We start from the raw sequence: 267,921 nt of genomic DNA on the forward strand, positions 1-267,921 counted from the left end.
TCATTGAAATGTTTGTACTACACTTCAAGATGATTTAAGATGACACGCCATAAACTTAAATAATGCTCCGAGTTTATCATTTCTTAATAATTTCAAAGTATTAAAGCTCCTGCTAAACTACTCTGTAGCATAACCAATTACCAGTTTCTTAAAGTACTAGAAACTCACACATTAAGTTCATGTAAGTGCTTTTTATCTCAAGGAAACCAGTATAATTTTGTTATTAAAATTAATCTTTGGGCAAATCTTTCAGCTCAACGGCTAAAAATAAAATTTGATTAAATGTTTCTCTGTATTTAGTTCTTTCACATATGCTCTCTTGCCTCTTTGATTTAAATACAGGGATCTACTTTCCCAGTAGAAGTTCTGCAGTTGAAACTTGAGCCAAAATAATTACCTAAATGTCTTCCAAAGGCATTTATAAATATATCTGGTTTATCTTAGTAGGTTTATCTTAGTTTGAAAGAAGAAGAAAAGTGAAAGCAGCAATGAAACTGCAAATTATAGAATGCTTGGCTGCAAGTAAGCTTCTGGATCAAATTTTCCTCTGAATTCAGATTCACAAAGGAATTTACGCTTCCATGGTATTACTAACAAAGTTTGGCCTTGCAGAGGACTCCACTGCTCCTTAGAGTTAGCGCTGTATATGACGTGAGTAGTCTGACTGTTGGTGTTTCTTGGATAATGTACATACTTTTTATCTATTTCAGAGCTTGAAAAACAGCAGGACTCTTAATTACTAGGTTCAATAAGCTTAGCAAGCTCAATAAGCACATAGTTTCGGTCTTTAGAGGTTATGTTATAAAGACTCAAAACCCAGTGAGGTGATCTGATAATATGGACTTTTATAATAGAACTTCCCCATGTAGAATTCCTTCAAAACTTCACTTTTTAAAATTAAAAGTGGCTAGGCTGACATGTCTAATAAAAACTATTGCCCAGAGGACTTTTATTTCACCCTTCCCTATCTGCTGCTATAGGGCTGGTATTTTTTCAGTTTTGTGAGTGAAATTTCTATTTTTATTCTTCATGAAGGCATCATTAGCAGCAATGGATTGCTAGCATTCAAAATATCCATCCAGCTCTTTACACGTCTAAATTTCTACATTTATACATTTATCTATATAACACACGCATATAAAGGGTATCCCACAGGAAAGCGCCATGAAGACAAAGGTGTAAAAATAAAACAGGTTAAGGGAGATTTTCATGATCTGATTGTGGTGTTTAATGAAGGCTGAAGTACAAAATGTATCTGGCTAGTTACAAGCTCAGGTTTGAAAGACAATCATATGCAGAAGAAGGAAATAGGAAACAATATGGTTACACTTGATATGAATAAGTGATGGGTGGACCTGATGACCTCAGAGCATTTTTTATGAATAAAGCTTCTGCAAAATCTAAAGCAAATAAATGTGAGTATGCTGCAGCCCAGCTATGCACTGCAATGTACACCTGAAACTTTGATAGCCATTTCAGTAACACTTATCCCCATGGAGCGAGAGCAGGGTATGAGGCATCCATATCCTGATGGTTTTAATTCAGTATGGTGATAGTATATTCAATAGTGTATGTACTATTGCCACAATGTGTAAGGGAAAGAAAGGGAATGGAAAGGAAAAGGGGAAAAACACTTATAGGATTATAGTAGGGGAATTCTGTCACTGTGTTGGCTTATCATCTCTAAGCAAAGGGATGTTACTACCTGACGAGAAGGAAGCAAGTAATAAACTAGTAAACAGAGGAGTGCTAATCTAACTGAAAAAGAAAGAAACAAATGGTTCAATTCACCGATTTATAACTGCACATAAAAGGCACTTTTTTCTCTATTGTTCTTCAGACCTCTGACCAGCTTCAGATGACAGTTGTGGAAAACCCTGCAACAACATATGCTGTCTCTACCAAATCAGTCTTTATATTGTCAGGAGGAAAAGGCTAATGTTTGCTTTCGTCATAATGGTCATTGGTTCCTTCTGCCAATTTAACTATTTTAGAGATAAAGATAACCAGGAATGTAATAACATATTTAAAATGATTAGTCTGGGATAAAGAAACTTACCCTCTGTTACAGAGGTTTTGTGCTGCACTCTTCTGTGGATACCATATCCTGCAGTTAGATTGACATTCCCTTTGTTAATAGTTTCTTTTCAGAAGTGGTTGTGGAGATTTCAACATATGTAAAACACTTAATGCAAGTTTTTGGTTACACTCCAAGTGTGCTCTCCAGGGAAGTGATTTTGTGTGCCAGCACACATTGATTTTATCTGTTCATATTCTGGACATCTGGCATTAAACCTGTGCTTTTTACATTTTATACTGCAGATTGTCAGGGTGATTCTAGCCTTCCAAAATTGATTTTACACTCTGATAAATGTGGTATCCTGTCTAGAGCTTCAGTGACAGACTTGTGATAAATGACAGAACTCAGCTGAGTGGAGAGAAAAGACTGGAAGGTATTCAGTAGTTTCTCACAGTTGTTAATCATGATCCCAAACTGGAGAACAATTAACTCAGTGATTCCTAGGCTTACATCAAGACAAAAGCACAACGTTGGAACACACTGCATGAAAAATCAATCCAGCTTCATAAGTCTCAATGAAATACACAGTGTACTAAGTGTGAAGAAACACACATCCATTTCTAAAAAGGCCTAAACACTGAGTTTAGCATTCTTAGAAAGAAAAGGAAGGTTATGTCCTGTTTTTGTTTTTGTTTTTGTTTTTGTTTCAGGTATTTTGTGCAAGTCAATGTAATTAATGGCAATTTTCCTATGAAAAGTTCAGGAAAAAAACACCATTCTCAACAAAAAGTGTGTATAAAGAGCTTGAAATGTAAGTATCTTTTATTATTCTTTTATTGAGAAGGGTATAGTGAATCATTCAGAGATGTGACAGCCTGTACATGAAACCAAAGCCTTGCTTTCTGTCACATATAGGAGTAATTGTGGGCATTTATGTAATGATTTGGAGGGTTAAACAACCACAGAGGACACGTGGCTTTTCACAAAGACTTCCTTTCCCTCATCATCCTACCCCTCAGTGTATATACATCCCTACACATATAGCTTGTCTAAACTTCTGTGGAGGCTACGTTGCTCCTTTCCTTGCTGCCTCAGCCAGTATCAGGGAGAAGGACAACATTCAATAATTCTATAATACAAGTACTTCTGTAATACAAGTAATACTGTAGCAATCCTGATGAAGTGGGCTCTCAAACTGCCCCTGTGGTCCCTCTTTTCTGGTTAATGTAAAATGTGAAAGCATCCTTAGGAGCACAATTACTGAAGGGCTATGGGGAAGGGGAAGGGTACGACTAAGAACAGGAGGGAAACACCTGAACTGCAATTGGAATTCAAAAAGAAGGCACTCAGATTACAAACAAACATTGTTTTGTCATCTACAGCTCGTACCATAGATGTGTTCATGCAGCTCAACCAAATGTAAGGTTTGTTGCACAACTAGTGATGTCAGTATTCTCTTAATCTATAATTAACTCCAAGACACAAAGAAAAAGTCAGCATTTATTTGTAAAATGCTGTTCAATAATAGGCTTTTCACTTAGTGCTATTATTGAACATCATTGACTTTCCCACCCTGGTTATCTGTGGGTGAATGTTTCCTTGTATTTTCAGTTGGAAAACACAGAACTACAGCTGTAGGCAGTCTCCACTGTTTCTTGCGTTCCCAGATGTGTCACGTTCAAACTGTACTTCCTTATCTAAAAACATCTTTCCTGGCACTGAAGCACCTCAGCACTAAGAAACATTGCTTTCTGATAGAGTGCAGTGCTCCCTGTGTAAAGGAGCCAAACCGAACCCAACATTTTAAGAAGACTCTGATCTGTTTTCTCACGACACTTTCGTCCTTTCTGACCTCACCAGGCTAAAATCTCTTTAATAAACTGTTCAGAAAGAAGCAGCAAAAAAAAAAAAAAAAAAGAAGAAAAAGAAGAAAAAAAAAAGCAAAAAAAAAAGCTACTGCCACACTGAGACAAGTCCCAATCACATCCCTGTCTTTTTCTTCCTGGCTAATGGCAGAGCCTGCTCTCTGTCAAGACCTCATGGTTTCTGCTGCGGGGAGCTTAGTAATTTTCCCCCCTGTGCAGTAATGCCGTTAAATCTATACAGAATATTTTCACCCTAGCCACAGCTCCTGCTCTGTGCATGATGCCCTTCTAGCCCTTTTTCTTTTTTTGCAAAGACTGCTCCACCTCCTTTGACACAGCTCCATGCTGTTCTCACAGGCCCTGTCACTGTCCCCAGAGGGCAGAGCTCAGCACTGTCCTCTGCTCCCTGTGAGGAGCTGCAGCCACCATCAGGCCTGCCCTCAGCCTGCTCTCCTCCAATCTGAACAAACTGGGGGCCCTCAGCCACTGCCTCATTTTCTCCCTACAATAGCATCTCTGTTGTTCATCCCACGTTTAAGAAAACCCAAATTCTGCCAGTGACATCAGCCTCAGTGCCACATTTGCATCAACTAGTTTCCTTTCAGTGAATATTATTCACTGCTACTGAAAGGACAGAGAAAACATTGCTGTGCCCTTGATCCTTTAACCGATTTTCCCAGGGTGCCAAATTCACTCTTGCTTGCCTTTCCCTTTGCTACTTCATCGCTGTCAACATGAAAAACCAGTACTGGGTAATGATTGGAGGATGATACAAACCTAATGGATTTTCTAGTAATGATTCTTCCTTGGGCCCCAGGGAGACAGCAGACTTCCCTATAGGTCACATGTGATTGACATTATCAGGCTCTGTTCCTCTCAGAAGGGAGCCACAGATGACAACAGCACTTCCTTTTTTGTGTGACAGAAGTGGTCATGAAATGTGATCAGGTTGACTAGTCCTAGGTGAGCCCTCCAGCCTGCATGGACCTTCATCCACACCTCTTTTTGCCTGTCCATGAGGTTCCAAAATCTTGTATCTTCTGTATAATGGTATTAGGGAAGGTGAGGTAGTCAGAGAAGGGAATTGCGTGTCACCCCAGGCAGAAACCTGCTTCCATTCTCTTATATTTCTTAAGTCCTCTCTTTCTACCTGGTGGCTCCTTGTATAGTGGCTGAGTGACACATATGCTCAGGATGACTGAGCACAATACCACTAGTTGATCTCCTTTGCCAAATCCCTTGTGCTCCTCAGCTTGCCCACGTGCTCCCAGTGTACTTTCCCTATGCTGAGCAACTCTGCCTGGGTGTACCTCTCAGAGATTTCTGAGGGTGAAAAGGCCATGGGGGGCACAGAGGATGTGGCTTTTTGTTAGTGGATTCCATGAGTGGAGCTTCTTGTGAGAGTGTAACGGCCACCACTGGCAATGGCAGTGACAGCACCCTTCCTGTGTGCCTTCCTGCCAACTGCTGCATCCTGTAGGCTGTCCACCCAGCCTGCAGCACTCCCTGGGGTGTTGTGTGTCTGTGCAGGAAATGACCATCCTTTCTCCTAGCCCTGCCCATGCCTCCTCAGCCCCTCTCTTTGCTGGCTCCCTTGGGGTATCCCAAGCTCAGGAAATCACTGTGTGTAGGTTAGCTCAGGGGAAGGCCCAGATAAAAAAAAACATTTGACCAAATGACTCTAATAGAAATTTTGCTGTGAAAATAGCTTATGAATTATGACACGAGGGACAGTGAAGCCCTGTGTGAAGACTAAGAAGGTGCTACATATTAACGCCTAGTTTAATGCTGGTAAAGTTAGTAAATCTAGATGCATAACTAGCAGGCAGTCAGTGCTCTGCACTGCATATGGTAATCCTACATAAAATATGAAGAATTAATATCTCACTAAACAGCCATTTGTATACCATACAGTCTTTCACGTAACCTAAGCATCAAACATGAGAAATATGGAAGCACTCCATATGTCAGAGGTAATGAAAGTACTGCTTAGAAGTGAACTGATTGTTTTCAGTAGCTTGTAAAGCATTCTTTTGATACACCAATGTAGAAGGGCAAGCAGTAATGCTACTTTTGTCAGTAGAGCATATTAACAAAAGGAAGCATCAGAAGTGTTTGAAAAAGAATGTCAGGCACTCCAGGACATTGTTGTGTTCATTCTCAAGAAGAATAGCTTCTCCCTGTGGTATGTTCTTAAAACAGAGTCTGGTAAGGCTGATCTGGGCTCCATGTAACCAAGGCTGTGATTACCAGCAGCAAGAGCTGACTTCTGATTTCAGGACATTGCCTTGGGCGATTGCCTAGCGATGCTCTGATGTTTGAAGGCCTGTTTTTCCTCACTTGCAAAGATGAATCAAATGGCTAGTATTATCTTTGTTAGAGGAAGAAAAGGTAACTCCAACAGGGTAAATAATTAGAATAACAGAAATAACTCCTAACCTGTGAAGAAAATGTTTTATTTTGCATTCCAGAGGAGCAACAAAGTCCAGCTGTTTTCTCATCTTCTGGTAATCTTTACTCCCTATTTAGGATTTCTATCAGAATGACTGAATTGAGACTTGTAAACAGAAAAGGTAGTATCGATGCAACTGGATGCAACTTACTAGTTCCAAAGTAGATCATACTTTAAGAAAGAAGTGTTTGTTTTTATTGCCTGAAGAGAACATTTATAATTCAAAGGCATAGTACCACAACTTTCTAATCATTTCCCTCTCCAAAAGAACAAACTCCTGTGAAAAATAACAAAAAGCAGCATTCTTTTGGCTGCTGTGCAATTTGGGTTAACTCTATCACCAAATGAAGTGGTGCAAAAAGATTTATTAGCAATTAAAATCTGAGATGGAAATTGCTTAGAGCAGTGGGAAGAGATTTGCTGCTTTTTGAGCATTAAGTCTCATTTAGATAGTGTAGTGGAAATGCTAAGTCATGGCTTGAATCAGTGACTGAGCACCTGGTGGAAAGGCTGGGCCAACTCAGGGGAACTCAGGTGCATGCAGTGCAAAGCAATGCAATCCCAGGCCTCGTTTAAGTGTTGGCAGTGAAGGTAAGGGCATCTTGCTGGAGGTCCCTGTGTACTTGGGGCCTTCTGAAGGTAAGCAGCTTCTTTCCTTTATTTTTTTGCTTATGGCTATTGCATTTGATCAGGTCCTTACTTGCTACAGCCTAAGACTTTGCTACTCTGCTGTGCTTTCCATCATGTTATGAAGTCCTTTTATTGTCTGGGTACTTTTGTGCTCAGCAGCTATGCCTGTTCTGAAGCATAGTGTGGCTTTGTGAGTGGAAGAGGACCTCACCAAAGGATATGTGAGGTGCTGAGTTTCTGGTTCTTGTAGAGGATTTTCTCCATTGACATTTGAGCTTTCTTAGCATGCACGAGCAAATGGAGCAGGTGAAGGTAGTCAGAGACTGTCTGACTATCTAAGGTGATATTCCAAAACACTTTAGCACTTTGAATGTTGTGCTTTGTGTTGAGAGACAAGACAGATGCCTTACAGTTTTCAAAGGGTGCAGGACCTTTTGAGTGTCCACAGCTTTTGAAGTACTTTAGAAAATAAGTCACAGAATCACAAAATATCTGGAGTTGAAAGTGGTAACTTATGCAGTTGGTGATTGCCCAGCTCTCTGATTTGTCAAGATTTCTCTGTCAGGCCTTTCTGCCCTCAAGGGGGCCAACAGCTTCTCCTAAATTGGTATCATCTTTAATCTTACTTAGTATGCATTTATGTCCTGCATCCAAATCATTTATAAAATGTTGGAGAGATCTGGCCCCAAAATGAAGCACCAGGTGTCCCCACTGGTGACTGGCCACCAGCTAGATGTAATTCCATTTACAATAAATATGTTACTGTACTGCATGATGCCACTTTATTTCCCTCAATTTTGTTTTTTTTTGTTTTTTTTTCTGAACTGTAGAAGTCTCTCCACTGTTTGCTCAACTTTCTTGTTTTAACAGTGAACAGGTGCTTACAATTAGTCTTAAAGTAGACATTTCGAGATGATGCTTTAGTTAAATAGTTTTGTTTTCTTGGATCTGGCTTGTTTCATGTGGGGCACTGTTTACTGCTTTATTCATACATTTCTCAGAGGTTTGAACTAAAATAGCTGAAGAAATTTAGTCAGACTGCAAGAAAGAATCAAGGTGCAATGAAACCCTTCAGGATTAAATCATGCACAGTCTGAACTGTGCATTCATGTGGACATGACTTGAAGTTGTTTAGTGTTTTTTGGGTGGAAAATTTCCACTGAGCTTATTGAGCTTTGGATCAAGTCTTTAACAGTTTTTAAGGCTTGAAAAATAAGGGTTTGTTAAAGGTTACAAACACAGCAGACCAAGTGGCCAACAGGCAAATCTTCCAGAGTTTGTTCTCATAGCCAGAAGTAGTAGTAGTAGGCTTTCTAAATATGTTTTCTTTGGCAGTTGGTACACAAAAACCTTGTTTTAGTGAATGCTTTTTTGCGTGCTTTATGGCACATAGGCAACCCTGAGAAGCCTGTGTAATTCACAGCTTGTTTATAGAAGTCTTTGTTTGTGTAACTGATCCTAATTTTTTACCTCTGGTTAGCTCACCATTTAAAATGAAGCCTTTAAAGATGTGGTAGATACTCTAGTAATAATAATCATCAAGTGTATAATCATCAGTCCTGCCTCAAACACTTACTTTCTAAGCTTTCAATAAGAGAACTATGCAATGCTTACTTTGAGACCTACAAGGAATGCAGCATATGTAAATCTGAGTGTTCATGACTTCAAACAACTGGCTAGATGGAAAGTGCCTAGGAAAGTGTAATGGTGATTGTTAACTTCTGTTTATTTTGACAAAGTGAGCTAAAAATCTCTTCCATGAAAGACTCTGGAGTGCACTAAAAGTATGTGGAAGTTTCTAAGGCTCAGGGTCACTTATTTGAAAGGAAAGTCTATGTTTAGCAGTGCAAAAAGTAAGCACACATTTGATCAGGCTTAATGTAGCAAACTGATAGCATTTTTTTCTAGAGGCAAAAGGGCTTCAGTGTTTAAGATCACAAAGATCAACGTGTGAATTTCTTTATCCTCTAAATTCTGTTTAAAAAGCTTCTAATCCTGAAAGAAGCTTTAAATGTTGCTATGACTCTCTCTGTCCTCAGAAAAGAGGTGGGTAAGGAACCCCTGCTCATATGTTAGTGGTTTATATAGTAGGAATGGCCATGCAGGACTTCAGAGGAAGCTGCCCTTTGTCATGTGGTGATTTTGCTCATAGTAAGGAGTTAGCTGAGGTGAGCCTGTAGTGGATGGAGACACACACAGAGCAGGATAATGGACAGGAACAGGATGATCAGAAGCAGCATTAGCAAGCTGTAGTGCTTGTCCTATAGCTACAGCAGTATCCTGTTTGGAGTTTTATCATTTATAACCTTTTCATGTTTCAACACGGCAAAGTAACGCCTACAGTATAAGCTTAAGGATATTTCCTGTATCATGAGGTTTAACAGACACATCAGCTGCTAGCCTGAGAATGCATTTAACTTGGGACACAGTTACAGTAACTAGCTGTACCGGGGCTGCTCCAAAAGTAATGCCTCCTGTTTTGATCACATCAGCTCATGACATCGGAGGAGGAATGGTAGTGCTATTGTAGTAGAGGTTAAACCTTCCCACTAGCATCCTACTACATGATGTTGACGTGATAGAGGGCAGCAGAGACAAAATGGCAGACAAAATGGCATCTAACATGGAAGGGTGTAGGAAGTGAAATGTGTGGAACTGAATTCAACCATGAGGAAACAATTGCAGCCATTTGTTCTGGAGTTCTTAGAATTGCTCAACAATCCTTGGATTTCTAGAATACAGAGAAACCCCACAGCAGTGAGGTAAACAGCCATAAGAAACCAAGAGTTAGTATCATGCTGCCATGGCACATTACTTAGGTGGGGAGCACTGTTATCCTAAAGTTCTACCAGCACTCAGTCCATACACAGTGCAAAAAGTTGTATTAGAACTTGTGAATAGACTCAGCTAACTATCTTTTAACTTCAGCAATTTTTATCAGGTAATTCAGCTCAAAATTGGTGAAGATTGAGGACATTCTTCTTTGCCCTTAATTAGCAGTAGATCAGTTTGCTTGTGAAGCTCCTTAAGAGATCTGCTGCTTAGTTTATTTTAATGCAGAGTGGAATCAAATATATTTTTTGTTTGTTTACCTCAGAAATTAATCTAAAAATTGTACTGCATAGACAACTCAGTTGCCACTCAATTCAGGCTGGGTAACGTCAGATTCATCAGCAACTCCTTAGAAATATTTCTCAAGCTTCAAGCATCATTATGAGAGAGAAATAAACTGACTCAAGTTACAATGAGAAATTCCATATCAGATGCTGAGAAACTAACTCCATGGTTCTGAGCAGGAGAAACCTACAGTAAGTGGGGCATCTGCTGGTGAGACTGCAGTGAACTAATCTACCGTGTAACAGTCTGCTCCAAAACCTAATCCAATATAGGCCATTCTGTGCTCAGTTTGTCTGCCAAATAAGCAAGAACCAAGCCCGGCTGCTGGGCTCTTGTGCGCAAATCATGCATTTTCTCCTTGCGTAAATCCTTATTTCTCTGTCGCTCCTTTAGAGATGTCTGATGTGAGAGATGGAGAGGTCAGCTCGGCCTCACTGAATGTCAACTTGCTGATAATGAGGCTCTGGAAAGGAGACAGAAGGTCTGAATAAACAGGGGTGTTTTGTACCTAGGCATAAGATAAACTCTCTGCTGATTATGAAGACTTGTTATGGAATTTGCTTGCTTTCTAGCCAATGGATTGTTAGTGGAAATGTACTGAATGCGTAAGTTAGAATATAAAAGGTCTTGCTTAGAAGAATAAGCGGAGATACTCTTCATTATCATCACAGCAATAAAGACACCTTCCTGGCATGAGAACCTTGTGTCCTGTTGTTAACTTGTAACAGTAGTCTTGTGAATGTAGTTAAAAAAGGAAAAGGAAATAAACCAATGAAACTATTCAGAAGATGTGATGCAAGTCTCAAAGCATTTCCAGCCTCCCCCCAGCCATGCTTTCATTACAGGTTCTCTGTCTGTTAGATTACACAGCTTTCTTCCTTGTACTTTGATACTTTGGTCTGCTGCATAAGTGTGAAAATGAGTATTGTGCACCAGGAAACAGCAATAATCTAGAGAGATAAAATTCAGTGCAACAAAACATAGACAGCATGATTCAGCGTTAAAGCCACAAAATATTTAGTCTTGCTTTTTCTTTTCAGTAGGATTTAAATCAGCCTTTTATCTTTTTTTTTTTATCCATTTAACCTTGAAATTATGCTGCTCGGTACTACTGAGCCATCCTGAAGTTTTATTGCCTCCAGCAATGATAAACTTTCTCAACAGAGCCTATAAAATGTGAGGTCAATAGCTCCATTTCCATTGCCTTAAAAAATGAATCTTTTCTGTGATCAAATTATAATTCTGCTATGTATTTCACATTTGTGTAAGCTTATTAAAAAGAATAGAAGGAAAGCAAGTTTGTTTTCTGTCTCTGGAGTCCAACAGTGGCCTATGTTTATCCTCTTGCTTTCTACCTAGATGCTCCAAATTTCTCAGTTTTGCATTTCCAGTAGTTGGCAGACTCATTAGGTTTCATTTATTTGTTTATTTTTGTGTTGCATCACTGGCAGACAGGCAATATACTGTAGAAGTTATTGTTATTCGGCGCATTCCTGAGTCTGATAGGCAAAGCTACACTGTCCTTTGCTGGAAGAAGTAAGCTGTATAGCAGTGCCTTTGTCAGTGATAAGAAATCTGCTTTTTCGGCATAGCAGTACTGCATCTTTATGATGGCTACGGAACTCCTGGTGTGATAGTTTGGCACAAGTGTTATTTCTCTTTACCCAGAATATGTAAGTCAGAAGTGCAAAGTTGCATTGAATGTCTCTAGTGTTTTTCCACAATTTTTTTTTTCCCCCTTAAAATGGCAATTTAAAATAAAATCTTAGGTAAATATTATATTTTTTCTTTATGTGAAGAAGGTGAGGCTTTACAAAGTTCATTCATTAAAATTATCTAGCGCAGTTAAATAGCTGTAGGCACTAAATAAAACAGGAAGAACAAGGAGTATAAGGGAAGGGGGCCGTGGAAGATATTATTGTCTCCTTTATGTCTTAAAGATTAAGGGAAGTTGGAGAAACAATTAATTTTGTGCTTCCCCAACCCATTAACATTCTTGTATTCCCTTCTTTTTTTCCACATTTGTTGGTTGGTCATGGGATGGATTATTCCACTGAGGTATTTCAGGAGCTTTCAATAGAAGAAAGAGGCACATCCAGAAGAAATTGGTAAAAATATACTCGAGAAGTTCTATGATTGTAATCATACTGGCACCACAAAACAATCCAAGCTGACCACCTACATCAGCTGTGAAAGAAGGAGATAAACATATGTCATCCAAAGCGTTTGGTTTAGTCTAGGAGGCAAACAAAACCTTGCCACAATTCAAGTGCTTAACAAATTCAAAATACATAATCCATCACCTTATGAAAACAGAATTACTGTTCTTAAGAATGTTTATGGAAAAAAAGACAAATGTGTTTCTTAATTCTAAACAAAGCACATACAAAAACATTTTACTGTGGAATGTGTACTTAAAATATTTCCTATTTGGAAATACGGCTTTCTTAGCCATTCACTTGCTTTTCTTCCCCATGTGTTTCCTCTCCCCTCCAAATCCCAGAAACTTTCTACTCTTGCAGTTAGTTCAGCATGCTGTGTAGACAAAAACTACTGCAAGATTTAATTATTTTTTTCAACTGTTTTCCCTGCTATAGGCCATTAATGGTATGGCAGGAGGCCTATCAACAAGAAACAAAAAGCAAACATGATTATTACCATTATAGTGTAAAAAACTTTGTTTTTTTGTTTATACAACTGGATAGTCTAGGACTTGGGACAGGAGAGAATAAAAAACAGATGTTTTAAACTTTTTTTAATTCATCACCAATAAATGTTAAAAGTTCCCTTACCAAGTAACTCAGATATGGTCAAGGCCTTCTGCTGCTGAGTTATTCTGTAGCTCAGATCATCATACTTAATGTCAATAATCACAAGGTTCTGCCTAATGACAAATATATGCAGTATTACTTGGAGTTGTTTCCATGCTTACCCACATCCATTAGTATGGACTGTTTTCATGCAGAGTGTTGGTGTCTTTTAAAGGACAATCAGATGGGAATTAAAAAAAAAAAAAAAAAAAAAGTTTAAAAAAAGAAAAACAACCACTACAAAACAGAAAATAGTTATAGAAATAGCAATAGTTGTAAGAGGAGGTTATTGGAGGAAGTGATCTTCAGGCTACATTCTAAGAGTAACTCAGCCTAAACTAAACCTACACTATGAGATAAACTCCTATTTCTTAAAGGCTGCAGAGATAAGCTTGAGTGGAAGTTTTAATCATTTTAAGCCACAGTAGACAGTACTTGGAAATGTGATTTCCTGCTGTTGTTTATATGCAAATGCCTATAACATCCTGGTAATTTCAGTGAAGGTATTTGTGCAAAAAATCTCTTGCCCTGTACTCAGATGCATAGTTCTATCCTCTGCCAATGGCCTCTCATTCTTGCTGCCAAAGTGGAAAAGTGAGTAAATCTTTGTTGGAGCAGGGCATATGGAATGATTCAGTATGAATGAAGAGCTCATCTTTATAATACTGTGACTACAGATTCAGTGTAACTGCTAAATAGAAGGTAAACATAACATTAATGGAAGAAAAAAAACAGACACAAAAACCAGTTGCACATGTTGTCATGACATTAAAGATCAAATGTAATGAATATTATTCAAAAGTGTGAACAGTTACAGATGTGGAGGTTGAAAATGATGATGAACTTATTCATTTGGTGTTCACTGAAAACACAATATTGGTTATATGAAATCACTTCCATCCAATTAGTTGATAATTCTAAAAATAAGGTAATGTTAGGTAATAAAAATAATCTTTCTTTTCCCCACAGCTTTCACTTGTAAGTCCTCCTATAATTGTCATTGAGTTACTAGTGGTACTGTAAAATAAGGTAGTAAGCAATAAACTTTTCCCTTCTTCTGTTTTTGGAAATTAATCAGTTTCTATGTTTTATAGCTCCCAATATGTGCTCTTTAATAGTTGAGCCGAATTCCTATTGGTTAAGGCTTGGTAACAGAAGAATGTTCTGTATTTTCTCTTACCTAATTAAATGATTGTGGGGCTGTACATGATGTTTACAGGCAATAATATAATCAAGAAAGATAAAATGTTCTCAAAGGATTATCATCTTTTATGTATCATAATAGGTGCAATTTTCATAACCTCCATATAGGTTTTGTCCAAGTATAAATGTATGAAAGCATCTGCAGACTGCTGGCTCCAAGAGTGACAAAACTGAAGTCATGGAAGCATTGAAATATTCATAAATATTTCATTAGCCAGATTTTTAGCTGTTGTATGTATCTTGAATCTTTGGATATTATGAGTTTGTGTAACATTGGTATTAATACTTGTATTGGTGACATGTCTTTGTGAAGTAATTCAGTTTATAAAACAATACTAAATGTTCTTTGACAACTGGATTGTGTCTTTCTAGCAAAAAAACCAAACCAAAACAAACAAACAAAAGAAAAACAACACCAAAAAAGAACAACAATGAAACAACATAGAAATCCTTCTATGCTCGCTTTTCCAAGGAAAATCAGTATAGTCCTTCATTGTATCATAATAGTAAGGCACACATGCCTTGTTTAATCATAACTATACATGATATTTCTTCTATGAATTAAAATGTATTCAGATTATGCTAGCTCAGCACTACTACTGAGCAACACAGCTACATGCGTAATGTAAGATTTAGCATAATTTCATGGATAAAATTTGTGGTCAGTACCATAGAGACTTATTTTCACACTAGATCTCTTCTTTGGGTACAGTATCAGGGCTTGTTTTTTTTTACCTCTATGTAGAATTTTCATTTACATGGGTAGAATCACACTGCTTTTCTACTTCAAGAGAATATGGATGACCTGCTGGAGAGGAGCTCTGCAGGGAGGGACCTGGGTGTCCTGGTGGACAGCAGGTCGACCATGAGCCAGCAGTGTGCCCTCATGGCCAAAAAGGCCAATGGCATTCTGGGGTGCATTAAAAAGAGTGTGTCCAGCAGGTTGAGGGAGGTGATCCTCCCCCTCTACTCTGCCCTGCTAAGGCCTCATCTGGAATACTGTGTCCAGTTTTGGGCTCCCCAGTACAAAAAAGACAGGGATCTCTTGGAAAGAGTCCAGCGGAGGGCCACAAAGATGGTGAAGGGCCCGGGGCATCTCCTATGTGAAGAAAGGCTAAGTGAACTGGGTCTGTTTAGCCTTAAGAAGATTGAGAGGTGACCTGATCCAGGTCTATAAATATCTGAGGTGTAGGGGACAAAGTGGAGAGGCCAGCCTCTTTTCAGCAGTGTGTGGAGACAGGACAAGGGGAAATGGCCAGAAACTGGAGCATAGGAAGTTCCACATGAATGTGCGCAAGAACTTCTTTATGGTTAGGGTGACAGCACTGGAACAGGCTCTCCAGGTGTGTTGTGGAGTCTCCTTCTCTGGAGATATTCAAGACCTGACTGGATGTATACCTGTGCTACCTGGTGTAGGGAACCTGCTTTGGTGTAGGGAACCTTTTTCATAACTCTAAACTTTCTTTATTCTTAATGATGAAAAGATATATAAAATGAAAATTTTTTAGTAGGTTATTGGAAAAAGCAACAGAAAACATTACTGTTTAAACTGGGGTATCTTGTTTATGGGTCCACAAGTGTTAGTTGCATCTACATGTTCATACTTATCTAAAAATATATAAATTCTTAAGTAATTTATTAAGCAAAACAGGTTATCTCACAATATTTTTAGTAACACTTAAGAGTGTATTTTTAAAAGGTCACAACACATTGCGCACTCTGTTTGCACACTAATAAGTAATTGATCATTTCTTCATTAGGTAAGCCATTAAAGATGATTACCTGATGTACTCTGGACTCTTCTTTAGCTTTGCGGAAATATATTTAATGGCATTTTCTCCTCCAAAACTTGAATAGCTGACAGTGGTAGGGTAATGTGTTTCTTCACATGGGGCAGGGCAAGTGGAGTTGTGGGTTCCTACTGTACATAATCCTTTTACCTCTATATCATCTGAAAATTCAGGAGAAATATGCTTCACATTTCTAAAAGAGCATTCAGCATTAAGACTTCTCTAACCTTACAAAATGACTTTTAACTGATGTATTAATATATGGTATATATAATATTGTATATATATTGTATATAATATATATTTAAATAAGGACTTGTGTTATTGATGTGCTTATTACTTCTTGTCTACGAAACAGCTGGAGAACAGAAGTCTGTCCATGTATATGCACTTGATACAGTCCTGGATCTTGATATTTGCCTAGCTTCTATTGGCTACTGGACAAATGCTGGTGTTAATTTTTCTGTCAGCTGACATCCTTCTATTCAAATACTAAATGGAAGTCACAGAATTCTGTAGGTGTGGCCGCTCATGATGCTGAGGAACCATTCCTCTAACGAGGCTCTAATGGAAAAAGTCATTATCAGAATCTGAAGAAGCTGGAGGCAATCAGGATGGGGATAGGGAGAAAGATAGGGCTTTCCTCTGCCTCTGGACTTGTTTTTGCTTACTGGAAGGAAGGCCTAGGTATGATAGGGGTTGATTTGATGCATTCTTTCCCCCAGAATAATTAGTTAGTTTATATGTTTTCTTAGTTATCAGCTTCTTTGAGGGGGTCACATCACATAGCTGCATCCAAAACAGAAGATTTCTAAAATTTATGAGCAGTTACTAATCAGATTCTCTGGAAAATACCATTAATGATAGTCTGTTGTAATGATTAACAAATTCCATATCTGCTGTGTGCAGCTCATCTGCTCATGGGAACAAGCTACATGAGAACATTAATTTTATTTACAAAAAGATAGGATCTTAAGATCCAGGGATTTTCAGTTAGAGTTGTTTTATCAGTAATCAAACTTCTGACTGCATCTGATCTCTCTTTTCAGAATATTAAATGAACCAGGACGTATTCCATTTTTGTATTATTTTCAATAATTTTGGGTATTTTCTGTTATTTGGGATTTGCTTACAAAATAGTAATATGAAATTGTTACTTACGGATTGCAGGATAAACACAATTGTAAAACTTCATTAAATCACATTCCATTCCATTTCCTTGAAAAGAAACATCATTCTTTTAGGAACTTAATTGAACAACCTAGCCCTTAGCTCTATTTACACTAGACTGAAAAAGTAATATCATCAAAGCCTATGTGCTCCTTCATACTTTCATTATATGTCTGAGATAACAATTCACTCCAGTACAGTGCAGGTACTAAACCAAAGGAAGTGCATAGTGATAGAGAACACAAGACTGGGCCGGAATGCTCCCTGGTGGAATGAACATCACTGTTGTGTTCCAGCCAAGATTGATTTCAAGGTTGTATCTCGGATCTTGGTTTTTGTGTTGGCTAGCTAAGGCATGGAATTTCTGATTGTAGTGATAGAATTAAAAAAACAAAGGGGGTGGATGGAATATACAGCTACATCCTCAATGCTTCAGACTTCATGGGAGATTAGTCAGGTAATTTTTGTCACCGCCCTGAGGCAGTTTTTTCTTTCAAGATTTTCTTTTATTTTTTTTTTCTAATGATGGCTAATGATTAGATGTTAAGTCCACAGTAGACCAAATATTTTGCTTGTAATCTCAGTATTAAAAAAAAAAAAAAAAGACAAGTAACTTAAATAATCCCAGCTATAGTTATCCTGCAAAGATCACCTCTGCCATTCAGTAGTGAGATGTCTCCTAGCGAGGTAATCTTTATATATTTATGTATGTATATAAATATTATGATAGTCACAAGAAATACCTGGAAGAATAAAAGGCAAACAGCCACACCAATCCTGTATATACCAGGCCTTGCACTCCTGCAAACAGCCATTAGTACTGTAAGTATCCTGGTACTGAAGTTTGATATCAGGCTTGCACTCTCCCCATGGATATTCTTGAATGATTGACTGTAGAATTTTGATAACAGAAAATAAACATTTTTCCCTTTTAATATAGATACAGTTTTTTCATATTTGAAAGTGTTAAATGCAGCATTTTTGAAATGTACAGCAATAACATTGCAATTTAATTAGAGGCGATTATAGTTTATGCTTTTGGAATTTTAAAGTCATCTCCACTCTCACACAGCAAAAACAGGATCTGTTCAGACAACCCAGGGCAGTTCTCAAGTTGCACCAGGAGAGCATATCAGGATTCTAATAAATTGTTAGTATTAATGGAATGTGCTGATGGACAGCTACTGTAGTATTTGCATCAGCAAGACTGCAGGATGCTAACCTGAGTAAAAACAGATTAAGCAGATCATTGATATCACCAAAAAAGTATTTTTTTCTTAATGACTGGAGAAAACTTTCTTCTTAAAGCTAACTGTGGCATGATACATTTTTTAACCTCAAAAGTATTTAATTAATTATTTTGTCTCAGAAGAGAATTAGTGACAGTGAACACTGATAAGACCACTCGGTGGTCAAGGAGCTTACCTTCAGTTGCTGAATTGCGACCTGCGCATGCATGCCGACTGGTGTTAATAAACCTAAGCCATCAAAGCGTGGAATCTCTTTGGGTGAATGGATAACAAAAGTGATACCAGCATCAGTAAAACCAAGGGCAGGATCATCGGTGAATTGCTCCTGATGCAAAAAAAGAATTATTTAAAACAGTTTTGTTTTGTTTATATTCTGAAATTTTAGCTATGTTTACATAGTGCTATGTTTTTTTGGTCTTATTTCTCTAGTTTTCTTCTAGCAATTTGCAGAATAATTTGGAAACAAACTGACTGTAATTTCCTTTGCTGATTACCATGGTGGGTTTTTTTCTTGTTACTCTAAATTTCTATTTTTTTTCTTCCTTCTATTCCATGTTCAAAAGCAAGAAGGCAAAGATGAACCTCCATTCATAACTGAGATTCATTCCTTTTACTTGCAACTACCCCACATATCAGCAAGCTTTCTACTGTTCTCTTGATCCTGTCACTCCTCTCCCTTAAAATTTCCAGAGAGCACAAGTGAATGTTTAATTCTTATATAACTGTAGGTTTTAGTTTTCTTTCTTCATCGCACAAGGTGATATTCCCTGAGTTTTGTGTGTTTTTTGTTTTTTTTCTGCTCAATTACAATACTAATGAGGCCAGAGTGCAAAGACCAGACCCTCAAGTGCTTGTATAAAGTTAAATTACTTCTGTTGTTTCTCAGCTGTAGGTATATTGTATACATACATGCTTGCTCGTAGCTTTCAAAACCATTTAGCTGGTACAGAGTTAACAGTCATTCTGAATTTTTAACCCCATTTTGGATCTTTAAAATACACTTTCACTCAGGAACAGTCTTGGAAAAGGATTTTATGCAAGAAATCTGAATGTCTGATTAAGACAAAACCATCTATTTATCTGTGAGTTTTTATATGTTATAATCATTAGTATAGTTGTACCTGTTGGACATCAAAAAGTAAATGTAAGCCTCTTCCAGACAAGCTCACACTTCTTGCTGGAAGGTCATTGTAATTAAAAGTAAAGCAGTTTCCATATTCAGTGAAAACGTGTTCAAAATCCTTCAAAAGAAAAAAATAAAAAATAAGGAAGAATAAAATGAGGGGGAAAAAAAGAACTTGCATTAGTGAATCAGAATGGGCTAGTTGATTGGGTTTTATCTTGTTGTTGCTGATTTTTCCCAAAAGGCATTGCTGAATTTTACAATTAGGGAGATGGAAATACTCAAAAATACCCTTTCTATAAGAGATGACCTATAGAAATGGAAAGGGTAAAGTCACATAATTTACTAATGCCTGTGAGCTAGTCAGAATCATTTAATGAGGTTGTTGGTTTTCTATACATATAATATGCTGTTGAAATGATAAATAAAAAAAACCAAAACAAACAAACAAAAAAAAAACCAACTTGTTTAGTTTTTCCAGTGGTTGTTTAGTACAGATTGTTTCAAATGTATGCATGATATCGCATATGAGGGGTACAGGATTTGCTTTTTCCCCAAGCCACTTCATCATTGAACTGAAAGCTCTTGATAATATGACTGCATTTCATAGCTTTAATTTTAGCTATTACATACTTGAGTCTTTTGAGTCAAGAGAACTCACCAGTGACTGAATTTTTATTTATTTATTTATTTTAATCTGAAGACTAGATTAATCTGAAAGATTGTAGGACTGACTTTTCTGTTCACATTACATGGAAAATGGGAATTACTTTTTGGAAGAATTGACATAAGTAGGAGGATTGCATTCTTTTGTTACCTTCCAAAATTCCCGAGGATATGCTATATTAATTTAAAATTCTTTTGGGCTCTGCTTGTAGTTACCCTGGCTGTCTGTGTTCTTGATTTAAAGAAGAAAACTAATTACATCAGTTGAATGCATTTGCAAAACTACGTCATACAAAGAAACTCCAATCAAACTGATGTCATAGGCTTTTTATGAGGAAGATGGATGGGCAGAGCTTGAAGGCATGACATTTTTCGAAGGTCACTATCTAAGTAGAAGTGGGACTAGGCAGGGAGTAATTCAGACTGAAATTCCATGCTACAGCTCAGGGAGTCCAGTAGGCTGCCCTGCATTCAGCAGGAGAATGAGGATCCTCCTAGGATGATCTACAGCTTGATTTATTTTTTCTTCTTTCCATTGAATGGCTGTAAAGGAAAGCATAGGAGTACCTGGCAAATACAGATATCTGAAGTCAATATATCCCCTTTCTCTCCACTCCTCTGTTTCAGTAGAGGCAAGAATATTTACCTCTGGGTGACATGTCTTTCCAAAAAATTCACATTCCAGCAGTGTGCTGCCATTCAGATAAAATCCGTTTTCCCTTGTAAACTCTTTAATGCTGAAGTTTTGGTTTCCAAGAAGGAAGCCATTTAGCTCTTGGAAATATTTGTCTTCCTTAGCAAATTTTTGGACAATTCCAGACACAATGTTCCAAAGGAAAAAAATGATTTGAAGGTTACTCACTGCATGAACTTGAAACCTGTCAATGGGAAGGAGAAAGAATTACTTGGAGTTCTGCAGAACTATTGGAACAATTTCAGTGCTCTTTTTGCCAATTGTATGACGTGGTTTGTTGCTTGTTCTCAAACTATACTTCATTCCTGTCCACCACACTTGCACTTTGATCTCTAGGACATGGATAAACAGTGTAGTCTTAATTTCTAGGAAACAACTTTTTCAAACAAGAGAACAGGAAGGGGACCTCTACCCAGGACTATTATAAAAACACTTCTGTTGTGTGGGGCTACCAAAAAAACAAGTAAACAAAACAGATTGGCCATCTACATAATCCAGCTGCCAGAACTACAGTGCTGATTAAAAGCTGGATGGTTGTATTTACATGAGGAAAAGTACCTGGGAGGACCAACTCCTTTCTAAAAAAGAGCTGTGTTCCTTCATTCATAAAATTGATTTCTAAGTGCATCACATGTACCTGTGTTACTATGGCACTAAGTCTACCTTCTTGTGAGCTCTGTCATTGGTGCTACAGTAGCAGGAACCAAAGGTAATCCTTTCTGTTAGAATCCTTCTGAACAAATCTCAAAAATTATGAGATGTTGGATGTGCTAAAAAGACAAAGGAAGATTTGTGCCTCTTTGTTCTGCCAGGAAAGAAAACAGTTACTGAAAACAAGAATGAAGAATAAACACAACAGGAAGAGCAGATGGATGTGGCAGCAAATTGTCACTTAGGCAGACAACTGGTAGCCAATTGTGTTCTTGCTATTTGCTACCACTATGGTTAGAAAAAATGAGAGATTTTAGTACTGCACGGTCAGCTCAAGGGACTTCTATTTGCAGTGTATATTCTACAGTATAACCCAGAAGGACTTTATGTAGGGCAGTGTGGCCTTTATGAAATGAACTGTGGAGCCCACCTGCTTTATATTAGCCAGATAAAGATGTGTCTTCTCAAGAGCAAGCAATAAGCATAACTTTTACCTGTTCAGGCTGCAAAAAGTCACGGCAGGGAATTTGACATTTTCCACATGTTGAACTACCACAGTAGTGGTGGTTGGCCAGGTGAAGTAGTAGTTAAAGCGACTGCAGATTTGCCAAATGACGATGCCAAGACAGCTTGTGACTACTAGCAGCCACAGCACTCTGCGTGTCCTGCTCTGTGTCTGAACAATGTGATGCACTCCATGGAATGATGTGGATGAGGCAAACTCCTGACGATACTTCCTTCTGTCTTCCAAGCATGGCAGAAGTTTCTTTGTTAAGTACAGTTGTATCTGTTCCAATTTTCCTGAGTGTTGACCAAATAAAAACATATATATATATATATATATATATATTTCAGATTAGCACTTTAAAAAAATTAGTACTTTAATGTCTCTTAGGAAGGGGAGGATGCTGGAAAAGCATCTAGAAGGAACCATAAACACTTTGATTAGTGCAATTCCATCTAAGGGTAGAGTTCAGAAGATGTGTGCAAGATTAGCTGAGTTCTATAATCTCTGCCTGAGAACAGACTATACTGTGCAATATTTTATGCCACGTGATAGTTAAGCATATCAATATAAATGAGTAGTTCCCTTTCCATGGAAAAGATTGGATTTCTGACATAGCACAGGATGCTATAAAAAGCTAAGCATCTGATTATTACAGTAGATCCTATTAAAGCCTTGGTCCTTCCCTCTTTCTCTGAAAGATAAAAAGGGAATTACACATTTTTCAGACTTTCACCCTTAAATTACTGGAAGTTTCTATGTAGAACTTAGAGGGTTACAGATTCAAAAGGAAATCTACTCCCCTATCTTCAGGTTTGTATTGGTAAATTTAAGAGTGTGGCACATTTTCTTTCATGAATCATGAACTTTATTAAACTGATTTACTAGATGTTGTAACAGTTGGGAAGAGGAACAAAAGGACATGTGAGAGTTATCTGCCAAAGCTGTCTTGAGCGCATCAACTCTCTAGGATGTTGCTTTGGCCTGTGGGCAGACTGTGCTAATTAAATCCCAGTTGGTTCTGGATTTCAAAATATTTCTGAAAGGAAACAGCTTTTTATGGTTTTTTAATAATTCATATAAGAATTTTAATTCATACTCAGACTCCTATGATTGCTTCTGCTGGAAAACTGCTCAAAAGTTTCTCTACTAGCTCTAGTGACTATTGGATCCTTTTGCAGGGCTGTTTAGTCATGGGTACTCTTGTATTTCACATTGTAACAAAGGAGGAATGATTAGAAACTGTTTTCTCTGCAGACCTTAATACTGACCCAAGTACAGGTAGAACAAATTTAATTTTCTCTTATTGCAAGATATAGATGTTAGGCACTGTTTTCAGGATCTGAAGACACTGTATTTTTTTTCCCTTTAAGAATTTGTCTTTGGTCTCAGTTTGGTCTCTTAAAAAGAGCAGTGACCTAAGTATATTAAAAATGATTGTACAATGTCATTAAATGATGATGATGCTAGACAGACGATAAGACCTTGGGCAAAGGTTAGGTCTTAGCTCTCTCAAGAACTTATTGTTTGATATTGAATATCTTTTGGTAATGATACAAAGCACTTTTAAGGTTGACTCTGTGATTAAAAAAAATAATAATAATTAAGTGGATTTTAAAAAAATACTAATAGAAAATCCAAAGGTTAAAGGATGGATAAGCAAGGAGGTAAGTAAATCAGAAGGATCCAAGTAAAGGAGTAAACAACATGTTTCAGTGTAGGCAAACATGGAACCTGCATGTAATAAGTAAGGCAGACAGACCTACATTCAGAATAAGTTGCAGATAGTTTGCCTCAGGAAATGCTGATTGCTGAAGAAGCTGCGAGAACCATAATGGTTAGTCAGAGAAACCTGGTTTCTCAGTCCAGTGCTTTTAAAGAAGAAATGAGTTGTCTACATATGTAACCAGGGATACCTGGCCAGGGACATACTGTTTTGAGTTGGTGTAAAAACTTCAGAAATTCACATTGAACATAGTGTTAATACTGTAAGCTGAATTTAATTAAGATTTTTTTTTAACCTTGGTAAGTTGACAATTCATCACAATCCATAATTACTTGAATAGGGAACTGGAAGGTAGTAGTAATAGGTTCTTCTGATCTATTGAAGGTGGGAAGATGTAAAAGGACCCAGTGAAAAGAATGGGAAGTGAAACACTTTCAAAGAAAAAATAAAGTACAGCATCTTGAAAAAGCAGTTCATCTTCATCTAATGCTGTTGTTATCTGGAAGGAGTTATTTCAAGGTGGCTACATGTGGCTTTTGTGCAAAGGTTACTCAGTCTGGATAGTTTCAGCGTTTTCTTTTATCCTTAACCTAAAAATCATTAAATTATTACATCATTCAGAAAAGTCATCGCCTATTTAAAGCTCTGTTACTTTTATTCTACATGCATACAGGACCAATAGTTAGAGAATATTCCTCATGTCCTAAGTGAAACTCTTTCTTTCTGCAAGCTTTGTTTCATCTCACCCTTCTTTATATCTTGAAGCTGTAACCTTATCCAAAATAGAAGTTATATACAAGAGAAGAGAGACAATGTTTCTTGTTTTGTTTATCAATCCTGACAAAAATACCCAAAAGTAACTAAACATTTTGGTGAGGTGCTGTAATATGTCTCATTACTTACCTTTAGCATCCAATTGGGTGAATCTCCCCAGCTGGTCCATGAGGCTGTGCTTTTTTTCAGTAAGGTGGGAAAGGATACTGTAAGCTGCCTTATCACTATAATCATTGCTAGCTAATGGCTTTTATAGAAAACTAAATGGGAGGTGATACCTGATGACACAATGCTGGGCAATTTACCTGCCAGGGTTGCTATGTTTTTCCTTTAGATAAAATGGTCTGCAAAGTAAAAGAGAAGATTAGTTTTGAGAAAATTATTTTTATGGCAGGATCAGATGCTCAAGTACCTATTAAACCTATAGCAGTAGAAGTGCAGGCTTCTGTCTTCTTGCATCACCTTGTAAGTTAATTTTTCATAATTTGTTTTTCTTTTAGAAAGTAGTCTTTGGAAAAACTTTGCTGTTCCAAGCTGAATATGTTTCTTTAATTAGGTAAGGAACCCTTTCCCTGGAGGGCAGTGAATGTCTTCCACTGGGTTCCTACCAGCAGCAGGATGTAACTCATCCTTACTTTGAATAGCTGTCCTTATAACCAGGTCCAGATTTCATGTTCTTGTGGGCTTCAGCAAGAAACAGGCTGCGGTTCTTGAGAGCTAACCCTGAGGGTGAGGAAGAAGATGCATGCAGTTGGTCATTCCACTAACTCCTTATCCAAAAGAACAGAAACCACTTTTAGGGTGAATGAATGGTATGATCTTGTTTGAAAACAATTTCTATTAAGCAACAGGGCATCTAATGAAAGCTAGTGGAAAAGAAGGGAAAGCTCAAACATGAGATGTGCTTTGTGAGTCTTTTAGGAAGATTTAAAAAACTGTCACATTCTCTTTCTCATTTGTAGGGGTTGAAGATCTTGGGGTTATTTTTTCCTCTTGTAAAGGTCCAATTCAGTGCCTGCAGCATGCTTAGGTTCCTAAGCGTGTTAACTTGGCTCCTCAGTGCCTCACTGGCATTCAGAGTTTGCTGGCTGTTTTCTGTGTGTCGCTTAAGTGGTGAGCTGCAAGTCAGATCATTGAGCTCCATTTAGTCATTCCAGTATGAAAAGCATATTTCTGTACTCAGCTTCTTGGAAAGATGTCCTCTTCTTTTTGTTACTTTTGCCTCATGGATGAGGCTTTCTACCACAGCAAGCTTTGAGCAGTACTTGCATTCACTCAGGCAGTAAAGTACTGAACAGTAAACTGTTTTTCAACATCTATATGTAACTCAGCTGTACCTAATGCACTGCTGAGCAGTTATTTGCTGATCTGCTGATTCCTATCAACACAAAGTACTCTAATTCACTGTACTCAGGCAACATGCTTACGTCACTTAAAACTTGCTTGAGTCCTTAAACCAAAATCATAGTGGTTTGTTAATAATGTTATGAGCATAGGGTTAAAGAAGTCCAAACTACAAGGTGGTCTGGACACAGCAAATATTGATTCATCTACTTTCTTGAAAAGTGAGTATCTTACTTGCTTACATAAACACTGTGTGTTTATGTAATACATTAGATGAATATGGCATATATTCTCTGTTTTCCAAAAAAAAAAAAAAAAAATCAGTTTCAAATTTTCTTTCTGTTAAGATTGCTTTATGTTACCTCTTAAGCAATTGCTAGGGAGTGAAAACCACTCATCTTGTATTTGTTCATTGTTCCCACATGGCTTACAGTTTTCAGACCATAAATTGGTCATAGAGAGCTTATTTTTTCCATTCACTCCTTGTCATACGTGTCTAGTTATCTAAAGTCTTTAATTCTTAATGCAGTAAAGGTTAGGAAAACCAGCTGGTGGTGTTGATTGTATTCATGCATATTGTAATTTTTTTCTCTGATGTGTTTTGAAGTCAGTCCTCAGTGCTTTTGAATTCTTTTCTTGTACTGCCAACTTTAAAAAGATGCTGCAACCAATATGATGACGTAGTTGTTTGCTGAAACAAGGAGATGAGATGTTCACATAAGTTATATTTCTATAGCCGACTTGCAACAGAATGTGTTGTAAGAAAACTTATGGGCTGATGAAGGAAAATGCATACCTATATACATACACAGTAATACACATATTTAGCTTTCATTGGACTTTTATCCATAAAATGACCAAATATTTCCTACTGCCATCTGTTTTGTTGTATGAAACTCTTGTATACGTTAATGTTGCTTAAAATGTGCTTTCTTTCTTCTTTTTAATAGAAGCTGCTCAACTATTTACCAATATAGATGGCTGCAAAAACTCATACTGAATCCATGCATAAAATAGCAGTAAAAACGAAACACAGAGAAGAAAAAAGTGACCACCATATGGACTTTTATGATGTGTTGTCACTGCTGCTTTATGGCAAATGCTGGGATACCAGCTAAATGGTAACTAACTGTAAATTCAGGCATCTGTCTTGCTCCTTCTTTCAAAGTAGGTGTGCCAGTGGATTCAGTAATGAGGGGCTAGGCTCCAAAAAAAGGAGCTCAAAGAGAATTCAAGGATTTCTTGGGCATGTCTCCTTCCACTGATGCAGAATCAGCTATGTCTGAAGAAATATTATGTTCTCATCAGTATTTTCTAACGTTCTGCAGGCAGTAGAAATATCTCTGCTTATTTACCTGTTTTTATATTTTTCTTGCCTTGCAGTTATTTAAACCTTTTCCTGACTCTCTGAACATAGAAAACTGATTATTAGTCTTCACTTTGTAGGAAAAGTATTTATCACTTCTCCTCGCGGTCTTCTCTTGGGCTGTACAAGTCAAGCAAAGTTTATTCCCTTTTTCTTAATGGGCCATATCTTCTATGTCAAATGTTTTGGTTTTTATTTGCCATTTTCTTCTGAGCTTTTTCCAAGTCTTTACGACCAGAGCAAATGGTTTCAAGCTACAGCAGGGGAGATTCAAGCTGGACATTAGGAAGTATTACTTCTCAGAAAGGGTGGTCAGGCACTGAAATGAACTGCCTAGGGATGTGGTGGAGTCACTGGGTGTTCAAGGAAAGACTGGATGTTGTGTTGAGGGACATGGTTTAGTGGGAGCTATTGGTAATAGGTGAACGGTTGGACTGGATGATCTTTTAGGTCTTTTCCAACCTTGGTGATTCTATGATTCTATGATTTATCTGTCTTGAAGAGTGGTGTCAGGGACATAGTGCCTCAGACATCTCAGACATCCTTTCTGATGCTAGATGGAAAGGAAGATTCACATGCCACATGGAAAGCTGCTATGTGAAGTTTCCAATATGAATTTCACTTTCCACGGTTTTGCTTTTTGTTGTTTAATGTGTTATTTTTGAGTAAGTGAAACATCCAGCTCATGCTAAGATAAAAAAGAATAAAAAAATCTGGTTTGGTTATCATTACTGAAGTTCAAAGTTCCTCTTTGCTTCACTGAAACTGCACATTATTTCTGCACATTAAGATCATTTTGAATTCTGCCAGCATGCTATTATACCTTCTAGGTACTTCTCATTTGTCAGTGTACAGCTTATTCCATCATCCAGGCCATTAATTATAATACTGAATAGCATCAGATTAGCAAATTACTATTGGAGTTTGTCCTTTGCTCTTGCTAGGCAGCTCTGCTGCAAACAGCAGCATAGGCTGAGGCATGTGGAAGCATGGCAACAGCTTCAGATTCTGACTTCACTGCACCTGACTAGTAGCCAAGTTTCATCTGTTAGGAGGGAAAAGTAACAACTTCCCTGTACTGGAGGATAGAACCTTGCAGTGTGTAGCTGTGAGGTGTTAAAAGAGGATAAATTTGTCTAGAGGAAGCTCCGTGGTAACCAATGTGTTCTTACACATATATATGACATGTTTTTCGTAAGTGTATAGTTTAGGTTAATACTGACATTTTTTAGGGTTGAAAGGATGAAGATTTGGAAGTAACAGTGTGAGAACACCTTCTCCATAATTTGGAAATAACGACTGGTCAGAATGTGAGGAAAACAAATCATTCCTCTGGAACAATTTAAAGAACAGACACTTGAGGCAACATCTGAGTGCAATTTGCAGACAACACTCAATAGAAAAATCATCATAATGAGTGCTGAATATAAAGAAAATCCAGGTGTAGGAAGAACTAGTGGTAATCTGAGCAGAGTCTGCTTTTGATCATAGTTTGGGGCAGGAGTGTTGATGTCAAGGCTTCTGAATGTGAGAGGGTCAGAAGCTATGTGATGTGGAAGAAATCCTGTTGCATTCTGCAGAGCCAAACCTGATAGACAACAGGGGACTGGGGAGTTGTGCTGGGATGCATGAGATGTAATTGGGAGTTAAAAGTATGTTGAGAAGTGACAACGTGGTTCTCTATGTTTAAGAAGTAGAACAAATATGATTAAAAAATAAATAAATCTTTGTGGCACTATCTCTGTTTTGTTTGTAGTTTGCAAGACCTTGAACTCTGTTCCTCCCCCAGATACAAATGCCTGATTGGATTATTAATATTGCATCAACTTCAGGCTAGTTTGTTTAAGCCTTAAGCCACTAAATTTTCTTTTTTCTTGATGCACACTGTTAATTTAAAATGTTTTTTGTACATCAATGCCAGTTTTGGAAATGGCTAAATACTTATTTGAGAGGAGGATGCTTCTTGGTGCTATATCAATTATCTTGTCTTAACCTTCCCTTTTTCTGCCTTTACTCAAGTCTCTGTTGTAATGTTTTTAATTGTTATTTTGACCGGGGAAGTTTTTTTTTCAGCGCTTATATGTAGCATCCAGCACACTAAAGTTCTTTCTGGCTTAGTCTACTAGGTGCTTCAGCTGTGCAATGGGCATTGAGAAGAAAATCAAACAGGGATATACAAAAGCAGTGTTTTGAAATGAGCTTATGTTAAATAGATAACATGAACTGTCAGATGCAGTTCAGCTAGTGTAACTACCAACTTATTTATAAAGCAACAGCAAAACAATAAAAGAACTCCACACTTAGTAAAGCCTTTTTAGAAGCCATCCCAGTTCCATACACTAAATAATGGGTAGGTATGAAGTTAAATTGGAGTTAAAACTCTTAGAACTCCTTCCAGTGAACAGGATAACAGTGTTCCAGGAAAAAAAAAAAAAAAAGAAATTCAGTTGTACCTTCTCAGCCAAAACCTAGCACTAGTTGTCATACTGCTTGCTTCTGCATTTTACTATTATATTAATTAGTTTGTTGTCTGAGAGATCAATTCTTTCATCAGTGGAACTAGCGAAGTGTACATCTGTATATTGGTAAGATGTTTTACCTTTTAAATGCTCAGTTTCTAAAAAGGCACAACTTAATTTGAGCAATTGCAGGAAAGACAGACTGTGAATGGGAGCTCCTTGCAAGCTCATAAGCCATGGTCTGGTACCAAATGGTATTTAGAAGTACTCAGTTACTTGGCAGGAAGTTTGAAATTTGCTCAGGGAGTTGCTCTTTCACACTGCGTGCACTTCACTTATGGAATTCATTGCAGCAGGCTGTGGATTCACAGCGTAAGGGCTATTATATGCAAGGACACGAGTATCACAGGAAGTTCTACGCTATCAGTATTGGAAAATTAGATGAGGGAACTATCTCACTGTAAACTTACTTTTTTGTTGTTTGTTTGCTTGAGTGTTCTAATAGGCTCCTCCCAAGACACATCCTGCTTTCTAGTAGAAACTTTTAAGCTTACTCAACCTACTACAGATACTATTACGTAGATAAAAATGATTTGTGCTGAATAACTCCCGGTTTGGGTTTCTGGAATAAGTGTTGGGAAGTTTCAAACATCACTTGTTTGTATCGAGAAGGTATCCAAGCTTATTATCCAACTTATTCAAGATAATGAATTTCAGAAATACAAATTAATCTGGTGTTTTTGTAATCAGAATGAGAGTTTGAGCAAAAGAATGTTTAACACTGCCCAAACTATTTGTGTGTGCTTTTTTTTTTTCCCATAAGCAATTTTGTGTTGGGTATCTTTAGATTTGTTTTAGGCAAACAAGTCACTTCTAAATACAGATACTCTTGTTGGATTTATGACATTATACAGTCATTCTCACTTCTCTCTCCTCATCAGTTTACATCAGAACAAGTGGATTCTTTTCTACATCTGTATCTATAAAATACAGGACACTTCTGGCTTACACCAAACCTCCCACTGGCCTAGCTAGAGGGAGGCTCCTTTTTTTTGCTCTTAGAATTCACTTATTTCAGTTTAATTAAGTTCAGTTTGCCTCTCCTCTGCAACTCCATTGCAGCTGTGATGAACAAAGCTGATCCACATCCACAGCTGGGGAAGGTAAAAAGAGGAGGGATGAAGGTGGATTAAGAAAGAGGTTTAACAGTTGTCGTGCTTGGTCATGAAGATCGTGACAGTTTAAAGGCCACAAAGTGCAGTTCCTGGAATATGTACCTTTTTTTTTTTTTTTTTTTTTTTTTCCTACTGAGTTTAACTGTTTGTCTTGTATTCAGCCCAATCACAAAACAAAACTTTCTCTGCACTGAAGGCTAGAGTCCTTTGATGCATTTCAGAATGAACAGAAGTCTTTGTCTGATTTTCATGCTGTAAAAATAAATAAGCAAGGAAACAGAGAAAGAAAAAGAGAAAATTTCAAGGGCATGCACACATGGTTGGCTTTCATAGCCTTGCTCAGTCGTCCACAGCATGAACAGCAAGCTCTGTGTAATTACATCTGCTTCTACCTAGTTCTGCATGTTCAGCATGAGAAAGGGTAATTATGGTGCATTTCAGGAAGAAGGTAATACCATTTAGTTAAAATCAAGGTTACATTTTGCTTTCAGATATAGATGGAGGAGCTTTTTCATCAAGATTCCTTTATGACTGATAATATTACTATAAAGAGATGGCAAAGGAACAGTAAAATCTCATTGGGGAAAGGTGACTAGAATCACTGAAGGAAAGATTAGATCCCAGATTTGAGCAGCATGGCAGAAGCATAAATAAGCATTTATTTCTCCATCATTTATAGAAGTATCTACAGCTAAGACAGACATGGAGGCTCTGAGTCTAGCAAGACCTTACGGCTCTTTTAATCTGTGCTGTTGTCCATATTGCCAACAGACAATTTCATAATCAGGTTGTACAAGTTAGCTTTTCTTTTATTTGCTCTATTTATCAGTACCAAGTTCATTTTGTACTTGTGATCGCTTACTGAAATCACATTCAGGTAGCCAGTGAGGTGAATGAATGATGGAATCAATCAGTTTTGAGGTCTGTAAGCAGAGATTTTGAACACGTTGGAATTATTGTAATTAACTTCCTAACCTCTTGTAATTTGGCTGATTTATTTCGTTGACTGCAGCTTGTTTGTTGCTGAATCAAAATGGAAATTTCTGTAACTCTTGATTCAGACAGTACCCTCAGCTAGATTTTGGGAGTTTAGTAACCTTGAATCAATCAAGAGTAGTATTACTTCCCAAAGTGGCACTTAATGTTTTGGTAAGCACAGAGCTTAAAAGGGCTCTTAGACTTCAAAGTCTTTCCCCTCTAGGGCAGACAGTATAACAGTTGCAAGTCAGAGAACATTTATCTGAAAATTTATTATTCTTTTGGCCCCACAAAAGATGCTAAACTGCACAAGGAAACACATTAGCTTCTCTGATGCGGTTAAGAGTTCAATGTTTTTCAGCCATTCTTGTTCCTTTACTGTATTCACACTCCTCTGTGACATTAAGAAAGGTAACAGGAGGTTTAATTTCACAGTAGAGGTTCAGGATGTCTGTTTTAACTAAATGCATGTGGAAATGACAAACAAAGCCTTCATTGCCTGTGCTTTTGAGATCTGTGTTTGGGGCAGGTTATTGTCACAGGGTGATGAATGTCTTGGGTTGGAAGAGAATCACAGATTCTCTGGGTCACAGAGTCCAACTTCTGCCTCCATGCAAGGCCCAAAATTCAAAACCTATGTCTGAGTGTTGTCCAAATGCTTCTTGAACTCTCCAGCAGCTTAGGGCCATGCCCATCACCCTCTGGTACAGATCCTTTCCTTAACCACCAGTAGCCCCTCCCCTGACACAGCTACATGCCATGCCCTTGGGCCCTATTGCTGTTACAGAGATCAGATCTCAGCACTGTTCTCTGCACCCTCTGAGGAGCTGCAGCTGCCATGATGCCTCCCTTCAGCTATTCTGCTCTAGGCAGAACAAACTGAGGGGCTGCAGCAGCTCCTCATGTTCTTTGTCCTCCAGGCCCTTCCCCATATCCATAGCCCTCCTTTGGATGCTCTCTAATAGCTTTACGTCACTCTAACATTGTGGTGCTCAAATCTGCACACAGTGCTTGAGATGAGGCTGCACCAGGATGGAGCAGAGTGGGACAATTGCTTCATAATAGAGCAGTTTCAGTAGAAGCAGCATGTTTTTCGAATGCTAGATTTCTGATATATATACTAGTGCACAGTCTTCACCTTGAATTCTACTTGCTAGCATCCAGAGCAGATGCATAGAAGTGAGTGATGAGAATTATTTTGCTCCATCAGCTTTTATATCATGATGAAAGAACACCTTTACCTTACTTATGAGTTGCCTGAGTGGAGTCCTACCTGTGGCTCAGCTACATGAGAACTCAGTTTTAAGCTAATATTTGTATAGCATGATATACAGCATCTGACTTAGCAGGGTATGTATCCAACATTTCATGTATTATTTTTTTGTTGTTGTTGTTGTCATCCATCTACTCTTAAATGACTGGAACAGTTGAATCCAGCACAAACATACCACTGCATGATGCATGACAGTAAATGGCCTGGGGTCACAGGGGCCCTGTAACTTTGTTTACAGTAAAAGTGACCTTTAACTTCTTTCAGAACAGGCTGGCAGGCACGAAAGAAGCGCACACTAGTAACACATTACTTCATGGTCTGGTAGGCTGATGATAAGGCAGAATTGATTAACATTTGTCAACAAATGAGAGTGAAACTTTTGCAGGAGGAAATAAAATTTAAAAAATTGTAATGAATTAAACCTCCAGAATAATAACATACATATAATTTTCTTTCATGTTTTACTTAATCTGTGTGCCCACTTTGAAAGTACATGCATTGCTTGTAAGCTTTTACAAACAGTTCAGTTTTCCTTGCAAATATCAGTTTTCTTTCTTTATCTTCCACTCCCTTTCCTTTTTCATATGTTTCACTTTTTAAAAGTTCAGAGTATACTGATGCTTTGCTATGAGCGGTTGCAGGTTAAAAACCTACCTAACCAATTTCTGAATTAAATATTGTCTTGATTCACATTCAGACTTCTCATTGACTTATTCCTTACACCAGCCTGGGTCCCCATTAGGGAAAGCCATACAGCAAAGTGCACAAAAATTGTGACGTATGGGAAAAGGCAAGTATCCCAGCCACTCTCTTTTTGCTGCTTGAAACAAAACATAAGAGAGATAAAACCACATGAACTTAATGACCTTTGTGCCATGACAGTTTCTGTAATTATTGAGTAGCAGGGATGGGCCAAGAGCTAAGAGGATTTGGGGGGTTGGTCTACACAGGGAGATAAGGTTACATATAAGGCAGCTGTAGCAGATTTGGGTTAACTAACAGAGTTGTTGGGTTTTTTTTTCCCCAGAGCACAGCTAAGTGAGTTTGGACCCTGGAACCATGAGTGGGTGCCCCTTTGTGGGGAACAAATACCTGTGAGTTCCTCTTCTCTTTATTTTGTTTTAAAAGATATAAATCTAATGTAAATTCTGAAGAGGAATTAATGATTATCTGTAAATAGAAAGGGATTATCTGTTAATGAAAAGGGATAGTATGAAGACCCTTCAGGAAAGGGCTATATGATGAGCTAGATTTAATGCTATTAGCTATTACTACTGTGACAAGGTGTGTCAGATGCACTTTCTTTCTCATAAGATTGCTTTAGTGGTTCATTTTTTCATTGCTTGAGTTTTAGGTGTATCTGTTAATAAAATGACATATATAGTGATAGTTCTTGAATTAAATAATTTATATATTTTCTTACTTTTCTTCTCAGATATAAATTTAGCAAGCTATCTTTGAAGGATGAAAAAGATGACAAATCACAAGAGGGAATAAATAAAGCCAGCAAAGGTGGGCTTATCTATGGAGATTACCTGCAAGTAAGTGTGATGAGTTGAATTTTACTGTCCTGGATGTTCAGAAGACTTGAGCCAGTACACAAGACTGGCACTTCTTCCATTCGTGCACCGGCAGTAGTTAGTTGTGCTGGCAAACCTAAACTGTGAAGTGATGCAGCACAATGTTTTATTTGATCTGATAGTTTTCAGTTAGCAATTTTTCTGCAAATTAGAAGGCTGAGTGCAACTTCCCCAAATTATTGCATGAAACTCTGGAATTTGGCTGGAAAAATACACTGCAGTAACGTGGGGTGTGAAAGGAAAACAAACAAACAAGAAAAAAAGCCAAAAGACAACAAGAAGTAATCAAGAAATAAGTAAAAATGTCAGAGGTAATAAGATAATTTAGGCACTTCCTTTTATTTCGTGACACGAGAACTGAAGTGAGTGGAATTACTTTGCACTTGTGAACAAGAGATTAATTTGTTGACATATAATAAGGAATCTTGCAAAGATTTCTTTTAAAGCAGCTGTGAGATAATGAATTTGGCTCCATCAAAATTACAAATGGCAGAACTGAAATAACTCGTTCAGCCTCAAATTAGAGCTCTTGCATAGTTATGTATTACATGGTTACACAGAATTTTTATATCGGAACTCTCTTGCACTGAATATATCAGTACTGATATAGGATCTGGAGAATAGGCTGCATATATTGTTTTCTCCTTTTTTATGTATGTACTTTAAAATCTTAAAGTGATTTTCCTAACTTTTCTACTTGATGTACCTGAACGTTCATTTTAGGCAAGAGTTTTTAGGTTTTTTTCTAGTTAGAAAGAAACTCTTCTTTTTAACTGCTCATACTACCTGGAATATATATATATACAGATCTATATTCATTAAATATAAACTCTACACAATAGGAACACCAAGTCTAATAGCAGAATTGAGAACTTTACAGATAATCTTTTATTATTCTCATTTTTAAGTTGAACAAAATACTGAATGCCCAAGAGCTACAGAGTGAAAAGAAAGGAAACAAAATCCATGATGAGCATCTTTTTATTGTGACACATCAAGGTAAGTAGGTGAGAGGACTGGAGCAATGGTTGTTTGGCATTCTTGCTGTGGGTATTTATATGTATTTAACATTGACAAGTGCTACATCTGATTTGTTTTCACTTTAGACCCGGTCACTACCAGTACTCTGTCTTTTTATGTGTGTTTATGTTTGTATATATCCCTGAATTTTTTTTTTTTTTTTTTTTTGAGGCTGTAATGGACTCTGTGCTTATGAATTCATAACTATAACATTCAGATATAGAAAATCAAGAGTTTAGCAACTTTCTTTCTAGAGAAATTAAGGTGGAGAAATTATTCCTGGCTTGAGTAATAGGGTAATAAGAAGTTTATTGCAGGCAAGCTTTATGTATTTTGTTTTGTGCCTTCTCGGAAACTTCAATCCTCTTTAACCATTGAGAGGCATTAGAAGCCAGCACAATGGTTAGATATTCCCTAACAGCTCATACCCATGTGGTTCGCAGGCACTGATTGGATGACACTTTCCTTTTGTTGGTAGGAAACCTGTAGATGTCATTAAAGATGTAACTAGCTCTGGGTTATAATGGAATGCCGTAGTCCTTTTGCGGAAGTGTTGGGCCTGAATTTTTCTCTTTTCCCTTTTATAATCTATGTTCTGTGCATATAATATCTGATGTGGAAAATATGTTCTATGAAGTTCGGTTTATGTTATTGATACTAGTTTATTTCTAAGTTATTTCTAACAACGTCATTATTGTTTTAGCTTATGAACTTTGGTTTAAGCAGATTCTGTGGGAGTTGGATTCTGTTCGGGTTATCTTTCAGAACGGACATGTAAGTCCACTTTCTCTTGCCTCCCAACCTGATGTATATCCTCATGATGTGCACAGAGATAGATATCAGGAGGAAAAAGGATTCTGCCTATTGCATAGATGCCTCTCCAAGACCAGTTTCACTGGCCAAAATACTCTCATACTTTCCTACTAGTACTGGAAAATTGGAGAAGATATTTTGTGTATATTTTACCGCAGAGAAGTCATGCTCAGAGGCAGAACTGAAAATGGGCTAACAGGTATATTTACACTGACGTGTCAGTGTCTGCCCTTGTTCAAATTTTTGAACTCTACATACAATTCCTTTCATCTAATATCTACTACACGAAAGCAAAACTATTTGCAGTAGCTGTGTATTGTGAAATCCAACAGAAGAGCAATAACCAAAATCATAATGTACAATTGCATGAGAATTTTGTAAAATGACAAATATAACAGAAGCATTTTAAACATCTCTAAACATTTATCCAACACTAAACACACTTCATAACTATTGATAACAAGTCTGACCTAATCAAACTTGATTTCAGAAAGGATGAGTCATTTTTTCATATAATGATCAATGAAAATGTTCTTTGTTGTCCTCTGCAGTCATAATAATGTTGGCTTTCTTAAAATGGTATCGAAATTTATTTGACTGTAATCAGTTCTTAATAGAATAATTTCTCTTTATTTATTTTTATGATAAATGAAAGCTATCTTACAATCAGAATTTGAAATGTCAGTGTTAAAGTTAAAAGCAAAGCAAGATGATTAAGAAAATAGTTTTCATAATTCATTTTTTATACTTTGATATTTTCTTGTTGTTTGCCCTGGTCTGTGAGATGCACTTACTGGGACTGAGTGAATAGGAATCAGAGACAGAAAAATGGATTTAAATAATTGAATATTATACTTTCAGTTAAAATCAGAGCTCTATTCAATATGAGATTGTTCCCCTGTTAGGGATTTCATGTGAAAAATGACATGAGAACTATCATGTTGCACAACAGTGAAAAGACCTGAAATAAATAGACAATGTAAAGAGAACATAATTTTCTGTTTGATCATTGTATTTATTTCTTATTAAGGTAAGAGATGAAAGGAACATGCTGAAGGTTATTACTCGAATTAACAGAATTTCAATGATTCTGAAATTACTTGTGGAACAGTTCTCAGTTTTGGAAACCATGACTGCATTGGACTTCTTTGATTTCAGGTAAATACTTGCTATCCCTCCACAGTAATGCATGGGGTAGTAATTCTCATCCTTTGAGCTGGTTGTGAATTTAAGCAAGGGCTTGCACGTACCCTGCTAGTTTGTAGTACCTGATTTGCTCAACGGTATGAGAACATAAGATCATAGAATACTTTGTGTTGAAAGGGACCGTTAAGATCACCTAGTTCCAGCCCCCCTGCTATAGGCAGGGACACCTTCCACTGGATCAGGTTGCTCGCAGCCTCATCCAACACAGCCTTGAATGCTTCCAGGGAAAGGGCATCCACAAGCTCTCTGGGCAACCTGTTCCAGTGCCTCACCACCTTCACAGCAAAGAATTTCTTCAGAATATCTAGCCTAAATCTGCCCTCTTCCAATTTAAAGTCATTTCCCCTTGTACTATTTTTATACTATCTTGGGACAGTGTTTCCTAGCTTCCCAGTGTTGCATCAAGTGGCTGAAGTAACATTGCTTTCTTCTTATTTCTCCCCAAAATCTTTTGCTCTCCTATAGCTGCCCAAAATATTGCTGGGTCAACTTGTTTGTAGCTCATCTGCCTTCTGCATGGACTGCCTTTGGGATCAGTTGGTTTTCCTCAGTTCTTACTTAGCATTTCCTACATCTTATCTCACCACAACCAGCTCCTTCCCCTACCATTTGTGACAGCTTCATATGCAATTCCTATTCCTATTCTGTTTGTGTCCCTGACCTTGCCGACCGGTTGCGCTTAATGCTTTCCAGAATCCTTCCATCTTCTGCATTGTTTTAGTACCATGTTTCCTAAGAGAAAAGTACAACTTGGCTTCCACTGGAGGTTTGGAACATCTGTGTCTTCAACAGCAGGAGAAATACATGAGCTAATAATCTTCTGAGGAATCATTGCTTCTGCTTTTCAACAAAAAAGTGTGAAGAGTGTGTTACAATTACCTACCAATGTGAAATTTCAGATCAATTTTATTAATTGGTTAATATAATGTTTTTGCACAATTCAGCCCGGAAAGAATCCCATTAATGAATCCTCCAGAATAATGTTCTGAAAAAAAAATTAGTAGGTTTTACTTCATATATACTAATTGGTATGTATGTATAACAAGCCAATTTAAAAGGTATTTATTGGCACTTTAGTGATATTGAAATTTTTCTGATGTGCATTTGGGGTAAAGCTAATTCTGGTGTCTGGAAAAAAAATGATATTCGCTAATTTTTCTTTTGGGAAATGCATGCACAGAGCTGTCATTTGAAAACACAGTATAAACGTGTGTGTGCGTGTGTGTGTATATATATATATATATAATGTCTGTGCATGCACAGATATATCTACCGCCCCACCCCCCCCCAATTGCAAGAGTACCAAAAATGGTCAATTATCTATTTGATATTCTTCAAATATGAGACATGTAGTTATTTCTTCAGCTGAGAAGCAGAGAACTCCATCATGATAAAATAATATCCTGTATTTTTGTATGTTTTTCTCTTCTATTCCCAAAGAGACTACTTAAGCCCAGCCTCAGGTTTCCAGAGCCTGCAATTTCGTTTGCTAGAAAACAAGATCGGTGTTCCCCAAAGCCTGAGGGTCCCCTATAACAGAAGGCATTATCGTGATAACTTCAAGGGAGAGGATTATGAACTCCTGCTGAAATCGGAGCAAGAACCAACGCTTCTGCAACTTGTGGAGGTAATAGCATTTGTCTGAGATCTGGCTTAAATGTTTTACCCTTTCCCTTGAGAATGTCCTTCGCTGTTATCAGTGATAATCTTTTCTCCTTCAGAGAAGCAAGAATGCTGACAGGTTTCCAGTGAACCACATTTTGAATTCTTAGCAAAATTAGTATGAAAGAGTTGGCCATTATGAAACCAACTGTTTTTTTTTTTCTTTTTCCCCAGCTGTTACTCTTGCCTAAAAAAATGTAACTGTTAAACTAGTAAATTACATTGCAGAAATACGACTTGTCTAAGAATATTAATGTATTGGGCCATTTGCATTGTTTTTCATAACTGCAAAATTTTATAGATGAAAAAGTTTAGAATATTCCAATGTTAGTGAGTAATTTTAGGCTGAAAAAAACAACCACAGAAAACAAAAAATGCCAACCTAAAATGAAAATGAGAAAAGATTAACAAGTGTTTCTTTCTCATTTGCCTTGATTTAATGTCCTTGTCTAAAAACTATGCATCGGTCAAACGTGGCAGTTTCTTTAACTCCCTTGTCCTTTTCAAATGCAAACTTAACTTTTAAAGAACAATGCAAAATAAACCTCAGTAAACACATCCATGTCTGTAACAAAACTATTCTCTATGCTTTCATTCAATGACACCTGCTATAGAATGCATAAGAAATCTCTGTAACTTTCCCTCTTTTCCTGATCTTTGGATAAGAAGGAGCTAAATAATATTATCTTTAAAAGGAGTTTGACCATGCAGAGAGACATTTTGTCTTTTTTCTCCTTATTTCAATACTGTGGTTAAAAGGAAATCAAAGAGGCTGCTGATTGCTACGTGCATTTTGATCTTATATTATCACATATTCTGATGGAAACCAATGTCAGATGGTGTGATCAGTATTCATACCGACCAGATAAAAACTCACTACCAACAAATGGTTCTACAGAGATTTATCTTAGTTTATCCTGTCTATGTGGAATAAGATTGTTTCATCTGTCTACAAGGGAATAAATTTTAACAAGAGAACATTTGTCCTCTAACTGATAATTTAACTTGTAAACTATGGGTGTGTTTGCATGAAACTATTATACAGGTACAAATCTTCCATGTGGACATCTTTAAGCCAGTAATTCACACCTATGTGGGTATTAAACCAGAACTATAGCAGTATAATTTATGTTGCTATAAATTATAATTCGAGAGTATTGCGTTTTCATTATGAATTGTTGAACACATTGTTATTGTTAAAGGCATGGCTGGAAAGAACTCCAGGCCTTGAGGCAGAAGGATTTGATTTCTGGGGCCAATTTGAAGTGAATATTTTAAAAGGACTAGAAGAGGAATTTGCCATACTACAGGTATGTTCTATATGCAGCAACAGTTGGAAATCACGTTCTTTTAATTGGCATTTTGGCCCACTCCTGGTTATTCACTTCGTTTAATCCTTGTCAGCCAGTGTTTGCAAGGAGCATAAAAATTACAAACATTACTAGGAAATCTCATTAAGTCTATAATTGGACACCTAGGAATACCTTAAGCATGTTCTATGTGGATTATTTTGATCACAAAAGAGAAGGGAAAGTATAACAGGAAGAAAATCAATTTTACTGAAAATATGGGTGCTTTCATCTGAAGTTCAGAGTTAAAACTCCACAAAATTCAGGCCTATTAATAGAGTGCCATTATATACTGACCGTAACTAGTATATGGTGCTTAGCTGTTGTGTGATCATTTGAATTACACTGGCAAAGAAGCAAGAAAAAAAAATCTCCAAGTGCTGTAAAGCTTGTAGGTATAAGTACATTTTTAATGGAAGAAACACTATAACATAAGAATACATAAAGTCCCTGAGAATATGCTTACAACTTTCTGATTTCTCCAGCTTTTCTATTTAAGTTTTCTAACTCATAGCTGCGCAGTGTCCTCTTTTTTTGCCCTCAAAACAAAGACATAAAATAAGTAGACTTCAAATTAAGATTAGCTGTTCTGAGGCCTCTAGGACTAAAGAAAAGTGATGTTAGTTTGTTTGACCATTTACTCATCTGAATCGTGTTGTATTTAATTGCACAGTTTCTGGTATATATATGTTTTTTAAAGAACAGTGACTTGCCTACCTTGTTTGAAAATACAGTTCTTACACTTGAAGTGTAAACTTACAGAGTGTTCAGATGAAAATGGAGGTTAAATCATGGGCTATTCAGAAGCCTACTTTTTCCCTCCTTATTTCTAAAAAAAATAAAATCTTCTTTTTGATTTAAATATCAAAGGCCAAACCAGAATCAGAAGAAAAAGAGGACTTGTTATCTGAATTCCAAAAGCAGAAAGATATATTACTTTCATTATTTGATGAAAAACGACATGAACACCTGCTTAGTAAAGGTACAGTATATTAGTATGCACATTTGTGATTATTCTGTATTTATCATATCTAAAAATTCAAAATAGCTTTATGTTTTCAGGATAATCAGCAACAAACTGAAGATATTTGTATTTTTCAGGAGAAAGAAGACTGTCTTATAAAGCACTGAAGGGAGCTCTAATGATCTATTTCTACAGGTAATCTTATAAGATGTATCAAGCTATTTTCAGTGCTTACTGTCAGCTGGAAAGGGGAAAACAAACTGTTCTATGAAGTGTCCTAGAAAGTTTTAAAGTACTTTCCAACAAAGAGGGGCAAAAGACAGATTAAAACTTACACGGTCTAAGTGCTTGTTAGAATATCTACTGGTGTTTCAAAACCATTTTGGGGGAAAAAAAAAACACACAGTGAGTGTCGTTTGTTGCTGAAGTGACAGTTTAATATGTAGCTCATCATGAGACATCTTACTGTACTCTCTTTCATTTTCCAAGAGAGGAGCCCCGTTTTCAGGTTCCCTTTCAGCTTCTTACCTCTCTTATGGATATTGACGTACTCATGACAAAATGGAGATGTAAGTTCTACTCTTTTATGGAGATACTCTTTTAGATGCAAGTAAACTGCTTTACTTCACACTCTGAGACTTATATCTAGAGTTTTAACATTGAGCTTCTGAGCTTGTCCTTTAAAAATAACATTTACTTTTTTTCTACTTTGGCCAAGAGGAAAAATGAACGGCTTCCTGTGATCAGTAAATACATAGATGAAGCTATCACTTACAGGATGTGCTTTAAGCTAGCTAAAAAAATTTTATTTAAGGGATAGCAAAATATTTTCTCAAACCCTCATCATGATGACTGTTCAAATGGAAATATTCCTTCTGCTCTTTCCCTGTTTAGATAACCATACACTGATGTGTTAATTCTGTATTAACATTCATTTTATGTTAACTGACTTAATTATGCCACTCAGCTCCTACATTGCTGAAGACCTAGTAGCTCATCTCTCTATGATCTTTAATAATGCAGCGTTCACCTTGATGTGACCCTTTGTTTATATTTTAACACTCACTATGTGCCTTACCCTTTGTATGTATTGTTTAGATAACCATGTCTGCATGGTGCATAGAATGATTGGCAGTAAGGCTGGCACAGGAGGTTCATCAGGCTACCAGTACTTGCGCTCAACGGTGAGGTAAGAATAATGCATTTCTTCCTTTTACCTACCTTGATACTGTTCATAGATGCTGTACTGCTGGCAGATAGATTTCGGACAGCTCACTAGAAGTTAGAGAGCTGTCATTCCTCTTTTGGGACTATATTGAGAATTTCCTCACCCTGCCAGTTGTATGTTTACTTATCAGGCTGACACATGTGATTTCTAAGCCTTTTGTGGCAAAGGGCTTTGATCACTCATGCAAAATGCACTTACAGTTCTCGGTCAAGGGATCTAGGCATTACTGTAATAGGAAATAATATCAAGGCTGCACTGCTTATCTTGTGTGCTTTCCAGCCCAAATTAATACACGATGCAGGATGAAAGTTAGTCCCATCTGCTGTGTAACAAATGAGTTTCTTGCTGCAAACACTAACTATATAATCTAAGACACATAAACTTGGTAAATACCCCCTGGATGCGCATGAAAAATCAGAAACATTTCTTTCTATTGGATGAAGCAGAGAAGGAATTTAAAACAGAGGAACTGTCTTTTTCTTAGTGGATGGTCTTGAATTGAGCACAGAACTCCCTGAATGGTCAGAGCTTTACACAAAATTTTGAGGATTTCAGCAGAAAGATGCAGCAGTATTTCCTTTCCTGCCTGCTGTGCCATAGAAACAGTTGGACTGAACTTAAACTCTGCAATACTACAGAGAATAATGGTCAGTGCAGAAACATTATTAAATGTATGAGGGTATGATTCCTGAGGATTTCAAAGTTGTAGCTCTTCCTTTAGCACAGATGGCAACATTAATTATTCCAATTGTCTTTTCCAGTGACAGGTACAAGGTGTTCGTGGATTTGTTCAACCTTTCAACATTTCTAGTGCCAAGACACTGGATACCAAAGATGAATCCAACTATTCATAAATTCCTTTATACAGCAGAATACTGTGACAGCTCCTATTTTAGCAGTGATGACTCTGACTGAAGTATCATTCTAGACTGGTTGCTGCAAAGAACTTCAGAACTTTCACCCTGAGTGGTACTATTCCTGACCTATAGCAACTGTCCTCATCAGCATGGGTGTGTAAATATTTATTTATGTATGACAGAACTAGGTAAATATTCCACTTCACTTATAGGAGAAATTTAATTGTTTATAAAAAAAGTAATCTTGCATTGATTCATGCTCTATTAAAGAAAAAAAAAATCTGATTCAAATTAATAGTTAGCTAATCTTGAGTGTTTGTTTCTGAAAATCTATACTTAGAGACAGGGAAAAACTATACGGATTATTATCATCATGTCTTATATGTACATATATTTCTATTTGTCAGTTTATGTAATTACCTGATGTTAATTATTGAGTTGAAGATGTAAATTCTCATCAGCAGTACAGTTCCAAAAGGAATTTCAGTTTAAGATCTTCAAAGGCTGGATTTTGAACAAATATTGGATCCCGAATCTGTGGAAACCCAAGTCTCTGGAATTTTCTTACACAAGAATATAAAGGCCTGTATTAGAAATACTTACTGTTAGGAATAGCAGAGATGAATGCCTACTTCACACTTCAAATAAAGCAGCATTCTAGTTCTTCTTTCGTTGTCTTCTAAAGCAAGCGTAACATTCACACAACAATGTGACAGCTGTTTAAAATGTTTTTTAATCAAGATATCATTGAAACAAGGATAAAATTGTTACATCATAAAAGTGAGGTGACTTTGATCACCAAGTAGATAAGGCTGTATCATCTTCTCATTAGATGGACTGTTGCTAAATGCTTCTCTAGAAAATACATTTGCTGCAGGCTTCAATTTTTGGTGAGTTGTTCTGTATCTGTGTACTCCAATTAATCTTGGTTGTATCACTTCAGAAGCATAGCTGGAACTTCAATGTTTGATACTTCTATAAAAACACATTACTTCTATGCCAATTTAGAAGTTTAGCTGTTCTTATCCCATCAGGGAAGTGTGCTATCTGTTGTCTGTAATCTGCTAAGGGTATGGCTGTACTACACAAAATGTTTCCCTTTTATTATTCTCAAGTTTGAGCCTGTTAGAGAGAGGAATAGCACCTAACATTTAGCACCTAAGTCTTTTTTCCCCCCACTTAAAATACTGACTCTTAAAAACAGAAGGCCTAAGGTGACAGTACAAGAGAGAGTGATGAACATTCATGGCATCTGTTGTAAAAACATTACACTGATCATTAGGAGGGTACAGCATGTACCAAAAATATAGAACTGCTTCAATACTTTTCATAATACTCCTCAATAAAGGACACTGATAAAGCATTCCAGGTGACAGAGTCTGAGCATCTTAGAAATGCGTGTTTAGTTGTCCATTCTAGTTACATTTGCCTCCAGCTGTAGTTATACAGATCAGCAAAGCTGGAACCACCTTATTACTCTCAGCAAGTCTCTCCTACAAGGTCAACTGAGTTTAATACTTTTGTAGGGAAGCCTACTCTACTTGGAATATGCAAATAGCTTACAACTATCTACTACCAGACTTTTTCTATGACAGATAATTTCTTAATTTGTTTCACAGCTGTTCCATTGTTAGCTGTGAAGCAGAGAAGAGAGGAGGTGTGGGGAATCGACAGCTAGTAAGGCACAGAATGGTTCTGTTGCAAACATTTCTGTCCTGGCAGGGCAGAGGATGATAAACTACTAGAACTGTCTTGGTTCATCTAAGTACAGTTTTCTTCTTGCTTTCCTACCCATTTAACAAATTAATTCAGAAGACTATTATATTTGAGGCCCTTTTCAAAATACACCTTCCAACTTGGAAGAGCTCTGAAGTTCTATCTACTCAAGAAAGGAAAAAGAGTGGAATAGAAGGACTACAGCATTACAGAGACCCTGCTCAGGAAATTGCTTTGTGGCTATTTCACTCCTTTGTTCATCTAGTTTTAGAGAAAGGAAAAAAAAAAAAAAAAAGTAGAATTTCACAAAAACGTGGAAGACAAAAACATGTCTCAACCAGAGATACTAGAAAAGCCAAAGCAGGTAGCAAAACAGAACTTTTTTCTCTTAGCACCCTTCTCTCCTAATAAAAAGCAGCCATTGTGCTCCTGATGCTTAAATCATTTTAATTATACTCCATCACACCACTGATTATTGGGTTCACATTCCTTATTTGCTATCACTTCTTTTCTCGAGAAAATTTTTAATGGGATGTACTTTTTAGTATTCAGTACCTAAATTCTACATAGCAGTTTCAATCTATCTCCACAACTTCCTTCTGCAGGCTTTGTGGTTGATTCAAAGTCATCTTATTCCATGGGGGATTTGATACATAACACAAAAACATATAATATACATAAAAACATATCTAAAAATTCCAGCCAACCACTTCCTGTACTGCTTAAAAAGCAGGAATTCTTCATATAGTTTGTCCTTATTTTAGGAAATGCTGCATCTTCACATATAACGTATGCCAAATGATAATCCTGGTCTTCAGCCAAAATCAAACAAATACTGATGAAACTGTATCTGCTATACCTATAGATTAAACAAACAAAGAAACTGTAATGAATACTAGAAACAGAGACTTGCCACCAAATTAGTTACCAGAACTCATATTCATATTACATCCTCTCTCTTCCTTATACTAAGTATTGGCATAGGGTGGCAGCAGGGAAAAAAAAACACACAAAACCCACCAAAATAAACAGCTACAATTCTTATTTCCTCACTGCCTGACATTATTTATAGTTTAAATCTATTCTTCTTCTTCCTCTGTTTTCACATTCAAAACTCAAGATTTTTCTTTGAGGATTAGGCACAGAATCCTTGGATGGGACATTTACCTGTCTTACCTCTAGATTCAGAAACTTGGCAGAAAGTGAGTATTTAAAAATATAAAAGCCACTTAAACTAGCCTAGGCTGATGATACACAACAACTGCACACTTGACAACACCATTACCTCTCCATGGTAAGGTACTGTCATACATAAATTATTATGGCTTATGTACCTTAACATTTGAATGATGTTTTTCAGTCATTCAACAACATGGCTAGGTTGAACCACCACCACTGTTTTTCTATCTGAACTCACCTAACCTCATTCAAAACATAGCAATGATTTGTATTTCCTCTGCAAGGATCACTGTATCACTTTACTTATGTGGAGCAACACATGGCCTTTATCACTTGCATTATTTCTCAGACTTACCACAGACATTGCTGCCTATCTTAACACGAGCATAGCCATCTATTCCCCATGTACGGCCCCAAGAGTTTTGTACAATCCAGTAAGGAATGGTACCTGGAAAATACATTTTCATAGGGTAAAGACAAATGATAATTAGGAAATATAAAAATGCTAACATTCTATACACTTAATTAGCATTTTAATATCTCACAGGATGCTGACTGGGTGCCATTATACAGAGAAGCCTCCTGTTGTTCACAGCAAGGACTAATACTTCAGCAAAAAACAGACTGGATATACCCTGTGTTAGGGTAAAGATATAGATACCTGTGTTCTTGTCTTTACAGGGACATGAAGTCCCACTAAACCAAAGGAACATAGAAAAGAAGAATTTCCTGGGATCAGACTGCAATTCCAGAACTGAGCTGACACCAAGTCAAGCAGTTCTCAAATTATGGATTTTAATATCCTGACTTACAGGAGACAAGCTGCAAGTACAAGGAAACAAAAGAACTTAGAAGTTCAGTTGATGGAAACATACCTGTTCTGTCAAAACCAGTGATAAGTACAGCATGGTTTGCTTTTCCACTGGAGCAGTGATACTGTATGATCCCACCAAGATAATCCTGCCAGCTAACTGCATCTACTGTTACTGCCAAAGGACCCCAGTCAACAAGTACTCTCATCATTTCCTCTTCCTGACCACTGTGAAAGAAGTGAGTGATAACACAGAGCTTAAAGTTAGTGTAGAAAAGCAATTTGAGATGAGATAATCTACTTAAGTAAGATTTAATAATCAAATAATGAATGGACTATGGAATAGGCGCCAGTCCAAAGATTAAAAAGTCTAGGTCAAGTGAGCAGTACTAAGCACCATCTACCTCTTATGCCCCACTCCTCTCAATTAGAAAACAACTACATATTATTATTACCCTTTAGTTTTTCAAACATTCAGGTGAAATTATCCACATAACCTTTGGCTTACTCTTACTCCAGTAAGTGAACACTTTAGTGAAAGTACAGCAATAATCAACAGCAGTTACCTGAAGTCATATGCAGCAAATCCTCTTATTGAAACTCCAAAATCCGAGTGAGCAAAATAATGGCACAGTCCTGTCTGAGCTTTAAAAGTGTACTCTGAATCTCTCACAAGTTTGACTTTTGTCTGCAAAGAGATAAATAAATGAGAATGCAATGTGTTTGACTCAGTCCAGTGACCCCTGCATACATGGTCTCTTCTACAGGGGCACTGTGTGGCTATTGCTTCAGTTGATTTCAATGGAAATACTGCACCAGTCACAGAATATTATTCTCATCCCTTGTGGGTGAATTTAATGCACTCATAAGCAACATATATAGACTATAAAATTAAAATCAAGTTTCAGTTCTGCTTGAAATAATACTTAATTCTAGGCTAATAAACAACCATATACACACAAGCAAAAATCAGATGGTCTGTAAAGCAAACATTCCTTTTTCCCCATCACTTCTTCCCCTGTAAAAACAAAACAAACACACACACACAAAAAAAACCCCAAAACAATGCTAAAGAAGGGCTCAAGATTTATACAATGTTTCATACCTGATTCAGCCAACTCAAAGCAGTTACTGTGGAACCACCGCTGCAGCCATAATTACTGTATGAACAATCGATAACCTGCTGTACGCTGAGTTCTTCCAGATTATTTCCTTTAATTGCATAGGCAGACTCTATTCCACCCACAACACTGAAAGCCCAGCAGCCTCCACACTGGAAGAAAGAGAAGATAAACAGGAGAAAAAAAAAAGTCAACCTTGCTTTTGTAACACAATATGGAAAAAGGTAAGTATAAAGAGTTTTCCAATGCTCTTCATTTACTATCTCATTTTTTATCTTCGTTTTTATGACATTACAAATACGGAATTGTTTTTTTTATCCCCGCTGTGCTACTCTGTGAAAACTAAAAATGAATTAGAGACGACTTACTTTAATGATTCCTTCCTGACTCATTTTTACTAACATTAAGACAGCCCTTTGAAATAGGTCTAAGGGACACTTTTTAGTGCTAGGTATGTTATTTTCTTAATTATAGACCGAGACTTGGGAAGAAATTACTTTTTAACCACATTATTAAGTTCTGTAAAAGGATGCACTTAAGGAAGTAGCCTGTGGTTTTCTGTGGTCTGAAGAATTTTATAGAAGTATATTAGATTACACCACAAGCAGCATAACCAAAACTAAATGTGAGAAAACAAAACTCCTAGCTGATATCACAGTTTGTTTTCTCAGCTTTTTCAGTTGTGGTGATTTATACAGAGAGCACAGAGCTTATTCCTAGGCAGAGGTTACATTACACAAAGGAAAAATATTGGGAGTTTAAAAGCTGAGTGCTGCTTACCCTGTTCAGCGTACTAGATGGGTATAGCCAATCTGGGATGTAACCAGTTGGGTTCTATTTATGTGCCATACAAGCACCTCCAGAGAAGAGGAGTTTAGTGGTAAAGGTCTGGATTCTACACAATTCATAACTGCACAATTAGCAACTTTTACCTTTTATGCTTTATACCTAAGCCCACTCTTTGTAAAAGGCTGTGTTACTTAGCATATGTCAATGCTCCAAGTCTTGAGGAAATGCTGATCCTTCCCTGTCCTTCATCGTGCCCTACAATGTACTTCCTGGAACTGTCTCTAACCAGTGCTTGAGAATCAGCAAAAGGAAATCATCGCCACTTACTGTCTGCTGATTTCTCACTTCTGCAATGACTTTCTTGTCCCTCCAGTCAAACTTCTTTGGCAAAGGTTTTTCCTTTCCCTTTGGCACTTTTATGTATCTGGGGAGTTTGTGAGGTATGCTTCTTAAGTAAATAGCTAAACACAGAATACAGACTTTTATACATCTGCTTAAAGAAATGACAAAAACAAACGAACAACACAAACCCAACCTGTTTTACTAGAAGCCATAATGGTAACTTTGATCCGTGGTCACAACCACGGAATGGCACAGCATTCTCAAATCCATAAAGTAATCATTATAGTCCAGAACTAATTTAAATATTCTTACAGTTTAGAAAGAACAGAAATATTCAACGTGGGAAACATGAGGACTATTTTGTACCTTTGAACTCTTCTGGGAACAGGTGAGAAAACTGATTTTTTCCATAGAAAGCAGTTCCATTATCGTTTGATGGTGAATTCAGTAAACTAATTCTTTTAGCACTTTCCTGAATAGAAACAAAAGTATTGCGGCTGTCATTGTTAGTGACAAAACTGTAAGAGCAGAAGGTTACCAACAGCAAATATGACCTCAGAATCAGAGAGCCATTAAAGTTAGAAAAGACTTTTAAGATCACCTAGTCTGCCTAGGTAAGCCCACCTAGTCTGTCAGTACCACATCCACACCATTCTTCAACACCTCCAAGGATGCTCCAGCTCCCTTGGCAGCCTGTGCCCATCCACCCTGAATGTCCCTCCTGGCACAATTTATGGCCATAACCCCTTGCTAACTTGCTCAGCTCAGATTCCACTCAGATTCACCCTGGGCTCTTATCAAGCCAGTCTGAAAGCGATTAGACTAATTTTAGCTCCAGAAACACTTATGAAGTGCACAGATAGTATAAAATCAATATAAGACCAAACAAAATAAATTGACAAGTGGAGTCAAAGTCATCTGATGCCCTTGTCGGGCAGCACAACATGGAAACGCACGAAAACATTTCATCCTTAGATAAGATTTAACTTTGCCTTGTTTCATGCTGCAGAACTAACATAACTATCTGCCGCAGGACGGCACGCAGCACGAGCACCCAAGGAGGACCCGGCCGCAGCTGTGATGCTGCTCCCTGGCGTCGGGAGCGGGGAAGGGAGGAACCCGCAGACACAGCGGCTCGGATGACGAGCAGGGCAGCAGAGCAGCGGTGACCTACCCGCAGCGCCGCCGCTTCTTCCTCCCCTCCTCCTCCTCCATCCCACGGAGGACTCCCCGCAGTACCCGGGGGCACCGGGAACGCGGCCTTGGCCGCTCTCAGCAGACAGCACGCCAGCCCCAGCGCTAGTACCCCCATCACCGCGGGTTAACTCGGCCGCGCCTCGTTCCCTGCCGGCTTCCTGCCCGCTCCGCCTCCGGCTGCCGAGTCATAGCGGGTGGGGTCTCGAGAGACACCCCCACTCCGGCACGGCTCGTAGCCGGCTCCTTGCAGGGAGAGGCGGGGACGGGCTTTTCGTTTCCAAGGCTGCGTGCAAGCCGGGGGGCACGGCTACTGGGCGCTGCAGCTGCTGGCTGCGAGGCAGGAAAGGGCGAGAGGTGATGGCTGTCCCTGAGGGCTGGACTTGTTGCAGAGTTTTAGGAGAGAGAGCGTAGCTATTTCTTTGAGTAGCAGAAACGCATTTTGTAGCTCTTAGCATGTGAAGGCTCAGTGAGGAGCAAGCGAAAATGTGGCTGCGTGTGCGTGCTCGAGACGGCCGGTCGCTTCCTTGGGGCGGTTCGCGTTGGTGGTCCGGAGTCAACTCGGTTTCTGCAGCGTTTCCTCACTCAAGTGTGAGTGAGCGGGTTCTGTCGTGTTTATTTCCTAGTTCTGAGGCAACGAGGTGCCCCGCTCCTGCTTCGGGTAACCGAGTTTGCTCTCTTCTGGGAAATGGCTTTAAAACGAACACAAACAAGAACTATCTTATTTTATACTGGTAACTCATGTTGGAGGAGGTCCTAAGTGGCTCGATCAGTGCTTGCCCGCTGTATCCCCCGGTGTGACTTTACTACTTGTCAGCAGTGGGAAACTCTATTTTCTGGGGTGAGATTACGTTATCGGCATTATTATCTGTCAGAGGAAGTGAAAAACAACAACAAAACCCACAGTACTTCATGATAAACCAACAGCTCCTTCCAGTCTACCTTGCTGGTAAAGGAACTGATAGCTGTAGTGGCATCAATAACTTTGAAACACATGGGGGCAGCAGAGGACTTTTGGAGAGGCAATACCAAACCATGCGGTTGCTTAAAAAAAACCCAACACAACAAAAAGAAACAGTCCCTCCTATTTGGGAAGAAGGTATCCAAAACAGGTTCACATTTATACATAGATTTATAGCATATCAACAGGCAGGCAGTCCCTATTTTGAATTACTCCTCTGTAAACCTGCTCCAGCTTCATAAAGATAAAAGCAGAGGTCACCCCAGGCAGGTAATTTAAGTGCTTTTTTCCCCTTTTTTCTTTTTGGACTTTGCAGGATAAATAAATACTTCCAGAAAGCCTATTGAATATTCTATTGGTAGAGGCTTAATTTTTAATAGCATTTTATGTAATTACTGTTCTTGCTGTTTGCTAGAAGTATTTAATAAGCCCCATGAGTGCTAAAAGAAGCAGCAATAATGTATATGATTTGGAGCCCCTATATTCATTCAAAAACACTTGCTTTGAATGGAGGTATTCCAGTATTAACAGAACCTGGTTCTCTATAAGTGCAAAACTCCCACTTTTAAACTGATCTATAACTTACACCGGTATAATTACTGGAAGGATTTTCATAGTATGACAGTCAGAAAGCTTACTGACACTTATTAGACTACCTTTATTTTTCTCTCCCCTCACAGAGAAGAAATAATCTAAGTCCAACAGCAGGTGGAGCTGAGCACCTTGTCTTGAGAAAGCTTGCAGAGAAATATGACTTCAGAAGATGCGTAAGGCATTCTATTCATTTAAACACTTGCAGCGGTGTTGCTCTCTAAATACAGTTGCAATGGCAACAATTATTATATTTAATTAAACAAATGAAAATTACAGTTTTGGGGTGAAATCTGGTCCTGTTTAAGGCAGTGTGAGAGTGAATTAGCAGTATTGCTGGTATTCTGAAGCCCTCTTTTATCAGCCTTGAGTTAGACTTCCTAAATACATCAGCATCTTTGTCTAGTGAGAGGACAGGAGGACTTGCCAAATCCAAGGAGAAGGAGAAAGAGGTACAACCTAGAAATCTTAACATAGATTTTTTACTCATTACATTGGATTATTTCTTATTCAGTTGTAAAAACTGAATTTGCTACTTAAAGAAGTACAGTGGGAATGTGCCACATAAGGAGGACTTAGGAGTTGTTATGCTGGTGAAAAATGTGGAGCCAAAGGACAAAATGGTTTAGGCTTCGGATAGCTTTCATTCCACTGAAATTTATGTAATCATCCTACGAATCGGAATTAGGGTTAGGGTTATTGTACACAGGAAAAAAAAGTTCCTCAAGCATTTATTGTATTGGGATAATCTAAAGCGTAATGACGGCTTACTTTACACTTTCTCTGTTAGCAGAATTTAATGCTTGTTCAAAAAAGATACTTCCCAGTGTCGAAGGTTTGATGTTTGCCTTGTTTTGGTCCATAAGGATATGGCACTTCTGCTGTGATTTGCCCAGCAAGTAGAAACATTATAGATTATCTTATAAGGTAGTTATGATTAATTTAGCATTTGATGTTATATACATTATAGGTTCTCATGTGTAGCTGACCAGAGAGAACTAGATAATCTCTTGAAAATCCTGATTGTGGCAAGTGTTACCCTCTGAAGAGGAAAACTTTCATGTAGCTCAGCTTTTCCTTGGGACATGAAGAATTTATTAAATGCGATGCCCTTCTTCCTAGTAGGCAGGGCAGTCGTTGAAAAGGTCATCTTTTAAAACAGATTGAAGTACATTCTGCATTACAAAAAGCATTTGACATTTCATTTTTTCTCTATTTTTTCACGCGTAGCCATGCACATAGTACCTGTGGTTCATTTGCTGCCATAACTCAGTAATCAGAGTATGAGATCACAACTTACTAGAATCTGAAGGAAAGTAGTTTCTGCTTGATTTTAGATTACATGTTAAATCCTTTTTATCTGTGTTTAAGTTTCAGATAAAATAAAGTATGTAACTGTAATTTTTTAAACATCTTTTAATAAATACCTTGAGGTAATTCTTAAAGGAACAGGTAGTCTGAAAAAATAAATATGTGTGCACAGGATTTTCAAGTTAGAACTTACGTGAGTGCTAAGTTGTAGCTTCCTATGCTTTCAGTGGTTTAGCCTTATCAAAATGCTTGTTACCAATGTGTTGCTCAGCTTATGTTCTGCTGGTGAAATGTGTTGGTTGGTTTTTTTGGTGGTTGTTGTTGGGGCACATAGGCATATTTATGAACAGGTGTTAATGAGTCAGTATATTTTGCAATTGGTATATTCTCTGAGCTGTCTGGTGGAGAATTCTGCAAGTTGTTTACAACTCTGGAGCAGAAGCTGCTCTTTAATGGCAGGTTAGTAGGTAGAGAAGAGATACATAACCTGTCTTTCCATTTAATTTGAACAGAGCTTCTCCTTGAAGTGGCTGAAGAAGTTGTATAGCCTTGCTACCAGGTTGAATTTTGATTACCAGAGGACATTATTAAGAAGAGTATGTTATGCTGGAGTCTGCAACTCAAGTGCCTTAGCTGTAAGCAATGGACTCCTTCCCATGCTGTAGGTGGAATACAAAGCAGCATACTTATCAATAAAGCCAAGTGTATGGGTGCATGTTTCCCTAAGAATGCACTGTCTATCTTGTAGCTATGGAGTGAGATTGTCCCCTCAAATGCATTAAAAATCCTTTCTTTATGGAGCCAAATGCATAGAGAAGAGAGAGTTTTTTGTCTGCCAAGCCAAAATAATAGCTACTACGGTGAGTCTCTGCTACATCCTCCAGCAGCCTGGGGTGACTGCACTCTTGGCAGCCTCCTGTGTCCATACTGAGTGGCTGAGACAGCCTTCCTGTGCTTAAGAGATAGCAGATAATGCTGGCAAAAATGGAGACCTTCCTTGTTTCATTGTGATGTTGAGACAAATGGTCCTTTTTCTAAATGTTGATCTTTTTTAGGACCATGAAGTTGAGATTAAGGCTTAATGACATCCTGCTTGAAAATCAAGTATGTAGTGTGCTACGATGTCCTTGCTATTTAAAACAGCATCCCCTCAGTCTGTAGTCTTGTTCACTTATTTTTATTATCACCTGGGAAAGGGATGGTATTTTTTTCAACCTTTGATGCAAATAAAATTATGAAGACAAAAAGACCAGCAAAATATGGTTGCTGAAAATTCCCAAATAGGTTTTTCTGAAGTGTGAATATAGTACCTAGTTAGAATAGAACTACTCCAACATGAAAGCTTGGTAAGTGATGAGCTTCAGACCCCTCTGGCTTGTCTGGTTAGCTTTCCTTAAATTCATTAAAAAACTCACTAGTGGATTTTAGTCCCTGAACACTTTGTTCTTCTTAATCTTGTAGTTCCTGAATTACAACCTTTGGGGAACAGAAAGAGAAGCTAACCAGATGACAAAAATCTAAAAATATTTCCCTTACTTTCTACATGAAGTATCCTTATAAATGTATTTGGTTCACTGAAACATTAAACTCCAGGTTTTTGATGTTGTTTCCAGTAACTGCATGGAAAGAATACAGAGTGGTTTTAATGCAAGCTTAGCACTTGAATTCTGATTATTCACTAGGTAAGATACAAATTTTGACTTGGCAACTTAGTTGTCCATTCAATTTGATTCTTGTAATCATAGAAGGATGAAAATGTAGGAACAGCAGTTATATCACTAATAAATAAATTTGTGTAACAATTCTGCAATGAATGGCTTTCATTCAAACATAACATGTTATCATGGAAAAATTGCATGTGTTATTTTCCAGTACTTTCTCTTCAATTACTTCTTCTACTGTACCATGTAAGCACTGCACTTTAAAGGGCGGTTCAGATGGGTAGCTGTGGAGATAATATACAGGAAAGGTTATAATGTTCTTGTGCTATTACATATTAGCTTTCCTAAAATCAGTATATAACTGGAGAGCTAAAGTAGGCAGGATGCTCATGTGTTATATGTAAATACCTTTTCACATTTGACTCAGTGTTTATGTTCCAAATCGAACACATCATCAGGAGTAAGTAAATGATGGAAACACCTATTTTCTGAGGGATTTTGTTATAGTCCAGCTGTTTAAGCAAGGCGGATAATCAAGTTGTTAACTCTTCCTGGCTGATGTGACTTATACCTTGATTATAGGAGTTCTACAGTAAAGAATAAATAATGATTGCACAAAAAAATCAGCAGGTGTGAAGTGCTGTTTCAATTACTTTAAAGTTCACTACCTCTGTGAAGGAAATATTTATTTTTTCAGAAATGTTTCTGTTTTAAAAGCCTTGCTTGGTAAACCAAGAAAAAAGCCAGCAAAGCCAAATCAAACTCTCCAGTTTTTTGTTTCTGTGATCAACAAGTGAGCTTTGGTGAGGTTTCTAATATTGTATGAAGCTTAATATATCTGAATTTATAAAATTGCCTTGTTTCTTCATATCCTAGGTCTGTGTTGTGCCTATTTTCCAGGAGAAAATATGATGTTCAGAGCAGCAAGTCAGAGAAGAATTCACCTTTTTCAAAGATTCCCCTTTAAGAAGTGGGACTAGGTCTGAAAGAGCCTGCTGTACCTATAATCATGTGCAGACTAAGAACTGACAGAAGTTGCTGTATCCCGTTGCATTTCTTCTTATGAGTAAGTATGTTAAGATTTCTCTTAACTGTAGCTTCTTACCATGCCATGATCAAAGCACTATGGATTGTGACTTCTTTCTGCTGCCTTTTGCCATGGAGTTCTGTGTGGGTTAGGGCTCAGAAGGCTCTCCTGTTTTAACAGCCTGGAGTGCCATGTCTCAGATGATGCCCTGGCTTATTTACCTGCTGTAGAGAGCCTGCTTTGCAGGGAGGCTGAACTCGGTGATCTCTGGAGGTCCCTTCTGCCCCTATGATTCTGTGATTCTATTCCTTGTTTCCCTTCTTTTCTCTCATTTCTTGTTCTGCTGTTATACTAATAAAGCTGTCTACAGGTTTTCTAAGTCTATACCTCACTCCGTAAGGACTACTGGCTGAGCCAAGCTGGAAGTACTGCAGTGTCTGCAGAAATAAATGTTCTGCATTATCTTTTCAGTGCCGCAGTTCTCAAAATGGATTCTTTTTATTAAATCAACACCTGTAAATGACTGCCTTAAATGCTACTGTAATTTAATTAAATTTTATTGCCTATTGGAAGTAGAAATACATACTGATATAGATAAGCAGGTTAATAGAAGGTGAAAGTGGCAAGAAAGCCATACTGATTATTAGTATTTAACTTCCTTGATGTCTGATTATCTGTAAGAACACTCTAGATAAAGCAGATAGTGAAACTGACAACTGGCTTTGTGATGTATAAACTGGACGCAGCATATTCATTTGTGAAAATACATGAGTATTATTGAATTTTCTCCTGGAATACTGTTGTCTTATATACTTAAGTAAAATGGGAATTTGATTAAGTGACATTTTTCCTTTTCAGATGCATTATTGGAAAAGGAATTAAGAGGAGGGAGTCAGCACCATGTGGCTGTTCCGCTGTCTTTGAATGGTTGATGTGTTCTATAGATTATTCTGGTAAATGTCTTGAAATCATTCTACAAAGTCTTCATAGAAGCTCTGTTCTCGTCACAAAGTTGTATTTGAACACTACAGATTGGTTTCAAGAAAACTGAAACATCTCAGTAAAATCTCCTTGGGACATGTGAGAGGTTTGTCATATGTCCTACCACAGCAGTAGTGTTTCACTCTCATTGTTTGTATCAACACATAGAGGATGTCAAGAGGTGTGGAGAATTAGGCATTCGGTTTGGGTACCAGACTTGTCTGATTGTTGTACTCCTGTCTAGTTATTCTATCTAGCTAGTATATCAGGACATTATGATATTAAACTCTGCGGTTTCTATTTCACAAAATTTCCAGTACAATTTATATCACTGCAAAGTGAACGGAACAAATTTGGTGTCTGCTTGTAGCCAAGTGCTTCTTCCAACTCTTTCCCCTTCACAGAGTAACCTGATTTGACTTGGTGATCAGAAGCCTATTAGCATTAAGGAACATGGTAATTTTGAGCCAAAGGAGGAGTGAGAAATATCACTTTCTGCACTTATGTCAAAAGGCAGAAATAATGAGAAAGGGAAGTAAATGATAGAATGTGAAAAATAAAAAAACCCAACAAAATAGATGAGACGCACATAAACTCAACAAGTGCTACTTAATTTATATCCTGGCTGTGAGGTGACAGTACCAAGTCTGTACCAACCAGGTTGCTGTAATCATACAATATTTGAGAGTTGGTCTGTAGCAATCTTCCCACATATGCCTAGTGGCAAAATTCAGGATTTATGAGACGGTATGCATTTACCTAGCCTTCTATCATGACAGTCTTGTCTGTGGTTGAAAATCTTAGTACTTCTCAGCCTGATTGAAAGGTTCCATTGGCCTTATCTGTTTCCATTTTTGTGACAATAGAGCAATAAACAACGTTCTTGTTTTGCCATGAAGATGAGCAGTAAGGCTCCCACGAGCCTGCTCTTCTCCAAACTAAGCAATCCCAGTTCCCTCAGCCGCTCCTCATAAGATCTGTGCTCCGAACCCCTCACCAGCTTTTTTGCCCTTCTCTGAACATGCTCTAGGGCCTCAACGTCTTTCTTGTGGGAGTACTTCAAGGTGTAGCCTCCTCAGTGCTGAGTACTGAGGGTTGATTGTCTCCCTAATCCTGCTCGCTGTACTGTATCTGATACGAGCCAGGATGGTGTTGGGCTTCTTGGTCACCTGGTCACACTGTTGGCTCATATTCAGCTTTAAATTGCAGCTTGGCAATCTTGAATCTAATTTTGTAATTTTTAGTGTACTTACAGTTCTTTGCTGAAGATCTTCATAAATATAACTTCTCAAATTATGAATGTGACTTCATTTTTTTTATTCTAAATTGGATTTTCTGTGCCCTTTAAACTGCTATGAATATATTACACAAAACGGAATAAAATGTCAAAATCTGTCATTTTTATTCAAAATCCTATAAAGTAAAAAGAACTAAATGGAATGTAATTGAGAAAACAGTTGAGTTTGAGCATGGTCATGTATGATGCGTTCCTTCTTGCTAACAGCTCAGAACTCATGCAGTTGCTTGCTAGCTCACTCCAAAATGAGATGGGGGAGAGAATAAGAAAGCTGAAAACTCATAGATCAAGATCTTCATCTTTTAAACGAATTTAATAAATTAAGTAAAGTCATGTGTGCAAGCAGAGCAAAATAAAGGAATTTATTCACTATTTGCCACTGCAACAAAGATGTTTAGCCTCTTCCTGAAAAGAAGGATTTCGGCATGTCTAATGGTTACTTAAAAGATGAAAACAATAAATATTCCTGCTTCTTCTCATGATCTTGTGTAGCTGAGCATGATGCCATTTGGTATGGAATATCCTGAGTTGGTTTCTGGCACACCTTCAGCTTACTCTCTGAGGGAGGCAGAGAAGAGAAAAAGATGAGCAGTATGCTTTGCATGTACAGCAAGTGCTCAGCAATGACCCAAACACTAGCGTGTTATCTGCGCTGTTTTAATCACAATTTCAAAATGCGGTGCTCTATAGGCAACTATGAAGGAAATTAACTCCATCCCAGCTTGAAGCAGTGAACCAGTGAAGATAAGTATTCATTCATAATATTGGTTTGCTTGTTCTGTGCAATAGTCACTAGTAAACAAAGTTTCAGGAGTGCTAGGTTATGGATATGACGTGCACTTCAAACTTTGCCTTCTTGCTAAAAATGCTTTAGGAGGAGGAAAATATACAAACAAGTATCCAATTATTTAAAAAATACAAAGTTGATGAATTGCCTTAAACTTGATGGATATGATACTACAAAGGAACTTGTGTTTTCAACCTTGCTCTTGTTTACTCCTTTAATGTCAATGATTATTAGTTATTGGTGTTGAATTAGCATTCTTTCTAAACAGGTATTTCACATTGAGCCATCCTTTGGTTACTTCTATTTGTGAGTCTGTGTAATATTATGTAGCTTTTTACAGAATTTCCCAAAACAACAGATGCTGAGCATTAAAAAGAAGTTGGAGGTTATATGTTTTTTTTAATTAACAAGTATTTTCCTAAAAATATCCTCCTGAAGTGTTACTGCTAAAACCAAAGGAGGATGGTGGAAAAAAATAATGGATTAAATGTTGCACTTCTGTACATTGAATATCTCTCATGTGAATATATGCTTAATGGTAGAATTTTTGCTTGGTTTGGAAGAGCAGGAAATATTAGGAATATATATAGAATATAGGAAGAATATATATATAGGATTCTTAGGCATCTTTAAAATGTCACAAAGTATTATGGGCTTTGGAGTCAGTAAGGAACGGGGTTTAAGTACCAACTATGGGCATGACTGAGTATTTTATAATCCACGTACCTTGTTGAGTCCCTTAATATACTGATTTGAAGGGGCAGATAATTTGTAGTCATTCAATTAATGGAATGAAACTGAACTTTTAGGTTGCTATTACCGTTAATATTATTTCAATCACTTCATTCTCTTGTAATCTCTTGCAAATCTCTTTCGTTGTGCAGTCTCTTTTATTTTTGTTGTGCGACATTTGAGAGTGAGATGCATTAGTGCATACCAGCAGTATTTTTTTTGTTTTGTTTTGAAATTTCTAAATGGTGAGACTAAAAATGCCTTGCTTTCCACAGTTACTTATTTTTTTCATCTTGTTGTTCAGTGGTGCATAGCCACCTCAGTCTTAGGAGTGATTTCTTTCTGTGGGTGTTGTCAGCTATAAAATTCAGTGCTGACCTATCTGCAGAGTTCTGCCTGAAAACAATTAAATGCCAGAACTGTGTTTGTTCAAGGAACTTGACCTCTCACAAGCCTGACCTTTGATTGACTTCCCAGCCTGCTTTGCACTTGATGGAAACTTCTGTGATGGAACATTATTAAGAATGCAATTTCCTTTCCCACTGAAATATTAGCTACATTGGCAAGAGCCCTCTTAAAAAGCTTATTCATATATGCAAAAAACAAACAAACAAAATAAAAAAACAAACACAATCAAAAAAGACCCAAAATGAACCCAACAAAACAGTCTGCTCAAGAAGAAATACTGATACTTATTCATTCAGTACTCTGCAGTGATAAAATCGAAAGACCTCTGCATGAGGTGAATCTGCTGGCGTATCTCCTATGACTAGTGAGGCTTTTAAAAGAAACTTTTAAAGTCATTCCAGAGTGTTGACATTTACCTCTATTACCTCTCAATTTGATCACATCCACCTGCTTTAAATAGAACAGAAGATCAATGATTTTTTTGCATTTTCAACTTTTCTGCCCAGCATTTTAGTACCTGTATTAATAGTGCACTGTAAAAATTGCTTTGATATGCAAGCTGTTTTCATAATCCTTTATACTGCAAAACAAACTGCTATTGATTTTTAACTGAAACTACTGCACAACTGTTTTATTCCTTGAAGTGTAGTCAGCAACATCGTATTACACTGTAACATAAGATTGTTATTCATGTAAAAATATTAAGGTACGTGGTTTTTATACAGTGTATTATTCAACTTTCCATTAGATGGAGTAATAAAGTAGTATAAGGCAGGTTTTCAAAGTCATGGTATTTTCTTTCATCAGAATAGGTGTTTGTTTTAAATAAGCCTTTCATGATGTAGTTAAAGCACTGTTCTAAAAATTCTGCGTTTGATTTATTTTCCATTGTCTACATTTGATCTAGGAGAGAGACTGATGGAAAAAGTTGATAAAGCTTCTGATAAAAAGAATGTGCCATTCTAATGCTTCAGACCAAAGGAGGAGAAAGAACAGAAATTTGCTGGAAAGAGAAAAGAACTGATTGGCAGAAAGCTGTATATATAGTGGTGCATTGTAAGTCAACACCCTTCAGATGTTGACAGTCCCTCTTCTGTCCTTAATGTACAGAGGGACCAACTGGTAGTAACTGCTGATAATTTGTTTATAGTTATAGGTTGATCTCTTTCTTTCTTGCATATCCCTGCTATTTATTGTCTCTGTTTTAAGTTACATTGATAGCTCTGATAATGACGTGTTTCTGTGAGAGTGCTGGTTCAGCAGGTGTACAGAGCAGAGTCATGTTTTGTTTTGCTCACAACTAATGAGATTTGAAAGGCTGTGAAAATGTGGTTCCAAGTCAAATGATCAATAAATATTTGCTTACCTAATTAATCCTTCTTTTTTAAGATCAGCCTGTTTTGTCATAAAGGCAATACTTAAAAAAATGATGGTAATGTTTACTCAAACAACTTTCCAAGTTACCAAGCTGTAATGTGATATTGAGCACAGCCAGTGGATTTTCACCTGTGCTTTTACTGTAGGAAGTGGTGGTTGTTGACTCCTCCAGAAGGCTGGGAGACCAGCCACCATCTCCGGGGAAGCCCAGCGTCCTTGCCCAGAACTCCATGCTGGGCAGAGGCAAGAGACCGTTAACCAGCTCTTTATGCTATTACTGTTGACCTCTACCTGGAATGTTTGCTCTCTAATGAGAAACCCCTCACATAAATGCAATCTCTGAGTTTGTTTCACAGCAAAGATGGCAGTAAATTCTATTGATAAGGCACATTATTTGGGTTCCAGAGACCTAGGTTGTATCTAACCTCACGTCTTAAGCCAGCTAAATTTGCCTTTGTTGGCTCAGAATTTCATCGAATGCAACACTAAGTCTGATTTATGTTTTGAAAATGTTTGATTTTGTTATTTCTGTTCTGAAACGCTTCAGCTAAATGAGGGGTGTTGAGTGGGGAGTGGGGGGTGGGGTGAGCAAAAAACATAATAATAGATAAAAATTAAGAAATCTACAACCAATATTTTAAAATTACAGGGAAAAACTGTTCTAAAAATATGAAGATGTATTTCTTTTATACGAGCTATTTTTCTATGGTCACTTCCATGCACAACTGGGAATTATTTCTGCCTGCAGCTGTTTTGTAATATAGAATATTACATGGTTGTTTTTTTTTTCCTGGAACTTCATACTTTTCTGTAAAATAGTTATGAGCAATATTTTTATACATCCCCACATAAGCTTGATATGGTTATGAGGCGCTGTGGATTTCTTGTAAGATTTGCCTTTAGCAAAAATGATAGTTGTACCTCAGATTACAGGCAAGAAAGCAAAATTGACAGCAGTGGTGGAAGCTTTTAAAAGATTTTCTAATCTGTAAATGTGTCTGGAGGACAAGAGGGTGTGTAATAAAAGTCACAAAAAATGAAAAGCAGATACTGGAAGGAATACTGGGGGACTTGTTTAAAGGGGATGTGGCTTGGCTTGGAGGAAGAAATGGTGTCACTGTTATGGGAATACTTTGTAAATAGAGAATGAAAAGAAATACGGAGTATTTGTCCTACGGAGTAGGACAAGAAGACGTTAAGAGTACTTAAGGGTACTTAAGGCATAGTTTTCAGACTGGGGATAGCATTGGGCAGGAGGAGGTGGGACAGTCCAGAATAATGGCTAATGAAGGGATTGGTGGCGGGACTGAAAACTGCCCAGCTGGGGAAATGATGTTCTTATCATTTAAGAGATGTTTCTATTCCAAACTGGAGGAACAGATGGCAACAGCTGCCTTCCTGAACATACAGGTATAGCAGCAAGGAAAATCCTACAAATTGCCTGTGAAGTATATATAAATTTGAATTGTGCTGGAAAGGGATAGTCTCCCTAAGGACCGTTTCTTGGAAAACAGGGTTAAAAAGAAAGAAGGTATAACCTCTGTTGCTCTTTCATGCCTCGTTAAATTGTTTCTAGTGTATGCATAGCTTTTCTTACAATCAATATTCTAGCATAGGAGTGGTTCATTAAGATGCTGGACAATGCCTTCCACAGATGAATGTTATCTTACTGATTATTATTATTCTGAAATCATCCACAGTGCCTGATTTCCTTCAACATAATTGACAATGGGGATGATTGCAGGATATATTTGCATTTGTAACAGTCCTTTGTTGACAGATCAAGCACTGCATCTTTTTGCTTATTCTGAAATTTAGGTGGGTTTAATGTATTTCTTAAATGCTGTGGCTGTATCTATGGCACAGGGGTTTTTATCCTTGGATTGCTATTTTCTCTCTTCTAATGACTAAGAGACATGTACATCAGTAGTCCATAAAGCATCATTCCTTATAAGGAACCTTGTAGGGAACCATTCCTTATAAGGAACCTATATTCCTATAAGAAACTATGCTCTGTGTATGGAAAGCACAAAGTTCCTCAGTAGTTGTACAGTGAGATCTGCCATTACTCTTTTAATCCATAAATTTAGACTTGCTGTATTGTATCCACTGATGCAAACTGTAAATGAGATATCTAATATGAAGCCTGCACAGAACAAAGTTTGGTCTGCCATTTGCTGCTACAAACAAGCATGCTAAGAAGCCAGCAGGCTATAGGTTACTGCCTTTTTCCAGTTCAGTGGCCATTCTTTTCCAGTATATAATCATTCTTGTGCAAGATGCCAGTCATCTCAAATGAGGTGTGATGCAGTCATACATCTGCATGTCAATTGAGAATGCATATTACTAATATACCAGTGGTTATATCAAACTGAGAACAAGGTCTGGACTGAAGCAGGAACTGATGGAACCAGCTTAGTATTGGGATTTGTTCTTATAACTTAAGAAACATAATGATTACTTAATAACAAAGTTTGAAAGAGGGAACAGGTAATATGGAAAAGTTCTGTGATTGTGCTGAGTATTAAAAGTGTGAAACAACCTGCAAACTTTTCTTACTCCATCTGGCCCGTAGCTTCTATTCACTACTTATTGTTGTGATAATTTTCACCTACAAGTGGGAAGAGATGAAATGTACTGTAAAACAATTACAAAAGCTCCTGTTGAGTTTGTATTTTAAATGCCGATCACTCAAGCAGGTGGCAAGCTTAGCTTAGCTTAACTGAAGCTAAATTGAATGCTTGTGTGATACCTAAATACTTTGATGCTAGGAAGTCAGATTTTGAAATCATAATGTTGTTTTCCAAAGGGACTGATGAAGGAAATCTTAGGTAATCTCTCCTCATTTTAACAATAATTAGCATTTCTAGTGCTCAATTTTTAAATCTCTCTCAGTATTTAGGTATCAATCACTGCATAGAAAGTAAAATGAAATGCACCATTAAGAAATTATCAGGTAAAAGTGCTAAAAGAAAAATGTTTATTTGTGAGGGTTAGAAACGTATTTTGTGCTTATTTTTGCTTTACTGGCTTCCCCGTTGTATACTGTGGCCACGCACAAAGCATCACACCAGGCTTTGAGCTGTAATTTGTTGTGAGCATTTATCTAAATCCTTCATACTGTGGCAAATTTAAAGACAATTTTTTTTTGCATTCCAGTATTCATATTTTCTGGAGTTACTTGATTTGCCCTTGTATTATTTTCTCTGATGGAAATGAATTCTGCTTTATCATCTGGTAAAATATAGTAAGTAAAAAGTGATTGTTAAATGTCTCTCAGAGAAAACTGGCATTGGTTTTTCAACCTGCTCTATCCAGTCTGTGATGTATGGTAGTAAAAGTTGGTATCTGCTCTAGATGAATGTTGCATGTTATAAATGTCATGTCATAGGCTGCATGGGATGAAAGTAACAAGTTTTTTACACTAAATATAATAATATACAGATATTTACTAATTATATATATATTTATACCAACCAGAACAATCCTGTAACACAATAGCACAGTTCAGTTCTATTTAGAGAGGATAACCACAGCAGTGTTGTTAACTTAAGAAAAAAATATAGGCTGAATCAAATAGGGAGGAATTGTTCCCTTCTGTTCATGTTACAACATGTACAGTTGGGTTGCTCATGCACAGATCTGCTTGTTTCCATGGTTTCAGATTTACAAGGTGTAGTGGAAATGCTAAGTGATGGCCTGAAGCAGTGATTGAGCACCTGGTGGAAAGGCAGGGCCAAACCAGGGGAGCTCAGGTGCAAACAGTGCACCTTGGTGACTGGAAGGGGTGAGGCTAGGATCCACCACTTTCCAGACCTGATGTAAGGAATGGCAGTGGAGGAGAGGGTATCTTGCTGGAGATCCCTATGTACCTGAGGCCTTCCAAAGGGTAAGCAGCTTTTTCTCCTTTATTTCTGTGTTCATAGTTGTTGCATGTGAGTAAATCCTTACTGCAGCCTAGGACTTTGCTACTCTGTTGTCATTGCTCCATTGCATTACATAAGGACTCAAGAGCATTGATGATCTCTTATGTTATGTTTGGACAGGGCACCTTTCAGTGTATATATTATATTTCTCTGTTGACCTTACGTCAACAGTATGTGACTCTGGTGATGTTTTGTGTAAGCCAAAACAGGTTTATGGAACTGCTGTAGAAGTTAGCAGAGAAGTTTCTGTTTCTTCTTTGCCTGCTGCAAAGAAAAGCCTGTTTGACTTCTGAAATAAATGAAAAGAACATTCAAAAAACATCTATGTTCTCCTTCTGGTCACTTCCATATTTTTAATAAATATGGTAATGCAACTTAAACATGTTGAATTATGTTACTTTTAATTGAATGGCTGCAGTTAAATTCAGATATTATTTTAAGGGTGAAAATCAAAGGTGGAACAGCATTTTCTCATTTTTAATAGTCAAGAGTCATGCAGCAGTTGAATTCCACGTTTACTAAGAGCAGTTTCACATGAGCTTATTTGTTTTATGAGCATAAGGGTTTGATTTCTCAGTCAGTCCCTTGAGAGATTAGACTTGGCCACAACAGTAGCCTCAGAGTGTTTCACTGATCCCCTTGCATCTGGTCAGTATTAATGTGGATTGAAATAAAGACTTGTTTACACTGTATGTGTACATTTGTATCTTGCCTTACAAATGAAAGTGAAGGCTAGAGCAGCTTTAGCTACCTTCAGATTTCTAGAGCGCATGCTGACCTAATGTCTCTCCATAAGGTGTTTAACTCCTTCATGTTTTTCACCCTGAAAGAAAAACCTAGTGGAGATATGTGCACCTCTATCAGGTGCAAAGATCATACAAAATGGTGATGCAAGACTTATTAGAAGCCTGTAGAAGACTTGTAAACCCATCCTTTGTAATTTAGAATGCTGTTGTGTGTACTGTAACTCCTCTGACAAATGTGTTACTCTTTGCAGCACACATGCTTGGATATGTTATGTTCCCTTTTCACATTGCCTCCCTCTCCAGTGAGCTCCTAGGAGCGCTTTTGTGCACTCAGCAATACTCTATGAATCCCCACTGCTTTAGTTCCACTTATGAAGGCATGACAAGTGTGATGTTGTGTGCCTGTGTCTATAGTCCTTTATATTGTAGAGTGCTGTAAATAGAATGATTGACTGATTATTGGTACTGTGTGGGTAGAGAATTAAGAATTGTTTGGGAAAGGTTCAGTTGTATGAGAAGCACAGTATCCTGTTTGTGATCCCAAGTTCAGTGAGGTGCTCAGTGTAATATTTTTTGTCTGAAGATCTTGAAGCTCCATGCGTTGAATGTGTTTAATATATTACATATGTATACTCTAATCACTTTCAATGAGCTTTTTAGCATATACTTAAAGTAAATGTCTGAATATATCACTGAATTGAGTACTGCATACATAATGTTTCCAATGATCATTAATGACTATATAAAAAACCAGTGTGTTTTCCTAACTCTGAGACAATAAGGGTAACTATTTCATAATTGTGCTTAAGCATTACTAGGCTTTATCAGATGTATTTTTGATATTTGTTTTGTGACTATTCACTTCACCTTAACGAAGTCCCATTTGTACTTGAAAGGATGGAAAGTAATGCTATTTATTTGTTGTGAGTGAACTAGGAATTTTATTATTATCCAGAATATAAGGGAGGAGAAATTATTGCGTGTGTAGCCCCTGCCCTCTGCCTCCTACTACTTTGTTGCAATGTTGAGCAGTTGTTTTCTGTAGACAGAAAAACAAAGGATTGATATTTAAAAAGCCACATTCCTCTAAAGTGTTCCAGAGTTCATATTCACACTTGTTGCTATAATTACAGATTAAAGGCAAGTTGAACCTCCCCTCTCGCAGATTTCTAACATTCTTCCTAATAATACTTGTAATTTTGAATGGGAGTGGGTCTGCTGATTTTTATACCTAAGGGAATGATTTAAGAAGGTGGTGAATGGTAACAAGCTGATAGCTCTACCAGATGTAAAGTAAGAACATATGTATCTACTTCCTGTAACAAGAGCCTTTATTAAAGCAAAATGCTGTAGTGTTAACACCATGAGCAATGTGCTCTGATATGCTGTTAACTATTAAAATACAGTGCATCTGCCAAGTAGCCCCTGATTTCATGTAGTGACAAAGGGTAGCTTTATTTTTATCTGCTGCTTCTGAAAGCAACACAAAATGAAGGTAAATCATTTAAAACTCTTAAAGACAAGAATTAGTGATAATTCTTTGTGTTCTGGTGAGGGAATTCAGTAATTTCAGACTCATTCTAATCAATTACGAATCCTTTTATTGAAATGCTTTCAGAAGTCGCCTTTTTATTCTTAAACTTCCTTCGTTATGATATAAAATTGGTTACTTTGAATACTAATGTTTAGGTCATGAAGTGCTTATTACTTTAACTTGCAATATCATCCTATCATCGTCCCATTCCCTCTTTTAAGATGAGTGCTGTCTGGTTTCAAAACCTTTTAATTGCTGAGTGATGTCAAATTTAAATAAGCTCTTTATTTGTTTATTTATTTTCCCCCGGAATTATTTTTACTATAAGATTCTTTTGTATGTTACAATTCAGTAGGAGAAACAATGTCAATGAATGGTTTCTATATATATATATATCTTACAAACAATAGGAATCTTTCTTATGGTGAATCTGTACCAACCATAATACTTGGTTTTATCATAATTTTTTTATTATTATTATTTCTATTTTTCAAATTATTAGGTGTATTATGCTGTGGTATCTTATAAACGTTTTGTCCTAATTGATTTTTAAGTGTATTTTCTTTGTTTTGGTAAATATCTTTTGACTGTCAAAGAGATGTTGGCAAACTTTATGTATTACTCCATAACTCCACTGAGACCGACTTAAGAATTCATCCTTTTCAATTTGCTTCACTTAAGTAAGTTTACTTCAGTGAGTTGTTGAGGTCACAGTTGCTTTTCTTCCGTATCTTTTGTCCAGATTAGAGGTTGCATGTGGACTATAGGGAAAATTCCATGTGATTGTCTGATAAATTAATTTGATTTTTGGACATTAAAATGCTACTTATTATTCTTCAGTACCTAATTGGACAGTGTAAGAGCTTTAAAATATAAATAATCTCCTTTAGTAAGATGAGAAGAAAATTCAGGTATGTAGTGTGATCTGTGTAAAAAAAAAAAAAAAATGTATGCAGTGAAAGGAAGTCACAGTGACATTGTGGTTAAACATGATCTAGTGAAAAGTAGTAGAAGTCTCTTCCCTGAGTGTGAGCTGTGGAAGCATTTAAAGTATCTTTGAGCTTTTTTCTGAAGGATATGTTATTCATTCTGGGGGTGTTTCTGTAATTAGACTGTAGATTTTTGCCTTGACAATGGCAGCTATTTTGGAGAATGCAGGGTTTATTGGGTAAGTTGTCTTACTCTTTCTTTTGTGTTTTCTGTTTTGTAATTTTTATGTTTGAGGGGAATACTCCATCACAAAACTAGTGAATTTATGGGAGAGTGAGAATGAGAAGGCAAAACTTTATAGGCTCTGTAGGTCACTAGTGCTATTTTGATAGTAATAAAATGGCAAAGTAAAACAGTTGATACAGAATCATACTGGCGGCATTGACAGTTGCAGTACTTATCTATGAGAGTTCTGTGAGATGTTTCCCTTTTTTCTGTTATTGGGTATACTAGGTTGAATTGCTTTTTCAGAGAAAAGAAAATGCATCTGATTGTCAGACAACTTGGATTTATGGGCTTTTCCTAAGGAAGACTCTTGCACACACCCTGCTTTCCCTTCTTAGGTATGGCAACCTTTGAGCTCCCACATCAGCCATTTTTTCAAGTAAAGCCACAACATGAGACTTTTCAGTGCCGTCACTGCTGCCCTTGATAGATTTTATTTAGGGCAGTGATGTAATTAATCTCTCAAAGAGAGACTTCTCAGCTAGTCAATCTCAGCTTATATTACTACAAGAAGCTACTTCTACCCAGAAACAGGGTTTTGTATTTGTCTTTGTGGAGCTCGATGGGATTATAGGTAGCTTGTTCTCACAGCCTGCCTTGTTTGCTCTAGATTGCAGCTCTGCCCTCCTGCATATCAGCTGGGGGTGTCCCCTCAATTTGTTGCAATCTGAAAATTCAATGAGTGAACGTTCTGCTATACCAAGAAAGATATTAAGACACATCAGGTCCCAAAGGAGAGCACAGTGGGAGGCAACAGTGAGGGCTTTGCTGAATTCATGACATCCACTGCTATCCCCTCATCTCCAAATCCAGCCATGTTATGAGAAAAGGCATGCAGGTTGTTTAGGACTGATTTGTCCTTGATAAATTCACACTGACTGTTCCCATTTACCAACCTTGTCACGTACTAAGCAAAATGAAGGTTGAATACTCAAATGCATGAAATTGACAGTTTTGTAAAGACATTTTACTAAGGAGTAATTTCAGAGGAACTGTGGTGTACATAAGAAACACAAATGAGAGAGTTTTGAAAGTCTAGAGGGTACTGTTGACCTTGTACTTTTTTCTTTAGATTCATAGTTTCTTCATGTCTTTGTATTTAATTTCTGTTCCTGGTGTGAGGTCTCGGGCACAAGGGAAAACAGGAGAATTTGCTGTAGATGTATTCACTTCAGAATGTGAATACTGATTTTTGTAGTAAAATATAAATTTTCTGTCAGTCTTGTCATTCCTTTTAAAAAGTGAAAACTGCCTTTGTTATGAAATGTCTCTGAGCCACAAAGGATCTTTTACTTGGCGCTGCAGTAAAATTAATGGATGTTTCAGGAGAGTTGTGTTCATGCAGCTGATAAGTCTAAGAAAGTGAAACTTTCTTGCTGTTAAGCAAGAAGCAGTTGCCTGTAAAACCAGCAATTCTTTTAAATCTCTGACTTCTTTCATTTACTTTCTTAGGCTGCATTTAAATAGATAACTTGCTTACAAACATCATAAAAACATACAACCTGATTTTATGCACAACATCCCTTTCCACCTCCCTTTTGGCAGCATTGTGATGGGAAGAGCTGGAGCCTCATTTTACAGTATGGTGTAACTGAAATTGAGGTTGAAATATAGATGATTAACCACACGTTAGCAGAAGGGATTGTTTGTAAAGGAAATTATGTGCTAATAATTCAATTGGAAAAAATAATTGCACTCCAGTGGATTATTGCATGTTAATTATCCAGAGGTTGTTCCGCTTACTAGGATTATGTTAGTGCTTCATGTGGCCTGCATATATGCACTCCCTAGAGCAAGCACTGCAAGAACTGTATGATTATTTTTTAGAAGCCTATGTATAATTCTGACTAACTTTCAATGAAGTTTTATTGGAAGGAATGTTAGAATTCTTAGTAGCATGTCTGCATTTTCCTACGTTTAATGTCACATTTCTTCTTATTTTTTTTAGTTTCATGACATCACCCAGTGAGACATGATTAGGCCCAAGCTCCAAAGGAATGACATGTTTTCTTTTCTGGTTAAAATGTTTAAGCCTAATGTTTCAATTGGGATGGAAAAGAGAAAGTTAAATACAGGTGTACTTTAAAGCCTGGCTGTCAGAGATGTATGGCACATAAGCATATCTAATATTTTTTTAATATGTCTGAGGAAAGGATTAATTAAACTGTATTTTAAAACCATTTTGGCAGTGGATTCTTTTTGATATGAGCAACAGTGAGTTGGTAAGGGAATGGCCTGTTGGAAATGTTGGAAACAGTCTCTTACAGGCATATAGAGAGGAGTGATTAGGAACAAGTTTGAATTAGGCATTCAACAAAGAATGAATTAAGTATTCCATAAAGGATAAATTAAGCTTGATAATATCTGAGCAATGGTATGGCATGGGAGTTTTAAAAAATAATAGAGCCATTGTGGCCAGTAAAGAATTTCTACACATAGGTGTCTTTTCTTTGAGTCTTTATTTGTCAGTCTAGGTCTTGAACTTTAAAGGCGCTGATCTACTGACTGGGAGGATTATTCCTTAGAATGTATTTTCACAGCTGTAATTGTACCTTCCTTTTATCTGAAAAATGACCCAGAAAGAGTACTGCTATTTGACTGTGTTTTACTTTCTTCAAATTTGTGCCGCAATGTTTTTAGTTTTATTTTAGCATGCTGTTTCTTACTTGCTTGTGACCCACTTTCCAGGCTATAAACACATTTTAACAAAAGGAGAAAATGGTCTTATCAGCCAGCTGTTATCAAAAGATTCCGGGAATGTAAAATTTCCTACATATCTGTGAATTGTATTAGGGAATGAAGATTGTCTGTAGCAGGACTCTGTATTCAGGACCGCTGTATGCAAACACACATGCTGACGTTTTTGTTATGAAGGAAGAAATCATAACCTCTTAAAAGCAAATAATAATAAATAGTTCTTAAGTGACGTTACCACTGATAGTTCTTTATGCCTTATTCCTCTTACTGGTACTTTCTTTTCTTAAGGCACTAGTTGTCTTAGGGTGACTCCTGTCTAGGAAAATAGGAAGAAAACTGAAAAGTGAGCAAGGCTATTATTTGGTTTGGCTTTACTCATCTGCAAGAGAAATGCAGGAAGGTTGCCTGTTACCTGACCAATCAAACATTGAATTTATATAAGGTTTTTTTTTGTTGGTGGTGTAGCTGAATGGTGGAAACATATGCAGACTTGAGCTACAGAGAACCACTGCTTCTTTAATGTGCCAATAACTTTCCCTCACTATTAGAGCATATTGGAAAGATGTTTCAAAATGTATAAAGCTGGCAAGCTTCAGGAGGAAATCATAGGCATAGAGATAAATGTAAGAAGACTTGCTGTCTTTGCAAAAAGAATGGATGAGTCAGTCAACCTACAAATAGGTTATTATGAAATATGTGAGACATGCTGCTCACTTACATATCTTATGTTGAAGCAATTTAATCAAGATGTCATTTAAGATGTCATATGTCCTAAATCCAAGTTGGTTGTGTGAAATTACAGCTCGTAGCATATATATATTTGCTAAAATACAGAATTAAACTTCTTTGAATAAAATTTTAACCCAGAAGCACTGACAGACTGCTGAAATGAAAGCAAACATCACAATAATTAAATCATTACTTTGATTAGGAAGAAATTACAGCTAGGTCAAGGAGAAGGTTCGTTTGTTTGTTTTATTTTCTTCTCTGAAGAAGAAAACTGAAACCATGCAAAGTAGACCCTGAAATTCATTTTCAGATCACGATAGATCACAATATAAACGAGATTATTTTCTTGAAGATTATTTGTTTTGATTTTTTAGTAGTACTGCTTGACACCGAACCTTGACAGCTGTCATTAACGCTGAACTGTTGTAGGTATCTTTCCTGGCCTGCTAAAAGACATTTCAATGAAAATACAGCAGCCTTCTGCCAGATAAAGATAGCATTTTCTCTTGATAGGAAATGTTTAAAGAGCTGGTAAATGTTTAAACTAAGTTTAAGCATGGTATTTATTGTTATGTTTGTCTGATTTACTGAGAATCTATAGACTGGTCAATGGACAAGCAATTTCTCATGTCTTTTGCATGGCTCCTGAATCTGTCCTTGCAGAATGCTTCATTAAGATTTAACCTGAGAGCTTGTATTTTCAGTTTAAGACAGTAGAAGAGAACTAATGCTCTTGTCTGATAACCATATGCTTCAGGAACTCTTGTTTTAAACTTCCAGGTTCTAGGTCTACTTATTTACACATACTTAAGTATGACATAAGTGAAGGAATTTTGGCTTAATGTGTATGTTCTTTGCCTGTTTTTCATTTATGTTAATAATTTTCTTGGCTTGTAAAAACTTGCATGAGGATTTTAAGCTGTTTAGTATGCTGAATGCATGCTAGAAAACTGAATCATGTAAAACAGTGTCTTTATGAAGGTCGGGTAATGGAAAATTTAGGAGATGACATTAAGATTTGGACAGCTGAGAAATTAATTTTTTTATTAAGAATGTAAATGAATTACTGGTGACTACTGAGAATTGAAGTAGTCAGTTAATGATAGAGCATTAAAAAATTTTGGCTTAATCCTTAGTGATGCATGTTGTCAACTTAGATTTCATGTTTTGTGTGTGTGTGATTTGTTTTTTTTTTTGTTTTTTTTTGTTTTTTTTTTAATAAAGGATGCGGATGTTTAGATAATAGTATTCCAGAATATGAGTACATAGGAATAATTAAATAAAACAGTTAATACTGAGATGATTTAGAAATTAGAAGTTTAGCAAGGGTTAAAAAAAACACAACATAGCCAACCATATACTGAGCTGCATCCAAAGCAATGTGGTCAGCAGGTGGAGAGAAATCATACAGCTACTCTCTATTGTATGCTGGTGAGACCTCACCTGGAGTACTGTGTCCAGATGGGAAGTCCTCAGGACAAGAGAGACATGGACCTGTTGGAGCTAATCCAGAGGGAGGCCATAGAAATGATCCAGGGAATGGAACAACCTTCCCACTGAGAACAGGCTGGGAGAGTGGACACTGTTCAGCCTGAGGAAGAGAAGGCGCTGGGGAGACTTGAGAGTGGCTGTTCAGTATCTAGAGGGGAAGGGGACAGACTCTTTAGCTGGGTCTGTGACAGGAGAAGGGGAAAGGGTTTAAACTAAAAGAGGAGAGCTTTAGATAGAATATAGAGAGAGTGTTTTGCAGTAGAGGTGGTGAGGCACAGGAATTGGTTGCCCAGAAAAATGATGGATGTCCAGTACCTTTAGACACTCAAAGTCAGCCTGGCTGGGACTCTGAGCAACCTGATTTAGCTGTTCATTACCAGGAATTTGGACCAGATGACCATTAAGGGTTCCTTCCAATTCAAACAATTCTTTGATTATATACAATATCAGTTGTATGTGATGTTCTTACTTTTATCTTTCTTACTGTCTTGAGTAGTAAAATACACACAGAGGGAGAGAGGATAACTAGCCAGGAGACAGCAATTATAAGTTGATATAGCTGAACATAACTTATGAAGAGAATAGAAATTAGATCACAGAAATATATACCGCATTATTATTCTGTGCTACTAGAATTGACATTTCCTTAAGCACAAATTTTTTGGTTTTTTAATTTTTTAATTTTTTTATTTTTTTATTTTTTGTTTATAATTAACAAAAAATCTATCAGAAAAATAGAAAATGTGAACTTCCTACACTTTTTGACATGTTGACAACCCTGATGCTAAGGGAAACGGAAGTTTTGAGCTTCATTGGTCTGCAATGATCTGTCAGAATTAAATTTATGTTGATTATAAATCTAGTTATGATTTTTTTGAAACCTTATTACTTGTAAAAGATACAAGAATGAACAAGTAGGGAGCAGATCTTGCCCTCTGTACAGTGCCAGCTGGTGCGGCACTGCTTTCCCAAACTTATTCTCTTTGCTTCAGTCTTGATGGTAATGTATTATAATATTCTAATAATGTTTGACCTGATCTGAGTTTTCCCATTCTCCATAAGTTATTCCTGATATACAGAGATGTAAAGGAGTGGAAAATAGAACTCTAAGTTTCTTAAAAGAGAATTAAGATTTGGGTGTTTTATTGAAAAAATAAAACAATAATTTAAAAAATGACAGCTAGCTCAGGGTTCAAGCTTTTATTTTTAATTCCTTCTGATCTTATATATATATATAAATATTATATATATATATATTTTTTTAAGCAAGAACTGAACTGAGGCTTCAGCTATGGGATGTGATACCTGACTATAATTACTATCTGGTATTGTAGTGCTTAATTTGACTTTAGATAAAGTTTTCTAGACTTGGAAACTCTTTAATTTTCACATTAATAATGTTGCATAGCATATCACTTTTTTTTTTTTTTTTTTTAAAAACTGATCGTGAACTTCCAAAGAGGCAGTTAAAAGGATAGTTTTATTCTTAGTAGAAGAAACAGGCTTGTTACACCATGATGATTCATGCACTGTTTTCTGCAACTATTTAGTCCTCTTGTAAGCAGTGTATATTGCAACTGACTGCTGGTAGCTGGTCAGGGAATACCCAATCTTTTTGCTTAGGAAATTGTATTTATTGTTTGTTTTCTACTTTATGTGACCTGCATTTAGGTTAATGACTTCTGAATATGAAACTCTATCAATTACATGCAATTTGGTTTATATTCCGCTGTCAGTTTCACCAGAGACTTTCCAGGGCTTTTCAGTTTCTCCATTCGCTTAATGATCTACCTCAAACATATAACGTATACTTTGTAATACATTCTAGTTCTTCAAACGTTCTCATTATTAGACTGAGACATTCAATAAAAGCAATAAATTTTAGCTTAGGGTAGCTTTAGCCTCTCCACAAAGACAAAAAAGCTGTCTTCAAAGTGTACCTCTAGGGATCTGCCTTGCCGAGAATTAATTTATTTTTTCAAGCAACTTGATTCCTTTTCACTGAGGCTGAAAAAAAGTCAATTTCTATGATACGTTACCTCTTCAAAGTCATGACCAACCATGCTGATTCATGACAAGATTTCCATACCTTCAAAAGTTCAATTAGCTCAATCTGAAATAAAATTCCTGAAGGTGTTGTCGTCCTTTTGAGGTAATATGAATGTCAGAAAAAATGTTCTAGCTGAAAAAAAATATAATCCAATTATAGTTAATTACTTAGACTACAGATGGATTCTACCTATGAAACTTAAATAGAGCCATATTGTTGAAAATATTGCAAATAAACTTTTTAAACATGAGCGTTTTTTTCAAGAAGAATTGATTATAATAAAAATAGGCCTGCAGGGCTGTAACATGGAATACTTCTGAGTCATTTGTAAAACTTTTTCTGCTTTGTTTAAAATTACGTGCAATAGATTCCTTTGCTTTCTCTTTGTGGCTTTTTTTTCTGTTGGTGATGTTCTATCTTCTTAAGTTTTGCTGAATTCTGATCAGAACATTACATGGAATTACAGTGACAGAAATAAAAGTTTTCAATTTTGTAAAAGTTTAGTGCTTATAAGTTTTAGTGTCCAGTGCAGAATGTGTAGGCCTTGCTGAGCTTTTTGCTTTTGTATGTCATGTGTACAGCTCTTGCTCTGTGCTTTATGCAAGCTTCACTTCCAGTTAGCTTCCTAATGTAAAAAGGCAAATTTACCTTTGCTTCCAAAGGATAGCTATAATTTATGAACTAGATGGAGCTGGCATATTCTCCTTAGCTGGGTAACTGCAGAAAGAGTAGACTGTATAACATTTCATTTTAAGAAAGCGTAGAAAAGAGACAAGAAGTTCAAGAAAAGCACTGTAAACTAAATTGCTTTTGAGAATATCTTTTTTTCCTGAGAGCAGCTTTAATGCTTTTGTGTTGTGAAAACTACAGAGAAAATAATGTATTTTTGCTTCTGCCATGAGGGAATAGTTTTGGATTCTAGTGTGAGAGATGTGGAGCTGAAATGCATGCAGCAAAGAGGAATCATTTAGGAAGGATGCTTCTTTTTCCTGCTTTAAAGCAATTAAAGCAGTGGACTGGGTTCAACATTCTGATGAGCTAAATCTTCTCAATGAGCCAAAATGGAGACCATGAGGACTGTCCTTTTTTGTTCTGTGCAGTGAAATTGTTGGTGACATTATAAACTAATACTGAAAGTTGTGAGAACTGGCAGGCATCATCTTAGCACTGTTATCTGTTTTGAAACATTATTCTCAAAATGGCAGATTTTAATATCATTCACCATCATTCTTTCTACTCCTAGTTTACATTTGATGTTTACATAAGATGTAGAGCTGTGATGATGACAGAATCAGGCATAATGCCTCAAGCATTGTTCTGAGGAATGATGGGGGGATTTCATGAGGACAATTCCATTTTAGTTTTCGGTGTTAAAAGAATAATTGTGCTGCTGCTGTCTTCATTTAAAACATCAGGTGACTCTTTCAACACAATTTTTATCAAAATCTGACCAAATTACATCATTATTCTCTGTAGGGGACCCACATTTTCCCGAGTCTTACTTTTACTGTTAACATACTTTAAATAGCTTTTTTTTATTATCCTTTATCACTTTTTGACAATATCACTTTTGCCAGATCTGTGTTTCCCTTATGTATTAGCTTTGAAATTTCTGTAATATTTCTTTTAATATTTATTTGGTGGTTGCTTGTTTATTTGTTTGTTTGAAATGCTGAAACATTATCTTAAAAAAAAAAAATCAACTATAGTATTTCGTTGTTTTGTTTTCTCACTGAAAACATTTTTTTTTCTTACTTGATTAAGAATCACAGCAGGCCAGTGAACAGTCAGCATAAATCAGAACTTCTGGCAAAGTTCTCTTGTGTCCTAGAACTGCAGTGAACATTGGTGCAGGTAAAATCATTCTTGCTTAATCTACAATGAGCGTTACAGTGACAATTCAGCTGGCAGAGCTTTTGTTAGGAATCTGAAAATTGCTTTTGATCCCATGAATATAATGTGATGTAGGAACTGGCTTTCTGAGTATTTATCTTTTGTAATTATCAGAAATACTAAAATAAGATCAGGACTGTGGGAGCTCAAATTGACTGCTTTATTATTCACCAAAACCTAAACCTGCGAGATACTGTAATTGAGTATTGCAGAGTTGATTGCAGTCGGAATTGTGACTTCAGGTGTTGCATAAGGGAAGAAATAGATGAACACTTGAGGATAAAAGGTACTAATCTTTGAATAATCTCAGTAAAAGTGAAGTAATTAGCTTAAATTCTTCCTAAAGGAATGTTTTCTGGGTTCCTAAAAACTGTCAGAGTTGCAGTAAGCCCTCAGTTTTTGATAGTAGGTACCTATTCATAATCTTGCTTGTAGTTTAGAAGTGTGCTTTTCTTCCTCTTAGACATGTTATATTTGAGCTGTGAAGTTGGAATGGCCTATGTAGACAGCAGTGAAATAAGAGGGTGCTGTCAAACTGGTTTGCTTAAGTTTCTAATTCATGTGCTTTTCCAGAGACAGCTAGTTATTGTTATTAATTTTAATTAGGAAAGAGCTTTTTTCTTTTTTTTTTTTTCTTGTTGATGATGTTGAAGCAGTGCTACAACCAAGTCCGGACTACTTTCTTGATAGGCCAGTGCCATATAAGGACTATATAAAAAGCTGTCAAAGAAAGGACAGATATTTGACTTCCTTTTTACTAGAGATAACAAGTAACAAATGTAGTTTATCTGAAGCTTATAAAGCACGTGGGTAGTTTAAAAGACTGGATGTTGAAGAGGAAAATAGTACAGCCTGAATTTGGTTTACTGTGTAATAAGCAGCGGTGTTTTACACAGTGAAAATTATGTTCTGAAGCATTTGTCTGGAGCTATTTAGATGCAAGTTTAAAAGACTTAAAGTTATAGGATGCAGAAATAAGATATATGCCACAGCAGAGACTGGTGATAGATTTCAGGATGTCCATACTTTGAAGGGTTGATCAGTTTTTTAAATGGGTAGCAAAAACAAGATGATAAAGTTTGCCAGTTGATGAAAACTTATAGGTGCTATGTGTGTTGTTCTTTGCTAAAATTATTTCATAACTTCCTGAAATAATTCAGGGCTGTGTAATCCTTTTGGCAACACTGTTCCGTTCTTGCTTTGTGCTGTGCTAACAAAAGACTTCATTTTTCCCTTTCAAATGCTGCTGAAGGTTCCATGTAGTATTAATCACGTTCTATTGCCTTCAACCTGCATTTTGGTTAGGTTCACATCTTATTGTTAACTTTTTAATTCTGTAGTGTTACATTTCATTGTGTTTAACTCTGTCAATATCACTAGCTAATTTAAAGCAGAAGCAGTGGCCCTTAGGCTGAGTTTCCAGTTGTTTCATGAGTTATTTGAAGCTGAGATGCATCAGAGTGGCTTCATTTGTCAGCTATTGTCTTTCTTTAATGAAGTTAAAACTGAGTTCTGTGGTATCATTTTTATATAATGACTTCAGATTTGATTTTGAGTCCTCTGGCACCAGTGATTGTGCGTAACAGTGTTTCTAATAATACTGCAAACAATGGAAGTGTGGCTTAGTAATGTATCAGACTGGAGTATGGGCTGTATTTTCTTCACTGCTGTTGTTCAGTTTTTCTCCCCACCGAAGGGAGCTGTAGCAGGTTGCTTAAAGAACAAGTTGTTTATATGAAATGCTCTATGGAAACCAGTCAGACCAGTGATCTCAATTTTGTGTGGAAATAAGCTGTTCTCTTTTAATTTGAAATTATTGAAGATCAAAAATGTGAAAATGTTGACTCATCTCCCTAATTTTTAATGGTTTTTGAAGATGATCTTCTTAGTCTGAATTTGTCTCTGTGCTAGGAGTATGCTTATGGAGTTAAGATGCTTGTGCAAATTAGTAAATGTTGATGATGGGTGATTCTGAATAAAAGCATTCCTTTGAACTGTAAAATGTTCATAGCAAATACTCCATTCATATGGGTGAAAGAGTTGAGGTAGGTTAGAGGGAGCTCTTTTGTTTTACTTTGTTGTTGTTTCCCTAGAAGAGTCTAAATTGATTCAGGCTATGATTTTCATTGACTATAGGAAAACATTGGGATGAAATAACTTTGAACAGTACCAATGTAACCTGTGAAAGAATAGTTCCACAGCCACAGCTACTGATAAGCTTTCATGTGCAAACTGTATCTTCAAACCTTAAACAGAAAAGGCATTCCATGCCACTTCCATCTGAAAACACCTCACTTGTCTCTGTTGACAGCATTGACAAGTTCCAGGTACAATAGCTATTTTCTGCGCTATTAACAACTGGCAGATCAGTGGCATTCAGTGAAAGAATGATTTTGTATCCTGTATCATAATTCTTGAGGTACCACATCCTCATTCTCAACTTCTTAATTTTCAGACTCCATAAAAAGTATTTTGTTCTCCTTTGGGAAAAGTAATTTATTGCTAAATGTTTTTTAAAACTCCTTAAAATCTCATGAGCTCTAACCCAGAAGTGGTATTTGTATGATGTGGTCAGGAAGGGATGCCATAATTGGTATCCTGTAGTACATTGCATACAATTATGTATAAAGTGTAAAATATGCAATAACCATCTATTAATAAAATATGGATTGTATTCTATGAGTCCTCAGAGAAATCTAGTTTAATAATTGTGTAAATTGAATGAGAGGCATCATGTAGCTATACTTGGGGGAAAATAAAAGCTTAGATAATTTGAGCTAACTGTTGATGGAATGATGTTTAAAAGCATAATTTTGGGGCATGTTAGTAGTGATTTTAAGATATCTCTGTAAATAGTTTAAACAAAAACAAACACAACATGTGATATTGGTAAGCCAAGGTATTTGAGCTCAGACTGTCTTTTTCTCATTTTTAAGACACAAGTACATCAAATCATTCCTGTATTTCATGTGAATGTGCTGAGTTCTGTCAGAAATGGTGCCAGCTGAGAAAGCTGAACCATTTATCTAAGTGCCTCTAAGTCTCTGATGAGAGTATTATTAAACTGTCTCTGGACATGCGTTATACAAAAGAGCTAGAACATGTGATGCGCTGTGAAAACTTGTGTGATCTGATTTCTCTAATTGGGCTGTGAGTACAGAAAGGAGCAGTGGGTGGGAGAGCTAAGAGCTGTCTGAGGCTCCCTGTACACACACTGGAGTACGTCAGGGAAGGGCTGGCTGCAGGAAGGGCACAGGGTGCTTAGTCCTTAGTTTGCAGCTTGGAAAAAGCAACAGGGGTCCCTGTGGCTAAAGGGCTGGTCAAAGAAGTGACTCTCTTCTGCTTATGTCCATGTAATGCCAAGAGCTTACTCAGGCCATGGGAAAGGCACATGCCCTGAAGACCGATTTCTATGGATTATTTTTGGTAGGTAATATGTAGCTTGTTGAATACTAAGGAAACAAAATCCTTTCGAGTCTTATATTGTGTATACAGATGTGACTCCAAAAGTAATATCTCCTTTTTTTTTTTTTTTTCTTCCCCCGTTTCTTCTTTCCTCCCATGGAAAATAAAAATACAACAGGTGCAAAAAGCACAGTAACACCATTTGATAAAGCAAAGTTTCAGTTACAAAACACTATTTTGTAGTACAGCCACTACCATTAGCTAGGCTTTTTTGCCAGAGCCTGCATGCTATGCTCACAATGTTCTGCATGGCTGTCTTGATTGTGGTTAGTCTTTCATACTGCTGAAATGCATCACCCACTCTGTCACTGTGCTCACATCTGCTGTTTGATCTCTGTCAGTGTTTAGTAAGCATCGATCAGTGTTAGTGGGTGCGATATTTTCCACATGGAGGAATTCAGTGATGCATGATTGCTTCATCTGCACTTCACGTCAGGTGTCGTTTTGTCAGACTGCCCCTCTGCTGTCATTTGTCACACAGCAACAACATGTGAAGGAATATTGGTTGGAAGGTTCAGCCTCTACTGCTGTACCACCAACAGCTGTCTCTGATGTTGTGGTCTGACAGAATGAAATAGGAGGCATTACTTAGGTGTAGTCCTCATATTACCAAAAATGGAGTATGTACCTAGGTGTCATTTGATTTATTATCATGAAAATGCAGTGGTATCATATCATATTCATTTGGAAATCAGGATAGCTTCATTAGCAAGTCTGCAGTGATATTCTTAATGACATTGCCAATGAAAATGTGAAACTCATTTGGCCTCAGCAACCCAGTCTGGAGACCATGAAGATTTTCTTTTCTTCTTTTTTTGTATTAGAAGTAACACTGTAATATCAGATACAGCAGTTGCCAAGGTAACTGTTCTTTTTTTAGTTTAATAGCAGCAGGTGAATGGTTGCCTGGATATCCACAGTAATTTGCAGGGGCTCTACTAATTTAGTATAGATGTACGTGTTTCTCTTTAGAATAGTTGCTCTCTTACCAAGCCTTTAGCCAAAGTTCATAAAATACATGATAATCAATAACATTGTTCAACTCTATTAAGTAATATTTTTCCTGCAATGCTAATATTAGTACTAATTTTAGAAACTCAGGATATTTGAGGAAGGTTGTACCATATGCTTTTTTTTCAGATAATCATGTATTTTCTTATTTTATTTTTTTTTTTAAGCTTGATTTCCTGATTCAAGACTACTTAAAACCTTGACTAACAAACTTTGTATTTAAATCTGGAGTTAATGAAGAAAAAAAATGCAAGCAGAATTTTTATTTCAATTATATCATCCTATAGGAAAGATTGGCAAGGTGTCTGAAAATAGCTGATCTTCCATTCTAATTTTACTGCAGCATTCTCATGGATATAATAGGAAATATGTCTAACAAAAAGTTGTTCACATCTTTCAGCATCTCAGGAAGGCTCTCAGGATATGCTGTAGGATAATTATTTGTTTGATTGATTATATAATATAATTATATTTTATATAATTATATAATATATAATTTATATTAATTATATAATATAAAACCAATTTTCTGGTTAAGCTGCTATTTGAATGCTCTCAATACAATGAAATATTTCCATTCAGAAGTTCCACCCTGTTCTGTATTCTACTTATTTATGCTGCCATCCCTTTTCACATTTCATACAAAATATTTATAGTTTAGGAAGTACGTGATGAGAACTTGAACAAGCTTAGTGAAATAAAATTGAAATCAGTCAGCAATTACAGGTCCTGGACCTTAGAGTCCGGGAAACAGCTTTGAAAGGACTAATTATTGCATTTGGAATAACCACTTAATTTGACCTTCATCCTACTTCATACTAGTTGTATGATTCAACTTCTATCTCTTAATCAATAAGAAATTAATATCAGTTCATTTAAAAACTGAATATCAATAAAACTCTGTATACCATTAAAGAAAATTTGTTGTATGCATTGCTCATGTTATTCATAAGTGTTGCTCTTTAAGGAAACTAGATATTAGTTAAGTTTTCACATTGAACAGCAAGAAAAGTCAGAAAAATAGAAGTATTCATCTGCTTATGTGAAGAGGGAGCTTCACTGTGTTCTGTGCCATGGAGACCAATTAGAGAAAATCTGGTTAACCATCATGGTTAGGGCTAGGTCCTTTACCACTAGGAATCATTCTTGCCTTCCAGATTTCATGTAATTTAATGTGCACGATGGCAATTATTTGGCAAAATAAAAGAATTTATATTTTGTGACAAAGCTGCCTGATGTTAAAAAGATGATGAATCCCCAGGAAAAAAATGTCAATAAAATTAGAGCTTCATATGAGATACTTATAATATACATTGATTTATTATTTCTGTGTATTTGTCCCACTATTCAAGAAAAGTTTTAATCACGTAGCAATCTATGTGATGATTATCTTGGCTCTCATAATACATGTGGAAATGATGCACAGACTGTAATTGTGAAGCATGACATTTTGCAGAGTTCTTCAGTAAAGAGAAGAATCTCAGTGTGTTTGTGTAGTATCTTAACCAAGCAGATCTCCGTTATGTCTGCAGTATTGCTCTGATGTTCCATTTCCATTACAAAAATGGAATGTAGCTAACTTTCTGTTTTTATTATTATTGATTATTATTATTATTATTATTATTATTATTATTTTATTTAATTCAGAGTCACTGTAACCTAAGAGGGTTTCATTGCTGTTTGGATGATCATCTTTCTGGAGCACTGCTGAACTGAACAAATGCTAGGAGGTTGTCACTTCTAAGTGTGTTAATAGATGTAGAAATGTTTCAGTGCTACTGCTTCTGTACATGCATTTTCTTTAATCAGGTGATACAGTAACAATTTAGTGGCTACATTGCTTACCAAGGTAAATTATGTACTTTTTACTTTTTTCGCACTTAAGGATATCTATTTGTGGGAGAAGAAATGTTTAGACTCAAACAGCCACGGAGTGGAAATATTGGTTGGTAGGAGAGATGAAGCATGTAACAGAAGTGCGTTCTTTGGCAGTAAGTGTTAAGTTGCAAAAGATTTTAATGTGTTTCGGCTAACTGTCTCATTTAAATGATGAAGTTAATTGAGCCTCATGAGAATTAGAGCTCCTGAAACGTTTCTAGAAATAAGTGGTGATGAGCGTAATTGTTTGCCAGGCAATGGGAACAGCACTGTGGCGACAGAAAGAATGTTATTGAATTAAATCTGATTTACTACACTCTATCAAAGAGGACGGGATTTATCAGTGTAATTGTTTCTCATTTTTTGATAAGGAGAGAGGGTGGCAGTGGAGGAAGAGATTTTAAGGCTATTCCCTCTTCTTACAAATAAACTAGTGATGTGCCATTTTAGAAAAGCAAACTAAAGTTAATCGGAGGGAAAAAGAATTAACCCTACCTTGACTTTTTATAGCATTTGCCCTTTCACTTAATTGTTGGATGTGTTCAGATGTCATCCAGTGTACTGTAAGGGTTCATCTCCAGCTTTCAGTAACTATTCTCAAGTTTTGTATAGTGTGGCTAAACGCAGTCCAGGCATTTATGAGAGCAGATGGGGTTTTTAACCAGCTGTGCCACTGTGATGTAAAAGGTAACATAGAAGAGCACCTCATCAGCTGAGAGGGATGTGAGGAGAAGCAGTCTAAATGAGCCAGCAGAAACATGTTGCACTGTCAAACTTATGAGGCTGTTCAGCTGTATAGAGTTAGAATTGTTTCACTTATTTGAATAAACAGTAAAAGAGATCTTAAAATTCAATCAGCATCTGTAATTGGAAATGCAAGTTTTTGTACTGCATTTTTACATCATGTTAACATGATAATAAAATTAGAAGTAAAGTAATTTGGAACACAAAGTTAATAAGTTTACCCTACAACTTCTGTGAAGAGTCACAGTTTGGACTATCAATGATTAAGAGATATGAAATGCATTTAGTATACAAATTGTTATTAAAAATTAATGAACAATCTTGAAATGTCTATAACTCCTGTTTATCCAGTTTGAAAGCTGGATTCATATTCCTATTATCTTGGGACTAGTCAATTGGGTTTTAAATGAAGTCTCTCATTAGCTACAAAGGTTATTAAATACAAATAAGTTATAAAATGCTTCAGTTAATCTACAGTACTTGAAATTTATAGACCTAGAGAACTATCAATGATCGTAGGGTCATGACAAGATTACACAGGAGAATAACGACTGCGTCAAAGACTTAACACAAGGATTGTTGTGGGTTTTTTGTTTGTCTGTTTTGTTGTTGTTGTTGTATTTTGTTTTTGTTTGTTTTTCCCATGAATCGTACAATGGCTTGGATTGGAAGAGACCTCAAGAGTCATCAGGTTCCAGCCCTTCTGTTGCAGGCAAGGTTCCAAACGCTAGATAGAGTACTAGGTAAGGTCAGGTTTATCTTAATGACAGAATTTGAGACTACTTAAATAATATACAGAGTTGAAGCCTCTTTTCATCTCTTTTCTTATCTGCAAACTCACTTTACTGCGTGCTTACAAAGTTGTAAGGCTATTTTTTATTTTTCTGGAACAGTAAACTCCACTCTTTATTCAAGTTACCTACTGATGTGCTATCTTTGCTTTATAGCTATTAACTTCACTAATGATCCTTATCATTTTTTTGTCATCAGTTTTTTTTTACATGTACAGCTCATTCTGCTGTCCTACTTCAAATACAGTTTCCGTTTATTGGTACTTTTCATAAAATCATAGAATGGCCTGAAGAATGAGCAATTTGATAATGAGTACTGAAAATTTCAAAATAACTTGTTTAAAGAATTTCAGTGCTGCTTGGTGAGGAAATTACTTATGATGCTTTTCTGTGTATTTAAATTTATCTCAAGGTATATTATTCAAGTGAAAAAATGGATACTTAATCATCTTTTTTTTACTGCACATTTAGGAGTAATAAGATTGTTAATAGTCAGAAATTTTCTTCTGTGCACTAATGAAAGAGAAACCTGAATACTTCCCATTCACAAAGGGATACTTCTGTTAGGCTGTGTCGTGTTCTGAGTTGTATTATCCTTGGAAGCTCTTCTTTAAACTTTGTGTTTGACATGAATTCAGTTTTGGGATTGAAATTGTCCAAAAAACATGCAGACATGTATACATGTGGGCTTCTTTTATGCTAAGAAAATAAGAAGGCAGGGACATTCAGAAGGTGTCAAATTATTTTGTGGTACCATGTGACCGATGTCGTATTTGAGCTTTACTGCGCCTTGCAGTGACATCCACTCGGTTCTGCCTCAAGGTGGAGCTCTTACATTTTCAGTGGCGATGAATACATGAAAGCAATCTCATCTCCTCCCCGCTCAAATGCTCGTATATATATATATATATACTTTTTATTTGAAGAGGCGTATGGGTTATGTTGATAGAGAGAAATAGCAAACAGTCTTCCTCCCCCTCTTTTCAAGATGAAAAGTTCAGCAAAAGCTGAAGTCAGCGATGTGTCATGTGGGTGGATGGGACTGAGATGCTGACTGATTTTTATTCAGTCTAACGTTACTTTTCATAGTCTGCAGAAGACACATACTTTCCATTTACAGTAGGCATCCTGAAGAATTATAACAGTCTGTATAATAGCTGTCCAAAGCATTTTCTCATAAGCAGCTTTTGGTGTTTGTTTTTTTTGTTTGTTTGTTGTTTTTTTGTGTTTTTTTTCCCCTTAGTAATTGGTAATGTTTTCCCAGAAGGTTTTATTTTGTGTGTGTGTGCATGTGTATGTATTGTGTTCTAATTAGGACTATATGAGACAGTTATGGCAGGCTGTCAAATCAATGGGATACTGGATATATTTTAATCTCTGCACTACAGTGTAACCTTTTAAGGACTCCATTCTTTCAATCTGGTAAATAAGTGCTGAATGTTTTATACTTAATAAGCCTTTGAGTAATGCATTCCACATGACTTTATTACTCGAATGAGACCTTATCACTAAATACACAACAGTGACATTAGGTCATTTCAGCATGAAGAAATGCATGCAACTCATAAATGAATGGTTTATTGTGAGGTTCATTTAAACTAAAATACTCTAAAGTAAACACCCATGGCAGTTCTAAGAAAAATGAGTACCTACAGGTACTCACTTACTCTAATTGTCACCTTTCAGTCTGAATACTCTGAACATCAATCGTATCTGAATTTGTAAAATCTTGTTTTTCTTCTATGATTTACAGCCTTTTTTCTGGTCATTTTGAAACATGTAATAGTTAACTTTTAAAAGCTTTTTGCTGTAGACTGAGAGATGAGATACCTGGCTACATCTCTTCTAAAATGCATAACAAATTACCTGCTTTTAGTTCATTCTGGATAGATAAATTGCCCGCTTATCTCAGTTTTGACTAAGGATGACATCTAACAGAAGTGAGGTGCAATTAAGTTGCACCTTAAACAGCATGTAAGTTCTGAGTTGGGAGCAAGACCTAGGTGATTGTCTGATAGGCTGGGACCAGGTGATTGGTGCCCTGTATGCCATGGGAAGGTTCCACATTTTCAGAGCAGTATTTTAGGCAGAGCAGGGTAGCATTTGCTTTGGCAAGGCATTCATTCACCTAAAAGTGCAGCTTATAACTGCTAGCAGTATTTGTGAAATTGGGTCAAATTAACATTGGCTGGCACAAAGATAAAAGAGAAACACTCTTGAATGGTGAAACATTTCAGCATACTAAAACAATGTTTTGGTCAGTTGGGGCTGGAGCAAGGAGGATGAACTTAGGGGTCACATACAAAGCTAAAGGCAAATTTCCTTTTGAAGTGTAGGTCTTTGGTTTTAATGCTCAATGGATGCTTGTCTCCAAGTTTTTTCTTTGTGTGTGTTGTCATTTAGGGCTTTGGTATAGAATATGCTTCCATTATATGTACTGATACATAATTTGCTATCAGAGTACGTGGGTTAGAACCATTATTGATAATGAGTCAGTGATGTAAATGATACTACAATTTAACTCTATGACTAGTTCTTATTAGAAATTACTGGAATAAAAGTATTTCCATCTGGATGAAATCCTTTGCATGTTACTAAGCTAATGTTCTGTAGTACTTTTTGTAGAGATTCTGAAGGATTCTAAAAGCCATTTTTGGAGAAAAATCTTACTCTGGTCACAAGACTTTTTCTTTCCTTCCCGGATTACTCCTGGGCTGCCTAGGCACTATCAAACATTCAAAATTCTTTGCTGATTTAGAAGATTTTATCCTTAGAATGAGAAGAAGCACTGGAAGTTCTGTAAGCTGTGGTTCTGAATGTCATCTGAAAACATGCCTTAAAAACTAATGATCTCTAACATCTGCTTTCATGGCACTTAGTGGAAATAATCTGATTGCATGGTAAAGTTTTATAGGTTTGTCTATAAAGAAGAAATAAATATAAATGAAGAAAATCTAAGTCATTCAGTACAAAGCTGGTTTACATTTGTTATTATGCCTTTGAACTAAAATTCATCCATTTGTGTCCATCTTCTTGATTGGGGTGGTGATTTTCACAGTCCTACGTGATTGCCTAATAAAAATGTGAAATGATGTACCAAAATTTGCATCCATGCCTGAAGTTGGAACTGAAAGAGATGGAAATTGTAATAGTTTTGGCTATTTACTCATTTTTATGCAACTAGCTTTCCAACTAATTTGTGTGGAACTGTTTAGGAAGCCTGTGTCAACCATTTGTCTTTGTTTTATAGGTAGGCTTCTAACTTTCAAGGTTCTAAGAAGTAGAATATTGACAAAATAAGCACTATATTCCTGCCCATCTTTCTTCTTGGTTTGTGCTGTAGAACTGTACTTCCTGTCTTCCTGCTCAGATTTTTATAAGTATTGCAGATGCATTGAAAAATCCACCTGCTAGTCTAAGTACACACTGTTGCTTCCCTACACTTGTTCTAGCTGGCAGCTTTAGCTCAGCTCAGATTGGAGTGACCAGTGTTGTCAGAGATGGCTTTTGTTCTGCTTTTAGCAAAAGCAATCAGAGAAGCATAGCAGAAGGAAGATGAACTGAATACACTTTAACAAACTAATAAGGGTGAGTTCATGAATCCAGCCAGATTTGAATATCCAAAAAGCATGCTAAGATTCACACATTTTTGAGAAGGGCTTGTTGTACTGCACAGTCTTTGTGCCAGAGCTATGTAGGTGGATAACCCATCTTCACAAAGATATTTCTCCCCTCCTGTTAGGTGAAGATATGTTGTTAGGAAAGAATCCCTGAAATTCCTGAGCTGTAGACGTGTGTATTTTTCTCCCCTTACTGATATTTTATAAGTACAGACAAAGTAATGAGTAGAATATTCAAAACAGGCCCCTATTTTTATTAATTCTTGTGACAGATTTTAGCTTATTAAAGCATTACACTTTTCCACTTCTGTTATCATGGCAAACAAACAACAACAACAATAAAAATTTAGTCTAAAGAAATCACAAAGAATAATTTAACTATGTTAAGAGGCTGACTTGATCGGGGAGTTCTGTGCACCTGTGAAAAGAAGTCCTATGCAGAATAATATTCTCTGAACTGATTTTCTGGAATAAACATTTTGTTCTATTGGTTTGAAGGAAGGCAGGAAGGAAAATCTGAAAGAGAAAAAGAAAAAAAGCAAAAATTTTGTGAAATTAATTCTTCAGTAAAAGCATTTTAAAACATGTATTTGTCTGTTATACACATCATGGGTTTGGAAAAATAAATAAATAAAAATAATAGTAATTCTGGAAAAAAACTAATGAAACTCATCAGGTAATGTTTTTTGTCAGTCAGGTTCTACTCATCATAACTTCACACTATTTAAAAGTTCTGGAAACCTTTCCTGTATGACCAAGATAACATTTATTAAGCACAGAGTTACAAAGCTTTGTTCATACTCCTTTGCTGTGCCCATCACTGAAGTATTTGTTTGTCTGATGTGTTCCTATGGGAACCATGCGGTTTTAATTACATGCTATGGCATGGGATTATCTTTTGCTTGGCAAGATTGCATACTGTCATTCCATCCATTCAACAACAACAAAAAAGTGTTTTTCAGTTGGCACAAAATTAAAGGTTGTCATGGGATTAGCTAAGGGTGATGCTTCTCCTGTTAAGAGTGGTATGTGGGGGCCTTTTGTTTATTCTTTGCAGTTTGATGCTGTTGTTTCTGTTGTTGTTGGTTTATTTTTTGAGTATTTCTGTTCAAAACTGTTTTGCTGTTTTAGGCTGATGCAGTGGACAGAGGCGTAATTACAGCCTCTGCAGATATGAGCAAGAATGGAATTAGGTCTACTCTCTGTAGAGAAACAGAGGTCATATGAAGCAGAGTATCGAGGGATTTAAAGGAGATGTGGCAGTACATATTTTTTTTTTTTGGACTTTTTGGACTTTTCTTAGAACTTCATTTATTGCAGTATACTTTTAGGTTGTAGAAATAATACTGCATGAATCTTATGCAGCAGCACAGTATTTAAAGAAACAGGGCCTGCTGTCACCCTGTTTTTCTAGGCAACGTATTTCCCTCTATGTAAGGAGGACTCTGCTAAGGGTAAAACACTGAATATATTCCATAAATTTCTATAAGCCCTAAAATGAATCAATTGTTTGTTTGTTTGTTTTTTCTCTTGCTTGAAAGCCTTTATGAGATTTCAGCACAGACATCTTTATTGTAAGAGATAGGAAGTTATGTTTACTTCATCAAGTTTAACTCCTCTAATTAAGAAAGTTATAATCCACTTTGGTTTAACTTGTGTTGCAAAATTGCTATAGTGTTTCTGCTAAAGCAAGCATACTTTTTTTCCTCATTTAAAATAGTCTGAAAAGTCTGTATTTTCTTGCATGGTATTTGCAAAAGAATGAAACTATTATTTTTTTTTGTGTTTCTTACTGGATCTAGTTACAGAGCATCATGGATAATGACAGTAAGTGACTTGTATCTGTGTATGGTAGCTTTTCAGAATCAAAATATTTCCACTTAGACTTGTTATGAATATTCAAAATAATTATGTGGAATAGAGGAACTTTTGCACTCTCAGTCATTGTTGATTTCTTATCAGTAATGATCTGTGCTTATCAGAGATGAAAACTAGGTATGAATAAATTCTTACCCTTGTTAGTACTGAGCAGGAGCTGACGATGAGTGGTGGTTTGGGTATAAATTCTTCTGAGATACTTCTGATCTTTCCAATGGTTTCTGATTCAAATTTGAATTCAGTTACTTCTAAAGAAAAATTATGTAAGCATTTACTGATTTCACATCTGCAAGGAATTTCTAGCTAGAAACACAACAGTCACATATGTCGGTCCATACATACATATCATATGTATGCATGTATTATACGTATGTCATATTACATCTGTAATACAGTTTTGTCTTGTCTGCCTGCCTTAGTATTGTGTTCCATTTTCCATCTATGAAAAGGATAAAATGATAACCATTGAATATGCTTGCATTAAGTTACGCACTAATTTGCCTTACAAAGTACAAGGTAGTTGATGTGACTTTTAACGGAGGAGTATTCTAAGAAATGTTTTTGCTGATGAAGCAAGAACTAACGTCATAAAATTATCGGTATATAGACATGATCACCTACAGTCAGTTTCTAAGACTTCTAAATATAATACAAGCAATTCTTGCAATAGCATGGATAAATATTTTAGCAGTTTTCCTGGAAAATACTGTTCTTGTAAACATAAGATTTATTTGCAAAGCTGTCCTGTGCATAAATTCAGCATCCAAGACTTTACAACTCATGTAAAAATAAACTACTAATTAATATTTAATACTACTAGTTTATTTGTTCCAGACTGAGTGTCCAGTCTGCCACAGGTTTTGGTTTTATATTCTTCTCTTGAGTAGCTTAAATCAACTGCTGTCATTTAGGCTCTACAGAATCTTCATCTGCCACCTCTTAACTTCAATAGGATTGTTTTCTGGTTTGCTTGTTTTTCTGAATACATATGGAAAAGACTTTTGGAAGTTATTAAATGTGTTCTAGGTGTAGCATATAATTAGCCTTTCATAGTACTCAAATACTTCTTGCTTTATTTGCTGTGCTTAAAAATTAGTTTTTGTTGCCAAGATTTTAGAGATGTTTAAGGAAACTTAAAGAGATCATCTTTGTAAGTTTATTTGCCCATGCAAAAAAGGTTCAGGCGTAGGTAGTATTTTATCAGTATCTAGACTAAATAGATAAATAAAATGAAGTCTTATTAAATACTCTAAAACAGGAACATCAAGGTTTAAGAGAGGTGTAAGGAAGAAATACAATTTCATACATTTACCTCATCAGTTTAAGAAAGAAATTCTTCTTATTAGTGATGGACACACCCAGCTTTTCTAAGAAGAAGTGAACTAAATTGGTTGAGAACTTTCCCTTAATATTAGCAGTCTGTGACCTGCATGTAATTACAAGGCCAACATACTAAGCAGTCGTTCAGTTTCAAAATCCAACTTTCAGTTGCTGACGCTTATAAAGCTGATTCCCACAGTCATCTTTTGTTTGAGGTGAAGTTGCTTGCCTCTCTGTCTCTGAATCTTAGCAGTAGTTCCTGGAGGCGTTTTGCTGACACAAGTGCATGTCACATTTGCATCCATCTTCTACATAAGGGATAATGTAATCATGCATCCTTTTCTCTGCTCCTCTGCAAATCCTGATGCTTTCCATGAAGGTTTGAGGAAACGTGGCACATCCCGTGTTTTTCCCCATCTGAGAATTGGGAAACCAAGGATGTCCTGCAGCAGACAACTTGTTTGACATCAAGGCATAACTTTTTATGGAGAAGGTGGGTGTTTCTGGGGAGCGCACACTCATTTTATAGCAATAGCCATGGACGGGGGGGGACTAAAATCTTCCCCAAAGCAGTGAGCTACAAAATGAAATTCTCTCAAATGTTAAATATTAAAATGCCCCCCCAAAAGATGCTTTCAAAACATCATCTACTGTGAAGTACATGATAAACCAGCTATGTAGGAGACCTAGAATTTTATATCTTCACCTACTCTGCCAAAGGGCAAGCAGTATCACTTGTTTGGGATACGGTGCTGCACTGGTGATCTTATCTGGAATTGTTTCCTTAATTAGTTTGTGTTGCTGGACATCATAATTTAAACTGCTTAAGATCCTCCTCCAACCGAACTTAACAGAAGTTATTTAAAAGACCTGATAGCTTGCTTATGAATATTTTCAAATAGATGACTAATGACTAATTCTTATTACATGGTGTAGTTAGCATGAAGAGAGTTATGTTTTTAAATCTTAAGAATCACTGACTGTTTTGAAGAGCAACAAACGTACAGTAAATAAAATTCCTATTTTTTATCTTTTTCTCTACGTATTATTTTTAAGAAATGCAACTTGGTTACTTGGGGAATGAAAAGGCTTCAATCTGAACTAATCTGCTTGACAGTTAGTGAAAACCTGCCTTCTAACCATCACAATTCCTCACCTCCCTCATGTGTTTCATTATAGTTAGTTCAGAGGCACAAAAAGAGTAAATCTACATGATAGGTTTTCTGTATGGTTTTCAGTTATTTGTAAAGAGCTTTGAAAATCTTGCATGAAAACGCTTATCAAAAGACTGATTCTGTATTCTGTGCTTTGTAAAATACAACTTTTTAGGCAGTCATATTTGTACAACACATTAATGCGTCCCACATTAATGCGGAACTTCTCTTTGATCCCTTCTTAACTAGAAAGACCGAGTCCTGTGGTTTCTGTTAATGTTTTGCAGATTAATTCTGTTTTCATCACTCTATAATTCTACTTATTTCTATTTTATATTTTTAGTTACTATGCATCACAAAAACAAGCCTGGGAACATGGAACTTTCACTGTGTTCACCTCTCTCTCTTGAAACCAAGGAATGGTGTGAGCTCCCCTGTATCAGCCCTCCTGATCCCTTGAGTTGCACACTTCTGAGTGCCTGACAGACCAGTTTCAACTGGAGGAAGTATCCCATGCTCTCATAGCTGAGTTATTCTTTAGAGTTGAGGGAAAAGTTGGTTTATGGCTGTGTGCTGAAGAAGCTATATGTTGCAGTCTAAAACCTGTACTTTGGGTACCGGGTTATTAGGACATGGTTACAACTTTTTTTTTTTCTTTTTTTTTTTCATATGTTGTGACCTAAACATTATATGCCAGGTAAGCTCAGAAAATGCCTAATAAATCAGGCATTCCAGGAGATGTACGTAAGAAAAGGATTGCTGAGTTTCTGAATACTGAATGGTTTGGGGGAGATAAGCAGCTGCCAGAGCTATCAAACAAGTCTTTTACCTGGTATTGATACAAGGGCAGATTTTTAAAGGAGTAGCAAAAGACTTCAGAAAGCTGAGATGTGAGATCCTGAGTGTTTACATGTGCACATAAGGCAAAGAAATTCTAGAGCATTTCACTGCTTTTTTTGGAATTACGACTGCCCAGCTACTTAGTTATGACTGCAATATTTCATATATGTGCATAGGAATAATATAAGTAAAACCAAACTGAGAGTTTAGCCCATAAAATTTCATCTGGGCACTGATCACTTTTCCCCACAGTGCAGTTAAGTAAACCAGTTCCCTGCTACCACCCATCCATAAACATTATGTTGCTTCTATCACTTTGCTGGCTGCAGATGCTGTTGTATTTCCTAGGTGTGATCCAGGCAGCGATGTTCAGACAGCTACTGGCTTGGCTTGGACACGGCTGTGGCTGATCTGCCACAGCTTCTGGGCAGCACAGGAATCCAGCCTGCACTTTGTTACCTATTGCTGGCAAGTGCAGTGAGTTTGTGAAGAAATTACTGAACTTCACAAAAGGGCCATGAAAAGCTGAGTTCCCTTTGTTGCTGCCTGTGCTGTAGGAAATAAGCCTGGGGGGTTAATACTGGTAGTTTGGGAGCAATCTTGATGAGCTTACTGAGTTTCTCAGGCTGAGGAAACTGGAACCAATTTGTTCTTCGCTACCAGTTTAGTCATATCAGTTTGTTTTTGCAATACCTAACTGATAATATGTCAGAGTTCTGCATAGTAACCTGCTTTCTCTGCTTTGATTTATGTTTTTGTGGAGCCTCTCATATTTGCAGTTTTCTTGATTTGGCTTGTCAGGCGTGCTCAAGAAGATTTCCAACATTTCCTAACATTAGATGGGCATGTGTTCATTTTTTATTCCTAGCTCTGTTTGCATTGCATCGCATGTTTTTTTGGGGGTTTTTTTTGTGTGTTTTTTTTTTTTTTCTCAAGACTACAACCAGTGTCTTAACTTTCCATTAATGCATTGATCTAAACATTGGAAGATATCTTTTTCTAAGTCACTAGCTATCAATGTCATGTTAATTCTTTCTATCTTTGAAGCCATGAAATATGTTGATGATTGAATGTAGAAACTTTAAAATGCATTTTAAGCTGCATGATAAAGGAACACTTACTGCTTCGGTGCAACTTGTCTGCTTGGTGAGGACTTGTTCATGAGGGTTCTTGTCACTCATTGTGGAAATGGAATTTCTATTTTTAGGGGTTTGTTTTTGTTTTTACACCTGGTACTTCTGACTCATGTCTTGTGTACTTGGCAGAGCTGAGCCTGGCAGCATTGCTTGCATTCTCAGAAATAAATATTCAACTTTTTTTTCAGTTTTCCCCTCCTGTAGTGTATGTGAAACATTGAATATGCTCTAGCTGTACCATTTGATTAAATAGCTGTGGATAAGAGACTTAATGCAAATATCCCTTGGTGCTAGAGGTAGGTACTGAAAAGACTTCTTACCCCCTGGGCACACAGCCACTTGAGCTGGTAGATAGGGATGGGAAACAGATTAGGCCCTGTGTAATCCACAGTGAGATGGTTTTGGACCTGCTTCCAAAGCTAGACACTCATAGGTCCATGGGGCCAGATGGATTGCACCCTAGAGTGCTGAGGGAGTTGGTGGATGTGGTTGCCACTCTCCATCATACTTCAGCAGTCCTGGCTAACCAGAAATGCGCTGGTGGACTGGAGACTGGCAAATGTGATGCCCATCTTCAAAAAGGGCCAGAAAGATGATCCTGGTAGCTACAGACCTATCAGTCTCACCTCAGTGCTGGGGAAGGTTATGGAACAGATAATCTCAGAGCCATTGTGGGCCAATTAAAGGCCAACCAGGTGATCAGGCCCAATCAGCACAGGTTTATGAATGGTAGATCCTGTCTGACAATGCTGATTTTGTTCTATGACTAAGTAATTTCTATGACTGTTAGTATGACTAATAAAACAGTAATTCTTGTTCAATTTCCTGAAAGTTTGTGATAACTGATCCTGACTGGACGGATGGATCAGAGCATCTGATGTACCTCTGCTTAAGGATTTCATGTGGAATTTTTTCTTCACATTTCTTTTTTGTTAGCTCTAGCTGAGGGAATAAAACCTATCAATCCTCAGCATATTTCCTATTTTGGATTCCACTGTCAGGCTCTTAGACTTTCACAGCCCTTATAGGAACCTCTTGGAACAATGCAATATTCCAAATGCCAGCAGACAATACCAAATCTTAACATTCAGATCTTTAGTTGCCTATCCTGTCTGACCACCTAGAGTTACCGCATCTGGTTCTGGAGCCCCCAACACAAGGACATCAAGCAGGTCCAGAAGAGGACCACAGAGATAATCAGAGGGCTGGAGCACCTCCCTTATGAGACAGGCTGAGAGAACTGGGGCTCTTTAGCCTGGAGAAGAGAAAGGTGCCAGGGGGATCTTATAGTGTAGAGGCCTTTTGGTACCTGAAGGGGGCCTACAGGAAAGCTGTGGAGGGGGGTTGGAACTATGTGATCTTAAAGGTCCCTTCCAACCCAGGGACCTCTTCTTACTGAAATCTGGAAAAGATGTTTCAGTGTACAGGTTACTGTGGACTGGTGTTTTAGTGCTACAGCTTACACTGGCCTCAGACAAAAAAAATTCGGGAAGTTAAAGGAATACTCCTATTTTCATGATAAGAATTACTACACTACAGAGTCTCTACTGAGTGAATTCAACGTATTGGCCAACTTATTACTTCTGTCTTACCGCTCACATACTCAGTGTGTGCAATTAAATTTGGCATGAAATAAGTTATTATCCTTATGCTCTAGATATCTTAAAAAGTGCAAGTAAACATTTAACAACAAAATCCCAGTCTTAATGAACTGCATGATCTTTGATACTGAAAAGTCCATTAGCATTTATTTTGTAATTGCACATCTCCATGTCATCTTAATTAGCTGCTGTAGAGTAAACAAAGGTGATGACAGAGCCTTTATTTAAGAAATAGGCGCTATAGGAAAAGATATCAAAAAGGCAATCACATGCTCACATATTCAAACTGTGACCTTGGAATTCCACTACAGCTGCAGATAATTATTTTTGGTTCAGCTTATTTGTTTCTCAGCATGATTGGTTGAAAATAGCTCACTACCACCTCCTTCCGATTTGTTATAATTTAGTTCTGTAATTACAGCATGCTGCTCCAGCAAGTAGTAATCTCAAGAGAAATAATCATCATATTATGTCTGTGTTGTGCTAAAGTACTCAGATGTGCTGTACTTTTAGTTATCACTAACTTTTTGTTTGTTCACATAATAAATACTGTGGGATGGTCATGTTGCCTGTAAACAAAAGGTTCTATAGAGAGTTTAGTTAAGTGAGTGTGGATTCAGTTTTCTCATAATTTGCACATACATAACTGAAAGACTTTTTTTTTTTTTTTTGCACCAAGTATGAAAATATGATGACAATCTAGCTCAGAGTAGGTAGCAGTAAAGAGAAATCTATTATCTCAAGACAAAATTTATTGCTTGTTTTTCTTTCATTGTCCCTAAAGCGATAATTTTATTAACAAGAACTTGTTAATTAAAGTTAATGTTATTAAGAATAAATAAGATAGCATAAAAGATGAAACATGTTAAGTTTCATGTTAATATTATGGTTAATGCTAAATATTACCTTACTAATGTTAATTATTATGTTAGCTAACTAGTTCATCTAATGTGAAAATCCTATTGCTCATGTAGAATAGGGCTTCACAGGATAAAATATGAGAACATTACATCAGCCAGGTTACATCATATATTCCATATTCTGTTCTTTTATGCATGCCAAAGTATCGGTCATACAGAGATAGAAGACTGCAAGAGAACACATATAAAACAAAGGACAAACCTGAAAAGGAAAAGATGGAAACATCAGCCTTTTCATCTAACTCCACTTTGAAATATGTTAGGATTATCCTATTGTTATTGTTAAGGTCAAGTGCTTTAGGTTATAAATGTCAAGCAATTTGCATAGTAATCATCAATAGCTTTATTATTCTACAAAGAAATTTCTAGGTGATTCATTTTCAATAATGTTAAGTTTAGGACACTAATAGAAGCAAGGGAGATATTAATGGGTGAGGATTATATCAATCACATTTTTTGCTTTAAAAAAAATTAACCTGGCAGATTACCATTTCTTTCTTACAAGAGACCACCACTCCTACATACTCGTTCTCTAACCAGAACTCCAGAATTACTGCTTACTGGAGAATTTTGTATTTCATCTTCATTCAACAATGAATACCTTGCTATTTTGGTCCTCCTTTGCCTTCCCCTTCCAAAACCTAGGCCAAAGAAGGAGTAGAAAATTCCTGGAATTTATTCTTAACTTTGTCAAAATGAAACAACACATTTTGGATGCAGTGGAACTAGTATTTATCCTTAGCAATTGAAAAAATGTTCACTTTTTGCTATATCCCTTCTCTCTGCAGGAGTAAAATAAAGTCCAAGGAGATAGTCTTGATTTCCATTGCAACTGTTTCCCGTGTTAGAATGCCTATGTATGATTTAAACATTTGTAAACATTTGTAACTGTACACATTTTAAGATTGATCCTCACTTACTAAAAACAGCATTTAAACTTACTACTACTGATGAAAAACTGATTGAATATTGCACGTATTATAAAGAGTTTAGAAAAAAGCAATGTAGAACAACCTGTAGAAAATAACTTGGAATATGGTCAGGATTCTGATGTACAAGAAAAAAGCAACCATACAAATTAGAATAATGACCTAAATATATATTTAAGTAATGTGACATGGGAATTCAATTAGAAGAAAATGTTCTTATAGACAGGCTTACTGTTAACACTTACAAGTTTAGTAATATAGCAAAATAAACTCTTTGCTATAATTCAAACTAGTTTAAACTACTGAAAACTATAAAGATTATCTTCAGGAATGACACTGAAGAGAAATTTTAGCATTCCTTTAAAAAGGCAAAAAATATGGAAACTGCCCTGCTAGTAGAGAGCAAGAAAATAATATGCTAGATGTTCTTTGATGTCCCCAACTAAATGCTACTCTGAACTACATTGCTATGTTAATAGAGTTCACATTTGAAAACCGCAGCAATAACAATGATTAAAATTTAGCACTGAGCATGCTTTTCATCCAGTAAGAATGTCTGAGCAGCATGATCCAAAATACAGGAACATACACACAAATGATGTGAACTAACTTCATGCTGCACAGCACTTTGATAACAAATATAGAGATAACATGCATTTCTATCATTCTCCTGATCCAACACAAACATCACACACTGTTTTGCATGGCATCTAGCTACAACAAAGGCATATTGACAAGCAAAAAACAATTTTATCACTCAGTGCATGCATCCATGCTTTTAAGTCTTGCAAAATCTAATCTTTTAATAACGGATTAAATGTTGCTTTCATATATCTAATGATACCTTATCTAGAACCTGGCGTGAATGCCAACTTGTTTTGTAGTACATGCATGCTGTATTTTCCTGATACCATGAGACAGTCAAAACAATCTTTTCATCTTGAGTAAAAATGATACGTCTGGCTTTCTTATTCAAGAAAGAACAAGTTTGGTTTTTTTTGCAAGTAATAGTAAATTAGGCTTACAGAGTAGCCAGTTTAATTCCTTTCACATTTCTTTTTCACTAAGAAGAGTGTATTGATTTACAGCATTCAGCAGGACAGTGATCAATAACTTGAATATACACACTCTCAAGTCTCTAGTTGACATAATAAACTGAGTAAGTCACTGAAAAAAAACATTCTGTCAGTAGTTTCATAGGAGTGCTGCTCAAAAAATTTCCTCTGATTTCTACAGATAAACGTAATTAACTATTTTGAAGTCTATGAAAAAAAGTACAATCGTGGTTTTAAAAAGTATCACAGTGTGCTGATATGAGTTTGAAGCAAAATACGTACAATAAATACAACCCTACATACACACACACACAAAAAAAACAACAACAAAAACCCAGCTTGGCGTAATGCTTCCTTACAAACTGGGAAGTCAGCTCACATTAACTGAAAGATTCACATACTTTTTCTGTGAACTTTGGCCAAGCCACTTTATGGTTTCACATCAAAAAACATTCAGATTCAGTGGGTCTTGCATGGTTTCAGTGTGAAACTGGGTGAAACCAGTATTTTGCTTGGAGTTCTTGTACCAAACACAATCAAAGCAAAAGATAAAATTAGACAAGTAAATTAAAGCTGGAAAATGTATAAAACTACCAAGTTGTGCGCACTATGAATGACATACTAGCAAATGTCAGGACCAAATGTTAAGTCAGGGTTTACACAAGCTTGCTACTGACTAGTTCTCTTTCCCTTGGTTACCAATCACAAGCACTTTTCTGTATATCAAATTTTGCAGCCTTCTTAGAGAATATTCCCACGACACTTTGCCTATAAGCACTTGGGTCCATTGATGTCTGTTGACAGGAACATTTAGAAAATCATATTCTTATCTGCTTACCTGTCAAAACAAAAAGCTAAAGCAAAAAAAGAATGCAGTGAGCAGAAAAAAAATAAGCACGTGGTTCGCTAACCACCTCTGCAATTTGGGAGGATATACTCTGGAAGTTTTGCAGGAAGAAAGGCAGGCATTTCTGCATGGACACTGTTACCAGTTTGCTAAGAAGTGAATGCTCTGAAAACCAAAACTAACTTCTAAACTCTGTAGACTTTGAGATATTCTGACTAGCACACATTACAGGAAGATTTGTTCATTAGATAAATGTTTACAGTAACAAAATCACAGGAAAACTGAAGTGTGTAAGATCTACAGGAATTAATTCCAGCATGACAAATTCTAAATTACTGAAGCAAAGAAAAACTTATAATGTCTCAAATTCTAGAAAGGAATGCATATTAAAACAGGAAAAAATTGTGCACCACCTTCCTGCTCAGAAATCCTAGTAAAATACTAATGCTATACAGTTCCTTATTCTAGCTTGTTCTGCCTTGAAATCTCATGGTAGTTTTATGAAGTAGGTATGCAGAATTAAAGACACCAAGGATTTTTAGTATTCTAATTTAGATCAAGGATGTTCTGCAATTCTACAGATCTATTTATACTTGTAACTGTACCCAACAGATCTAGATACTTGGATTTGTATCTAGTACATATATATAAAGATAAACCTGTGCCTATGTTCTGTAAGTTACTGGTATTATTAGCTCACTCAAATATTTTAAGCCTCAGTAACTAATGCACTTGAGTGAACTCATCCCAAGTAAGCTCGCACCATCTGAGGACACTGCAGTTCTGGATTTTTGAAGAAAAAGGGCACATTTATTCCAGTGTTCCACTTTCATGTTTGACTAAACCTAAATTTTAAAGAAAAGAAAACTAAAACAATAAAAATATTTGTACAGATTTCAGATGATCAGCCTTGTCTTTAAATTATTGGTTGTTTTTGTGAGTTCTTGTCACCAAAGCTATTAAGTAACAAGAGAATGAGCTGGAGTATTTGAAGTTGTGTTAACCGGTATTATCCAGTTCAGTAATTTCTAGAGTCAGCAAAAGCCTCTCTTTTTTGTGTTTTTGTTTTGTGGTTTTTTGTTTGTTCCTTTGTTTTTAATTATTATTTTGCTTTCTGTTCTCCTCAGCAGCTGCATTCCTGCAGTCTGCAGCTCTGTACATCAAAGATTGTCATAGGTTTAGGCACAGGTATCTGGACTTGCATAGCAGTGTAATGAAGTCAGATTACCCCAGACTTGTAATATGCAGGCAGGGCTCTGACTATCTGCCAGTTCCATTTTCTCTCTGCCAGTTTCATTTTCTCTCTGCAGAGCTGATCTGTGTCAGCCCCAGCACTGACAACAAGAAAATTCAGATCATTCAACCCCAGAAAATAGAAGTCCTTACTCTGGTGTAAGTGGATCAGTATTAGCAGAGTCCTATAAAGCCTGGGAAATCTGCTTTGTCTCCACCATAGTGTAAATTATTCATTTTGACAACAACTGATTTATAATTGTTTTACAAATCTCTTCTAACACTTGATCTTCAAACTCTACAGATAAGGCATATCCTATTGTAGATACAGTGAAATGTATTCATGTGCTCTCTAACATGACAAAAATAGCGCAGCTAATTCTGTAAAGTCTATCTGTCTTACTATTTCTACAGTGTTAAAGGGTAATTCACTGCATTTTTCTTTCTTCAGGAGGAATTTACATAACTCATGACACTAATTCAGTGTACTACAAAAATATGAGGTCAGCTGACTGTCTATGCATACACAGATAAAGTAGAATGGGTCGAAATATGATTTTGGCTCATGCCTCTGCACTGGTTTATAGAAACATTTTTTCTAGATGTGAAAATGGTATGGATGTAAAATATAGTATCATATTTATACTGTGTGACACACATAGTTAAAGCTGGGTGAAAGACAGTGCATAGAAAGTTACAAAGTCTATGGGTTGTGCATTAAGTTTGTTGCATGCTTTCCTTCAAGTGACTGTTTTAAATCATGTTACCCTTAATTTCATGTGCTCATGGCTTTTAGATTGTTTCTTCACAATCTTTTTCTACTTCAACAGAGTTCTATTGTCAAAGGTAAGGTTTGTTCATAAGTGTTAACACAAATTTTCATATACTAATTAATGATTGTGCTCTCTTGTTTTAAAGTCCTGAATTTTCACTTAACTTGTGAAGATTTGAAGCAACTTACCCAGAAATGTTTCCACTCAAAAGCTGGAATTGTATGCACCAGAAAGAAATAAGAGAGTCTGTAAAATATATATGTATACATTTAAATAATCAAATTCAGACTAAAGAGACTTAAACTCCAGCAGATTAAGTTTGAATCTGTAGTTAGGAAGGCAAAGAAGAGTTTGAGGAGCAATGAGATATCAGGATCAAAACTGGCTTTAAATACTTCTTCAAACATTTCAGAAAGGAAGAGCCTGCCTACAATATCAATTGCTATTCATGATATAAAGATAGAACTGTGTAGACAGTACTTTGGGATCTGACATCAAGGAGGTGCACAGTGAAGGTGTCTTTGGTATATATCATGGGAAAAGTGAGGCTCCTAAGAAGAATGAAACATCCTGAAATTGCAGATTCTAAATATAAGGAAAATCAAACAAGCAGGGAAAGTCAAATAGTAACTGTATGCACACACAAATTACTAGTCTTTTCCACATCTTATGTAATATTGCAGAAATTTTTAATGCATTGTTCTTTGGGTTCCAGCCTCAATATTTTTCCAAAGGTCACATGAAAAATATTTTGGTACTTAATTTTTATTTTAAAAACTTTCTCCACTTTCAGTAACACTCTGCTTAAGCTATATTGCCATCCCCCAGTTAAATCAATTCCAATTTTCTACCATGACCCCTCAGTACATCACGAGGACTTATGGGAGGTGAGGCAGAAACACCTCTGCAAGAAACAATGCACACTTCAACAAAAATGCTGCAGTCACCTGCCATCAAAACAAATAAGCTCTGAGAAAACAAATACAATAAATTAAAAAGAAGCAAAGTAAAGACAAAACAAAACAAAATTTCAGTCAATTCTACTTTTTCTGCACAAAGATTACTCTGGTATAGTTTATAAAGCTGTGGTAGAAGGCCTGTCTTCCATAAATCAGGCTTTCATGTTGGTTTGTTTGTTTGCTTGCTTTTTATCCTAAAAATGAAAAAAAAAAAAAAAAAGAAGAATCGATATTTTTTCTTACTATTTTTTTTCCCTTTAGATGGAGATCAAACTTGCTTTTTCCTAGAGTATCTAAATTTTCTAATTATTCAATGATTTATACTTCTAAGTATATAAAGGTAAATGTTTTTGTTTATATTGTTACTGACCTACAATATTTTTAATGGGATATTTGTCACTTAATGGATAACAAAGTTGTACATACATACACTTGAAAGTCAGTATGTACCTCAGTAATGAGAAAGGAGTTTTCAAATTATGAAATATCTATGTAATACAAATACAATTATAATTTGCATATTTTTCAAATCAGCTTTGTCTCAATGGTATGCTTGAAGCCAAATTTAACTAACATACTATTTTGCACATGTACTGCTAATTTAAAATGCTGCCATCAGTGACAGTTGCTTTGCAAACAAGTGGTAGTCCATGAAGAGCAGAAAAATACACTCCCTAATTTATTGTCCTCTGCTTCACTGAAAGTCTGTAAGATAAATTTGATTTTCCAATTACCTTCGGGGAAAGCAGTGACATTTTCTGTTATCCTTTAAGCACTTAGAGCAGATGAAGAACAAAGAAGTCAATAAGCAGTAGTAGCTATGCCATTCAATATGTAATTACCAGTGCAGTATTTGGAATTATAATGCTACTCCATTTTCTAAATTTTCCATCTAATGGCAGATTTTAAGGACTTTTAAATTTTAAGTGGCTATCAAGTGGTGGCCGTTAAGAAGAAAGATGATCACTTCCTGAAATTAAACCACTTTTTCCCCATATTTCCATAAATTAAAAGGAAGAACTAGCTACACCAGACATGGAGAAGGCTAACGTTATCAAGTTCCTTGCCTCAGTCTACACTGGCAGTAAGATTTCTCACACCTCTCATATCCCTGATTCTCTAGGCAGAAGTCGGGATAGCAAAATTCCCTCCACTGTTAGAACATAGTAAGTTCAAGACTACCTCATGAGGCTAAATGTGAAGAAATCTATTGGGCTGGACGTCATGCACTCCAGGGCCCAGAAGGAAATGAGTGATATGGTTGCTAGACCACGCATCATATCTGAAGAGTCATGGACATCATATGAAGTCCCCAGTGACTGGAGGAAGGAAAACATCACTCCAAATTTTAAGAAAGGGAAAAAGGAAGAGTTGGGAAAATACAGGTTGATGAGCCTCACCTCTGTGCCTGGGAAGTTTGTGGAGCAGGTCCTCCAGGAAATTATGTTAAGGGATATGCAAGACAAGGAGGTGATTCAAGATGGCCAGTACAGCTTCACCAAGGGAAGATCCTGCCCAACCAGTCCAGTGGCCTTCTGTGATTGGGCAAAAGCATCTAGGTCAAGATCTGAAGGGACTATGAAATTACTTTTCCAATGATGAGTGAAAACACAGTCAGACACATGCAGAAAGTAAGACCCTCACAGCCTGCAGCACTGTACACAACACCAAAACATTAATATGAAAAGGAAATGGCACCAGTGAAATGTATGGTGATGATAAATAGGACTCATCAGAAGTGTGACTGAACCCAATTTAATTTGAATTATATTCATTAGAAGATGTATTTATATCATTTGTACTTTTAGTATTTTTTCCATTCTTACTTTGTAATGATTATATGATGACCTCTGGTTGGATGCCTAACAAAGTGAATTATATAGCTGGCAAAGGCAGCTGTCTGATTTCATCTCTGTGAAGCACATATTAGAACACAATGGAGGAGATTCATTTAGTTCAAGTAATCTGTATGCAGTGCACATCAGCAGCAAGATCATAGTGCCACAGCCAGTTTCTTGGCTAAGGATTATCAGACTGTATATCCTGTATCAGGAAACATACTGAGCAAGTCGTTGTGCTGATTAAAGAAATACGCCATCAGACTGGCAATTCTTGTTTCCAGATATTGACTTTTCCTCCCTCCTTAAGAGTCAGTCTTAAAGATGTATGTAGCAGCTACTTGATCTGTCAGAGCTGGTTTGCATCTTGGAATGCCTAAATTACCTGAGAATAAGAAGAGTGCCATTACTTAACAACTACACTTTAGAGCATTTAGCAGCATGACATTGAAGATAAACCAGTTGATAACCTACTTGCAGAAGAAATATGAGAGAACACAAAGAACAGTGTTCCACAAATGAATCCTTTGTATCCACACATTTTAGCTGATACTCCTGCAGCTTTGATTTGAATTATCTGTTAAAAAATTAGGAGGACTGTGTGATCTTGCTGTCTGTGCAGAAGGCAATGATTGAACTAAAAGGATTTTCCTTTATTGTATTCAATTAATGGCCTGACATCTACAGGCTACTACAAATGTGGCATTCACAAGTACACTGGATGTCTTCTCGAGTTTGAAAGAAGTCTGAGTTCAAACAGAGGTCCTGGGCTGAATCAATTCACATTTCCTTGTAGTCACTAGAAATACGTATTTGTGTATCTACGAGTAAGTAGATTTTTCTGAAAATGCAGAGGAGACACCTAAATAACCTTGGCTATTGCAAAGATAAAGCATTGTTGTGTACAACTCTCTTATCCTCATTTCTCAAGAATCTAATGCCCATATAGAAAAATAGCTACTTTTTGTAAGACAACAACAAAAAAGTTTTCTGTTCCTATGCATGTGTAGAACTCAGATATAAGAAATACTGTCTGACTGACTCTGAGAACTGACACTCTGAAAATGGGATTAGGGGATTGAAAAGCATGAGTCTTTTCATCTTTGTAACCGTGAGAAATATTGTTAGTAGTCACTTCAGATATGACAGAGTGAATGTTTTAACTGCTCCATGTTGGATTACACAAATAAAATTTGGCTCTGTGCTTTTAATTGACATTCTGTTCTCGCTGCTGCTGTTACTGGAGAAAGTTGTACTATAGGCATTGTTTCCAAAAGCTAGATAAACATATTTGCACTCTATGTTTTAAACTGTTATTATCAGGGCATTCTGCCACACCAACCCTGACAGTCCATTACCACATTGGTTCTTTTTACTCTGTTTTTTGTCCAGAGAACATCAGGAAGCAGGGAGGTGGTAGAGTACATACATTTTTCTTCATATACAATTACATTTCTATCTGCATGATCAAAAATGTAACCACATAGCACAAGTTGCAGCATTGCTTAAAGGACTTTATTATTAATAATAATTATAAACAGTAGTAACAGCAACATCAGCATAGAGATAGAAAATAACAGAAGAGATGTGCAAGCTATGTTTAAATATTGAAAATTATATGAATAACTGATAAGCAGAAATGAGTTGGAGAAGATATTAAGAGATTATATACATTACCTTGTTAAAAAAACAAAAAACAAAAACAAAACAACAACAACAAAAAACCACAAAAACACAGCCACAAATATTTCATTTAACATATTTGTTCTGGTGGTTTGGCTTTGTTTTTGTTTAACCATGATGCTTTTTCTAAAGATTTTTCTGTGATTTTATATCATCCCCAACTCATTCATAGAATCATAGAATTGCTCAGGTTGGAAAAGACCTTCAAAATCATTCACATTCTTTCTTAACATAGAGGGCTACACCACTGCCTTTCCTGCCTTGCCCATCTCTTTTGAAAAGTCAGTAGCCATCCATCACAGCACTCCAGCTGTGTGAGTCATTCCACCATGTTTCCATGATGGTGACTACATCATAGCTTTCTGACCACACAATGGCCTCCAGCTCCTTCTGTTTGTTACCCATGCTGCATGCATTAATGTAAAAGCACCTGAGCTGGGCCACCTTTTGAGTGGGAGCAGCCCTAATGCCCTCTTGACCATACACAGGTGTTTCTGTATCCATCAACCTCACACCAACCCTTGTGTTCTTCCTACAAAAAGGTGAGTTGTCCTCCTCCTTTACCAAGGCACAAGACTGGGATCTTACTAGCTGTACGGGAAACTGTTGATCACAGCCTGAACCTCTGATTAACCATCCTGTGCAAATGACGGGTCAGCTGTGGGAGCACAGGTGAAGGTAATTCAGCTGTGCTCCCAGAAGGGGTGGAGCTTGGCTCCATCTTTCCTAGATCTCATTTAAGGGCTGACCACCACTAAGGCAGGGTCTTTTTCTGGAGATTGCTCCTGTGTGGAGTTTTGCAGTGAGCCTTGGCATCAGTGAGCATCTATCCTTACTGTGAGCCTCAACATTGGTGAGTATTTGTTATCTTCTTTTCTGCATAATCTCTGGTTATTTGTTAATATTACAATTGTACAATTACAACTGCTTACTAGCACATGCCCCGACCCATAAGCACTGACTGGGTACCTTCAGGCTCTATTCTAGTGGCCCCTGTTACACCCCCACCTTGCTTCATACTTAGTTTGAAGCTCTATTAATGATCTTTCCAGTTTCCATAAGACCTATTTCCACTGATGGGATGAGCTACTCCTTTTGGTTGCCAACAGGTGTGGCCTCATGTAAATAGAGCAGAGGTCACAAAACCCAAACCACTGCCAGGCATACCAGGCTTGGAGCCAAGTATTAATCTGTTGGCCCATTGTGTTTTGTTCCTCATCATTCCCTGTAACTGGAGGGATAGAGGAGAACGCAACCTGTGTTCCTGAACCCTGGAGCTGTTGCTCTCAAGTCTTTTTTCTTAGTTCTTTGGGAAGTTCTTCCTGTATCATCACTGCTTACCTGAAACAATAGGGGATAGCAATCTGAGGGCTGAACTAGGGTGGGATGTGTCTTCTTTATGTCTTTAACCTGGGTTCCTAGGAGACAACATACCTTCTGTCCCTACAGAGCATTGTATCTGTTCTGCAGGGGCAGCTGGGGAGGCAGGGAAGTCTCTGAACAGGCATGTCTTGCGTCACTGACATTTGCCACTGCCACGTGCCCCCCAGTTCTTGACTGCTCTTGCTATGGGGAGGAGAGGACAGGGGGCTCACTGCATCAGAAACACTGTCTTGCCAGTTCCCCTCTATTACCTGTTTGCAAGGTAGCAGGGGGTGACATTCTCCATGTGGAGCCTCAGCTGGCTGCCTAGATCTCAGGGCCAATAGGGACTAGCACCACCAATCAGTCTCCCTCTCACATTCTTTTATGCTCCTCAGCCTTTCCACCTCTTCCTTCAGGTCAGCCATGAGGCTAAGTAAGTCATTTATGACAAATGTCCTATGAGCAGCAATAAAGTGTTGTCTGTAACTGCACGTGTAATTGATGTAGTTGAAAAAAAGGAATCTCTTTTAATTGTTCATTTAGCAGGTAGCTCAAATGACAAATTAGAAACAAGCTTCTGCTCATTAATACAGATAAGACTTCTGAACTTTTATCAGAATCCTCTTACATGTGATGTTGATGTAGCAGTTGTTTCTGAAACATTACTAATTCAGCGATGTGCAAAGAAGAGAGATATGACAACTCTTTTCATAACAGCTGTCAAATAGTGACATTGAAACATTTAAAAGCTTGAGTTTTTGTTGGAGAATCTGGGAAGGACTGGGAAAAAGAGATTGATTTATTTTTTTTTTTAGCAAACTTTCAACTTTCTGAGGGCTAATCATGTTAAAAGAACTAAGGGGGAAAGAAATTTTATTAGATGCGATAGAAATTTGCTAGCATGTATATTTATAATTCTCCTTTTTTTCTTTAAGTTTTTTTCTCTTGTTTTTGTTTTGGTCATCATGCGGAAAATGTTTACCTTAGACATGAGCACTCTTATGACATAATCATTATAGAATGGACCAAAATGCAAAGAAAGCCTTAGGGACTGGCTTGTTTTCAAAAATTATGAAGAATTTCCTGGGAGTTTTGTTAGATTCTTCCAGTAGAAATGCTATGATGTATTCAACTTGAATGTTTCAAGTTACATGTAATGAAATTTATTGCTGCAGATTGCATTGGGGAAATCTAAGATGTAAGCGAGCTGGAGACTGAACAGAATCCTATTTGAATCTGTATTTCTACAGAGTTTTTTGTTCACATATGCTATGTGCTGACAGATTAAATCTTTACATTTTCTTCATACTGATATTATCTGTATGTATCTTTGTATTTGTACATACAAAGACTGCAGTAAAATACAAATTAGAGTATTGTTGCCCTGAGGACAAGACCTAGTACTGACAGCAAGAAGAGGTGAAGAGGAAGGAGATGGATACAAAATGCAGATCTGAGAGCTGATCTATGCTCGCTGATTTTCTGTTAAGGGTGAGGTACTCAATGGCTGTACTACTAGGGAAGGCAGTACTACTGTGACACATCTAGAACTTGAACACCCAGATTTAGGTGCTTATGAGTTGCTGGGTGCATGATGCTTTGGGATTAATATAGCAGCCCTATAGAGAAGGATTTGGAGGGTTCTGGTGGACAAGAAGCTGAATATGAGCCAGTAGTAGGCACTTGCAGCCCAGAAGGCTGACAGTATTGTGGGCAGCATCAAAAGAGTGCTGGCCATAGGGGAGAAGGGAGGTAATTGTCTCCCTCTACCCTGTCCTTGCAAAGTCCCATCTGGAGTACTCTGTCCAGGCCTTGGGCTTCCTATACAGGGAAGATGTGAAGCTGCTGGAGCATGTTCAGAGGAGAGCCACAAAAATAATCAGAGGACTGGAGCACCTCTCAATGAACTGGGCTTATTCAGTCTGGAAATGAGAAGACTCCAAAGAAACATCACTGGAGACTTTAAGTACTTAAAGGGAGCTTATAGAAAGGATAGCAAAACAACTTTTTATATAGTCTGATAGTGAAAGGGCCAGAGAGAATGGTTTGAATCTAAAAGAAGGGAGATTTAGATTAGATTCTAGGATGGTAGTTTTTGTTCAGGGTGGTGAGGCCCTGGCACAGGCTTCCCAAAGAAGGGGTGCATACCCCATCTCTAGAGGGGCTCAAGGCCAGATTGAATGGGGCCCTGGGGCAGTCTGGTTGAATGGGCTCCCTGGGGGGAGGACAGTGAGTGCACCCTCAGTAATTTGCAGATTGCATCAGGTTGGGAGGAACTGTTGAATGGCCTGAGGGTAAGAAGGCGCTACAGAGGAATCTGGACAGGCTGGATAGCTGGGCTGGGCTGATCCCAACAGGATGAAGTTCAACAGGATCCAGTGCTGGGTCCTGCACTTTAGCTGCAACAACCCCAGGCAATGCCACAGGCTTAGAGCAGAGTGGATGGAAGACTGTGTAGAAGAAATGGTCCTGGGGTCATTGGTCAATGCTTGGCTGAATGTCACCAAGCAGTGTTCAAGCAACCAAGAAGGCCAGTGCCAGAAGCAGCGTATGTAAGTACAGTGAGGGGTCGGTGGTGCATTTCAGCAGTGCGTAGTGACAATGGGTTACCTCCACTGGTGCAGATTTTTATGTGCATAGGATCCAGTCTCTTGTTTATTGCTGAGAAAATGCATAGCTGATGTTGGTGACTGTGTTAAAAAGTAATGATTTTTAGCTGAGTCTTTGTTCTGTCAAGTGTTGTTCTTGTGCTCTTTGTATCTGTTGCTGTTTCCATGGAAATAAATGGGAGGTATTACTTCTGAAGCAACCTACGCATTTTTATATATGTTTTTACCTAAAACTATGAAGGTTTGATTTTACTATACTGTTGTTAAGCTAAACATCATTCCTGCTGCAGTTCAAAGCAGGTATTACTGATATGGGATAAAAATTAAACATTGCTAAAAATGAAGTTCAGCAAATTGTGTTTTTGATAGTAAGTTCAATTTTTTCTTCTCTCACCTCATATATCTAATTATGGAGACAGAGAATTAAGTACACTTTTTGTGTACATACTTGTCAGTGTCCCTTTAAGTTGTGAGGATGTGCAGAGTAGTTAGGAATGCGAGATACTGTAGGGTACCAAACGTGTGATGTGATGTTGCTAAGCAACATTCTCTTTGTTTTAAACAAACTGCACAGAGCTGGCAGCAGCTGTTAGAGATCTTGGTTTCTGACAGCAACACAGACCTCAAAAGGACCTAGAGCAGAGAACCTCCAAAATGAGCTGTAATATAAAAAAGTCTCATATCTGTTAGAATTTTCTAGCAAGATATTCTTGTAACAACTACTTCATTTCTTTAATTGAACTTCAAAAATATCTTTAGATATCCTTATTTCAATTTCATTTTTCACAAGAGTGCCTTATGTACTTCTCAGTGGTAGCAACTCTCTTTGAGTATATTGGAATAGCATTGTATGTCTGCAGTCAGGGCAAGAGAAATGTTACCTTTAGGGTATTTGTGTTCATGCTTGTGTTTGCAGATTTTCTTTTTTTTTCATTGTGTATATTCTTACATCTCCGAAAGAGAAGCAAGCTCCTGTTTGACAGTGTTACAGTCCATAAAAAAGGTGTAGGTGTAGCGCACTAACCTGTCAAAAGGGCAAAGCTTTCAGACAAGAACCAGTCCCCAAAGCTTCAAAAGGAAGCCCTGATCTCTACTGAAATAACCCAAGACCTGTCAAAATTTTTCACATTAGAGGGAGATAAGTAAGTCTGTAAACAGTCTAGTAGTCTGGAAATACATCTGGAATGTGAAATATTCAGAGTTCCTCCATACCAGTTGTTTTCCCATCTCCTGAGTGTTGAAAGCAAACCAGCATACATCCAGCAGCCAGGCAGTGCTGAGCTGCTGCTAATATTCATGTCTCTCACTGCAGCAGTATTTCAGATGCAGCAACGTATTAGCATGTCTGCTTAGCTATTGCATTATTCAAACCCTACTAAAACACAAGTGAGATCAGCAGCTCGGTGCCTGGTGATGTTCTCCTAGTTCCCATGTGAATGTTCTGATGATTGCATCACTGGCAGGTGCCTTGCTGTATCTCATGTCATTGTTCTATCTATACCCATGAATAAAAGGCAGACCTCTCTGTCTAGCTAGTTATAGCTGTCACTGGAAACTTCTCAGCTCTTGAGTCACTCTCCCTGGTGAAAGGAATGTTTAAGGACACAGCATAGATGATTTTCTTCTTACAGCTTGCCCAATAAATGACCAGACAACAAAGTTGAGGTTTGTTTGTACTAGATGTTAGTATTTTTTTTGTACTAGACACACAGATCTACTTTCTCATATCCTTTTCTATCTCCTTGTTTAGTTTCTTCTTGTAGGGTTTTATCTTTCTCTAGATACATTTGGTCAAACTTGATCCTTGTGTGTTGGAAAGGTTTAGAATATGAAAATGGTCATACGGGTTCAGAGCAGGGATCTGTGTAACATGATATCCTGACCTAAAAGGGGCATGTACCAGTGCCTGAAGAGGAGTAAAAAATCAAAATAAACCAGAATGAGACTTTCTCAAGGAATTCTTCTGCTCTCTGAATAGACCTTGGTTCACAGCATTTCCTGAGCTTGATCTATGTATTTGTGTGTTTAGCATTGATATGGTTCTCTCACTAGTGATTTTTAATATTTTTCCTTGCATTTTCTCCTTCTAAACTGCAAAACTTTCTGCATCCGTAATGTCTTCTGACTGGGAGTTGCACAGTTCAGCATAGGACTGACTGTACACATCATTTGGTGTGTTTTGGTCCCGTGTTTCTCAGTTGATCATTTTCTTTAAATGTGTAGACAGAGACTGTGAACAGTCTAGTCAGCTTTGTACCATCCCCATGCTGTGTATGATTTTGTAGGTTTTAAGCTTTTTGTCATCAAGTTGAACAGTTTTATGCTACCCACTTCTTCTTATGAAAAGTATTACTTACCTTTGCTTGACTTTTTGCAGTTCTTCTAGATTCTTTTTTGCTATAAGTTAATGATGAGGGGGTTTTATGTTTGTTTTCCTTTTTTAATAATTCCTAGACTTTGAATTTTTTTAATTACTGCATATCACTGATCTTGACAAATCATTCTTTTCCATCAGTAAGCCAGTTGATTAAAGAAACAATAATCAATTCTTCTGCACACTACAGATTTACTGCATTTTCACATTTTCAGCATCAGCTTATCTAGGTGTTGATATATATATATATATATTTCCCTGTCTCATCATTACCTGAGAAATTTATTTTTGTTGTTTTTTCTAATTAAATGTTGCTAAGGGAAAAGTAGAAGTGGAGGTATGAATGTATTAGTCCGTCAGTTCATACCTGTGAAGTAGTAATTTCCCTTAGCGATACCAAACTGAAGGCAGTAATTTAATGCACAGTCTCTGAGGGAATGATACAGATTATTTGAACATCTGCTTTGAGAACCTTTGTGAAAACTAACCATGCATGATATAATAGGAGTATCTGTGCTGTGTGCTGGAGACCACTGGTAATGCTGGCACAAGCAGAGGTAGTAAAAAGCTCTGATGGGTTATGTAGAGGCATTCTGTTGAATAAAATATGTAATTTTGCAATTTATAGTTGTGTTGTACTTTGGTGAAAACAGTGGTAAACTGCGTGTGAATTTACAGAGGGGCAAGTAGTCAATATGAGCTGTCTGGAAAAGGATACAGGATTCTTTGTTCTAATTTTTTTTTACGTTTTTTTTGGGGGGGGGGTTGGAGGGGGTTTGAAAATCAAAGACTGTATTACAGCTGTGAAGAGCCTACCATTTTGCTTAAAGCATGAACAACATTATACATGTAGTACTAAACTGGCAGGAAAGAGGTCTGAATTCACTTATCTTTTTATCATATTGAATGTCTAAATAATGAACATAATTTTCTAAATTATGTTTGGAAACATCTGAACTCCTTTCCTCAAGGCTTTCAATACGTTACATCTTTTCTGAGGGACTGCATACTTTCTGTGTATGTGCAAATCCTGCTTAATGTAGAAGTAATCGTGTGAATATACTATCCTGTTTTCTCCGCTCATGAACTACTTGTATGAATGTCCAAACTCACAGGATTTAATACTGACTTCAGAAAGAACATCTGCAGAGCATATACAACTTTGTGCTTTGTAGAATCAAGTCAATTAGAAAAAAATCTAGGTAACATGTAATTAAATTCTAGCAAATTGTAGTACTATACTCTTGGAAACTTGCCTTTTGTATCATAATAGTGGAATGAAAATGGATATGTTTACCATTATTTACCTTGTTTGTACACTGCACTGAAAGCCTGGTCATTTTCATATAATAGGAAAAAAGGAATGTGCCAGAACCTAATCATAATTCAACGTCATTTTTAAAGTCTTATGGCTACAACAGTTTGAGGCATGTGCATCTAATCTTTTAGCTTGCCTGGGCTGTGCTGAGTGAAGAGGAACTGTCTTTGGCCATGGATATAATGTGTAATATATTTAATGCATATAATCAGAAAGCTTTTTTTTTAAAAAAAAAATATTTTTTTATTACAATAAAGCAAGAAAGCCACAAAACTAATGGGGCATTTGATCTCTTTTCTTGTGAAATTAATGAATCAGACTGATGCAGTGGAAATGGTTGTAATTCTCAAGGTGCTTGTCAGAGATTTTTTGATGAAATTTTACTCTTCCTATACTTAATCTTTGAAAACAGTAGTTCAAAAATGTACATACTGTACTTCCCAAAAGTAATGACATATATGTGACATGACTGTAAAGTAAGGGTTTTCTTTCTCTGGTAAGAAAGATCCTATAAAAGTCTAGTAGAGAGGTGATCAAACTTTTCTCTGAGTTGAATATCCGATTGTGAGTCTACAAACTGAATTTGAAAATTTGCAGGTAATGTATTTGTCTTAACTGAAATGGAATCATAAATATTGCAAAAAATTGGAATTTTAAGCCATCTTGAAACCTATTTTCAAATTCCTTTATCAAAATGGAAAACAACATGACTGCATATTTTTTACTGTTCACGGGAATGTGTTTATCAGAATGCATAAAATTCTTTGCCATAATTTGAGTTGGCATGGCACTGCACCATCTCTGTCTCCTAGTTTGAACCCAGATGGCATTAATGGTACAACAATGTGTGGTTGTCACTAAAGTGATGGGAATGGACATGGGGCCATGGTGGGATGCTTGGCAGGGCAGAACCCCTACTTCAATAGCATGAGGCAGGAAGCAGCTGCAGGGTAGGTTGGACATGCCTGGTTTATGGTGATTTCCTCATAAATATTACTAATGCTAATGCCCAGAAGTATGTAAATTAATATCAAACACTAGAGCCATATTTGGTTCAGTTATGTTCCATTCCTCAAAATGGCATCCCTAAGTGAACAGCTTTTTTCAACTAGCCAGTTAAATCAAAAAAGAAACATCAAAGGAACAAATCTGTAGTTACAACAAAACCATGGAAGTACTATTATGTTTAAATATTACTGTTTATAACCATACAACAAAAGTGATGAAATCACTGCAGTGTTAGAGCTAAGGGAGGGTAACATCTAGCTCTTCACATCTTCACACATAATTTTAATTCTCACTTTCCTTTAACTTTATTACAATCTGCTCTATTTGGGCAGCCAGTGCAGAAAGCTTCCTATGAACAGGGAGTGGCACAATAGAATAATTGCACCATCCCATATGCCCATCAGTGGTGAAGAGCATCCTGGTTCCACTCAAGTGAGAAGGGTTCATTTTCCCAAAGCTGGACCTGAAAAAATACTTGGATGGACAGATGGAGAATGACATTAGAGAAAGGATTAGCAGGAGAGTACACAGGCTTTTCCCATTCAGGAGTGAAGATAAATTAGGTAGTGACCTGTTGAATTAGCTTGCTGGGCTGCACTGCAAATAAAGGAGTGAGGTGTATGTGACAAAGCTATTCTAAGGGCATGATTTCTGAAAAAAAAAAAATATAAATATAAAATAAAAGGAAGAATTGCATCTCTGCATCATTTGCCACATGTTAATTAAAGCAACACAAAACCCAGTATTTCTAGTGCTAATTGACAACACTCAACACTTTGTAACAATTAAACAGTGAGTGAAATAAAATGTCTTTTCTATTTGAGGGTGACGGAGTATGTGGTTATATAGACTGAGTTTGCTGTGTTGTTCTGCCCAAAGTATTGTAACTAAGCACTGAAATTATTCTGAGCATTTATCAGTTCAACTCTGTTATGACAGTACTTCACTGAAGAAAAATGAAGTAAATAAAAGTTCTGCAGAACTCAACTTTTTAAAAATACAAAACTCACAAGACTGACTATTTATAACCTGGATTTCTGAAACAAGTCATTTTATGCATCTAGGGGGTACTGGTTACCGTTTCTGCCATATGTTTCTACATTCTTGATCCACATCCATCTGGCTCAAAAATCTGCCAGAGTGAATTAGAAAAGTGATTTGAATGATCTTAGAAGTTAAAAGGATATTTATCTTCTGGCTTGTGTAGATTACAGGGAAAAATGGCTTTTAAAAAATTCAGTGTAGAGTCTGATATGAGTAGGTTGCACAACTTAAGTTTTCTGCATACAGTTTCCTTGCTTTTCATTTCCTTTTCCCCCTTCAGAAAAATACTTTTAAAATTATTATTTTTTTTTTTTTTTAAAGAAATCTGTTACAAGAATATATGATTTGGGATTTACAACAAGATCTGGTAGTAGGAAATGTGTCATCACTTGCCATTTGCAATTAATTATGCAACTATCACAGCTACAGTAATCATTGCAGCTGCCTGAAGGATTAAAAAATGTCCATATCCTAGATAATGTTGAACATTATTGGAAGGATTCCACTGCGGTGTTCTCAGTAACATTTTTATTATTCAAATAGTTCCAAATTAAATACTTAAAAAACAAAAAACTGTGTTTTGGAGAGTTCTTATGTTATAAAGATTGCAAAGCTTGTTTCAACACTGGTGAATCTGAAGTAAATGACCTGCAGTGCTTTTAATCAGTCATACTCAGAGTTCTATTCCTGTAACAGTGTATTTTTTTTGTTTCTTTCAGTTACACTTAATTTTTGCATTAATAAAAACTTAATAGAAAACTGAAGTGATTAATCAGCTATTTGATAAGAAAATAGCAGGATCTCTGAAATTGTCCTTGGGTGTCTCTTAGGTTAGAGCAGCCATGTTTTTATTTTTAGTTAATATACACAAATGCTATTTCATACTGAGCTTTAAATGTGAAATATATATATATTTATTTAGCAGAGGAGTCACAGGATGTCAATTTACGTATTGTCAAGCTTTTATTTTTTTTTTTTTTAATATTTGCCAATTATATTGAAATAGAATTCGCTAATATATATGTGCTTTCATGTTTTAATGCACATGTATTCTAGTGTGAATTTAAATCTTTTCCCCTTTTTGAGGTATAAAGAATGCTGTCTGATGACCACTTCAAGTATGTCAACAATATGTAGGAAAGAGAAGCTATATTAATTTTGCATTCTGTTTATATATTTGCAAGTCAGCACAGGGAGAAGTTAAAACACTAAATCCAATCAAGCTTGCAAGGGTAAAATTGAATTTCTTGGAAGAAATTTCTGGAAGTTTTTTGAGAAATGTGGCTAAAAAAGTTATTTGCAAGAAACACAGTTTATGGCATTAAAGAACTGAGATCTGCTATGTGATTCAGGCTGAGCATAATCTGAATTTCAGATTCTGACCAATTGCTTGTACTATTTGTAAAGGTAGTCTGAAGCAAATTAGGTTAAAGATTTTTTTTCTCTAGGCTGCTTTGGATTTTTTGAAAGTTTCTTTTGCAAGGTAATTTTTTGTCAGTTCACAGTCTACAAGCTGAGAATTGTCTAAAAATAAAGAATGCAGCTCATATTCATCTCCACTTCAATAGAGTATTGAATTACTTGCAGAGAAATATCTTTTGTTCTGTTCAAAACTCTATGAAAATTAGAAAACTATGCAAATAAAGCAGGTGTTTCACCATACTTTTACTTTTTCCCTAGTTTATGTTTTCTTCATTATAGACAGAGACTAGCCCATGAATTTGTGTGCAGATAAACTGCTTATATTCCTCAGTAAAACACTGTCTTCAGTATATATTTTTGTTTATGGGATCCAAATTGCACCCGGCATTCACAGCCAAAATATTAGTAATAATTACTTAATGACATGAACGTGAGACAGGCATTATTAAAAATAATAAAATTTGAATGTAACTTTAACCTTCTATGAAGTCTCAGAGCTAGAGCACAGTATTCAGTGGCCTAAAACCTCCATCCAGAAAAAGAAATTGAGATGTCTGCTCTGCTAACACACTGCGTATTAATTCAGAGAACAGCCAGGGCATAGGGGAGTAGCAATTTTGAGTCTTCTCTTAAGGACTACTGGTGTCTGCTGTCTGTCATGGGCAGACTTCAAATTCCAGTTAGGAAGGCCATGATGCCACATTCCAGTCCCCACTTTTCAGTTAGCAAACAGCTATAAGCATTGTTTATGCTGCCTCTGTTCTTCTGTGAAATCAAAATACCCTCAGAAATCCTATGTGAATCTTAAAACTAGTGTTATGAGCATATGGCGAACTTCAGATTAGCAATGACAAAATCTCACTGGTGCTAAGATGCTCGTGTTGCCATCTGCATTATCCTAGTACTCTAAGATGATTTTAATTGTGTTAGTTGAGAGCACAGCCTATACTGGAAAAACATGGGTATATAATTGATGTATCTATGCAACTCACAATTTAAGCAATCTCCTATATTAATTTTGAAGTAATTTAAATACCATCTATTTGCATCCTGTAATTATGAGTTTTAATACTTCCAACATTACCAAATCCTTCCTTTGCAGGATAGTTCCCTTCTGATGAGAGCTTTGTAGCTACCTAGCTAGAGTCTTCACAAATTTGCATTGATTTTCTTCTTTATTTTATAAATGAATTGTAAGTTAGTTATTAACTTTGAGACATAGCTTCCACGTTTCAATTTCAAAAAACTTTATAATTCTAAAACAAATAGTAAGAAAACATGGGGTTTGATCCCAGCCTAGAAGGTATAGTGAAATTTAAGTCCTGTTATATATGATTTAATAGACTGTCACTGTAATAAATCACCACTCATCTTTGCATGAACATATTCCATGGTATAAGGGGGTAGTTATACTGCTAGAAACTGGCTGTTATTGTTACATATTGTTATTATATATATATGGCATATATTGTTATGATATACATTTTAAAGAGCTAAGTACATTAGTACTTAACAGTACAGTTCTGTTTTTATCCATACAAGTATTATACGGCAGTTGGTATGTTTGACAAAAAAACCAAAAAAACAAAAAAACATAGTTTATTTTTTTCCCATTTAGAAAGTCGGTATTTAGGACTTCTTTATTTTGCATGGGCATTTGGTGTGTATATGGTCTTTATTCTAAGTGTGCAAGTACTCTTGTGGAGTACAAGTTAGTAATGTGTTACTTATTGATGAAGGCCTTCTAACTCTAGAGATGCAGCATCATGTGTAAAGTTACATGCTTCATTTGCCTGATGCTTCTTTGAAAATGGGAAGCATCAAGACCAGCTTCAAATACACTGGATTTAAGCAAGACATTGCAGTGAATAGGGCATGCCTTTACTGACTGTATTGCTCTTAAGGGGCTTGGTCAAGGGTTGTCGTGTTTTCCTCTGCCTGCACAGTGCTACTGGATGTCCTTGGGCAGTGCTCTTAAGGCCTTAACACATCTCTATTAATGTCCACTTCATGACATCTGACATGACAAAAGTAAGAAAGGAAGTCTTTCCTCCCATTGTCTTGTCATCCAGGGTAACACCATATTCATGGGTGATGATTTCATGATGATGGTTAATGTTTGAAAGCAACTGAGTCCCCTATAATCCTGCACAGTGTAGCCCACATCATGACATCTTCAGGCTGCATCTTCTCCAGGTTGTGACATTTTTGAGAAGTTTCTTCAGGGCCAGTATCAGCAGGGATATCTCTTGTAGGAAATATAATTTCTTATCCATAATTAAAAGCCTCCTGCTTATAATGCCACATGGAGGATCTCAGAAGTGTCTCACCCAGAGGACAATGAAGTAGATCTAAAACTGCTGATCATGAGGTAGCTTAAAGTTTACTGGGATTCTTCCATAGAGATTACTGTAGTAGTAGCTGCCTACCAGGGGCAGGAGTGAGAAAGCACTTGGCACAGGATGTATAGCTCTTCTGACAAGCATACTGGTACTTACATTTCTCATGCTACCCACCCATTGCTCAGTGTTCAGCTTTCATCCTGCCCAGCTCTGTGATTATCACTCCTTCACAGCCCGTTCCTGTGTTCAGTGACCCCACTGGACTTGGAAGAAAAGTGGAAGGAATGTACACAGTGGAACTCTAAAAAGGAGGTAAGAATGTTATGCTGAGGGTAAGCAGATGAATAAACTGCACACGCTGAAGTGCTTTGCTAGGGATATTGTGGAAAGTGGCATTGTACGTTAGTTGGATGTGGGATGCTCCAGTTTGTGACATCTTTCAGGAAAAATTTAGCACAGCAGAATGAATGGCATTTTTGTTCCATGACTGTTTTAACAGGAGTACTTTGAGTGTTCCAGCCTTCACCTGTCTTGACAGCATTAGCCAGCCATATGTTTTATAATCCTTCAGGCTTTCACTAGTCAGAGTAAGAACTTGCTGTGAGACAAGGGAATCAGGAGTGTTTTTTGTAGTAGGAATATCAACAGGCTACTTCACCGTTTCTGAAATACTGTAAGGGCAAGGAAGTTGAGTTTGTTCTTTATTCTTTTCCAGTCATTCTTTCTGTCACTCTGTCTTGTTTCCCTTTCCCTCCAAGTTTCTTTTTTGTTACTCTTTCTTTCTTACTTCTACTCTCTAGAAGGTCCATTTCATTGCAAATGCTGGGAAGTGCTAAAATGATGATTTGTTGAATCGTGCAAATAGTAATAAATGTTTCACTAAAATGTAGCTGGGCATTTGATTCTGTAAAATGCACTTCTAAATAGTAACAAACTGTGTACGAGTGTCACGCTTTCTTAAATATCTGCAAAAGCATTTAAGACACCCTGAATAGGAACAACTTTATTTTTTTTCTTCTTGTCAGCAATGCTTTATCTGGTTTAATATGCTCTGCCTGTTTCCATGACAACTAAGGGAAAACAAAATCTTAACCAAAATTCAATGGAAGCAAGACAAAACAACCTGCTTTGATTCGTGCTGCTCTGATAAATGAGAATTTGGCACTCAGCTTTCTAGTGCAAATAGAACTTTTATTTGCACATATTTAATTCTCTTGGCTTAAGGAAACAAAAGGAGGTGATTTATGTAAATTGTTCTGTTTTATTGTTTTTCCTTACTCCACTTAAGAGGTTTTGTTTCAGAGTCTTATATAGTTTGCTTCTCCTTTATATGTAAAGTTTCAGTTTTTTCCATTTTACTAATATGTCATAAATGTCTGAGCTGGAAAGATGACACAAAAAGCTATCGTTTTCTGCCCTGATGTTTGGTTGAAGAGATGTATGTTTTGTTTGTGGTTGATAGCTGAGCTTTCTCCCAGATATGCTGTAGGTACCCAGGCACTATGGAAACTGGTGATACTTCTCACCAGAAACATCAGTTCTCACAACTCATCAGTAGGCTCCATTAATACAAGTTAAATTGTGCATCCATACAAGTTAGGATAAATTAAGCACTATAGTTTTTCATGTTTGATTTTCTTTGAATGTTACCATTCCATCAAGTTAATAAGCTTGAATCTTTACTACAAGCAGCTAATATTAGCTTCTTATGTAAATATAATTTCAAACAATAAGGATATGATAAAGTGATAAGCAAAGCAAGAACCTAGATTCTTACACCTACAATGAAAATGACTTTTTCAAGGTATCATTGCTGTGAGCTGCTGTCCATCCATTTCTGTCACAAAACCACAGCCACCTTTCCTGCTAGCATTTTAATGATGTGGCTTGGATGTAGAAAAATAAGGTCCATGGCTTGTGGAATTTATTGTCCTATTAAACAAACAAACAAAAAACCTGTGTTGTGGTTATATTCAGTGTAAAATAGATATTTTGATAGAAATGATTTTGAAAGATGTTTTCTTCTTTAAAAATGTGGATTACAACAGATGCACTTATTAAAATCCACTGAACACAGATTTATACAGTGAATAGCTTGCTGTAAATATAAAATATTGAGTATTTGTCATCCTCATTATGCTTCTTCTGACTTCTTGCCTAAATCATACGGTACATCTTCTGCTCCTTACTTACACAATGATGTCAAAAACTAATTTTAAATAGGCAGCATGACTTTAAATCTTAAGAAATGAATAGGATCATGGAGTTCCTTATAGAGATTCATATTTTCTGGCCACACAAATCAAATCTGTAATTACATGGATTTTAAATAATATTATTATTTAAAATAAATATATTTGTATGTATGACTGTGTTATAAAGCCTGAGATCACATAATTTTCTAGCTTTACTGAAGCACAAGTGATGAAATAGTGTCTTCCTCCATTGATTTACTTTCAGCTGTTACTTTCAGCCTTACTCATATATGAACCAATATCTGGCATACATTTTTCCAAGCATTTGCTTGGAAATGTAAGAATTCATCCAAGCAAGAGTGCCTGCTGAAATGGATATAGAGTAGCACTCAGCATAGGAACATAGAGGCGAAAGTTCCTAAATTGCTCTTCAGCATTTAGAAACTGTTTCCTAGAAGTAAATCTTGACTTCCATTTTGTTTTCAGAAATTAAACAGATGAGACCTGGTGCCAAAGTAAATTCATTTTAAGTTCAGCAAATAATTACTGTATGATGTTGTTCACTGAACTCCACTGATGAATTTGGCTGGGTTGAGATGGTCTTTGAATAATATTTCTCAAGAGTCTATTTCTGCCCTACTTTCTTGTGCCAAGTATAACTTTTCAAAATATTTCAATCCTTGTGGCAAGTCAGAAAATACAGTTGAAGGGTAGTAAGATGTAGTTGTAGATGTATGTTTGGCCTATATTTGAATAGCAAATGGCTTAAAGCTGAAAGATGCTGGGCAAAGTTTCCATTCATTTGCCCTGTAATCTTTATTTATAGTCAACACTGGAGTGTATAATCATTCATTTTAATTCAGAACGTAAACTCCTATGGTTTATTCTAATTACTTTAGAAGTCTATATGACTGTCTATAAAACTGAATGTCAATGATATATTCTTTTGCACTTCAATAGCACTTTATCTTTTTAAAAATAAACACTGGAGAGGAAACAACACACTTCAGTCTTAAAATGCAGTTTGCTTTCTGTGTCACTATCTATGGACAGATTATAGACTAATATAAAGTCAAGTGAGACATATCTGACAGGCTTATTTATTTCATTGTTACTTCTGCTAGTCCTAGATGGCAAACTTTCATTAGCAGTTTTCCTGCGAGTAGGGGCAGAATATGGTAGGGGGAAAAAAAGATAAGAAAAAAAAAAAAAAGAGGTAGTACTGACTCTCCTTCATAGCACTGGCTCAAACCCAAAGGAAAACCGCCTATCTTCTGTGGCTAAAACTAGATAGGGCAGATTCTGTGTCAGATTTGTGTATTGCTCAGTAGTTCTTGTTATTTCTATAGCAGCAAGTGTTTTTACAGCAGACCATTTCACTCATCCGAGGCATTTATGTCCTCAGATGTTAGCTGCAGCCATGTTTTGAAGGCTCTTGTTTTGAATAGATGTTTTGCTGTGCTGAAGGAAAAGGCCACAGCTAAGGTAACATTTTGTGGTTTAAACTGTGGTTAGGATTCTGATGATGAGTAATCATACTCTGCTTGTGATGATTGCCTTGATATTAACTATCAGTTTTTTGAAATAGAAATTGCACCTTCTCTGTGACTATGAAGCAGTTGTGGATTTTTTGTTATGAATACCAAGACTGTTTATTTTCTGTTCTTACCTTGCCATAGCTTTGATTCCTGGGCTGTAAGCATTTGGTTAAAAACAAATCCTTTTTTTTTTCTTAAACTTAACACAAGTATTATGCATGAAAATAACAGACTGACGTCAGCATTTTGTCTTGACCCTCTGTGCAGGTGTTAGGAAGCAGGATTTTAGCAATATACCAGAACACTGTGACGGTTAGAAATAGGAAGGAAGCTGAAAACAATCAAAAGGACAACTTGTCTTTCAGAAAGTTCTCTATAAATTATGAGAAGTTTCCCCTAAAAGAGAAACAGTTTGTCTACTTATACCCGATCCAAAAGAAAATTAATGGGGAATTTTCTTTGGTAGTGTGCATTACCACCTTTTAATTCCTTATTTGGCCATAATAAATTGAGACTTGAGAAATTACTGTGAGCTGTGAAGTCAGAAGGGAATAATAGGGAATGAAATGTGTATGACTTAAAAGGATAAAAGACTGGGAAAATTGTGACTGCCAATGCCTACAGAAGAAAAAATAGACTGATTCTAAATGGAGCAAAATCTATGAAGGTTACAGGTCTAGATGAAATTTTTCTTTAATCCTATTAGAAGGTAAAACAATCCTGTAAAATGATCCTCTTTTTATTTATTTTTTTCCTCTGCTTTAAAGCCAAGCTGGGAAAATGACATGCAAGCTATTTTATATTTGCAAAACACTGCTTAGAATTTTCTGTGGGGCAGCAACATACAATTTGGAAAAAGGTGGTACAGACCAGCACTGATATTCTCCACATTTTTTGAAAGTTGTTATGATAGCTAAAAATACAGCCTGTTGCTATAGCAACTGGAATTTGAAGGCTCAGATACTGCTGCTTCTTTTACTCCCTGCTGAAGATTTATCTAAAGAAATCTTTTCCTGCCCATAAGTAATAATCTTTAGCTGATCTATTAGCTATTTTACATAATGCTTATTTCCTCAATGGTTATTTATTACACTAGCAAGAAAGCGCAACAGAAAATACTTCAATAAACTGTGAAGATATACTTTGGATGTGCTGGTGGTATACATTATTGCTAAAGGCTAATTCTAACTATCCTAAAAATTTCTTAAGTGCATTTAAGTGGCTCATTGCTGCTTTCATATTCTTTAAATTGTATTGTATTAAATTCATGATGAAGAATAATATGTATTTAAATATTGGAATTCTAGTCATTGTTTATTCAGCACTCTTTTATTTCTTCATGCAGTCAATTAGGTTATTTTATTTTTGAGCTACACAAATTCATCCAAGTTACTTTTTTGGCACTTTTCAATTTTGCAAAATTTTATCGTCTGCATTGGCCCTTTGCTAATCTGTCCTGTGGTTGTTTTGTTTTGATTTGTTTTAATGTATTTATATTTATATTTTTTCACTATCTGATGGGTTGGCAGTATTTAATTAGAATCTTTGACAGTTAGTTTCATTCTGTCTTTTTCTGAGTGATGTTGTGGTAGAGCAAACTGAACAAAATCTCACTGAAACAGAAAGCCGTCACTATCAATAAATAACCTCCACTTCTGTGCCATGCCCACATATATATCATGTTAATTTTTAGTAAAAGAAAACTCACTGAAATGTTTCATAATTTCCAATTTGCAATTTTTTCTTCTGTCCTCTGTTTCTTTCTAGTAGCATCTCTATCTCTCATCTATGAACTTTCATAGGTGATTAGTAGTAGTAGAACTTTGTAATTTCAGGTTTCCTTTAAAGATGTAAAATCTCAGAAAGACTAATAACTAAATGAGAAGATGAGCAGTCCAAGAAAAACAAAATACCCTTTTCTGCATGTAAGATACTATGCAATACGATCACAGAATGGCCCAGGTTTGAAGGGACCTCAAGGATCACGAATTTCCAACCCCCCTTCCACAAGAAGGGCCACCAACCTCCCCATTTCATACTAGACCAGACTGCCCAGGGTCCCATCCAACAATACTCGGTCTTATGATGCGAGATTCACATCCTAAGATATGAATCCTAATGAACATACTGTGAGACTGGCTAACTGAACTAATGGTTTCCAGAATTATTTCCACAGATGTGGATAATATAATTAATTAGCTTATTTTTATGGCTAATATACATGGCTCACTCCAAAAGCAATATCTTCTACATTTCCGTGGAAACTACTGAAGATACAGTAGTGCTATTTAATAGAGCACATTCTTAGCTGCAAAACATGGTTTTTCAACAGTCACTACCATCAACTATGCATTTTCACAAGTGATAAAAAAGAGCCTGCAATTACTGTTGTACTAGGGAAAAGTAGCATACTGGGATGTAATGCAGCCAGCACTGATATATCTTCCCTATTACTGTTTCCTGGACTGAATATTATCTGTTAATTTTTTGTTGGCTGTAGTACAGGCAAATTATGATTTTGCTTTGTAGGCATAAATTACTGTTAAAAGTATTTTAAGAACAATTTGGATATAATAAAGAAGAGTAAGAAGAAATAAAGACTTCAGAATCTTTATTTGCTGCTGGCTATTTATAGTAGTTGAAAGAAGTGTAAAATGTTGCAATGCTGCGCACAGTGTGCTCTGGTTTTAGGATTGGTGTAAAAAAGAAATGAAATATTTTAATTGCTTTTTTCTCTTAAAGATGGAATGCTTATTGGCTCTGAAGGTATGTGGGGACTATGTTGTATTAGTGAGTATGAGTGTATTCAGTTTGGATTTAACATATGGTTTTAACATACTCCTTCTATGTGGGTAATTATCTGAAAAATTTAATCTTTATTCCTACTCTTCATATTCTGTGATGGAGCAATCATATGGTGCTCACTAACCAGTGAAGTTATTAGCATATTCTTCACTTTTCTTTATGAAAATCTTAACTGCAATGAAACAGATCCCAGACAGGCTCAAAATTTGAACTGCCTTTCATCAAGCAAAATCCATGTAAAATTGTGAAAGGAACTTCAAAAATTGCTATTTTGTTAGTATTCAAGAACTAATGGGAATACTACTTACTCCTGGAAAATAAATTAATATGTAATTTACTAACTATAGTTTTAATTCGATGCAATAATTTTAAAATGCTTTCTAACAGATTTATATATCATATAGTAATTTGGATTTGCTGGCTACATGCTTTAGAGATGTACAGGAGAAAACTGAGACTGAATCCCTCTAGTATTGTGGAAGGAGAATTGGAGTTTAATCTAAACAAGCCCAGAAACATTTCAGCTTCCACCAGTGCCAGAAGAGACTAATTTCCGTTTCACACAAATGTTTCTACAGAATTTTGCCCCAGGAAAACAATGATCTAATGAGGATGCCTTAATTGAGGCATGACATCTGAAAATCTGATTGATAGATGAATAGAAGCTTGAAAAATATATCATGATGAAATTTAATCTTTGATGCAATGGTGGAATATGTATAATCTAATTTATCCAGCTAATTTATATCAATGAATGCAATTCCATAGCAGTCAAATACAATATATTATTTCACTTTTTAAAATAATCATTATCATGTATATAAATTATTTTTAATTTAATATAATTATTATTATTTCAGTTGTGGACTTAATTTTGTTTGAGGGTTTACTTTCTGTGTTCCGGCTAGTACAAACCAAATAAAATGCAAAATGTTGTCTGACAGGGGGATGAAATAAGTGCCTTGTCTATTTTTAGTATGACTGTGGTTGCTGTAGTAACAGAAGAGGAACCTATCAGGATGTAGAACTTAATTTTCCTTTCTATTTCCGTATTTTCAAGATATGTCTGAAGAATGGTACTGCACTTAAAATTTTCTGTAAAGATAAGTCAAATCTCATATTTTTAGAGTTAAAATGTAGATTTTCTCCCTACTGCCTGGCCTTAGGGAGCTTCAGAATCCAACTACAAATTGATGTTATTTAACTAAATAATGCCATAAAGATATGATCTTTCATCTTCCTATGAGCATTGGAAAATAACTCTGAATTCATCAGATAGTGAACTGAGTTAGAAAAGACAGGCTCTTGAGCCAAACTGAGTTAGAAAAGACAGGCTCTTGAGCCATAAAATTAATGACATAGATATCTTTAGGACTACATCTAATCCTCAGGACACAGGTCACTTCCCACTAATTTCCAGTCCAGACATGCCACTCTGTGTTTTCCAGAAACTGCTATCGGGGAACAGGGAGCTTGTATATATCAAATAGATCTACAGTATGAGCAGTGGGATCACAGTAGCAAGGTGTGCTTATTCGTGTTACATGGTATAAGTAATAAGAAGTTTGGATGGATTTATCTGAACTACATCCTAGTAAGAAAGGAGCATCTCATCCATTTGAATTGTTAAAGCATTAACAGAGAAGAAAGTTCCAACTTTTGGGTCAGAAAAAATGTTTCCTAAAGTGTTCCTTGCTTGTTTCTATGGGACTTGTGTACTAGATTTGATTAATGGATAATTTTCTGTTTCTTTTGATAATATCTGTTTGTAACCTGCTTTAAGTTAAATTACAGCTATTCTGTTTTTGTTTTTTCGGCTGTTATTTTAAACTAATTAAGAGACTTTAAGCTTGTAGTAGCCATGTGGTGTTGAAATGGAGTGCCAAATGAAAATGAATCCATGTTTTCATTATATTTAACAAAGCAATGATTTTCTGACATTCTCTGATAAAGATTGGTCATTTATTTATTTATTTTTATAGAATTCCATACCTGTGATATAATTAGCTTTGACCATAATTAAACATCGGATAGGTAGGGCACTTAGTATTATTGGTAACTTATTATAGACCTCAATCTGCTAGTGTTTGCACTTGTAATTATCAAAATAATTGGAACTATGCCTGTAAGTTGCAGATTAAATTGACATTATATTGACACCTAAACCTCAATAACTGGCATTTTTTATTGCACCTTATGACATCTCAATTTTAATGCAAGAAAAAGCACTTTTTAATTTTTTCAAAGCCATTCAATCACTGAAAACCTACAGGACTACTTTCAGCATCAGTAAGACCCCTTCCATGCACAGTGTTTTAGACTGTATTATAAAAAGCAGCCATCGTGGAATCAGGCATCATTTGGTGAGACATATAATATATAATCATTCTTGAAACTAGCCAGTGATACAAAACATACTGCACCTATGCACCATATTTTGAAAGCTGCGTATGTTAAAATGAAATAGGAGCAGAACTATCTATTCTAGAAATAAAAATGGAGCATCCTGAGTTTATTTGACCTAAAGAGAAAAGGTCAGAGAACACTATATATTTCAAATATCTAAAAAGCAGCAGCAGAATTGAGGGGAACTGTTTATGATAGATGAACAATTGGTTAACACTGGGCAAGAATCAAACACTGCAGTAAGGAATATTACTTAACACTGGATTCTTTGTTTGTTTCTTTTATTATCTGATTGCTTTAGTTCCCACCTTGCTTTGCGAGCAACCAATGTACTCCACATTGCTTTTTTTTTTTTTTTGACCAATTTCTCTAGTTTGTCTTCTGTGTATGTATTGAGCAGTCCTTCAACACAATGCTTTTTGAAGCTGCGGAAAAGCCAAGATATGTCCAGGAAAAAAAAATAACCCCAAATATATTGTCGTAACTGTCATTTAGCTCTCCAATCTGATGTATCTCAGAGCATTCAGAGATGTGTCACAGAAAGTACAGTTTCCAATGGAAAAATGAAATGAAAGCTTGAGTCTTAATTCCAAAATGGATGATTCTGATTTGTGTGGTGCTTTTATGAGAAGAGACTAGAATAGATAAGTCTTTGCTACCAGTAGCTTTTGAAAGTGATTTAAAGTGTAGTTAAAACCCTGATTGTTTTTCTTACTTGCATTAAATCAATATTACATCTTATTTTGCTGAGTCAGTTCTGGGAACTAAATTTATGGCTATATTGTATGTGTCTTGTTTGTCTCAATTAATGCTGTCTGTGGAATACAGAATAAATGTTGTACTAACTTGTGCAATATTGGAGTGCTAAGAAAAAATAGGAGTGTGCAGAACTTGCACATTGCTTTCTTTCCTTGACATGTCAGAACCTAGAAAGAAGATAAATAAAAGATAAAATAACCCAATTTGATAAAAGGAAGTAATGCTAAGAAGAATGGTTGCTTTATCATTTTCAAATATGGGTGTTGCAAGAATACATGAATTTCAAAACAGAAGAGCAGAATTTTTTATTTTTACTTTTTTTGAGTTGAAAGCTATTCGTATGTATTCAGCTTTTGATTATTGAATTACAGTGCGTAGCATGTAATAAGAAACAGGAACAATACCAGAACACAGTATATAAGAATATTTCTATTTAATATTAAACAGACAATCCAGTTTCTACAGAAGTTGTTCCAGTGCTCTATATATTCTCTTCCGTATATAGAGCCACATATAATAAAATTATTTCTTGCAAATAATTGTGGAAAATGTGAAATGTGCTGTATTCTGTTTATCTTTCCTTTAGAAGCATAATTTGTAGTCTACCAGTTACACAGTTTTAGTGGGTTTTTTTTGTTATAATGTGGAGCAAATAGAAATAATAGTGTCCTTCTGACCTTAGAAAAATGATTTACAACTCCGAAAATGATTTATTTATTTTTTTTAAAGTAGATGAGATGGCAGATTTTGTGAGTTTGTATCGTAAGCTGCTTTGAGGAAGAAAGCAGTGGTTCAATTCAGTGTTAGGAAGGTTTACATTTAGTCTATGATGTGCATATGGTGGTAACACAGCACTGTGTATCACTTTATGGAATTTTAACTATCACTTTACTTCTGCAAGTGTCTATTTACTGTAAAGGAAGCCTTACAGCTCCTTGCAGTTTTTCATTTTCTTGACCACCTTGAATAACTGTATCATTGGCTACAGTCTCATTCTGAATGAATTAATTAGTGAATATGCATTAGTAACTACACTGAACCACATAGACTCCTTCTGTTTTCCATTTCTCTCCACTACAAAAATTATTATTCTTAATTTTTTTAATTTTTCTTAATTTCCTCCCATCTTTTTCCCAATTACTTATTCAAGTGAGAAACACTGACCTGGCTTGTCACAAATCACAGAAGAAAGGAAGACACTTCATAGCATGGAAGCATTACTACTGTAATAGAGTTCATTAGAACTATGCACTCTGGCTTCTGATGATTCAGAGGAAGGATTATTATAGATTTATCTATTATGAATTTTTCATGCCAAGACTGTACAGTAATTTTGTTGGTTTTTTTGCTTGTTACTGCTTGAGGGTTAGTGATTAACAAAAAAGCTCCAAATCTATGAGGGCAGATTCCTAGTGACAGTTATAGGTAGAATATTAAAAAACCTTGAAAGCGTACATTTGGAACCATACAAGTAAAATTTTTGGTGTAAAGAGCTACAGATATGTGGAATCATTCACAAAGCAGCAGGCAAGACTCCTGGTAGTAGTAGAAGGTAGATAATTGTTACAATCTGTCCAAATATTTCACTATAAATTATCTAAAGAAGAGTTGTAATGAAGAAAGGCTTGCATCACAGTTCATCAAACGGTTCAACTTAATTGAGTTTCTGAAGTGATATGCTATGGATTAAGGAACTCAGCTTTACTGGGTCAAAGGAGTAATTGTCTTTTAAGGTGGAACTTTAAAAGGTGGCTGAGCCAATGTAACAGGGAATAGGGTAGGAGAGTGACTGACACTTTTAATAACAATCACCTACTATCTGTAATGTCTAAAAGTTTAGGTATAATGCCATATATCTCCTAGAAAGAAGGAGGAAATACTATATAAATCAGTGGGGCAGGGAAGATGCTATGGGGTAGAGCAGGAAGGAAATCGAAAAATATTTTATTTTACCTAAGTGGTCACCAGAGCATTTGAATAACTCACATACACATTATGTAATTATTTTGAGTGATAAAACTGAATCGTGTGTCATGTTATGTTTATAGGCATAAATGTATGTGCAAATACTTTGTCCATGCAGAAAAGAATGAAGAATGTGGTATTTTATTTTTCTTCATAAGAAGCATAACATAGTTTGATGTTTTTCAATATGTCTGTCTCCTTATTGAAATAAAAAAAAAAAAAACCAAAAAAAAAACCAACCCACTGGATTCATGTTGAGTATAGAATTCAAAATTTGGCTGATTGTACACATCTACAGAGAGTTTCCATATAAATGACATAGCATGTACCAATTGATTATGTATAACTGGTGCCTGGAAAGTGCAAGTCTTCACCATACCATACTTTCTTTTTCCAGCAGAGAAACTACTTGTGTAGTGCTTGTAATCATTTATCACCTTGCTGAAATGTCAGTTCAAAGCAAATGCTTTGAACAAAAGTAAATTGTTATTTGTACCAAATGATTACTTTTTGTTTGTGGGGAGAGTGTTTGGCTGAACTAGTTGCTGCTTATATTTTGGCGCTTTCTCATTTTGCTTTGAAATCAGGTATAAAATCAATTTAATTTTACACATTAAAATAGTCGTCTTATTTGAGCAAGCAACAATTAGTCTCGCTTGACTGCTTTCCAGCTGCCATGGAAGTTGGATAGTGTACTGAAATCCTTTTACTCAACAGAAAAGTGGTTTGACACGCAATTTATTTATAATGTACACCACATAATTGTCATATAGATGATGAAAATGTGAGTCTTTTAACTGTCAGCCAAGTGTTATATCCATACATTAGTTTTCTTCTAGATATATTTAACAGAACCACTCAAGTCTGTATGACTGATGTAGCAGCTACAAAATTCTGCTTTTTTAAAAGTAAGAAATATAACCTGACATCATAATGCAGTTGTTGATAATGGGAACAACAGAAGCATAGCTCAAAAATGTGAATTGCAGGTTTTGGTACTATAAAACAGTTATCAGGGTGGAGCTAAAAAACTGCAATGGCTTTCCAGGGGGATTTTTTTTGCCTTCTCTCTGTTTTAGGAAGCTCATCTTTTTTAGCGATGTGCATTTTGTTCATCAGAAGTTTCTCTAAATAGCATATGATGTTTTCAGATCTCCAAGAACATGGAATGCATTTTAAGACAAACTGTGGTTACATGGTTATATTTAAATCAGAGTACATCAAAGTTCTTATTTTTTCATACAATTATAAATTCATTTTGAAAAGTAACAGCCATACAAATGTATTAGATTCAGTCTCTGAAGTTTGACACCAGAGGCATTTTTCTCCTACAAAGTATGTCTAACATTTTAATTGGACTTAGGATATTCTTTGGAAACTTTGTAGTCACTTGTATAAAATTGTAAATGAATTCTTTTCAGCTTCTTTGCTCTTTTCTCTTAGTGAAGTAAAGCTGAATGGTACTGTCGAACAGATGGTGATAACCTGTTTTCTCCTAGCAGGTAGGAACACTTAGTAAACACACTACGGTCATAAGCAGGTATTAAGGAAACAAATCCAAGACATTGCCCTTTATCTGGCTTAACATTATTAAAGAATGAAACAGTTGAAACAGTCAGTATTCAAAAATGGCTACTTGCAATCAATGTACAAAGTAGTTAGAAAGCTTTCTTCTTTGAAAACTTGCTCCATAACTCTTTCAGAATTTGTGGTTGTGACTCAAAGTGTGTAACTTCTTAACTACTTCTAGACATACATTTGTTATTGTTGGGTTTTGTTGTTTTTATACTGCGCGTTTACTTTGCAGTGTAATAATATTAGGAGGAAAAAATAATTTTAAAGCTCCAATTTGCCTCTGTGAAGTCCATGCCATATAAACAATTCATTTTGACCCAACATCTGTTTACTGTTTTCACCTTTTGAAAATAGGCTGTTAGAGTAGCTGCAGTGTACAAATGTCCTTTATGGAGTAATAGGGGAAAATACCAGATGGTATTTGCTATAACAGTGTGGCTACTTCAAAGCTAGTGGCGTTACTGCTACTGTGCAGTAACCTGGTCACGTAACTAATGACAACCCAGATTCCTGCTGTGCTTAGCTTTTCTGGAGTTCCTATAAATGGTGCAGAAATTCATTAGATACATAATGCTTTGAGCAGACCTGAAACTTTCATGTGTTTTTCTATTTATTGATAGTCTCTCTGTGGAAAGACTTTTAATACCATGCGTATTATATATTTTTTTACTGTGTTTATGTTGTAGTGTAGTTGCAATATACTTTTTGCCCAGTCTGCATGCAAGTTAGTAACCATATGTAATTCTTACTGTTTGGACCTTATTACCTAAGAATATATACAAGTAGAATCTTCTGATTCATGATAGGATTGATACGATTCTTTAGCTGTGTAAGAAAACAAAAATTTATGGTAAAAGAGAGGTAGTAGGTTGTGAAAGGACCTATGAACATGTTCAAAAAATCCAGCCATACAATAAGATTGAAGGAGCTCTGCTTCTCAAAGATATAGTTAAAAGGTTGTATCTACTAACAGCTCACACCTACAGCCTTTGTTTTGTATCCTTATAATCTGTTGGCTACATACTATTCTCTGTACTCAAACATTAAGGGATATGCAGTATTATTTCTGCTTTTAAAACTGTCTGTTTGGAGTAATCCATTAAATTATTTTAGCACTAGAAATACTTAATGTTGTCAATCAGTTCTGGAGAAATCATATTCCAACACCTGCTATATTTGTACTCTTATTTGGTAAATGTTATCTAATCATATCTTCTGTAGAATGTAGATGTATAATTTTATGGAAGTTGTTTCAGATGCTGGGTTAAAAAAAAAGTGTGCGTGTACTTGTTGATAGTTTGAATGAAGATGCTAGCATTTGAATGGAGCCACACCTTTGGGAGGCAATCTTTCTTTCACTTACACTTAATTTTTCCTTAAAAGTAATTTGAAATAGGCATATAATCACAGAATTTCAGCTAACAGCCTTACTTAATTTTAACATTTCCAGGTAATTATATTAATAGCACATAAAGGGTTTATATTTGTTTTATTATGCTTAATTTGTTAAAATTTAAAACACTGGAGAGATTTCTGAGTGGAGCACTGAGTCCTAAATAGTTCAGAATGATAAATTTCAAATTTGTTTTTCTGATTAATTATACCTTATGTTTTCTGACTCATTAACATCATATAAGCACCATATCTCAGCATTTTAACCATAAAATAATGATATAAGAAGTTTGTTTGAGGTGTTCAGGTTTGTTTGTTTGTTTTTCTGTTGTAACACTTCTCCAAATAAGTCAATCAAATTAAAAAGAAAGGCTTATATTGCCAAAGCTGCTTTGCACTCAAGCTGAAGTAAATCTGTATTATCGTTCACTAAATGCAGGTACTGAGATGGAGTTGGAATTAACTAGTGCTGTAGTGCTGAAGTGCAGTCTTGAGAATCTGAATATCATATAATTCTTCAATAAATATAGTTTCATTTTGCTGGAATTAATAACCTGATATTTAGCCATTGATGTTTAGTAGGTTGACTCTTCCTAAGCTTACAGAAAAAAATATGCACCTCCCTGAGACAGTAATCTAAAAATAATTGGCTGACTTGAAATCTTAATGACTGTCAATCAATAAGACTGAATTTGATTTTTAATTTAAATTATCATTGTTTCACCCCCAAATGTATCTTTGACTATTTCTGTCTGAAAGTGTTAAGGTAAACAGGTTGTTATGGACATATCAGTGAAAAATTCCCTAGTACAAGAGAGTCCTAGACATACTGTCCAGCAGATACCACCAAGATGGTCGAGGGACTGGAACGCCTCTTCTATGAGAGCAGGGAGCAGCCTCTCCCTAGTGAGAAAAGTACTGGTCTGCAGGATTTCCCGGTTCTCTTAGTCTTTTCTGCTTATTTTGGGGTGGGGAGCAGGGAAGTGTTGCTGCTATATTTTTGTCATGTATCTAGCATAAAGGGGGTATTTTCTGAGTATTGACAAGATACATCTGAATCATGTTTACTTATTTCTTACTTATATTTCTTACTTATATGACATATTACAGAAATGAGTGCATCAAACCTATAATGCAATAAAAAAACAAAACAAATAAAAAAACCAACACATTATTTATAATCTTTAAATCTTGAATGCATGATCAACTCCGATATCCTGTGAGAATAATGCTTTTTATTATTTTATTCTGACATGTAGCAGTGAGATTGGCTCAAAAATAAGATTTAGCAGACTTGTAAATACTCTTGTGTGATCTAACAAATGAGGCATATAATGTAGATGGCTTTGTCAGTGTTAAAATGAAAGTGTTTTTCCTCCTGTGAAAGAAGAAAAGGGAAGATGTGAATGGAAATGTAGTGTTCTGTAGTGTTAACACAAATCCCATAGTTGTCTAGGATAATTTTGCTTTTGAGAATCTTTATTCATCAGACCTTTTTTAAAGTACAGAAATGTTGAAAACAGGATTTCAAAGGATTTCATGATGTTCGGAATAAGGCTTATGTTGTAAAATATTATAATGATCTATTATCATATAATATCATATTATAATATGATATCCAATTTCCATATTAAAAATTCTTTTCAAACAGGAGGATTTTGTAGTTAGTGGTCTTAAGTTCCTCAGAATAGTAAGAGTAGTCAACTTTTGCATGGTCACTGCTAATATTACTGCAATTGGATACAAATTAAGCTCAGTCATTGCCATAACTAGTGGGATAATGCAGTTTCTTCAAAAGACAAAAGAGTTATGTTGTTGATTAAACTTCAATGGCTATGTATGTCTTTACATTCCAAATGTGATAAAAGACAATATTTAGTTTTTTTTTAGATTCATATTCTCAATAAACAGGGACTGTAGGTCTTGATCTCCACAAGGGTCAACATTTGAGGTTTGTGACTGAATACTTGATGTCTCTTGACTGAATTTACAGTTGCTATAGGTCACTTGTTTGTCTCAAACAGCCACAAGAGTTTATTCAGCTGCTGATGTGTATGTCTGGCAATATGGTCTACAATGGATTGGATGGATACGGTATATTCAGTCTAGCATGAGGTAGTGCGCTTTCCTTTATATTTCAATATTCAGCTTTTCAGAATATTTTTTCTTAATTAGCTTGTATAAAAATGCTGCCTGCTTTTACTAATGAATCTGTGGAGGCCTACTGCACCTTTTTCTCCTTGACATCTGTAGAAATTTTCCATTCAGTGTGGGGGTGAAACTTAATTCGTGCTCTCTGATTATATGCCACATGAAAGTAGTGATTTGTTACATTAACACTCACTACTTTGCAGTCCTTTATGCTCCTACCAGATGTTCTTCACATACTTTCTGGGAACTAATGAAGTAATGTGAATATAAAAAAACCCTTCCATCTTAAACCCTGTGTTAAATCATTTGCTGCTCTCCCAGTATATGAATCTGAAAGATCCTTATGATGACACTAATATTTTTTTAACTTGATCTTCAGCTACTGGTCCAACAATTCTAGGTGCTGAGTCAATAAATACAAAGCGAAAAAAACCCAAAACAAAACAAAAAAACAAAACAAAAACAAAAAAACAACAACAAAAAAAGCTCTAAAGCATCTGCTCTAATTGAATAAAGGTTATGTTATCCATGAGCATGAAGAGTCCTATAATAAATACTTAGAGTTCTTTTGCTCATATTTACTTCAAGTGCTAGTTCCTTTTCCATTGAATTCAAACATGCATGTTGTGATGAAGTCTCAAGGAATATTCCATTCAAGCTATGTTAATATTCTTTTTTAGTGTGCAATGCATTACAGATAGTTAGTAAAGTAATGTCTTTGACACAGAGCTATTTCCACTGTATTACCTACAAGTATAGCAGTGCCTGGTGCCCACTCAGGATCCGACCTTCTCTTTTCTCTAAGATAAGCGTGTCCATGACTTACTCCAGTAGTATCTGCTTGTCCACTTGTAATTCACTTATAATTGGTCACTGTTTTTTTTCTGCCATTACTCTGCTTGAAAAGCAGGTTGGGAAGTTCCCGTGTTAAGATGATTTAGAATGTTTCTTCATTTCAGATCCCTTCATTATTCACACTAGATATAAGACTTCTTTTTATTGCTATATGATGCTATTTTTTCCTATTGTTATATGGTGTTGTAAATAATCTCTCTCTTCTGCTGTGACTTACAGCTGAAATAAAAAATTTCATGTACAAATTCAGCCTGTTAGCAATGAAAATATCTATGACTACAGTTGCACATACAATAACATGCTGGGTGTGTTATCACTTCAGCCCTCATGAACATGAATCCATTTATTCTCTAGAAAGTAAGCTTCATTTTGAATTGAAAGTTTTTAGGTTCACAGTTTGAAACTTCTTGTATCCTCAGATGATGACTGAATAGCTGGCAATAGCATCTTTTTATGTTTGTCTGGGATTTTGTATTCTCAGTGTATTCTGAAAATGTTAATTATTTCCAGAATTTTTCTCTTGGGAGGTATAGTAATAATAGTACTTTTATGTGGAGGGGGTACAGAAATTTTAATTTTTTCATATGAACATATGGTGTGAAGTCATTTAAAGACTTAGCAGGTAATAGGTTCCTAAGTCAGGGAGTCAGTGGCCTCAAATCCAAGCCAATATCTGTTTGTGTTGTTGCTTCACCAGTCCCATGAGGCCACTAGGGATAAAACTGTTTTACATGCAGGGTATGCAGGGTACTGTGTGCAACTTATCTGTCATCTCAGGTGTCACATATCCCCACAATGGGGGAACTTAAAAATATGTGAACACATGCACAGATGTGGCTGATTGTAGCTGTGTCATATGCTTTTTACCATGTTAAGTAAAAGTGCTGTTCCATGATCTCTTAAAACACTGATATATCAAACTGCACTTTTTTTTTTTTCTTTTCCTTCTTCTAAAACATAAAAGGCCACATGTTTTCACATTGTTCCCACAAGAGAACAAATAACTGTCTGAAGTCTGGCAGCCAGTTCTTAGAAGAATTCTGAAATGAGCCAGCTTTCTCTCTCTTCTGTACATTTTTATATCTAATGGAATGAAGATTCAATAGAGAGAGAGATTCAGCATTCTGCAGGGGTAGACTTGTGTCGGGAGTTTAAACTACTCATTTGTTGCAACTTTCAATTAATAGAGTTAAGATACATCTACTAAGTAAAATACAGACTTCACATGTGGTTTCACATTTTTTTCAAGATATCAGGATGCAGGCCAGATTTTGTCTGGCACCCATGTATGATAGTACAGAGAGAAAGCAAAATAATTCATCCTTTGCATCATTACCATGAAGGTAGGACAAGAAAGAAATGAGTTTTTTAAAGGGAACTAAACAGTACAGCAATAATCAACCCCCGCTATAATTGAAGGAATTTCACATGACACTAAGAATCAAACGTGGCAGAAAGTTAGTGCTCTAAAGTAACAAACCTCTTTAGCCAAGTGGCAGTTCATCATTGTGAAACTGTTTCAGTGTATTTTTAGGCAGCTGCATGCTTCACCAGAATTCTAGGAATTTGCAATGTCATTAATCAGATTTATACTTTTACTGGAGCCTTCACTGTCTTAAAGTCATTTAAGCACCTAGCAAGATAGGAAAATAATCAATTGCTGTTCTAATATAAATGATTTGACAAGGCTGGAAGGAAGATGAGCCAAACAAAACCTTTTTTTTTTTTTTTTTTTCCTTGAAAATTTTAGTTCTCAGGCAATTCTGAAAATAACACCTGTAGTCTGCATATGAAAAGAAGCAAAATCTTCATGAAATCTTGTTAAGTGTTGGTGATGAGGTCCCAGCTTTGTTGTTTCAGCTTCTTCTGTGACACGCTCCAGGAGGTTCCTTCAGTGGTTTGAACACCACACTGAACAAAAATGGCTCTGCAGGTTGTGGTCATGATATTTCACTTTCAGTGAGATCTAACAAGGACAGTGGATGATAATAGTACCAACAGCTCCCTACTTTATTTTTCAATCATAACCCTTCCAAAAAGTCAAAGGGAAAAAGCTTCTCCAAGATCTTTTCTCAAAATCAAAGTGGTTTAAGAGCAGATCTGATGGCTGACATTCCTTTTGCCTTCCTCACATGTGAATTACTTGGCCCAGAGTTGACCACGTTATGATTATGCATATATAAATGTATAAGCTCTGTACAGAAACTGCAACTTTTATCTCCACGCTGGCTTAGCTCTTCTCTGGAGACAACCTGTTTGAAAGGCATGGGTATTTTTAATTAAGCTATTTTTTTGTATGAAGAAATTGCTTGAGTTCATTTGTTCTCAGCAGTGTTTACCTAAAATCAGAATAATATAAGCTTGGGACATAGTGTTTGCAGGAAAGTGGCTTCCTAATCAGAAATTTCCTCCTAATCAGTGGCAAATGACAATAATATTAGCTCTGGCAAATTCAATCACAGAATCATAGAATGACCCAGGTTGGAAGGGACCTCAAGGATCATGAAGCTCCAGCCCCCTTGCCTGTCAATTATACACATTCAGTATTTGGAGTAGATCAACCAAAGATGCTGCTCAATCAACAAATGTACAGGTAGTAGAATGTCATGGTTAGGATGCTGTTTTACAGCTTGTATAATTAGAAAAGATAAATGAAATGCTCACCCGTGTCCTAGGCTCACAGTAGAAAACTCCAAAAGGAGGGATCTCCAGAAAGATCCTTCCCCAGTGACAGTCATCCTTTAAATAGGGCCTAGAAGAGGTGCAGCCATGTTTTGACCTCATATAAAGCAAATTGCTTAAGTCTTCATGTAGCTATTTTAATCTTGTTAGCAGTGGACATTAACATGTCTAGAAGTTGACAAACTACTGCTTACTATATAAAAAATCTGCAGCTCATTAGTATGTATTTGTATGTTGAATATGTAAGTATATATATTGCATACAACACACAGTATCACCGTCTCATGTGGGTTGGAAGGGACCTTAGAGATCATCGAGTCCAACCCCCGGGATTCGAGCCCTGTGTAGCAGAGCGGCACATTTATATGCAGCCCATTTGTATGTATGCATAACTTACAAAGTAAAATGGATTTGCTTTATCCACTTTGAGGGTGATTATTACTTATTTCACAGGTTAACAATCTGATCATTCTTAGTTATGGTGACTCAGCTGGTTAATATGGTTGAGCATCATCATTATTGTTTTGTTTTTTTTCCTCTAGCTCTTAAGTGTTATAATAGTGAGAAGTTCAGAAATTGGATCATGATGTGGTGATTTTTCCCTGTTTTGTTTCAGGATTGTCTTAGTTCCCACAAAAAGTTGGGTAAGAGTGAGTAATGAGCAGTGCAAGGGTATAGTTTCCAAACTAAACAGACAGCATGGTGATAAAGAGAACAATTCCAATGCTGCTAGTGAGTCAAATAATAGCCCTAGAAAAGTGTATTTATGGATCATATGCAAATGAAACAGACATCACTGGCTCTTATTAGGTACGAGGCACTGAACAAATAGAGAATAAAAAAGAAGACAAATAGTCTTTATGTTACATAATGTCTTAAAAAGAAAAATGGCACAACTATGCTACTGTAGAATGGAAACATCAAGAGAAATACTATTTCCATACTGGAAAATTCCTAAAAGAAGCACAGTTCCTTTGCATAGAACATTCGATGCTAATGCCATAAGAATTTTCTTAGCTAGGGAGTTTCCAGTGAGGTAACTCTCTAAAATCTTTCAGTTACACTGCAGACAACCCAAATATGGCTGAAGGAGATTATTTGAATATTATTAATAGCTCTGGGTAGCACTCAAAGGAGAGGAATGATAAATCTCAGGAGTAAGCAATCATTGTTGCACTGAAATATGTAAGAAGTCTAGAGATAGTTTGAGGCAGGATGCAGAATAAAATTACTTAACAGAATGATTATTGTTCTTTGAGCATAGGATGTGTGCCTGAAGATTATTCTGATTTTTGTGGTTTGGTATGTATTACATAGCACACTAATGTTAGTTTAAGAATAATGAAGACATTTTACATCATCCAAATTAATTGGAAAACATACTGTGCTGTCTGAGTTATTTTTAACTCACTTTATTAAGAAAAGATTGGAACAAACCATAGCAATAAATCTTTAGGATTCACACATCCTTGATTGATTTACATTCAAGTCATGACAAAGCTCAGCAAAAATTGAGATCTCAGCAGTACAGCCCTCCACATATCATTGATTACTGTGCTTCTTTCCTTTTTAGGTAGCTCTGAAGTCTATTGATGATTTTTACATCATGCTAGAATATGATGTTAGGAACAATGTGTTCTTGTGAATATTTGTTTTCCATTATTGTTCAGATGCTTATTCATAGCTTTCTTGCCTAAATGGAAAACATGCAATATGGAGCTTTACAACAAACCTATAAAAATCCAAGTAACCAGAAAGTCATAAAGAATGTGATTTCTGTGAATTCATTCACACCTCCTGATTTTATACATCCAACCAAAAGGTCTCATAGAGAGCCTTTCTTTCTGTGTCAGGAATCATTACAAAGTAAAAATTAAAAATATATATATATATTTATTTGTCATTTAGGGCATGTCTCTGACCACTGCATATCTACACTCAAACTGTCAGTGATCCAATTTCAGTGACAAAAGTGTGTGAAATAGGCTCCCAGTCACTAAGTATCATAAGTTTCTCCTTTGGTTTTATTAATTTTATGTGGAGACAAGTGGCCTGCCTTGTTCATTTAATATAGGGTTTGAAATTAATCAGTTAGACATTTAGATACTCTGAGCAGTAGTTACTGTCCATAATACCAATCTCAGTAGTTTAATTTACAGGTGATTTTAGATGGCTTAATTTTATCTCTTTTTATGGTTCTGTCAGAGGATAAATGGCAACAATATAGTTATAATGGAAAATAAAATGATCTATCCAGCTTCACTGGGAAAATCCAGAGTGAATTTCAAGGTTTTTTGAAGCACAACTGTCTTACGTTTAGCACATAACAGTGATCTTTTAAAAAATTTGTTTTCCATTCATTTGTACTATGTAACCGTCCCACCTGCTGCTGTTTTTCTGTCTGGAGTGCATCGTTGTAGCCCCTTAATTCACCAGTGCATCTCCTTTTGTGTGATAGCTACATTGTGTTTTATTTTATTTTATTTTTATATCTGGCTTAATGCTCCTTTTGTTTTTTTACATCTATGAGACTGTCATCCTTGTTTAGCAATGTGGAAAAGAATTATTCCTCTGAGGTCAGAGAATCATTTCCAACATGGGAGATGAACCAGTAGTGCAGAGAGATCATCGTATGTGTATCAAAAATTATTGTATATTTTTATGTAAATATCTTTATGAAGAAATCTCAGGAGGTACCGTCATTTACGCTACTAAAAACTTTGGGAAGAGAACAAAATCATTAAAACATCCATTGTTAATGAAATCTCTCCTAATGTAGTCTGCACCTTAGATAACTCTGAAGGATGCAGGCCAGTGTATAAAGCTAAATTAACCTTACTTATTTCAAAAATGCTGGTACAAAACATAACAAAGCTGAAGAAGTCAAAGCAAGCAGCATGCTATGAAAGAACAGTAAATGTTTTTAAAGCAGGTAGTAGAGAAGGATGTATTTTTTTTCCTAGAAAATACTGAGCAATGAGGAAAAACAAAACAAAGTCTGATAGTGGCCAGTTAAAAAGAATGCAGTGTTTTTATTTCTTCATTTTTATTCAGTAAAGCCCTCATATTTTTCATGTAAAGTAAATGTTAATCTCGTTTTATTTCATTTCACTCTTTCCAACAATTTTGCTTTAAGAGAAAACTGTCATAAATCTCTTAGTGAGTTTCCCTCACTGCAGTGCCAAATAGCAATAATGTATGTAGCATGGATGAAGAAAGATGAGGATGTGCTGTGTTGAATGAATCTGTTTCTGAAATACGTGTGTGTGTAAATTGCTTTTCTTCACAAAAGCTGATGATATACTTTGCATATGAAATATTTTCTTGCCAGACAGTAATGTTTTGCTGAAATTAGAATTCCCTAGGAAAAATGATACTTTTTGCAGGAGATTTCCATATAGCTCTAGGTCAGGTCAACTTTAATCTTCATATTGTGTGAGTCATTTCTTTCGTCTTTTGTGCTTCTTTCATTACATGGAAAACTGGTAAGTCTGAGGCACCACAAAGAATGTGCTCACTTAGATCCTGCCTCTGTGTTTGGACGAGCATGAATGATTACTAACCATTCCCATGCTTTAGTTTCCTTGGACAGAAATTCAGAAACATGAAGTGCTCAAACTGTATCACTGATGAACCAGATGTGTAGTAACAAACAGCTTTTCTCTAAACAGCCTTATCATCTTTTACCTTCTCATGCTGAGACTTGAAAAATGAGCAGTACAGGCTCTGAGGATTAATAAGTCACCACACATAAGCATGACCTTGCATGACTTTAATATCACATATTTGGGTAGAAATAGCAGTGAAGATAGCCTTAATAATATTTGTGTAAGCTTGAAAAGGTAGGGTCCCTGGAGAGTGTTGCTGCTGCTGTATCTTCATCACTGCTTTCTCTGCTGTCTAGATGTAAGATATCTCAAGTATATATGTGTTTTATAGTTCTCCAATTTTTCTATAACCAAACTCTATTCCTATCTGAACTTGGCATCTTATTTTATTCTAAAGTGCCTCATAGCATTTTGTCTCCCTTTTTTCCTTCTCTACTGATGATGTAAAGGATTTTCCTGTAAAGAGAAAATAGGCTGGCTCTGTATGTTTGCATCACACTATACCCTTGAAAATATATCTTCTGGAAATAACACTGCCAACCTTAGGAGCTAATAAACAAAACTGGAACTAAGGTGGCACTGTGCAGAGACAAGTTGGAAGTCATAACATGCTATTTGGATAAACTAGTCAGGGATAACTCAGAGGTGACTGTAGTTTGAATTATTGCAGCTGTAACAAACTATCCTCTTAGCATAAGTCATAAAGCTGTAGCACCACACTGTGTGGGGAAAAAACAAGCCCTTGTTGCACAGTAAGAATGAACAATTGGAGATGTGAATTTAAAGTAGTATTTGAAGTCAATTAATTTCCCATTGTTTTACAGCTTAACTATCGCTCATAAGCTGAAGTCAGGATATACTTAACTTTTTTAAAATCAATTTTTTTATGTCAGGTTAAATTTAAAGTGTATGGAATTAATTGCATTGACAGAAGACTAGGGCTCTTAGTGGCATGTTTCATTTATTCTTCATTATTTTTTTCATCAGACAGAAGGCAAATGTCATCATGATTAGATTTACTTAATAACTTAAGAGCATCTCAGAACTAAGGCAAAATAATGTTTATATTTTTCATTCATCTGAAAGATTATCAGATGATGTCTTCACCTTTGATATGAATGTATGTATGTGTATATATATGTGTATTTTCCCCAAGTGAACAGAAGAACATGGCTGCAATGCTAAGCAGGACTGAGATTTCTGACATGACAGTGGTCTGGTTGGCCAGACCAAGGGAGCCCTCTACATTACAAAATGACTGTTTTGGTTCACAATATAAGGCTCTTAGTACTCCTGTGCCCTATGGGGGCTGGGGAAAGGAAAAGCAGAAGCAATGCATAAAACTTAATTTGGAAAGTTAGAGGCTATAGAGAGCTAATGATCTGTGAAACAACACTTAACTGGTTTGAAGACAGTGAATACATTAGGTATGGCAGGTCATACCTATACATTAGGTATACATAGTCTAAGCCTATGCGAAATTTTACAGAAGCTTACAATTTGCTTCCTTCTATCATACCACTGCTTCACTTATTAATAGATACTGAGAAAAAGAGATTATCTAGATAAATTGATGAAAAGAGGGATCTGCATAGGGCCTTATGCAGCATTCAGATAATTTTGGAGGACTGAATTTCACAGAACAGGAATCTGAAGGGGACGCCCTTTTGGAAAGCAATGGAAAACAAAACTTCAAGAAGATTGTTTACTGAACCAAAGGCACTTGAGGAACAGTGTCCACATTAGGGGCAGCATTAGCAATGAAGAGATAATTAGCAACTTGAATATGAACAGACTTTTTTGTGTAAAATCTACGAAATAAAAGCAAAACTGGAGAAATAGTACATGGAAGGGAGAAAGGTTCTGACAGCATCAGTAAACTGAACATAGAAGGATTTCAAAAGTATAAAGATATCTGAAAGGCAAGTGTATATGAGGTTTATTTGCATTCTTAGTGTGACAAGAAAGAGTCAGAAAGAAGACCAAAAAGAAATAAAGAAGGAAGAGACATGAATGAGAGAAGAGTGAGAAAATGCATGAGATCAGAGAGAAGATCTGGAGGTGGAGAATAGGAGATAATCTTTCACATGTCTTGTGGAAGTCTTTAGGGATAATTCTTTGATGGACTGGAAGAAATTTCCAGCTGTATGGAGCTGGAAACTATATATTTCATTTTACCACTTCTCACTTAGAACAAGTTAGCTATATCCAGTATCACACTATAAAAGAAAACAGGAGAAAGGGATGCTTATTAGTAGTATTGTTCCAGCTAACAATAGTACTCTTCCATTCCCAGAACAGATGCTTCTTGTCATCTTCTTCAAGGGAAGAAATGAAATTATTTGCACTTTTTTAAAGCTTTTCTGCTTCTTTATGCTTTTTGTTTGGTTTTGTTTGTTTTGTTTTTAAACGTATGGTCTCATGTAACACCACTCATATACCCATCATATCCAACTGTAGCCAACCCTTCATTAGTACCTCTTCATTCATGTTCTCATTAAAACCCTGGCAGTTGGAGACTTGACTCCAACACTGCAGAGAATGTTTTGTGCTCTAATTTGAGACAGCACAGTTGGATGATATCTGTGGTCTTTCAGGTAATAAGATGCATGCAAATATGTACATTCCAAACTATTGATTTTCAGAGAGTTAGGAATTTGGTAAAAGGTGAGTGGATTCTTATACAACAGAAAAGCCACAACCTAGATGAAAAGGAGAGCCTCTGGTTAAATGAACTACCTGCTGCTATGCTTTCAAACTTTTAAGTAGAATAACTATGGTCTCTATAATAACAATTCTGTATAATTTTTTATATGAAGAAAGTTTTTTCTTCATTTTCATTTGAAAAATGTTTGTGTTGCTTAAAAGGACATTGATTTTGGGAAAAATCTGAAAGCAAAACAATGCAGTAAGTCTAGTAGGTACCAATTTAATTCACATGATTAACGTTTGGGAACCAAAACAAAATTAAGTCATATGATGGAAAATATATAGGAAGCTGTAAGAGCTGAAGCTTCCCACATCATTTGATTTTCAAATCCAAAATACTGCCAACCACTGAGACCTAGCTTGTTATTGGAATATCATAAGGAAGAGTTTCTACTTCTATGAGATTTTACATTTAATATATTCCTTATTTGCACACATCTTTTTTTTTTTTTTATTTTATGTAGATATGAGAATGTTTTCCTATTTAGAGTTAGACTGGGGTTATTAAGGTTGCTTAAGGATATAGAAATGCTTTACTGACACAGCTTTCCTCCTGAGCTGTGTTCCAGAGAAAAAAAGAAATACTGCTGCTGCCAGTATGGCTGTCATCCTTGCTGAATTCAGTGCTACCAGCAGCTCCAAAAGCCGTTTTAGAGAACAGTGTGGCTGAAGGAAGTATAGGACAGAATGTACATTTTTGGAAACAAGTCCACTGGCAGCAAACTGAGATCACAGAGTCTAAGAAAGTCAGAGGTATTCTACATCATCAGTCACATAAAAGAAATCAATGTGGAAGTCATCAGCAACAGAGGATTGTGATTAAACAGCAAGATGGGTAATGGCAATTTCAAAACTGGAAATGAGAAAATCCTAAAATGTTGTAATTGGTTTCCATCTCAGCTGCTGGACTGTAATACATATTTTCAGCTCAAAGACAAAATGAAAACCTATGAATAATAAATACTAAGAGCTGCAACTTTCTGTTCTCAGTGGAGGACAGGAAGGATGGAAACACTTTGCTTAATAGGAGCTTTTTTCCAGGTGTGGTTAAAAGCATAAGTAATTGAGGTGGGATGATTACAGGGTGATCCAACAGCATGGAAAAGTCCTACCACTATTCTGGGATAATTTTAATAAGATTTTTTTTTTTTTTTTAGAAATAAAACAACTTATCACTAAATTCTATATTATGAAAATGCAGCTAACTCTTACAGACTTGCAATAGTTACAAGAATGCTGTAGCTAGCTGTAAGAACTCAATGGGACACAGAACATTTTCTCCTCTAGCCATCACTCTTCCAAGATGCAAGTAAAGGTGGAATTGAAGCCAGATTTGAGTATTTTTTTGCCTCCAGTATCTCTGTGGGGCAGTATACTCGCTTCAAGCCCTGAGTCGTTGCTGTGAGTTTTAAGGGTGGATGGTTTTAGGGCAGAGACCCTGATATCCAACCAAAATCTTCCCTCCTTCAACTTAAAACCATTTCCCCTTGTCCTGCTGTTATCAACTCTTTCAGAGTTGACTCCCCTCCTATTTATGGGTTCCCTTCAGGTACTGAAAGGCTGCAATGAGGTCACCCAGCAGCCTTCTTTTCTCCAGGCTGAACAAGCCCAGCTCCCTCAGCCTGCCTCGGTATTGGAGGTGCTTCAGACCTCTGATCATTTTGTAGCCCTCCTCTGGATCCTCTCCAACAGCTCTCTGTCTTTCTTGTACTGGGTTCTCCAGACCTGGATGCAGTACTCCAGATGGGGCATCACAAGGGCAGAACAGAGAGGGACAGTCACCTCCCTTTCCCTCCTGGCCACCCCTCTTCTGATGGAGCCCAGGATACCATTTGTTTTCCAAGATGCAAGAGCACACTGCTGGCTCATGTTAAGTCTTTTCATCCACCAGGACTCCCAGGTCCTTCTCTGAAGGGCTGCCCTAAAAAAGTGCTCCTTCCCGTCTGTATATATACCTGGGATTCCTTTGACCCAAGTGCAAAACCTTGTACTTTGCTGTGTTGAGATGTTTCAGTTCTAAGGACATTTATGTTATTTATTTAAACTTAACCTGTAATTGTGAAAAATAGTTTAAGCACAGATGTTTTCAGTAAAACTAATAGCATTTCATTTCACTGGGTGAATAAAATGTTTCATCATTTGGGAAATACAGATATCTGCACTAAGGAAAAAAAAAAAAAACACATTAAAAATTGCCCTTAATAAAAATAAATAAGAACATTTTTTGAAGGTCAGTATGCAAAGTAAATGTCTGACTTTAAGGCTTCAGTACAAGAAATCTGTTCTTGCAAAAATTTAGATAAGAAATTTGGAGCATACTTAAGCAATTTTTCAGGCTGAACTGTATTTTTTGCCTTTACATCTAAATGTTTTAGCATTTCTGCTCTGTGTTGATATTATTCACGTACATTATTATTAATCAGAACTTCCCAGAAGGCTGGAGCTCCAATTTATTGAGATTTTTGCTGTGTTGTAGCCCTTCACACACTCGGTGTTTTGCAAAAATAATCTTTAACTTCTGAGATAATTTGACTACAAAACATGAGTATTTGCAAAACTAAGATCTATATATGTGTGTGATACGGCAACTCTGGGAACTAAGGGAAAACATATATACATATATTTTAAAAGAAAAATACAAATTGCAGGTCCTGAGCATCCTAACAGGTAAAATAATGGTGTATTCTTTTTCTTTATGCCTAGTTTAAGCATAATCAATGCTAAATGATAAACTCTTCCTGGTGTATTTAAAGTTGTGTGTTTTTATGAGGTTATATCTCAGAATACTCTGTTTAATTACAACCTGAAGGGTATTTATTCAGGCTGCACCTATTTTCTTATTTTGTGGATGTGCTTTTATGCTCATTCCTTAAATTTTATTTGTGCAATCTCATTTTTTTCACTGAAAAATTTTGCAGCAATGAAATACTGTGTTGCGATAGCATTGACGATTTCAGAGTAGCAAAAAATTACCTTATTAAATCTCACAGTATAGTTGAGATTCCAGCATCACTATCTTTTGCTCAATTAATTTTCCTGTTTCGTATGACAATAATATAGGAATAAAAAATTATTACTTTTATTCTAGTGACAGTGAGCTCACTGGCTTATGGCTTATGTATACCTCAGTAAACGTACTTCACATGAGGATGAAATGCATGACTGCACATAAAAATAGAATAAATCATGATTCCAAGTTCCAGGAAAACCATAGGGTGTTGCAGTTTTCGAATTTATACTGTAGCAACCCAAGAGTCATTATGCTAAGACTAAATTAGCTGTGTATGTGTAAAATTAGTATGAGAAAAAGCAGCGTATTGGCAAGATCTTATCATCCCTTTGTGAACATTGCCAGCATACTTCATACACATGGGATTCTTATATTTTGTAAAAATCCATGCACAATGAATAGGCTCATGTTCTGGAAAAGAGGGAGCTTTGTATACAACCTCTCAAGCACCCAGAATTTAATACTAAATAACAGGAGTTTTACTATGCTGCAGAGATAGCATCGGTGCATGTATGTGACTTCCTTAGCATTAACAGTGATGAGATAATGCAGTGTGCTGATGTTCCATTGCATATAATGGCATGCTATGGCTTCTTTTCATCAATAAGCCCCTTGTATCAGCCAATATTTCCCTGATATTGGACCTGGCATTTGAACTTGCGGACCAAGGTTTCTATCAGAAGATTCGTAATAGTGCTCCAACTTAAGCTCCAGCTCAAGGTGGATTTCAGGTTTGTATGGGAATCACTAAATGCCAGATGAATATTGTGCCTTTGGGGAAAAAAGGAAAAAAAGAAAAAAGAAGTCATAGTCATGTTAGGGAGAAAAATTTTGTCTAGTTGGTTGACTTGGTTAAGGAAAGATGAGCTCCCTCAGATCTCACCTAGCAGGACCTTTCCTGCAATAGAGCAAATCTGAATTTAAAACCCATGACTTTCTCTGAGGAGTTTTTAGAAGTCAACCTCTTTTCATGTTCCTTTAGGTACTTAACAGCACAATTGTGAAAGCAATGTTGTCATTTCATTCTTAATTCAGGCTTCAGATATTTCAGTCTTTTCCTGTGGACAACATTATGGATAAAAGATCTTGGATTCTGTGACAAGACTTGGCATTTGTTACAAAACCATCTCATTTAATCCTGATGTGTTTGTTTTGGAAGGCAGTTTGGCATCTCTGTCGTTTTGAAATATCCCATATTTTTATATTTTTGTATGTCTCTGTTCTGTTTGGTGTATTTTTCTGTGCTCCATAACATAAAAATCAATATTGACAAGGCAGTTTTTGTTGTTGTTGTTGTTGTTTTGTTTTAATGAATTACAAACACAGCTAATTAGCCTTGTAAAGTATGAGAGCTATTCTAATCAATTCCTAAACTCCATGCTCCATTTTTCTATATTTGGTTTTTATGGTGCTTAGTATTTCCTTGAATTACAGGTGCTTGTAGGATTTCTCAAAAAACTTATTATATTGTACTTTATAAAATGATCATGGAATTGCATGCACCACATTTCCTTCCACTATGGCAAGGGAATGTACTTTAAACCTCTGCTGAAGGACCATGCATCTGCAGCGCATCTGAAGGTAATTAAATTGAAAAAGAAATTTTATTCCTGGGACAATGCTTCAATAGGAATTCCTCATTTATAGTTGTATAACCTGCTTGTACAGCTCATCTCAGCAGCAGCTCAAAAATGAGAGTTTATAGTACTGGAAAGATATCTTAAAAGATTAAATACTAATAGATGCCCACAAAGAAGGTCAATTACCAGATTTTTGGAAGCATGTACTAACTTCTCATTCAACACAAGTACACCAAAATGATGGTAAATTCATGGATACATAGTGTATTAAAGTAAAGCAATTTATTATCCTTGTAAGAACACCAAGAACATTTTTTTCAATTGAAACAAATTTTAGATAAATGAGGAGAGTTTTCTATAAATATTAGAGCTGATCATTCATCATTAAGTGCAATTAAATTATCAGTGTATCTTTCTCTTTTTTTTCCTTGCGAACTGTTCAGAGCACTGATAGAATTTTAAAAGGAATTCAACAAATGCTGTCTGAAAAAAATCAGTTTCTATGTTGCTGATGTATAATTCACTTTCCTTGTTTATATGATGTCGTATGTCATGTAGTATTATTTTTTTATTTATATAAAAACTGTCATGATTTTGTAATTTTTGCTATTGGTATTCCACATCATGACATCATGTGGAGCACAGAGAAGAACTACATGTCCCAGAGGACCTCATGGTCAGAGAGGAAAATACATCACAGAAGTGATGCTCTCTCTCACTGCCTGGCAGCGGGTGTGGGTGTGCTTCCAAGCCGTGAGCCTTCAATTTCAAAGTAGGCTTCTCAGTCTTCAGAAAACTCTCTGTCTTGTTTTACTTGACTTATTAGCCTCATTTTCAATTAAATTTCATTATATTTTATTATCTTGCATTCCGATATCAGAGTTAGTAAAATGTTTTTCTCCTTAGATCATCTCTGCTGCTGTTTGTTTCTTTGAGCCCAGCTCCCATCTCCCTTCCCCTTTTCCCTTCCCATTTTCTGGGGCTAGGGGCCCATGGGCCTACTGCCCCCTGGCACAGACATAGATTGATCTAGATAACTCTGTGATAAGAACACACTGAAAAATATAATGTTACTAGCAAATAAAATAGCTTTTTTTAAAAAAAAAAAAAAGTATTCTCTAATTTGTGAAACTTTAAAGATTATTTTTCCTAATAAATCAGTTTTCACCTTTATACTAAGAAGTGATAGTGTATAGGAAATTGGTAATCACAGACTGAACCTCTTATTAACCAGCTGAGGCAAGTGTTGGGTCAGCTGTGGGAGCACAGGTGAAGGTGATTCAGCTGTGCTCCTGGAAGGGGTGGAGCTTGATTCCACCTCTTGTAGACTTCATAAAAGGGGTGACCACTACAACAGCATCTCTTTTTGGAGACTGCTCCTTTGTGGAGTTTGGGTGACCAGCCTCAGCATTTTCCATCTAGATTGAAGGCCTCAGAATTGGTGAGTTTCTCCTATAGATAACCTTTGGCTATCTATTATACCACCATTCTTGTATTATCTCCTACTTTCTTACTTTACAGATAGATAGAAATAGGACTGAGCTTGTGGATATTTCGTAGCCTGTGTATGAATCTAAAATGCTTGAAGAGCTTTGTAATTTGGACATGTCAGCACTGCTTTCTTGTGTCACCAATTTGATTGTCTTTGTGCCTTCTCTTACTTCTGAGTATTAGCTTGACAAGTTATGTGTTGATGTATGTTTAAGGTGATCTAGAATTCCTTTTGAAACCAATGTTGTCTGAGACTTCAAAATATATGTCTAGTTGAACGTTTATAAGAATGACCTCAATGTTGCAAAGGCTGATTTTTATAAATTGCATGGGGCAAACAAGATTTGTTTACAAACTCTCAGAGGAAATGTAGCAGTTTTCTTCTTGCAATATAATATCAATATTGCACTGTGAGATATGATTTGGATATGATATTGGTTCATTTAGTAAATTTGATGAGAAATGAATATGAAAAGACATGAACATGCAAATAATGTCATCCTTGTACTGTTTTTTAATTCTTGCTTAATTAGCTATGGGTCAGAAGCACTGCTTCTGAAAAACGTACCGAAGGATTTTGAATGTACCAACAATATGGAAGTAGTGGTTATGAAAAAGATACTGGAAGTAAGGAGTTTAGTTTGGTCCCTTGACACATGCATTGTTTCTTATGAATTTTTAAAGTGGAATTTTTATTCAACTCTTGTTTCATAAAGCTTCAAAAGATGCCCAAGTGTTACAGACTTTAATATTCAGTTTATTGCACTCCAAAAGGTCCCTATGTAATCAAAAAGGGAATATTCTCTATTTAAAGAATTCATAATTTCGGGTCCTTTTCTAAAATTCTCCTCCCAAAACATTTTTTTTCATTAAGATGTAAATATATATTTTCAAGAAAGAACAAGTTCGGAATTGTGGGGTTACTAGATGTTGAAAATCTGCAGTTCCTCAGGGATAGTTATCATTTTTCCACTTATATATATATATTTTTTCAACTCTTCCAGAAAGATATGTGATTTACATGCCTATACTTGTACTGATAGAAGAGCTGAAGATTTGCTTCTGAAAAGACTTCTTGTTAATTGTAAGAGATGCACTAGGAAAGTAGGTTAAAATTGTGTTGCTAGGGAACAGAAATACATCCTAGCAACTGCTACTGAAAATTAAAACTGTGTGTTTTAAAGACAGTTTCAACCCACTGCAATTTAATTGTCTGATATTGTTTTCTTAAAGATGGCTAGTTTTGTGTTCATGGTCTTCATTATTTTATTTGAAAAATAGTATTTCTTATTTCTAGTTGTTATCTTAGAAATGTTAAGACATTTTTTGCCCTTTCCGGTGTCTCACAGTGTGCTGATAGCATGCTTGGTGTTCTGTAGAAATGTAACTCTTAGAGACCACATTCTAAGAATCCTGCCTGTAAATGAGGAAAGATTCTCATTAATCTATGGTTGTAAGTAACCAGTGCCCTAAGACTTGTTCTAGTGAATGGTTCTTTTTAAGTTCAGGGATTGAACATCTGAGGGATGATAAACTGTGCAAATATGATCCCAAATTATTTTTAGGAAAAGAAAGATTAAAATAAATAGTTTAAAAATTAATGAAGCCACTCTTTGTTTGGCAGTACTTCCATTGCCTTTCTGGACTCAACATTCTTTCCCATGCAGCTGTCATTTTTTGTTATATTTCTTCTTGTGTCCTTAGTACCTCTTCTTTTCTTTCAAACCTTTACTCTTTCCATCATCTCCCACTTTTTATTTGGTTGCTCTTCTAATCTTGCCTTATGTTGTCTTCTCTCTTTTACTCTTCCTTCTTCTCTGAATGATTTGATTATAGTCACTTCCCCTCATGAACTTCTGCTTTGGAAAACATGACATAGATCTTTATGATTCAATTTGGCATTGTTGATTATCTTCAAAGCACATGGGTTTTCATTAGTGACAGCTGAATGGCAGAGAAAAGCCCTCTGTATTTTGCAGTGTATAGGCTGGTACTATGCAAGCTCAGGACCATTTACTTGATCTATCTCCATATGCATTCTATGTCAGACACTGATGTATGTATAGACATAGAAATTTAGAACAATGGTTCCAGTTTGTGAGTATGTTCTTATGAGTGTAAATGTAATACTGTCTTAGTCATTCCCTATTTGCCAAAGTAAATACTGGTATAAAGACAGAATAGGCTAACATTGAAAGCTGAAATAGGCTCCAGCTTGTGTTGTCTTCTTGTACGACATCGTTGAGTCAATCTTGGGGTAACAGAAAATGACTAAGCATGTAAAACTGGCCATGAAATTGTTACATTATGAAGTGCTGTTTCTTGCTAGTGAAGGTCTGTAAATGAGTAGGAACTCTGAGGGAGGTTTAGATACTGAAAACGAAGTTAAGGCACAACAGATGAAGTGAAGACAATCAGGTGTGATAGAATTTACTTTTTATAATAATCTCAGGGAAAATACCAATGTCTGAAGGTGAATGTTGCGAAGCAGCAGCTTCTGGTTGAGGTTGGTACACAATTCACTGATCTTCACAGAGGAAGATCATAAATGAATCAGGAAATTTTGAGGAATGAGTCAGTTCTTATAGGTGTGTCAAGAGGAAGACTAGAAAATCAAAATGAAGGAATCATTTCTGTATTGTGGTTTGAAGGATTGGAGTACCATAGAAATAACTGACTGGAAGTACAGGGATTGAATATTTGGTGTACCTTTGTTTTGGTTTAGATTTGGCATGCGAGTGCCTTTTGTGAAGCAGTTGAACAGCTCTTCTTTCACTCACCAATCTGAAAGCAGACAGTCAAACCCAGCAAATTTCTCCGCATTGGACCACTGGCCATTTTTATGCACTTAATTGTCAAAAACATAGGGAAATTACTGTTTTCAAACTGAGGGCAAACAGAAGATTATCCATTTGGATGAGAGATGTGGTTCCCCACTCATCTGTTATATTTCCACAACCTGGGTTTGTTTGCAAGACGTATCTCAAGTATACCCTTGGCCATTTAAAAGACTATAGATCAGAATGATCAGTTCAAAATTAATCTGTGAAGCAGTAGACAAAAGATGCACAAGTTCCACCTTTGTAATGCCATTCATGCCTTGGGAATATCTCGTACACAAAAGGAGCTGCTATATCCTGTTAAACAGTTGCCAATGAATTCATTTGATGTATAGCCCTGTGAAAAATCTATCACTTATTGGTTCTCACCTGTTCTGTGAAGGACACAAGTACACAAGTCACGTACACTTACACTTCTAAATGAGACCACAGGCAATAAGTTCATTTGGCTATTGCAATATTGATTTTATGGCAGCTAATGGTAAAAAGTCTGTTAAAATCTATTTACCTAAACATGCAATTAAATAGAATTTGGAAGAATATTTGCTGTAGTGTTGGCTTCATACGCCCACAAAACTGAAGTGTATTTTTGACCTTATTTCGTTTTAATCAAAGAAATAGGATATTTTTTCCTGCTAAATTTAGACGAGATATTCTGTGGACTATTTAATATTTTTGTAGAAATTCTTTGCTTCATTGAGATCAAATTTTTTTTGTCCTCTTTGTAAGGAAGTGTTATAGTGTCACCATGGCTACAGGTTAAGAACAAGAAAATGTTATGTGGGAGGATACTTAAATATATATTTCTAAGTAAAACAGCAGAAGAAGATTATGGATATCAAAGTTATTCCTTACAGTGATAACATTTTAGACGTATTTTTTCTGTATGAAAGTTTTCTTAAACTGTGTGATCTCCCAAAACACTTTTTTTATCCATTACATACTTAAAACTGAACAAATTTTGATGTATCCACAACTGCATTTTAATAATAAAGCATATACTCTTCTCACTAAGTAGTGTAATGTAAATGTCTTGCATTCCTCCCACTCATTCCTATGATGAAGTAGATTTAAAAGATCATGTTCCCATAAAGAGAACCAAATATGCTGACTATAGTTCTTGGACTGCTGAAGCTTACCCAAATACTAACGTAATGTTGATTACTGAAGCTTCCTACTAATATTTAATGAGGCTCATTAATGAGGTAGGGTTTTAAGTGACCTCTGCTGTTTCCAGATTACCAAACAGAAATGATAGGGTTTTTAACATGCTTGTATATAAATAACCCAAGGATTGAGGAGCTTCATACATGCTTACCTGAGGGAAAATAAGATTTCAGAAGCTGTAAATCTCAGACAATGTTGTGTATGTCTGACTTGTTTATTTATCCAAATTCAGTAGAATTATACTCAAAATACCTGTAAATGTAACCATAGTTTAAAAAGAAAAGGTATAATACATAATTGTGTTCAACTTTAATGACACAGGATACAAGGCAACAGATACTGGGTTTTTGAAAATTGAAGTTCTTCACATGTTTAATCTTTGAAGGAACATAAAAAATCCTGCCTAGCTTAAAGGCAAACTCTGCCTAGAAATAACTATGTACAGTAGATGCTAAGTTAATAAAGGGCTGTCACAAAGATGTGATAAAGTAAAAAATAGTACAGTCCTTGTACAGCTAAAGCCTCAATAAGCTTAGAAATAATGAAAAGTAATCAGCACTGTGTCTGGATTCTTGATTAATAGCTAACTAAATCTCACAGCCTGCTGAATATGGGAGTTCAGTTAGATGACGCTATATCTCATCAGTGTGAACTGATCTCCCATTTAAGAAACTGGTTTGGTAATCTTACTCAGATCCTCAAAAGATTTCACTTTGCATTACCAAACCACTTAATGGCTTGTCACAAGTTGGTAAAAGCAGTAATGTATGATTGCAGTGATCTATAGCTCAGGATAAAAGTGAAACAGCTCTATTGAGAAGGTGCTTGCATGTACTAAGTTCCATCTATGATATCCTGGTTATCTTCTCCTTCATTAGCAATAAAGGTAGATCTCATAGTAGTTTTCACTTTTTATATATATTTTTTGTGTGTTTCAGAGAATGGGATATTCAGGGGAGGGTGAATTAATTGGAAGTGGAACATCAGTTAGAGATGATTTGCCTGTTTTCCATTGCATTTATTTCCACATCTCCTGATTTTCATCAGTATTGTCATTTATTGTGGTTTTAAATAAGTGTCTTGCATTTCATATATTCAAAGGTATGTTGTTCAGGAAGCTTGACAGAAAATTGACAGACATAAAAAATTGCTCTGTGAAAGTCAGACAGCATCACTTAAGTCTCAAAGCACAGCTGAACAGGCAGGATATTTAATGAAACTTAATAGATTCTGAAATGTGGTTGACATGAACAAACTTTTATGATTAAATTAAGGATAGTTTCCAGTCCAAAAACCCAAATTAACTACAGAAAAAACAATTCTAATGGCTCCAGCACCCTAAGTAGGATTGGATTAAAGCAAATGCGTGCTAAAGCTGACAGTGATCACTGATCAAAACTTAAGTCCTTTTAGCCCCAAGGTAACTGAATCAGATTTCATCACCGTAAACCTTAAGGTATAAAATAGGAATTGAACTCATGGGGTGATGCAAGCTGGCTATGAAATTAGGAGGCCTTGGCTCACAAAATATGAAAAGTTGGCATGCCCAATGGAAATGATGTTCTAAGTAGTTCATAGTAAGAATGAGAAAAGCAGCTTGTACTCCTCTGGAAGAATAAACAGCAGTTCTCTTTTTGCAGCACTCATATTCCACACATTAATAAGTATTAGGGAAAAGAAAGTAGAGTATATGTTAAAGTAGGAATAAAAATAGTGATCCTTTGAAGTTTCTAAACATTAAAAAGTCTATTGTGGAACTTATGTGTAAAATATAAAAATTTTTCTGTGAGGAAATAATTATGAAGGCCAATACTTTTTGTCATCTTTGCAAGAAAAAGGAATCAAACTAGGTACATGAAATAGTATATTTTCCTAACAAACAAAAATGCTGGTAAGAATGATAGCACTTGACAAGTAAGTAAAAAATAATTTACTTTTGGTAAATATTATATTTTTACATTTTTTCCATTTGCTACTCTGCCAGCATCTTCACCCTCTGTGTGTTTGCCTCTTGAACTTTTCAGTAAAAATAAACAAAGACAAAAAAGAAAAAAAAAGGAAAAATATGTAGTAAAGGACTCTAACTTAGGCATGATAAAAAAGCAGTGTGAGAATTTGTCCCAAAACAAGCATGCAACATGATATACATTACAAGTGGTGATTAAGCACTTCCACGATGTCCAAGTTATCTTACAAATGGATTGGATAACTGGAGTAGTAAGGGGTAATACGCTAGGTCTGGCTGCTACAGAGGCTGGAGATGAGAGATGTAGTTGTGAAAAAGAAGCAGAGCTTGTGCAGCATATGTTTTGTGTTGCTAAAGGGAATAAATAAGAACATTAAGAATCAACTGACAAGTATGTAGAAAGATACACAGAAATTGCAAACCTATTTGATCATTGTTCAGGGGTGATTTTTGCTGGAAAGAACTGTGCTACTACAGGAACTTCAGAATATGTGGGGAAAACACCACCAGGAGTCATCATATTTTGAGAAAATGCAATATCTTACTAATAGCTTTCTTTTCTGAATAGCGGCAACAAAATAATCAACAAAAAAATAGTATGTTTTCTGGGATGTGTTGAATGCAGTACCTTTAGAAACAAAAGTGTGGGAAGAGAATGTTACTCATCAGCATGTCCATGATCTTACTGATAGTCACAGGTAATGAGCAATACATGCTTTCATTTCTCTAAGAGCTACATTTATTGTGCTAATTAACCTTGTTCCAATTAGCCTGTCCTGTTCTGCTTTGATTAGACATAATGATTGGTTAAACTTAATGGTGATTATCAGATGTTGATTTAAAATGTTTTAAGGTAAGGCTACCAGATTGAAAGTGTTATTCAATACATAGCAGCCTAGTGTAATATTTCTTACTCGGTTTTCACATACTGGTGTAAGCTATCCAGTGAAAAGTTCCGGAAAATAAGGCACTCTATGTGTTGGGAGAGGGAAAATAAATAGCAGGTTTTGTTTGTGTAGTCTTGCCTGTTTGCAGTTCCAGAAGTCCCATTAACTATTTTAGCCCAACTTGGAGTCTGTAAGGGCATCTCCTTTTATCAGAGTAAAGGGAGATTTACCAGAATAAAGGTAGATTAAATGGTGAGGTAGGATTCCAATCTAAGATTCTGTTCTGTTGTCCTAGGTTCTGTTTGGCTCCCCACTTGAGGATGCATTTGAAGACAAAAGACATATATGGCATGAGATAACTCTGGGAGCTACATGCAGATGGAAGCCACTCAGAAGAGCTGTGTGTGATTTTGTGGCCCTGCCTCCATACTTATCTCTGCAGTAAAATTAAATCCATGGTAAGAGAATGATGCTGCTAGCTGAAATTAAGTGAGAACACTTTGGGAAGCAGAAGTGGACCTTTACAAAGTTACTACGAGTTCTGTTCTGTGCTGGACCAATTTAGAAATTGACATTAGAAGACAGATTAATTATTAATACCATGAAAGTGTTGCCTGTGAGATACTCCCACTAGTGTCTAAGAACTGCTGGTGTTCTCAGAAATAACCAGTGAGTATATGCTATGATGATCTCTTTTTTTCCCCAAGTGTACTCGAGTGAAATGTTCTGTGTTGTTCCCAGGGGAAATTAACCTTAACTTTCCCTTTAAATTTTCATGTGAAAATACACACTTGCCTTTTTATTTTTTCCTTTTAGAATGAGTAAAATTAAGAGGATAGGCAAAAGGCAATATAAAAATGCTTAAGAAAGTAACTGAGTGCAAAGGAATATCAATAGAAACAAAGCAGGAAAAAAGGAAGCCTCAAGGATGTGTAAACATTACTCAGCAAAAGCCAAAACCTGTTATCAAAACCATATTATTTAACAGATCCAAAATAGCAGCTCCTATGATGCTGTATGAAGATGAACTTCATCCTGGCCAGATCCAGTACAATTAGATTGTTTCTTTTTATTAGTTTCATAGAGTTTCTTTCTTTGCTTTCATTATTTGTTTCATGCTTAGAAACGAATTGCTTTTACTCCAAGATCTTTCTAAGAACAGACATGAGAGTGATATCCTTATAATTTCCTTGGGGAACCTTGTTAGTGTTGCTAATTTTATCCTGAAAACTTCTGTCGTATGGAATACGGGAGTTCAGATCATAAATCTCTGCTCTATCTGATACAAAAACAAAGATTTCTGGTGCTAACTGCCTAAATCCCAGACAAAAACTAATTATTTGGTTCCATGATCATCTAAGTTTTTGGATTGTCTTTGCATTCAGCCATTTGCTTGACTTCCAGTCTGAACTATCCTTTTGAGAATTTTTAATTTTAAAGTCACTGTGCTACTACAAAAGGGGCTGTACTTTGAAGAATCAGAATTTCTTGACGTTTAACCAGAAATGCCAGACAAGTTCTAACCTTTTTTCCAGCCTCACCACCCCCTTATTTATTTATCTATTTATTTATCTATTTATTTATTTATTTATTGGCTGATTACAACCTGTCTACAATCACACTGCAAATATGTGAATGGGGGCATGCCTAGACTGACAGGTTTAGGCAGGTCTGAGCACAATTTGGTTCTGCTAAGCCAAAGAAGGGCAGAGAAACCAAAATATAAGACAAAAATTCCAGCTACCTTAGTGCCATCTTTTACACAGCCTAATATGACAGCTCAGAGTTCAGTGTTCTGTAGTTCACCAGCAGGAAGAATTTTTCTGACTGTTAATCCTCAAAGAAGAAAAAATATTGCTTTTCTAACTTGCATAGCAGCTGCAGCTAACCATAGGGATCAAAGTGGTCATATTAATATATGTCATACACTTATTTCCCTGCCTCAGTATCAGCTGTATAAATGGCACAGAATTAAAATTTTTCATGAGATAAGTAGAAATTTGTCATTCCCTCAGCTATCATATTGATTATTAATCTCCTTATTCTCTATGTAGTATAAGTTCAGTTGTCTAAGGCACAATGCTAGATGGAGCATGGTAATCATACATGAGTTCTCCAACATCCTCTGTTTGCAAAATGAATCTTTACTTCCGATGAACATAATACCTTCAGTAATGGTTTGTGGGTTTTTTTGCACCCCTTCAGAATAGTCACTAAACTGGGGAAAATGACATTATCGCCTATATGCATAATACGCATGTTGAATATTAACAATGAGAAACTGTTTTCATCACTCACATTTTGGCTTAAACTAATTCCACCCCTACTGTCATTAACTGGTGGAAAGAGACAGGTGTGCTGCTGTACAATGTAATTGCACAAAACATCAGTGGTAAATCCATAGTAGGAAATTATTGGTGCTGGCACACTGTGAAAGTGAACTGAACAGATATAGGTCACAGCTTCTGAACGTTAGGCATCTTGGCTGGAGCTGATATTTCAGGAAGCTCAGACAGATGCACAGCACTTTACTGCAGTAATAAGGGATGTTAAAATTTCTTACCCTTCCATCCCTGACTCCCCATATAAATCTGTGTCTGACTAATGAAAAGTAATATAACTAACAAGTGATAGGCAGAAGTGTGGAATGAATGAAGGCTTGTTTCCTGTGGGCTGGTGCTTTGTAGTTGGTTGGTCTTCGTGGCTGAGATAAGCACTGGCATGCAGACTCTCAAGTATCACAAATAAATGTGAGCACCTTCTGTAGCCTTTCTTTCAACCAGAAACTTACATAGTTTTAATCCCGAGTTTGATCATATATTTCTGCAGAATGTATGGAAACATAATAATCTTTGAGATCAACATCCTTTTGTTTAATTTCAGTTGAAACAAGACTTTAAGTTTCAAAGCAATTTAGGAAACACACGTGCATATGTACTGAGAGTAAGCTACTTCTGACAGCATAGGAAATTATGGTAGAAATAAGACTGTGCTGTTCATAACTGCAGTTAGTGAGAAGTTAGAGAATACTTTCCCTTTGGAGGCATATAGAATTTTGAAAGTTGTTTTAATTTCTGTTTTGATAAGTTTGAGCTCAATCCTAGTTTGTGCTTTAGGAAATGATGCCAAATGAACTAGCTGTCTAGGAACTTTCGAAACACAGAAATAGGATGATGGATGATAAAGCAAGAGAATACAGGATTATGGACTTGAAAAATTTAGATTAATGTTGAAATTGCTGAAGTACTTGCTGGCACTAGTCTACAACACTGAGGATGAGATGCTTTGCATAATTTCTATAAAAGCATAGGACCTTCTTCCAAAAAAATATTCAATGTTAGTATGTAATATTTTACAGTTTTTGCGACTCAGCCTTAAAAAGGAATTCCAGATACTTTGGCAATCTTTTTGAAGATCGAAGAAGCAACTTTTTACTGAAAACCAATAATTTGGATTGTATTCATAATACTGATTTAGTACCAGTTAAAGCAGAAAACCTAGTATTTCTCTGAGATAATATACTTTTATGATGCATGTGATTAATGGTTGTATTACACAGTTTATCACAGGATTTAACACCAGTAAAGTATTATTCTTGGCAGATGTCAGTGTCAATGAAATTTGAACCATGGTTTACACAAGTTCTCATAAGAAATTCATCCATGGAAAGCTAGAAATGGCCCATTCAGAAATACAGAATAGTTAGAAAAGTGATTGCCTGGCAGTGGCGCTGCCTACCTGCAGCCTACTCTCCAGTCACAGAAGCACAGCTTCTTTGTATTTGTCACTTTAATGTGTACTTGTAATGACTGCAATCAGGCACATATGCACCTACGCAGAGGAATGGTAGCTTTGAGGCTGTTTCTTATAAAGGAAGAGATCGTATTTTAAACTGGCAGATAAAATCCCTGAATTTTATCTCTCTATAGACTCTGTATTTCTGAACTAAACGGTTATTTCAAAGTTAAACTGCATACTCAGATACATATACTATATTTACCTCTCTCCTAAGCAGGGGGAGTTTATTAACAGAGTAAAGGACTGGTAGCCAGCAGCAATAGAAAATAAGGATGTTTAGAATAAGAAACGTTAATTATGCATGGCTTTTTTGTTGTTGTAGTATTTTCTGGGTCTGACTGAATTTCTGACATCTTTGCTCTTTTCATTTGGTCTCATTGTTCAGAACAGCAATATTCCAAGGTCTACTCAGGTTTTAAATTCAGAAGTAAAAGAGATTTGTTGTAGAAGTGCTCATAATCAGGAGCCAGCATTTTCCAGATTGGTATAGCACATCTGTTCTAACTTCTAATTATGAATAGTATTATCTTGTGATTTTATGAACAGTGAAGTATACTAAAAGAACATGTGGAAATGTGTTTGCTATGCCAGAGGGGACTGTTAACAATCTGCACAGACATGCATCCACAAACTCCATCAGCAACTTTTTTTCCTCTTGCAGTTTTGAGAAGATCCTTCTGGAATATTTAGAATGACTCCTGCTAGAATTAGATAATCAAAGATACCATGCTTTGACAGTCTATACTGAAGTACAAAAGTACCTTTGATGTATTTCAAGCCTGTCCAGATAGTAATTATTCAGACATCTCATAGGTTTCATATTAAAGCCATAACATTGTGGCTTTTTCTGATTTGCTGTGCCCATACAGAGTTGTCAAAATTATAATACTACTTCTGTGCTAAATCTGCTGCTCTGGGTAGCCCTGCTGCAGACAGGTCTGGGCCCGATGTACCCTGCAACCTTGGCCATCCTGGGTTTCTTTGGACCTCTACTTTTGATCACTATCAGTGATAGAGCTTTGGTGTGACCCTGTGCATTTATTTTCCAGATACCCTGTATGAAGGGACACCAGCCTTTGTTAGCTCATAGGTGCTGCCATGTATAAATAGCAATTAAATGATTAATAATAGATGCTTCATGACTTTTCACTTCTAAAGTTTTTATTTATCAAGGTTTTATTTATCATTCTAAGGGAATAAAATAGAACATCCATGAAAGCAGTGGAATTTGATTCAGTGGAAACTCTGGGCATTAAATCAATGTTGAAAAAAAGAGTTTGATCTTTGGGAAGTTGATTCAATCTAGGAGACTTGACATCCACCCCCAGTGCCTTCATCAATTTTAATACTGCATTTTTACTGAACCAAGGTCCCTCAAACTGATCACGATGTGCTAGTGTTCTCTCTGTAATCTTCAATTAATGTGATTTTTCTTGTTGCTTTTCATTTTATTTTGTAAGCAGTTTTAAAAATTCCAAACCTAACTAAACATTAACTGAAAAATGCACTTTAGTAACATGACTATTAATTTTAAGTCTGAATTTGCTTCTGTGACATAGTTCTACAATGAAGTAGTATTTTGGATTGAAGAAATTTTTGTAAAGTTGGGTGGATGTACCAGTGAAACAATGCTCACATCTCTTATGCTGCTGACAGTGGCTGAAGATCCGAGATTAGCTGGATGGACTTTTGCAGTGGCTAAGAAAAGCTGCTCCGTTCTTATGCTTTTACGTAACACTGATGCCTTTGTAAGAAATTTACACTTTTTTTTTCCCCTGGTGTTTTCATCAACTAAAGGAAGTTGACATGGCCCATTAAACTTATGATACATGGTTACGTTATTTAAATAACTTGATATCACTGACATGAGATGAGATGAGTTGTTTTATGGATTATTAGAAGGGTGACCTTAAGGTTTATCATAACAAAATGGAAATTGTTTTTGTTCATTCTGAACATTCTTCAAGAACATATTCTATTTCTTCGGTGTCATAATTCTTCATCAACCTACGTTCTGCCTTTCAAATTAATGCTGCTGGAAAAAAATAGACTTAGGGTTTCTCTCACCAGGCTAGCAAATAAAATGTAATATGCTGGAGTAATTTTTAAGATTAATTTCAGTGATTTTCTAGCTGCCTGCTTTTAAAAGTTATGTGGCATGTCAGCAAGTATGGCACTTCAGTATCTAAATTTCATACTCTACCAAGGACTCCTATTGCATATGTCACGACTGCCAGTAATGTCTTTCATATTTATAATAGCTAATAAATAGTGCAATGTCTTTTCTAAAGACTTTAAATATTAAGCCTACACCAAGTATGTTGTTGTTTTTTTCATCATGCTTTAATGGTTGTAAAGAGATTCACCAATATTTTCTAAATCTTCCAAACTTATTGAGTTAAATAAGAATCAAGCTTTGTATATATTTTCTGTATTGATTAACACTAATAGTCATGCTGAAGAACAGAATATATCCCTAAGTTTCAGATTCTAAGTTTCAGATTTTGTATCTGGTCTTTTAAACATTCTGGTCTGAATTCTCCTACTTAATAATTTTACAGTTCTGTAGGGCAAAAAAACAAATTATTCAAAAAATATATACTTGCTAATAAATTGGTGTTTGGTTGTGGGGTTTTTTTTGTTGTTTTTTTTTTTGTTTTTTTTTTTAAGCCTGCTGTCCTGAATGTAAAAGAAAATATGCAAAACTCAGAATTTCCCACAATCTGATGGCACCAGGCACCATTACTTCTCTCCTCCTCAAGTCCAGATGCCTTTATTCCATCATTCCATTAAAAATAAACCAGAGCAAAACACACTGCTCTGGAAACCTGCAGCCAGCAATTGCCATGTACCTTATGCTGTGTTAGCTGTTGGCAGTGAATAGAAGCTCAGCAATGGCATGGCTCTTTGAACTAAAAGGATCTCCTGGAACAATAAAAGCAGTGGGGTTTTCCCACCTGGCCTTCCTGATAGACCTTCATTATCTCTAGACAGACCAGCACTATATCATGTGAAGTAAAGCAGTCTTAAATACAGTGGTTAAAAATCCTACCTCCTCTGATTTCCATGAAAAAATCCAAATAGAGACAGGATTTGACTGTTTATCCAGACTCCAAGATATTCCTTGATATTTATAGGATTCTGCTATGTAAAGAACTGCTGTTAAAGTTTCTTTGACAGTAATTCGACATCCACCAGCATGCAAGTTGATCCTGACTTGTTTTGGCACAAATAGTAGCAGTCAGCACGAGCCAGAGTTGCATCCAGACCCAAGTCTACAGAGGCACAAACATGTATAATAACATCATCTACCTCCTTTCTTGGCTCTGGCTTTCATAAAATATATCTAAGCTTATCCAAAGGATCTGAACAATTTCCTCTAAAAATCACTTAAACATTGAAAAATTATTTCTTCAGTATGCTAAGTGTTAGACAGAGAATTCATGGTGTGATATAAATGTTTTACTAGCACTCATTTAGGATGACCTTACATTACTCTCATCTGGCACAGCTATAATTGAGTCATATGGTTATCCTAAATGCACATCAAGGATGTATTCATGCTAAGATGCACCAGTGAGGCCAGCAGGTCATCGGAGAGGCAAGTATGAAATACTTGACAAGAATGACTCGCTTCTGGAATGTAACTCTGGCTCCTGATACCTCTTTCTTTCTGTGCTCTGCAAGGGCTGGCATGTTTCTGAAGCAGACTGGAACACCACAGGGGAAAAAAGTATGAAAAAAATAATTTGCCTTTGTATGATGAAAAGTTGATTTGAGGCTATTTAAGTCTAACCAGCAAGCAACTATGACAGGTAAGATTAGCAAACATTTACGGGTAGACAAGATGAAAAACAAGATGTGCATTTCTGTAACTTAATGGTATGCTTAGGTATCAGCCAAAAGCCTCAACAAAGCCTCAATTCACAGTAAAATAATTTTAATAAAGCTATTTATTCTAGCCTTTGGAATTTACAAGGATGTAGTAAGGAAATCTAATATGTGAAGCTGTGTGGCTTGCAATACAGCTCCCTGACATTGAAAATAACCAATTGGTAAACATAAGTTACTACATAATTAGGGAGGGGAGGAATGCTCTAACAAACCTTTTCCTTCCACAGCCACCTCTTCTGCTAGCATGCTGAACACTGTCATGAGATGGTGCTTTGAAAATCTGGTGTCAGAACAGTAGTTTCAATGCATTTATCTTCTTTCTTTAGTGACTCCCTCCATTGCTGCGTACTTACCTTTCTTAGCATGTTTCAGTGTACTGTTCTGAGGCAGGGATATACTCTCACACATATGAGATTTTTTATGAGCCTACCACAGTTTTGTGCAGAGCACCATAGCTGTGAAAGAGGCTGAAAGGGATTGACCTGCAATCTGTTTGTGCCTGAAAGGAAAATAAAAGGCTAAATAGATCATAGTAGTTTCTTGTCTTACTACGGCCATGCAAGTAATACTGTGAGAAAAGGGAATAAATTGAATGCAACTCTGGCTGGCAGTTGGAGAATGAGAAGATCCTGTAACGAAAAGCTACTATATTAACTCCCATGAGTGAGTTAATATAAATAATCCTTGTGGACTTCCTTTGGTTCTCACCCCGAATACATAGGATTCCTTTCTTGCTTTTTCTCTCTATTATTTATGATTTCTCACTTTTATAATTTTGTCTGTCATTATTTCATATGAAGATCATCTTCTGACTAGTAGTGTAGGTTATATAACAACGATAATATTTAATGTTCTATAGCAGTTTCACCCAGAACACTTCACTTCATACAAATGTGATACCTTTGAAAAGCAGACACTTCTGGAAATGCAGATGAGTTAGGATAATGATGAAAATTTGAGACTGAGGAAAAGGGCATACTATTCTTGTTACTAAAGGTGCCATTTTATCATTAACATTCATACAAAAATTAAAAAGCAGAATTTCTGTTGTAATTTTCTTTTTCAGTGATGCTGTAATTGTGCAAGGTTCAGTCACAATTGCATTCACAACATTCTGTCTGTTCCCTTTGACTGATGAAGATTTGGAGTGGCTGAATCACCAAGAATATTTGAACCTGTGGTGCCAGACAGTCTAAGCCTGCAGTATTAAGATATCCCTTTCCTGATTTCTCTTTTTTCTTTTTTCTTTCTTAATGCAGTGTCTTTTTTATCTTTACTTAAAATTTCCCCTCTTTTGTGCCAGGATATTTGGCAGCTACTGGGATTTTTTTTATGGGTAGAGTAGTTATGCATTTACTGGGCTATAAATTCACCGCCTTTCTTTTAATTCCAGTCAAATGAACCACTTGCCTGATGTTTGTTTTCCCTTTTGTTTCTCCAGTAAATATCAGAATTGGGATTGGCTGGTTTGCATGTTGTGGTTATTTACTTGCTCTTAACCCTGCTAATGTGAGGTACCTTTGCTATTAAATAGCTTTGCCCCAGAAATATGCAACTACAGTCATCCTTGTCACAGGATACAAGACAGACATCAACACACTGACCCAGGTGCTCAGATTCAGCTGGCAAAACAGAAATTCATGCATTTTATGACTGCAGGAGAAAAGAAAAGCAAACTGAAGGTGCTATATGATGCTATCTTATTATATGTTAACATTATTTATGGGTAACTCACTTTTCAAAATTTCAGTAGAAATGTTTATTCAGATGAACCTAAGCAGGTTAAGATGCATTCCCTATAACTCTGAACCTCAGCTGCACACCTGTATTAGATTTAATTATGTTCATTTACAGCTGCAGAAGAGAGGAAGATGCTTTAAAGGCCTAATTTCTCTCATCTCTTTTAAATTCCTGCTTTAGGAGGAAAGGAATCAAAGTCACAGTCCCAGTGCACAAGCATGCTACAACATGGTGTGTGTATTCGTGCCTGTCTTTCTCAATAGCTGTTTCAGCCTGGGCAGAGCAGGGACGGTAAAGACAGGGGAACTGACTAAAAAAATAAACAAGCCAAAATGATAAATCATCACCATTAAGCTCAAATGATTGTTGAAGATTACATCTAGAAGACTAATATGTTACTTAATATGACCATTAGTAATAAAACTGAAATTCCACCTGGGACTGCCTACCTGTGATAGGCAGCAGTTAACCTAGTGCACTATTAACTATGGCAGCAGATAACATACAGGTGACTCTGGGTCTTCACAATCCCTATTGCTATTGAGAAGTGACAATAGGAAAATCCCGTGACATTTTACTTCAGGTTTAGGCATTGTGACTTCTAAGAGCTAAGATGAAATATTAAAAATAAATAAATAAATAAATACAAAAACAATTATTTTTTCATTCTTTTAATCAGCATCAAGGTGCTGTTTTAGGAATGGCAGCAGCCTTTGGAGATTCAACAGCATGATTACTATTTTTAATAGCCCTTATAATTATTGCAAGTGCTATCTATTTTATTTTGCTCTTATTCAAGGAGGAATACGATTGTTACTCTGTACCCAGAGGAACCCAGTACACAAACTAATCAGAGTAAAAAGTTCTATAATGAGCATGTATGTGTTATGATCAGGTGGCAAACCACTCCACTTTCTATAATCCAGATAGCCTTTGATTTTGTCTTTGAAGCTTTTGGTTTTCTGTAGCTGAGGTAAAGCTGTGACACAGTCTGTGCTTTCAGAGAAACTTCTTTGGTTTTGAAGCAGATTGAGAAATGGATGACACATTACTCATTTAAAGGCAAGGATTCCATTTTTAGAATAAATTGCTCTATTTTCAAAACAGAAGCTCTTTTGGTGTATTCAGAGATGCAATAGTCTCGAGGATAACTACCATTTGTATTTTCCCCTTTTTCTCAATTATTTGAGGTTTTTCACAGGACTTAATAGTGAAAAACAGTTTAATACTGGCATAGCTCCATGCCATATTTTTCCCCAGTTCTGAACCACAAGAGAAGGAATAGAAGTTAAAAGGTTTATCAGGCATGGGCTAAGTGCTAAATCATAGACGAGGTTTTTCTTAGGTCTGCAAGTGCCAGGAAGGTAATGGATAATGGGCTGGTAGTAAGGTGTCATGCCAGGGGAAAATACTGCCATGCCACTGAAGTCCCAAAAGGAGAAAAAAAAAAAAAAAAAAGTTATAGCACAGGAAGGTTATTGCCAACAAGCAGTGGGATCAAGTAAATGAGTGCAGCTGCCAAGCAGCATCAGGAGTGTGAGTTTTATGGGTGAGAGCCTCTTTTTCTAATTCTGACTTTCACAATTGAATAGTAACGTACCAATGCTAATTTCTCCAGTCAGGCATCCTGAGGTGCTTTCTCTCAGTGTTACCATGATCACTAAGTAGGAGTCACAGGAAATGTGTGGCTGAAATTTCCCTCATGGGGCTGGATAAAATACAGAAGTTCTGTAGAAAATTTAGCTTTTATTTCTTTTGGTATAATTCTCTCATTAATGTATTTAAATACAGCTCTTTATGTATGTGTTTATTCTTTACATGATACAATCCATACTTCAAACTTGACGCTTCGGGTATTTTTACTATGCCGTAAAACAGTGCTGATCTTCCTTGCTGACGTAGAACAAACTGCCTCACCGGTTTGTTGGCGGGGTAAAAAATGGAAACACAAAGACACATAAATGTTTAATACAGAAGTAATTTTTAGTTTTTTTATTATTATTATTCTCATTTGAGAAACTGTGATACATTAGCATATAATGAATGAAATTCACATCTCCACAATCAAAGAGGGTTAGTATATAACGCAGCAAGATTTTAACCTACATCAGAGCCAAATTTATAGGAAATTAAAAAGCTGTAAAACCTGGGAAACAAATTGCAGTAAAATATTAGCTTTTTCTTTTATTGACAGACTTTTGCAGATATTCTAATGTGAATTACTAATATGCATGAAATATATTTCAAAGAAATACTTGACTGAAAATTGTACTTAAAAGTAACTATTTGTTGAGCTCTACATAAGTTTAAAGAAGAAGCTGCTTTTAAATTGTTACTTCACTAGCCAAAGAAATCAGAGGGGAAAAGGATGGTCTAGAGTCTATCTAGAACTAGAGATATAAACCACATTTCCCATTCTACCAAACGCACTAAGTAAATTCCTGAATACGTTGCTTAATTTCCATCAGCCTTCAGCTTGGCTCAGCAGCATTCATACAGCTCATGAACCAGTAATGAAGAAAACTGCAGTAAAGACTGTAGAATAACTGTGCAAATGGCCATTTTATATGTATTTACAACAGCTGAAGGATTTCAGCTCTACCATTGGAACAGGGAATTCACACAGCTGAAGGGCCATTTTGCCTGTATTTCTAAGAGCTGAGCACCTTCAGCTGTGCCAATTTCTTTGTTGCAGAGGCAGAGAGAAAGAATAATCTAATGCATACTTGCCTACTTTCCTTTGCAGTCTGTGCATATGCTAGCCTGAAAGTAGGAATCCAGTTTACCATATCCAGTTATTTTTTAAAAGTATTCTGGGAACTGAAGCTTCCGTACCTTATTCTAAGGTTTCCAAATAATAAAAGTTTGAACCTGGTTTTCTGAAATGCAATTATTCTACTGAGGAGGAAGGTATGTTGTAGACGCATCTTTGATCTGCCTCTATGGATTCCTTCCTAAGCCACTGCAGTTGGTAAAGTTTTCCAGTGTGTTTTTTTTCCTGTCTGCATACTGTAGCAAAGTCTCTGCTAAATGTCACTGCTTTTGTTGCTGATGATTATGTTCTTGTTTCTTTCTTTTTTTTTTTTTTTTTTTTTTTTTTTTTGTGGTAGATACTACTGTTTTCCTTTTCTCTTACTGCTTCATTTTAAAACAGAAAGGAAGAGTCTTTGTATGGGGTAACGTAACTTGTAATGTGACGTACTGACAAAATCTTAATGATGTAATTTACTTCTTAGTAAGAAATACTGAATCAAATTTGCTTTTAGAACATCTGGCAATGCATTCACATGGAAACAATTTTGAAACTTAGGGATGTATTTTTATGATGAGTTATTACCTTAGTCTGACTCTAGCATTAGCCATACCTTAACCTAATACATTACCATAACTATTACACTTGCACAAACACCTCATTTCAGACTCCGTGTTTACTTTTGAAATGGCAAAATACTCATTACAAGCTCCATGTATTTGCTATAAACCCAAGTAAAAATAATATCTGACACTTAATAAGCAAACTGTCTTCTTCCCAAAACACCATAAATTAAAAGTGTCATGTAGTGTAACTTCACAATGGAAATGTGAGGGCTATTTGTTAAAAATTTATCTGTCTAAACCTGTTACTCTGCATACAATTAAGAACCATCAACAGTGTTTAAAAAAATGAAAATAAAAAAAAAGCCTACTTATGAACTGTTAGAGAATTATCCCTTTGCCGTGTTCTTCAGCACAAGTATGAGAGGTTAATGGTGATTACTGCTCTTTTAGGTTGCTGGCTGGAGTTTGTTTCATTCTACAGTTGGAAGAGGCTTTCCCACTCAGTATCTTCTTTTATGCCATTTCTTGGATTTGCAGGTAGGACAAGCTGCAGTATCAAAACGTTTGTAATTGAAAAGCTGCAAGTTTGATTTATTTACTTGTATTCAATGGTGGTTCTTGTGTTTTTCTTAGGAAGTAAGGGAAAACAGAGTCAGTTTTACTGGAATATCATAAAGCTTTTAATAAAAATGCCGTTGTTAAGAAGAATGGTAAATCTAGGTTGTACTTTGCAGGTGTGCTCTGAAGGAAAATGACTTTCTGTTTATATGGGCTTATTGCTCATGCTTTGGACATACTGTAAATAATTGGAATGGTGGTACCTGGCTCAGATGTAAGAGTCCTAGTATTTGCACATGTTTCTTTCTGGCTTACAAAAATCTTCATATACTTTTAGGTGTGTGAAAATGAGTTCTTTTGAGGTTTCCTTTTACTCTATGGATTGCAGTAGTATTGTCAATAAATGGTCTTGCTGTATTCCTTGTTATATAGTGTACTGCAATTGCTTTTCTCCTACTTACGTATATGCACTTCAAAAGTAATAAAAATTAGAGAGTCCAGTGGACAATGTTTTGGTACTAATGTAACACTTAAAAAACAAACAAACAAACAAAACCCATAATTTTTATTTATGCTATTGATGATGTTTTAAAAGACAAGCTGAGAAAAGATGTTTTTACCAAGTAAAAGAGATGTGGTCACTGGAGAAGGTGCCTTGCTTTTCACTTGATACCTACCATGCAGTATGAAGAATGAGAACTTAGAATAAATGCATGCAAAAGCTGATAGTGTGCTTTACTGCATGTAACTGTATTGTTTGAGGTTCTGCATTTCCCATTTCTTTACTTTCATTATTTGTTTATTTTTTCTTCAGACCTTTAGAAACAGTGTCATATTGTTAGAGACTGGGAATCTCATCCTGGTGTTGTGTTTAGAAGATACAATTGTATTAGCTTCTCTGCTGTTTGGTTTTGATGATATTTGCATCTAGATGCAGCAACTGGTTTGCCTCTATTGATGTTTAATTTTTCAGGTCTCTCTTCTGTCTCCCACTCTTCAAACATTCTGGACTTCTATGCTCCACTTGGCATTTTCTCAGTGGTTTATGTGTTTAAAGTGGCCAAGAGAGAAACATTCCTAAAAGAAAGAGAGGCGATTTGTCTGTGCTGTTTTGTGCTTGCATCTGGGTGACTGGTGGGAAGTCTTATAGAGATTGGACTTGTCTGGGGCATTGAGTGTGAGAGCAAATGCAGTCTGTTTTAAGTACCCGGCCTAAATTTTGTATAGTACAGATTCTACACTGTTTCTCCTCTTTTACTTAGCATTGAGTTTTCTGGATATGAAGACACAGAAAACAGAACTGTGCATGTGATCTTAGAAAACAATTGGGCCTCATTTTGTTTTAACCTGGAAAATGCAGAAGTGATGAAGTAACAGGGAAAGCTGGGGCAAAAGAAAATCTCTTCAGACTGAAAACTCTATAGCAGAAAATCATTATTTTTGTACTTATTTTCCTTTCTCCTGCAGTGTAAATCACATGCTTCGTTGTGAGTTTTGCTATTTGGCAACATTTTTCTTTATTCTTTTTTTTTTTTTTTCTTTTTCCATCCAATAAATCCTTACCAGCCAATAAGAAGTGGGGATGAAGGATACCTTTCTGAATCTATGAATCTCTGAAATCAATGAGAAGTCTGCTTGTTAGATTATATACTTCAGAGTTGAAAAATGTCTGATTTGTTACTCAGTACATCTAGCCAAAAAATGCTCAAACCCATCTTCCCACAGACATAATCACAGTTTTCTTAAGCTTTCTCAAATAAAACTTCTGAACTGTTACTTCTTTGAAGGTATTCAGAGAATGGAAGAACTGTGTTCATGGTGAAGGAGTGTGAGCTTCTTAAAGTGCAGGGAATGGTTTCTTCTAGTTGCTTTCTCTCTGTGCCATGGGGATCTGACAGAATTTGAGTAGCTAGTAAGTGAAGGCACCTGCTGGAAATTCCACCCCCAAATGTATTTCTTTTCCAAAACTACTCTTTGGTTCCCTGCCAGGGACCTTTCTCAGTCTGCTTTTGTTCAAATGAACACAGACATGTTTATTTCATGCGTTTTCCACGTTGAAGCGATATGGCTTACAGACAGCTCAGTGAAAACAAAGAATGAGGCCCCAGACTCAGTACTTTCTGAGGGAAGAGTACGTTGCTGCCTAAGAATTTGGGATGGTGTGTGAAAGTGGTTTTATGGTTTTACTTTGGATGTGCAAAGTAATTTGAGGGTTCTGTAGTGGTTACATACCATTCTTGGAGCTCATGCTTGCTGTCTTTTTGACAGTGATGATTGAGAATCACCTCAAGGTCACTTTGTGGTGTGCAAACATTTTGTATACAACTCTGATCCTCTAGAAGATACTTTAGATTACTTAGACTGTTCTTGACTGTCTGTCTTCTTGGTCTGCCTATATGATGAAAGAGTGAAGTACTTGGTTTTTTAAGCATTTTATGAGACACCATTTATTAAAAAGTGTTAAGGTTACAGCAGGAAAGCAATAATCATTTGATAAGAACAATAACAAAGCTATAGACTGCGTGGAATGTTGTTAAACATTGTGTTGGACTTAATAACTCAGTGCTTTCTTAATACTGATGTGAGATGCATATTAAAATAGCTTATCTGGATTGGTTTGACTTACTTTAATGTAGGGAGCAAAAAGAAAACTTGGAAGGGGACAGTAGTCCTTCAACAGGAGAGCTGGAGGCGGGGGTGAAAGGAAACAAATCTAATTATTTTTCCGGGGGGGGGGGGATGTTGGGTTTTTGTTTTTTGTTTGTTTTTGCCTTAAAATTTATAAATCTGCTATAAAAGAATAGTAGTAGCGATAATGGCTTTTCCTCAACTGACAGGGTTGGTTGATGTTTCTTCCTTTTACTGAAAAGACCAGATAACATAATAAGATTACCTGTAAAAAGCCAACATAAATCGTTAAGCATATTCAGAAACTTACGAGAACTTTCACAAAGGACATTTTGTTATCAAATGCTACTAACGTAAACTCTGGTATGGAACAGTATTAAAAATTTCCATGCTTTCTAAATAGTTTCAGCAGCATGCAAAAACCAATTTCTTGTACATTTTGTTATGAGCTTTTAAAATAACTTCAATTGAATTGTCACAGCAGTGTTAGGTGTCCTTCATAGGATTGTATTTTGCAATAATTTTCCCTCTGTAATATTAGGTTGTTGGGCATTGTAAGTCCCGGTGAGCTTGGTGAGTGAAAAATAGACTGTCATGAAATCTAAATTCCAGAGCTGTCAAATCTAGGCACAGAAATGTTAACTCTTGTTTGGTTCAGCAATATAACAGTCTTGTGTAATGCCAAAAGTAATATCAACTTACTTGATTTCTAGATGAAACCTCGTCATCATTAGTACCCCCAAAAACCTAAGCAGATGAGGAAGCTAAACAATGAAAGAAATGGCTGTTTCTGGGGATTTTTGGCAATTAATTTTAGAATTACTATTCATGATATCAACCTTGGCTAAGATTTTCATTAAAGTAATGCAAAGGTCTTGGAAGCTGAACTGAGCCTGATTAGTGCTGCTGCCAAGTACACTGCAACCTTCTGTTTTGCAAGGAATTATGTGTTCTGATTTATGATATATTTTTGAAACAATGGAAGTTTTTAAGCATGTATGCAGCCTCTACTGACCTTAACTCTAGGAACTTCTGTGCAGCACTGATAATGGATTTAATGCTTTAAGTCCTCAGATTAGGATAAGGATAGGCTTCCAATTGGATATACTGGTGGCCTACCCTAAGAACAAGAGAAATTCCTTGCAGCTCTGGAGATACTCTAAGAGACCTGTGAATTTCTCTCAAAATGCAGAACTAAATAGATTAGAAGAACTGACAATATAGAAAAACCTTTTGGCCAGAAGAGAAGAGCCAAAGCAAGTGTACCTCCTTTGGTAAATGTAAAAGGAGAACTGGCTTCAACAGATGAAGAGAAGGCTGAGGTACTGAATGAGTTCTCGAAATGAGTTATGAAACACTTAAGGAGTGGAAAAGTCCAAAATTCTGTGCAGGACAAAATTAGCCTGTATTCTTTTTAGTGGAGATAGGGAAAGGAGAACAAAGCACATCTGTCTGTCAAAACAAAAACACCTAAGAATATGAAAAATTTTCTTCCAGGTTTTTTCTGTAATGGAAACCAAGGTTGAGAAATTAGAGAAAACTAGTCTAAGTGTTGCATCATAGTAAAGTGACACAATGCTCAGTTTGTAGAAAGTAATAGTTAAAGAGTAGTCATCCAGAGACAGCACTTTACTTAGCCATTTCATTAAAACTGCTGTTGGTTTCACATTTGCCAATAGCAAACTACCAGGTTTTCATTGCTAAGGGTTCCATTTGTTTGTTGGTCTTTGTTGTTTCCCAGGTTGTCTTTTTGCTAACAGTTATAAATTATCCAGTCTGGAAGCTGCCCACCTGTGCATAAAAATTGCCTTCAGCAAAGAAAGAAGTTTACTGCTCTTTGGGTGTAGATGTTGAAGGGAGCTTCCCTGTGATAGCATAACTGCTTTCAGTGGTTTTCCAGAAGGGACAGGGACCTTTTCCAGAAGGGACAGAGCTCAGTGATATCTCCAATAAGAGAGGGAGAAAAGCTTGCAGAAACAGCTGTTGACACTGCAGGTTGAGTAGACAAATGAGCTGTGGGGTGTCTGCTGTGCTCTTTTCCAGCCAAGGCACGGGGCCAAGCTATCTGACAGCATATACTCCGTTTGCTGCCTGATGAATTGGCCTGGTGTTCACATATCAAGACTATCGCTTCTGTCTTCTGAAATGGTCTCCTACAGAGTTCAGGGTTTGGCTTGGGAGACTGACAAGATCTAGCACCAGGGCTTTGGGCTAAATCCTTCAGTGTATCATTTCTGCAGAGGGGCAGCTAAATGGCCAGGAATTCTGGGCTTGACCCAATGCCAGTTAAAATCAGTGGACTTTCTGCTAAACAAAAATTACCAGTCCTAGTGGAATTTGCAGTGGCTTTAAAATAGCTATTTGGAAATCCACATTCTCACAGTTTACCTTCCCAAAACAAACAAGCAACAGAAGGCACAAGGTTTTCAAACTCTAGAATTAATTTTGTATGTGTCGGTGATCTTTTATTTTCTTTTAAACTATATAACTTCAATAAATCACTGTATCTAACTACAGTGTGGGCAGCAATTATCTCTGACACAGAGAATTTTTGAATGTGGTTAAGTTAAAAACAAACAAACAAAAAAAAAAAACAACCTTTCATCTGTACCCTAGCATGAATTCTCCCATTTGAAGTATAGTTATGATACCAGAGGAAATTATGTGATTATTTATTTTACTTATTTTTGAGTAGGAAACCTCTTCTAAACAGAGCACTGAATATGTGGAAAGGTCAGAAAAAAGGCAAATGTCTGTCAGAAAAAACAGTCTCCTCTGCATTTCCATGTAGTTGAAACTCCAAGGCTTTTTTAAAGAAAAGGTGATGAGTAAAACTTCAGAGTGTATATAAGTACATAACAAAACTAAATGTGAACTCTGCAGCGTGACCCACTGTAGAGCAGAATGGATCTCAGAGCTTATGACTTTAAGGTCTGTGGCAGGATTTTGTAATCGTTTCCCCAGTTCTGCTGCATAAATTAATCAGCTGCTGCATATACTTTCATTCTGGAGTACCTGAGTAACTTATGTTACAGAATGGCAGCCAGACTTACGGAGATGTATTAGCTCTTGTGAGATAAATATATAAAATCCTGTTTGTAGTCCCAAAAGCAAATAAAATAAATGCAAAGGTGAGAGGAATCTGCCTGTATGTTTTATCCTTAATAGTTGTATGACAGAGGTGTTTGTGGGAATAAGAACTATCTTTGTGGTAGAAAGGAAAATACTAATTTGATTACGTGAATTTCTATGTCCCCTCAGTTTGTTAGTTGTAATCATTCTGAGCTTTTCATTGACATGTCTACCCTGAAATAAATGAGTTCTGGCTTTTCTTTACTGTTATAATCATGCTTTACTTCTATCCAGATGTATTTTGTCTGAACTCATCATGTTAACTAACTCATTTAGCAACTGTTGTAAAAATAAGAAAAATATTTGAGGGCATAAATGGCATTTATGCCTTTATATGTTTCAGATCTAACCAAGTTCATAATTGGATTTGCAGATCAAAATGGTATTAATATGAATTGACTCCAATGCCTCTCGCAGGTGTTCCATGGAGTTTGGCTAAAAGGAGGCTAATTTTCAAGTCTTTGTTTCTACACATATCTGAGCATATCTGTTAGCATTCTTGTTTATGAATTTTGCAATATGATCTACTTTGCTATGGGGGGGAAAACATTATACTTCAGATATAAATAGTAATGTGTCTCATTCTCTGCTGAGGGATCAAGCTGATTCAGTTTTATTCCATTCATTCTTAATGACTTTAAAGGCCAGCGTAAAACAGTTAACTTAGTTCTTTCAGAAAAAGAATTGGTCTGACTTTACATGGGGCTCTTTTTTTTTTTTTTTTTTTCTCTCAGGCTACACAGACTGTAGAGTTCTCTATTTTTCTCTTTGTTAATGGCTTTTACAAAAAGTAGTTTGGATTTTGAGAACGCTAATCTCTTCACCCTTGTTACGCAAAGTCTAAAGGATTTCTCTTTTCCCCTGAAGTGTCTGGCTACATGAACAGATTACCTACCTGTTTATCATAGACTCATTCTCAGGATGTGACAAATTTCAGCGCATCACTGCTTCCTATTAAGCAATATTGTCAATATTTAGAAGATCTTGTTGGAATTTTCCACTGCTTTGTGACAAAATGATTATTTACTGCATGTCTGGCAGACTTGCTGCAGATGCCTTTCTGATATCTCATTCCTTTAGGAATTAAAAGAATATATTTTATATCTCAGGTCTAGGTAATATATAAGTAAGATAACTTATACATTAAGTTACTGGTGTTTTTCTTTCCATCTGAGTACCAATTATTGTTGCCTCAAATGTAAAATTAATGGAGCAGTTACAGAGTTTTCTAATAACATGTTAAGTATTTAGAAGCTCTAGTTACAGGTCTTGTATTATGTATTATATATGTTGGCTTTGGTAACTTCTCCATCCCTGTCAGCGAAAAGTAGTGTTCTTAGGCACAGTGCATCCGTTCTTGTTAATTGGTGTCACCTATTTTAGTTTGTAGGAGTAGGGGTTGTTTTTTGGTGTTTTTTTTTTTTTTATGGGGTGGGGGGTTGAGGGATGTTGTTTCATTGGTTTGAGGGTGCTGGGTTTTTGGGTTTTTTTTTGATCCTTTGTTCCTAGGTATTATTTGAAGCTTCACCTCTGCACGTAGATTGAGGTAACATCATGAAACCTGCAGCATCTCAGGGGTGTCCTTTCTTCTATGGTTGTGCACAGCTCATTTGTTCTAGCAAAAAGTGGTGTAGGAGTAATTTATATTGTTGGGTCAGTTAAACACATTTGGGAGACTGAAAAAAAAAAAATGGTGTTGAAGAACATTGGTTTCTGAGGATTAAAGAAAGGGATGAAAATGGTTCATGTGTTTCAAGCACAGCTGGTTACACTCAAACACATTTAAATTGTGACTAGCTGGAGAAGGCAGATGGGCCACACAACCTGTGTGTTCTATTCCTATGTGTTTTTCTTGTTTCAGAGATTCAGGAGAGCTTCCTAGTGTAGTGTTTTTCTGTGTTTGTACATGTGCCTAGTTACTACAGTATGTTTGCCAACTTGACAAAGGTTGAGAGGTCAGCAGGCAAGAAAACTGTTTTGAGATGCTTTTGTCAGAAGAGATAGACAGAAGCAGGAATATCAAACTTCTGTAATTTCTGTTGACTGGATTCCTGTCATAGTGTTTTCTAAGACATGCTAAAAAGAAAGCAGCAGGAGGATATCTGTTTCTAAGCATGCAGAAATATGCATATCATGGGATACTAGAAGCTACTTCTAATCTATTTTATCTCCTGATGTTTCAATGTGCAGTAGTTAAAGCTAGCTCAGTACTTTCTGAAGGGCTCTGCGAATGTGTCATCAGGCACAGAAACTTCATACCTGGCTGAAAGTAATGTCAGGATAAAAAGAGAAATGTTATATAACCTACTTAGTTGAAAGGTTGGATGTTAGGGGGGAAGTTCTTTACTAGGAGAGTGGTGAGGTCCTGGAACAGGCTTGCCCAGGGAGGTTGTGGATGCCCCATCCCTGGAGGTGTTCAAGGCCAGGTTGGATGGGGGCAACCTGATCTAGTAAATGTGGAAGTTTGGTGTCCCTGCCAGGCAGGGGGGTTGGAGCTTCATGATCCTTGAAGTCCCTTCCAACCCTGGTCATTCTGTGATTCTGTGAAAGAGCTTGCTTGATAATGGGAATATTTTGTATAAATGTAAGTTAGCTTTCCTTTCCCCAGTTTTTGTTTGGTCCTGCCAACCTCTAAGCCAGAAGCCAGTGAAGTTGCAAAAGTTTACCCCACTGAAAATATCAGAGCACCCAGTTTGCATACAAGACATCTCATTGTAGAGTCAATCCTAATGTGTTGTTTTCCAGCAGAAGTCTTAAGTTTCCTAATGCAAGTGTCCTTTCATTCAGATAGTTTTTCATAGCTAAAGTGAAACATAAAAGACACATCTCTTACATGATATGCAGTGTAATTTTTATTCTAATAGCTGAGCCAGTCATCTGACAGAGTTACCTGAGGTTTGATGTATAACAATGAACAGAGAATAATCAAACTGAAGGGAGAAGTACTGGCATAAAAGAGGTGGAAGACTAACGAAGTCTGTGAAACCAGAATGGATCGGTACCTTGAGAAGTGTCATTGTAAGGCTGAACAAATTATGGGAAAGAATTTGGTTAGAGTTCCTCTAAACCTCTTGTGTGACTAAGACCAAAGAAATGGGAACTCAGGTCTTGATCGTGAGTATAGAATGCAGTACTTCACTTCCATATGTTTTTGACACATAGTTAGATATGTTGCTTTATTAACGTACTATGATATTATAGCCAGCTATTTACCTGTGACCAGGAATGTAAAATTCAAAGATCAATTCACATTCAATTTTTTTTCCTCTTCTAAGAATATTGATTGACTGTTATATTGCCTTTTAAGATCTGCCTTTTAGTCACTACAAAAGCACTTAATAATTTACAATTTACAATTTGAGAAACAGAAAAGGACTCTCAGAAAGTGCAAATTTTAGCTAGAGCAGTGCTAAGCCATGTGTTAGTGGTTTGCATGTGTACTTAGAAAGGAAGATTCAGTGGATTTCCCAGTGGATGTTATAGGAATATTAAGTAGTATTGCATAGTATTTTTGCATAAGATTTTAAATTCAAGATACTTCAGGCTTATTACACAGTCTCTTCATTCAGCATTTTAAAACCTTGTAAAGAAGCTATGGCAGTATATCCATGTGATGTTGTTTAGTTCAGTGCTTGATGCATTTTGAATGAGTCAAAGACTGAATTACAATGAAAATTCTGACTTCTAAAAGTTCTGTTTTGAAAAGTTCACTTTGCCATCAAGTAAAAATTGTAATTAAGAAGATTTTTTAAAATAGCAGAGTTTATATCAGGTAATACATGGTTTTAAACTGAGCTTTAAGACCTTCTTACCAGTAGAAATTTTGCTTTCCACTTCAAATATGAAGTGATGACCATGTGTGGTACACTTATCTCTTCTTTTATAGAATATTAATGTGGAATAAGGCCCTGTCTATTCTCTGTAATACAGAACTTCCTAGGGTCTGCAAGATCTGCCAGATTCTTGTATTTTCTTTCCCCTTTCAGGACACTTATCTTGGTTATTATAACAAATGATCACAGCACAAAGCTAATAATGTCCCAAGGAATTTTATATTTTATATATATATTTTTACAAATATATTTATATTATATAAATATAATATATAATTTATAATATATTATAATATAATGATATAAATAAATAATATATAATTTATATTATATATATGTGTGTGTGTATGTATATATAAAATATTATGACATCCACCCTTCTAAAACCAACTCTAATCTTTATGGTAGAATGAAAGTATAGGTAAGAATTCAGTTCAATTTCATGCTCTGACAGAGAAAATAACTCCATGGGAAATAGGAACTTATTAATGACTATCACTCCTTGTCAGGGTTAGGCATAACATTTCTAAACATGTTCTAAATATACTTGGAAACTCTGAGAATTTTTAAAGAAGACTGACACAAAGTGTTTTTTAAAGTCATCTTTGACATACTATTGCCACATCTTATTAAAGAAAATATATCAAAGTTCTGGATGAATCATTTTCTGCAGAGGAAAGCTGGATTTATAGTTTTGAAGATCCAGCTTAGGAGAGGCAGAAGTATTTTCTTATTAATTCAGCCTGATGAAAGTGATTGGTGTGCAAAAGCTTAACTAAGATAAAAACATGACCTTCTTTCATCAGAAAATGCATACAGAGACTGTATTTTATTCAGTAACAATCAGCTTTTCTATTTCTAACCACATCAACAACCTTCAGTTCTTATGTACTCAACTAGTTATCCTTTGGGAAGAGGAATATTATGTCTTCTCAAAAATATATTGGAGTCCTGCATCAGTCATTTGTGATAAATCTCAGTGTCAGATACACGCAGCACAAATGTGGATCATGTTTGTTCTGCGTTTTTATGTGTTCTGAAGTAGCGTGTGAATGATTTATCTGAAGAGTTAATGTGTTCACTGAGGAGGTTCATCAAAGGAACGTGAATGACCACAGCCACAACTTAGATGTTACTGCCTGCCTTGGAACAATTGCAGAGATTTTTACCTGGTTCTGCTGGGCATGAGTCTTGGTGTTCTTGTTGTAGCCTCATCGTAACCCAGTGACAGGTTGTTCAAGCAGTGCTTTTACCTCATAGCATGAAAGAGAGATTTTCACAATGTGCCTGTGCCTTGTGTGTCAGGGGAGCTGGATTTGGCAGCAAACTGGACAGCTCATCAGTTTGACAGGAGAAGAGGAAAATGGGGAGTTTTGTCCTGCATCAGAGAGCCTAGGTGAATGCTTCCTGATAGTTTGGGATATCACTGTCGCACTTTTGGAGCTGTTCTGAAAATAAGCATATTGGCTTTTCTTGGGGCAGGCTGTAGGAAAGCATTAATGTAGGTGTGTATTCATTTTTTATACAGCAGTATTGCCATCTTATTTTTGTGCTAAGCTGGTGGTCAGCCTCTGGAGTTCCCAGTGCATGTGTTTCAGGGATTTGTTAGTTTATATACGTAGAAAATCTCCTCCATTAATTTTATAGGCAGCTACAGCACTTCTCTAATATCTGAAGAGTCTCTTATGTACCTAAGATACCAAAGAACTGAATGCTGCAATATGAGGTATTGTATTCCTTAGGGCTATAGATTTTATTAGGCATCTGATTGCAACCCCAGGAAAACAACCCTTTGATTTCAGGAGGATTTTCAAGGAATTTGAGTTTCTGAAGTGCTTAGAACAAGATTTTTAATGTGGGAGAGAGTTCAAAAGCAAAATTCCCTCACTAGCTGACCCAGGCAATCTGAACAGAACCTATCCTATCATCCCATGCTTATTTTTATGGGATTTTGCTTTGTTCATTTCTCCTTAGGGTTTATGCCAGCAATAACAGCTGATAGGTTTTGTCTCCTAAAGGTAGTTTGCATTCAACATCTCATTTGTATGCTGAGCATTGTGTTCCCTCATTTCCCCCCTATCTGCAGATGGCACAGAGATTGGCTTTCCTGACCTACCAAATGATGACCTCTCACATGATTTTTTTTTTTTTTTTGCTACATGGTCACTGTGGTAACTAATGGTGGTCTATTGAACTGATAGTTTCATTTACTAATAGTTGTTATTTATACACTCATTTGAGCTGCTAGTAGGGGGGAAACAAGTACATCCAAAGAAGAAAACCTTATTTGCGCAATCCACATGCTCAATAGAACATTATTTCCTGTATTAATAATATTCCACTCTTGTAATTTTCCATTTCACTTATTCTGTTAATTTGTTAAAAACAAAATTCTTCGACTATTTCAAATGCTCATTTCCAGAGCGCTAGCAGCTCAAATAGCTGAATAGTTTGTTCTGTTTCTGCCACACAAGGCACACAGCCCATTAAACCTTTTATTTTATAATTGGATTTGTAAATGGAGCTAACTTTGGAGGTCTTGATTATAATGCAGGATCAACCATGCACTTACCAAGTAGTAAAAAAAAAACAACTGGGTAAAGCATACCATTCAGATAATTAACAGTTTAAAAGAGAGTCTTCAGTTTTCTTCAACAAATGCAACATAGAACATTCACTTCTAGCTTACTTGTAGGAATGGTTCATACTGGAAAAAGATCTGGAATAGGACAGAAAAATTGATATTCTGGCCATCTCCACATACAAGTGTGAAGTTTTCAAGTTGTGTAAAGTACTGTGGTACCATGGCAGAGGGATTTACTTCTTTGTATCTATTTACTTGGATGTCAGCTTTGTGTGCAGATCAGATCCCAGATGCATATGGTCATGTAAGAAAGGGCATGGAACTGGGTATAAAGGAAAATTGCAGGAAAATGAAAGGGAAAGAAAACTTCTTCAGAATTTCTACATGACACAGAATATAAGTACATATATGAGTGATACAGAATTATCATGTGAGGGAGGTATCAAATTATGTCGAACTTGCAATTCTGTAATAAAATTTGGTTTCTGGCAAATACTATTCTTTTCCACAGACACGGGCAAAGGTAGCAAGCAGTACTTAGAAGCAGAATCCTGCTGAAAAGCACTAACAGCTGGAGGGAATTCCTTAAATCAGAGCTCATGAATGAACATATGAGCTGGAGACATACAACAGTGAATGCCAAGACCAACTATTACTGTGTCTGTCAAGGTTGGGAATGTAAATGCCATGCCAAAAATGAAAGACTTTTTTTTTTTAGCTGGGGATTAAGAAATTTCGCTGCTGTCAGAACTTCACAGAAGTTCATTTAGTTACTCTACAAAGCTGTACCAGAAAAGGTTGTTGTAACAATGGATAAAATGTGAGAGTTGTGACTGTTCAAATTATTTTAAGAAAAATTAATGATCTGACCTGAAAATGAGCGTTTTTAAAGGCAACCTACTGAAGAAGTAACTGCACATCAGTAGAGTACTTACCTTTATGGTTGGTAGCAGCAAATCATGGTTTATTTGCCAGTTGCGGGGCGGGGGGGGTGGTTCAGAGTGGGTAGTGGGTTCAGAAGGCAGCAGGGGTAGGAAGGTTTTTTGAGTTTTACGTTTGCCTTTGAAGTACTATTTGAGGATGGTGCTTACCTCTGCTTTCATAACTTTACTTCTGGAACTTGGACATCTGTCTTAGGATTTAGATTTGATAGAGGCTGTGCATGTACGTGTTGAATTTTCTCCTCTAAGAGACAGACCTAGCCTATGAAATTCCCAGGCAGGGAAGGTGATGGAAGCAGAAAGATAGGAACTGAGCTGATGTGTAGGAAGCAGTTTCCTCACATGAAACAAATTTTTCACTACAGAAGGCTTAGTGTTAATGCAGGAAAGAAACTGTTCTGTTGAAATTGTTCTGATTTCCTGTGGGGCTGCTCAGTCTTTTAGGTTGTCAGTCCCCCATCCTGTCTTTATACACACATATATTTTGAACTGCATACTGTACTAGGGCAGAAAAAGATGGTGAAGGTAACATATGTGGGCATAAATACAACAGTCTGAAAAAGCATGGTATGTGTTGAGCCTTTCAATACTTTTTATTTCCAGTGTATTGATCCGTGAATATGTTTTTCCACTCTGGAACCTAGCACATTTAAATCATTATTTGGTTTAACATGGAAGTCTGTATGTACAAGGGAATGGGTGGAAGAAGGAGAGTACAAAATCATAGAAGCAGTTTGGCAGTTTGTATTGATGCTTCCTAGCTATAATCATGAGTTGGTCTTTCTTCAAGTGAACAAAAAGCAAGTGAGTTTTGAAGCAAATAGAAAGCATTTAAAACTTTCCTACTGTTGCAAAACTACTGCAGCAGTGAGATGAAAGGAGGTTCCTCTGAAGGCTGCTTAGCCTGAGCCTTGCTTGTTCTAACACAGCTCTGAATTCTGACCCAGCCTTGGCAGTAGTTTGTGGCTGTTTTAACCCTGCGTCTGCCTTCTGGTGCTATCTTTGGTCTGGCTCCATGGTATCTCAAGGATTAGCTGTGTGCATACTCCAACAGCTTTGCGCGTCTCTTGGCAATATCCAGCTTTAAACTTAATACAGTGGGAGGCCATTCTTCCCATCACTGAGTCTCTTATTTGTTTAGATTTCATTCAATTGTTGGATCTGCCACGAGCTTTACATTCTTGCGTTCTTGGTTGGCCAGCAAGTGCACGTGCACAGCTTACTAATAAGTGACACATTTTTGTCATCATTTCCAGACTGGTGCTGTTTGTTACGTCTGCCCCATGTGTGCAGTTTTGTGTTCAGTGCTAATCCTGTTCAGATGTTGTCTGCTAATGCATCTTAATAAGCCATAACTTCAGACAAAGTACCTGAATAATTTCATTATGCTTATATAAGCAAATGTCTCTGTTATTTTAACCCTTATCTTTCCAAGCAGAGATCTTAAGGCATGGTTAGATGTTGAGGGTAATGCGACAGTCTGCAAGGTTCCAAACCCTTAAGGTTTGGTGCGTACCAGCCATCTCCACTCCCTGTGCCCAGTGTGGGTAATGCTGCAAGAATCACCAAATGAAGTGCAGGGTTGCATCTGCCATAGGAATTTCCATTGCGCATGGATGTCTGAAAAGCTTTATGCATTTGGCTTTGTACTTAACTGGAGAAAAAAAAAGACATTGTTTTTCTGTGATACCCCTGGCTACTATAAAGAAGCTTATGGCCTCAGAAGGAATTTGGACTCTGAAGTGAGAGAGAAAATGAGACAAAGGAAAACTGACAAGCAATAAATATTCCCTTTCCATTTAACTTGCCAGAAGGCTTAAGAATCTAACACCAGAAATCTGTGTTGAAGTGTTCTTGCTCATTTTCCTAAAGCAGTGCTTTTCTTATTCTCTAAAAAATATGATCAAATCATTTTAACTAGGCTGCTGCTTAAGAACAGCTTTGCTATGACTCATACAGTAGTTAAGCTGAAAAAAATGTGGCACAAAGCTTTTAACTCTCACTGATATTTGCTTGCCAATTAATTTTCTGGAGTGTGATATCACTTACTTAGATATGGTTAGTGTTTACTTGGTTTGAAGCTAATTTAATCACAGTGATGTATTTCTTCATCCTAATACTTACACTAAGATATGTGCTCTTTAGTCCCATAGCTTTAACCAAATAGAAAACAACCTCACTGTTCCAGGGTGAGGAAGGTAAGCATAGGAATCCTACATCTAGATCATTGTACTTTGGGACTGCCACTCACCCATCTCTTGTTATTTACAAAATGAGGCAGGATGCATCATGCATTCCATAGTCAACCTGTGTGTGTGTGATAGTAGGAATGTCACACAGGGTTTTCCTGTTGTGGGTGTTTTTGTTTGTTTGTTTTTGTCAGTTCCTGTGTAGAATTTCCACTGATGGTCCCTAACCCCGAGAGCAGGAGTGATGTCGAAGGGCGAGGAGTATGTCTTGCTGTTCATTTTTGTGACCACCGGGTGTCATTCTAGGAGCAGACTTTGGCCTGGCTGGATGCATTACTGTGGCAGCAAGTGCTGGAGGCCTTACAGATTAAGTTGGTTTACACAGGATCAGCTTCAGAAGTAATGATTATTCATCTTTTGTATCTGTTTCCTTTCAAAATTATACTAAGCGATAAACAGCATTGATGCTTTTTCTACAATTAGAGCATCATCGTGTACTGAGATACAGCATAAAACAATGAAGCAGCTAAAGGTATTTATGTTCAGATGTTGGATAAATGCTGTATACGCATCTGGGGAAGCTTCTGCACCTATGTGTCATAGTTTGCATAAGTACAGTGCTTCTGAAGGTGCTAACACCTGCTTTCAAAGTGACTTTATTGGCGTCTGTTTTGAATTCATTTGTAACTGACACTGCAAAATGGAGGTACAAAAAGAACAGGATGTAGAACAATCTCTAGGCAGAATTAAGTAATGGCTTTCCAGTTTTTTCCCAACTCACGCTGGGTGAAAGACAGCTCCAGAAAAGAACCACACACCTGTATAGACTTAGTTGGTGTTACACCAAAGAAAGCTTACTGAACTAGACAGTACTAGATATATCCTGCTGGTTATGTTTCAAGTCATTCTTTGGAAAAGTTTATGTGGGATAATGAGACTATACGTGCACTGGATATCTTTAGGAAGAGGAATAGGTGCATGAAAAAACACGTGAGAAAAAGGAGATGAAAGTTTTGATGAAGGAAAGCAAGATGCGTGATACAAAGAGGATTGATTTTGGTAGGGCAGAGATTTATGAAGCTTTGAAAGTGAGGATGTAAAGCTTAAACTTAAAAGCAGAAGGACTCTGGAAGGAGATGGAGATGCAAGACGGGAGCTGAAATATTGGAGAGCATTTCCAACACACTGAAGTGTGAGAGGAAAAAAAATAAAAGGGATTTTGTTTTGTATGCTTATCTGCAGCCCAGCATATTTACTTCTTTAAGTGATTAAAATGCCATTAAGTAGAAAACTTCAGTTTAAATCCATATAAATTAATCTGGAAATCCATGTGGAATGCTGCTAAGTTGTCTCAGAGCTGGAATACTATTTTCCTATCTACAATTCTCAAATGAAGACTATTCATTAACAAGATGGGTTGCAAAAGCTGGCAGTGCAAATAATGAAGAAATCCTTTATGGTTCTTGCTTCCTGTGCTTTTGATCAGTCTCAGCTTAGCTTGCTCTTAACTTGAGAATCCTTATTTTTATTTATTTATGTATTTTTTTCCTGTGTGTGCAGATTTTGTTGTCAATGTCATGCTTGCAATTGATGAGATTTAAAGATTTTCTAAAGCAGTTAGATAACTTATAATTATCTGATAAGAAAAATTCAAACTGTTTTAATTGTATCAGGTACAAGGACACTTAATAATTTGTTATTCCATTATCACTACATTTCTGGTAGTATCAGAACTTGAAAACTTGCTTTTGTCATACCAATAGCTGCTGTAGAGGATATCACAGGCTGCCACTAAGTTGTCTTGTGAACATAAGCATGAACACTGGGGATAAATTTCAGGCTTTAAAACAAAAAGTGTTGTGCCCCTTCCCTTTAGGATCTTTAATATTTTAGCAAGTTTTCTGGAATGCGTGCCACCCATTTGGGAGTGAAAGTGATAATATATGTCACCTTTGTGTTGCCTAAGGTTATGACAAAGCTCACTTCATCTAGAACTGTTGGGATGTTTCTCAACCATATTTACCTTGCAATAGGAACTGAGGGATCTTCTTCCCAAAAACTCTTACTGTCAGTATAAGTTCTACCCAGTTTCTTTGCAAAAGGATTCTTGACAAGAAATGCTCCTTAGCCCCTCAAGGCTGTAGGAAACCTTGGTTTTCTTCTGATTCATCTCCCATCCTCCTACACTTTCCTATACCAGCTCTATGCAAGTGTAACAGTAGAACAAAAAAAAAAAAAATAATAAAATTTGTTTGGTGCTTACAATCAGGTTTCAGGTAAAAGGTTCAACCTAGAACTGTTTTAAACCTTAGGGCTGTAGCTGCCCATCTGCTTCATCCAGCCTTCACACTGAATTCCTAGCACTGACACTAGAGTAGAAGTGACATATTATTTCCAGAATTTAGCAGTCACTTCTGAATAATTTCTTCCGTATCTTTCTGTGCCTTGAAGGTAAATATTATGATAGAGATGAACTGCCAAGAAGAAAACTGACAGCTAAAAGTAGAAAAACTGTGATTTCTCCTATCTCAAGTGATACGTAGTTTATTAATATGAAAGTGAAGCACATCCTTTGATAGGATGGTTTGGTGTCTTGAGAAGCCACTTGCATATTAGGGATTGTATAGTGCCCGTTCACTACAACTCTCAAGGCTTCTTTGATATTAAGTGCTTCCACATGCACGCAGTCTACAAAACTTGTGATGTCTATATGATCACCAAATTTTTTTTGTGATTACTACATTTGATCCTATTAATAACTGATCTAGTCAAATACTGCTTGGCTTGAGTTTATCAGGTCTTGTTTGATTTGTGCAACTGTGTTCTCAGTACATCACCTTAATCTTCTACCAGAGACAAAGGTTTTGTTGTTATTTTTATATCTTCTATAACAAGTTGGAATAGTTTGGGAGTTTGCTATATCTAATTATACTATTGGGTTCTTAAGGAGACAGAAAAATTGTACATTACATACAGCTAGTAATTACCAGAAGACTCAGAGTATATATTTGAAAAAGATCTAGTGGTAACTGCTTAAAATATTGCAGCTCCTGCAGAGTTTGCTTTTAATGTTAGGTTGAGTATATATTCAAATACAGTGCATCTAGTTACCAAGTCTGACTTAACTACTAGTTGTCTTGTTTACGGCATTGAGCAATTGAAAGGGAAGAAAATAGAACTTCTTGTTTTTCCTTTTTGGATCTTGGGTTGTTGCTTGTTTCTTTCTTTTCTAAAGGAGCAATGTCGGTGAACATGCAAGGAAGTATAGAGAAGTATAGAGTTTGAGAGTTTCACTACATCTGTGCCCTGCCCCTTCCACATGGAACATGTTTCAGGGAATGAGAAGGAAGGAAACTCATAGTTCTGCCAGAAAAGAATAATCTCTATAAATGTCTGCTTGCATGGAGGCACAGACAGGCACAACAGCTGCTTCCACAGTGATATCATCCTTCTCTTGGATATTTAGGTGCCACAAAGACCACAGAATAGGGAAGGAAGCCTAGGCACACTGCTATTTCTTAACTGCCAAGTTCAGATACCACTTTTCCCCAGGAGCACTGGAAAGTGAGTCTTAACTTCAAAAAGCCTTTGTATTCCTTCTGTTAAGAATGATCTGGTGTCATTGCTCTTTAGCTGGCTGTGTGTGACCTGGTCTTTTCTTAGAAAGACTGAATTTTATGTGCTTTCTGCCATCAGAAAAAAGAATGCTATGTATGTGCCTTTGTTTGCTTGTTAGTTTGTTTTATGGGATGGGCTGTTCTTGGCTACCCAGTGTGGTATATCAGCCATCCTTACCTCTACTCAAATGCATCTGAAAAAGACAATGTGACTTGAAGCAGGAGCATGCTGAATCCAGTGCTAACCATCTGTGCTAATTTTGAAAATGGGAGTAATAACTACTATAAGGAGATTTGCTTTATCCTTCTTTCTGCCCTTCTCTACAGCATCAAATTAGAAACTCTCTGTTTAAAGTACCAGCTGGAACTTGAGAGGAGATGATTCTCCTTCCATTAGCTCAGAAGACTTGTTTCATGTAGCATAACACTAAGATGTGGAGCTTTGTACTTTTTGGGAAAACAATGTTTGGTGGAAGAACACATCTCCTTCAGGTATAAATTAACTACAAATTGACTGATGAACCCCTGCAACAAAGTTCTATTCAGATAGTGTATTAAATAGCTACATTTAGTAATAATTAATACTGTGCAAATAGCCAAGATATGAAAATACCTCAACTCCTTTAATATTACTTTGTATGGTCTTAGTTCAATCCAGCTCTCTCCAAGCCTTTCATTTCTATCTCCAGCAAACACTCAGAATCAATAAGTACTGTAATATCATCAGATCTGCACTTCCAACAAAGAAATGTAATGGTGACCTATTATGATTAAAGCTCTAATAACAGATTAGAGTGTTTCAGTTGCACAATTCATACCTTTTATGATTTCTTTTGCCCTATTCCCCCAACGTGCTATACAATATTTGTAGAAAGTTACTGAGTGACTGGAAGGCAGTCAGTCCAGTTAGATGGAACTCCCATTTTGTTACTGATTGAGCTCTCCACAGATGTTAAGTGAAGCTTTACTAAGGGTACATACAAGCATCCTCTAACTTTGGGGTTAATTGTCTGGCAGTAGAGAGATGAATGGTATTTGTTTTATTTTTTCTTTGAGATGATTACAGATTCTCAATTATTTGCAACATCACCTTTCTTTGCTGTCTTTTTATTGAAATAGCTGCTCCAGTGCATTATGCTTTAAGTGTAGAGTTTCAGATAAACTGTTTCACTGACTTGCTTTTCTGAACAATATGTAAAAATTCTACTAGCTCTCTCAGCTTTGACAGGCCATGGAACAGTCATCCACAGGGTCAGCCATTACTCAGAAACAAGGCCAGGGGTGTTTCTTTAAACTGCATGCTAGCAGTCTGTGGTGGAACGTTATGTCCTCCTACCAAATGTTTCAATTAGACAAGACTTCATTTCTGAGGTTCTGCTAGCAAATCATCACAATTTCTGTGGCTGAGATGTGGAGATACTGAATCCCATTCCAGAACCAGATCTTTTTTCCACATTGGTTTAGCAGACCACTAATGTTAAGTGTGAGATGCAAGCTAATAATGCAATGTGTATGTGTGTTGGGGTGGAGAAGGTGAGCTCCCTCAAGCCCTTATGCAGAAAAGAGGCTGGAAAGGATGACATTGGTCTGGTGTAACCAAACACACAGCAAAATGGGAATTATCAAGATTTTTCAGCTGAATCTGTTCCTTCATTAAATTATCATGGGTTTATTAGGAAAAGATTTAGGCCTGTAGTTTTTCTATGAGCCACTACTTAGGGAAGCCCACTTGAGACCACATGCATATCAGATTATTTACTCTTTTTTTTAAATTATTTTTTATTTTTTCCTTTCTGTGATCAGTTTTGACTGAGAAATGACTGCTTTTTGACCCCACTGATTGCCTTATCAAAACAGTAATAACCCACATATCACTTTCTTCTATCTGTTTTGTATAATGTACTTTTCCTGGATCCAGAGTAGGTTATAAGGCTACTAAAGTTCTAAGAAGTCTTTGTTGAGGAAACCTCCAAATTTATGTTTTGGGTCAATAATCAGGTTAACCTAAAATATCTTGTGGGGGTAGAGGGCTGAAGCGGGGATATAGTGAAATTATTGCAGTTTCTGCCTTGAAAGCTATTAATTCTTCAAATAGTGTTGTGCATGCTTTGGCTTCCTACATGGAAATTATAGAAAAAAACCCCACACAGTTGTCTTGTACCATACAGAATTACTCGTTGGTAATTCCCAATAGGGCCAAGAAGTGATTTTCTTCTGAACGTAAGCAGATAATTCTGTGGATGAAACGTTTATGACTATAGTGGAATAGAATCCTGTTTAACTTAGATGGATGTAGAAACTAAATATCCTCTAATCAATGTGGGCTTGATTATTTCTAAAAGTAATTTCTGTAGCTGGTTTAAAAAATCTATGGCAGCTTCACATATGGGAATCTGGAGTTCAGTGATGAAGGGTACTCACTGTAACATGCAACTCTCTACAAGTCTCATTTCAGTGTAGTCAAATGTGTATTGAACACTGAATTTGTCTACATTTATTACAAAATGAAATCAAAAAGCTGAAACTATTCCTAGGTCATGTCCCTCTCTCTGTTAGTACAGCTGTGTCCTTTTACAAGCTGGTCTTTAGTGCTTGGGTTGGTTGCATTTTCAAAAGGCAAATACCACTCCCTCTGGAGGTAGTTTCATGATCAATAGATTTCATTACAGACAATGTTTTCTCCTTCCTTTTGTTCATTTTTATTAACCCTAGATGACTCTTATAATCTCTCAGGAATCTAACACCTAACTCTTTGGATCACTCCCCTCTCAGCCTCCCCCATACCTTGCAGTCTTAGGAGATGCTATACATTACTCCCTGGTAAAAACTTCTAGAAATTACCTGCTCTTTGTGCTGTTGAGCAGAATGTGCTTAACTTTTGTTGTTGTGTTGGTGTAGTTGTGCTTTTGTTTTTTATCTTCTCCTCCTATTCTCTATTCTCACCTGATCCCATTATGATCAAAAATAGAACTAATTTTAAATAGTTCAGAAAATAGGAGTGATTCAGAGAACTAATTTGGAGAATACAGTGAATATAAAATTATAAAGGATATGTTATACTTTCAACCATCTTCTTAACCGGCACTCTGAGAGGTGAGGGATAAACAGGTTAAACCGATGTGGTACAGTGGAATGCTAATGGACCTTTCTGTATTTTCTTTTATAGTCTTTTATTTGAATAAATCAATGGAGTGACTCCTTCTACAAGGATGAGATTAATAGGCAGTGATTCCTTATCAGTATGAAGCTGGATATTTCAATTTTTCCTCCAGAGCACAGTAAGCAGAGCATGGTAAGTAAGGATTAGCTGAAACTGATGTAACTCCATTTATGAAGGATACTTCAAAGGAAAATCCTGATATAGTCTGACACAAAAATGCTGTAATGAACCAACCTACTCTCCAGTTAGGGTATATTTGTTAGTTACATGGGCCAAAGACTTTACAGAAAGATGATGAAGTGCTTGCTTAAAATCATATGTCAGTATAATGTTATTTGTGGCATCTTTAAGTTCTTTTCAGTTAAGACCAGAAGCTATTATATCCTTTCTTATGGTGGGGAAGAGTTCTCTGACCACAGCCAAAACCAGAAATGTTTGAATATTCACCAAGTTGTACTGAAGTTTTTTTCTTTTATAATTAGAATATAAATATTAAACCCTGTGATAGCTGAAACAGAAAGAAACGAGCAGATTTTTTCATTCTAGTTGTTTCTAATCAGGTCAGAAAATGGCATACTCTAGTAGCTATTCAGCAAAGAAGGACAGTGAGTGAATTTCATTACTGACAATGTCTGAAACACTATGTATCTGTTGCAGACCTACCCTGACACTGTTCTAGTAGTAGCTAAGTAGTTGCCATCCATACAAGGCCAAAGCCCTATAAACTCTGCCCCTTGAAAGATGATTTTAGAATTTTCAACACACCAGTAGTAGTAATCAGTGACACAAATGCAAAACTTAATACTATAGAAGAGTCAACAATTTCTCTGTACTCTCTCCTTATCCTGACATGCTTGTATCCCCTGATCTGAGAGGAAGAGTGGCTCCGGATTCTGCCTGCTCTGTGCAGTGCTGCCAGGTTATGGTCATTTTATAAGAACCCTGCTTTTGTTGAGAAAGCTTTACTGTTTTCTCAATAAAAAAGATAAAATCCTACAAATACATCTATAGCAGTGCAATAAGAATGAAAGTACCATGGCTCCCAAAGTTCCTATTGTACAATAAACTCAATATTTCCTGCTAGTTTCAAAGTGAGCAGGTCTAGTTTTCCTCTCACTTAGAAATATGGATAGCCCTCATCTTGTTCAATTATTGGCTGATTGCACTGTTGGGCAGGAAAGTGATTCAGTGATGTCTTTCCTCTGGGATTTCATATTTGGGCCATTATTTCAACAGTCATTGGCAAATTATCCTTCAAAGACCAAAATGCCCCTTAGTGACTGAAAGTAAACAAGTCAGTCAAGATCCTATATGAAGCTGGATGCATTAATCCTGTTCATAAGCCTGCATATGATTCAGTACTTATGCCCCCACAAAATGAGATCAGTTGTGTGGAAAGGCTTCACCCTGGAATTACTGTGTGGTGCATTTTATCCAGCTATGAGCTATTGATTTATTTAGAGCTTAGTGAAATGTCTGTTTGATGGTGGCAAATGATGACACCTCATGCAGCCAGGGGACACTAGCATTCCTAAGCAGGTGGAAGCAGTCTTTACTCAAAAGAATTCAAACTGTTTTGTGAATAAATGACTGGTGCCATTTTGAGTTGGATCTCGCCTCTCCTGAAGAAACCCCAGCAGAGCTGGGATGGGTGACAAAAAAAAAAAAAACACAAAAAAAACCAAAAAAAACCACAGAAAATACGTGGGAAGATCAGGATAGAATAAGTGTTTGTATTCCACTCTGGGATTCTGCTTGCTGGAAGCAGATGCAAATACAAACATCCCAATAATAACAACAGGGTGTTCAGTCAAATAGGACTGTGATGAATTTACAGCTTAGTAGCACAATGTGAAGGAAGTCCCTGAGGTATGAAAGAAGAACCTTAACATGACTTTTTTCTTTTATTTTTCACCCTTTTTGCTTTACCTGTCTTTGCAATGTATTGAGTATGTTTGGGACTTGTAATGAATGAATGTCATCCCTGATGACACTAGAAATGCAAACAAGTGCTCTGAGAAAGCTGATAAACAACTCTTATTAATTTGGGGTGGGGCTTTTTTTTGTGCACTATGTAAAGCAATCAAGACATTTCTGTAGTCTCTTAAAATGCATTTTTGATTTTTAAATACTCTGTAAATATAAAGTATTCATAGTGTCCTACGCCTTAGTCTGTGCAGATTGAATTACTGGTAACAAGTATACATTATAGAGAGTAAAGTAAATCTATGTATTAGACTTCAGAACACTAGTACCTACCTTGCCATCCACCATCTCAATCTTCTCTGTGCATTATATTCCAATTTTCTCTTGGCTGCTGCACTCTTCTCTGTTGTCTCTATGAGCAATGCACTGTTTTTTTCCCTTTAGATCAATTACTGCACCAGTAAAAGGGGATATGAGTGTGTGCAACCACTAGGAGCTGGCAACTCAAAGTTTTCTATCAATACAGAACAGAAACAGATGGATTCCCATGAGAGACAGAGCAGGCCGAGCTGCTATGAGAGTTTAAAGAATTAAGTTATGTGCTCATCTCAGTGCTAGCTGCAAAAGCAAGCCAGTGTACAATTGAGCTCTCTCTGGACACAGAAGACATGCATGCACCTGATACAGGAATTTCTGCCAGCAGTTCAGTTTGGTTTTCAATGTACTCAGGAAGCAGGGGAAGCTGCATTATCACTACACTGAGCACATGCTCTACGGTAGCTGCTACTTCTGGTTCTTTTTTCAGGTACATCCAAGTAGGTAAAGTCATAATTTCAGCATCTGTTCTGCCAGACTGCAGTTTTGCCATGACTTACTGTGTGTTTTCTGCTTTTAAGAAACATGCTGAACTCTGTGGCCCTGTAAATATTTGAAAAATACTTGCATAATGAGTTTAAAACTCCCCAGTAAGTCTTGTAGACCTATACAGTTCTGTAACTATAGTTGATTTTCATTTTCCCAGATTTGCAGTGGGATTTATTCTTATTATTTTTTTGGTGGCTGTGGTAGCACTGGTAATTATGTTCAAAAACACCATCAAGGCTGGTGACTGCAAGGGCAGCCAGCTGATTACCCTTGGTAGAAATTAATGCAGAGCCACTGAACTTTATAAATGCAGCTGCATCAAAGAACTTCTCTCTGCCAAATTGTATAAGACAATGTTAAATACAACATATTAAAAAATAGGTCTGTCATTCTTTCTTCTCTCAATTTTTAGCTCTATCCGGTTTTTATCAAGGATTAGCAAAATATGAATCTGGAGGGCATTGAATATTCTCTGTTGTTAAGCTCTGAAAAGATTCCTTCTCAGGAGAATACATCAGATTTTCTCTGGAACCTGTAAAGCCTACATAAAATTCTAATTTTTCTTTGGCAATCTTTGATTTTGTCTGAAAAGATCAATATATACTTTAAATTGGTTGTCTGGTAGAGTTTAATGGAAAAAACGGACTACAGATCTTGCTTTGGATCAGCTAACGTAGGCATCCTGAATATTCCTAAACAGTTGTCTACTTGCATTCTTTTTTGAGAATTTTGCCTTGTTCCAAACTGGATATTGCATATTCTTTGGACTATTTTGAACAGTGGAGCTCATTTAGAAATAGATACTTTTTAAAAAGAAGATCAAAATTAGCCCATTTTTTAATTATGCTACATTTTTAGAGCCCCTGTGAATTAGCTTTTATAGTAGATTCTTGCTTTACTTTGTTCTTTTCTATTTTACAGTTTTCTTCTTCAAAGCATGCTTCAGGCATTAGTAGGCACGTAATGCATTTCAACAATAATAGCACTTCTTTGAAAATTCCAAATATTTTTCTCATCATTATCATCTGCAATCAGGCGAATAGAAAATAGGCAGCGTTTGTAGTAAACTATTTCAGGTAAACATATGACTGTTAAAAATACTGTGTGTTTATCTCTGGTGCAACCCTAAAGAGCTACAACAGAAAGAACACTTTGCTACAGCATCTGACAATGTTAGTTTTATTTTCCAAGTCTGAGTAAATACTTAGTTTAGATGCGTGAGGTCACTGGAAAGGAACGCCTGCATTCATTTGTACTGAAACAAAGCTAAATACATAAATGGCTAAGTTTTGCATCTTCACTTGTTAGCATCACATTAAGTAGAGCTCACAGAATCAGAATGAATAGGGAAAAGAAAGTTGTTTTCCTTCTAAGAAGTATAAAAATAGAATCCACAGGAAGAAACCGGGTCTCTGATTAAAGATGTAGTATAGTTGTGCTGACATGTTGCTGGCAAAAAAAACACAACAGGGAGCACAGAGGGGGGGCAGGTGTATAGTACATGTTTTCTCGTTTCTAATCTGGCTTAAAATTAGTATTATCCAGAGGGGCACAATACTGTACCAGAACTGTTCATCTTCAATCACCATCAGAAAAGTCAAGTGAGACACAAGTTCATTTGGAGGAGATCTGTTCAGCTGGGTGGTTAAGTTTCTAGGAAACTTAAATGCTTTCCCTCACTTCTTAGAGGGAAGGAAAATAGTTTTACATTGACAAGAATTTAAGCTTGAAAGGTTTGGATTTTGATTTTGTAGAAACATGAATCCTAATTCCAATTTTGTGGGGATAGATATGGTTGTTATGATTTTGCTGCAGTTACGTTACTTTCTCTCTATGTAAATGATTTTGTATAATATAACAACTTGAGACTCCATAGTTCAATCTCACAAGTGTAGAACTGTACCAATATAATTTGACTAATGTTGGATACATCCAAGTATATAATCTAGCTATTGATCTATGCTTACTTCAGCTCTGCTGGTCATATAGGTAAGTACACAGAAATCCAAGCAGCTGTAATGCTGCACCATTAAATGAGCACCATATCCCATAGGAGCAGTATCTGAAATATTGACTTGATAGCTTACCATTTACACTAAAGGTACTATAGCAAATTTTATAGTCTAAGGAACTGCTCTGATAGGTTTTGTAGAATCACAGAATCTTTTGCGTTGGAAGGAACCTTTAAAGGTCATCTAATCCAACTGTCCTGGAACCTGCACAGCTAGATCAGGTTGCCTGGGGCCTGTTGCAGCCTCATCTCTAGGGACGGGTAATCAGCATCTCTAGGCAGCCTGTTTCAGTGCTTCAACATCCTCACTGTAAAAGGGTTTGTTTTTCCTTATGTCCAACATAAATCTACCCTCTTTAATGTTGAAGCCATTTCCCTTTGTTCTGTCACCACAGATACTGCTAAGAGTCTGTTCCTTCTTCCCCTTATGGGGACACAGGATTTTTCTGCTTAAAGTAGCCTGTGGGACACCAAGGTAATCTATATTTAAAACAACAACAAACAAAAAATGAAGAAACAACAACTAAAAAACAGTCTGTATATAATGCCAGGTCTTTTGGACATCAGGAACTTAGAATTAAAAATGCCAAAACTAAGTTGTGTGTCAGTGCGTGGAAGATCAAAAGTTTACAACTACATTTGTGTATAAAAGGATACTGTCTGAACTTACACAAGAATGCAATACCAGGCTAAGTCTTAAGGCCATGCACAGGGTGAAAGATGTTCTCCTTTCCTTTGTGCTTCTAAGTCTCAAGGTAGCACAAGCTGTGGGGCATAGCAGTCAGTACCTGATCAGTCCGTTTGTGGTTAGATGGCATCTTGGAAGGGCACAGGTTTTCCTGGAGGTCTGTGATTCCTGTAAGGTAGAATCTCCCTGAAGCCTAGCTACCTATGCAGTCTTGCTCAGGACTGGTCTTTCTATCGGAGCTGCAAATCTAACTACATACAGTGAGACTGGACATAGCAGGGAGTGGGATTTGGGGTTTTAATGGTGTTTGTTTTTAAAGTGCCCTTTGCATCTGGAGTGCATTAGAACTGGAGTAGTTGGCTGCTGAATGTGTATCCAAAGGAATTTGCTGCCAATGGTTCTTGAAATCAGTTAATTGAAAATAATAATGGATAATGAATAATCCAGGAAGATGAGAGACTTTTTAAGTTTGTTATTGTGCAGCAAATCAGTGAGTGATTTAGCATAAATTGAAACACTTAGGGAAAAGCCTTATGAACAGAGTTAATCTTAAAACATTCGCACGTCCAGCTACACACAGGAATAAGAATAAATCGATGTATAACAAAAACTGCACTAGACTTACGCACTTGGTGATTTGGTCCCACCTGAAGTTTGTTTAATGTGGTTCAGGCATGGTGACCTAATGCTTAGTCCTTCTACTTCATGAAGTACATTGCAAATCTGCAGAGGAACGGCTGTTTAGAAAAAAAATAAATATATAGATGTCTGGAAAATCATTTTATTCTGTATTTAATATATTAAAAGCCTTTCATCTGGTGATTTTTTAAAGTCATAAATATTAGTGCTTATACTAATTTTATCTATTTAAAAATGAAATCAACTAAATCCGTTGCTATGTAACATCATGCAAGTAAGTTAAGAGCTGGCAAAAGTAATTAATACAAAAGATGTGACTAAGTATGCTATGTATGAAGCCTGCCCTGAACCACTTCAACTCTTATAAAACACAAATTTAACAATGGAACTGATTATTTAATGCATGTTTAGGCATAAATTGATCCTGGAAATTCCTTTTGCTAATGAGTTTTATGCCACTGGATGTAGCTGTCTATTTTATTATCTCCTGTGCTTTAGGACATGAGTGCACCTAGGTAATGCCGAAATCAGATTATTCAACTAATTAAGTTCCCTTTGCGATCCCTTCTTCTTTATTATGGCTTACATGATCACAGTATTTATAATTTGAGATTTTACATTTGTAAACAAATGTAAGGCAAATATGAGAAAGGAAACATTGCAGCCTAAAATGATACAACCCAGAAGCAAGGGAAATAAACAAGGGATAAAGCAGGCTCTACATTACAAAGCCACTAATGATAATTGTTTCTGTTCAAATAGCAGAAGGATGATATGGGTTAATGGAGGGATCACAAGGTAACTGTGGAGACAGATGTTTAATTGTTGTTAAATGGATTGAAGAGTCTCAGGTACAGAAGGGTTGGAACGCTTTCAATAGCTTTTTTTATTAATATATTTTTTTTAAGGTAATAGAAGTAAGAAGGTTACTATCCAAGTAAAATACTCCTACCATATGTGTAGGATAAAGAGAGAAAAAGGGATTTTTATGGTTTCCCATTTAAAAACATACTACAGATTAGACTACCAGAGTCCTTATGCTGACTGTAAATGCTTGGCACAAAGCATAGCTAGCTGAATAACTATCAGAACATAATTTCAGTATGTGCTATTAATTGTGAATAAGTATGCCTGAGAGCAGCTCAAAATTCATTTCTTGCTAGTATTAATAAGAGCTTACAAAATTAAATAAACATCACCCAGAAAAAAATAAAAAAAAATCCTATGATTATACTGCCATTAGACATATACATCCCAACTACAGATAACATGCTGTGAAGATCTTGTGCAAGGTCAGCACTAGAGGGAGGATCAGACCTTCTGGTGTGAATTGCCTTCACCTGTGCTCCTGTGGCTGATTCACTGCTTGCCTCAGGTAGTCAATCAGAGGTTAAGGCTGTGATTCAGCAGTTCCCATACATACACATCTTTTCTTCCAGCTCTACAAAAGCATAATAGAAAGAAACTAAAGCATCACTTGTGCTTTGGTTACTGATCTGCTCAACAGCTGCCTCAGATTGTTTGTAGAAGATGCTCTTAAGCGTTACACAAAAGATGCAAAGCAATGGTAGAGGCTGTTATTGAAAACAGCAGGATTAAAGCTGTGTGGGGCTCTGAACCTGAGCATAGCTGTAGTGTCAGTATTTGAGAGAGATTTTCAGCTACAACCATCAGGAAAGTGCACTCAAGTTGTATGAAACTGGGTGCTATGAATAATCATATCATTACCCCTGTACATAAGGAAGACCAGGGATGATTTTGCTAATTTGATGAGGTTATTTTACCTTCTGCTTTCTATTGAAATAGAATATGAGTCTATGTCCTATCACATGCACCCACGGAAGTTTCAGAGGTAGAAATGAAATGTTCACCAGAGAATTTTGCATAATTGTATCTCATTTGCACATGTTTGTGGCTGTTTTATTATGATCTGAACTATCAATTTCCTTTTTCCCCTCAAGTATCTAACATTACAGTAGGGATAGTAGAACAGTATATATAATTGTATACTGTAATAGGCAGCATGAGTAATTAATCGACTTAGACTGGCAGTGAGTCTTCATATGTGCTATGATCACACTATTTAAGGTAGATGTAGGAGCACATTCACATTTTCTGTGGGCAGTTGCCTGCAGCAAAAAAGAGAATATGAAGTGCTTCCATAGCACTAGCATTTTGAAATGTCACAGCCAAATCTGCCTGAGACCTAGGTCTCATAAAAAATTACTCTTTCGCTCTCCAGCTGTTTCTTTATAGCAGTATTATTGCTGAGAAAGTCATCTGATACCTTAATCTTTTTTTCCCTGTGCTTATTCCTAAAAACAGCTGAAATTTTATATACCCCTCCACATCTAAAAAAAAAAAAAAAAAGGAAAAAAATTAAAAAGAGAGAGATTAAAATAGTATTACTAATTCAAACATCACCTTTTTTGCATATATTAGTTTGCTTAATATCTTGTAATCTGAATGCAAAAAGATACATATGTATATTGTTCAAATGGGAGAAAAAGTTTTGGACTTTAGGCTCCTACAGAATCTTTGGGCTTCTTCCCTGCTGAACTAAAGAGAAATTCTATAGTTGCCTCTAAAAGAAACAGGACTAGATTTGTAAATCTTTGTACAAAACATCGAGGCTCTATTAAATAAATGTACATTCACAAAGGAGTTGAAGAAAAAGCTGCCAGTCAAACTTATTCCATATAACCAAGAGGGTGATTAAATGTTCCAAATATGCAGAAGCCAAATATCACATTTCTCCTTTAAAATCTTTTCCTTTTATAGGCTGTGGGTTACACTCTGTGCTTTGAAAACCTGTGCTGTTTAGGAACAAGAACTTATTTACAGTTTTAAAAACTTGCAACTAATCTTGGATGAATAGTCTAAATTACCCTTTGGCAGAGAAGTTGTAATTTCAAAGCCAACACACAACTGCATTTTGCATTAGTTCAACAATATTGGGTACTTTGAGGGGTTAAGAATGAAATATTTTCCATGATTCATATCTCTTTTAGCTTGAAAAGTCAACAACTCTATTTCAATGTAGCCAAAAGAGGTTTTCAGTCCAAAATGTCTCATTGCTTGCAATTAATTTGGGTTCTTGCAGCTAGAGTTTTGTATCACAATGCATTAATGCATAAAAGCAGCTGCACGATGAGTAGTGCCACATGTTTAAACTAAAAATAATCTGTGTACATTGTTGCTGCACAAACAGTTGTACATTTTGGTAACCGAAGAAAATCTGTTTGTTAAAATAGCAGAGATGCAGATGGCAGAATCAGATGTGTAGTGGTAGAAATGTGAGGGTAATGCTTGTGTGTGCCTCCTCTTCCCACCTAACCGTGGCCAGCCTTTTCTGACTTGGCTATGATACTGAACACATGGAAACTGCAACTAAACTTTTTGTGGTAAATATACTTAGGCAAATGGAAACAACTTATATTTCCCTGAAACAAGGAGTTCAGAACATAGACAACTGACATGGAACTTTGGTGGGGGCTGGGGACAGGAAACTCTGCTAGTTTAGAATTAATTCTGTCTTGCAGACAGATCAGTGGAAGAGGAAAAAAGGCAATTGAAAATTATATGCTTTCCAAGTTGCTAAGCTCCAAATCTTTCATCCATTTAAAGGCCAGTGTTTTGCAGCCCTGCTAAAGAGTCAGTGCCTTTCAGGGAAAAAAAACAACAAACAAACAAACAAAAACCTCCAGGAAAATTCATTCTGATCCTCATCTTGCTAAGACACATGTAATCTTTGGGTCTCAAAAGCCCTCACTTCCATCTTTGCACCCTAGGCATTAGCTTGCTTTAGGACTGAAAGCATACAGAGGAAAGCTTAAAAACTTCTTTGTTTTGTTTTTCCTTTCTTCGTATATTCTTCATCTAAAACCAGTTCTGGCCTTCAGTACTTAACATGTACATTACTGGGTGTCCGGTGCAGTGCACTAGAGCCTGGGTCTTGCTTATGCTGGGAATCCTAGAATAAGCCTTTTCAGTACATAGGCAGCTATGTTTCCATTTGTCATTGATTTCATTAAGATTTCATTCTTAATTTTTTTCCCCACACTTGCATCATGCAATATTAAACACAGATTATTCAACAATATGAGAATGGTACCTCACATTCTTAAAAGACATCTAAGTTATAATCCATTGACAACTACCACTGTGCTTCAGTGCTTAACTTTAGATCTCTGTATAGCATGGGTAAGTAAAATGAAATCCAAACCTTTAGTTTTCAAAACAGTAACTTACTCTATATATACATATATATATATATATATATGTATATATAAGTAATTTCATTCAAATTTTCAATCCAGATTTCTGCTATTGCACTTACATGTGAAATAGAATGCATTTTGTAACAACATAAATAAACTCCTTAGGAATAAAAAGAAATGCCTTCTTAGATAAAGATTCTGCATGTCATAACCAAGGTTAGCTCCAAAAGGTCTTAGTAACTATCACTTCAAGGACACAAAGAAATATCTTCAAGGGTCCATCTCAGCTGTTATTTTGTTTCCTTTTTCTGCTTAGCTTAAAATAGTGATTATTGCAAACTACTAGCATCTAATAAGTAAATACCATAAAAATAAATTGTAGATCGGAAAAATAAAGTGCCTTTGAGTGGTACAAGAAATATTTATTTTTTTTTTTCAATTGTGTTAGTACTTATAAGTACACAGTTGCTTATTGGTATGTTAATAGTGAGCCTACTGAATCTACACACAGCACTGCTAATGACTTTGTGTGTTTGAAAACTGTTTAGGGATGGTTACCTTGTCCAGTTGAGATAAGGCAGAGATGTATTCCCCATGCAACTAGATGTGTTGGCTATCTGCAGGCAAACACCACTGTGGAAGTATAAAAAATACTAAGACATAATATATATACATTTATATAAGTATTATCAAGTATCAAATAAATTTTGCATATGAACATAGTTAGCATGCATCATCTACTAGTCATTTAGTTATTAAAAAGGAGAACCAAAGAGACAATTCATTGCTTTCTGTTTCTCAGCTTCTTGTATAGCATTTTGTTTGGGCTGACACCCATGCATTCAGTTTCCAATAGCAAACTTTATATGCATATGTTAAAGAAAGATTCAACCCACAGCATTTCTTAAATTTCGATGATTTTGTATTTGTGATCTTTGCTAATGTACCAGGAAAATTATATTTTATCCCTACTATTATATATATATGTAAGAGCACAGGCATAAGGAACTACAAAATCATTCTTTGTCCATTGTATTATCTTGCCATATAATGGCAACATGCTCAATATTCACTTGGCCCAGAATTTGAACTCTTAGAAGTCTACATTCTTCATTTACAGGCAGGAGTCACCTATTTAGGAAGACTCTCCTTAACCTACTGGTGTGGGTAACCAGAGTTATAACAGAGTATCTATTTGTTTTAATTAATTGTTACTGTTACTTTAAAGCACTGAACATCTGAGGGATGAAGTGAGCAGTTCATGAAACCACAAAAAAAGAATGAACTCCATGATCAGAGAGAGGCCCCCAGAAAACTGAATAAAGCCCAGCATCCTGTGCCAAAAGAAAGCACTTAAAGGACATTCAAGTGCACTTCACGATACTGGGGGCATTAGAACAAGTGGTACTGGAACAAGAGAGACAAATAATGCACATATCAAAGTAGTTACACTGTGTACTGGAAGTATTAAGATATAACACAAAGAAATGGAAGACAATTCAAACCACTGTTGTCAGCACTAAAAAATGCCTTCTTTTGTGTTATCCACTTACAAATAGGAGCTGTGTTTTTATGTACACTTAGATAAGGCATGCTTAAATAAATAAATTATGTCATTAGCCATCTAGGGCTACAAATTTGAAGCAGTAGGAAAAGCAAGAAACCTAAAGCATGAGCAAGTGTGACTCAAGGACTGCGTCAAAAGGGTAGCGGGATAAAGCAACTGTTAGTTCCCCTTTGGATTTGGAAAAGCATTTGAAGTAGTAAAATGAAGTAGATAGCTAGATAGTCTTATTAAAATAACAACAATAAATGACCCTTTCCTAAGCGAGGCCAAGTAATAATACTGATTTGGAGCCAACAGCAAGAGCTAGAAAAGAATCTTTTTCCTTGTTTGGCTAGCTTCACCCATTTAAGTACTTTAAACATTGCTGGGTTTCTCCATATATTTTTTTCCATGCTTAGGGAAGCAAACTTGGAGAGAAGGGTCATGCTCCATGCATTACAAGATCAGGACTCAAGTGCAGAGTAACTTATAGTACTGGCACATCTTAAACCATAAGATTTTGGAGAAAATCCTATAATAAGCTTTTCCTACACTCAGGAGACTTATTATTATCTTCCTTATCAAATCCCATCTCAGTAATGGGCCACATAGGGCCCTCTATGACTGTTGGGCAGTGGAACTTAGATGAGATACTTTACAAAAATGAAGTATTATTTTCAGACAATTGCTCAGGCATTGTGTTTGATCACCAGTGTATGGGAAACTGTTAATCACAGCCTGAACCTCTGATTAACCACCTGAGGCAAGTGAGGGGTCAGCTGTGAAGGTAATTCAGCTGTGCTCCTGGAAGGGGTATTGCCTGACTCCACCTCTCCTAGATCCCGCTTAAGGGCTGACCACCACTAAGGTAGTATTTCTTTCCAGAGATTGTTCCTGTGTGGAGTTTCTGTGGTAAGCATCCATCTTTACTGTGAGTCTTTTCTTATGTACCCTCTAGCTATCTGTTCACTTTGTAATTACAACTATACATTTGTATAATTACAACTATACAACCAGTAAGTTAAATGACTGATACGCAGTGTCAAGTTTTTTGGTTTTTTGTTGTTATTGTTGTTGTTGTTTGTTTGTTTGTTTTACCATTTTAGTCTTTAAAAACAAAAATCACTCTAGGAAAAAACAACATATCTTGTGTAAAAGGAAACCTGTTAATCTTTCACAAAGCACTAAATTTGCTGCTGTTCTTCACTCACTTCGATACAGTCCTTTACTTGTAGAATTAGACATTCCATGCTGTGCCACTTCTTTTTTAATGTAATAGCTGTTGAGAAAAGAATGAAGAGTATGCTGACTAAGCCCTTTTTTTTCTTTGTTGGCAGAGTTGTAAAATCTGAAAAAGAGCAAAGCAATAAGGTCCTCTGTCCAGTTGTTAGCTGTCTTGATAGTCAGTACTAAATGAAATGAACTAGCTAATTCTCAGATGCAAATACATTTGCCAGGTCACTGGCTGTGGGAATATTGCTTAGGGCTTGTCCATACAGCATCATTATGCAGTTTGTAATCGATCTTGAAGATCGTAATCAGTGGTGTGACTGTTTACCTTAACCAATACATACAGAGATGATGGGGCAGTTATTTTAAGTTTAGAAAAGCAGTTGGGAACAGAGTGCAGGTTTTCCAAAGAATACTCAAATGTTCTTCCCTTAGAAACTTTATTCCTGTGTTTTTACTACAGTAAGATGGTAAATATGCTAATGCGATTTCTGAGCCTTTTGCCACCTCATCTCTTAACAATGATTCTCTTTCGAATCACTCATAACTGTTTTAAATGAAAACAAATACCAAACACTGGAGACAGACTATAGTTGTTTTTTCCTAAAAGGTCACCTTGTGTGTTTCAGTAGAATGTAACTAATATATAGAAACACCACCAAAAAAGGTAACCAGGAAAGTCCAAAGTTAACCACACTGCTAGGATTCCTACTGACCCAAATTCTTAGAAGATTCATCACACACTGGACAAATATAAGTAGCCATATCTGGTAAGAACATTGTAGTTGTAGTGTAGATAAGTTTATCCTAGATCTGGAGTTCTGTTTCCATTTAGCATGCTCTGCAAAGCTAGGAAAAAAACAAAAATCACAAAACACATAGGACTGAGTTGGCATGAAAAGATAGAAGTTACTTAGCTGGAATGAAGACTGTCCATAATCACATCAGAATTGAGCCATTTCCATGAAACATTTTAACTTCCAATTACTACATTTGGAGAGGAGAACAGTATGGCTCTCTGTATCAAGAACCCCTTACATTACCTTAGTGTGTTTCATGACAAGTGAAGAGCAGAGACATAGGAGAATAATTAGACGGTGGGAAAAGAATGACTTTGCTCAAGGAGTATGCAAATAGAGTACAAATGTCTATAGTCCCTCAGAAACTAGTAACATAAACAAGACAAATGAGACAACTAGAATTGTTTTAAGTTTTCTTTCTAGCAATCCTCCACAAAATAATGTTAAGAAAAAATGTGGAAGAAGATCAAATAGAACTTCAGTGCAGGCATTATTTTCAAATGCTGAGATATAGATGCTTCTCCCACCTCTCATCAGAAAACATGAGTAGAACTGGTTTTCATGCAAGCAGATAAAAAGAACTGTACCTAGTTTTTTACTGTACATATGTTGTGTAGTTACTACACTAATTCTATCTCTCACTCTCTTCATCACCTTAGAAAAATACCTTCCCCCTACATTGGTGTTCATCAGACAAAATGGTAAACATTCTACTGTTATTCCCATAGTGGGGGAAAAAAATGTATTCAACGTCATTAGCTTTTAACAAAAAAGAACAGCCTGTGTTTCCTGTTCTTTCCTTGTCCATTTCCAGTCTCAGCTGTTTTTGGCAATGGGTACGGACACTGAATGTTCATTTCACAGGACAGGTTTTGGTGACAGGAGCCTGAGTGCTCAAACCACACTTGATGACAAGCATGAACCTCTGAAGCTTCTGTTGCAGCACTCGCTAAAGCTTCAACAGCCAAGGAAGGATGCTGGTTTAGTTTACTTCCTGCACAGTTCCCCTGCTGGCAGAAGAACAGGGTAGGATGTAGTATCAACAGCCTTAGGGGATGTTTCTTCTAGAGCAACTGCTGGCCAGGCAGGCATGAGCAGGCAAGTAACAGTGATTTCCAGGGCTAGAAAAAGAGATTGGAGCATGGCACAGAAAACAGACCTGGTGCCAGACACATTCAGGCAGGGAAGATGGAATAACATCAAACAAAGCCTGGTACCTCACCCACACAACCATCTTTTGCTCAGATCCTTCTGATTTTGAATTACTGGATTCTTAGTCTTTGAATTCATAGTTAATTTTTTTGAAAGGCTGAACTAGTTCCATGGAAGTTGTACGCTTCTGGGAGGTATAGGCATAGGCTAGAACAGACCAGTTCACTGCTCCTCAGGCACTAGGGCTACACTGTGTTAATGGTTACCACATGCACATACAAATCCCGGGATCTACTTCCCTCATCACCTCAAGATACTGGAAAACAGTGATCTGATTTAGAGTCTCTTACAGCACAACTTTTGAGCTGTTTCCCCATATATTTGAAAGACCTTGTGAAAAAGAGTAAAAGAAGCTCCATCTACCCTATCTTATAGAATGGATTAAATGTTGTGTCCTTCAGTACAGCAACAGCAAGAACACATCCCTTCTAACACACACAGGACATACAGCTGTATGCATTTTATAAACATAGAATCACAAATCCATTTAGATTTTATTCTGGTGCTTGTGAAAGCATTAGAAGAGTTAGCACTTCTCTAACTGAGCTTCTGCAGTCACCTGCTTCCCTAGCCTAACTATAGAATCACAAGGTTGGAAAGGACCTACAAGATAATCTGGTCCAACTGTCCTCCCATTACCATTCCTACCACAAGCCACTAAACCATATCTCATAGCTCCTCATCCAGGTGCCTCTTGAACACTGCCAGGGACAATCCACCAGATTCAAAAATCACTTGAGCTCTTGCTTCTTGAACATCCTAAACCCCTGAAATCTCTTTTCATACTTTGTAGGCATCTCTGAGCAATTTCATCACTGCCCACCTGAACTATGAGCAGTACAAAATAACCAGTGTACCTAATCACCTCCCCTTCAATTTCCAGTGTCTCAAACCTGTTGCTTAGAGAGAGCTGGGGAAGCAAGCTAGGCAGGCAGGGGGTGCTTCCCTGATGCTGAGTTGGGACTCTCTTCCAACCCTCCTCATCAGTCAGGTCTGTCTAACTGTGGCAAGGCAAGGGGTCTACCACTTTTCTGGGGGTATCCCCCTGGCACCCTCCTCCCTCTGGCATGCCAGCACTCCACCAGACATCCTCCTGCTCACACTCCCTGACTGTCCTCAGTCTCTTCGCCTCTTCCTTGAGCTCCACCACCAGGCTGAGCAGCTCATCCACCTGCTCACACCTCACACAGGTGGAATCCCTGCCACCCTCCCTGAGATTTTTGAATGCCGTTAAGCAGTAACTTCAGATCACAATTACTCCTGGGACTCAGTGAAGTGCATTACTGATATTCGATTGAACATAGGGAGTGCTACAGTTCCTTGCTCACCATTTGTGAAGGGCCTTTACACTGTGAATGGAAAACAAAGTCACAGAAGCCCTTGATGCCCTTCCAATAAAACTTCACCACATTCAAAGCCTCAGCTTCTGTTATTTGAAAACTAATACAACATACTCACATTGCTTTCAGTAGAGGAGTTGCTGGAAAGGGCTTTCTTTTTTCAAGAACTTTTGTGGAGGGAGTTACAAAAACAATGGTAAATCTTCCTTTTGCATGCATTAAACACTGGAGAACAAGACACTCTTACCTGATTTCTGTTCATGCAACAGCATTGGAATTCCAACACAACTGGTGAAAAGAAACAAGTAGCAGGGAAATAAGTTAAAAATCACTCTTGTGAACAGCTCTGAATCCAGAAAAAAAAAGCAAGAACATGAAGTTTCATCTCAGATTCAGTCAAAGGAGAAATCAAAGTCATGCTGAGATTTGTTTCTGGACAAAATACAGTGTCAAGAAGTAGTCGTGTGTTAGATGCTGATCACATTCCCTGCTCTAGCAGAGAATTTAGTTCTTGTTCACTGTACTGGAGTCTTTTTTCATTTATTCACCTGAGGAATCAGTCCCTTCAGTACTACAGGGAAGTCTGTTGTTACCTTACCCGCAGAAAATATTTCAATCTTTTTTCCGCCTTCTATCTTTTATATTTACTGGGGGGACAAAAAGAAAATAAACCAACAAACCTGTGGACTCCAGGCAATTGTGAAAAAAGAGACACCTCCCCTAAATGCTGCTAGTAAAGATTTACAAACAAAAATTAACCAACCAAATTCCTTAGAAGCATTTGAATTTTCTTAGATCATTTCACATGTATGTATATATAGCCAACACACAAAGCTGGTTCAATGCTACATACATGTTCTGAATAGTAAAAAAAAAACCCACATTCCTATCATCTTCTAGATGCTTGTTTTTAATCAACAATTTTAGAAGCCTTTATAGCTAGGTGAATTATATGGAAATTCAGAAAATATCTTTTGCAGCACTGAATATCAAACACGCCAACAGGGAGATCAATTCACCTTCCAAACAGTCGAAAGATATGACACTGAGCTTATAGCTTCAGGAAGTCATAAACAGAAATTGTTCTTCCCTACACTCTCAACAGGTCTTTATTTTCTTTACATCTTTCACTGCTTTCTTTTCCATACAGCCACACTTCAGTCTTGTGGATTTCCTGTTGTATAGGCGCACTGAAAGCATTCATTCAAGAAGCTAACCCACAGGAACATGTATCAGTTTTTGCTAATGAACTCTGTGTTGAGGTTTATCTTTATATATATATATGTATATATATATATCTTTATATATATATATATATATATGTATATTCAGCTCAGCTTAGGGCAATATTTAATGATTTAATGTGGTCAGATCATCTGCCTTAATACTGAAGTATATAGGAAAGTGTTTATCACTTTCAGCTGAGCGTAAGCCCTACATTTCAGGGGCAGAACCTCCACGCTTAGATCTCTTTGCTGCCTACTGCCCATCTATCTTGTACCCCTGGAGATTTAAGAAAAATCTTCAAAAACAATAGTTTATTAAAAATAAATAAACTCAAAAAAAAAAAAAAAAGAAAAGAAAGAAAAGAAAAGAAAAATGAAAAAAAGTTAATCTGTCAGACATTTTTGCTGTTTGGAGTGGCTTGATGGCAGTCTTCACATATAGTAACAGCTGTGGCTCCGTGCACCGGAACCAGACAGAAATCCAAGCTCCAGTTCTGACATGCAGTTTCAGCTGATTGATGATACTCCAGCAGCTAACCTGGTGCTTGCCCAAGGAAAAAATCACTTCTTATGACTGCCTTACTCTTTTCCTATGCATACCATATATGTCCCTGCAGAGCACAGTTTACACAGTAGGCCTTTATGCAATTGTGCCTAAGGTTCCAAGGATATCACCTGATGTTTTCTTGTTATTTGTTGTTGTTGTTGTTGTTGTTGTTTGTTTTTATTTCTTGTAGTTTTGTCAAGTCAATCCTTAACGTTGTTTTGTTCAAAGAGTCTATAAGGATGAATATTTGGTTACAAGATTTAAAAGATCTTTCCCATTTTCTTATTTACCCAGGGAAAAAATAGATTCTTTTAATGAGGCATTCTTAGTGATGAAAATATTTTGAGGAGTTGCACACATCACTGTAATAGCAACACACGTCAAACCATACTGAAAGTATTTCACAATTTGCAGTTTCCTTCATGAAGCAAAAGGATCATCTTTGAGCATAAATACCTTATTCTGTGTGGAGTTCAAAGCACTTTCCTAATACGTTAAGCCACTTCCCACAAACTCCACTCTCAGGAAGTTTGAATTGGCTGCTTTTCCAAAGACATTTGAAGGATGCCAGTGTTCTCAGCTTTGTAAACTCAAAATGAACTTGTATTCATGTTTCAGATCAAATGAAAGGCTCTAGTTTTGTATTTTATTTTTTTGGAATCCAAATACCTAGTTATTTTTTTTTTTCCTTTGTAACTCTTGTGTTTTGCCTAATCCATCTGCCCAAACCATTAGCTCCAAACTTCTCACAGGAAAAAAAAAAACAACAAAAAAACACAAAACAATACACACAGATAATTACATTTCTAAATCAGATGCTGGGAGAGAACTCTGAAAGGCTCCTTAACAATTACATAAAATAAGGATCACCGATCAACTAAAATAGGCGGTACACATTTGTCTCTCTGCATACCTGAAGAGATGTACCAAAGTATGTCACTTTTTTCTTTTAGATGACATTTACTAAATAAGCCTTGAATATTTTGATGTTTCTAGTAAATGCAATAGTGGTAATATCAGCACTAGTGATGTGCTGCTTCTTGTCCTGGAGGAATACAAACAAAAAACAACAAAGTTGAAAAAAACATCCAAACCTAAACAAAAAATCCCAGAAAATTCATTATTTTAACTAATTGTAGAGCTGTACTAGTTCAGCTCACATGTTAAATTTGAGAAACCTGGTGGCCCAACCAAAGCCAGTGTCTAGTATCACCTGCCAGTGGCTTCCAAGCTTTAATCTATGACCATCATCAACACAACAGAGTGCATGCACAATGGGCAGCTTCAATGAAGAGAGCTCTTCACGTGTTTTAGGAAACCACAGGGGTCCACACATGTTAAAAAACGTCAGATCCTGGAGATGTGCAGTCTAAGTAGAAATACCACAAAGCAGCAATTGTTCTTACCGTAGCCTTAAACAAACTGAAGACAAGAGTGGCTAACATCCACAACCATTCACTGTGTGGCTCACATTACTTCAGTTTCCTCTTCTGTAAGAGTAGAGAATCCTGAATATCACTGTTCTTTCTGATCTTTTCTGTCTTCACCTTCTGAACCAAAAGCTATTATGATCCAATGCCAGATACTGATTTAAGAGAATATAGGATTTCAAGTCATAGACAGAATTCCTTAAAATAGGGAGTGGAAAAATATTTAGAATTAAAAGAAAAGCACACTGAGTCAATGCTACGGCCTGTCAACTGGTGTACACAGCCTATTAAACCACTGCAGATAGCTTAACAACTTGCCTCAGTGACTGGAAGGATGAAGAAATACTTTAATATAATGCTTTTGCCTTTATGCCTCACATGTTCCAGGCACTACTGTGACATAGCTGAAGTCTGGGAACTCCTGAAATATTATTTTAAAACTTCTCAAATCAATTACAAAATTTACAAGTAAGTATATTCAGAAACCCTACCAGAAAGCCTTTTTTAAGCATCTCACAAATTAGTAAGTTACTGAAAGTACCATAGGGATTAATGTTTTAAACATTTTCTATGCCTAGTCAAATGACATTTGGGTGCTTTGAAAAACTCAGGAGGGGAGGGATGGAAAAAGCTTTAGAACTTAAGAAACAAAAAGGAAACCTTAGAAGTCTTCAAAGAAACACCACTATTATCAGATGTAAAACTGCACTATAAAACACAGTCACATCATTTAAAAGTTTTGTTGTTTTTTTTTAACATAACTGAACTACATAACACTAAATATTCTGAACAGTAGATCTCCTAAATGTAATTTGGCAAAATCACTTGGCTGTACCAGTCTTGTTAAATACAGCATCAGGCAGCTATTGAGCAAAATCTACCCTAAAAGACAAAGAAAACATTTAACTTGGTGCATCCAGTAAGTAAACATGCACTCTTAGTTCTTTCTTTTGAGATAAACATAATAAATATGTTTCTGTTAAAAGTTCAGACATTTTTCTAACCAGTATTTATGAGGTTTTGCTTGTCTTAATAATGTAACATGAGCTATTAAACAATCCCGAAAATGTGCTAACTTGATTTTCCCAGGCAGAAATTTATCACTAAAGCTGCTAAACTCATTCACAAAATAAAACCATCAGAGTTAGAGAGATCAAAGATAACCTTCATTGATGATCAGTGTTTGAAGGGCAAATCCATTATACTATAAAAATACAAAGGTCAGATAAGACATTTTTGTATAAACAGCAGGCCAAAAAACACTTTAAGAAACTGTGAGACTATAAATTTGAAAGAATAAATACAAATGAATTCATCTCCGTGTACACCCAGACAATCAGTCCTACTCCTTAGACTCAGACTTTGTTGGTGAGATAAATGCAAATAGTGCTTTTATTTTCTCTGTGGGAAGGGAAGAAAAAAAAAAGAAAAGCAGAAAAAATAGAAAAGGCTATAATTCCGAGCCAAGGTTTTAAAAATATAAGCCAGGGAACTGAGCATTTCTGGACAGAAAACACAAGGTCTGTTTTCAAACAGATTCCTGCAGTAAGTCTTGCAGCATCTGTTGGTTTTATTTTGTAGTTTTTCCTTCACTGTTTTTTCCAAGTTATTTTGGAAACTTTTACCATCTATCTGTAAAGAATAAATTTCAATCACAAAAATATAAACACCTTTTTCACCACTGAGTAGTTGTTTTCAATAACAAGAGACAAGCTTCAACATATTTGGGGCATTGGTTTATTGTTGACTAAAGTTATCTAACATATCTGAGTTGGTTAAAAACATAAGGAAAGTAAACAGTCTCTAGAGTTTTAGAACAACTCACTCCTAGAAAATTCCAGAGATGCCAAAACAGCTTACACAGATCAGAAGCAAAAATTCAATGAATTTATTCTTGATATAGAAATAACTGTAACATAGGAAGAGACAGATTTTGTGTCTGACAGATCCTAGAAAGGCAATGGAAATGCACTTAAATGGAGCCTGCCTAATTTTTTAAAAAATCATTTCATACATACATACAGATATATATGTATACATGTATATACACACATCAGAAGGGTCTGGAGCCCAGGAAGGTAGCAGGAGCAAGCCATATTGTGCATTTATTTGAACTGACTGCTCAGAGCAGATTCACAACCAAATAGTTGTCTTCTGCTACTGATAAAACTTCTGTTTCAAGCTCACAACAAATTCTTCGTAGGTGGCATATGTGAAATGCAAAGCTCAGTGCTGTCAAACTGCTTAACTATATCCTTCCATGCATACCTGCAAATGTCATTTCTAAAGGAAAGCATTCAGAAAGAGGAACTACTTTCACTAGACCTGAGCAAAATCACTAGGATCTTTTGTTTTTCATCCAGTTGAAATGAAACTCCGTAAATGGGCCATTATATGATGCCTGTTTTGAATACTTGCAGGTGCTGAGCTATAATCCAGAAGATAATGGCCCCGTAAAAGAAGAAAACAACAAACCATAGGCTGCAGCTCTTGGACCTCACTTGCTTTCCTTGTTGTGTTATGCTCAGTATTTCAAACTGGTAAACATTACCAGCCACAATGAACAGATTTGGGGAATGGGGCTGGTGGAAGGAGAGCAACACACTACTTTGAGCTTTTTTCCCTGTCTGCTCCTTCCAGTCATGCCCTTACCACTATGCACTTCTCTCTTTCAGTAAGTCATATGAGATCTTAACTGTTAACCAAAACTAAACTATTTTTGTTTCTTTTCCAGTATGCTCTGATCAGCAGCACGAACCACAAAGAGTGCCCAGCAGATGCCCAAATACCATGTTTTTCATCTAATTTCGATATCCTTGACTCATGCATCCTGTCTAAGCTAATGTTAGTTTCCTGACTGTAGTGTGTCTGCAGCACTGGACTGTCAACAAGTGCTTGAGCCATCCCAGAAGGATCACTACGCCTCGATTTTGCTGTGCTTTTAATGACTCTCTCAAAGATGCCTCATTACACCAATTTAATTCTGGAATCTCTAGAATTACACTGGAATAGTAGAGCACTTTCCCCCTCCAATTTAAAAAAAATAATTTTGGTGTGACAGTCTAAAACATTCAGCTTTGCCTTGATGTCTTAGAAAAACTAAGCTACTACCACAAGCAGTTGCGTTAATTATTCTACATTACACAATCACATCCACCCCCTTGAATGAAACAGCCCTAAACAGGAAGATCTGAATTGGAATAGACCCACTGCTGTTTGTAAGTCTCCATTTCCCCAATAACTTGAACTTCTGTTGTATGTCAACTTAAAGTAGGAGGCATTGCTTTTGAAGCAGACCTAGTATGTGCACCTAATGCTATATTCATGCTCAAAAGTTTCTAGAAAAGACCTTTGGTCCTATGGACTTCTGCACAGCCATCAGCTTTAAAAATATCAGTGCAGGTACATTGTTTGGGCAGTGAGATACCAGAAGTCTATGGGGTCCCAACTCAGATTTATTTCCTTAAGTAGCAGGTTATTCAACTAAGCAATTATTAGCTGAATAATAAAGGGATGGAAGACAGCATCTCACCTTAAACCATGACAGCAAAGTCTGAAATAGTAACAGTGACAAGGGCAGCTGCATGTGCTAACACTTTGCATAGAAATTCACTTAACATGAGGCACAGATACAGGGTTTTCTTTGTTTTAAATAAAGAATGAGGTGATTATCTCAAGATGCAGTCCTCCCAAGAGAAACAAACTGAAATGACAAGAAATCTGAATGGTAAATATGAGGGCAGGAAGCACTAAAGCAGGAAAAGTGCCTTCAAATATCAAAAGCTGTGTTTAGCAAGGTATGAGTCATACCTTACTACATCATAAAACTTCTGTCCTTGTGCTTGTGAAAGGAGGTTATCACATTTTCCTTCTTCCATGAGCTACTTCTGCTGATCTCATGGTGTTTATCCAACCTACTGACAAGCACTTAACCTACTGAAAAAAACTCAATTAGCCATTCTAAAACAGGCAGAGTGGTTGCACTCAGCTCCCATTTCCACTGTGCTGTTCAGGTTGATTAAGGTTCATTTTTCAGCCTAGTGATCTAGTAGCAACGCTAGAGTACTTGAGGCATTCTAAACCAGTATCACCACCAGTGTCATTGGGATGGCCACGGTATGTAGATGCTCCTCCATTCAGCTCTTAAGCCTTCCTTTCTTTGTAAGAACAAATTTTCAAAACAATACCATTTGACTTTGATTGTAATCTTATTTAATAAAAAGATTTAAAAGTGACCAATGAAGCAATTCAGTTTAAAATGCAGCTGAGCAGTGAAAAATGTTGAGTGAAGTAAATACCATAGCCACGTTTGCTCCATGAAACTGCTTAGGGTGTGCAACACACTACCAGCTTCTGTTATTTCCAAATGCTACCGCTGCAAAACTACAGTGAGAAAAAAAAAAAATAAAAAAAAATTCTGTAGCTTGAAACTGTGTCTTGAAATTGCTCAGAGAAGCCTATGCAGGAACACAAGTTGCACATCTGAATAATGGAGATGGAATTTAATTGTCCTCTTATTCTGTGAAAGAAATGTATAGCTTACAGCCCGCTTGATAGCTGAAAGGAAGCTATCAAAGCTATCAAAGCTGCAGGAGAAATAATTATGTTCTTCCCAGTATTTTTTAAACTTCTCTCTTATTAAGCTGAAGCATTGACTTCTCTTGATTATCTGTTCAGACCATTTATAACGAATGTGTACAAATTAAACAAGAAGCCTCTTCTTACCATCTGTGCAAGCACTGATCACAATAGAAAAGCCTCAGACACATAATTTTCAGTGTTGCAAAACTTTTGGAATTAAGCCGTGTTTAGCAGATCTCCTAGTTACATGGCAGAAGGTAGTCCCAGCTCCTGTAAAGACTATTCAGCACTATATAGATCTAGAAGAGGTAAGAAACAACATTTATTTTTGAGCTCTCATTTCTTACATTAACTGAGAACTATACTACTAGATTTTATATATAATGGTTTAATATAGAACTAACAACATATATATCTTATTATATTAGTTCAACATGATAGTTGTGCTATCAAACTGGATATGAGACCTATACAAAATATCTTGCTACCATTTGCTGGATTTTTATTTTTGCCTCTGTTGACAGTTGACTTTAGAAAAGAAACACTGCTGTGCAATCTTGATAAGTATTAGCTAAATCTGCTAACATATTTGCCCTTTGGCTGTAGAAGACATTGAATTATCCATCAAGGAAGAAACAGCGATTAAGACCACCACTGTTTCAGCCGTGGACATGTTACACTTCCAATAATACTACATTTAATCAAGAGCCAGTGGTTGTTCTTGGAAACTATTCATATTCTTTTGTAGAAGTTTTCAGCAACTGAGCTGCAATGCTGTTACATGGATGTTTTTCCATATTAAATTTGTTCAAAATAGCTAAATAGCTGATGCAAATCTTTTGGCACTTATTTGTATTACCATAGCATTCAGAGTGCAATGTAAAATACACCTATAAGTACACTTGTTTACAAAGATGGAGGATGCCCGCAGTTATCACACTGAAAGTGCTTATATATTTCTGTTGGTGGTTATTTTTTATTTATTGCTGCACACAGATAATCTGATTGCTGTTAGTGAATCATATTTATAAGTTATTATGGGAGATTGATGGCAGTAGCGTATTTAAGAATGAGGAAAGCTTATTATTTTATGAATTCAAGTGATACTGTATGCACTTGTTTAAGCAGTAAATGCCTAAACAAGCCTGAATACATAATACTGTTTTCAACTTTGTAGACACAATAGTTTTTATTTTATTTAAGATTTGTCTTCTTTTTCCACAGTAAGCAGTCTAAATTCTCATATCTTATTAATAAAACTGTCAATCAGAGCTCTGCACAGATTTGCTCTTTATTTGTATATGACAAAAGGTTCACACAGTTTTAATTCATCACCTGTTGTATTAAGAATAAAACTGAGAAAAAAGAAAAAAACTAAGAAAAATTGTGTTTAAAATCAAGTTATCACTTAGGAAACATTGTAGGGGAAACTAACATGGGCTCGTTAGAGGCAATGAAAGTTCTTAGCATGTGGCAGGATCCATCAAAGTCTGACCTATGGTTGGTGTCTGATATACATTCTCCACCGTTCATCACTGAGTTCATGCAGACTCCCTACAAAAACAAAGGTCCTCAGATGACTGTTGGTAAAGCTATACAGATAATCATCTTCTAAAGGGAGAAAATAAAACCCGTGTATTCCATTCCTTAACAAATGGGATTTCCTTGGCAAGTACAGTTGGGCAAAAACTTTTAAAAAGGGAAAAACACATTCGCTACTATATCTAAATTTCAATCTAGACAAGCGAAATCTGTACATTCGAGTGTTTTAGATATATCACATACAGATCTAAAAATTATTTTACTATACCTATAATATCCTGGTTGATCGTAAGAACACTGAAGTGATGCTTACAATCTTGAACTGAATATCTCACTTCAACTCCAGTAATTGTATTGACATAGAGTTTGCATCTTTGTTTTAGCATCTCTGCATAGTTTTTTAGGTCAGTGACTTTAATTGGTCCCACACATCTGGAAACAAAAAATTCTCCCAGCTAATTTTGTCATTTCTTGCATAATGTATGTTTTAAAGAAGAGATAGAAAAACCACGTTGTCAGCTGATTCAAAGTGCATCCTTTAGACAAACTGAAAGAAGAATCCAAGTCAGAAAATGTGTGGCTTCTGCAAGTAACACACCTTAGACGGACATTTTAATTTTTAGTGGAATATTTAGTGAAGTAGCTTTTCATTACAATAGCTGAAATTTAATGTTCTGGGAAGTGTATTTATAGACTTCAAGGTCTAGAAACAGCACTAAGATTTTAACTCCCACTTGTGAATGCTGTCCCTGGAGAGGAGGAATGCCAACCACACATGGCAAACTCGCCTGTGCTGCGGCAGACTTCTGCAGCACAGCCCATCATGTCACTGCTCAGATGTCTTCAGCAGCACCAGTTCAACACAGCACATGGCTATGGGGGTTTCCTCTCACTAAGGGGAGCTCCTATAATTGGGTTAATGACTGCAGGTCCATAAGTTTCCCAAACAACTAAAAATGCTGAGTTCTGATAGGAGCTGTAAATTGACCTCAGAAAAAGGATATCTATTCTGCCTCACATCAACTAGCAGTTGATCACTTCTGCCACCTGATGCTTGGTAAGAAATACACGTAAAAATCCCATCTGCCACTGAAAACCATATGGAAGTCCATATTTCCAAGATTTAAGACAACAGATTCCTGGATATACATTTGCTCCCAGCTGTCTGTCAGCCTGTACAGGGCTATTATGCAGTACAGGAACCAGCCTCCAGAGCTAGCCAGCTTCCCTTTGCTTTATTTACTCAGTAATGCCAGTCCCATACTTGAGCTGGGAACCTCTGTTGGAACAGCAACTGTAACACTGTTAAGTAAGTCAGGCAAGGTTAATTACCAGCTTGTTTACATATAAAGATGATCTGTGATGAGAAAGACAACTCAGGAGAAGTACAGCATGATTAACTACAGGTAAAACACCAGACTGTTTGTTTAAGCTTTCCATTGGTACAGAAGTAATTCTCTCTTTCTCAAGAACCAGTGCACAGTTTATTCCCTTCAACCCTTCAATGTTTTTAAGTCAAAACTCAGCACCTCTATTGCATGCATTTTTCTCCTCATAGGCTATCTATGTTGCTAGGTTGAGTAGTAACTGAACAGTTCTCCCATGCAGACACATTACAGATGTATAAAATATCACCGCCATTTATTGAGTCTGGTGAGGATGCCTTTGTTACAGCTTTTGTTTTAAACCCAGTACTGTGTCTGCCTTCTAGGGCCCTGGAGTAAGCACTCTTTAAAAAGAGCTACAGATTTATTCCTCCACTCTGAATAAGTGAAAATGTGTTTTGTTGAAACCTCCAGAGAGTAAATGGCTTTACTATAGAATCCCCTTTTGTTTATGGGCTTGATGAAAGCATTTGGCACTTAATGATTCCCAGGCTACTCCAAGTTCAAAAAAGAAAAAAAAAAGAAAAGAAAAACGAAATCAATTGTGCTGAGTGTTAAAATATTTTCCACCAATGTCAAAGCAAATTTAAAATAAAATCTTGTTTCAGGTATCAAATTAGGGTGGAAACGTAATGCTTACTGACTTGTACTCTTTAGCATTTAGACTCAGTATAATGCCTCATTTTGTTCTTAAAAAGCAGTGTGGGGTATGAGGGAGACCTACAGAGGTGGCCATCTGAAATCCAACCATTCTCCTCTCACATCTTTCATTTCTTCACAAAAAGAACTCAGAACTATTTCCATTTAGATTAGTCATGAATTTTCCAGCAGAAAAAAATTTAAATGTAAGACATAGGTACTGCTTTTTGGGGGCTGCTTGGTTTTTCCTTTGGAGAAGCAACCAGCCACCAGTCACTTCCCACTTAGACATCGTACATTTTTCATTAAGAAAAGCTGAGGTGTAATTTGCTCATCTAATCCTGCTGTCTAGCCAATATATTTCTCCTTCTCAGCACTTCCTCCTTCTAAGCCACCTCACAGGCTCTGTTTGTTCTTAATATCAATTTTTACTTACAGAAACTGCAAAATATGTACATTACCATGCAGAATATAGCATGTGAAGTGCTTACTTAGTTCTGTGGGAAAGGATACTAGGGCTGAATGGCCTTAGAGACATTTTTTTTTTTCCTGTAGATGGAAAAGGTAAATAGACTGGGAAACCTATTTTTAAAAACAAGAATAACTATTCTATACTTTTCAGGGAACCAAAATTTGTACCGAAGACATTTGTGTTATTTGCATGGATCATTAGGCGTAAAGATTACAGATGCCATATAACAATTGGACAAAAAGAATCATGCTACCAAAGTAGGTATTTCCACCTCTAAAACTATACGTGTTTAAGATGTGTGTTGGGCCTGGAATCACCATTGTATCCTGAGATTCCTTCTATCATGAACTGCTCTATTTCCTTTAGAAAAATTTTTTACAACAAACTATTTGAAGAAATTGTGAGGAATAAACATATATACTTCTACAATTTCATCGTATTTTATCTGCAGTGAATACAAACTTTTAAAATCCAAGAGCCACTGAATATTATATGTAGCGGATTCCAAGACTTCTTCAGCTGGACTAAAATTCCAGACTTCTAAAGCCGGAAAACTGCTACATTTGATCTCTCAGGGTAACCACCTTCTGAAAAACAAGTTCTTGCAATCTTGGCCTTGTTTCTCCATAAAAACACATAAAAAGGGGTTTCTAATAAGAAACCTGTACAGTAGCTCAGGACACTTCTCTCATGCAATCCATTAATTACCTCAAGAAAAACAATCATTATAGATCTAACATTGACCTTAGCTTGTCTCTTGCTTCATAGCATTTATTGTTGTTTTTTACAGAAGACATGATGCAATCCTGGCAAACCATCCAAACCAGCACCCACCTAATTCCAGCACGTGTCACTGACTGAGCCAGACAGACATCCTCCAAGTCATCAGTTGTCAAAGCCACAGCAAAAGTCACCATGAGGTGATTTTTATTCCTCACCACACTCTTGGGCGGGACTGCTCCTAAACTACCGGTTACCCCACTTTAAAATAACTTTTTCTTTCATGTACTTGGAAATGCTGCAGCATAACTGAGGTCAGAGAAAGAAGCAAAATAAATACCATCTCTGGTCTGCATATCATTTCACTCTCATGACTTCCTACTTTGATGCAGTTTAAACCTGCTGCCTACAGACCACTGACAGTCCCTTGCTTAGGTCTAACAGAAATGCTGTGAGCCATTAAACTGGCCCAGCTCACAATGAAAAAGACTTGCTCCTTCCCTTCAGAAAGTATTTAATGGAGAGAAGCAATAGGAACCAAAGCCAGACAATACAGAATATTATTGCTGTATTTTCTCACCTGTGCACTGCTCTGACATTTTCATGCAACAGTGCTCTCAGGGAAAGAACAAGAAGCTCAGCTCAGCTTTGCTGTACTCCAGAACCCAGGGGAGGGCATCTCCCTGTCCACCAACTGGAGAAATGATCTGAAGGAACATTGAGATCTTAGCATATATATATATTATATGTTATATATATATATATATTTGCAACAGAAGTTACTTAAATTTTTCCCCAAAGTAACACAAGGTTACTTTGGATGGTCCCAGAAACTGATTGCTCATTATCATTCAGACACAAATTAATGTGCTCTCGTTGGTGACATTTCTCACTATTTTGTGCCTTTACAGAAGGGGCCAATCCTGAGATTTCTTTCAAAAACACATCTCTGGCTGAAGCGTAGACCAGTAGGCTCCACTGACATCCACAGCCATTTTAAGACAGGGCATAAGATAACCAGGAAAGAAGCTAGGGTGCAAAGTCATGCTGCTTAAATAACAGCGAACCAGCTTAGATATCCAAGGAACCACAGCCACTGCTATTGTTTCCCAGTTCTTATGCTTTATGTTCAAACAGCCACAAAGCAAAAACAGAAGCAGGTATATTTGGCAGTACACATTAAAACATCTCAGCAAACAAAGGCAGGCAAAAAAAAATGTTGCCCTTTTAGGAATACTCTGTTAAATCTGTCAGCAAGGGGTGGGAGGAGGTCACTGGTATGCATTCACGTGTGCCACAGAAAAGAAAGACAAAGCAAATGCATAATAAATCAACTAATAAGTTCATCTTCTATTTATCTTAGGTTTTGTATTAAGGCTAATGTTTTAATGGAAATTGGGTGATAGTTCTTTCCTGCATTTTCAACAACTACTGAATATTATTTTGATCCCACTAACTGCCCAACCACATTGTGAATGTAACAGGCAATGTACTTTCAGATGATGTTTAAATCACACTACTGTCATGGGTTAGGCTCATAGCCAGTACCTGGTGACTAAAGCTGGACATTTCTGAGGAAGATACACACCAGGTGCTTGCACAACAGTGTGCTTACAAGAGAAGACTCTTCTTGGGCCCTATTAACATTTCAGCACTTAAAACAAATCATATCTGTTCTATGCCTCTTTGCCAAGTACCTCTGGCACTTTCATACCTGAGTATGAGCTAAAGCAAAGCTATTGGCTGCCTTCCAGATTAATGAGTTTCCAGTCCTTAATGAAAAGACAAAGCTGTAAGAAGTGCAACACTGCCCGAGTTGTTTGCAAGCACATCTGTCTCAGGAGTAGCAGCCATTAGAACACATTTGACCTTTGTGAGATCCTGTCTCTCTCCCCTCCCCCACTTTTTTCCCTCTTTTCCCACAACTTTTCCCACCTAAAAAGAGGGGAAATACCAGGCTAGCATTTAAAAAACAAAACAATAAGAACCAGTCACATCTACTTGTCCTTCACTCTACTTGTCTCCTTTTTCTCCGTTTAGTTCTGGGGATTGACAGAACAGCAGCAGCTGCAGCTCTGCACAGTTCAGCTGTAACTGATCTAACTGAGACATCAGAATGCTGCTAATGATCTCACTGCTAATTCGTAGTGCTATCATCAGGGCTTCAAATACAAAAATGGATTTTTGAAATTTTACATATTAATTTGTTCCCATCTTGGTGTAACTTTACAAATGCCTTCATAGTCCCAAGCAGTCCCCAAGTTCACTGAGGTAAATCCCAGAGCACAGCATTAGTCACAAGGAAAGAACCAGCAAAGAGAACAGTAATGTCTGATGCAGTGGGAACCCTCCCTTGTAGTACAGTCACAGAAACTCTAAGATGCTCAAGTTCTAATAGTTCCAATATATAAACTGTGATTTATTATCGCCTTCCTGCACACTGGCATAAGGCTTTCCAAGCAATTCTTTGTTTTTCAGGCATAGGGTGACGATCACATGTTAAAGATATCTTCTCCTAGAATTGCTTAAGTGACATTATATTTAATGCCTGCCACACTCATTACTAGCACAGCTTCTGCTCGCCCCACATCAGTACTTTTTGAAATATAACTGCAGATATCAAGACTGCTTCTGGACCACTCACGTCAGCTGCCCCCACATATGTTTGCTACAGCAGTACAAATTCAAGGTGCAATACTACAACTGAGCATGCCACGAAGTTAAGAAATTCAGAGTGCCTATAAAGAAAATTTCTGCAAGTGGTAGGAGTTCATCACCAACACTAATACATGGTCACTTCAGTTTTTAGAGGAGGTTAAAAAAATGCATAGATAGCACACAGGAATTAATGTTAGGTTTGTATTCTGCCTTCTTCCCACTTGTACTATCTTGTACAATGCCTAACTCTCCTATGCAATAAAATGCCAAAATTTGGCAGTTATCTCTTCATAGAAGTTTCTGGAAATAGCAGCTGCAATAACAGAAGCTATTGAGACTTTCATTTTACAGGCCTGCATCAACCCCACTGAACACGACTTGCTGCATTCTCTAGATGTACACATGCCAGCAAGCTCATTCTGTTGTTTTGAACTAGGAGAAAAGGTAAGCCAACTCTTTTCTCCATTAAATTGATGTAAAGAAGGAAAAACTTAAACAGTTTTATTGCCTTGTGCTTGTGTGTGCCTGTCTGCAAGTTTCAATGGATCCTAGGCTGGAATGCACATGATTTTATCACAAAGAAATTGTATCTCAGCAGAAGTGAATATGAATAATACAAAGTCCAGCCAATAGAAATGGCTGCTGTTTTGGGCAGATATAAGAGCTGGGTAGGAAAACTCCACTCTTTGCTCCAGAGCAGCAGCAAAAGCCCTATTTTCACCACTGCAGAAGTCTTCACCCTCTTCCTCTGCCTATATCCACTGCACTTAGCAGCAATGACAGCAACAGCCCCACTGATGAAGATATTCACTCCAGCAAAGCTGAATCAGTTCCAGTGTCAGGGTAAATGGACCGGTTTTGCACTCAGAAAGCCTACATCGTTGCTCAGGCTTCCCCATTGAGACATGAAAGAGAAGTGCCACAGCTGGTTAAATAATTCTGCCCAGAAGATTAAGTATGTATCACAGGCTTTTGAAAGGAGAAGTAAGAGTGTCTGTCATGCTTTCAGTTGCCTTGATAGCCATGTACTTTATGAGAGATGCCAAGTGCTATTGCAAACACAGTCTGTACTTCCATGACAGTAAGAGCCTCTCTCCTCTTTTCATTGCCACAGACCAGGGCTTTTGATCCATCAGCAGTGCTCAGCGTTCATTCCCAAGGGAAATCCTTTGAAATGTACCTTCATCTTGATCGCTGACCTCAAGCTGGTCCAATACCACAAGCACCAATGCAAAGAGCTGCAGTTGCTTTGTGCAGAACTTTATCTGATTACCAGATTTCAAAGCAGCTAAACCAAGTCTAATCCACCACATAAATTAGTCAAACTACTTTTAATGCAGGTTCTTTCTTTTAAAACATAACAAGCGGCCTAAAATTCAGACTAAAATTTAACATAGCTTTTTTTTTTTTTTTTTCCTGTCCCAGAGGCAGCCTACTACAGTTTATTATTGAAGATTATATCATATTAAGAATATTATAATAGAACATTAAAACCACTTAGGAAAAGCAAACACACATACAGATCCAAAAGAAAGTTATGAATACAAAAAACCACAGAAGATGAAAATAAAACAGCTTAAGCTGTTTATAAGCAATTGCCAATTATTAATTTATTCTGATACTACAAATATATCCCATTAGAACATCAGCATTTTCTATTTTGCTTAAAATAATCACTAACAAAGGAGTCTGAGCACGAAAATGATTCATTCATCTACTCCATTTGACACAGAAGTCACTTTGGAGCAAGCCGTGTCAATTCTTTTTAAAAAACATATAACATCTGTAACATACATATATATACGCTTAGGGTTTGGGAGCTCCAGCTGCCATGAGACTGAAGAAATGTTTATGAACTCAGAAAGCAGGAATTGTATTTCATTCACCCTTTTTGCCATGGTAAAAAAGTCAACATGATCCAGATGTTCCGGGTGCTAAAGAATGCCTACTTGGTAACTATTGTCCAAGACATGAGATTTTTCTTCATACTGCTGAAATAATTTATTTAATCCAGTGATAATACAGCAGCTTTATTCCATTACTCTTCAGTGTGGAGAACGTGGTTTAACATTTCTTCACATACTAGTAATTTAAATGAAGTCACTCTATTTATCTATTGGCCAAACAAATCAGAAAACATTATAGTACAATGAGGTGATGTATTACTAAATAGTGAATTATTAAAATGGCAAGTTAGGTTTCCTATCAGGTGATATGAAATAGTGGGTTTCTTCTGTATGGCATTACACCTATCATTAATATTACCACAATATGTAATTATGTTCAGTTCTTCAAGAGAATGATTCTGCTTTTTTCTTTTCTTCTTCTATTTTTTTTTTTAAGAGGAAGAAAAAAATGGTTTTTTTTGGTTTTTTTTTTTTTTTGAGTGCATGTATTATTGCAACTACCTAGCACACATTTATTTTCCCTCTTAGACCTCTACACCTAGAGACACTAACTCACCAGCAGGAATGGAAAATGCCTTCATGTTTTGCCTGCACTCAAATACACTCTTGCCACTTATGCACCTGCAGTATGAACAAAAAAAAATGAGCCAGAAATAGTGGCCTTCCAGAGGTACTCAAGTGAGCATGCTTGCAATAGAGATTTATTTTACAAAGCATTATTTGACTGCCAAACGCTGCAGATCTAAACAAGCTATAATGGTTGCCCACATCCGACTTCCAGCATTGGAATTAGCCATATGTTGCTGTAAAGACTGAAATCTGTGCTACCTCCTTACAGAGGAATCCAGATATGTGGCCCAAAACTTAAAAGCCTCTGGATCAGCTCCTAGTGAAACTTCCCTGAGGTGATCAGCAAGGCTTTAATCTTTATTACACACCAGGCTAGCAAATTAGCTCCAAGAGGAGCTCTTCTAGGTAGGCAGATACTGACTGACATCCAGTTAGGCATAGTAATACCACCCTGCTGTTTGGCAGCAGGCAGGGCAGTAAGCAACCCAGCACGTGGGCATCAGGTTTAGGAAGATGGCTGGAGGGTCACACCTTAGCTAAGGTACAAGTAATTTCAGGAAAAGTAGCTGAGGCTCAGATAAAATTCAGGCCAAAGTGATCATGAAGATGTTGCAACAAAGATTTTTCTCTAAACATCTTTAAAAATTAGGGACTTGAATAGTTTCTCAAATGAACTTCTGAAAATAAAATACACACACACAGGTGAAATCCTATTCATTTTTCAGGGTCATTAGAATGTGCTGAAGTGTTTTAATGGGCAATGGTTCCTTGCCTACAAATCTCTGAGGAAAAACAGGTTAAGATCTGCTGTTAGTCTCATTTTAAAAAGACAAAAATAATTAAAGTCCAGTCTGAACCAGCTGGTGCACATGTATAAGAAAGAATGAGAAGGAAAAAAGCAACAAAACTCAGCTATAGAGTTATTTAAGAAACCGCATAATTACCCAGATCATTCTAATAATTTCTAACAACTTTATGAAAGTGGAGCAAAAAAACACCACCACCCAACTCCAGTTGGGAAGACTGAAATTCTAATTAATCTGTTTATGTAAGCAATCTGTTTCCAGCACTAGCAGATAGTATTTCAAGAAAAGTTTAAAACATGCAGGCAACATATTTACTAGACGTATTACCAGTAATACCCACAAGTAGCACGTTTAGACAGACCTGACAACAGAAAACCAGTTCTCACCAATGAGGAGGGTCTGGTGAGTAATGTGAAGCTCAAGAGCAGCCTTGGCTGCAGTGACCATGAAATTGTGGAGTTATAGATCTTTAGAGCATCAAAGAGAGTGTGCAACAAGCTTGCTACTCTGGACTCCAGGAGCACAGACTCTGAACTCTTCAGGGAACTGCTTGGCAGAGCGACATGGAATAAAGCCATGGAGGGAAGAGGAGTCTAGAAAACAGGTTACTTGGGAGGACTATAGAGCAGTTGCCCGAGCAGCCAGGGATCAGGTTAGGAAAGCTAAAACCTAGATAGAATGAAATCTAACCAGGGACATAAAGGGGAACAAGAAGAAATATTTATCAGTGATTAAAGGAAGGTCAGGGAAGATGCGGGGCCCTCTCTGGAAGGACACTGACGCCTGGTCACAAGGAATACGGAGAAAGCCAAGCTGCTTGATGACTTCTTTGCCTCAGTCTTCACCAGCAAAGGCTCTAGCCATACTGCTCGAGTGTCCCTGCCCATAGCAGAGGGGTTGGAATTAGATCATCTTACAGATTCTTCCAACCCAACCCATTCTATAATTCTATGATGACATCCTCATAAATTCCGACATAAACACCTGAAAGCAGCAATCTCTTTGCCTTAATATTTCTGCATCTAAGATCTGCATTTGCAACTAAGATATAATGACATCTTTAACTATACAGTAATAACAAAATAACATCAGTTGTTTAATCAGGTTTGCTTTGTTTTCAAATGAAGTGTTTAAGTGGGATTGAAGGACACAGGGACACAGGGTGACTACATTTTTTATCTCTAAATAATACCTGTCTACACTTTAACTGGTTTCCTACTGTAGGAAGAAATATTTCTGCCATTCATTTCACCATGAAGAAGGTATGTGAAACAGATGGGAAGAATCACATCCTAAAATTGCCTCTTTCCCTCTAGTGATTTTAAAAGAAACCTGAAGTGCAGCTAAGGGAAAGGCATCTACATCAGGCAAATCCTATGCCCTGTTCCTGACAAAGCCTCCAAGAACAATGTGGTCATGACACTTAAGTTCAAGAATCACACCATTATCATTTGTGTTTTAAACTTGAGTACAAAACATTTTAGTGTTCCATTTTTATTTCTCAGAAGAAAGGAAAAAAAGCTTTGAGAGTACTAGACTTGTGTTCAGAGCACACAACAACAGAATAAAAACTTCAAGGAAAATAGGACTCCCTCCTCTTTTTTTCCTCTCCTGATGTTACATATCACTAACAGCCTCTGATTATTCTGCCATAAAATTTATCTACCAATATAGAGGATTGTGTGTGTTGCAAAATAGATTGTTTGTTTAAACATAAAATCGTACTTAAAACAAAATATTCTCTGCAATGAAAGAGGTTAAGATATGTTCAAGTTAAGCAAATGCCCATAGTGAACATTTTCCCAAGCAAAGATAAGTCTTCATATATATTTAGTTTTGCAGTAGCCTGAGGAGAGTTAGGAAGGGAAAAACAAAAACAAACAAACAAAAAAACAAAAACAAACAAACAAAACAAAACAAAACAAACAAACAAAACAAAACAAAACAAAAAGCATATTTTATGCCAAAATAAAGATGTCTCATTTTGTTATTCTGGAAATTATCACTCAAATTTCTCATCCTGACTGTTAATATAGGATCAACATGCCTTTGCAGGAAGAAATAGAATCCTAAGAATTCTTTAGCTAAATGGCTCTACATCTCCTGTAGACCAACAGTCAAACTAGCAGGTCAAAGGAGGCACTTTCTCACACTAAGATCAGTTCTTGAGACTCCATAACTGTTTAGCTTAGCTGTGAAGGGCATGTACCTCAGCCTCACAGTCCACAGCACAGAAACCACCATCCCAGACCTTCATTATGAATACCGCAGTTACCAAATATAGACAGAGTCAAAGTTCATGAGGAACCACAAAATTGTACTTGGTGCAAAAGGCAGAGCAAGCCTCCATTTCCACTCATACCTGGTTCTGATCAGAGTATCTTCATGAAGTTTGTATACATATCGCAAAGTAAAAGCAGTACTACACCATCCTTTGGTGTCTTGTCTCTGGCAGACCCACTGCACTCTGCACAGCCAGCCTCACCTCAGCAGTTAAGTAGCAAGGAGTTCACCAGTCACTGACACAGAAGTAGCCTTAGACAAAGGTGACCAACGTGCTAAGGTGGCCTAAAGCTTGTTGGTTGATCCCTGGTCTTGTTACATTTTGATCAGAAAAAAAACAACCACATCAAATGTACTGGTATTCTCAAACAAATTCATCTACCAACCAGTGGCTGAGCACCTGGTACAAAGGCAGGGCCAACCCAGGGGAGCTAAGATGTGCAGTGCATCTGAGTGACTGGAAGGTGTGGAGCCAGGGTCATCTAAGGGTTGGCAGTGTTATCTCTTGCTAGAGATCCCTGTCTACTTTACGTCTTCCAAAAGTAAACAGCTCTTTTCCTTCATTTCTATGGCTGCTACATTGGGCTTGTTCTCCTTTGTTGTAGCCAAAGGCTTTGCCACACCTCTATTACTGTGGTACTTTCCATCCCATTATAGCATTACAGCACATAATTTGAACATTTAAAAGGTAATAATGTTTTAGCCAATTACAGCCATACTAAAATACACGTGGGCTGAAATGATCACTAGAAGTACTAATTCAGCAAAACTCTTTCCTCCTCCCCCCCTCCCCCCCCCACTCAGAAGCAAGTTTTATCTTAATTACCTACCATTACCAAATAACTTATGAATTTACTTTGACTAATTTGATTATTTTGAAATACAGTTTACTAAGTTACTTTATCTCATTTAAATAGTTTTAAAGTAAGGGTTGTAAATAGTTGTTTTTGTTTGTTGGTTTTTTTTTGTCCCCCCAGGAACCCTGTTAAATTACCACAGCAATTAAAATGTAGTTACATTTTATATATTTATGAGGTGGAAATATATTATGCTTAACTTATGAAGCTAGATAAAGACATGGATTGAAATGACTGTCCTTGAACAAGCTTGCACCCCTTTGCTGCTCTAGCTGGTGACTGATTACTTTTTCTGAAGCAGTGTCAGATCTCCTTGAATGCAATGCTGTACACAGCAGGACACACAGAGCCCATGGAGACAGAACTTCTGTGATCATAGAACAGGAGAAGCTTAGGCGTAGGCTCCAAGTCAGTAAACGCTTGATCCTATACTTAACCAGCATCCAACACAAAAATCCCTACTGAGCTGTAAAAGGCTCCTAGAAATAGCAGAAGAGTGAAGGTTTGCAGAAATAGTGCTTTTTGAACCCTCTCTCATGACCTGCCTTGCTTTTGAGAACTGCAGTTCATGATGACATTCTGCTAGAGGAATGACTTCAGCTTCAGCTTCCAAAACCTGAGCAAATATTTTATCCTTTAACAACATTATTTTTGCTTTAAGAAGTTAAAAAAAAAAAAAAAAAAAAAAAAAGTTACCATTCTGATAAAGCTTTCTGAGAAGCTTCTGTAGTGCAGCCACATTCTATAGGAACTACCTGATGTAATGCTTAACCCCAGCCTCTGCAGCTTGCAGCTTAAAACAGAACTGAGTCTAAACACCTCAGCACACCCTTCAGTGCCGGATGCATGTGGTACTCCCCAGATCATCATATTTTTTTATACTGGATTTATTAAGGTTGATGAAAACAACTAAACAGGAAGTTGGAAAAGGAGTGCCAAAAAACCAGTACCTTTCTATGTTTTAAACCACTTCTTCCTTGAGGGCAACCGGAGGCTGCTACACTCTCAAAACTGAGATTTCAAAACTTTCTGGAGCTTGGCCACCGAACATTCTTCCCAAAATTACTACAGACAAGATCACTCAGTTATGGGGACACAAAGAGGAAAAACAATACCAAAACATACCTGCATACAAGCAGTACTAGCAAATAGTTACAAAAAGACTACACACAGGTCTAATGCTAATAAACATTCTTTCTCCAGCCCCTCCAACAGATAGAAAAGGTACGGAACAGTAAATCACCTCTTCATGTTGTTAGACTACCTAACTACTTTAAAACATTCATAGTCTGACCTGTTCTTCCTGAGCCTTATAAGTGCTTCAGATCGGCTTTAAGGCACACACTTACCTTACCTTTGCAGAAATATTCAGCAACCTGCTTTTTAGAACACAATGACACTATAGGCACAGGAACACTGAGAGATACAACGTTCACAACTGCACACATACTGAAAGATCTTTGAAGCACTCACTGAAGTACACAGTTGGGTCAGCTGGTAGGAATTGTACAAACTGAGAGCAAAACAGGCGCTTGCAATAGCTATCAGCTAGAGAGCAGCAACAACATGTAATTGCACCCAACTCCCACCTGCCCTTCTCTGGCCCTTTTTAAAAAAGCATGACTCTGAAAGACACACTACTGCAAAAAAAGAAGGAAAGAAGATAATAAAGGGAATTGATTTATACATTCTTGATTTCTATGTTAACATGTTTTTAATCACATGGGTACAATCCCTGGCAACAAATTTGTTTAAAGTAACAACACAAAGGACGCAGAGAGCATTAGGAATCATTTCATAAATGGCTTTATACTGCTGGAATGTTGCCTGTACCCACAGGTACTTACTGTATGCATGCAATGGGTCAACAGGATGCCTGGACCTGCTTCAGCAGGCATCCAGATTCAAGAGAAGGTAAAGTGAGCAGCTGTTGTCATCTGGGTAAAGATAGCCTGGTCCTTCTGCAGGGCCCTGAAGGACAGCTGGGACACTGGTTTAAGTTCTACTGAAACAGAATCTATTCTTCCCAATAAAAACCTGGAAGTTCTGAGGTCCTTCTAATGTCACCTCAGGGATCAGCATCATTTAGAAAATGTAGAGCAGAATGAGTGCAACTATGGCTTAATATTCCGGTACTTATAAGAGGTGTGATTCAGATCCATTATTTTACTGTATGTCAGGGAGTTACCTCTAGATATGTGTCGATGACAGGGCCAGCAGGCCTCCCCAAAGAAAGAGAGGGGGGAAAAATGTGGAGATGGCTTATATCCAGTTGGCCCAGCCCCACAGCTAATGAGGCAGTGGACTTGTGGGCCTGTGCCTCAGTAGAAGAGGAAGAGTAAGAAGGGTAGGGAGATAGTAGATGGGTCTAACAGAAAAAACAAACAAACAAACAAAAAAAAAAACAAACAGAGCAACAGCAATGATCTGAGGAGAAACGTTAATTTACTAAATCCAATGAAATCAAACAAAATGAGAAGGAGAGAGAGAGAGCATGTCTAATATGAGACCTTACTCTAGTAGACTGCAGGGGAACCATGTACTTTTTTCTCCACAGCCAACCAAGCAAGCAAGAGGGAGAAGCTCCACTACCCTGCCACAAGCTCCACCTTTCTTCCTCTGGGTGCAAAGTCCTCTGGGGAGTGCCACTCCTCCCCTCCCTGAACCAAAATGCCTCAAAAAGGCAGTTCACAGAACCAGAATATTAACTCTTTAACTCCCCCTGCTTTACATGAAGTTATGAAGTGGAATACCAACAACAAAAATCACAAAACCATGACACCATACAGTGAAGTATGACACACACAGTTGTGTTTCCTGCTTAGAAGTGGTAGAGTTAATAGTTATTATCTTCATATTTGCAAAGAGATGAAGAAAAATATTTTAGTGACAAATTCTTAGCATGACTGATGGTTTCATTTTCTGATTGAAAGATGTTGTTGCTGAAGCAATGATGTTATTTTTCGTCTTTCAACTTCAGGTAGATTTACCTGGATTGGTATTATTACAAAACCTTTAAGGCTGTACAACTTTGCAAAGTGAAAAATATAATACATAAAGCTTCTGCTTCATCAAGTTGAAACAGTAAAACTAATGATGTTTTTCAAGGAAAAAAGGAAAAAGAAAACATCATTTGCAATGACCTAAAATAGAACTGATAAAAGGAGCAAAGTTAAAAGCCATATCTCCTATTTCATACAAGTACGCTGCTTAGTGCTACTGCATGTTAACAAAAACCTTGACCTTTTCTAATCTCTTGTTCAATAAGCAAAACTAGACATACAGGAAATCATCTGTAGAACACAGTTATGCATTTCTGAGATGCTTTCCTTCTAATCAAGTAGAATATACCCATCCATCAGAATATCCATTTCCAAAGATGACTGGTGGGAAATGATCTGGGTTCACTGATCCAGTGGAAATTTATTCACATTTTTAATGTGCCAACAACCAAACTGAAAAAGACAGTCTTATGAAAACTGTACAAAATCCTGCAGAAACAAATAGAAGGCCTAAGGTGATGATAGTGCCAAGCTTTGTATCAAGAAAATGTGTTGCCAGCATAGGGACTGATATTTTGAGCAAAACATGATTTCTAAAAACAGTTGTCATTATACCACTCCGTGAGCCATAGAATTCAAAGTGAATGTGGGTAGCTGGGTCAGAGTATTACGTATGCCAGCTCTCACAGTAAGAAATAGATAAATATGCTGTGTTGGCTTTTCATCAAATTTTCTGCTGTCATATTAACACTGAACCTATATATGTTGCCAATCCGTATCTTTAGCATAAAGAAAACAAATAATTTCAAAAGAAATCTTAAAATCATGCTATTATCTCTAAGGTGAATGATCAGTTTGATGAAAAACAGCATAAAAATTGAGGCCAAAATTAGCTTTCTGAGTTTGCATCAGGCTCCATTTTAGCTTCAAATGGCCAAAAGTTGAAAAGTCAGATAAAAAGTTTCATCTTCCTAATAAAATGTTTGTGTGTTATTTGAATAGGAAAAGAAAGCTTACACTTCTAAAACATGCATAGAATGTTACACAACGTCCTTGAAAGTCACACATAAAGGTTAGGGGCTTAACTGGTTTTCTAAAGATTGAAAAATATCATACATTGTAATACTATTTTACCGTATTTCTCTTAGAACCCAGAAAAATGCATGAAGGAACAGAAATGTGTAAGATAAAATATATAATTTAACTCAGGAAAAAAAAAAGAAAAATGTTATAAACAGGATGACTATTTCCACGTGCAAGAATGGCTGCATCTTCTTTCTGCAGATGTGAGTGGCAGCAGGCAGTATTTCTCCAGGGGGTAAAATTGATGATGAGGCAAATAAATCCTGTTTTGAGTGACAGATAAATAGACTGTGCAGGTTAGGGCAGGATTGCTAGAAGGAAGGCCCTGTGCCACTTTGACCCTCACAGATGCTCCCATGTGCCATGCAGCTCTCTGCTGAGGTCAGTGAGGGATGGGAAAGCAGAAGGTCACTCTTGCTGTCCTCTGCCTCAGCACACATACAAGGCTGACCACAGTTTCTTGTGCAATGGCATGGGCAGTGTATGACGAGAGAGACCTTTGTCTGCAGGGGTCACATCATACCCTGAAGCACAAAGCTTGGTTTCCCACATCCAGCCACATACTTTGTCTGCAGGCTTCTTTGTGTTAATGATGACAAAGAAACAGTGAAACATATTCCTGTGCTGCCACAAAAAACAAAACAACAACAAAAAACAAACAACAAAGCAAAACAACATTCAGTCAGGAAATCTTTTACTTGGTGTATCCATGCACCAGAGCTGATTACCATCGGCTCAGTGGCTGGCTCCCCATGTGACAGCATCATGCTGCCCTGAGCTACTGGCCAACCAGTGTGCTCCAGGCAAATCTGAAACAAAGCCTAAATTAGGGCAGTCCTCATTTTGTTTTACAGCTCATGGAAGGTTGCCCAGTCTGCAGGGGACCACACAGCTGCAGGAATACAGGAAGTGAGAAAACAGGCCACTGTTAATAACTTGGTGATTCCAGGCACGCACAAGAATAACTGAAAATTGGCTTAACCTGGAACCATCTATCTTCACTTATTCATTTGAAGAGTCAAGGAATTCAAGACATCTTTGGAAATAAGAAAGAACTTGGCTCTTCTCTCCCAGGAACTTGCAGTACATAGCTCTGATGATAGCAGTAATACTACTACAAACTTGCAGTGGTGCAAATAAGGAGGCAATGGGGATTGGCTTCCCACCCCATCTTGTTTTCATTCCAGAAACAATTTTGTACCATCTGTTGCAATACCTACCTGGGAATAAACATTCCCCTCAGACAGTATTTTAGACAGGACCACCCATGGCAGAAGGCAATGAGCAAGCTCCCAGGGTAGTTCCTAGATGTAGCAGACCTTCCTCACAGCCACTGTCTGCTGTGGGGCAGCTCCATCAGGACCCACTCCCCTTACCTTGGGGGCAGCAGGAATGCCACTACTCTCCCTGCTGAGAGAGGAGCTGTGAAGGAGGCTTTAGTGGTCAGCCTTCTGTAATGAGTGGATGTCCTTCCACATTTCCAGGACAGATGTAAGTGGGCTATGCAGCTGTTCTGCAGCAGACTGGAACAGCAGAATAAGTCAGCAATGTTTTGCTAGGGCTGGGGATGCAAACTGCAGGAGACTGGTTCTGGTGTTTTTTATCAGCTCTTGATACAATGTGCAGAGCAAATGCATGACTAAGGGTGCCTCTCAAAAGCCAGTCTCTTCAGAGCCCAGGTGAGGCAGGCACCTTTCCACATCATCCTCCTTCCCCTCCCAGTGCTTCAATTTTTGCAGTGTGCCAGGCCATCACATCTATCAATATTCAGGCAGAGCTTTGGCACGGAAATCTATGCATGCTTGGCTGCTCTCATGTTCATTTTTCAGCACAAGCTTTGCAGAGGATTGATTTCAAAGGTTTTTACAATTATTTCAGTGGATGTATTTGGGGGATAGTATATGGAGGAAGAACTGCTTGGTTCCTGTTAACACCGATGGAGTCCTGAGTGCACCAGACCAGGCACTGCTCTGGAACATACCCACAATGACTGGTGAGGGGACTGCTGCCTTCCCTCTGTCCTTCTAAATGTGATGGTTCCCTTGTGCAAAGCAAGGGGCAAAATAAAGCAGGTAGGAACGGCACAGTTTCCTCCAGCTAAGAAATTCTGCAGAGTAGAGTAACTTTGGGGTTTGCCTTGATTTTTATAGAGAACCTTCCACTTTCATCTAAATTTCCTGAAATATGAGGTATCTAAGATCATGGCAAAAACAAATTACAAAAAGATAAAACCATAGCAAACAAACAAATTACTATTAACAACATTCTGGTTAGTAGCTGCATGGGACTCATGGTCCCACCAAAATTCTAGGATACTTTGTTTATACATGTTCCATGATAGTCATAGATAAAGGAGGTACTTTCACAGGGCTGCTACACAGTCGAAGCTAGTAGCTAATTTAAAAACTTAACCTGTATTTAAAAAAAAAAAAAAAAAAAAAAAAAAGTAATAAATGTTGGATCCTTCATTCTCTGTTTACGAACACCTGCAGTTTATATAACTCACATTCTCATTGGACACAATCTGTAAAATTATTATAGTGTAGTCCTGCCGTATGTCACACTGTAGCAGTACCTTTGATCTCAGCCCCTGGGAAACATTTTTTCATGTGGGCAGCAGCAGCAGCTGTAAATACAACGTTAATACTATTGGGGTATTAAATTTCCCTTTTATTTTGCTGGCTGAAGTCAGAGGGTTTATGTAGTTCTACACTTCCCATATAACACACTTTTAAGCTTCTGAAGTTTCAAAGATGATCTAGTAAGTAGACTGTCTTAGATACACTTACAGTGATGTTACAAGAGAAAGATTCTTTAGAATCTGGGAAAATATACTTCAGTGATGAATCTTGATCTCTCAGTATCTTGATGCTTCCCTCAGTTGCCTTAGAATAGACAGCTTTTCTGCTTCAACCTGATTAGGAACAACTTGTTGTCTAAATGACCCATTTACAGCCTACAAATAGTCTTTATGTTTAAGCTATTCATATTTAAAATCCCACATTAGTTTTAAGAAAGAGTCTGTAAAAACAAGTTCTCTGTCTTTGTTTGTTGTTTCATCACAATGCTAAAATTCAGGATTGTATGCTGACTCTGCCATGCACAGACAGCACAAAAATCTGCCCTTAGCTTGCCACTGTGTTATGTAGCAATCAGCTGCCAAAAACACATCCCAGCTACACCTGAAGTCAATGGTATAATGGTATAAAGATTAGATAATGCTCTGAGTAGTGCAAAGAATATCTTGACCTAAAATTTATTCAGGGAGGCCTTCTAATCCCTTTGCAGTCACTCTGCAATAACATCTTGTTACAGTTTTATATTGGGAATGTTATAGGTTAGACTCTTCTCTCTTCCGTGTAGAGAATATATGTCTTTAAATATTTACTAAGTACTTTTTTTTTTTTAAAAAAAAAAAAAAAAAAAAAAAAAAAAGCACATACATATTGTTAAAAGGAACATACACGTAAACCCATTTTGATTGTTTAAGTTATTTTTGCCTTTCAAGAGCACTAAAGTGAAAAAGGTCTTTAAAAGGGTATTCTGTCAGCTGGTATGAAAAGACTCTGAAGTGTCCAAATTATCTTGACTTAACCTTTCTTACCCACTGCTTTGCATGCTGAATTAGACACACAAACAGCAAGAGCTGTTCTTTGCATGCTTTGCACACACTGCTGTCAAATGCACATACCAACATCCAGTTCTGTTCATTTTCAAATACCATTCTAATAGCCAGTTTTGTGCACACAAAGCTTTTTAAATGCATATGCTGAGTCCTCTGCCTTAGGGCATATCTCATTTTGTGCTCTTGGGTATCAGTATAGTTTGGGAATGCATGGACTGAATAGTAAATTCTGGGTCTAAAACCAGACAGGGATGTAAAAACCTTTTAGAGGAAGGAAGTGTAGAGAAACAGGCAGGTGTGCAGGAAAGTACACTTCCTACTGAAGCAGGTACATCCCTTTGCTCTTCAACCTGTGAGTAGCATTAGGCATCCAGCTGAGATTTACAACAGCCAGGAGGCTAACGTTCATGATTTTTTTAATTATTATTTTTTTAAATCAGTCATCAACTAAAACTTTTAAAATAACCACTAGCAAGAAATGGAGTTCACACCCTCCTTTTCCTGTAGAAGAGTTCTAATCGCCCCAGGACACCACAGTAACGTGACTATTCTGGCACTAATCCTGTGCATGGTTCTTCCCCATTCCTTCCATTTACTTATGGAAATAAAAAGATATTCCTTTAAAATATAGAGCTGTTTCATAGAGGAAAGCCAAATTAGAATACCTTTTAAGTGGAAGATTGGGGTAAAAGTTGGGCATAAAACAAATCCCTCTGCCAGCTAGCAACTGGAGCCAGGCTGCCCACATCGCCTGCTTCTAGCACTTCTGAAGAAATGAATGAGGACTCCCAACACCTCCTCCTCCTTCTGCACTTCTCTCTTGATCTGCACCATTAGTCATGCTATGAGCATGCCAGCTGGATAAAGCCCCTTAGGTGAAAAAGTCTGAGGAATGCCTTGCTTGTGAATCCAAATTAGGCTTAAATGTAAATGGTGATTGGGCCACTCCACATTAAGCTAGTTCTGAATTTCCCAGGAAAAAGGAAAAAGAAAAAATAAAAAAAAAAAAAAAAGAAAAAAAGAAAGAAAGAGAGAAAGAAAGAGAGAATGTAAAACCTCCAGGAAGTAGTGGGTTTTTACATGGGCAGGTGGCTAAAGGCAGCTGTACGTTCAGCCTGTGCTCCCATTAACCCAGCTCAGTCTGCTCCATTTGAGAAGCTGGACAGCCACACCAGCCTAGCAGCATGCTGAGGGCACAAATAAAGAATTCAGGAGACTCCAGAGTTATAAGGGTTTTATAAAGGCTGTAGTTTGGGACATGGAGCCTTAAAATGAGTATTAGGCGACTTTGTTCTTTCACATTTTTCTGATCTGAACTTTCTTCAGGTTATTGATGGGCTCCACAATTCTGGAAAAAATAATCCATAATTTAATAGAGGAAAATTTGACATGAATTCATGTGATTCAGATGTAAGAATTACAATATTATACTGCAAGCTGGTGGTGCGGACAAGAACAAATGCCCAAACCTAGGGAAAAAATGGACAACAATGAGAAAGATGTGCTTCTACAATGGAGTAACACCTAAACAGTTTACAGAAGACCGGAGCACTACAGAAGGCTCAGTAGAAGTATATCTGCTGACTTCAACATGAAAAGAGTCAGTGGCAAGAATGTAGAAGATGAAATTAGTGGTGGTCTTCCAGAATAATGAAGAGATTCTCTACATTACAAAAGAAACAAGCACCCACTAAAATATTTGTGTGGTATGTCAAAGGTAAACTGACTTCCTGGTATGTTACAGTTATTAAATTGACAATGATTTTATGTTTACAGCTTTTCATATACAGAAACTTTTGCTTCAAACTGGTGATTTTTTCTGTTCATATATCTATATTTCTCATGTAATTTTGTATTCCTTCTTTTTGGCATAAGCTTTGCCAGATGTCATACATTCTGCCCCTCAAATTGAAGTGTCTGTTTACAAAAGAAAACATTACAATTTCCAGTGGTAACATATATCTAGTGTAAAGAAAGAAAAGGACAGATTTAAAACATTGCAAACATTGAAAATGCATCTGAAAAAGAGTAAGAAATATTAAAGTATTTTCACTGTTCAGAAATGAACATCCTGTCACATTGGGATCACCCTTGCAGAAGTAGTTATGGGCTGCAGTCTCTGAGATTCTCATGGGGATGTCACAACAGCTCTTTGCAGCTGAGTATTTGGTGTGATGAAAATGTGAGGCTGTTGATCTTGGATCTCTGAAGAGTGGGTAACATCACTTCTTGAGACTTTGAAGCCAGTTGTGCTGCTGAACATAACACAGATCTGTGAAGGTACCGACTCTTTTGGGGGCTGGAGGGTGGAATAAGGAGAACATTTTCCAGGTATCCATTCACCTGCTCATAAAAAAGTACAGTGCACAAAGGACTCAGGATGAAATCATATGCTTGAGGGCCCACATCTCTAAGCTGTTCAGGTTATCTCCCAACCCAAAACTTCCATTCCTGAGCCTCCTCTAAAGATCTACAATGTTTCACAGACTCTGACAGCAACAAAATCAGGGTATCATAGAACTATTTGAGTTGGAAGGCATCTTTAAAGGTCATCTAGTCCAACTGCCCTGCAGTGAACAGGGACATTCAGATCTTGATCAGCTTGCTCAAAGCCCTGTCTGGCCATGACCTTGAGTGTCTCCAAAGATGGAGCTTCCACCAACACTCTGGGCAACCTGTACCAAAATAGATAGGTTGAATAAAAATCATTCTCAAAACAAGCTATGATCAAATAGAAGACAATTTTTTTGAGAACAGTTCTGCATAGTATTTCTCACTCATTTTTATGCTACAGAGAGAGAAAAGAAACACAATGAATTTTACTGCATAAAATCAATAAACTGCATTATATACAAAGTGGAAAAAATGAAGTGACTTTTGTCTGAGTAAATACTTCATAGCATGTGACCTAAAAATACTGCAGTGGAATTTAATAAAGAGCTTTTTATTTAGATTTAAAATATGGACTTTAGTTAAAAATAAATAAATAAATAAATCCAGAAGAACTCTTTTCATTCCCGCAGCATTCTGGTATGCAAGTTGGAACATTTTGGTCTGGATGGGTGGTCTACTAGATGGGTGAAAACCTGCCTGGGCCCTCAGGCCCAATGGGTGGGTGGTTAACAGCACATGCCCTACCTGGAGGCCAGCTATGTGCTCTTCAGGGGGTTACCCTAGGACCTCCCTGTCTAATGCTGTTTTTAATGACCTTTTTTTAGTTCATCAGCTGAGAGGAGGGACAGGTTCAGGAAGACCCAGCTGCAACCTGAGTGCCAAAGGAGACATGACCAAGAAGACAGAGCCACAATAGGTAGAGGCACAAAGGCAAGATACAAGCAAAAAACTGAAGTAGGTGAGGTCCTGGGTATAGGAAAATGTTTGTTCAGCAGAGGGCAAATAAGTGGTGGACCAGACTGACAAGGATGCTGTGCAGAATCCAGCCTTGGAAGTTTTCAAGACCCAAACACATGCAGGTCTGAGCAGCCGGGGCTGACTCTGTTTTGGGCAGATTAGAGGCTATGTGGGGCCAGTTCTAACCTCTATCAGTCTGACCCATTAAATATTGTAATATTTATTTTTTCCTGTAGTATTGAATATTGTAAATTTATCATTACTTTATTTAACCTTACTTTGCAGTAGCATGAAAATCTTCTAAACTTTTCTAAAAATTACAAAAAAAAAAAAAAAAACCAAGAAAAAAAAAAAGAGCCTGTTCTATTTTAGTTAAGTACTTTCATTATAGATAAAATTCTTGAATTCTGAGTACTGGAAATTACTTTGAAGGCCTCTTCATGAAGCAGTGTAAGCAAAAGAGTACCTTTTAAAATGAAATACGAATGAATTACTTAGAAATTAATGCCTAGGGAGAATTCATCACATTTGAAAGTAGGGAAGTATGATTACAAGTGCTACATGGAGAAAACAGAGATTCGTAGATAGAGAAATTAAGACCTATTTTTAAAAAAATAATAGGAACTGTAAATGTCTGGATGACTTAACTTTCCTTTTGTTACTATGGCTACAAAAAAGAATTACAGAAGGAGAGAATTGGATTGGTACGGTACTACAGATTTGGCATGCTAATCAGTATTCTCCTTTTATTACCCTGATAACCACATAATCCAGAGCCATTTCTTCTTAATCACTTAACTTGTATTATTTTTAGAATTGTTTTGCAAGTAAGTGCCAAGTATGCTTCTTACACTTTTGCCTGTATTGAATAATAATAAAAAAGATCTGGTTCAATTAATATATTTGTCTGTTTTGCCCTTCCAGCTTTCTAGTCATAACATTTTATTTTCCATAAGTATATTGTATGGTAGGTGGCCTTTGACATAGAATTATTTATGTGGTGCTTCTGCATTTCTGGCTACTCAAAACTGTATGCATGTTTGAATATAATCTCTTTCTATAAAACAAAAAATAGCCCTTTTAAACTGAAATACATCCAGATTTTATACCATTTTAAGATATTTTCTTTTTTTCCAACATGTTAAAAGTATCTTTTAAGCTAAACTATCTTTTGTGTACTTGAAAACTGATGGTTTGGATTTTTCATCTGAATACCTACATTCCTACATTCCTTTTTCTTTTTATCATTATTGTTCTGGGTTGGTAAGATGTACAACACAGGAATGAAAAGAAAGGTATGTGTTTACATTAAACTAAGGAAGTAAAAAAAAGAAAACACCACGTTTCTGACAGTTAAATATTCAAATGTCAAAATGGTGAGTATAAAAGGAAGATCACCAAACAGAAAAATCAAGAAGTGAATTTTTTCCAGGTGTTAGGCACTGAGCTTGGGCTTAGATGTTGACTCATGCTTGGCTCTGTCACAGTTGTGATAAGGGACAAGCTATCTAATCTCCTGCCTGAAGCTGCACTTCCTAAAAGAGATGTGTCCAGCAGCTGTCTCAGCCCGGCCATCATCCTTTCTTCCTCCTCCCTTCGTTTCAAGTTGTTTTTTTATTGCTGTAAGGCACAGAAGGGGCCCAAAGCAAGGCTAGATAAGTACTACAGTGCAAAGAAGAGAGGATTGCTGGTTTGTGAGCAAAGACAAAAGTGAATAGTAACAGCTCTAAGTTAGACCTGGTCATGCTGCCTGGCTCAGAAACTGCAGTTTTCCTATCTGCAGCAAGGGCTTAGTATTGGTTCCTTTCCTCTTTACTTACTGTTTATTACCTGTAAGTTTTGGGTGAATTTAGCAGTGAACCGTCTTAGGTTAGGGCTGAAAATATTCATGAGCACTTATTAGCAAGTCATAAAGATCAAATGCATTAAAGCACTAGAAGGAAGCAACAAATGGATTTCTGCCAATAACCTGTTAAAATTAAGAGCTTCTGGGAATGTGGTTCAGCAGATGTGTATGAATCTGATAAATATTCAAAAGCACTGGAGTGCAGTTGTACTCTCACTCCTCATCATTTCTATTAATAGGTGTCTTTATGGATGTACCAACAACACAATCTGCAATAACAGGACCAAGCAAACCATAGCACCTTCCTTGAAAACCTTGCTGACCTAAAGGTGGAACCAAGTGCCACTAGCCTCCCTGGCCACATTGTCATCACAAAGTGATGTATTTGCTGTTATCCATGCAGCAGGGGTGTATGCCTCAGTTACCTGCTGGGTCAGACAAGATAAAGATCAGTGCAAAAGAGCAGGCAGAGAGCAGAGGCATCTGGATGTCTTCCAATAAGCAACTGGAGCCAGATAAGCTCCATCACAGCATCAGTCCTTATAAAGAATATTGCTGTACGCACAAACAAGTATATTCAGATAATTCTTTTAAGTATCTTCCTATAAAGGCTTACCCGAGCACTTCAAGGTTCATAAGAAGTCTCGTTGACTACATTAAGACTACTTGTGTATGTTAAGATCATCTGTAAGCCTTTGCAGAAGAAAGCTCTTGGCACATACATGAAATGTGCCAGTGACGATGAGCTGCTGACAGTGAGGTTCTTTAAGAAACTCAGAATAGAATGGTGTTTTAGGAGAGCTGCTTGGGAAAGAACTGCTGCACTACCATTGTACCACCAGAGCTGCTGCCAGCAGATGGGCACCAGTCACTGTGAACAGAGAAGGCTTTGCAATGCTGCACTGGGAACTGGGGAAAGGAAAGGGGACACTGATAGTAAAAACATGGAATCTACTTGATAGGGGAAGTTGTGCATAAAAAGCAGTGGCCTCATGTGAGAGGGTTTTTTGTTTTTTTTTTTCATTATAATTTGGTGGCAACTAACAAACACAGAAAAAGCCAACACTTGATACAAAGGACAGGTATTTGGCAGCTACTGCTCTAGCGTCAGTCACTTGGCATACAGGCTGCAGTTCCAAAAGAGAAGGACACAGAGTAGACAACCTTGAAAGTGCATTTTTCCATTAATCATGGCTTTATAGAGCTGACAGAGCTGCAAGAATTCTGCAGCACAAAGAGGTTCACCAAATCCCATTCAGAATCCTTAAAAGGAACTTTTAGGAACCATTCCCAGGAACTGATCTGGGAAACTTGAAGTCATTGGCCACCTTGAAGTAAATACACCTCAGGAGAAGCAGCTCCATCTTTGAAGAAAACCACTGAATATATTAGTAAAGCACCAGAACTGTGACCTTGGGGAAATGATACAAGAAACCACAATGGATTCATTAGTGTTACTGTTTTCTCTTGATTGCAGAAGACAGGCAAAGCCTTTGTCAGAGGATAGTAGACAGATCTGACCATCTTTAGAAAACACCACACAAACACATCTGAAAAAGCCTTGCCAACATCAGTGACACTCACAAGTCAAGTGCTATTAGCATGTGACTGCCTATCTCCCCACCCTGTAAATACAAAGTAAAACAAAACAAAACAAAAAAAGAGTTCTGAAACCGCCAAGAGTCTTAGAATTATTTTAAGGTCTGCATTAGATTATCCTATTAATTTCACATACAAGGCGCTCAGTTGTTACAGGGATGAGCTACACTAAAAGTTTCACTAAGGATTCAGAGATAAACTTCATTTCTGTGACTTATGAATAACAGTGACAACATTTCCCTGACACAAACAATTCCAATAATTTTCTCCAATGTAGAAGATAGATATAAAAACAGGAGGATATTTATCAGGTAAGACAAGAATCACCTGATGATGCATCACATCTTAACGGGGGGTGAATAATGTTACTTTGACAATCAAACATTTAGTCTTAATTTGATATTATTGTGGAGCAGGGGATGGCACACATGAACAAACATGATAATTACTGCATTGCACTAAGTAATGTCTGGTACTAATTACTTATATCACATATTGAAGCTCACCAGAATAGAAATTCATGAAATTGCAGTACAAACTCTGTGCTTTCTCAGACCCATATAAATCTGTATTTGCACCTACCACCTGCTGCTTACAGTTATGAATGAGTCAGATATACTGTTAAGACTTTATCATAGATGGGATTTTCGGTGTCTGGGTTGCATATTGAAATAATGCACTCAGAAGAAATCAGTTGCCTCTGATGTAATCACTTTGATAGGAAAAAGCATTGGCATCATGCTGATACATTATGTAGGCACAGCAGAATCTAATCATAACTCAGAACATTTAACAGCAGTTTTCACTTCTGAACACAGAAGGTCCAATAATTATGTTTCTCTCTTCTCTAAATGTAACTTATCGTAAGGAGTAATAAAAGTGTGAGAAAACAGGAAAAAATCTGTCATAAATTCTTGCCAAATTCTTGCTCACAGATAGTGATTTCAGTTCAAAAGTCTATGATAATTCAAATCTCTTCACATAATAAATGAATTAATTTGGACTCATTTTAGAGAGAACAAATTGCTCCAGTTTCTCTTTAGGCATGTTCCTTATTTCTGAGTAACTTCCATCCTAAACAGAATAGATACATACATTAGAAATGAAACTAAATGCAAATTAATCAAATACAAATTCTAAAAGCTCTATTTCATGATCACAATGAAAGAATTCTGTGCTTGATTTTCAGAACCTATGCAGATTCTTTTCAAAGGGAATTCCCAGTTTTTGCATATAGTTATGCATTATAAAAACTCCTCCAAACCACATAAGCAGATGCATGATTACCTAAAAAATCTATACAGCTCTTAATTTAATGAACATCTTCTATAAACTCCAAAGTGTTCAGTGATTATACAGTTTTTCATTGTATCACATAAATGCATAAACTAAATCCTATATGTTCTCCTGTTATTTAATCTTTTTTTGTTACCCTAAGTTATCAATTAATCTTCCTTGACTCCAAAAACTCATTATTTTCTCTTTGGAAAAGACAAATATGTAAACAGAATGAGAATATGATGCATGTATTATTTGGTCAGCTTCCTGCCTTATTTTTTCTTTTAAATTATATACCACAGTGCATGTGAAGGTTATAGCACCCAGTAAAGAAAATATATTTCTTCAGAACTACTATTTCTTTCTCTAAATTTCCACCAAGACCTCTCTTCACCTGAAATAATTTATATTTCTAGTTTTCATCTTGCTTTTTTAGTCTGATTACCTCCACATCTCCTAAAATACAGGCAGATGAGATAGCAAAGGTGCAACAGAGACATGATTTTATGAAGGACTCATCCTCCAGAGAAGAGTCCTATCAAGAGATACCATTATATTATTACATTTCATATTTAGTAATAAAAAAGAATACATTAATTGAAAATACTATGTGACCTTGAAGGTTTAGCATACATTAAAACAAGAACCTGCATATTTCATTACAATTTCCTGAGGTTTTAGAACTCCAGTCTTAGCAGCTGATAAAAATATAGAGGGTGACTTATATTCTGCTACTTATAGTTTCTTTTCAGGATATTTGTGTCGTACATATTACTGTTGCTGTTCTTCAGTTATCTGCACATGTAAATGGGCAAGAGATGTGTGATATGGAATGGTGAAAAGAATACTGCATATACCAAACTGAACAAATACAAGTACTAGTCAGGGAGCTAAAGATGGCCTGCATGTACAGCTCACAAATTATCAGCTGCCTGTCCCTAATTAAATTCAGCCAACTCTCACAGCTTGGAAATGAAGACTTGAACAGCTCCAGTATCAGGCCAATCATCTCAACAGCTAGTCCTTCTTTCCTCTTCTCACATCCTAAATCTAAAATAAAGTTATTTATAATTCAGTACTCCTTGAGTCACTTCTTGGAATAACTGCTAAAAAAGGAACTCTGAGAATTAAAAGCAGCAGGAAAAGGCAATCCACCCCTCTCCCCTCTTCTTACAAACTTAACCCTACCTCTTGTTTAACAGCCACAAGAGTGAAACTTCCCACTGAATGGGAGAAACATGCCGTGAACTTTGTTAGGAAAATAATTTGTTGTGTTGTCACCTAGTGGTTGCATTTAATATCAACACCCTCCACTTCTGATGGGGTTGTCAACACAGCCACAACATACTTTTATTTCCATTCAGTTGTGTCCGAACATTTCCTCTGTCCATCTCTTGCCTTGTCTACCTGATACACCCTGATCTCAATTGGATGCTTGAGTTACTTTAAGGATACAGAATACTTACAGAAGAAAAGTTGGAGCTAGAGCTTTTTTGTGAACTAAACACTTTGCTTGTACAGTTTCTTAACAGAAATTTATTCTAGGGTCATATACTTCTACAAGGTTAATAAAACATGCCCACCTTGATCTTTCTGCTAGCATTTGTAAGAAGCCTGAAGTGAGATTATCTTGTTTTTTTCTTTGTTTCACTATTTAAGGAGGATTCAAGGTTTTAATGACTTGAAGTTTTACATGGGTCCAATGTGTGAGAATTGCTATTACAGTTATATCCTCTGGAAATGACAGCACACATAAGCACCTTCAAGAAAGTGGCCAAGAAATAATGATGAATAGCTAGGAGGAGTGGCCAACACACCAGAAGGCTGTGCTGCCCTTTAGTGAGACCTGGACAGGCTAGAGAGTTGGTTGGAAAGGAATCTGATGAAGTTCAATAAGGGCAAGTACAGAGTCCTACACCTGAGAAGGAATAACCACATAGTACAGGTTAGGGGCTGACCTGATGGAAAGGAGCTCTGCAGAGAAGGACATGGGTGTCCTAGTGGAGAGCAGGTTGGCCATGAGCCAGCAGTGTTCCCTGGTGGCCAAGAAGTCCAATGGTATCCTGGAGAGCACTAAAAAGAGCATGGCCAGCAGGGTGAGGGATGTGATCCTCCCTCTCTGCTATGCCCTGGTTGAAGCCACATCTGGAGTACTGTGGTGAGTTCTGGGCTCCCCAGTTCAGGAAAGTCAGGGAATTTCTAGAGAGAGTCCAGCAGTGGGCCACAAAGATTATTAGGGCCATGGAGCATCTCCCTTACAAGGAAAGGCTGAGGGGCCTGCGAGTGTTCAGCCAGAAGAACACTGAGAGGGGAATCTTATCAATGCTTATAAAAACCTCATGGGTGAGAGTCAAGTGAATGAGGCCAGACTTACTTGAATGTTCTTTCCAGTTTCCACTCTTTCCAAGACCTAGTGAAAGCACCTAGGAAATTTTCTGTACAAATTTCTGTATAATTAGTTCAAACAAAATAGGGAAAGGGAAATAAAAAAGAAAGCATCTTAAGCAAAGAAGACTCCTGGAAGCAAAAATAATGCTCTCAAAACATAAGCCATTATTAAGGAGCAATTATTGTGTGGATTTTGTGTGATAGACTAGTTAGTCTCCATTTCATTTGCTTTCCAAAGACTCCATAGTCTATAAAAGGACTGGAAATTTCTATAATGAATACTATAATGGCATTCATTATGCCAGCAGAATTAAGTGTGTCAACACTTCCATTATAAAATTCAGTTTTTAAGAATGTGTAACTCATCTCTATAAATACTTCATGCTCCAGTGTATTTCAGAATAAGTCAAAACATTATTTTCTCACAGCATACATTGTTGTAGTGATGTTACTGATTTCAAATAGACAAAGATCGTGATTAACAAAGATGAAAGAGGGAAAAATAAACTCACTGTTTTAACATGAAAAATGCTTTTTATTTTTTTTACAGAACTGTATTTGAATTTTAAAATACATAATGCTGGTTTTGTTTCCTTTTAAAAATTAACATGCTGCTTCTCTGATTCCTTCTGTGGAAGATTAGCTTTGGTGTTTGGTTTTGTTTCATTTTTCCAAAATAATGTCTGTTACAAAATTTAGTTTGAGTCTGTGTTTTAAATCAAGATTTACCAATTAGTGTGGGAGATGAAGAAGTCCTGAACATCTGCAGAAGCAGATTAAATGGTATAAATGTTGTGAGAGCGGATGTGCCATCTTTTCTCTTCTCTACCTTGTGTGATTTCTATTCACTGTGACAACAGTAAATCTGATGTTGCACAGGAACAAAGAAATGTTCAAAGATTTTGAGTTAATACTGGATTGATGGATTTGCGTCAAAAAAAAAACCCTCAACTTTGAAAGAAGAGAAGAAACCAGGTGTTGTAAGAGCTATAAAGCCCATGGTAATTAGACTGGGGGTAGAGAGCAGCTTTCCTGTTGTTGCTGAGCATGAGTGTAAAATATATAGCTTTGAAGGCTGCTATGTCAGAAAGATTACTTCCCATGTAATTTGGACTCTTAACTACTCATTCTTTTGTTAATACTTACATGCTCTTTGTTTTCCTGAAACTAACATCAGAAGAGGAGGGACAGCAAATTAATGACATTATTGAATTCACAATATATATTACATATAAGAATATATAATGGGAAGACTGAGCTACTTTCTTACCAAAGGTAACACAGACAAACCAGAGATATCTTCCAGTAAAATTTCATTTTATATTTAAATTCAGTGTAGTTTTGGGCCCTTTTTGAATTACACCAGCCTCAAAGTTTAGCCTCTTGCTCATAAGTTTTTAAGCTTGCATCTACAAAAAGGAGTATAAATTGTGATTGCTTACAGTATGAGGAGTATGAGACAGGAGGAATAAAGATATCCAGAAAAACACTTGGATATTGCAAGATGTTTTAGGTTAGGCAGAAGCACTTGACATGTCTTCAGGGGAACTAAGAAGAATGATTTTCTCCTTGTTACTACTGAAACAGACCTTCAAAACAGCAGTAAAGTACATTCATATTCAGTCAAAAATTAATACAGCTGTGAGTGAAATACTGAGCATGGATTTCTAATATAGAAAAAAAGTTGAAATGGAGGTAAAATGGAAGAAAGAAATCCCTTAGAGTAATAAATGATGACCAGCTGAGAATAACTCATTTTAATTCCATTCATCCCCATGTGTCCAAGTAATCTATAGACAGTAAAATTATTTCCTTTCCAACTTTCCAACTGTAGTTTGCAAGACACAACTGCAAGGAAGACACAAGCTCTGAAAAGGCAATTAATCCTGAAGTACTAGGTAGTAGTGAAGCTGTAAAAAACAATTCTGAAGCAGTGGAGACACAGACAAAAATACAAAATATGGAATCCATTATAATCTTTAAATTACGCAGTACGACCTACCAATGCTGATTTGGCAAGGAAGCTGCACTAATAAAGATGTGCGCTAATGAAGCTGTGCTACTAAAAAAACAACAATAGCAACAACAACAAAGAAGAAAAATAAAAAAGTATGTTTCTGTTTTAGTGATTGGATTACTAGGAGAAAACAGAAGTTTCACTGCTATGAAAGCTGCAGACACCATCCCAACATTTTGTGGAACAATTACCTGGGTCAACCACAGCACTCCTTGTGTCGCAATGCAAATACATGCCAAAAGCTTCCACAGTTCCAATTTTTTCTCAGCCTTTGTGCCCCTGGGTTTATTTACACTGTACTATTCAAAACTGCTTTCTAACAAATGGAGTTGTATTAGAAACTGCATTCTGTATTTCATACTCAGCATACAAAGTTCTTGTAGAAAGAAGGTACCATCACTGCCATCTAACAGAACAAACTAAGAGAGAGAGAATTTCTCAGCATTACCAGGAGAAGGCTGTTTTTCAGCCTAATATCAACTTGAAGGGAATTAGGAGCATCACCTGAGTATGTTAAACCTGGCAGTACAGACTTTCCCATTTATAGAACAGAACTGGCAGTTCAGAACATCAGTCTCAGTTCACCTGTTTTCACGTAGCACAGGAAATTCTCAGATTTTTGGTCTGAGAAAGGGAGAAACAGCTCTCCCATGCAACTGAAAGGGAAATTCAGAACTACATAATTTACTCATCTGTCAGTTCACTAAAGGTGTTTCTGGAATACCGTAAGACTGCATGGTATCCAGACATTTTAGTATAGAATATGCACCCATCAGCTAAGTTAATTTTAAGATCAGCAGTGTACTTGAAATGCATACTAATCTAACTGCAAACATAGCAGAGTACATTAAGCAAAGATCAGTATCAATTTGCACAGTTTTTCCTTTTTTCAGTTTAGTAAGCAAAGGCTATCATAATAATCGTGCTGGTTGTCTTCCAGCTTTAATGACTGTGCATTCGTGAGGGCTCCACAGGTGCAGCATGATATAAATAATGTGATCTGCTGTAGACAATTTGTACATTTAGGTACTTACATTCATTCTTGCTTTGAAAGTGTACTCCTCCTCTAAACACTATGCAGGCATGCATAAAAGACCATGTGGGAAATTGAACAACCAACAGACGATTTTGTGGAATGCCATGCAATTCTTACAAACAGAAGGAAACCAACTGATCTGGAAATGTGCACATTAGGGAAATATATCAATATGAAAGGACAAAAAGCACTAAAAATAGAAGAATTTCCAAGCCCAGCTCTCCCAGGATGAAGTAGCACATGATAACAGCACTGAATGCATTGTTTGCTTCAAACAGTGTTGTGAACCAGAGGAGAAGAGATACGTAGGTCAGAAAGCATTGTAGAGCACACACCTCTTTCCTCCATGGTTTCAATTCACCTTTGTGCCCACCCAGCAATACCAAGGATCTGTTTGCTTTTACATACCAGCTGTATGAATCCTTATTCGTACAGCTGATACAACTAAATTACCACTCACATACATGGAAGTGGTCTTCAATTCTTTTTGAACATGTCCCATAAAGACTAAGGTACTAGGAAAAAAAAAAAGAAAAAAGAAAAAAAATAATATATCAAAATCCTTTTTAACTTTAGGTAAAAAGCTAATTATGTCACAATAAACATTTGCTGAGATCTCTTGCAAAATGAATGAATCACAGTATTTTCCCATTCTTTCCACATGAAGCAATTTATTCAACTGTGGGCTTCACCTGTTTTTCTTCAGGAAAATATAATCACAGTACATACCTCTGGTAAACAACTTTGCTAGAGCTCTTAGAGAAAGTTTAAAACACAAGAAAATCAAACATAATGCCTCTGTTTACTTGGAATACTACATCCACAGTAAAAATGAAATCAGGCACAATAGGCTAAAGGAACACCAAAAAACTTTGCACAGTAAATAGGAGACCAAACTTTCAAAGTAAAGATATTTTTGTTTGCACAGTGGGAGAAGATTGCAATGAGATGTACTCAAGCTATTTTTGAAACTCATTTCCCACTCACTAGACTTGAGTCTCAACGTACTCATATCACATAAATGGAAATTGCAGCAGTTCACTCCAGCTGCAACTGTTTAGGATTTGTTGAATTAAATGGGAAGAGACTGGAGCTGAAAGACTTACTAAAGAAGTTAGTAAATAGCAATATATTCAAACATTTTTAAAAGCAGCATATTATTCTGTTTTTCAAGTCACAACAAACTAATATCAGATGCTTGAGCCTAAATTTTTATGCATATTTTACCTTTTAAGTAAATACTCAGTTTTGTGAAGTTTTCCTCAGCCATGTACAACCACAATAAATTTTCAGGAATGGCTTTTCAATAAACAGCAGACAGCCTCTCCAAATCACTCCCCCACCTTGCAAAGTTTTTCTCTTTGTGCTGCGTAAGACAGACAAAACACAACAGTAGCAATATTTGTTTTTTGGATTTATCACATTTCTGCTCTTAATCTCTAAAATGCATATTCCATAGTCAGCTTGAATCTGCTGCAAAAGTTGTGCATTACTTCCTTGCTGCAGGTGAGGTACTGAGCATAAAGATCTACATAAAGATCTATGCTTTTTCTAATGGCAAGATGTCCAAGACAGTCACACATAAAAAGAAAGCATGAAAAAGACAGGAAAATATTTTGGTGAGACCTTGTGCTTCTATCACGACTTGATAAAATAGTAACAATCAGAGGAAAGCCATACCCCATTACATATCAAAAAGCACCACAGCAGAGAAGTCATTGGTTACCCAGGTTGGAATGCATGACAGGTCTCTCACAGTACAGCACTTCTCTGCCATGTTCCCCCCTGCCCTAAGGGCTTCACTGCACATCGCCTGTGTGGGAGAAACTTTTACATGGGTACGAGTCCGCTTCACCCAGCCTCCCATGCACAGGCAGGTCTCTGGCACTTTTGTGTTAGCACCTTACACTCTGAGGGAGACTCAGAGCAGCATACACCTCATTCTATCTGGCTGTAATTCAGGGACTTACTCTAGTTCTTTAGAGCTCCTCAACCAATGAAAACTATCAGCTCCCACATTGGCTATCACCCTTTGCAAACACTACTCCATCTTTGCCTTTGGTTTCTTCTGGAAACCCAGGTTCCAGACCTCATTTTCCTTTAGTTTCAAAGGGGAGACATTCAAAGACAGTAATAAAGTCAGGCCCTGTTGCCCTTGGCTTGCAGGAAGCGCTAACTTAAGCCATGGCCTTAGCTCCTCAGGTTCCTTCCTTTTTTATCAGAAGAGATCCTGAAGTTTTGTTTTTATTTTTCCTCAGTTGGACTGACCAAGTTTTTCTGCTTACCACTCTACTACACTGATCTGAAATATCCAAAAAGTCAGAATGTTTTTACTTTCTGAGGCCTATTAGCAGAGTTCAAAGACAGAGGGAAAGCACACAGGCTCTGCTAGTTTGGGTTCACAGTTTACACTGCAGAAGAAGATGTAAGAAAAAAAATATATATGACAGTGAATAAAGCTAAACATTAGATTATAGGATCCTTACTTTAATCCTCTTACATTTTCCTATGAGAGGGAAGGAAATGTAAGAGTCTAAATAATCCTATCTGAGCAATGGGAGTCCTGATTCTCCCAACAGGGAATTGCTTCTTTAAGTCATTTTCCCGAACCTTACAAATAAATCTTTGCCTGGCCTGCATTTAAGTAAGAATGATTTCACGAACTCCTTGATTAAAATTTTCCCATAGGTCACAGGGAGGAAATTTTCCACTACAGCCATTACTCAGAGTGACCTTCAAGGAGCCTATGATGGAAGCCAAAATTCTAAAATCCTTTAAGACTGCTTAAAATAGTTGTGAACTAAGCTACCATATTTAAGGCAAAGATCTTACCCTACCTCACAAAGTGGTTTGACAGTGACATGTTAATACGGGTACTTTATAGAGTAAATTATTTATGTAGAGGATCTTGCTGACTGCATTCGCACTGGAAAGAATGTCACCCTTACTGACTTAAATGCCACCCTGGAGCATGGCTAAGGGGAACTGCAGCATTGCTTAAGTAAATAGTCTGTTCTTTCACATTCCCACAGGACAAAAAGAATTTATAAGTATCAGGATACTTCAACCAGTTTTCATTCCTTTTTTTTTTTCCAGGAAGAGACATTGATGACATCATTTGCCTTTACACATCCTCTCAGACTAACAAGGATGAATTCATCTTCAAAGGAGATCCTGTCAGCAGTTGACTCCCAAGGGTACTGGTTCCCTGACCCGCATCCTGCGGGTATTTACTGACTGGCCTATCTGTGAACTGGTGTTTGCCATCACCCTGTGTGGCACCATTCCTGACACTGCAGCCTCCAGACAACATGCCACAAGATCACCCTGATGTCACTTCCTAAAGGACCAGCACCTCTGGTCTCTGGTTATGAGGTACCTTTTGTCAGGGCAAGCTGCAGTTAACAAATTTGAGAGGAAAGTGGCTACATTCTTAGTCATGATGTGAAGCAAAACTGTAATGCAGAAAGACTACTAGAGAAACTACTTGGGAAGAGTTCAAAGGCTATCATTTATACAAGAAACTTGATCTTACTTGAAAAATAAAGGTGTGATTTCACACAGGATATTAGCCTAGATATAGGCCTTTTCCTATCACATAACACAGGATTAGATTATTTCACATCCTTATCTTGAGATTTTAACTTGAAAGTAATGATTAACAAAGCAGATATGAATCCTTAGAGGCCTATTTCAGTAGAAACTGAAGTAAAAAAATTTATCAGATCGTAAACATTACAAAGCAATTTGACACTCAGATATATCCTTCATGGCATAAGGAAACACTTTACTCCGTGCCTATTAATTCTTAGTCCTATGATGATTTTAATATCTTACTGATGTAAATTTAATGTTGGTGGAAACTGCATGTGTGCTGATCACAGAACCCCAGGATAGCTGAGGCTGGCAGGACCTGCTGGGTGCATCAGGCCCAGCCCCAGCTGCAGCAGGGCCACCCAGAGAACCTGCCCTGGCCCATGTCTGGGTGGCTCTGGGAGATCTCCAAGGAGAGCACTCCACATCTTCTCTGGGCAGCCTGTGCCAGGGCTCCAGCACCTGCACAACACAGAAGTCCTGCCTGGTGTTCAGACAGCACCTCTTATGTGCACCTCTGTGCCCATTGCCTCTTGTCCTGGCACTGGACACCATTCAGAGGACTGTGGCTACCTCTTTTTTACACCGTCTGGGTATTTGTACACATGGATGAGATCCCTTTGAGCTTCCTCTTCTCCAGGCTGAACAATCCCAGCTCTTAGAGTCTTTTTTCATAGGAGATAAAAATTAGATTGGATCAGGTTGAATTTCTTGGAATCTATTCCTTGCAAAATCTGCTTAGGATGGCACCTTTTGTGTAGATTAAGAACTATCTCAAAACTGGTTAATATTTTTGAATTACATTCTTTTCACAATGTTTGTATTTTGTACTGATTAAAGGCTTCAGGTCCATCCTTGTTCCCACTTAGGCAAACCATTCTTTCTGAGCACTGGTGATGTGCTTCACAAACTGCCGCCTAATCCTGCGGGGTGCTGAGTGCCATCCAAAATGATGCTGACAGCTTCGGGTCCTGAGTAAATTGAAGGCTTTTGACAGTAACTACCATGCTGACAAAGCACTAGGGAATGACAATATCACTGCTTATGTTTATAAACCCACTCTAAATACCTAACTTGAGACAGATTATTTTCTGAGGACAAAATAATATTTCTTATAAATTTTAACTCTAATCGAGTGGTATTCTTTTCAAAATGGATTGTGACAGGGCACAACATACAACATCATCAGAAACATAATATGGAATAAGTATTTCAAAGACTTACTGTCAACCTGAACACATTTTATGGGATGATCTGTGATCCAGATGGTAGTGAGGCTGAAGTTCTTATTTTTTTGTGGTGCTGTGGGAATAAGATACTGTGATTTGGTGCCAGTGTGTGATCAATAAAGAAAAATGTTGGCAACGCTTTGGAATATTGTGCATTCTTAGCTAGATGACGTGAACTCCAATGATTAATAGTGGGGTAGCTTTGAAGAATTACTGGAAAAAGCTTTAAAATCATTTTCCTTTGTGCTATTTTTCCATTCAGTGGATTGGCAAGGAAATAACAATGAGAATTTACTGGTATGAATAATGTGTCGTTGGTAAGTTCTTTATACTCCTGTCCAACTGGCAGTTCTTAAGATTTTAAGTCTTCTGCAGCACTATCTGAATTTCCAAATATAAAAATTAATGCTTGGTTCAAAATATTAATACTAAATTAGTGATCTTACAAGGTAGCTCCTGAATATCTATGTAAAAATTTTAATACCCTTCAGTATCTTGTATCATTTGAATCAATTCGTAATCTGCAAAAAATTCTATATACATTTATGTAGGAAGGGGTAGAAGAAAACTGATAGCATTGAGTTCCCTTGGCAATAGCATTTTCTCATTAAAAACATCCCTGTAGAACCTCATACCTGCTTTTGTAACACATTAATGTATGTGTTTAATAATTCTAAAAATATTAGAATTGCTGCCATCTACTAAGGTGACCTAATTTTTTTAAAGACTTTTCATATTTATGTATTTGGAAAAATGCATAGGATGAAAGCCTCCATGCTCCAACTTGGACCTTACTTCTGCCAAAATAATTAAGATAGTTCTGTGAATGAGACAACTGATGAGAAATTCAGTGTTTATGATTTTCTATGCCCTCCATGTTAAACCTTTTCTTCAACACTTTCCACTGAGTCCAGATTTCAGTTAGTGATATTAACTATTTTGTCATACAAGTGCCAGCTGCTATTTTTGCACAAATCTACTCTAATTTAGGAGAGCTGGAACATTTCAGTTTGCGTGTGATCAGTAAAGACTTATCTTTTACAGATCAGTTCCTTGGAAGCTTTCCATCTCTTCTCTGGGAAAGTTCCAGATGGCCTGATTAAAACTTCTCTGTGCTCCTGTAGATGACACCACACCTAGGTCTGGCTGAAATGATAGTGTACATTCTCTCCAGTTGACTCCAGGCAGTGTGGAACCGGGAGTATGCCATTCTGAGAGGCAAAGAGATTATTTCAGTTAGGAAATGTACAGACTGGAGATTAAAATAACAGGTTTGGGGGAAATGTTGAATTTGCTGGGGCAAACAAGATAGTGAGTGTGTTTACATTATTCTTATTTGAAATGAAATCCTATTTTCGACACATATTTCTTACCTTTGGCTACCATTTCATTGAAGTTTTGCAGCATGTGAACCTTCTATGAAAGACCTCCAACATGAAGGAAAGAATGGGGATTAGGGAAGTTAGTTCTTAAATCAAGTGTGGTAAGACTGGGAAGCCAAGACTTAATTATTTAATTAAACAATTAGTGAAGTAGATGTGATAGCTAATTAACTGCGGAGGTCAAAAGAGAGGAAAAGTGAAAAAAGAGAAAGAATAGGGGAGAGACAGGACTATGATAAAGAAGATGAAATGTAATGTTGGTAAGTCAGGCTTAGCTGGGGACAGATGCTCTCTATCTATTACAAGTATATTGTTCTTATCTTTCTTGAGTGGTTGGGTCAGCTGTTCAGTTCCCACCTGCTGTTCTGTTTGGTTGATGATTTTTCTCTAATATATGAACTTGCTTGTGACATCTTCTTGAGTAGATTTTGATTCCCAAGTAAGCTCTAACCTCAATTTAGCCAAACAAACAAACAAACAAAAGCTACTCCTGCCAATGTGATTTTCTTTTGCTGAATTTGAACAAAAGTATGTAATTCTCTTATCATTACTCAAACTCTGCCTAGAGTGGTGTACCAAAAGAATAAAGATGGAGTGATACATGCAGGCAAATAATCTAAGAAGTTTAATTAAACATACACATGACAAAGTTCTTAGCATGTATAATATCTATTAGTATACTGGAAACACCTGTGACAGCAAAGCAAATCAAGAACTGTTTTATTTATTCTCCAAGCTCTATAAATGTAAATATTTCAGTAAAATAGCTAATACAATTGATCTTGATGTACATATTTGATTGTTGCACTGCTTATTGAGATGGAGACAGGAAGAATGACCAAATTCAATAGTTATTCAGAATTCAATAGTTATTTAGAGACATTATAGAGAAATCTTATGCCATCCTTTGTTATGATCATGACAAGGATTGAATGCGTGCTGATAGGCCATAAGACGTTATTGATCAATAATAACCAGCATATTAAAAAGCAGCCAGAAAACACATCTGGCTTCTGACCTAAGACAAGTCATCAGACATATTGTTATAAATAAGCAAACATTCTCATCTACCTGATCAAGCCTTCATACAGATACTCAGGTATGTTTGTAAGACCATGCGTTGTTTAAACACACACCTGAATCAGGTGTAGGCCCTAGAAATCATAGTGGTACTCTACTCTGAGAGCATAAAAGAGAAGAAAATGAGTGTTTTAAGAGAATACCAGTGTATTCAGGACACTCCTACATGCACCACGAGAAAAAACATAATTCAAGACTGGTTATTGCTACGCATTCAGGCCTCAATATAGCCTACAATGATGTTCAGCAAAGGTGACTTATCTGCATTACTCTTTTCACTTGATGACTTTGGAAGCCCATTAAAATCCAAATGAGCTTCCAGGTGGCAGAAGTAGGCAGCATTTTTTTAGTTTGGGAGACCTCTAGTGGACCTCCATCCTTCTTGTCTCTGGTTGTAGCTTCCACAGCCTGCACAAAGCAAAGTTATGTTTGCATTTGGCATGGACTCCATATGTGTGAATGAATTTATTAAAATATATGAAATCTAAATGGAACTGCTCTAAAATCACACACAATAGCAACTTTGATTGAGGTTAGAATTGATTTCATATATCACTGATTAAGCTATGCAATGTTGAGCAGACCAACGTAGACTTACTTAGAGGTCCATGTTAAAATATCTAACCTTTAGGTGTATTTTTAAGTATTTACAATATAGGTATGGTGTATTTGAAGTTGTGATCCAAGTGACCAAGCTGTCTTCAGAACTCATTCTTCCCTGATTGTGTCTGGGCAGCCTTACTGCATAACACTGACACAAATGAAGCCTCTTCAGAACTCATTCTTTTTCTTCATTATATTGTTGAGTATTAACCAGGATCATGGCTCTTAAACTTGCTTACAAATTAATTAAGAATGAACAATAATTCTAAAGTACTAAAGTAGATACTGAAAGGGGGGAAAGAGAGTGCATCATTTACAAATGATTTAGTAATTTTTGAGAGTACAGGTTTCATGGTGTAATTTATTCATTGTTATCAGTCATCTAATGGTAAATAACATGACATTCTTACTTGCAGTTTTGCTTAGTTCCTCAAGGAGCAGTGCTCCCCTTTATGGAGAAGGAACAGCTAGCTCTCTGTGAGCCATCTGGTATATGGCTAACTCCAAAGGACAGAAACAAAGAGCCAGTTGTGTTTGTGGCAGAAAGGATAGATTAAGCAGGCTACATTCATCTAATAAATACATAAAAATACTTAATATGAAAAGAACAATACAGGCTATAAACACCACTGCAGAATACTAACTTCTACAGGAGCACTTTCTAATGCAGGAATTGTTTTCTGTGCAACTCTTTATGCATTTGTGCCAATGTCTATTGTCCGTTTTTCAGTGATCATGAGGGCAGAATATGGAACCACTGCTTTTCTAAAGGACTATTAATGTTTCTACTGCAATTTCAGTTTTTATGCTTATTCCTCATCCATAAGAAGTTTTGTACAAACACAACCTTTTATTAGAAGTTCTTCACGCAATTGCAACTAATTGTTCAAACCTCAACCCTGTTAAGCCAGAAACCATTTCATATGCAACTACATAGAAATCAAGTTAACCTTGCACAAAAGCAAACACTTGTCTTTTGTTTGGATGAGCAGCTGTTTGTTAGTTTTAAATTATATGCTAAGCTTTGCAAAATACTTGCTCTTTGGTATGATTGTGCAAAGAATATATTAATACATTCAGAATATACAGGAATATAGAAGTATCTATGCATGAATTCAATTTTTTAGCCAGTCATAATAGGAAATATAACAAGCAGTGAGGAGACAAGAATCAACTTCTCCCTTACAGTGGATCCTAATCCCATAAATAGTTGAGTAAATGCTTAATTCTAACTGTTGTGAGACAAGAATTTATAATTGTGAATAGAAATAATTATGTTTGTGAAGCTACACATCTCCTGAAGCACTTTCCTTTGGTCATAAATCATGCATAAAAACATGTTCATGACTTAGCCTTCCCAGTTTCCTGCAAAATATGGCCCTATTCTTCCTCAGAAAACATCTCCTAGCTTACCTCAGTGGGGGGATGGGGATGATTGGGAAGGTCTATCTGAAGAGGAAAAGGAAATATTCACCTACAGAACTAGGTAGGTATACTTAATGCCCAGTGAGAACAGTCAAGATTTCATTGTATCAGTTCAACTCATAAAGAACACAGTATGCAAGTCTAAGCATCTCATCACCTCCAGTCCATGTCACTGGACAACTTTTTTGTTGTTGTTGTTGTTGCAATATGGTGTTGCAATTTGTGGTAGCAACAGTAACAGGAGGATGGTTGGACTAGATGATCTTATAGGTCCTTTCCAACCCTGGGATTCTATGGTGAGGAGGTAAGGAGCAGAGCACACACAAGCCACAGCACCTTTGTCAGTTCTGTGATGATGTTACTTTGTCACTGGTGTGGAGCATTATTTTTATAGAGATAAGTGTAATTTGTGAAAATTGTGATGAGCATTTATTTTAATTATAATTCTTCAAGTTAATAATAACAGAGAAAGACTTTTCATTTCAATAATCTTATGGTTCAGGAATAGAAAGACTACACGCCATCACAATCAGTTTCTGGAACCCTAACAGGCTGAATTTCCATTGTCTTCTCTGGTGTCTAAGACTCAGCAGCCCTACTCCTGAACCTGGTGCAAAATAAATTCTTGTGGGACGATCCAGATAATTACAGTTTTGAGTACAGGAAAAATCACTTAGGAAAGTTACAAATGAGGATGCTGGAAAAAAACAAATTATAAACAATTTGAAGGATTGGCAAACCATTGTAACTATCCTACAGAGAATAAAATAGGTGTCTCAAACTATTTGAAGATGGAAATTAATGAAGAGTTGTCTGTTGCAATATTTAAATTTTAAAAATACACAATATACAGTTTTATGGACTGTATTACAAAACCTTTGAAAATTAAAGTCCCAAATCCACGATGAAAAAGACTCCATAGTATAAGCTAAGTGCCTGTCAGATGAGGTGCAGCATCATAACCAACCATGATGCAAAAGTCAAAGACCGAAGTGTAATTCTCAACATGGAGAAAAGTCAAGGATAGAAAGATTTGTATAAATTTGTTGTAGAAGAAGAAAAAAATGCAAGCACCAAAAGGGAAACATGATGACTACTAATGAAATCCAGAGACAGGGTGCTGGAGCCACTGTAACTCTTGGATAGAGTGACACTGTGGCCCTATGTAAAACTTGGTACTGGTAATGCAATGTCCTGTGAGCTGACATGGAACAACCCATGTCTAGTTGGGAAAGGATAAGTCTTTAACACAGAAAATGAATAGAGAAGTGAAATCATTTCTATTTACTCATTTTCATAATTGAAACATTCAGTGAAACTGGAAAGTAGAAAAAAATTACAATAAACATAAGTAGCTGATGACAGATGCTCAGCGTGAATTTCAGGAAAGACTGGACATTTATAAGGATCATCACGCAGCATTTTGGATGGGATTAACAACACAAGCATTTTGGAAAAGATGTAGGGTCTTACTGATCAAGCATAAACCCTGATCTTTAATTACAGGAGGCTTAAAACAGAAAGCTTCATCTTCAGTGTTATTCCATATTCACCCAGTATAGGAGTTCTTGCATTTTCCTTTGAAATGCCAGAGCCAGGATGGCAGATGAAATGCTGCTCTTTTGCAGCCTAAAGCTTACAAAGCTATGAAAAACAGTGTTCACGTGTACAGATTGAGACACCAGGTCCACATTTTTCAGAGGAAACTTGTTCTCAATCCTCTGAAATTGAAAAAACAATCAAAACAAAACCACCAGGCAATGAAGGTTAAATCACCAAGCAATACTTCATCCACTTGATTATGAGAAGTACTACTACAGGACCTGGAAAGCAGCACTTCATATTTTTCTTTCAAATTTAAAATAACAACAATGGAAGCCAAAAAATAGCTATTTATAAGGACAGCAATAATAAAAATAACTGCACAGTCTGCTCCATGCAGTGACTTTCTTCACCCTCTGTAAGGGAAGGGTTGCTATTTATGGAATGCTCCAAGTCTGCCTTTCAGGACGCAGCCCAGCTTGGCTGGGCAGCTTTCAGTTGCTACTAGAAATATGTCACTTATTAGGAACAGAGGGGATGTTTATCACTATCTCAAGGGTTACTTTGGCTGAGGCAAAGAAATAGCTCAGTTATATAATGGAAAGAGCTAGGTCAAAGGATGAGGCATTTATATAGCGTGTACTCAAGACTCCAGGAGTGCAGACTCGGTTTCTCACTTCTGTGCCTTTCACAGACAGTGGTACCACAGCCACAGAGATCTCCCCAAACTCCTTCAAAGTGACAGGGCTGAAGTTCCTATTAAAGAACACTGCTCAAACTTCTTAGCAGAGAAGAACAGATGCATCTTCCCCACGGCTCCTCTTGCCCTGCCAGTAGTACCTAGTGAGCCTCTTTGTTGTTACCCCACCCATCATGGAGCTATAGCTCAAACCACATCCAAACAAACCAGAAAGGTCATCAGCTCAAGCAGAGTTTTAATAGTGCTTAATAAACCAGTGGGGGGGAACTCCTCGCCACATTCACTTCTGATTTCCAAAGCAAAAAGAAAGCCCCTCAGATCTAACACCATCCTGTCTGCTTAACAGAGAGCCGGGTGCTGCACGGCACTTCAGCATAGGACAGAGCTCTGAAGCAGTACACAGCAGCAACTCAGCCCGCTGATGTGCATGCTGAGCACTTTGTTTCAAGGTCACTCCAACAACAACTTCAGTCAGAAGAAAAACAATCTGCATCCAGAACATTCCCTTGGCGCTTCATCTGCGGTATCAAGGGAGAGAGCAACGATCTCCTACTACCAACCCAAACGCGTACTAACCACCTCTTGAAGCAGAGCCGGTAAGTCAGCGGGGCGCCTCATCCCAAGGA

The 267,921-nt window shown here is 36.7% G+C and overlaps 3 protein-coding genes and 1 long non-coding RNA gene across 10 annotated transcripts; 2 read left to right on the top strand and 2 right to left on the bottom strand.

The window, feature by feature from the left end:
• Window positions 1–11,490: 11,490 nt before the first annotated feature.
• ASIC5 (acid sensing ion channel subunit family member 5) lies at window positions 11,491–25,113 on the bottom strand. Its single transcript, XM_015860840.2, has 10 exons — window positions 24,576–25,113; window positions 21,936–22,242; window positions 20,743–20,974; window positions 19,429–19,548; window positions 18,483–18,632; window positions 17,801–17,948; window positions 17,049–17,105; window positions 15,880–16,048; window positions 12,877–12,968; window positions 11,491–12,271 (listed from the first exon to the last, which is right to left on the bottom strand). Exons 1-10 carry the CDS (start codon window positions 24,613–24,615, stop codon window positions 12,072–12,074), a joined length of 1,515 nt encoding a protein of 504 aa, XP_015716326.2. The 5' UTR covers window positions 24,616–25,113; the 3' UTR covers window positions 11,491–12,071.
• Window positions 25,114–33,696: 8,583 nt separating this feature from the next.
• Window positions 33,697–45,083, top strand: TDO2 (tryptophan 2,3-dioxygenase). The gene is made up of 12 exons (XM_015860968.2): window positions 33,697–34,135; window positions 34,477–34,582; window positions 35,530–35,620; window positions 36,345–36,415; window positions 37,485–37,612; window positions 39,101–39,287; window positions 40,525–40,632; window positions 41,542–41,653; window positions 41,773–41,830; window positions 42,125–42,204; window positions 42,734–42,824; window positions 43,625–45,083. The coding sequence occupies exons 1-12, from the start codon at window positions 34,101–34,103 to the stop codon at window positions 43,776–43,778; spliced, it is 1,221 nt and encodes a 406-aa protein (XP_015716454.1). The 5' UTR covers window positions 33,697–34,100; the 3' UTR covers window positions 43,779–45,083.
• CTSO (cathepsin O) lies at window positions 44,436–51,948 on the bottom strand. Its single transcript, XM_015860969.2, has 8 exons — window positions 50,853–51,948; window positions 50,045–50,150; window positions 49,664–49,797; window positions 48,532–48,699; window positions 47,993–48,114; window positions 47,491–47,654; window positions 46,971–47,063; window positions 44,436–46,295 (listed from the first exon to the last, which is right to left on the bottom strand). Exons 1-8 carry the CDS (start codon window positions 50,988–50,990, stop codon window positions 46,261–46,263), a joined length of 960 nt encoding a protein of 319 aa, XP_015716455.1. The 5' UTR covers window positions 50,991–51,948; the 3' UTR covers window positions 44,436–46,260.
• Window positions 51,949–65,217: 13,269 nt separating this feature from the next.
• LOC107313058 lies at window positions 65,218–221,947 on the top strand. 7 transcript variants are annotated; one of them, XR_001554766.2, is made up of 6 exons: window positions 108,327–108,503; window positions 161,320–161,482; window positions 168,510–168,637; window positions 174,225–174,311; window positions 196,423–196,548; window positions 218,830–221,947. It is a non-coding gene; the product is annotated as an uncharacterized LOC107313058 (long non-coding RNA). The 7 variants fall into 7 exon arrangements; XR_004306928.1 differs by lacking the exons at window positions 108,327–108,503; window positions 168,510–168,637 and adding an exon at window positions 65,218–65,894; XR_001554760.2 differs by lacking the exon at window positions 168,510–168,637.
• Window positions 221,948–267,921: the final 45,974 nt, after the last annotated feature.

Source organism: Coturnix japonica, chromosome 4, assembly GCF_001577835.2.
Source record: "Coturnix japonica isolate 7356 chromosome 4, Coturnix japonica 2.1, whole genome shotgun sequence".
Lineage (NCBI taxonomy): Eukaryota > Metazoa > Chordata > Aves > Galliformes > Phasianidae > Coturnix > Coturnix japonica.

What these genes read in the sequence shown, in the direction of transcription:
- ASIC5 (XM_015860840.2), bottom strand. Translation starts at nt 24,615, where the DNA reads ATGGACCAGCTGGGGAGATTCACCCAATTGGATGCTAAAG. An exon ending in CACCCAATTGGATGCTAAAG is followed by an intron (nt 22,243 to 24,575) that starts GTAAGTAATGAG and finishes GTCAACACTCAG; the next exon opens with GAAAATTGGAACAGATACAA. An exon ending in TCGCAATTCAGCAACTGAAG is followed by an intron (nt 17,949 to 18,482) that starts GTAAGCTCCTTG and finishes AAAATTCTACAG; the next exon opens with TCAATCATTCAAGAATATCC.
- TDO2 (XM_015860968.2), top strand. Translation starts at nt 34,101, where the DNA reads ATGAGTGGGTGCCCCTTTGTGGGGAACAAATACCT. An exon ending in TTATCTTTCAGAACGGACAT is followed by an intron (nt 36,416 to 37,484) that starts GTAAGTCCACTT and finishes TTTCTTATTAAG; the next exon opens with GTAAGAGATGAAAGGAACAT. An exon ending in TGAACACCTGCTTAGTAAAG is followed by an intron (nt 41,654 to 41,772) that starts GTACAGTATATT and finishes TGTATTTTTCAG; the next exon opens with GAGAAAGAAGACTGTCTTAT.
- CTSO (XM_015860969.2), bottom strand. Translation starts at nt 50,990, where the DNA reads ATGGGGGTACTAGCGCTGGGGCTGGCGTGCTGTCTGCTGAGAGCGGCC. An exon ending in TTTGCTGCATATGACTTCAG is followed by an intron (nt 47,655 to 47,992) that starts GTAACTGCTGTT and finishes CTTCTTTCACAG; the next exon opens with TGGTCAGGAAGAGGAAATGA. An exon ending in CACTGGTTTTGACAGAACAG is followed by an intron (nt 47,064 to 47,490) that starts GTATGTTTCCAT and finishes TGTATTTTCCAG; the next exon opens with GTACCATTCCTTACTGGATT.